The 288,358-nt window shown below is 38.1% G+C and overlaps 8 protein-coding genes across 28 annotated transcripts in view; 4 read left to right on the forward strand and 4 right to left on the reverse strand.

Moving 5' to 3' along the window:
• Window positions 1-13,741: 13,741 nt before the first annotated feature.
• DBF4 (DBF4-CDC7 kinase regulatory subunit) lies at window positions 13,742-30,218 on the reverse strand. Of its 2 annotated transcripts, none has more exons than XM_065831540.2 (12): window positions 29,978-30,218; window positions 27,411-27,586; window positions 25,255-25,365; window positions 23,964-24,014; window positions 23,342-23,411; window positions 23,122-23,198; window positions 21,656-21,686; window positions 21,348-21,390; window positions 19,276-19,407; window positions 16,563-16,677; window positions 16,103-16,227; window positions 13,742-14,859 (listed from the first exon to the last, which is right to left on the reverse strand). In XM_065831540.2, the coding sequence occupies exons 1-12, from the start codon at window positions 30,021-30,023 to the stop codon at window positions 13,797-13,799; spliced, it is 2,040 nt and encodes a 679-aa protein (XP_065687612.1). In that variant the 5' UTR covers window positions 30,024-30,218; the 3' UTR covers window positions 13,742-13,796. The 2 variants fall into 2 exon arrangements, with proteins under 2 accessions (XP_065687612.1, XP_065687611.1); XM_065831539.2 differs by having other exon boundaries at window positions 25,255-25,449; window positions 29,978-30,216.
• Window positions 30,219-30,466: 248 nt separating this feature from the next.
• On the forward strand, window positions 30,467-52,036 carry SLC25A40 (solute carrier family 25 member 40). Of its 8 annotated transcripts, none has more exons than XM_065831541.2 (12): window positions 30,467-30,625; window positions 31,408-31,534; window positions 31,831-31,949; window positions 33,923-33,982; window positions 35,104-35,210; window positions 37,157-37,224; window positions 38,852-38,976; window positions 40,201-40,374; window positions 43,822-43,931; window positions 44,238-44,319; window positions 45,819-45,899; window positions 51,475-52,036. In XM_065831541.2, the coding sequence occupies exons 3-12, from the start codon at window positions 31,856-31,858 to the stop codon at window positions 51,588-51,590; spliced, it is 1,017 nt and encodes a 338-aa protein (XP_065687613.1). In that variant the 5' UTR covers window positions 30,467-30,625; window positions 31,408-31,534; window positions 31,831-31,855; the 3' UTR covers window positions 51,591-52,036. The 8 variants fall into 8 exon arrangements, with proteins under 8 accessions (XP_065687613.1, XP_071661269.1, XP_071661266.1 ...); XM_071805168.1 differs by lacking the exon at window positions 30,467-30,625 and adding an exon at window positions 30,668-30,721; XM_071805169.1 differs by lacking the exon at window positions 30,467-30,625 and adding an exon at window positions 30,798-30,872.
• Window positions 52,037-53,160: 1,124 nt separating this feature from the next.
• RUNDC3B (RUN domain containing 3B) lies at window positions 53,161-108,004 on the reverse strand. Its single transcript, XM_065832548.2, has 11 exons — window positions 107,647-108,004; window positions 100,782-100,897; window positions 92,349-92,482; window positions 88,530-88,615; window positions 84,873-84,962; window positions 81,873-81,953; window positions 80,335-80,503; window positions 74,637-74,794; window positions 58,460-58,606; window positions 57,980-58,095; window positions 53,161-55,576 (listed from the first exon to the last, which is right to left on the reverse strand). Exons 1-11 carry the CDS (start codon window positions 107,748-107,750, stop codon window positions 55,431-55,433), a joined length of 1,347 nt encoding a protein of 448 aa, XP_065688620.1. The 5' UTR covers window positions 107,751-108,004; the 3' UTR covers window positions 53,161-55,430.
• Window positions 108,005-108,117: 113 nt separating this feature from the next.
• Window positions 108,118-179,524, forward strand: ABCB1 (ATP binding cassette subfamily B member 1). Of its 7 annotated transcripts, none has more exons than XM_071805173.1 (31): window positions 112,923-113,089; window positions 121,641-121,773; window positions 132,212-132,379; window positions 132,661-132,761; window positions 133,188-133,309; window positions 134,071-134,128; window positions 136,348-136,495; window positions 137,576-137,639; window positions 141,106-141,297; window positions 142,025-142,196; window positions 143,217-143,341; window positions 144,103-144,274; window positions 145,904-146,017; window positions 146,995-147,105; window positions 149,514-149,639; window positions 149,791-149,994; window positions 150,379-150,549; window positions 152,981-153,142; window positions 154,517-154,699; window positions 155,368-155,514; window positions 155,882-155,986; window positions 162,122-162,199; window positions 163,566-163,649; window positions 163,979-164,182; window positions 169,577-169,677; window positions 171,436-171,576; window positions 173,452-173,608; window positions 174,061-174,258; window positions 176,741-176,947; window positions 177,771-177,917; window positions 179,293-179,524. In XM_071805173.1, the coding sequence occupies exons 5-31, from the start codon at window positions 133,212-133,214 to the stop codon at window positions 179,497-179,499; spliced, it is 3,876 nt and encodes a 1,291-aa protein (XP_071661274.1). In that variant the 5' UTR covers window positions 112,923-113,089; window positions 121,641-121,773; window positions 132,212-132,379; window positions 132,661-132,761; window positions 133,188-133,211; the 3' UTR covers window positions 179,500-179,524. The 7 variants fall into 7 exon arrangements, with proteins under 7 accessions (XP_071661275.1, XP_071661274.1, XP_071661276.1 ...); XM_071805175.1 differs by lacking the exon at window positions 112,923-113,089 and adding an exon at window positions 118,967-119,227 and having other exon boundaries at window positions 133,170-133,309; XM_071805172.1 differs by lacking the exon at window positions 112,923-113,089 and adding an exon at window positions 118,967-119,227.
• A 3,836-nt stretch (window positions 179,525-183,360) lies between these two features.
• LOC136097939 (phosphatidylcholine translocator ABCB4-like) lies at window positions 183,361-238,249 on the forward strand. Of its 5 annotated transcripts, none has more exons than XM_071805176.1 (28): window positions 183,361-183,498; window positions 189,310-189,401; window positions 191,787-191,841; window positions 194,716-194,863; window positions 197,071-197,164; window positions 199,265-199,456; window positions 199,806-199,977; window positions 201,077-201,201; window positions 203,488-203,659; window positions 207,374-207,487; window positions 208,855-208,965; window positions 211,370-211,495; window positions 211,647-211,850; window positions 212,243-212,413; window positions 214,851-215,012; window positions 216,165-216,323; window positions 217,211-217,357; window positions 219,687-219,791; window positions 221,238-221,315; window positions 224,226-224,309; window positions 225,168-225,371; window positions 228,817-228,917; window positions 230,080-230,220; window positions 231,547-231,703; window positions 232,849-233,046; window positions 234,456-234,662; window positions 236,538-236,684; window positions 237,880-238,249. In XM_071805176.1, the coding sequence occupies exons 2-28, from the start codon at window positions 189,316-189,318 to the stop codon at window positions 238,084-238,086; spliced, it is 3,867 nt and encodes a 1,288-aa protein (XP_071661277.1). In that variant the 5' UTR covers window positions 183,361-183,498; window positions 189,310-189,315; the 3' UTR covers window positions 238,087-238,249. The 5 variants fall into 5 exon arrangements, 4 of the variants coding, with proteins under 4 accessions (XP_071661277.1, XP_065686944.1, XP_071661278.1 ...); XM_065830872.2 differs by lacking the exon at window positions 183,361-183,498 and adding an exon at window positions 188,605-188,968; XM_071805177.1 differs by lacking the exons at window positions 183,361-183,498; window positions 189,310-189,401; window positions 191,787-191,841; window positions 197,071-197,164 and having other exon boundaries at window positions 194,783-194,863.
• Window positions 238,250-240,046: 1,797 nt separating this feature from the next.
• CROT (carnitine O-octanoyltransferase) lies at window positions 240,047-255,948 on the reverse strand. 2 transcript variants are annotated; one of them, XM_065830987.2, is made up of 17 exons: window positions 255,822-255,948; window positions 255,134-255,257; window positions 253,130-253,254; window positions 251,963-252,144; window positions 251,655-251,779; window positions 250,911-251,019; window positions 248,831-248,924; window positions 248,612-248,737; window positions 248,081-248,182; window positions 247,396-247,479; window positions 247,181-247,288; window positions 246,794-246,924; window positions 245,302-245,425; window positions 243,270-243,348; window positions 242,356-242,449; window positions 242,058-242,177; window positions 240,047-240,980 (listed from the first exon to the last, which is right to left on the reverse strand). In XM_065830987.2, the coding sequence occupies exons 2-17, from the start codon at window positions 255,246-255,248 to the stop codon at window positions 240,860-240,862; spliced, it is 1,839 nt and encodes a 612-aa protein (XP_065687059.1). In that variant the 5' UTR covers window positions 255,249-255,257; window positions 255,822-255,948; the 3' UTR covers window positions 240,047-240,859. The 2 variants fall into 2 exon arrangements, with proteins under 2 accessions (XP_065687059.1, XP_065687061.1); XM_065830989.2 differs by lacking the exon at window positions 255,822-255,948 and adding an exon at window positions 255,372-255,508.
• Window positions 255,949-256,072: 124 nt separating this feature from the next.
• Window positions 256,073-285,799, forward strand: OLAH (oleoyl-ACP hydrolase). 2 transcript variants are annotated; one of them, XM_071805180.1, is made up of 8 exons: window positions 256,073-256,245; window positions 264,965-265,039; window positions 274,542-274,673; window positions 276,287-276,425; window positions 276,893-276,992; window positions 277,854-278,029; window positions 278,919-279,004; window positions 279,248-285,799. In XM_071805180.1, the coding sequence occupies exons 1-8, from the start codon at window positions 256,239-256,241 to the stop codon at window positions 279,379-279,381; spliced, it is 849 nt and encodes a 282-aa protein (XP_071661281.1). In that variant the 5' UTR covers window positions 256,073-256,238; the 3' UTR covers window positions 279,382-285,799. The 2 variants fall into 2 exon arrangements, with proteins under 2 accessions (XP_071661281.1, XP_071661280.1); XM_071805179.1 differs by lacking the exons at window positions 256,073-256,245; window positions 264,965-265,039 and adding an exon at window positions 272,193-272,341.
• Window positions 279,760-288,358, reverse strand: part of ACBD7 (acyl-CoA binding domain containing 7) — a 9,174-nt gene continuing 575 nt past the window's right edge. Inside the window, exons 2-4 of the mRNA XM_065830990.2 lie at window positions 280,310-280,427; window positions 280,141-280,203; window positions 279,760-280,052 (exon numbers count right to left, since the gene is read on the reverse strand). Of these exons, the coding sequence (XP_065687062.2) occupies window positions 279,979-280,052; window positions 280,141-280,203; window positions 280,310-280,427 (255 nt within the window). The 3' untranslated portion in view covers window positions 279,760-279,978. The remainder of the gene's footprint in view (window positions 280,053-280,140; window positions 280,204-280,309; window positions 280,428-288,358) is intronic.

The following is a 288,358-nucleotide window of genomic DNA, read 5'->3' on the forward strand; positions in this document are numbered from 1 at the left end:
TCAGCTGGACATGGGAGACAAAAGATAATGAAAAGCTCAGGAGTTGAAATAAGGACTCAATTTAGGGGAAAATAATTTATTACCAGTCAAAGCAGAGGAGGATAATGAGAAATAAAACCAAATCTTAAAAACAACTTCTCCTCATCCCTCCTTTCTTCTTGGGCTTAACTTTACTTCTGATTTTCTCTGCCTCCTCCCCTGCAGAGGTGCAGGGAGATGTGGAATGGGGGTTGCGCTCCATTCATCACACATTTTCTCTGCCACTCCTTCCTCCTCAGGGGGAGGACTCCTTACACTCTTACCTTGCTCCAGTGTGGGGTCCTATCACAGGCGACAGTCCTTCCCGAATTTCTCCAATATGAGTCCTTCCCATGGGTTGCAGTCCTTCATGAACTGCTCCAGTGTGAGTTCCCACAGGGTCACAGCCTCCTTCAGGTATCCACCTGCTCTGGCATGGGGTTCTCCATGGGCTGCAGCTGGATCTCTGCTCCACCGTGGACAAGGGGACAGCCAGCCTTACCATGGTCTGCACCACAGGCTGCAAGGGAATCTCTGCTCCGGCACCTGGAGCACCTCCTCCCCCTCCTTCTTCACTAGCCTTGGTGTCTGCAGAGCTGTTTCTCTCACATAGTCTCACTCCTCTCACCATCTGCAATTGCTACTGCCCAGAGTTTTTTTTTTTCCCCTTCTTAACTATGTTAGCCCAGAGGTGCTACCACCGTCGCTGATGGGCTTGGCCTTGGCCAGTGGTGGGTCCATCTTGGAGCCAATTGGTATGGGCTCTGTTGGACATGGGGGAAGCTTCTAGCAGCTTCTCACAGAAGCCACTACCAAAACCTTGCCACACAAACCCAATACCCGATTCAAGAAGCTGAGGATGGGAGCAAGATAGGCATTTTAAGGGTGCAATATTGCATTTAGAAATACATCAACATTGAGGAGAAAGTAGCTAGGAAGGTTTTCACTGTCCTGTTTGCACTGCAGTCATACACTACAGGCAAGATAGAATATTACCTCAAAGTATCCATTAAATCCTCAAGCTGCTGCTGAAATAGTGCACAATTAGCTTATGAAACTCTGCAGCAGGGTATCAAAAGGACCACGGGTGGGGTGAGTAAAGAAAATCAGAAAGTGCTATTTATAGAGATAAAAATCAGTACTATAATATGGTGTTTCAATGTTTTTTTTCAAAAGTCATAAATAATTTCAGGTAGCAGCTAACTCCTACAGTTATTTAAGTTAGACCAAACTGTCCCCATTAGCATGCTACTTCACAGCTTCTTGTGTCAGTATTTCTGTGAGAATTCATGACATCAGGTATAAATTACATCTGTTATGCCGTACCTACGCAGTACAGTCATAGACTAATTTCCTGGATCAGTACCTCATACATTTCTTTTTTCTCTTGCCATTACCGTTGTCCAGATTCGGTGTAGATACAACAGGTGGAAGGTTTACCAACCCAGCACAAGCCAAGGCATCACTGCTTTAAGCTAATGCCTATGAATGCGGAGTTTTATCCAATCTGTGGGATGTAGTGAGATATGATGATACTAGTTTCATAACTACAGCCCTTTTTTAGTATGCCAACTCTATTTTGGTCAAACTCTTAACTAATTTCAAGAATAATTTTTAAAACTCTTTTTAGAAATACAGCCAACTAATACAAAAATAGAGTCATTTTAGAAGTATGTGTGCTAGAAGTGACTAGCCAAAACAGAGCTTAGAAAAATATGTCACTCTCCTTGCAAACCTCTCTTGTTTACATCCTTCTACCATTTGCCTAGGAAAACACTTCTATGATAAATACTGAAGATTAATTCAGAAGAGAAGGCTTAAATAAATTGCAGAAATTTCCTACATGAGATGGAAGGATCTAAATCAAGATGAAGGAAATCCTGATCTGCACATCTGAAGTCCCCTGTTATTGTACACATTAGTCAGAAATGAGTGTTTAGAAATTGATAATTCAACAGGCTTAATCCCTCAGAGAAATAGTATTTTAATTTATTGATGGCTTTTCCAGGTTTGTTTGGGGAAATCAGGCAGAGAACATCGATATTCACTTCCTAGCCTTACTTCACTGGAAGCTCCTTGACATTGCTCACAATTGTGGCAGAAGGTCCACCTCTGAGAAACCAGCTTTTTCACATCAGGGGACAGATTTTTTTCTTCTTTCAGAAAATCATAGAATCATAGAATATCTCAAGTTGGAAGAAATCCCTAAGTCCTCGTGGGACTCCCTAAAACTAAACCATATGACTAAGAGTGTCATCCAGATGCTCTTTGAACTGTGACAGGTTTGGTGCCATGAACCCTTCCCTGGGGAGCCTGTTCCAGTGACCAACCACCCTCTCAGTGAAGAACCTTTTCCTCATGTCCAATTTGAACTTCCCCAATGCAGCTTCATTCTGTGAGGTCCTATGACTGGTCACCAGAGAGAGGAGATCAGCAGCTCCCGCTCTGCTGCCTCCCGTGAGGAAGCTGTCGACTGCCATGAGGTCACCTCTCAGCCTTCTCCAGGCCCAACAAACCAAGTGACCTCAGCTGCTCCTCATAAGTCTTGCCCTCGAGGCCCTTCACCACCTTGGTCATCTTCCTCTGGAGACACTCTAATAGTCTGATGTGCTTCTTATATTGAAGCACCCAAAGAAATTGGTGTTTGCAAACAAAGGCCAACTTTCCACTGTTCATTGTCTTGCTAGTTAACATTTTATGGAATTTTATTATACTGAAAATTCAGGCCAATTATTTTTTAAATGAGTAATAACAGTTCTACCCTACGTTGTAACATCTTAATGACTTGCCAAACATAACAAGGATATTCTATACATCTGAACCACAATTGCAGAAAAATGAAGCCTGGAAAACATATGCCAGTATTTCAAAGGATTAGGAGAAAGAATGTGGGGGGAAAAAAAAAAAAATTATGAATAGATATTCGACTTCCGATTTAGCACAGGTATTCCAAAGATTATTTTTGAACAATAGTTCAAAATAGAAGTTAAAAATAGTTCAAAATAGTTCAACAATAGAAGACGTAATTTTACACTTACATTGAACATCTAAGTTTCACTTCTTTCCCCAGAAAATAAGAAAGATACATGGACTAAACAACCCTGTTGACATTGTACTTTTAATTTTTTGGGGCATTCTTGAAAGTTACCTCCCAGTTTTACATCTTAAGCTTTCCTATAATGACTACGGCAAGTACCAATGACTTTGCAATCATGATTTACAGCTTTTAACTGCCTGAAGTTCTGAAGAAATAAGCCTCCTTTAAAAGGCTGAAAGAGTAACAGATTTTTAAATGCTAAAAAACCTACAGAAATTCTTTTGTGTTTTTATAATTTTGATAAAATCTGAATTTTCTACTTTGAGGAATACACAATGGAGCCTTGTGTATGCATAACACAGACTTCAGTTACAGACCATTACAGCAACTTGATACTATGGAAATTATAATGCTTCTCCCCACACACAACTTTTTTTTTCTCAAATATAATAGATTGTAACTGAAATCTAGGGCACTTTTTCACAAACACATTCTCAGTGGTTGATATTCAATCACATTAAGTTTATAAAAAACATATTAAGACATTTTTCCTGATAAAAGGCAGATCTGTGAATATTTTGTAAGTGTCTCTATTCATCTGACCACTTTTTACCAAGTGTACTGCCCTATATGTTTCCATGTGAAAAACGCATTTGCATTCTGAATACATGGTAATTAAATTTTCTTGAATCAGTACCAGTTACGTGTCCAATTACAGACAATGGTGCATTTTGATTGCATTATTGTACATTTATAGCAGTGACTTTTTGATTAACGCACATAAAAAACATTTGACTTTCCTGTTACTTAGTTCGGAGCATGAATATTACCTCAAAACAGGAAGGATGTACAATTGTAATCTAAATATAGAGCACACCACGCAGAACCCCAGTGAGGACATTCCAAGATTCCAAGAAAGACAGTGACAGAAACCAGAAAGATCAGGATTGTTCAGGACAGCAATGAGTGGACAGGCACAGAATATTATAAAATGACACATAGACAGTATAGGGAAAGTAAGCTGGTGCTTTTTGTTCTCCCAGCAGCATGGTGTGTAAATAAGAGGACATTCAATTGAATTAAAACCTAGTAAATTCAAAGCTGATAAGAAATATGTTTTCATTCAACAAGTAATTAGACCACTGAACTCTTTACTTAGGCTGTTGATGAAATATTTCAAAAATTTTTGGTGTCAAGAGGGACAGGCTGTTCTTGTGGACTGAGAGAACATCCAGATCTGCAGCAAAACCAGCTGGGTTTGGAAAAAAGTGCATCGGCATTATCCATTTTTTAATTCCAAGTTTACAAATAGGATTTTTTTGGTTGTTTCACTCCACATCTAGTCATTGCACAGGGTCCTTTTTGCACTTCTTGTGACTGTTGCTCACCATCCATGGAATTAGGAGATTGGGCTGGGTAACTACAAGTATGATTTAGTATTGGCAGTTTCTTAGAAAATCTGGTGACATAGAGGAAGACAAGGTTTTGATTTATCATATAAAAAATAATCATTTGGCTCAGTGGCAAGTGGTTTAGAAGGCAGGGCACCAGTAAGGTAACAAACAAACAACGTTCAGAGATCTCAGGAGTGTTTTACAATACACAGAACTCGCATTCACATAGGAGCTTCCAGGTCAGATCTTCCGTAGTAAACCCTAAAATATGTCAGAAACAAGTTAAATAGCTACTCAGCTAAACCAGCCTGAGTGTAAGATACAGAATGAGATTCATGAATCTTTCTGGGGCTGGAAGACTCTCTCTTTTTCCAAGGGCCATGAAGCTTCTGAGGCTCAATTACCCTGCTGCAGACTTCGTACCTGAAGGATGAACCCCATGTGACATCTGCTGGTGTGTCTGCACCTGACACATGTGAGACCCACATCCCAATTCCTACTCTACCTGTGGTTCTAACCACAGAAGTTACTACCATTGTTTGGCAATTGACTTTGACTTTGTGGCCCTCAAAACCCATTCCACTGGACTACTATGTTGCAAAAATATTCTGAAGGTCACAGAGAAAGCCTGTTTTTTAAAGCCCAGCTGTCTATGTACTTAAAGGATATTAGAGACATTGATTAATTCCAATAGTCACCTGAACCTACAGCTGCTTTATCCCAAATGAAACTGACTCCAAGAAATACCTACTTTGCATCCAAAATCTTTTTATGGTGCTATACTTGGGATGCTTAACATTTATTTTGGATAGCTGTGTTCTCTAAAGTGAAAATACTGTTGAATACCACAAGCCAGACTGTAACATTTTCAGAATACAGGGTATAAATCCAAAATATTAATCTTATATCACCTTCAGCGATGTTATTCTGGTTAACAAACTCAGTTCATGCTTACCTTTGCTTTGTTAGAGGTATCAATGTTGAAATTATTACTGACTAGTATTACCAATGGTATTTACCTTTACTTATGCTTGCATTTGATAGCATGAACCATCTCCTTATATAGTCCAGATAACTAGATATGCTAAGAAACAAATTTTGGCATTCAGTTTCTAGTCTGTCTACACATACAGTTTGTGTAAATAAGCTTTGCAATTGCTAAAATGTCCCCTCTTTTGTCTTCAAGAGTGGGGAGTAGAGGCATATAGAGGCTACAACTAAACCTGAGTCGCAGTAAGCACTTGAAAGAAAATAGCTTATTTTTCAGAAAAATATTTTCATGAGATGAAACATAATAGAAAAAAAATGAGAGGGATAAAGAAGACTCCATCTCCTGCCATGATGCAAACAACATACAAACTACTTAGTTACCCAAGAACGATATGAACCCTTGCTCACATTTTTTGTAGTTTTATTTTACACTTTACTATTTCAGGATTTTCCCATAATTCTTAATATAATCTAACTGCATGTCTTGAAAATCTCAGGCACGGAGCATCTGCAGAATGAAACTATGGCAAGGTAGTGACTTCCACCTTTGGCTAAACTCAGTATAAAGTCAAGACAGACCATGAATTGATGCTACTGTGGTATCAGCTATCAATGTATCGAAAAGCATAGCACAGGCTGCTTTGATCAGCCCTTGGTGTTTCTTGGCCAATGGCCCAGAGTTTGCACGGACCATATAGCTCACAATGATTCTCCAACTAGGGGACAGAGGGGGATTCATATTTTCACCCAGTGTCTACATACACCCCTGTAACTACATTAGTTAGGGCAGCTCCCATTTTTTCATCATTCCTGCCCTCAGCCACTGCACAAGAGCTTCATAGATACCATCACCAGATACATTAGCCAAGTCCTTTGGAGCTGAGGTTCTTCAGAACACAGGATGAAGGCATACACACACCCCATAGGTGTATCTAAGGAGTTATATGCCTTGCAGTCATATAGGTCAGGAGATAACACAGAACAATGCTATCATGAAGGGATAACTGAGGGGGAACATGGATTTGTTCACCTTGATGCGCAGTCGCAACCTCTGAAGGACAGAACAGACATTAACGTGCTGAGTGCTCCTCAGGCTGTAACTACCTTTCCCTCAGCTCCAAAGGGGAGGGCTGGATTTTCAGTTACCTACCCAGCACTTTGTTTCACTTGGCCTGTAGTCAGATGTTGAGCAAGAGAGATTACTGCTTGAGGACCCTGCTCCTGAGTGCACGAAGCTCAGAAACTATTGCAGAACTTCCACATGTGTGGGTGGTTTTGGAGTCACTAATCCCTACTATCACCATATATCCATATGAGTATCTGTATGTATATCCATATGCATATGCACGCGCACACAGAAGCATTCCCCACCCTTGGGAACTCTATCCTCTCAGCCACAATACAAATTTACCTGAAGAGAAACAACATTTCTGTTCCAGATAAACATATACCATGGAGCAAACTCATACACAATGGTTGGGCATCCACTGCAAAGATACCAAACCAAACTTGGTGTAGGTGTAACCAAAGTAAAACATGACTTTTTCTATGCTTTATTTCTAAAACCAAATTTCAACACCTGTATTTCTTTTGATGTTGTTACTTCCATCCTATAGAAATATAGCACCCAATTTCTTTCACCACGACAAAAGTGAAGCAATAATTAGTATGCTAACAACTGGTTTCGAATAGAATATAAAAATTACCTACAGCAGCTTCTCAAATTCACAGAAAGCAAGACAGCTAAAAAATGAAGTGCATTAGAAGAAATTTGTGTAATTATGAAGTGATCAAACTGTATTTATATAATGTGTAATTATCATAACAATGTACTTACTGATAAAATGCACTTTTAATGCTAAACCTTTATTCCAGTGACTGCAGAGGTACTTGTGGTAGCGTTTGTCTGAACTGTTTGACAGTTCTCAGAAGCCCTGCCACATATTTTGAAAATACTCATTTTTTTATCTGTGAGGAAGTCAGACAGGGGGATAAATGGTCTAATAACTAGCATACCACATTCAATTACTTTTTCAAATAGTAATATAATTATTTTAAATTTTTTGTTAAAACCGTTTAAGAAAAAAAATGAGCTCGAAAGATAGTAAATGCACGAAAATTGCACATGACATGCTGAATAAATCAGGTTTAGAAATAGTCAATAGGCTTACTGTGACACTGTCTCAACATACTACATACAAAGAGGATTCTTAGTATGCACTAACATGACTGGTCATCTGCACACAAAATCTGCATCACGACTAAAAGTGCTTTTTGCAACCAGTAGCAGTGACTCTACTTCAAAATCCCAGCCCTAAACCACCATATATTGGTAAATTACAGGCAAAATATATACAAACATACATATTCAAGATCAACTCTTTTTTTAAAATGTTAATTTTGCTCATTTCTGTAATTATATTTATAACATATAATATGTAAAATATGTTGTATATCTAATATATATTAGATATTAATTTTCTGTCATTATATATAGTTTTCTTTATGTAAATCCAGATCAGAAGGAAGTAACCAGAATGATGGAGAGAGCACAAGCAGTTCTTACCAGACTGTGCAGGCAATTATATGAATAGTGGAATAAGGAATGTCACCTTTAAGGTGACAGTAATGTCCTAAGCAGCTACCTACATCATTAAGTTTGCAATCCATACACTCATTACAGGAAAGTAATTTTATGTCATTTTCCTCACCCATTCCTGCACACCAAGCAGCTTTACCTACTCCTCACAGAAAATATCCTATAAAGGACAGACAACAGTACGCAACGATCAAAAGCACTTTAACCATAAGAAAACTGACAAGAATAAGTTTGAGAATATTAAGCGGGCAAGAGACAAAAAATGCAATCTAGTAATTTATGCAAAAATTAATGAGAGTAATTTCTGCTAGTTTAGATCTCTCATATGACCTTAGGCAACTTACATTTATTAATAAAGGTTTGCAATTACCTCCCCCCCGCAACTGCAATTTCATGCTCATACCCTGCACTGATTTACACATATGGAAATTCTGAACGCGATCAGGTCTGGTAAAGATTTAAGTATTAAAAAGGTCTTCCCGATTCTCACTTGCGTCCTTCACTCTGCCTGTGAGGAAGCCGGTCAGACAGGCTGGCTGCTCTGAGAGAAAAATCAAACAAATGACCCAAGTCAACCTTTTGTTTGCTTGGTTGGTTTTGTTTTGGTTTTGGTTTTTTGATTGATTGGTTTTGTTTGTCTGTTTGTTTGTTTTTAAAGGAAAATGAAGTATACATCTACTGAAATACATAGTACAGGCAGTTTTAGTCTAAAAATGAATCATGTCAGAGTAGCCAAAAACTAGAATATATGCTTTCTTAATCCTATCTCTTTGTGACTACAGAGGTTCTCCAAGACAATTTCAGCAGAAGAAATATTAGGTAAGCAGGTGACTCTTTTTTTTTGCATTCTCTAATAAGCTGTAGCAGAAGGTATAGGAAGGGAAACAACCAAACCTCCACAAAACAGCAGTAGTCTGTAAGTAATGGACTGCCTTATTTACAATGGACCATCCAGTTATTTATAGTGTGGTTATTCAGAATGTACCACAATGATTTTAGAAAATTATTCTATCCAAATGCTGCCACATCATGCTTATTGGTTTTGCACAGCAATTAATCCTTAATCTGGAGTTAGAGCCTTTCACTAGCTATGATAAAGCAGCACCTATTAAGAAGAAAACAAAAACAAAACAACAAAAGTATTAATAATTTTAAAACTCCGAAACAACAAAAATAACCCACAAAAATAAAACATCTTTTTAAAAAAAAAAAAATATTTTATTAAACACTTCTTAAAAATCGGAGTGGTCAGGTTTGGTGAGTGTGTCATTGATTATTAGTTCATGCTCTGTAACCCTGTCGTTTTCTAGCTTAGCGTTTTAATGAACCCACAGGTTGCTGTGCCCTAGCACAATCAAAAACCGAAAGCATTATTATATAAGAAAAATAGATCCATGAAGACAGCTCCCTATGGCGGCTGCTTGGTGCACCCCGTACTGAAGGAGCAGCAGCTTTGCTCTGAGGTCCCCAAGTGGTTGCTGCTTGAAGCAGCCGCTGCAGTTTGTAAAGACCCGGCCTCTGTGTCGGACGCTTTCTGAGTGATGGATCTAATACTACATCTTTCCTGTATAGATCTGGCATTGTACTCCACTTGGATTAAATTATTCAGTCCTAAATCTGTGTTCTTGTTACCATGATTAGTTAATTTGACATAAAGCCTTCTCAGACACATGGGGCTACTCCATTACTAGCAAGGTCCCCTCTTTTTCCTGCATACTTTGCCTCACAGTGTTGCAGTGTATCCTGTGTGAGTGGTCTTGCTGCTTTTGCAGTGACCATGTCCTCCTGCCTGTTGTCTGCCCTCCTAAACCTTTCTGGAGGGTAAATCTGGGTCCTGCTGAGTAAGGCTGGGTCCAACAAGAGGCTTAGTCTGAGCCTGGCCTTTTGGACACTGTGGGCAGTGTGTTTTCCTAGTGCTAGGTGAAAGCCGTGGGCATGCTGAAGTACAATGAGGCAAAATTATTTCAGAAAAGCTTATGCTGAAGTTTATGAGGAAGCTGTTTTAAAGGAATTCAATACCCCTTTTTAAAATATTTTCAGTAGCTCTTTCACAGAACTCTTGCTCACTCTCTGCCACAAGTACTATTGCAAGAGCTCACCAGTACAGATAAGAGATGTTAGGTTTGGATGTTTTAAAGAGATGAAGAAATCTCCTTTTGTGATGAAGGTTTCAGGCCATAGGAGAGGGAAGCAAATGTAACAACTGCAGAGGACAGGGAAAGAACAGCATCTTCAGAAAGGTCTGAGGCAAACAGATGATGAATGTGGCATGCCAGGGATGGAAGGGGTTCCTGGAACTCCTTTGCGCAGGGTGTGTGTCATCTCTTGCACCTTAATACCAGGGCATCTATTTTTTTCTTTTTTTCCCCTGTTGCAGAGACAGGCTCAGTGTGTATCAGAAAACACTGACTGGTTCCATGCTGTGCCTGTATTGCTTGGTGTGCTAGTGTGTGCTTGCTGCCTGGCCTGATGTCAAGCTAAACAGAGCAGGCTATTGCTAAGCAGTCTTTTTGGTTGGTTGGTTGTTGGTGGGTTGTTTGGCTGTTTGTTGTTTGTTTGTTTGTTTGGGTTTTTTTATTGGAGACACTAATTTGGATTTCGCAACTTGGCTGTTCCTTCCTGGCCTGCATCCCCAGTCTTTAAGAGCTTCATAACAGGACCTGTTAATTGGTTGCTGGCATCAGAATTTCTCTGTGGGAAGAGAATGACACAGGCATGTCCAGGCAAGCCCTGAGAGAGGAAGAGTGTTGCTTAGAGCACAGAACTAGAGTGAACACAGGACTAGAAAGTTCCCATTCTGTGTTTCTGTTCAGTTCAGGAAAAGAGAACTTTGGTCACATGCATTTTCAATAAACAAGATAGGTTTTTGCCTCCTATATCATCTGTGTTGTTGGGACCTGAAGACTGATGAGCTGCTGAGGTTGCAAAGTACTGGAATGGGACTTGGGAACTTCAACTTCTCTTCCTAGATCTGTTCATAGCTCGTCTCTGACTCTCAGTAATTTGCTTTATCTCTCTAGGGCTGATCAACCCTGGTGTTCACTTTTCAAAAAAGCTTTAAGATTGACCAATGAAAGCCAAGCTGTAGGTGGCAGCTATGACTGGTACTGTTCTGTCCTTTTGCTGTCCCGTGTTTGCTTCTGTTAGGAACAACTATCACACCTTTACGAAAACGTAAAAATGTGATGCCATGTTCATACTGTTAATTGGTTTGCTGTTAACTGGTTTTAGGGCATTAGCCTTGTTAAAGCTTTTCATCTGTTGGCTAAAGGGCAGCGTCCCTACTCTGATCCATTGTGACAGGGCTAAGAGTTCATCTGTCAAGTGGGAGGGGAGGGGTTCCCTGCGATTGGACCCCTCCTGGCAGCTCGAAGTGTGCACACAAAGAGCTGCAGGTACCAAGCGGTGGTGATGGGAAAATGGACATCTTGTGGTGGGAAAACTGTGAGCGTGTGCTATTGGCTGCAGTGTACCAGTGAACTGCAACTGACCGATCAGCTAATGAGACGTATTGGTAGGGAGATAGGTAGTAGGGGTGTCAGAAAGTCTGTGCCTTCTGAATACCTCAGGCAATGGGGAAAGGACAAGGGATTGTTTGTGGCCACGGAACTAGGATAAAAAGGGAGACTGCATCCCCCCTACCTTTTGAGACATCCCCTGGGAACCTGGTACACTGCTGTTACTGGATTTGCACTTTCTGGCTTTAAATGAATTTGGACTTCACCATCACCTTAGCCTGGGCTGAACTGGGATAAACCGATCATAAACTCAGGCCTCTATAGTGCTTCATTAGTTTTTTAAATGTGCCTTTGGCGTTGTTGGTCTTCAGGACTCCAAGCTCTGCTCTTTGCACCATGAATGGGTTTATCTTTTTCGTTGTGTTTTGTTTTACTGGATGATGTTTTCTGCACAAATGTCTTTCCTTTTTCTTTGTTCTATTGAAGGAGATTCGTGCAAGATTTTGTGACTTTCCACTCCCTGAGTCGCCACTGTTGATGCTGCATCTCCAGGACGCTGCTGCCAGCAACAGCAGCCTGGACAAGACCAGGAACCGCAAGCAACCTCTGTTTTAGCATGTTTTACTTCGTAGGAGAATGTATGTGACCCTGGTAGGCATCTTCCATTTACATGGATGCCTTATTGCCTGTCAAACTAAGCGCTGTGACAAGTTTAGCTGTAGTGGACTGAAAATGTGACCTTTGCCATTATTCCAGGAACCCACCATGTGAAGATCAACAATTTCTCTGACAGTTCCTCTGTCACACTTCTCATCAAAACAGACCTGAGTTTTGTTTCCCTCAGCTTCTCAGAGCTGTTCAGGTGACCATTAAGCCTCTCTCCTCCTCCAGCTCAGAGTAGAATTCCCAGTTTCTTCCTGGTATTCCTGAGGATGGAATCCCACCTGTGCTGGGGAACGCCACAGTGCCCACAGGATGTACAAGTGAAACAAGAAATTTGGGGAGATTGTTGGTTCCTATGTGCCTGTGTAGCTTTGCGGAAGAGCAAATACCTACTGAACAAGGTATAGAGAAGTTTCTTCTTTCATGTTACAGATGTCTTCTTCACCTGCTTTACATTTGTATATTGCTCTTGAATCCCAGAACTCATTTGTTGTTCTGTTGAAGATTTGTGCAAGATTTTGTGACTCTCCATTTCCTGAGCCCCCACTGTTGATGGTTCATCTCCTGGACCCTGCTGCCAGTGGCAGCAGCCTTCTTTCACAGGGTAGTCTAATGTCATTCATTGCAACATATGGAGCAGATTCTTTTGTTTACTTTCAAATGCTTTTCTTTCTATTCAGGTGAAAGTGAACTGGGAGAATGTTATGCCTTTATTGTGATAGACATGTTGAATCTGTCTGAAGTGCCACGCAAGAAAATCTTCCTACTATGAATACAAAATCCTTGCAGGAGGTAATGCTGGAAAAGTCCCTGGTGTGAGGGAAAGTTTATTTTCACTTGGAAAATAATTTGTGAAAGTTCTGACGCATGAAGCTCATCTATGTATTGCAAAGGCAAATATTGCTAATAGGCTGTAGCAGAGGAGACAGACCTCAGTTTGTGTGCAGTCTCTTGGAGAGTTCAGTAGTTCACATGGCTTGTTGCTTCCAGGTTAACCATTTTGGTTTGGGTAATCTAAATTTTATTTTATACAAAACATTTTTTTTTTGTTTACCAAATGATCACATCATCTTCTAGATATAAACTCAGGATCTTGGCTTATTTTCGTTCTCTGATTTTTGTGTCTTTTTGTTAGGTTTCAGGTCTTGGGGGGGGTGGGAATTATTTTATTGTTGTTGTTTTTTCGGTTGTTTTTTTTGCAGTTGATCTAAGCATCTTTGTTCATAAGATGTTTGTGACTTGTAAGTCATCCCTCAGTTTCACTTGGCTTTTCTCATTTGCTGTTGTCTCAGTTGCAGAAGACAAGCGAAGGAGTATGTACAACCCAAAATATAGCAGAAGGAAGGATACTTATGTTTTTTGCTTGTGTGCTGTCATTTGTGTAGATTAATATAAGGAGAAGCAGATATAAAGAAGAAATCTGTTTTAAAGGAAATGGAAAAAGATGTTGAACAGTTCATATAGCAAAGTAACAAGAATGAAGGGGGGAGACAGTAATACTTATTTTGTCAAGTACACTGCATTAAAAAAATTTAAATCAAACCATCTATACATGTAATACAGCAAATAAAATTTCCATGAGTGAAATATTAAATTTGCAAGTTTATTTGAAAATCATTAAATTAAATAAAGCAGCATTAAAATCCAACAAATGTGGAGGAAGATGAAGAGGAAAACAATGACCACATAACATTTGTATTCTGCCCTTCCCATGGATCTTTTATGCTAGTTGAACATTTGTTCTCCGTGGAACCCGAAAAACCTCCAAATTCTGAGTTTATTTCACTTGTCTGAAATAATTCCAGTAGAGCCCGCACTGGTGAGCTACAAGAACTTCTCCTCTCTTCAGGAACAGACAGTCCATCTGTATACTTTACACATAACTCCATACTCTGTTTCCAGGTTTCTCTTTTATTTCTTCCCAAGTAAACCTTCACTTTCCTGTGCAGCTTTCCAGACGGTGAACCGTGTGCACTGCTGGCAGCCAATTCATTAAGTTCTTTGTTTACAGCAGTATCAGACTCCTCAGCCTCCAGAAGAACACTGTGCTGCATCTGTTGATGATTATCACATAAATCACGATGTTTCTTGACTAACGTAGGATTGGCATCTGTTTTTTTCAAACACTTTGCTGGTAGAACTACTGCATTATTTAATTTTCGTTTTGGCTGTGATGGGTTTTTGTATTTTTCATTAAGATCTGTAACCTGAGTATGTGAATATAAAGTACACGTGCGTTCTTGAAAACACTGTAAAGTCTCTTCATTTACTTCTGGTTCCAGTATTTCTTTACTGGATGGCTGATAAGGTCGAGACAAGTTCTCTGTGTATGCTGTGTCATCTTTCTGAGGGGGTGGTTGTATGAAATTTGCTGATGTAAGAGTTTCTCTTAAGTTTGCAACACAGGAGCAATCAGTTTTTAGATTTTCATCATTATTTCTGAACTTACTTTTTAGTTCTGAAGGTTGAGAGAGGTGACAAAGACCTGAACAGACAGATCCATAAACAGGGGTAGGTATTGGCACAGAATTTGGTTGTACTTCTGCAGGCTGGAGATCCAGTTTGAGTGCCTGCACTGTGGTGTCCTTCCACGAGTAACTTTTCAATGAAATGCGTTGCTTTTTCAGTCGTTCTTTCAGCTCATCTGGTCTGGTTATCTTTCCAATAATAGGAGAAAAACATCCCGTACTGCATTTTGTCCTACAATGGAATTGTTGAAAATGATTAACAAATGCTCGAGAGAGACATGGGTAACATAAGTACGTATACAATTGATTCTAGAAAAGCAACCAAAGTGACAAAGCAGGTTTTGTTTTTACATTTAAAGGAAAAGTATATTTAGGGTAGCAACACACTATTTCTACAGGAACAGAGTGCCTTACATTTGAGTTTGATGTTTCCTTATTGATTTCTACAGCTCATGAAATTGTTTTAAAAATTCATGAAGTAAGCAGTCTAGTATTTCAGTAAATCGCAATTCACAGTGGTATTAAGAACAGAAGTAGTTTAGGAATAGAATGTAGTGACTACAAATACTTACAAACGTTCTATGCTACATACACACAAAATTAGCAAAATTATATATGCTTTTCTTGACATAGTATTTTAAACCTAACCACTCTGAGTATTTTGAAATCACAAAAGGAATAAAGGTTTGCCTTCATTAGGCTACCAGTTCTTTTGGTTTCACTAGGAGTACCTTTATTTCCTCTTTTAAAAATAAATGAGAAAATTATTCCATATCTCCTGACTTATTTACAAATAAATCAGAGCAATCCTGAATTGAGTTACTGTTCCAAGTAGTGAAGATGCTGATGCCTACAGTCCAAGACACAAAACAAGTCCTCTCCCAGTTAAGCTTTTGAGCTATGAACAAGAAAGGAATATCTGCTTCTCCTGTCCCACACAGGTGGGACAGAAGCCAAGAGGCTTAGAGTAGAAATAGGAAAGTTTTTCCAGTTGTAAGGGGATCAGACTGACTACGGAGGATATAATTTGCTCTTCTTAGACTACTAAGAATGCCAGCAAGTTTTCAGAGCAAGATGTCCAGACATTGCTCTCCTTCTGTCAGCAATACTTCAGTACAGCAGATCTTGCTTTTTGAAGCCGAAGGATGAGGAGGACAATTTTTGGTAATTCACTTCAGTCTCATTTTCCTGTGATGCCATCTACACTTTTAATGTTTGGTTTTGGGTTTTTGTTTTTGTTTTGTTGTTGTTTTTTGGGTTTTGTTTGTTTGTTGTTTTTTTTTTTTGTTTTTTTTTTCTTTTTAATAATTTCTGCTTTATAGAACTGATTTGCCAGGTACAACTCCATTGCAGATTTGAGTGATTTATTTCAGACTGAAAAGCATGAATTTATCCTGTACCAGATCCAGAATTTCAGAACTAAGGATCTTTATGTCCTAACTCACAGTCTTTAAAACTTAGAACATATAACTTACCTTTTTATTTTTTTTGCATCATCCTTATATTCAACAAACTCATAAACAAACTTGGAGATTATATCATCGACAACTTGATACTGTGTGCTTTGTGCAAAATTTCGGTGCTGTTCACTTTCAAGATGCTGGAAATAAAGAAAAAACATGAAACAAATCTAATACTACTGATACGAATATACAAGCCAACAGTTTGATATGAAGCAGTAAGTAAATATCGTTGATTCATTACCAGTGTCTCTGACACATGAACTATTAGTGCCTTCAGCTATCATATATAGAGGCAGGAATCAAGAATTAAAACCTGTAAGGGAAAAAAATACTCACTTGCTGCTTTTTAGGGGATATATTAAAAAAATCTTTTAAGATAAAAAATACATTAAACTAACAAGGAGAAGCGATTGTTGATACCACACTTAAGAAATATGACTGTATCAAACTATATACTTGACATTTCACATACTGTTTGTAGATCTTCATATTTCTTCCCACAACATTCACAATATCCTCTCTTTTTTTTGTCCTTCTGAAGGAGTTGAACAGGAGTTCCACCATCCTTGTCCATATTTATTTTGTTTCTGTTAACAGAAAAAGATATATTAATGAGTGTCATATAGGGACCTGAGCTCTATATTTGTTTTTCAGAGCATGTTCATTCTTATTCACTTAATTGAAAAAGAGCAAATATCTTTATTTCCCCTCAAACTATCTACATTGTGTTATCCAATGCTTGGGAGAAACAAAGAGAAAAATTATTCATTAATTAAAAAAATATTTACTGCAACAAGACAGGCAGATCCAGTAGAACTATATGTAAGCATAGAACGTCCAGGTTAGTACAGGGGTACTACTACCACTGACTCAGAATAAACAATGCAAAATTGTTAAACAAAAAAAAAAAAAATCTCACTTGACAAATCAAAGGACATACCAGCTCTGTGCAGAGCTGATAAAAGAAAAGGAGGTTTGATAAAATCAAAACTAGAAAAGAGAAGTCTAATATGTTATCGACTGTCAGTATTTTTGATGCCAACAAAATATGCAGCAAAACTACTTGATCTAATAGATGATCTCTGATTCTTTGGTAAAAGAACAGTCCTATTTGTTGGTTATATGCAGCTTTTGAATATACTGACCAAATGCCATAATTTCTCTAGGTACAGGCTAAATGGAAAGAGAAAGAAATGAACCTCAGGTTCTTCATGGATATTAAAACACAATAGCTTTAATAGCTGCCCCATGACCTTCATAGTCCTCATGTGGAAAGAGCTACTGTTTGCTACAATTCACTATTAAACTATCTAACGATGATATGCTGGTGATAAAGTGATAAACCATCCATCTCCACTTCCCTTTTACTTCAGGGGAACAGCACCATCTCCCTGTCCAGCCACAAATCATTCTGATAGACTTTACCAAGTTATCTGCATGGATGTAAGCTCAGGATTTTATATCAAAAAACTTGTCTTGAAAAATCTCTAACTTACAAAGCGTAGCAATGTGTTGCCCAGCACCGTGTATGTACACTGCTTTCAACAACTGCTTTCAATCAACAAGTCTAAATTGATAACACCTGCCCCAGCATTTCTTGAGTTCCACAGGACAAACTCCACCTGACTGTACTTTACTATTACAGGAGCCTTTTTACCTTCCCTCTTTAGAACTGTAAATATCAGAGAGAACCAATCAAGCCAGATATAAGCAATAGCATTTATCATCTGAAGATTGAATCATGTCTGCAGGTCTTGCCTGATGCAGAAGCAAGCAGAATTAATAACTCAGCTTCAACAAGTGTTTCTCCCAGAAAAAGGGAGCACTCCCCTTTCTCTCTCCTGAAACTACCATTCCTCACATTTACCTGCAAGTAGGAAATAATCTCCCACCTAAACAGCTCTTTGGCATGTGTCAACCTGAAATATTATATAGGAATATTAACTCAAACATAACTCCTGAAATTTTTAATATATCCTATTCCTTAATCCATATAAATGAAGATAATACTGCCTTTTTTATTTTTAACGCTTTAAAAAGAATGGGTCTTTCTAGCCCTCTCTGAAGAGAAACCATCAAAAATGCCTTATTATTGCAAGGGTTACTGCTGTATTATATTTGCTTTGATTTTTCATAGTGCTTCCTTCATTGCAATTAAAAAAAAATATATATGTGTATATATAATCCATAATGGCAACATCAGCTGAAAACCTCCAGCACTATAATAATGGTGAAGACTGGACAGAACCTGAACAGTGGAAAAGTTAGTTTATAAAGAAAACAAGGATCACATCTAAATAAATCTTAGACCCCATAGACAGAGAAGTAGCCAAAGTTACTCGATACAGAAGGTCCCACACATAGCAAAGCCACCTTTCACCTGAATATCTTTAATCTCTCATATGAATCAATTTTAGAAGTCAATGAAAGAATCATTAACACTCCAGATATGCTAGGCTGAAGAAATCCAAGACAAAAGTTTGATTAGCAAAAAAAACCCAGATAATTCAGACTCCTAAGTAATTTCAAATAATAAAAATGATTTACCACAAGTCCTAACTGCATCTGGAATGCTCAAATAGAGCCTGAATGCCAGAATGTACCATATAAACACTTGCTGCAATTCTGCTGGGCAATTATCATCCACTTTCTATTACTGAAGAGCTGAAGCAGTATTTGCAGAGTCTAATTTCTATAAACTAGACTTTATCAACAATGGGCACTCTTTACCAACAATGATTTTTCACTGTGACTGAGTATCACTGTTTTAAACCGACTAGTTTAGCATTATACTGACAAATATCAAAAGAAGTCTTAAGAAATCCACTTCCTGTAAAATACTTACTGGATGGCATCCAAGAGGAGGACAAAGAAGAAACCAGTGGCAGAAAGGAAAAAAATATCTTATGCTGACCCACAGTGATAGGAGAAGGCTGCATTTTTGGATGTATGGATCTGTATGTCCAAAAAAAGGACTAAAGACAGGATAAAGACAGTACAGAAAGATAGACAGACACCAACAGTTACAGTTGCAGCAAACACATCATATCAGACGTGGCTATTAGTATTATAAATCACACAAAATTAGAAGTAGTGTAACTATTTTAGAAAACAATTGTGTTAGAATTATTTTAGAGAACTTCTCTGTCCTCTAGCCACACCTCAATAACAATTTTTCAACAAACCTTTGCTTAGGCTGAGTTTGCTTTTGACCAGAAGGATACTTCTTCTCCACCTCGAAGGGACTATAAGGTTTTGGAACACAGTAGTTCAGAACTGGAAAACTGGGTAACTGCAGATAAAACGGTCGGTAGTGGCTGTTTTAGACAAAAGAAGTGCATTAGAACCACCAGAAATGGAAAAAAGGAGTTTATAGCACAAATTACAGCCAGATAAAATAATGAAGTATTTCTCTTTTACATGTAACATATACAGAATGCTAAGCAGATAAATATCCCAGAATTATAAGCAACCCAGGCAGAAGAAAAAGACCAAGTCAGGAAAACATAATAGGGACAGATTAAGTATCTTATTCTGCTTCTGAACTGTTACTTATGTTGCATAAACAGCTACACATTCAAGAACATCAAGTTACATTAAGAAGTGTTTCAGGTGACTAGTAAAATGCTACATTCAGAAGTCAAATTGTTTATATACGAACGTCTTGTACTTAGAACTGTGTTTGTCCAATTCTCCTCACTATCCTCATGTCCTTCATAAATATGACATCAACTTACACTGCAAGACCAGATTTTTTTTTTTTTTTAATTCAGTAAAGTGTCAAAGAAATCAGGTGAAATAATTTGTAGCTTCTAAACATCAGCATAAAGCAGAAGGTGGATAAGAATATAAAGGTACAAAACATACTGCGTAGGCCTGTGCTTTTTTGTAATTCATTGCTCTCTCAACTTCTGGAAAACTGGTATTTCCTTAAACAACCAGGTCTGACCAACTACAGGACCAGAAAGATGTGAAAATTTTCAAGGCTGAAAGTATCAGATTTCATGCTACTCTGGATACTGCAATCAGATTTTTATATATATATATATATAGTTTTTTTACAAAAAGAAATGATTGAGCAGGAAATTAAACCTAGTTTCAAGGGATTACTGGTAGTGTTATGTTTACAGTTGGATTCTATGATCTTAAAAGTCTTTTCCAACCTAAATGATTCTATGACAATTCTATAACAGCTTATTTCCTTACATCCAAACAGTCTCTGCAGAAGATGAATGTTACCAAGTTGAACTACAGGACTGGAATTTAGTATACAAAGTTTTATTGGCCTTTTGGGCTATTGGATATGGACCTAAGATCATAGAATCAATCATATACTCATAGAACACCAGGATGGAAAGGACTCGAAGGATGATCTGGTCCAACCTTCTGTGGCAAAAGCACAGTCTAGACAAGATGGCCCAGCACCCTGCTCAGCTGAACCTTAAAAGTGTCTAATATTGGGGAATCCACCACCCCACTGGGGACATGATGCCAACAGCCGATTGTTCTCATAGAGAAAAATTTCCCTCTTGAGTCTAATCGGAATCTCCCCAGGGAGCCTCCATCTTCTTTGTAGCCACCCTTTAAATACTGGAACATGGTGATGAGGTCTCCCCTAAGCCTTCTTATCTCAAGGCTGAACAAGCCCAGTTCTCTCAGCCTTTCCTCACATGGTGGTTTCTCAATCCTTTGATCATCTTCCCGGCCCTCGTCTGGACCCTCTCCAGCCTGTCTACATATTTTTTGCACAGCAGGGACCAAAACTGAACACAGTATTGCAGGTATGGCCTGACAAGTGCTGAGTAGAGCAGGATAATGACTTTGTCTCTGCTGGTGATGCCCTTGCTAACACAGCCCAGCATCCTGTTGGCAGCTCGCTGTTCGCTCATGTTGAGCTTGTTGTCTACCAGAACCCCCAGGTCCCTTGCCACAGAGCTGCAGGATTCAAGGTTCAGAGCTTCCAGGTTTCCTTTTCATTCATATGGTCCTTGGCTGAAAGCAACTCTACCTATCTATTCCCTACTCCGCTATTACCTGCTCAATCTCATTCAGCCACTAAACACAGATACCTCCTCAGAGCATACAAAAATTAAAATTTTGTATCTTATTTTAAGAAGACAGTATGTATGTCTGGCATCTAAAGTCAGGAAGTTGAAGGACCTTGAAATCTGAAGGCCATTTCCTCAAGACATACTACACATTTCTGAACTACTCCCTTTGAAAACCACATTATTGAATGCATGAAGAGAACACTTACCGACTTCTATCTTCCACCTTGACAAAGGGATTTTTCAGTTTACCTGCTCAAGGGGAATAAAAAGGAAATTAAGAGAGAAATAATTTTCTTCATTCAGCAAGTTACTCCAGTAGCTGAGTAAATAAGCTGACATTATAACTCATTATGCACATTTATTGACAAACCCTTGACTTTCATGAAGTTTTTCTACGCTTTTTTTAGACACACAAATTAGAATACAACAGCGCACTCGATCAGATGAGAACTGTAGCACATTTTTAAGCATTCAGAGGCAAAACAAAACCCTCTACAAATGTTGAAATACTTACTTCTTGACTTTTGAGCAGTAACTTCTTTTCCCTATGGAAAGAAAACAGGACATACAAAATGCCTGTGAGTATCATTCTGCATTTTACTTCTAAGATTTAGCTGTAGCTAATTTTAAGTTATGAGGGTCTCTCTGTGTTAATCATGACTTCATACACAGTCACAATAAATTTTACAAGACACTAAGCTCATTAGTACTTCAGAAATATGGTGATACGTTTCCCAAAGAAGCATTTCATTCTACACTGCAAAAGAAATGTTTTCCTTGAGACATTTCACTTTCTCTTCTCCCCTAAAATACCTTGCCATGGTTAAAGTTGATTCTTAAATACAGATATTATTTTTACAACGTTTTATAAACGCTAATTAACTACAAGTTGTAAAACGCCACCAAAAACTGCAGACAGCAATGTTCTCCAATCAAAAGAATTCTTCTCATTTGAATGGACTTATACAGGCATTTTTTTGTTTTAGCAATGAAGATCATAATTAATATGTATTTTCTCTTCAGAAAAGAGTAAAACCTATATTCAAGCATCAGCTGTTAGCTGTAATTGATTCTGATAAGAGTACAAACCAACACTTCATACTTCTTGCAAAAACCCACCACCCTGCTAGCCATGAACACTGATACTCACACTATGCATTTTAAAACTGATGATTTAGCAGAGGATTTAATGTAGTCTCAATAATTAGCTGATATTGCATTCCAAAACAAAAGAACACTTACTAAATAGCGTGTTTTCATGTATTTATCACAGACCCCTGCCTTGACTAGATAATTGTACAACTTCACATTTAATTTAAATTATAGAGCAGCTGTAGACAAAGCACACAGTTTCAATGTCTAACTGGATCACACTAAAATTCAGAGAATTTGGGATTTTCACATGCCAACTGCACGTTATTGGTCCAATACCTCAAAGATGCTTTATGGTAGTTCTTTAAAAGAATCAGATGGAAAAGGTGCAGACTTGAGCAACTGACACAGATTCCCTAGAGACAGTTTCTTCAAGAAATATAACTGTGATGATTCAAAACGGTCCATCAAAATGAAAAAGTTCCTAATCACTGTGTCATGAGGAAAACTATACAAGGCAATTTAACCACAATCTACATCATACTAAAACCAAACTATATTTACTATTTTTGAGGCAGGCAGAATGGAAATTTGAGACAGTTCATTACTTACGATTCCTAGATACTCTTTACAAAAGCAGAGGTCTAAACATTATTTAATCAATGCTACTACAGAATTGAATTTTGAATAATGCTGTAATACATAGCTAATACTTTCTCTTTTTCAAAGATGGTTTTAAAATCAATTAATAAAACATACAGGTCTGAAAAACTGAATATGAGCAAAACTATTAAAAAAATCTGTAAGCTACACAGTAGGCAGCATTTAGTACACCTGTGTTTTCTCAGTTAATGAAATAATTTTCACAAACAGCAAAGAGCCACTTACCCCATCTTTAACAGAACTCCCTCCTCTTTTGATTAGATAGAGCTCCCTCTTCTTTTGTTCGATATAATTCTTAACATCTGTCAAAAAAACGAAAATTATAGTCAGCCAAGTTTATTTTCATATGTTTGAAGTAACTGTTTGCTTTTAATATTTTGAACAAAAGAATAATTAAATGATTATTACAAGTTCAAGCTAGGCTTCATGAAACAAAAATATTTACCATCAATATGAAGTATTTTCACTCCCCAACTCAAAGCATTGGACAGTATACTACCGGAGGGGATTAAGTCCTGCAAACAATAAATTTTATTACTCGTTTTAAAGCAATATACAGTAGATTAAATAATTACAAATATATTAAAACATGGAATATGAAAGCTGAGATCAAAGTACAGATGCTTTGCTTCTTGCCAAACGACTATCACTTTCCTCGACTGACTTTTCCGTTTCTGTGTCACAGCACTTCACCATCAAAAGATGGTATTTTATCTTTCATAAATCCAAAACTGTTCTCTATTGTCACATTTTAAAGTAACTAAGATTTGAAAAGTGAATTTATGCATTTGCTTTAACTTCACGAGCACTTCTCAAATGCTAGCTATATTAGCTATCCTGATAAATTATAATACTGGTCATTAGAATGTATAGACTTTTAATTCTTCAGGAAGTATCCAGAAAGCGTGAACCAACAATTTTACTTAGAACAATCCCTCAACTTCTTCCTGAGCATTCCACAAGGGACTCCTCTCTTAGACGACTAAGACAACTGTTACTACTTTTTGTTTTCTAGAAGTGTGAGACCCAAGTTTTTCAAGCACAACTTTGTTGACTACTCTCCTTACCTGCTCTTTGATTGCTTTTTCAACTAAGGATTTTCCTCTGCTCATACGTACCTATATTAAAACAGAAACATGTTTGTAGCAAGTTTAGAACTCATTAAATAAAAATGTAAGGCAATTTACACTGTTGCTAACAAATACATGTTTTAGCTATGATAACCTCCTTTTGTTTACCATACTTCTATTTTTCATAATTCACACTTTCCCCACAAGGTTAGAGTTGATACAGTCCGAGGGGAAAAAAAAAAAAACAAAACAAAAAAGTAGTTATTTTCAGGCAAAGCAGGTCACTGCATGGCTGAAGCAATGTTAGAGCTGGAACAACATGGAGGGTGGCAGTAAGCAGCCAGTGGCACATGCCCAAAGATGAGGTTTCATCAGCTGCACTCGTGCCATATTAAGCTAATAGTCATCAATATAATCATAGCCTCTGCCTTAGCCGCATCTTTTCTACCACGAGCACATCTCCTCTTGTACTGCATGCTGTTTGTTAGTAATGAACATGTCTTTACCTATCCAGGTTATTCGCAAAATGAGGTCATCTCACCTACGAAATGCAAAGAGCAGCCCACAGACTGCTCGCAGTCAGGTTTCTAAATAAGTACCATGTATATAGTACAGCTAATTGTTGCCAACTGTATTTTGAAAGGATGTAAGACTTGCCCACATAAGAAATGTCACATCAATCTGCACAAATTCAGACACTGTTACAATTAATGTGATCGCCTAAGAAAGAGCTCAGAAAAACTTACTATTCATTATGTTTTAATTCAATTATTTCCTTGAAGTACTACCAAAGAGTGATGTTAATGCCAATACCCATAGATGTCTGCATTAACATCAAAGCAGCCAGATATTAATAGACTGTGTTGCTAAAGGCACAAGAACAAGTAGATTCAATCACAACCCTATCCATATTGATCAAGCTGTCAAACATAATGATGTCAACATTAAATTAATAAGTGAGGCATACTATATTAGACTAGATCTTAGTGTAGTTACCTTATTAGCAGAAAATGCTCCTTTTTTAAATTAATCTTTTAAACTTTGCTTATTTGAGTTTGTTAAGCTTAGAAAGTTAGCCTGAACTAGTTCAAAAGCGTTTTTCATCTGTATTAAAAAAAAAACCCCAAACCAACAAAATATCAACCAAAAAAACCCACACACACTGAAAATAAACTCTTAGCCACCCAAGGAACTGTTGCTATATTTAGGAAATGAAGTAGGCGAAAAATTTTAAGAGCATAACACATCAACTACACCCAGTTTGCAGTATTATTACTAAGAAACTTACTGTATCGACAATCTTAAATGAACTTCCATCATGTCGATCTTTTTGGTTGCTAGGATGAGCTGAACTATTTCCTCCATTACGTGCAGATTCTGGGCTAGGAACAGGAGAAATCTGACCAAGAGACGGTGCAAATTTTGCCTCCTTTTTATTAGACACCAGATAGCTGATATCTTTACTAAGAAAACTCTCCACTCTCTACATGTAAAAATATAAAACAAGTTAATTATTTCAGGGCAACAAATCAGTAGCGCAATTTTACATTGCATATCTTAAAGAAAAGTGACAAAACTTCTATAATAATTAAATTTGAAACCATTTAATTAATGAACAGATATTTTCTAAAGATCTGGATGACAATTACAATTGAGCTGTAGTAGCATCTCACCAGTTACAAACTCTTATTAATTTCAATTTCTCAATTTTGTAATCTCTGTGAAATGAAAAGTTTTGCTTTGTTTTCATTATTATCATTCTTTGAACTACCCAGCTGTAATACTTTCTAAATAGAAAAATACAAACATTACAGCGAGAAATAACAGAATAATTAAAAAATCCCACAATTTTTATGATCTTGTGTAACACAAATTTCATAGAAGCTAAACTTAAAGGTAGTGTATGCAAATGGAATTTACAGCTTTCGAGGAGCTACAAAATTCACCGAGTTATTTGAGAATCAGCAGAAAAAATAAAGTTTCAGGATAGTTACAATGTTTCACACCTACGTTTATGAATAACACTTCTCAAAAATGTTGAAGACTTTAGTAGATTCATACTTTCATACTCAGCAAGACAAAAGCTATGTTTTCCCTATACTTATTTTCTACCATTTTGCTCCTTCAGTCTTTCATAAACAACTGTGTGACTATTAAATCTATTTGCCTGATTATTTCTTGCCAGTTTATGAAGCTTAAAACATTTTCCTCTTCTCCACTAATCAATATGGAAAGCACAAAAGTCACATGCACAACAGGCTTGAAGCTGTGCCTTCCAATCCTGCTCTATGTACCTTTTACAGAATTGGGACATTCAGAGAGAGGAACTTTTGAGTCCACTCCACATGAGTAACAAAGAAACACATGTGATAGAATAGAATGACAGAATCGATTGGGTTGGATGGGACCTTCAAAGCTCATCTACTCCAACCACCCTGCCACGAGCAGGGACATTTCAACTAGATCAGGTTGTTCAGAGTGCCATCCAGCCGGGCCTTGAATCTCTCCAGGGATGGGGCATCTACCACCTCTCTGGGCAACCTGGGCCAGTGTTTCACCACCCTCATTGTAAAAAATCTCTTCCTCACGTCTAGGCTGAATCTCTGCTCCTTAAGTTTAAAACCATCACCCTTTGTTCTATTTTAACAGGCCCTGCTCAAAAAGTCTGTCTCCATCCTTCTTAGTAAGTAAACTTTCTTTGAAGTCCTGAAAGTCTGCAATAAGGTCTCCCTGGAGCCTTCTCTTCTCCAGGCTGAACAACCCCAACTCTTCTCAGCCTGTCCTCACAGAAGGGTAGCTGAGCCGGAGGGCAGTAGTCACCACAGCTTTAGGCATCTACTCCTCACAAAACAGAAAAACTTCATTCAGTCTTGGATTTGCAAAAGATAGCCTGCACTCATTTAATGATACATGTAAAGGGATACATTTACCTTGAAACCACATTATTGCTGCTTCTTGCCTCTACTATACTTTCAGACAGCATCTTGATTTATGAGCATCAGTTTTTGTAAAACTGCTCAGTAGTCCTCTGAGGTCAGAAAAGTATTGCCAAAGCAATGTTCAGAATAGCTACCAATTTTGAGCAGATCCCTTTTGCTTCTGTGGTTACAGGGTGTTTAATACTTTAACTGTCAAGATTCCTCTACCTAATTCAAAACATTCAACTTCGAAGCAGACTAAGTAATTGCATTGCTTCTGTGTCATCACAATACCCTGTACTTGCTTGTATCAAAGTGTTTCTTCCATACAGAAGAATCAGGGGAAAAAAAGGTATTAAGATGCTTACAAAATTTGTGATCTAAATAAGAGTATTAAAAAATATTCATTAACATACTCTGTGCAGAAAGTACTTACTGAAGTTACTGACACAAATAACAGAGAAAAGGTATTGCATATGCGCAGATTTTCTTCTACTTTCATTAAGGCTTCTGCTCCTTAACTTACCCCTCCTAGATCTTTGAGGTCCTTTCCTATTTTTTCAGAGATCACATTTGATGGAATATCAAGGTAAAACACCTTCCCAGTCAGTGGCTTATATTTAAGTCTCTCTGGTTTTCCTGTATCTGTTTTCACATTCTTCAGAGATTTTATCTTTTCTGGTTTTGCTTGCATTCCATCCGCTGCAAAAAGGGAATTTAAACAAGACTGTGTTTTATTAATTGATTTTTTTCTTTTCAAAAAGAAAAATTCCTAAATTATGAAAATAGATAAGTCACTTACACACAATTTATGATTAAAAAACAAAAAAAACCCTTTATGTTAAAAATGTCAAAACCAAGACACTAATAGTAATACCACATACAGCCCTTAAAGTTTCTAAAAATAATATCCTAAAAGGACTTTTACTACAATTGCTATACAAGGCCATACATTTTCTCGCCCAGTTTGGCACGTATTTGCTATCTGTGTACCACAGTATATACACTACTTGCACAGTCACTGATAATCACAAGAACACCATTTTAGAACAGAACCTGTCTTTCTCGTATTCATCTGAAACCAATAGGATTCATATAGACTCATAGAACAAAAAGCGGTCAAAAGTAACTGAAACACCAAAAAATAAATGACCTAGACCCTACTATTTATCTACATTTTGAGCACCCACCTAAGATGCAGGAAAACTAAGTTTGAAGTTCAGAACCATTCTACTTATGACCACTCTTTATGTCTCAGTTAACTTTACTCTAAAACTAAGGAACGACGTACAGCAACTAAACTTTGCTGATGAACCTTCCCAATGCTCAGCACAGAGCTATCCACCCAGGTCTAACTATTAGATTAAATAAGCAAATAAAAAACATCAGTCTGGGTAAAAAATAAGCCTCATTTCTCAAGGAAAATCTTGGAGCATGGTAGAGTTCTACAAGATCATCAGCTCAACACTGAGTAGCAATCAAAAAAGAAAAAAAACAGAAATTGCTAAGAAACAGAAAATAAAATGGATATTTTAATTATGTCACTTTATAAATGCAGGACTCAGCTACATCTTAAATATAGCCTCTGAAAAAGTAACAAGAATGACCAACGGCATGAAGAACAACCTCAGAGATTAAAACTTTGCAAATTATTTAGGAGAAAAAGAATAGAGAGATGCAAAATCAAGATGGACATAAAGAGAATGGGCTAAACGGCCTATGCCAGTAGAAGAGTTATGGGGCACCAAACAAAACTAAGAGTCAGGTACAAAAAGAAAAACAATGATTTATTCTCTATGCAACAGGGCAAACCTGCACAGCTTCTGCCAAAGAATGTTATCCATACTAAGATGCAGTTTCTAGGAGAGCCTGGACAAGTACAAGGAAGACAAATACTCTGAGGGATCCCAAATGCATGAAAGTGACACGCAACTCATGAAGTCCCTGTAGCTACACATAGCTAGAAACTAGGATAATATTCACAGCTGAAAGGAATTATCTCTTCTTTGTTCTCACATACTTCCACAGGAATCCATTTACAACCAATGACAGAGACAGAATCATCAAAAACTTGCAATATTGTTAGTTTCCCATCCTATTTTCTTCCTCACTAACAACCTACTCCTAGTTGTTTCTCTTCTGGAGAAGCTCAGAGCAGACGAGGGCTACTGCAGGAAGAGAACAGGCTTCTTCTGTAGACAAAAATGCAACACCCAAAACAGTCCTTCTGTTATGTATTCTCACCCTCCCTGAAGCGGTCTTGGATGGGAGAAGGAGCATACTGCAAGATTCTGTAAGTAATGGCTATGAACACACATAAGAGAAGCAGGAACAGCAGTCAGATTTGTAGAATCTAGGAGACCAAAAGAACTAGAGAAATAGGAAAATGGAGAGGTTTAGGACAGTGTAGCTGATTCAGAATCTTAACAGAAAAGATGGATGACAAGCAGGTGTGCAAGTGAAATTCTGCAGATGGCCATAGATCAAATACAGTGTTAGACCCAGCACACATATGTGATGGCCAGGGCAGTTCAAAAATTAACACATGAAATACTTGAATTAATATTGGAAAACACATATTAAACTTCTTAGTGATAATAAGAAGCTCAGAGGGAATCAGTAGTACTGCAGTAACACTGAGGAGCCTCTCTTGTAAAGCAACAGCATTTCAATCCCCTAGGCCTGGGTACTGCGGTGGCCCCTCCGTGCCTGCTCCTGGTGCCGGCAAAGGGCTGCCCGGGGGCAGCAGTTCGCACGGAGCGGCCTAGTGAATTCCAACACAGCGACCAGCTCCTGTGCATCGCAGGCATCTTGTAACGCAGAACGAGTTATCCAGCTACCTTTTCGGTTACGTACCTGTACGTTTAACTCCCCAAGCCATGCAAAGGCTATTTCAGCCGTGTACCACCACCGAAGCCAGCCCCAGGCGCACTCAGCCGCGCTCTGATCGAGGCAAGAGGCCCACACGGGGCTCCGGGCTGACCGCGCGGTCCCACAGCGACAGCCAGGGAGGCGCACGGGCCCCAGGCAGCGGCCCAAAGCAGAACGCTCGAATCCCAGAGCCCCAGCCGCCCCCAGCCACCCGCCGCTTACGGGAACGCGCTCCTTCCTCGGCGGCCTCCGCAGCGTTCGGTTTCATCTTCCCGCGGAGTCACATCCTCCTCCCCCTCTCCGCCCGCCGGCAGACCCGCAGGGGTTCGGCAGTTCCAGCCCCACTTCCCCAGCGGCTTGGAGCCGCAGCCCGGCCACCCGCCCCCCGCGCTCTCCGCCGCAGCCGATGGGGCCGGCGCGGGTCTCCAGGCGGCGTCGGGTCGTGCTGTGTCTCCTCACCCGCCTTTCCCGCCCCCGCCAGCCTCAGCCCGCCACGGGGCCTCGCTGCTCCTGCCGCAGAGCGGCGCCCCGTGTCGCCGCGGGCCGCGCTCCACCAACGGCCGCCCCGCCGCGCGCACGCGGTAGACAGGGGCAGGCGGGCGAAGGGCGGGAGCCGAGCGCGGCGGGAGGTGCTGTGGGGCGGGGAGACACGCGGACAGACGAGGCCCCCCCAGTGAAGCGAAGAGCGGAAGGGAAAGGAGTCCCGGGGCAGGCGGGCTCCGCGGGGGAGGGAGATCAGCGGCCGTTACTACGGGAGGCGGGGAGAGGGGCGACACCCCCTCCCTCACCGCGCCTCAGGGGCTGGTCAGGCCACTGAGCGCCCCCTTCAGCAGAGAACCCGGGAAAAACTCTCCGCTCGGCCCTGGCAAGGTGTGGGGGAGGCCTTCCGAGGAGCAGCCGCCTCGCCTCGCCCCGCCCCGCCCCGCCCCGCCCCGCCCGCCCCAGGCGTTACCCGCTCGAGGGCAGGTGGGACGGCGGTCTGGCCGCCTGCGGCTGTGCTGGGCGCTGGGAGAGGGGGCTCAGGGGCCTGACCGAGGATGCTCCACATCTTTATTGCGGAGGGCTTGGCCTCCCGCCATCACAACTCGGTCGCGGCTTATAAACGCTATTCTGGAAAGTAATTTTGTTATAAAATAAGTTTTAAAATAGATTTAAAGAAAACCCACCACCCGAATTAGTAGTTAGCATCTCAAAGGCGAGTATTGTCCTATGCAGCTGATCTTTCTTTTATTTAAAGCAGTGGAAACAGCAAAACATAATGTTCCTGTAGAGCAAATAAAAGGTTTACATCAATGTAACCTAATAAAATTAAAACTGCACATATGCAGAATGTGCATTTTGAAAGATATGCCTCTATTTAGGGATTTTATGTTCTGGAGTGTTTTTATTACGTTCTCCTGTCCTGGGTTGTTGCAGGTACTGGGAATATATAAGCTCCCTATTTTTAGATAGTGTGGGTACATTCCTAAGGTATTGTAACCTTGCCTGTGCAGCTATACAGCAGGATTTGTTCAAGGAATTAATATTTAATGGTAGCATTGATAGCAGTTAGTCACTGCTCATTACATGAGGAGCTTGCCAGTGTGTATAGTCATGACTACTGGGCTGTGACTGTTGGATCAACCTGGAGACCTCTCTGGATTTTCTCACAGGAGTGACGGAAGCAAGAAGAGGGCTAGATGAATTATTCTGCTGTTCTACAGTTTATGGGCCGCAGGCTGGGAATTTGTCTTTGTACAGATTATTTAAGTGTTCCTAAACCCTCTGTTGCAGCAAGAGGTAATACATACTAAATATTTAATGTGATTTACAAAAACTATAAACATTGTAATTCATGTAAGAAGGATTTGGAAGATTTATTGCCATTTAGAAAGCTTATACTATTTATAAAACATGGTGAAAATACTCTAATTTCAAAAAAAATACAGAGATGCTTGTATACAAGCAGAAAACTAATATTTATGTTATTGCTGCTAATACATAATGTATTAATGAAATTTAAAAATATTTTTCCCTTTGATTTTTCTGCAAGTTTTGACAATAATGTTGCAATATGTTTTTCTGTTCCTCGACAGGTTTTTCTTCTCCAGCAATAAAGCCATGGCTGAAATGAGTGATAACAACTTAAACGGAATCACCGTTACTCAGCAAGCAATAGCCTCTTGTTGTGGAGCTATAATTACATCATTGTGTGGTAAGGCAGATTGTCAAGCTTGCCACAGAGAATCTTTCCAAAATGATTACTCTTCAGTTTGACTCAGCATGATGTCTACATATATATGGTTTATAAATTTCCACTAGTATTTCAATAAGGATGTTTTTTAATAGTTTTATCATAATTTTTTCTACTTAAACAAATGTAGTTAATTGCAATCTTTTCTGTTCCTGATGATCTTTCAACATTTCTAAAAATAATTTTTATTAACTTTTCATTTCTTTGTCTTTTTTCCTCTTGACGTAGTAATTAATTGATTTCTTTCTGCAAGTAACAAAATTAATGATAAAATTTAATTTTCATACTTCCTGCTGCTTAAAAATAGATTTTAAATAAAAGCTTGCTTTAGAGTACGAGACACAAATCCTGAAAGACTGGACGCTTCAGTAGTAACATCAATTTATTCTGCTGTGATGTCTTACACCGTCAAAGCCTTTTATTGGGGCGCAGGGGTGCATCCCTAAACGCTGCTTTTAAGGATAGCTTTTTGTTAGGCTTTTAAACTTCTGAATAGTCTATGGAATTAATCTTCTGCTTCATATTCAGTCATCTTGCTCAGGACCTCCTTCTCCATGCATACCCAAATTGGTTGGTTATATTCAGCACTCCATATCCCTTGGAGCTCTCCAAGCTCATTAGTTTCTACTTGGTAATTTGGTTACTTTTTGGCTTAAACTACCTTTTGGTTCTGACTTTTAACACTGATTATGCTGCAGGGAAGTGTGTGATTTTCTATGCACTGGTTTTTTCCCCCCACAAAATTCCCAAATTTTTAAAAAATATGATGTTACCAGGAACCTGTCAAATCCATAGGGATTTTAGTCTGTCTTCATACCGTGTGTCCTGTGATATTAAGTAATGTAGCAAGCAAAGCTATATCAGACCTGCGGAATTCCTAAGATGGATTCCAACTGGGTGTACATAGGATTCTAGTACAGTGTCAGGTGTTGGTATTCAAGACCTCAAGAGGTACAAGAGATCGGCTCCTTTCTAACGTGGCAACTGGGAGACAAGGCAGAATATGTGTGAGTGGCAACTGTATTTTTTAAGCAACTGAATTGAGCTGAAGGAGTTGCATTGAGATCTCCACGTTTGGCTAGGGAGATGTGAGCCAACTATTTCAACCTTGGCATCAATAGAGAGCTCAGGTGTGAACTAGTTGCTGGTGCGTAGGAATGGGCTTAATGAGACACATGCTGGAATGTTTGACGTAGCCTCTAGCTGCTGCTTAGTAAGCAAGGTTGTAGATCCTGTGTAATTTTTGTCAACTGCATAGGTGTTTTGGATACCTTAGAGACTCAGGTGGTACTAGCAGCTTCTATGCAGGCAACTGAATCAAACCCTCAGTCAATATAATCCAGAGAGGCTGGTACAGCTGACCAGCCACTGTAGTGTTCAGAATGTCTAGGCCTGTAGTAACTGTAAGGGCTGGAGTGGAAGCAAGAAAATGGTCACGAAACCTTCATGTACTTTCCAACAGCTCTGAAGTTTTAGGTCTTGCCTATGCACAAAGCTATAACAGTCAGTTTATTGGAAAAGAATGAACACATGAAAAATGTTGTAATGTTTTACACACTTGACCCCAAAATCTGATTTCATATGTCTTGTGGTATGCCACTTATAAAAGGTTGGCAGCAGGACAAAATAGCACAAGTTCTAGCACTTTCAGACAAGATCACACAATGGTTTTTGCATGAGGTTTGTGTATCTCTAATATTTGTTGTCTGTGCAACTGTTAGGAATTAGAAAAGATAACGTGGTCACTTGCAAACCATACAGGATTTGCAGTTCTCCCTTTTTCCTTTGTTTGATAATGTTATAAAACGAGTCTGTTTTTCTTCTCCGGCAGAAAGAAAAAAAAAAAGTTGTATAAGTTCATGATAAGGCGTTTGTACAGTTCTACATTTTCAGGGCATGCAGGGTGTTTCTAAATTACTTCTGTTTCATTCTAGTAACTCCTCTTGATGTTATCAAAACTCGACTGCAAGCCCAAAGCAATCCATTCTCCAAAGGTAAATAAATGTGTGAGTGTAATGGAGGACAGTTTGCTTTTTGCTTGTTTCACAACAGTTGTGTTTGTTTCTTCAGTGTAAGTGGGGGGGGAAGGAACCCAGCAATATATACTGAAATTACTAGAGAAAGAATGAGTCAGTGAACATATACAGTGGGAAAAAAAAAAAAAAAAACAAAAACCGAACATAAATGCATACCATTTTAAACAGGCTTTTTTCTGTCTGTCTTAGTATTTTCATTGTGGCAGAAAATACAGCTATTACTGAGTTGCGTTAGAAAACCCCACTATTAATAAAAAACCAAATATTTCATCAGAGGGCTTATGTGATCAGGATGCTATATCAAAGTTAATCTTCTCCAGAATATTTTGAAAAAGAGCAGTAAGTCACTTCTCAATTGGGTTCTAAATAGATTGAGACATTGCACATTCAAAGATACGCCAATGTTTCCTACTATTTAGTTGTAATTAATAAATGAAAAAGGAAAGGAGATGACTGGTGTTCCATGTTGTATATGGAGATTAAATTTTGCAGTCAGACTTGCTGTAAATCAGGAAAAATACTCATGCTTTCTAGCCTGTTTTTTCAGTAAATTCTAAACCCTTCAGAAATCTCAAAATGTGAAGCATGGAGTATGTTTTTCTAATGGTGATAATGTTTTATCAAACAGGTTCAAAGTATGTGATATAGAGGAAATAAAAACCAAGTAGATAGGATGATCTAGTATAAATACAGTCTAACCTAAGATATAATACCTCCACTTGCAATGTGGATGCTGAGGCTACTTAATAAAAGATGTAAAAGTCTGGAATATGTTCATCTAGTTATATACAATAGTGACATTCAGGTTTTATATAGCTTTTAGCCTTTAGCAGATGGTAGTATAATGTAAATGTCTCCTGGAGCCTGTGAAGGCAATCTCACTTAGTCAGGCATTTTGAGGAAAACATTTGTTCCCTCTTCCCTTTTACCTAATTTGTCATTGAGTTTCCAACATTATTTTACCCCTCTGTGTCTAAACAGAGATAAAGCTGTGTTGCTGTTATACCCACTTTGAAATTGCTGCTGAGTAAGAACAATCTTACAAGCATTAACTTTATTCTTATACACCATTTTATTAGGAAAATGTTTTGTATACTCCAGTGGTCTTATGGATCATAGATGTGTTTGTGAGAATGGGGACAGCAAAGCTTGGTATAAAAAACCTGGGCATTTCAAAGGGATGTTGGTAAGAACATTTGCCATTTACATAAAACTGTATATTGAAAACATTTTTAAGTAGCATACTGTAAATTTATTGAGCTTTTTTCAAGTTCTAGTAGAATCTGTTATAATTTGAGAGGGTGTTTGTGTGGTTACACTGTAGTTTATTAATTATACCTTCTACTTTCTACAAGAAAATACATATTATTTCCTTAGGATGAACAAGGGGGCAGCTGTGCATCTCTCCTCACAGGATAATGGTTCTATGATGTTATTTTCCCCACCTGAGCTATATTGCCAATAGTTGCTGGTTGCAGGTACTGATTTTCTGTACCTGCTTACAGCTCTTCTGTCCACAGATCTTCCAGTGTGCTCCTGAGCTGAACTAACAATGCAGACAATGTTTTAAAGTTAAGTTCATGTGTCAAGTTCTGGATCCATTGAAACTTGTAGGACTGGCATTTTAGCCCAACACTTGAAGCAGACTTGCTGTTGGACACTGTGGTGCTGCTTCATTTATCAAGATTTTGTTTGACTCTGCCATCAAATTACACTTATGATCAAGGATTTTTCAGAATTGAATATCTGGGAAGAATGAAATGTTCATACAAAAGGTTTCTTGAGCAGTTTTATACTGTTGTTTAGAAAAAATGTCATGAGTTTGATTTTTCCTGTTAACTTCAACATACAATTTTTAGAAAGTTTTCTAACTGTCATGATTTTGTGCCCATTTTTTGCTGTAAAAAGGTGATTGATAAAGAAGAATGATTAGCATGCAATTGGATCTCCTTTCTTTAAAACAAAACAGTGCTGGACAACTGTGGAGTAAAGAGTATTGTAGTGGACATTGTAGGTTTCCAGTGATAGGTCTGTACAAATGTTCGCTGTATCTGCCCATATAGTTAGTAAGGTATATAAATATACTGCTCAGTCGCTGGATTTAGTTACATCCTTTCTCCAGCCTTTTATGTATACCTTTCTGTATTGGAAATTCATTAGAACTTCACTGTTTACTCTAGTTAGTACAGAGTATATATGGAGAAAACATACTAGTGTGGCATTTTCTGTCTTTTTTTTTTCTTCTTAGGGGGTCTTTTTTGTGAGATCATGTCAGGACCTTTTAGGGTTTCTTGATTCCCTCTCAAAGCTCCATTTTTAAAGTCAGGCTTGTTTTAGTAAATTGTGTCTTTGTTTTCACCATGCAACTTTTTACCTCAGTAGATCTGTCCCTTGAGGCTGTCTCCTCTGGAGCTATTTGCCTTTTTCTTCCTGTGAATCCTTTTTATGATCTGTCAGGTTCTGTATCTTTTGAGGTGCTGAGATAATGTCTGGTCTTAAGCATATTCTAATCCATCAAATCTCAACCTTTGCCCAAAATGTTTAAGAAAACTAGGTATCCTAATATTAGAGAGTTTGTCTTTTTGGTTGTGATTTCAGTTGAATGATCTTCAAGGTTTAGTGTTCCCCTCCTGTTGGTGGTCTGGGAATATATGAGACAGCTGTGTTATTAATTGTAAGCTTCCAAATATATAGTATAGTGTATATACATGGCACATATGTTGTTATATTGTTGTCAGAGAATGCAAGTATTGAAGAATCATTGAGAGTTAATTGCTATTTCATGCCTAGAACTTCCGTTATGTATTAAAAATATTTTAAATACATTTCCACAAGTTGCTCCTCTGCTGAAAATAACTTACTCATAGGGCTGTCAGTTACTGATAAAAACTTAATACTTGGGTCCTTTAAAAATGGAAGGAAATTCTTAATTTCAAACACACAAATTGTTTTGTTCAGCTCAGTGGAACTATTTACGTGGCGTTAGCAATTACAAAATTGGGATCTTAGAATGATAAGCTATTTTAGAAACATACCGTTTTAATACATTAATTTTGTGTTCTGCCAGCTAAAATATATCGAGTACAAAAGCTTTGTAGCTAATTATTGCTCTTTGCCTGATTGCGTTTTTAGGACGCATTTGTGAAAATTATTCAAATAGAAGGAATTAGATCTCTGTGGAGCGGACTTCCCCCAACACTGTAAGCTGATTGTTCTTTTTTCTTGATAACGTGTTATTAATTATTGTTTAAAAATTTGCTCCATTATTTACATACATATGTTTTTTCTAAGTTATTTAAAAAATGGTAAATTCTGAAGTTACAGATAATGATGTAATCGGTTAGATCAGGAACATCTAAAGGCAATATAATTTCTGCCAGATCTTGAGATTTCTCTTTGCAAATTGTTTGATACATTCTCAGTAGTTAAGCAGGAATATCAGACTTCATTCTGCCTTTTAGATGTGGTAACCTTACTGTAACCCTCCCGTTGACAGTATCATTGAATCACAGGGTTGAATGTGAATGCTGCTCTCTGGTTGATATTTGCTATCCTAACTTGTTACTACTGACTTGCAATAAGCAACACAGCTGTTTCTGTAGACACTGTAGTTTTTCACCTCATTATCATGACTTTTTTTTTTTTTTTAATATCTAACTGGAATCTTCTTTATTCCAAAAAACTGTATTTTTTTTATCATATACAATTTTGTCATGGAAAACAGATAATTCCTTTTCTCTCCACAACAGCAGTTTGCATATTTAAACATTGTTATCAAATCCCCTCCTAGATTCCTCTTAAGGCTAAACAACACCAATTTGTTTTATCTTGTTATTCATATTAACCCAGTACAGATAGTAATTAAATCCTCTGTGTCCTCCTCCATAAGCACTCTGAGAAAGTGGTCGAATCTAACATGTATATTAAAATTGTGTCTTGTAAGACATAAACTGTTTTGTTACAGTTCTCTTGTTCCAAGTCAAAGAGCCCTGTGGGAAAGCCCTGGCACACTTTTGATTTGCACACAGTGCTCAGTATAATAGGCACACAAAAGCAAAGCATGGTGGAGCTCAGGCCTTGTTACTTAAGCTGCAGGGAAATATAAACCTTGAGGATCTAACTGCACCAAGAGGTCTGTGTTTCAGCCATGACAGATTTTCTTCAACCTGTGTTCTGTACTGCTGCAGAGAACCAGCTTCTTGACTGGAGAGAGGTACACAGGTTTAAAAAGATCTAAACTACAACTTGTTGGCTTTCCAAGGGTGACAGTCTTCACTGTTTTTTGGTAATGGTGATATGTGCTATATTGGCACAGACATAACTCCTACACTGATTACAGATATTGCTGCTTTTCTTATAGTCTGTACTATGCTGGAATGGAAAAGGCTTATATTTACTCCTTCCATATTGTCTTTTAAGTAATAAGAATCATAAGCGTTGATTAAGATAGAGAACATACTTTCCAACTGTAGCTGATTCCATAATGTTTTGCTTGCTTGCTTGCTTCATATTCAGGTCTTTCAATTCCATTCCTTTATCAAAACAGTTCTGAAGCTGATATGAAATGCATTTTGAAGTAGATAATCCACCATCATTTTGCTTACAGTTTTCCCCAATGAAATTAAAAACTAGAAAACCGGGAAATCAGTGAATTTGAAACTCTGAACTAGAGGCAATGAATCAAAGCCATGGGATTAATACTTTTTCTTCATCCATAACTACACACAGCTGGAGATTTAACTTTTCCTTATTTAACCAAAACATGCATTCAAGATGTTTGACTCCTGTTTTTCTTTTATGAAATTAATTCCCTCTCTTATATCTTAGAATAATGGCACTTCCTGCCACAGTGATCTATTTTACCTGCTACGACCAACTGAGTGAAGCTCTGAAATCTAGACTAGGAAAGGATAATGAACATATTCCAGTTCTTGCAGGTTCCTTAAGCAGAGGTAAGTTGTAATCTGTTTAAATAGAAACTGAAATAAAATACCTGCATGCTGCTTTCTTGGCTTAATTTTGTTGATTTGTTTTGTTTTTAAAGTAAATTTGCCATGGCTTTAAATGAGGGATAGTATTATGTGGAGCGAGTTATAGGAAGGAACACTGTAATTACCCAGTATTTCTTGGGTAACATAACACTCTAAGCTCAAATAATGTGGTTTATTTTTGCTGTTACACTTTCAATATATCTGTATTTTGTTCAAAATTTTATAGTTCTATACTTCTACTTCAATTTAAGTCTGTTCTGTGATGATTCTAATAATAAACATAATTATTTTCAATAATGGAAGCCACAGAGGTAGTGACAAGGAAGATGAAAATTGAACTTGTACTGGTTTTACAGCTGTATGATATAAAGGGACTGAATTTCTTCTTATATTTTCTTACTTTTGTTCATCCTTTTCCTCATCTAGTTTTGTAGAAGTGGGTGAGGTCATATATTTTGAGGCTTCCTTAAAAGTCTGAGACTGTAGTTCCATATTCTACTTGTGACAACTGTGATGGGGGACTGGAAGACTAGTAGAAAAATAATTGTTATTGTGTGGTGATGTGGCAAATTGTTATTATTAGGCTGCTCCAGATTTAAAATTCACATGACAAAGAAACCTTCCACCAGCAAGAGGAGAAAAGTGAAATGATTCAAGTCTGGTGTGTGTGTGTGATGGCAGCTTGTTAGTGATTGATGACTCACTGATATTTCCATGAGATGCAAGAGAGTTACTTTATTGGATACAGGTTGCCTGCTAAATATTCTTGGTGGTTTGAAATAAGAATAGCAAGGATGCTTAGAAGTCAGTAAAAGCTTAACCTCTTTCTTCAAGTTACACTTAAAAATGGTAATTATTGAAAAGTAATCCTTGTAAGTACTTGAAATTATCAGCCTATTTATGTAATAAATCTAAAAATGAGGATTTTTAACATGTTACATGGATTACAACATGCCAGTATTGAAAAAAGGTAGGTAGCTTGTGTGCCCAGAAAATTTAGGTACTGTGAATAGATATGCTATTCGTATCTGGAAAGGAAATTAATTTTGGGAATTATTTCAAGGAAAATGGGAAAGTTGAAAGGAATCCAATATATAAAGCAAGGTGAGATCTGCCTTTAATGTTCAAGAAATATTACTATTAAATGCTGATTTTTAAAAAAGCTCACATTTTTATCATTTGCAGTTGGTTCAGTTACGGTAGTGAGCCCCTTGGAGCTGATCAGGACCAGAATGCAGTATCGTAGGTTGTCCTACAAGCAGCTGTACGCACGCATCAGCAGTGAAGTGGCTGTAGATGGATGGTTTTCTCTGTGGAGGGGCTGGAGTTCTACTGTTCTGAGAGATGTACCTTTCTCAGGTAGGATTTATTTTCCATGCAGGTTTGTATTATGTCAGAAGATCTGTTTATGCATAATTCTTTTAGACTTTTTTTTTCCTGTGGGTTTAGGTAATTTTAATAGTTAGCTGTAAGAATGACTGAGATTTACTGGGGGTTTTTTGAGTGTTTTTATTTATAAAATCTTTGAGGACCTGTTTTTCTTCCCCCCATTTTGTTTCTGGATACCAGCTAGGGTTCATTGTTACAGTCCCTTTCTTTACACTATTGCTTCTCATCTATAGAATTGTAGAACACCAGGTTGGAAGTGACTTCAAGGATCATCCAGTTCAGCCTTTCTTGGAAAAAAAATAGCTTATGCAGCGACTGGTTTTTGAAGACTTTCAGTAAAAAATGGTCTCTGTGATAGGTGTCGTGGCTATTTCCTTATAGAGAAACATGCTGTATCTTAGCGTCTGATGCTTAATTTTGAAAACATGTACAAAGAGAGAATGACACAGTAGTGTCTTTGGGAATTTTTTTTAGCCAGATGAATGAAGTGAGAGCACCACTTGTTTGCAAAACTCCAAAGCTGACACTAGAAGAAAAGTCTTATACAAAGCATAACTTGTCCTGGGACTATTCTTTAAGATAACAAAGAGAGGAGATCACACTTTCTTCTTTCTTGTTACACCTCTGCTGTGTTGTAAGCTGCAGAGATAATTGGATGTGACAACTAAAGGACTGTTTTTGTGTTAATGCCGGTGGTGAGAGCCCCTTTCTCTTTGAGGCCCATTGTCAAAGCACTTGTGTATCATCAGGCATCAATTGTCCTTGAGGCAGTTTCTATCCTAAAGGAGTACCAGGAGTAGCACCTTTGAATGCTTCAAACCTATTTTTGGTGGCAGACAACCCTTGAAGTATTTGACCTGCTATCTTTGTTCTCCTACTCAATTCTTAAGATAATCTGTTATGCAATTTAATTTGTGGTTCCCAACAGTCTAGTGAACCAATCGTTGGTTTGGACTCTCATGGGATTTGAGCACATTTAGATGTGTACCTGGAATAAATTTTAAATTGGCTGTGAACCAAACCAGTGCCTGGTAAGTGGGGATGATTATGATATTTAGTTAAAAATTGCACTTAGCAGTTAAGTGAGTTAACAGAACTAAGTTATTTCAGCTGTTTTCTTTTCAGAATGAATAATACTCTGTTTTCTTTCACTTTGCTACTGGTAGATGTTGGAAGATTGTGGTTGGATTGTATTTCCTGCTTAAGGATCCTGTTACTTTATGAGAATTAATTTAGCCTTCTGTGATAGGCAAGCCTTCTGAACCAATGGAAACATGCCTTCTCTAAGCCTAAAGATAACTGTCAGAATTCATCTGAACATTTTGCCTAAAGTGCTTCCTGTTGACTATTCATTTTTTAATTTCCTTATTTTTCTTCTCTGCCAAATGCATCATTCTCTCAGGATGTTTTGCTAAGCTTTATAAGGGAGCTCTAAAAGTCTTCATCTAATTCCTGTTGTCTGACTTCAAGTGGCAACTCTTGTTCTCTTACTGATTTTTGTCTGCAACAGTGTGGCAGGAGCTAGTGATCTTCTTTCCCTCTGCTGCTTGTCACAGTGTGGGAGGATCTGTGGAAGGCTGTGGAGGGAGTGCACAAAGAAGAGGGCACTAAGGTGATATCTGGATGTTCTTCACAGCCCTTTTCAGATTCTTGCATCCATGCTTGCTCTTCCTCCACTGGTCCAAAACATCCTTTTTGGTTTAAAGTCAGTCTCTACACTGCTCTGGCATTCACTTCACAGCTGTCAGGCACTTGTATGTGCCCAGCAGTTCGTAGGCATCATGGGGTGCTGGAAAGGTAGAGGAACAGGTTACCACACAGCTACTGCCTTATAGGCCAAGGACTATTGTTGAAGAGCCAGAAGTGAGCAGGTAATTAGATGCATGAGTAAAGGAAAATGAATTTAAAAAAAAAAAAAAAGGAAATCAGAATGAAATGACACGAAACTCAGATTATATAAATCTAAGGGTGTTTAATGCTGCTTAATACATTTTCCAAATGTGCTTTCTGATTATTTTCTCCATGAAGTTAAGATGCGCTCCCTTAATACCTTCAATCTTAGCTCTTCTGTTTGAATGATGCCACAACAGCATCATGGTTTCTGGTATTCTCACAGCACAGTCTGCACCTTTGCTGCAGTTTGCTCAAGTTAGCTCTTTCAAGAGGAATTAAAATCAGTGTAACAATTTGTATTGAGAAAGAAGCTCCTCTGTGAGAAGAGTCAAGCAGCACAGCGTAACTCAAGCAGCACAGGGTGATTAGAATCCCACTGGATTACTAGCCCAAGTATGAATGATGTGCTTCAAGCATATTCCATGGCAGTTTAGCTAGACTGAATAAAACTGAAACTGTTAATGCATAAGAATTGGGTTAACAATACCACTTGAATAATTCATTAAGCCATTTTGCAGAGAATATAAATGTCAAAGGTATACAGGGAAGGGAGTCATGCAGGTGCTTAAGATAAGTTTTGGATTTAGGTAATTTATAGTAAATTAGGGTTTTGTACATTTCAATAGTAGATTTTCCTCAAACCCTGAGAATGCCTTCTGAGATACTGCCTACATTTACATTTGCAAAATGTTGGAGGCCAGATATATGTGCTGGATATTTTCATGGCAAGAAAATCCTCTGATATTTCTCAGCTGGCACAGCCTCCAGAACTCGGTGCTGAATGAGACACAATTGTCTTCCAGGATATGCAGCTGTTATTTGCAGTATTTATTTGACCAGCTGCCACAAGGAATCACTCTATAGTTCAGCCCATAGCATACAGTTTGAAGAGCCTAAGAGTGCAGAAAGAGTGCAGTTTAGTTTAGCAGAGGAAAACAGAAACCAATGTTACTTCTAAAAGTTGTTTGCCAGGCTTGCCTTTGACATTCCTCACAGAGGGAATCCCCCCTTAGTAATTCCAGAGAGCACAATTACATTTCTTGGCTCTGTCAGAATTAGATATTATGCTCTGTCCCCCAGAAGAATATGAGGCAGTCCTGAGCAACCTTTCATTTTGTATGAAACATTTTTAAAGTTAGTGAAATTGGTGAAATATACCTTAAAATACAGCAAATAATTAGAAGCCTACATTTTGATTTCTGTTAAACTGAATTTTAAAAAATCGGTTATGTGAGTTTTGTAGTGCTTGGGTTAGATTGTGCTATGGAAGGAGTTACTTTATGGAAATGACAAAATTATTAGGCCATTTTGTATCATATGAAGAAATTTGGAATATGGAGATACAGGGAACAAAGCAGTCTGTCCATGGGTCATCACAGAGAACACTTCTGTTTTGCTTTCAGCTCTTGTGTGGTTTTGCTCCTGTTGCCACAGGAGAATTCTTACATCTGTACTTGACAAAAGAATTTCTGCATTTGATATACAAGTGTGTTGTAATGCAGGTTTATTGTTTTATAACCATAGCATTGTACTGGCATAATTATGAACGTTTCAAGAAGATGTTGTGCAAAGAAGTTGGTGTACATGAACCAACATTTTTTATTGCTTTTACTTCAGGAGTTGCATCTGGCTCTGTAAGTATATGTTTTTGTTTCTAGTACTACTCTTTATTATTATCACTAATAAACTATTTAAAAGAGGTATAATATTATTCTCTCAGAAATGTATGTTTTGAGGTGCATCTAATTTAAATACACATGGCTTAGCATTCAAGCTGATGAGGTATATCTGAGTAAATTACAGTGTTCTGAAATACAAGACTTTTAATAATTTCAGGCACTTGGAATATCAAATCTAGTTTTAAATTGTGTGCACTTTAATTTTTTAAATTAAATTTTAATTTTGTGCTCTATGTTAAAAAGGATTTCTTTTCCTGGTAGATTGCAGCTGTCGTAACTCAGCCATTTGATGTAGTGAAAACACATAGGCAGACTGAACTTTGGACGCGTGAGACCTCAGAAAGTAAGTTGCTAGTAAGGAGAAAAAAAAACCCCATAATGTTTGTAAAGTTAAAACTTACTGTTTGAGTATATAGACTTTTGGTAGGCATTTTAAATATTTGTCTCTTCTTCTGAAGTTTATTTAAAAATTATATGACTAAGGCCTTTTTTCTGTTGTGTCTGAAAACTTCTTTTTCCATTGCTTTGGACGTGGACCAGTGAGGGACTTTCGTTAACTTAAATAAATGTTAGATCATGGCTTTAAGATTACAGACCAGTAAAAAAGCTGAGCACCTGAACAGTTTCTGCTTAGAAACTAATTCGAAGGCCCTAGTTCAGAAAGGTGTTATGGAAACTTAGTGCATGGTGTGAGGTTTCATTCTCTCAGGTAAATTATATTTTTCTGGTATAATTCTCAAAAAAAATTGTGTTTCATTGCTGAACAGACAAAGATCAAAAAAAATCTTTAAATAGTTTGTGTTTCAATTCTTCCCTTGTGCTGATGACTGTAAGAATTCATTGCCAACACCACTTAGAATCACAAGTAGCACCATGTATTTATTAGTTTGACATTAACTAGATTAATTTGTATTTAAAATTTCATTATGGTTATCTGTAATTTGTACTAGTTTAATTCTTTCCAAATCCAGTTGCTGTTAGAGTTGGGCAGTGACTCTGCATCTACTTATTGTGTCTCTGTGACTGCAAAAATATTTTGCAGCTTCCAGATGCTGTAGGAGGTTCCTGCTGAATGTATTCCATGAAACTGTTTCAACTTCAGTTTAGAAAAAAAAAAATTCTTAATCACTTTCATATTACAGATCAATGAAAACCATATGTGTGGAGTGAAATAGCACCAAAAAATCCCTCCATTTAAAACAGTCGCACATGGCTGCAATGCAGATCACTTCTTGATGCTGCTGCAGCTGGATTGCTTGTGGTATCTGATCTAGCTCTACAAGGGACTATGATCCATATATCATAGATTTATACTTTCTTAAACAAACTTCTAAATTTTGGGAGGATTTTATTTTTGTAAACTTAGATGTAAGGTGTAGTGTCCTAGCTTAATTGTTATATTCATTCTTATGATATCCATTCTCACAACTTAATTTTAGATTCAGTTCACCATAAAGGGCAGTTCTTGTTTAAAAATCTGAATCGCGACAATCTTTTAGCTACATATAGAAGGTGACATGGAAAGGGACTGGCACATTTGACAGCAAGGTGACTTTTAAAAATTATTTCAGTTACACTAGTAAGGAATATTGTCTCTGTTCATACATCTTACTTCAGGTGCTACTACAGGTTTTTCTGTATCATGCTATTTTAAAGTGAGTATTGTATAAATTTTAATACTGTATGAATTTAACATCCTGTATAAATAGTATGGATAAAATTAACATAGAATTAATTAAACCTAATAATTATATCTGAAGTAACTGCCTCTAATTTCTAAAAATATTTTTCTGTGGCATTGTGTATGTTCCTTAATTCACTGTTTTCTTGTACTATCTTGAGTTCCACAGGGGGGCTGTCCATCAGCCTGGGCAGTTACGAGGAAAATCATTGCTCAAAATGGGATTACTGGATTATTTGCTGGTAAATCTTTTGATAGCTTTCTAAAAAAACTCAGACCAGAGAGAAAGTTTTTTAATCAGTAACAAATTATTATAGATGTTAATATGCTTAAATTAGATAATATTTCCATCTCTGTGAACACTCAGTTATGGAATAGTTTGCATATATCAAGCAACAGACATGCATCCATCCAGAGAGAATTTTGGTGATCTCTTGACAAGTTACTATGATACAGCGGTCCCAGATGGACATGATTTGTTCAAAAAATAGAGGAATTGGGCTTGACAGATATGGTTGTATTGGCAATTAAAAATGGTGGGAAAAGGTTCATTTCAGGAAATAGTTTTTTCAAATTTAAATAATTTGTTGATTTCTTAAACTGTAATGCTTAGGGTTTTCAGGAAGAATTGGTACAAAGGAAATTAAATGTATTATAGGTTTGGAAGCTGCAGTATGGAGGTTTTTCTAAACTGAGAAAATTTCTTAGATGCAGCTTTTAGTCCAGTGCTAAACTTTCCAAACCATCAGTACTGTTGTAGCACCTATATTTAGGAACACTCATCCTAATTTTTGTTCTTCATCTCATACTAGTTTCTATGTCAACTTTTTTTTGTTCTTTCTGTCTCAGAAACAGACCTTAAGCTCCAGTGGTATTTTTCTGTCTCCCTTCTTAGTCTTTGAAGAAGACGCATTATTGAGAACCCAAAAATTCTGAATATGGAATAGATACTTTGAAGTAGAGTTCACACAATAAAATACTGTTAGTGGCCTGAGGGACACTGGGCCCAGGATAGATCCCATCTACCCTATGATGCGGTCATTTTAAGTTGGACTTCAATGCAGTTTTTTTATAGAGGACTGGAAGATATGGCAATTCTATTAGTATTTGTTTGTTTGCTAGGTGGGAGTAATTTTGTCAAATACTGCATATAATATTTGAGACAATCAAGGTCAAGTAACAGCTATTCCCCAATAATTTTTTCCTTACATTTTTTATTAAACTAGAAATGTTATTTAGAATATTTGTTAAATGTTTATGTTTAAACAACTGGAGAAATGTAATATTGACAATTTAATGGTTCTGAATGAGTCAAAGAGTTTAAATTTTACTTACATGTTATCTCGTGTACTCACCTGAGTGCACACATCTCACTTCCTTACCCTCACTGCACCTATGGGGGGACCATTGCTGCCCAGCTGTGTCCAGTGTTCAGTACATCAGTACACAGTTTAGTGTGTAGCTGGTGGTGTTTCAGTTCCTCTCAACCATTCAGTAAGACAGAATGTCACTGATAAGACTTCATTTAGCTGTGCACTTCCTTGATGTGTTTTCTTTTTCTTATTGCATGGACTGTCTTAAAGACTGTATTTTAGATAGTTTTGGCAAAGATCACTTCTTATCCCTGAGCCATGTGCAGTAGCTATTTCTACTGCTGAGCAGCACAGATGTACTCCTGACCATCATAAGACAGCTTGGCCATTTAAACGCTGAAGATTTATAGAATGGAAAAGAAATCCCCAGGAGTACCTTCTGGTGTCTTTTTCAAATCCTGGCAACTCTTTGAAACCAGTGAGCCCTACCTAATCATATGATGTAATTCTTGGTACTAACCAAAACCTCCAGCAACAAAGCTGGTCATTTTTCCAAGAGGTCCAGGAGGAAGTAGTATTCCTCCTGATTTTCATCATTATGGCTCAATTGTAAGAGGACTTTCTGGCATCAAGGAGTGCTCATAGGGACCTCACGAGACTCATGAGTGTCTTTGCCACTGCATAACTGGCTTTGTGAGCTGGCAAGTGTGACATGAGACAAGAAAAATGACATCATCCTGAAACTGAGGATTTCTTTTAAGACATTAGATCTCTCAGGAAACATTCCATTTCTGTAGTTACCAGAAAGCATTGCCTCCCTTCTGAGATAATCACCAGTGTTTTCAGTAACTCATGGTGGATTTAGCCAAATCTCAGAATATTGTCTTGGAGAATGACATGGAAATTTTTTCACAGATTTGTAGGTATTTGACAGCAGCTCTCATGGATCCTGCTAGCCTTATGCCAGAGATTTCTAATTGGCATGCTCTGTCAAGCAAAACAGGAGGAAAAAAGAACAACTCTGTTTCCCAGGAATTGGGTGTTCTTGCATTCTCATCCATTGTGTCCTAAGTAGCCATAGAAAGGAACTTGTGTTTCTAGTTGCCAGTCTCCTAAGGAAACACAAAAGTGCTTTGATTGTTGAGCTGTATGCTGCTCTCCCCACCCTCATTTCCTCTCTGCAACTACCAGATACTCTTTACCCACATGCACAGGAACTTCTTCAATAACTAGACTGAATGTCTCTGTACCCGGGAGAGCTTTGTGGCGAACTACTGTGGGCCCAACTAGTTTTTAGGACAACCCGCAAGATGGAGCTGGAACAAGAATTGCTGTCATAGTGGGAAGGTCTTGGCAGGAAAGCTCAGCATGCCTCAGGAATTCAGGTTTTAGTAGAAAAATTGCTTTTCTGTAAGAACATTACTGAAATGAAAAAATTATCATCTTCAATTCTTAAATATTTTTGTAGAATTTTTAGGTCATTTGTTATTGTATTGACTGTCCCTCAAGAAATACAATACTGCAGCTCAGTAGCAAAGCAGAGCCTTAGACAAGACCATTCTCAAACTTCCGCCTAAAGCAGTGAGAGTATCAGACTACAGCTGTTAGCATCTCTTCCATGGAGCTGTGAACTTTCTGTCAGCAATCCTGAAGGTGCCATTGGAAGGTGCCTGTTATTCTTCTGATGGTTGCAATTCCCTCTTTCTCCTGATTTCTTTCTTTTACATTAGAGGAGATCCTTACAACTTACTAAGCATCACAGCAGTTAGTGCTTGAGACACAAAGAACTCTACATCATATGGTTTGTCCCTCTTCAATCTCTCAATACATTATTCTCTCTCTGAGAGGTTACTTCAAGTGGAAATGCTGGTGCTCTGAATGAAGGGCATTTTTATCGTAGATTTGTCTATGCCTCATTATTTCATTGATGAATGGAGGTGTCATGGCACAGTTTGAATGGGGGAGGCCAAAAGTTTTCATCCGTGGGTTCAAGAGTAGTAGAATGGTGACTACAGAGCCATTTGAGAAAGATGCTGTTATGTTCCTTTGGCTCTTCTTGATGTTTATTATTGTACCTTACAGAAATTCATATTTTATTTCTCACCTTCCCAAATACTAGTGCTTCACTGTGGTTCATCACCATTATCAAGTTTGTCTTGAAAAACATCAGAGTTCTTAGCAAGAAGCCTGCAGTCATTTCAGCCTGTATAAAATGAAATATTTTTTTTCCTGGATTATGGTTTGGTATGAGGTTCCTAGTTCCTCCAGCCTACCTATAACTAGACATTATTCTGCACTTCAAATAAATGCATTTCATGGTGAATGCTTGTAAGGTTTGCTTCCCACTGCTCAGTCCACGATTTGCATCCAAGTATATATGAATACCAATGTTACTACTGAGTTATATTTTGGGAGTGCACATTTGTTGTGCTGTGATTATCAGTTAATGGAATTATTTGAGACCTGCCATCCACAAGTGCACTCACTGTCTACCTTCTCTCCCATTTATTTATTGTGGCTGAGTGGGAATTAAGAGGAAAAACTCAGGCAGTGCCAGGCATTTCCTACTTTCTACCTGAGTACACACAAAGGCAGTCTGGGATTGCCACCACATGTGACAGGAACTGAGAGAATCAGTCTCCAGCCTCACATGACAGTGCAGATGGATATTCACAGTGTGAAACTTCAAGCTCCTTGCACATCCTCAGGAATTCTAATTACTGGTTCATATCTTTTTGTGAAGAAGTGCTATCATTGATTAAACAAAAGCAAGTATTTACCTGGGGGTGAAACTTTGCCTTTGTTGAATACCTACATTCAGGTAGTTCTATCAATAATTTACTAGCCCAAGTATCCCAGACTGAAACAGTATCGTGTCTTAACTAAAGTGTTTATAAAGTGTTCTGCTTTTGAATATCGTCCTTTCTGTGCATGGCAACTGGACATTGAAAATTCAACCTTGAATGTTTATAAAATGCTCATAGTCACAAAGTGCTCTTGACTTCCTGTGTGCCCCCCTCAGGATATCCATCTCCCTCAACCTTCTTACTTCCCTGGTACCTGGTCGTCAGCCCCCGCCATGCCCTTCTCCCCAGCTGTAGAGAGCTGTAGAGATTCCTGTGTCTTTCTGTCTTCAGCAAGCCTGCCTGATGGGTGAGGCTGCTCTTGCCCTGGTCTGTTGAATGGCTGGGGCAATACTCTGTTGTGGCCACGCACAGAAGTCCTTGGTCATGACACGTGTTGTCACTTGTGTCTCTGGAAGCCTAAGGAGGAAAACACAACATACTGAGATTAAAATGGTATTGGGATAAAAACCTACGGTAGCTCATACCTGAACAACAACATAGGAGACATTGCAAACCCGGGATACTTACCAGTCTTTACAACACCGTGTTGGTTCATTGAGGTTCCTTGTGTGAATGGCTACACAGTTGGCTGAAGACTTGCAAGACTTGTGTTCACTGACAGAGATTAAATTGCTTTACTTGCCGTACAGTGATGATGTAGCTGGGTAACAGGTTTTGTGTAATTCAGAGCACTGATGCCAGCAGAATGCAAGACACCACTAAGTATCAATATTATTAGACATTTTGGGTGAAACTTACTTCATAGATTAGGTTACCTACATTTAGGTCTTGACATGTGAGTAACAGAGTGTAGAGACATTCTCTTGACGAGCCTTTATCTCGGTTCAGTCGCCCACACGTAGGTGAGATGACTTGGGGCTATTCTGCCTGGTTCTTGCTGCTGTTGCAAAAGGACACAAGTTTTCCGTAGGTCATGCATCATATGTGCTAGCTCCATGCAGATTTCTTTGCGTTTCAAGTGGAAGTAGATGGCTATGTGTAGACAAGATGATTCAACCTTATTTTCCTACCTCTACGTAAGCTCAATCACTTTCCAAATGCTGACAAGATCACAGTGGATTGTAATGGGAGACATTTAACACCTAAATTCTATTGTTTACGCATGTGACCAGGATACTTCCATTTTAATAAACATGCTGTAGGCCTTAGGAGAGAGTGGCAGAGGACTCACGCATTTTGTTTGGCAACTGGCTTGAACGGCTGAGACACATACTTACGGCAGAGGATACAGCTCAGCATGGTGCTCAAGCCCTTTCCTCCCTGCCTTTATCCATTTCAGCATTCAGGGCTTCTTGCACCTCTTCTTGTTCCACCTGAGAGGTCACAAGCCTCTGTCTGTCCCACATGAGCAGCAGGTTTGCACTGACCCTCTGGTGAGGGCACATTCTGCCCCCAGGGCCACCTCATCTCGGCAGAGACACAGAGGACTTGGGGCAGGCAGGGCCATGCAGGATGAGCACATACGATTATTACAGTGGTAATATGTACAGCCAGTAATTCTGGTATTTTGGACAGGTAGAACCTCAGTTCTACACTGATAGACTATGGCATCAAGATACTATGACTGCTAAATGGTACTACAGCACTTCGGTCTGAAAATAAATTATAATGAACACTTTCCTTTCTCTCCTGGGCAGGTATTATTCCACGGCTGTCTAAAGTTGCTCCTGCGTGTGCCATAATGATCAGCTCCTATGAATACGGAAAGTCTTTCTTTTCTCATTTAAATGAAAAAATGAACCAACGTCCTTAATTCTCTGTCATCTGATTATATGAAGTCAAAATACATCGTGAAAGTTGTGCCAAATTTGAATCTGTCAAGGTGTTTTCTAGAATTCCCAGTGAAATTCTGCCGTTACATTTGATAACTAAGTACAACTTCATTTTTAACTGTTTCACAAAGGATAAATTCACTTTTTTCCTTAAGACTAAAAAAATATACGTGACCCTTAAACTATCATTGAAGATTTTGTGACTTCTCTTGCAGCTAGAGAGAAAAAAGAAAGGAGAAGGGAAAGTGATGTGTAAAAGGGGAAAAAAATGAGGCTGGACAGAGCAATGAAGAATAACCACTGCCACTATGTTCATTTTCAGTCTGACTAAACATTTTTGTTGGGTATTTAAAATGATGTTTAGAAAAGGTTTGGGTTTGGGGGTTGATACAGAATAAACTCAAACATTTATTCTTGCTTACTACAATTTTGTGCAAATGTGTTACTTGCGACTCTATATTTTGTGTAAACACATATTATAAAACAGTCTTCAGCTTCTTTTCAGGTTTATTTAAAATGAAATAGGCTTTAGTTCAAACAGGGGAAAAAAGTACATAATGGCCATTATAAGCCCAGAGAAAACAGTGAATACACGGGTAGGTGCTGCAGGGCCTTTTTAGCCTCTGGTAATACTCCAAGAAAGTAAAGCACCCGTGGGCACTGAAAACAACTGTCTGTACGGGTGTGCTGGAGGAACACCCCCTCACCTGGGTTTGGGAGGTGCAAACTGTCACAGAGCTTCATGCTGGGAGCATCCCCCATAGACAGTTGGTGTGGGGTCACCTGGGTGTGAAGGCCAGCTTTGTCACAGGTGGTTCCGTGCCAGTCTGACTCAGCCGTGTCACCTGAAGGGAAGAGCATGTTCAGTTCTAAGTACAGACACAACTGTTCTCTGCTGAGGGGTGCGCTACACACCCTGGTATGAACGCTTGCAGTGGCTCCCTTGTCCACAAGCACTTGACTTACTGTATCAGAGCTTCTTCTGCATTATCTTTATTTTATAAATTATTTTTAACTACCCTCACTACATCCTTTAATGCATTTTCAATTAAGTGGTTGAATTTTATTTTTTGCATATTTTAATGAGGGGGTGGGCTGGTACGAAAGCAACTCAGTAGTCAGGTCAATTAGGGCACCATTTTTCAGGTGTGCTTTACATAAGGAATGAACTTCAGTCCTAGTCTATGATGAAGAGGGTATCTGTCCCAGCATGTGTTTGGCCTTGGTGAAAATTCATCACACACTAGTTGTAAAGAAGTTAGGTGCAGAGTTACAGCATACGGTGCAGGCAAGAGCTACTGCTGTAGGAGATATTTGACACTAGTACACCAATGTGATTTTTCAGCATAATTTTACACTAGAAACTCAAAATAAGGCCTAAAAGAAAGAAAGTAACAGAGATTTTGGACCACACTGAATGAACTGCAGCAACGAAACTGAAGTCTCACTGTTTGGCAAGAAAAGAATTTGCTATGAGGTCAGCAATACTGTGATTTGCTGAATGGTCTTATTTTATCCTGTACAATTAAAAAAAGAGGCAAAAATGAGTAATTAGTGATGATACAAAATGTTTAATTTACATGCAGCATCTATGGAACATCGAGGCAACAAAACATACAGGTTTGGCATTTTTCAACTTTTTTGAAAAATGATTAATGTTTAGAACCGACAAAGACACATAACTGATTTCTCATGCACAAAGTGACACCCAGAAACTCAGTGGTGTCAGACTACGTAAAAGACTTCAGTCAAATGACACGTGGATTTCACACCAGTAGCTCCAAAAAATGAGCCATCAACAAACATGACTGAGGATCATGATTACAGCCCCCTCCAAAACACTGACATAGTGGGAGAAGTGGTTACAGCAAATAAAACTGATTAAATCACTGTACCTTGATGTAGAATGTCAACTTGTGGAATCCAGACTCTCTCATTGTATTCATAGTAAAAATGCATCTCGAGTTTACAAATCAGTATTTAATAATGTCATGAGAGAACAGCTGCTTAACGTGATAACAAAATCAAAGAGTTACCATGAAGTAATGGACATTCTGACAGTGTATGAAAGGATTTGATAGAGTTTATTACAGAGAAATTAACTGGGTGGGTAGATGAGGGCTTGAAAGAAAAGGTCTGGCAGATTTTGTGAAGCTGCTTTAAAATCTGCATTAAAATGGCACCAGTAGTTGTTTACCTGCCATGGACGCAGTAACCAGCACTGTGGACTAGAGAGTTGAGGAGATGTACCTTGAACCTCCTCTAGCTCAATCCAACAGTGCCTTGAGTTCCAGAGATGCACAGCCTCATACTTTAAAAGGCTCAACATTTCCCACAGCTTTAGTAAAGGTAAGAGCAGATCCTTTCTTTCAAGCCCACCCTAAAATGAGCAGGTCATAGTAGTAGTGCCAAGGTACCATTACAAGAGGCAAATCAACTAAAACCGTACAGTGTAGTGACATACTGTAAACATCTAAGAGTAAGCAATAATTAAAAATCTGTTTTGTATTGCAGCTACTCATGTAAACAATTTATGAAACTTCTTTGGCACAAAAAAGCATTTTCCCTAGCATTTATAAATACAATGTACTTACATGCATTTAAGTCTTGTTTAAAAAGTTACTAATCATACTGATAAGCATTACCTTGATTAGCAAAATTCATAGATAAAGGATCCATTGTATCTTACAAAGAATTAAGAATAGAGTTTGCAATTCAAAAATTAATTTGCAAACTTTGTAGGGTAATCTGGAAAGTTAATTTCACTTTAAAAAGTCTCTCTTTTTTTTCTATCAGTAATTTAAATCAATGGCAAGTAATTTGAGAAGACTGACTTAAGTTCTGTTGTGTTACCTAATCAAGAAAAATACCTATTGCACTACTACAGTAATGAGAAAAATCTTTAACATGAGAATCCTGTCATTGCATTGTCTTTGTTTCCCCTTTTTCACTCTCCTTGGGATCTTGCCAATCAAGACACAATCCACACTTCCCAAGGTGCCAACCCCACCATCCTTAGTCCCCATCTTTCTAGCAAGGCCAATAAACCAAGAAATTTCTCATATAATGTTTCATTATGTGTAACTTCGGTCACTCAAAGTCTTTTAGTGAGTTTCCTGAACATCTACAAATTGCTAAGTATGCTTGATTTAAATTATCAACTTACATTTGTTAGTCACATGCAACTTCAAGCATTAGTAAGTGTGTTTCAGTGTGATTCTTCAGTGTGATTCGGACATCTCCTAAGTGCCACGATGCTGACAGGAATGTAAAGTCTAACACTGAGTCAACTTGAGAAGAGCTGTTGATAGGTTAAATATTCTATTTGAGGCCCTATGCAACATACACAGATGAAAAGCTGGGGTTTAGGTAAAATATTTACTTGCCTGCAAACACTGGCTTTAAGGATTCCCTGTCTATTCTGCAAGAGTTGGTAGATGTTTAAAGCACTGCAGAGAACAACCGTGGCTATGGTAGGGCCAGGCCATTGCAAGGAGAAACAAAGGTCATGGCAGTTAAGTAGGGGACTGATTTTCAACTGTTTCATTTTAAAAATCAGTCACTAAATATTGAATTACATGTCCTTTACCTGACCAAGAGCTTTAAATAATTCAAGACTAAACCAAAAAATTTGAAAAGTCCTCTGGGTGGAAAAAAGTGAATGAAAACTGACAGACTTCATGAATTAAACAAGTAACCATGAAAAGAAAAAATAAAGCAGCTTATTTTTTAACTTAGAACTAGCAATCTTCATTGCAAGTCATTTTATGGAACATAAACCAAATGCGTATAACACAAAGTTCTTTCTTCTTGTGCTTATCTCAAGATGGTGTTAAGCCTGGACTTGTCATCTCTGTTGTGGGACTTGCAAGATATTCACTTGATTTCAGACTTGTGAGTGATTTGTAGCTTGCTACTGAAGTAAGAGAGCCACAAAGACCAAGCAACGATGGAGTGTCTTCCTTCCCTGTTGAGAAAAACAGGAATTAAGCTAATCATTTTTACAGCACAAGATGACTTGATCACAAAAAAAATGATGGAACAGAAAAACTGTTTCATCCACATTATTATGAATTACATATCACCGCTTCAGCACACGCATACTTCATAAATGCAATTAGGAAGACAGGTAATTAATGGCACACCTTCCCGGTCCCTGCCTGGGCAGTGCAGGCGGGGCCATCATCAGCCCCCTCCGGACGGGGACTCAGAGGCTCCACTGACTCCATGGAGAACAGAAGTCCCTAATTCAAGCACCAGTTTTATTTGAGTAATTATGTATAAATGAAATTGAGGTTACTAATATAATGTCAGTACCAGAGGTGTAATTTTGAATCCCTCAGAAAGGAGTAGAATTAGCTGGAATCGGGATATATTTCTTTAAAAATAAACACGGTGTGTTAAACTTGGGTAATTTGAAGTATATTAGGCTCTGACCACCAGAAAAAGCCCTACAATGCCACAGTGGCAGCGCAAGTTATCTGCCCTGCCACCCAAATACACTTGACAGTTAACATGGAACATCCTATAGGTATAGGAATGCATTTGTCAATTTTTCAATTTATTTTATGTGTTCCCTTCAAAACATCTGTTCAAGTTATTTTGTGCCAATTCCTATTACATTATAAAGAATTTCATCTACCGACCTCTCCCTATTTTATCCTCCTGGCTCACCCACAGAATAGCAAAGATCACTTTGAACTACAGATTAAAATAAGATTTAAAAGGTCACAGGCACAATACTTTCTTGGTAAGCCAGTCTAATAGAATTTTTAAAAACACAGCTATAAAGTAGAATTTCTTAAAATTGTGTCTCTTCTTCCTGACAGAATGGTTTAAATCTCATGAGAAGGATGAAACAAAAAAAACCAAAACAACCCAAACCACACCCTGCCCAACAATTCATTATTAAAACAACAAAAGTGAGATGTAGTTCTGTTGCATCTCTTGCAGATCTTAGTAGAAGTTTCCACCAGATTTTAGGCCTCGCCTCTGAGTTGTTGGGTTTTTTTTCAAGTGACTGAATAGCTTTCCCTAACAAATGAACTGGATTAGCTCTTATAGAAAGTCTTGACTTAAAAAAAAAAAATACTCTTTATTCCCATACATCCTTGAAAGACTACATTCATTTTGAGACACAAAACACCCAAAGAGCAGTGAACACTGTTTGGCCACAGCCCTTGATTTCAACAAGTGTGAAGCTAAAAATCTGACTACATGAGTGTGCTTAATAGTAAAGTGAAAGTTTAGTACCTCTAATATTTGAATTAAAACCACCATACCGGAAGTTAGACCAGAGGTATTTAAACAGCTGTGTCTTACAAGATTTTATTAAAACTTAGGTACTGATGAACCTCAATAACTTAGAAGTGAGATGTTATGCTAACCTTAAAGACAGAGTCTTGAAATCAAAACCTAAACTATTATTATCAGTGGTTTTGCCATATCTTAATTTACAGAACATAAAACAAAGTATGACTTTAAATGATTAATATTGAAAAAAAAAAAAAGGCTAGTTAAAAGTAGATCTCTACAGGAACTCTCTTATTAATAGCCATACGAATTTTATTTTACTTTCTCTAAGCTAACTTGAAATAATTTAGATTTTAAGACTGTTTAGTTTTTTAAACAATTCTAAGTTTTACCTCCTTGATATTTTAAACCCAAGATATTTTATAGTTACAAACTACTGTATTGTCAAGTCTATTTAAAGTTAACGTTTGATGAGATATAAAAAGGACTTTTTTAATAGCAACTTATATTCTGTACCCAAAATGCTATTTCAGAAGTCTTCCAGCATTTTTCTGTTTTTCACATTTGCCCACAAGATGGAGCAGCTCAGTGCTGAAAAGTACAGATTCTGAAAGGGGGTGTCTGTGTATATTATATTTCTATACTAGCATGGTTCACATCGTGTTCCTCTGTTTTAACAAAACCACTGTCAGGCTGCATCTCCACAGATAAATGCTGAAGGCAAGAGGTAAACATGACAGTGTTGGTTGCACTTTAGTGTCTAAGAAACAAAAAAGAAAACTTAAAGAACTCAAATGATTTGAGGTCGTTATCGCAGAAGGATGACAGAAGGTTGTCCTCGGAGCTGTCCCTGTTTCTGTGATGGAGAAGGAATATATCTTGAAGCTTAGCTTTAAATACAGCACGTAGTCTTATAATTACTGGGGAGGTGGCCATCTTCATAAATCCAAAAGTATTTGAAGCATAGTCCTTAGGGAAACTGAAACAATTCGCATATCAATTAAAAAATATGCTGTTCCATGCATATTCTGTTCACACTGAAAATTCACCTCACAGGGACCAAAGATCAGAGCTATGAAGAACAAAATAAACTGAAGCCACTAGACTGGCTCTGTACCTTCATTTAACAAGTTCATTCTATCCTGCTTCCCATCCTGTGAGTGACCTGGATCCAGAGAGGACTGGGAAAGACTAACGTCTGCTGAAAGCTGGTCCAGACTTTGAAAACTTTTCCTGTAAAGCAAGTAATATTTAATAGTCACACATTTGAAGACCTAGCTAGGTATCTTATATTCTCCACAACAAGGTTTCTAATTAAACCTAGGCAGTTAATCTTCCTTCTCTTAAACACTGTTTGTTTCCCAAAACACTGTTTTTTCCTAAAGCAATTTTTAAAAAATAAATCCAAGGGAATGAATTTTTTTTATTATTATAAGCAAGAAACATTGATTTTTTTTTTTTTTTTTCTGCCAGCTGATCTTTGTACATTGCAACAGGTAATTCCAATAGGATACATTTAAGAGTATGCTCAGGGAAATGTATAATTTTGAGTTTCCTTGTTCCTCTGAAGGTGAATCAAAATAAATATTCAACTTACTCATCCCATTGTTGATTATGCTTTCTATAGAGCAGAGTGTCCAAGGCAACAGCATTGACATCCAGAGCTCCTGGGGAAGGCCACTGATTGGTGAGGTGAGTAGTTAATTCTTGTCTTGATCTCAAGTCATTGTTCTTTAGCACAGTCCTGTGAATACAAAGAGCAGTAAATTTAAGTCTGTTAAATGCAATTCCTTAAGATACAGAAAGAAACAACAGGACAAATTGTCCTGACCAAGTTGAGATTCTACTTCAAGTGACCAACATTTAATAGTTTCCAAAGAGCATCTTAAACTGTTGATTTTTCCTAGAGGAAGCAACTTAGAAAAATATTGAGAAGTGTTTAGGAGCAGAAAAAAGTTAAAATTAGAATCTTTCTGCAAAAGCAAAAAAGCAACTGCTTTCTACAGATTATTTCTGCCAGCATGGTTGTCATTAACAGTCCAACCATTTTGCAAACTGATTATAGGAATGTGATGTCCTTTCCACCCCACCACTGCCAATTTTTCAGTTTGAACATACATCCTTAATAATGTTCCAGAATGGATTAAAAATGAGACACGTTAACTCCATTATATGGTTCTAGGTAAAATATAACACACAGTTATTCTGTTTTCTACCACCTTACAGTTTCTAGTAATTTGTGGGTTTAAATTACAGAAAATGTGTTACCTGAGAACCTTATCTGTTAAAATTAGTTTTGCCTCATTGTCCCATGAATCAGACCTGTTTTCTAAAGTTCTGGAAACAAGGACATTATTACATCACAAAAGTCACACAGAAATGAGGAAAGTACATGGTTCTTCAGGTTTCAAGACAAGACCAGCCTTTTTCAACAGTACAAGGCAACCTCCGACCTACCCTTGTACCTACCCTTGTAAATAGCTCTAGAAACAGAAGTAATATTGCTTGTTAACCCATAAACCCATGAAATATTAGGCAATAGTAAAATGCTGCTTTACAACAAGTTTGACTATCTGTGGCCTAAACAGAATAGCTAACGTTACGTATCTCCATACCAAATGTACTCAGGAGTTCAAAGCCAAATGCCATGTTGTTATCTGAAATGCCAGACAGCATAGCAAATTAAATAACTATTCATGGCATACATACATTCATGTGAATTCACAAATAACTATGTCAACAGGTCTGTTTTTACAATGCAGTTTTTATTTTCGTGGCATCTGAACTGTTTAGACCAGAACCTCAGTAATGGCACATAACAGCACCTAAAAAGCCAGAATTTCCCCCAAAACAAGGCAAGACAGTAATGAGTTCAGTAACGAACCTTTAGTAGCTGAGTTTGAGAGAGGAGACAGATGCACAGCAATTTTGCAAGAGGAGGTGGTGAAGCACCACAGTGAACAAAACTACTTTCAAGAAACTCTTATGACGATGAATTCCTCCAGCATTCATGCAAGCAAACAAACAAATTTTCTACCCTGGGATTTTTCCTCTTGTCCTTCTCTCTATGGGGTCTATAGGAATAACCATTTTAAAAACTCAAAGTTCTCAGTATTTTCAAATATCTTGTATGGTATTCACTTCCCCATGTAATTCCCCTAATCCCACCCGGTACATTGGATATTAAGCAGATGTGTTAAATGCTTGTTGATTTGAGGAAGCTATCACAGTGACCTAGCAAGTCCTCACAAGGTTAGCCAGGTATACCACATCACCTCCTTATTCAAAAGGACTCCTTGCATGCCTCCATGGAAGCATCGTAACAGGACACAGTTTATATTAGCAACTATGCATGCAGTAACTAAATGCAAATTCATCCCCATATTAACACACACATGTAAATTCCTGTTTGGACAACTCCTGTAGGCTACCACCGCAAAACTCAGCAGCAGTGTTACTATTAAATAAACATGCTGAGCAAAGATGACAAAACCACACATCTACAGACATGTTGCTAATAGTGGAATTTTGGCAGTTTATGTAGGTTTCTATACTGGGGCTTTTTCCATACATCTTTATGCTATAGTAACTTGAAAATTCAATCTGTGTAGACAAAAATTCTGAAACAAAGCATAACCAAGCTGCTCAAGGGATTTTAGCATAACAACATTTAAAGACAGTTCCAGCAGATTACTACTTAAACAACTTCACCATGCTCTGGAAGAAACTTGGCATCAAAAGGATACAGAAGTAACGATTCTCCTCTTATAACTTTTATGCTTTTAGTTTGAATTTTTAAAGATCTGTAAAAATAACTTAGAATATACAAAATCGGTCCAAACATGGTATTCAGTATATATAAAATAGTAGTATAGAAAATAAGAAGTTAGACAAAATATTCAAAGAGTGCTGGTAGTTACCACCTATTTTTTCAGCCTTGTAAATAAATTTAGCTGTTTGCTCTCTTGCAGCCATTTGTAAAGTATCATGAGATTCCATTGCAGCAAAGACTTAGTAAAGGCACTGCTTGCAAACAGCAATTCTCTCAAGATAATCAAAGGCAGTATCAATTCATGCATATTAAACAGACTTACTTTAAGAGTCAAAGTATTAAACTGCACAGAATCACAGAATTATTTAGGTTGGAAAAGACTCTGAAGATCATCAAGTCCAACTGTAAAGCTAACACTGCGAAGCCCACCACTAAACCATGTCTGTGAGTGCCATATCTACAGAGCACACATCATCCTTGAACTCTTCATCACCATGAGGCAAAATGATCCTGCTACAAATATTCAAAAATAGGAAGATGAAAAGAAATGCCAACAAAAGCATTTACCATGGAAAGGAGGTAAAAAGGAATGAAATATGACCAACTTTTAAGGAAAAAAACATACACATTTCAAAACACTCAATGTGAAAAAAATGCTGCACAAGATTGAGTGCTGTCCTACTCCAGATCAGACAAGAAGAGCTCTTTCTAGGAGTTAAGAGCTCTCAGAAGACAACAATTGATTTTATCCAATGCAGACAGTATTTCTACAGTAGCTCTCTTGTTCCTCAGAATGCAAACACTGTAACTAGTGCTGGCCAACTCTGGGCTGTGACACTGCAGGGTCTGAAGTAGGACTTTTCCTAATGATCACCATGAGTGCAATGAAGATCAGGAGCTTTCCTCTGTGTGTTTACTGTCAAGCTGTTTAACCAAAAGAAGAATATTACTATTAAAACTTATTTATCTGCTAGTGTAGCAAAATCAGTTTGGCATATAAAAGCTTTCAGAGGAAAAATTGAATAAAGTGTTCAGAGAGCAAAACTAAGAAATGAAGAATTGGATGGCAAATAGGGGTATCTGTGAAATTTACAAGTTTCACAAAATATTCAAGAATATAATGTAAAATTAGTATTTCTGTTATTTATACACACATTAAAAGGAACTGGTGAACTCTTTGGGCTTTGATGGGGAAGCATTTCAAACTTGGCAAAGTTCACATAAAAATAATGTATTGTAATACATAATCTTCCATATAAAATGCTGGTCTGTAGTAAACCACACTGAACTGAAACAGCCTATGTACAAACAGATTTTATTCTATTGCATCTGTTTCCAAGAAGGAACCGCTGGTGTGAAACAGGAACTGAAAACCAGAGTGACCTGAATGAGCCTAGATTTTGTGGAGGATATTGCCTCATAACTTAAAAGCGTAAGTTATATGGAACAAAATCCATAATACATCATAACACTGAAGATCACAAGTATACAGTTCATTTTTCAAATAATTTCAATAGAACAATATTTTATTGACTTTTTTTTACCTCTGACAATTTAAGGATGATGCAAGATAAGGTTTGTAGACAATATGTTAAGCCATTTAATACATGAGTAAAAGTTAGGACATTCCGAAAAACAGAAGAGGAAAAGAGAGGCAAAAGGGTTTCCTATGAAGATAAAAAAGCACGAAATACACTCAAATTTGAGTGAAAAAGTGCAAATGAGCATATACAACAAGCTGTTAACTCTTTTCTTCAGGCTGGAAATAGAACAGTTGAAAGCCAAAAAGAAGATAAAAACAATGGCTTCTAAATGTAACAATCTCAGGAAGGTAGCTGGTACATGGAGAATACAGTGGAACTTCATACGAGAACGTATGATTATTTTTGGAATGAAAGAAAGGCAGCGTGTGAGATATGGCTGAATGGGGAATCCTGGACTAACACAGTGAGACTGCGGAGCGTAGAAAGTTCTGTGTAGAGTAGGGAGAATATGTAACAATTTATTATGAGAGCAGGGGGCTTAAACAGATTTATGGTACATCACCTAATCTAGGCATGAAAAAATTCTTGGTTGTCTGAAAGCCTGTGAACTTCTTCCTCCTGCTCAGTCACTGGTATCTTCTCTACCTACAGTCATTTCCATCCCTTTAAAATCATGCTGGCAAAAAGTGGCAGTAGCTCTCTGTGATCTGCAGAAAGAAAATAGTTATTTTTCTCCTGCTCTCATCATTTGTGCCCTGAGCAGTCCTGACCCCAGAAAATATTTTTATTAGGTAACTTTGTATCGTGTTTAAAGTTCTGAAAAACATTACCAAAAAAAAAAAAAAAATCAAGAAATCCTGAAGAAATGCAAGGCAGAGAGAATATTTCTGATTCCTTTGGAAGTAATTGCTGAATTGCTACTTTCATACTTAAAAAAGGTATATGAGGCAAACCCAGCAAAATGCTTCTTGAGAATTATTACAAGAGAGAGGCACTAGTGATGCTGGAGACAGAATGCATTCTCAAAAAAATTGTTTTAAAATGATGAAATAGCCTTTGTATTACTTCATGGCACAGATTTTTTCATGATGCACACATATATAACAGAAGTATAATATACACAGTCTCACCATGTGAGCCCAGGATACCCTGTTTAATTTATGACATCTATGACAATGTGGTGGTGTTTTCTTAATGTCTAAAAAAAATTAAAACTCCATATGAATCCGAAGTACTACTACAACTAGTACCTTGTTAGGAAAAACAAGCAACAAAACAGCTGAGAACATCATCTTAATACTAGAATACATCATTAAAAACTAATAAATATTTGGCTTACTTTTTTTTTTTGTTCTCTACAGCATGAACTGCTATTTAAATGAAGTTTCTCTTAGAAAACAAAGAAAAATATTCAGTAAAAACATCCCGCTAATGAATTTCTGCCTAATACAAAAGAATACTAATGATTCATTAACTTATCAATATGAACATAGTCCGAAGTTAGGAATAAGTGTCTGCTTGAAGTGCAGATACAAACGGTCCCTCCAGGCCTGTAAATTTACTTACATTTATTCAAGAATAACAGCAACAGCCAGAGTATTAACATAAGGTTTATACAGCTGTTCCCAGAAGTGCCTCTGCATGCTTTTGACTTTCAGTCCTCTAATTGTGTATTGAAGTAGCAGGGAAAAGGAAGATCAGTGAAGTCTTCTGATAAACGTCCTTCTCCACTAGTGTTCACTGGCCCAGTCTTTGTCAGGTACCTTCCAGAATATTTACTTGCTGATTTCCTCAACTTTAATTAATTTATTTCAGATGTTTATTTCATGATTTGTTCTTTTGAGATTGTTTATTAAGCACAAGCAGAATATCACTATATATGGTGCACATGAATGATAAATTACTACTCATTTCCACCCAGGCTCCACAGTGTGCTGCCCTTTCAGCTGTCTGGTACAATCACATAGGAGCCACTCTGAAAATGGATGATCGAAATGGTCTTTTTTTTTTTTTAAAGAAGCCTTTTTAAAATATATATTTAATTCATCCCAGTTCTGTTTGGCAGCTCAGCTACCTCTCAAAATGATAAAAAATTGCTCATTCAAATTATCATATCTAAGCCTTCTGCATCTTGCAACTGTGACCTGACTTGATTTGCTCATTTACAGTGGGGGGATAGGGGCAAAAGACAGCCTGTACATGGGGTTCCTGCACATAAAACTGAAATGATAAAGATAAAAAAGTTGTTATCTTGGGTCACTTACTATACTGTAACTATATTACCTCTGGGAATTTAAAAATAAATAACTAAATAAAAAGTAGTCTCAAGTTTAGTCCAAGCTAATGTAGAAAAGCCTTATCTTGGTAGCCACATAAAATTTCTGGTATTGTTTCAGCTAGACTGGATTTCCAATTTCCCCTGGATCAAATCCAGATTCACTGGAAGCCTGTTCTGAAAGACCCATTTACACAGATGTTGGTTTTTTTTCTTAATAAACAAAAAGTCAGTTCTGTTTCCAGTTATACCTATGAAAAACCAGTAATTTCTTACCTGCAAGTTTAATTTCTCCAAATCCAGAAAATGCCAGTCCAGTTGGCAATTTGCCCTCCTACCAGCAGATGAAGACAGGAAATAAATCAAACAGACTAATTCCCTAAGAAAGGGAATTATATCAGATGAGTGCTTCAGTTCAAGAACTACCTGAGTAGTGAAAAGTAAAAGTGAAAATAAAAGCTTAAAAAAAATAAAACATTTGAATAAGAAAGAACAAGCTTTAAAAACCTTTTTTTTTTTTTTGACAGTAAATATGGAATGCAAACTCAAATTGATAGCACACATGAATATAACAAAAATCTGTAAAAGCAACTCTAAAATAAAAGAGAACTCTCAAATTGTCAGTACTTTAGCAAGACAGTGAGCTGTCTGGACTGGTATGTCATTGGACTTTGAGAAATTAGAACAGCAGGTATGAAAATGAGTTACTTACCGGTAGATTTTGATGCTGCAATATATCACCCCACTCAGGTTTGTGCCCTGTCCCCAAATTAGATGCCAGAGCAGTTAGTTCCCAGCAGACTTTCTAATGGCAGCCTCCGCAGTGAAAAACAGCAGGAGTGTCCCGCCGCATCACATGTTCTCACTCTTTCTGACCGGCCAACAGATCTTCTTGTGTAACAGCAACAGTTCTAGTTGTGCCACAGAGCAGACCTCCTTGAAGCTTCTTCAGCAATCTTTTTGGTCTTCCTATATTACTTCCTAGAGATCTTGAAATATATCCTCCAGTCATAAAATCACCATCATCAATTTTATACAGCCTTTGATCTCCTTGACCTTTGGAGTAACTTGGATAAGCTTATATTGGCAGAAATATCAGTAGCTTAACTCTTGAGTTCTAGTCTAATTACAGTGGAGATTTTATTTCAGAATACAGACATTCAAAATGGATCAAAACACACTACAATATGGTAACTTTGCATATGCTCATTACAATACCAGCGCAGCGCATGACTGACACAACCAGGCCCGGTTCCTTTGGAGAAGGATAAGAGGCACAACACAGCCTGTTTCCCCTAATAGTGGGTGCTGACTGAAAACAAGAAAAATACTGAACTTGACTAACAACCAAATTTCAAAAAGTAAAAAACAGCTTTTAATTGTGTTTTTCAACTATCAGATCCTTCCTGCTGGAAAATGGAGGACTCTTAGCAAACAGCTTTTTTTTGACAGATTATCGAATTTGCCGTTAGTAAATATCCTCTCAGAGAGACCTTATCATTCAATGATTTTTTTTTTTCCATGTCAGGCAGGTAAATACAAATCTTCCTTCAGAACAGATCAGGAAAACTTCACTGAAAGTAGTGGTCTTCTCAATATTTTTTTGTCATTTTTACATACTTCCCTTGGATTCACTAAAAACAGCAGTATCAACCACAAAATGGTTGGCTAAACTTTGGGTTGACAGAACAACCACTTTTTTAAACTTCCGCTGTCTGATTAAGGCAGCCAGAGTTTCAGCAGAAATATCCAACGTTATAACTGCGAGATGAATCTTCCACATAGACAAGTATTTGCCAAAACTTAGCACAAACTCCCGTAGCATGACACGTTTCTAATGACGAAAAAGTGAATAAGGGAACATTGACTTACTTTGCATAATATCTCAATGACAAACAGAAAAAGCACCTATCTAAATCTCAACCACTTGCTATCCAAATAGAAAGGCAGCTAATAAAATTCTTGCTCAAGAAATCAGGTAACACACTTTACTGTAATTTCTTGGTTATAACTACAGACATTTAACTTTTCTCTATTTTTAAGCCTTCGCAGAAATAATTTAAATTGTGTTTTAACAAAATATGGAGAAAATCCAAGACTGAACTTAAAGCCTTAAAACTGGGTTTTGAAGAAAGAAAAACAAATTGTATACTAAATTTACCAATATAATCCGTAATGAAAAACAAACAAACAACAATACCACAAACAAACACACCAGAAACCCTCATTTCTGTGACTGTGTACGCACACCAACCTGTCACTCATGTTTCTTTTGGTCAAACTATTTGTATTTTAGAGAAAATCTTAATTTTGTTTTGAAAGTATAAAATGGATTTTTCTATTCCTTTTTACTGGATGAAATGTAATTCTCAATCTGATTTTAAAAAATAAATAAAGCCAAATAAAACTGAAATTTAGGGTAATTTAAATGTCAACATCTTCTGTCTAAAGACTCTTAGATTGATGTAGTATATCAATGATAATGTAATATCTCTGCAAATATAGAATTAGCCTCTCCTCACCATTCTAACCTGGCAGTATTCTTCCACCCTCACGAAAAATTGGTTATTTCTTTACTATTTGCAAGTTAAAGTTCATTTAGTTTGGCATTGAACTTCAAGTAACTTGCATTAAATACATTAGAAGAACGTAAAAGTAACTTTTGCTGAACTCTTCTCACTTATGTATACACACTATCGAGTATTAACTTTTCCCTTCACTATCTTCCAGAATATAGAAGCAAATCTACAGTAAATGTACATAAGGGTTAAAAAATTAAGCAAGAAAAATTGGGACTCTCAGGAGCAAATGGTAATGCAAGATTATTTGTCTAAATGGGCAAAGCACAAACAGATCAAATTCAGTCTCTCCTATTGTACTCCAGGAGCTAATGATTATGCATCATGATTGACTTATTTTTAGCTGATGTTCTCTATGCCCTCCATTTGCTCTGAGTATTAAGTTAATCAAACATTTTTATGAAATCAAATCCTCGGGTTGACCTATTCTAGACATGAGATAGTTGTCTTTGTGGAATTAAAAGAGGAGGCCTTTGGTATTTGTTGTATAGGTTCTTTAACATTATCATGCCAAACTAACTATTCTTTTTCTGCCACAGTTCAGGTAAGTTCAGGTAATATTAACAGAGGAAGAAATTCCATGATGCATGCAATATCCTCTCCTACTGGGAATGCTCATTATTCACAACTGCATTGTACTGAGGCTCTCAAAGGTTCAACACTTGCATTATTGTATCGAAAGGCTTTACTTCCCCCTGCTCCCAACCTTATAAGTCACCGTTGCATAAAAATTCTGATATTTGGATGCACATGGTGCTAATGAGCAAGTAACTTCAAGCTTTCTTACTTGCTACTTTTATGCGATGCCTTTACCCATAGAAGTGTAGCTATGGGAGAAAAGAGAGAGAATGCCACTATAAAAACAGATTTTAGTATTATACATTAGACACTCAGAGGAGGAGACTCATTGCCATACTAGTGCCATTAAGAATGGAAAATGGTCAGAGGAAAGTCCCTATGATTGTCTAACCCACTAAGGAGAGAAAACAAGGGAAAAAAAAAAAAAAAAAAAAAGAAGTAAAAAGGGAGGAGAGGGTGGATTCATTACAAAAACAAGTGCCTTTCTCTTCGGAGTCAGCCAGCATTTTGTTGTAAATATACCAACACATCTTGTCCTTGGAAGATACCAATAACTTCAAGAACTTTTAACATTTTGGAATTTAAGATTTATTTTAATATAAACCTTTGAAGCCCTCTTTTTAAAAGTTCAAAATGAGACATTAAATATGAGGGTTTAAAAATAATTCCCTATCTACTGCATCTTAAGGAGTAAGTTCTTTTTTTGAAGCTGATTGAAGAATCCAGAAACTTTTGGCTTCCTGCTCTGCAATAAATCCCTGCAATCCCTCTGGATTCTAAGAATAGTGGGTCCCCCATCATTGTGGAGGCTTGGCTGCAATTTTTTTCAATTATGTGTATTTCTTTGCTGTGCCTCACTCTGTATGCTCCATTCTGAATTGCAGGAGTCTGTCTGTCCACGTGTGATTCCCAGCTGAACTTTTTCTAGTTACACTTTTAAACAAAAAAACCCCTCCCATTGTCTTTACAGGTGTCCACCTCACTGAAAACAGAACTTTCCTTCTTGCTGTCTATTCACACCTTTGTAAAATAGAACAGGCGTACAATATTGCAGCAAACTGAAAAAAAGAAAGAATTCCACAAAAATAAAATCCAAAACACTGCATAAACAACACTGTTTAAAAAAAATAAAAATAAAAAGGACAGACAAGTTGAGAAAAGAAGGTGCTGAAAACAAGCCAGACCTAAGGTTTTAAAACTGCTTCTGCAAACTTGAGGGAGTCAGAGGACATATAGGAAGCACTGAAAATAAAAACGTGGCTAATGTGAATTATGGTTTGATATCAAGGATCCATGAAAGCTTTAAAAGGAAAGAAGGATTACCATTCTCATCTTTGACATTCTAGGAAAGAAAATCACCAAGAAGATCAAACATTCAATTTTAATCTCCTAGTTCTTTCCAGTGAGAATATAAAGCAGCTACAATAAATTGGATTTACTGTACTTATGCAGTAGAGGAATTCCATTTCTACATTCAATTTCCTACACCCTCTGCAACTCTGTGACCCTCCTCGCTCTCTCGGGCAGAGTCTCTGTGGCAGCACTGACAGATCTGAAGCATTTACAACCAGAATCTTGACAAAATGAGGAAAAGCGCAGGTACTATTTTCATAAGCAAGTTTTTTAAACACATGGGGCATGATCAGTCTTTGGAAAAGAATCACCTTTGCTGCAAAGAATACAGGAAATCTTCCTTTAAGTACTCCATAATACACCTGGCAGGACACGGTGTATTTGAAATAGAGAAGCTCCTTTTCCCTGGACCTAAACATGTCTGGATTTACTGTGGCATGCTGTTCTCGCATAACTATGGTATCTGTTTTCCGATGGTGCTGAGAACGAGCTGGTGCACCTCGCTGAGAGGCTGGATGTGCTAGTTAGCCTGAGCTCAGAGCAGAGCCGACACAGGGAAAAACAGCTGTATGGACACTCTACTCCAACAGCTGATGCCGGGAAGAGAGTGAAGCACTGACATGCTGCGTGCAGCTCCGATGGAAACACACACAGAGCATTTACTGTGCTTAAGGAGTGTCACTGAAACAAACGCTCTCTCGGGGTTCCAACTGAACTTGTTTCCTGTCTTTACAAAGACATTGGTGTTACTCAGATAGGAACTGCGATACTGTGATTCTGTGATACTCCTGGATCTCTCAGACAGCTATATTAAAATATTAAGAAGGGACTACGAACACTGTTTGAGCCTTGAAAAAGCTGACTGATGCTGAAGTAGCAGCCAGATGAATTAAAAAAGATAGCTTTAAGATTTCATAAAACATACAAAAGAATCTTAATTATACAGAAAAGCTTAATACAATGTAAGATGTGAGTGTCCCTACAATTACAATTTTATTTCAGTCTTATTTGTGGCACAACCAAAGACAAAATTCCAAACACAGGAGAGTTTTCTTGACTTTCCTTCCCTCCATGAAACATCAGAACAAGACAAGGATATAGGAAGAAACAACGGAGGGAGATAAAAAACAGAGCATTATAAAATATATAGCAGAGCCACTGAACCTAAGAAATACATTTTCCATACAAGTGAGAAATAGAACAAACAAAAAAATGCATCAGCTGGGACAAAGGGGCTGTATCATCTTGTCCCAGGCACACCAACCTGAAAAATACCTTAGGAGGAAACCCATGTTGGTAACATTATGCGAATCACTATTGTCATTTCAGCAAAAACCATGGCAGAAGAAAAAAAATTTAAAGCATGTTAACTTGGGGGATTTTTACCTCTGTATACAATGCTTTCCTTTTCCCTTATCATTTTATTTAAAAAGGGTTTTGTTAAAGTGATTAGCTTTTATAATATGAGTCACTATGCAGGAGATGAGTCACTATCCAGGAAATTGATGGAATCTCTCTTGTAATCATACATCAATATTTAACATCTATAAATATCAATTTCAGGTGCAGAATCTAAACTTCAAAGGAACAAAGATCAGCAGTGTTTGCCTTAGACAAAGGTAGTGTGTAATCCAAAAGAAAGGCTAAGAATCACCCTAAGGGGGAATAAAGCCTGTTTAAGGTGAGATAAATAGTTTTACTGCAAGGATGTTGCAGGCAAACAGTTCCAGATTTTGTCCAGTCATTTCAAGGACGCGGTCTCCAAAATGGGGCTCATAAAACAATCCATTGGGGTATGGGAAGAAAATACATTTGGTACTGTTAACAAAAAAACAAACAAATCAAAAGTGTTTATTCCATCCTTCTATCATCCTCTTTAATTTCTATTTTTGTGTTTGTTTTATAACGTACATAATACAGTAGTACATGTATATAATTCTTAAATAAATATACCTATATTAGGGGGTATGCTCAGAATTTTTTTACTGATGGTGTGTGCAATTAAATATATTTCTTTTCCAAGAGATATTCAACACTTCTTTGGGAGATCTCAGAGGAGGAAAAAATGGCTGCCATTGTGAGTTTCAAATATTCCAGGACACAGTTTCTTGATGATTTGGGGCCCCTCTCCCATCACATTTTGAATGTTATGGAATTCAAACTGTTATCTTCAGTCAGATATGCCATGGATCACAGGTTTCTCTTGGTTGTCCTCCTGTCAGCTGTTATTTTTAAGCACTTAAGAGCTGTTAATTTTAAGCACTTTAAGGCCTTAAGAACTGCCTCACTCTCACTGTAAAAATATACCATTTATATAGAAGAGTGGAACCAAAAGCACTGTTCTCTAATGATTAACTACAACTAGTCCCAGGAAAAAATGTCCCAGTGATGGAAAACACTTCTGAAGAAAGCAAGTAAAAGCCAGAATATGCCTCATTATTATTACAATTGACACATATAACTAGGAAATCACTTCATCTGGAGATGCTTGAATCGTGGTAAAAGAGCAAACTCTTCTTAGAATAGAACAGAATAGTTCCAGTTGGAAGAGATTGAAACCTATGATCTAGTCCAACTGCCTGACCACTTCAGGGCTGATCAAAAGTGAAGGTGTATAATTAAGGGCATTGTCCACATGCCTCTTAAACACTGACAGGCCTGGGGCATCCATCACTTCTCTAGGAAGCCTGTTCCAGTGTTTGACAACCCTCTCTGTACAGAAATGTCCTCTAATATCTAGTCTGAACATTCTTCTTTTCCTGATCAGCTGTGCATTAGTTTAAACATGTCCAACAGGTGACCAGGTGGTTTATTGCAGTTTCATTTTTCTAACTTGATTTGCCATCAGGCACCTGTCAGCAAAGTGAGACATCCAGTCCCCAGATAGGTGGGGATATTATAAAGAAATACTAAGTTGAGAGACAAAAAAAATGTTACTCTTTTGTGAATAACTAATTTGATACATTTTCAGCTTCATCATTTTCCAGATATTGGTATTCATGAGACCCATGAAATGGCTTTTAACTAATTGAAACTGTGTTGTTCATTGTAGTTTGGAGCGTGTGAGGCAAAGTTAAGAATACTCAACATTGTGGAATTAAGTTTTGCATAGCAGCTGTAAAACAAAAATTACTTCCAGGCTTCTTCAGTCTCCTGTCTCCATATTTATTTCATGCTTTATAGGAAACTGCCTTATTAAATGTGAATATGGAAAAGTTTCTCCATAGGTAATCTAATTTATATCCTGAAAGCCTTATTGATCATTAGTGCTATTTGGTTTCCAAGTCAGCAACAAGAACAACCTATATTACCAAGAAAGTCAGATCTCTATTCCCCACGCCCTGCTTTTTAAAAAAAATTTTTTTTTTTTTTTGAGGGAGTGGTGAGGAGGGGAGGGAGACCCAGACATAGACTCAGATTCTACCCAAATCCATTGAGAATACACATAAAACATTTTGACTTGCATGCCTGTGAAATACCATTTTGGAAACATCAGCAAATACACAACAGAAGTTTGAAGTGGTAGGACTTGCTAACTTAACAACAGCCAGTGGAACAGAAAAGCATCATCAAAAATAAAATATAGAATATTTATTTATAATAGTTTCCATTACACAGCAAATGATCCTAAATCAGATCTCAAAGTGTTTTACAAAGAGTTATGTAGTATGCCCTGGGCAGAATTACAATCCCAAACTTGCTATTACCTGCTGATAAAGAATTAAAAAAAGATTACAGCATACATTCACTACTTCAAAAAGGTAGAGGAGCAAAACACTAAGATTTGGAATTATGTGAACACTGTTCAAAACAGCTGGACCATAAAAAGCAATTGGTCAGAACTCATGCCCCATTACAGACACATTAGTGATACAACATACTCTGCTACCAGGTCACCATTGGTGAGAATAAAAAAATTAAAAAAAAAAAAAGAAAAAAGGATGGAAAAACAAGCATGAAAGAATGATTAAATGATGTTAATTATGGCTGCTGACCATCAGAAACCTGTTAGGAATATTTCTTCCCTTCTGTCTCCTCAACAAGAAACTATGTGTTCCTAACACACTTTAAGAGTTCATCTGGCAGACACACTGCACTCACAGCAATAACAATGCAAATTTATACATCCACTACTAGATATTTATACCAAATAGTGCAGTCTAGGCTCCTGACTGCAGTGTGTCACAAAGAGCTGTACAAGACACACTGTCAAGACACAACAGAAACTGCTCCACAATATGAGCCTTTACATAAGAAAGCCAGCAAACAATATCAAACCCCAAGGACTGAGATCTTTAGAACAGTCTGATTGCATATAGCTCAGCTAAAAAATAACAGCAGGACTGAATGTTCAAAGTTTCCAAGTATCAGAATCGGTTTAAAAAAGCTCACGCCCTCCCCTCACCTACCCCAAATAATCAGGGAGGCCAAAGAGGTATAACATGAATCGTTAGCTCTATCAGTAAGTTCAGAAAAGAACTCAAGAACAGGTATCTCTCAAAGGCTTACAGGCAATCAGAAGAAGAAAAAAAATACTTGGAAAAACATCTTTTTTCTTCCTCAACTCTGAAATTGGAATAAATAAAACACAAATGCTGCATTTCTGAGTATTCTCATAAAATCCATTTCAAGCGCTGGCAAAGAAATGATCTACCACAAGACAGAGCAGGTAAGAAAACAACTCAAAGATTTGTTTACAAGCTAGAAGTACTTTTTGCTGCATGGAAAAGACCCATCGGGGTGGTGTCTCTGTGAGACAATGGGCAGCGGGAACCAAAGTACCCCAAAGTCATCTTTATACTCTCTTCACCCTGGATTGGTTCCAAAGGACACAGATGACTTCCACTTTACTTCAGGGCTCAGACACATACAAATTACTCCAGATATAAGTTAAAATAATTCATCTGGTATTTGTTATGAACAGATGCACACTCTAGCAGCCTTGTGGCAATTATCACCACACAGCAAGTATCCTGTCTCTCTGGGTCTTTAAACATTACCAGGGAGTAGCTCTGCAAAAAGGACAATGCCTCCCTACTGGACAGACAAGGCTGGGAGGATAAACTGTGTGAGGATCATATGACATTTGAATATTTATCACATTTGGAGTCACATATGCTATTAAGAAATTAAACCTTCTCCTGTTGTTTTAGCATTTTGCCTTGCGTTGAAGAAAGGGTGAGTAGCAAACTGTTTCAGCAGTTTGAATATTTTTAGGACTACCAGATGAACTTCTACTGTATCTGAACCACACGCAAATAAAACAGAATCTATACGAAGAAAATAAATATTTCTTTATCCGCTCCTGCCTAACATTTTAAAAGTAGTGTTCAAAAGAAAGCTGCTTCCAGTACTTTTAAGGGTAGAATTAAATCTAGAAGTAATAAAATACAAAGGACATTCTATAAAAACGTGTTTAAAATTTAAACAAGTTACTGTAAGCTATTTCAGAACTGAAAAAAAAAAAATCTCAGAATTATTGTTTCTTACACTACTGCAGTTTTCAGGGGAGCCATTTCTGAATATAACACTTGTCAAGGGAAAACCAACCAACCAACCAAACATACACAAAACCCAAAACCAACCAAACAAAAACCCCCACCAAACTCAAATACATTGATTTCTTTAAGAAGTTTGACTCATCTCCACAGGACTGGAAGTTCTTAATATTATATAGTTAAATTATTTAAGTAAAACCTCTTTAAGAATGTTTCTCCATTATACTAACTTACAACTGGTCTTGCAGTTCCACAATGATAAATTCCAGCTGTTCCTTCTCCATTTTATGGGCTAGATCCATATCTTCAATTCTTTGTAACAGCAGTTTATTCTGTGAGACAGATTCAGATAGCTGGTTTTCTCTGAGTCGTACCAATTCCTCGAGGTAACCCTGGAAATAAAAGTGTTCGAAAGCTTTATTAAACACACTATCGAAAAACCTTTTTGTTATGCATGTTCACATTTTTCTGGTTTAAGATGTATACAGTTCTACTCTGGTTTTGTTGTAGGGTTTTTTAGGATTTTGCTGTTGTTGGGTTTTTAAAATTTTTTAAACAGACTGGTAAACGGACTTCTGATTAGTATGATGTTTCCTAATAGGTACCCAGAAAATCATGACTTGTTTATATTCCTGTGGAGGAATAGAATAATGGATGAAGCAATGAGACAGAAATGCCACCAGCATGAGACACTAATTTGTTTTTCAAAAAGAACACAGAAGAGTCACTAGTACAAGAAAAAGATCAGAACTCTACAACTTAACAGATGCAAGATGTTAGATATTGCATAAGGAGGACAAAAGTAAAATGTATCTATATGGATCTATACAGTTAATGAAAGGGATCCAGAATTATTATTAAAAAAGCCAACAATATTTAAATTTCCTTTGAAAACTGCAATGCAACATCACACATTAAACTGACAAAGAAAGTTATTGAAATAAATATTGATCTACAGCAAAGGATAAGGTAGGACAACTGGTGCAGGTCACGTCTTTTAGTACCATTGGACATGTACAGCTGAAATGTACCTGTACATTTATTTCATCGTTTTTTCTGCTGATACTATACAAGATATGGGGCAGTCTTAATCACACTCCAACTACCCAGTAATTTACAAAAATCCACATTGTGAGTATTTAATAGCAGCTGTGATGGCAGGCTGGTCATGAAGTATGTTCACGTTACACATCTGGTTACAATACTATGCAGCTATTTCTTTTTCTTCCTCAAGCAAAGTCACAGCTTGTCAGATACTAGTAACTTCTTATCAATTCTTAGTTAAAGATGAATATAATAAGTCTATACAGCATAAAATTTTGCACAATACTTGAAGCCTGTGGAAAAATTTGCAATTCTTTCATAGGCACCCACATTCAGAAAAAAAAAAAATTAAAACATAGTTTTCAAAGACACAGAAGAGGTGTAGTCCTGTTGAGGAAGAAAAATGTTTTTACATTACCTAGTAGTGAAATGCTACTAATATAATTCACCACAAAGACTATTAAGAGGTTGGAGGACCTCTTATATAAGTGGAGGCAGAAAAAGGATTGCTCAGTCCAGGTTTGGGGAGGAGGGAAGAGGAAGAGAATCATATCAACATTTCATGGGAAGGTGTAAAGAGGATGGAGTCAGACTTCCCAGTGGTATCCAGTGGAAAGAGGCAACAGGCACAAATTTAAATACAGGAAACTATTTAAATGTAGGAAAAACATTTTCTTTATAATATTTTTTTTTAATTTGTAAATGAACACTGGAACACATTGTACAGACAGGCTGGGGAGTCTGTATCCTTGAGATATTCACAGCCTGACTGAAAAAGGCTGCTCTAGTCTACCTTTTTTTGAGCAGGACAGCTGGACTAGACAGTCTCCAGAGGTGCCATCTGACCACAACTATTCCATGATTCTGTGATTACATACGGTTCTATCCACTGGATATTTGATAGGAATTTATTTTGGTCTCAGTACAAGTTCCAAGGAATCTTGAGAGCTTTTCAGTATGTCTAGTTCTGCCCCATCAAATGTTACTGTTATCTTGACTGCTGAGTTAGTCCTTGGAACCTAAGTAGCACTTTGAAAGTACTAACTGATGCATTAGGAGATACACAATTTTCCTGCCTCCCAGAAACATCAAACATTTTACAAAAAGATTTTAGATATGAAGCATCAGTATTTGAAACAGAACACTATGAACAGTAAATACCTCTATCTACAATGACACAGAGATGCATCATCCTACCAGTGAAAGCATATAAAAATCCAGTATAAACAGAACACGAAGAATTTAGGAGTTTACTACAAAAAAGTGAACAGCTTATACAATTCCAAAAAAGGGAAGGGTTAACTTCAACATAAGTAACAAATGTGTAAACTATGACTCATTAATTTGGACAAGAGACAACCTGGAAAAGGCAAACTTATATTTCCAGAGTGGCCTGGAGAGAGCAGGAAGGGACTGTTCATCATTTTTTAAAATACAAGAGCTAGGCACCATGAAATCAAGCTAGTATGAGGCAGATTCAAAAGACAGAAAAGGAGGCAGCTTTTCGCACAACAGATGGTAGATACACAGAATGCTTTGCCAAGAAAATGGTTTGGATGCTAAAAATTTACGTGGGGTCAAGGGAATATTTGACAAGTATTTGGAGGAGAGATCCATCACAGGTTGCTAAACAGAAAAACCTTATCAGCTTCAGGAAGTCCTTCAGCTGATATGCATTGGCCAAGAAAGTATTAGAGGAAAAACAGTGCATATACATTTGCTTTGTTTTTATTCTTCCCTCCACAGCTACTTTGGGCGAGTGTCCAAGATAGGATAGTAGGATAACCAAGGATTCTTGGTCTATACCAGCGTAACATTGCTGATCCAATAAAGCAATGCTAGGATTTACCTTGCTGAAATAATACCTGATCCTATCCCACCATTCAAACAACTCAGAGGATAAAGGTATCAGTATCTTAGCTGCAATCCAACTGCTTGCCATATCGTGACCCTGGTAAACATCATTCACCTTTGCTATTAATGACTGCAGTCATTAGGAGGCACAAAAGGAATTTATCACTGTTTGCACAAATTGAATGACAATAGAGCAAAAGATGGATCTATCAGACTCACTATATCAGTTACTAAAAAAATCATTCTTTTCAACTTGGTCTTCTTGTCCCAGTCATCAGTTTTCCAACACACAGATAATGTCAGAAAACCCCTTTGTTGAAAGAAAACACTCTCTGATTAACTGGTACCTACTGCACCATGTGCCATGACAAAGGTCTGAAAAGGGAAGGAGAGAAACACTCGGGAAAGGAGCTCTATTCCATAGTCCATCTAACCTCTTGATGGTCATTTGTTCAAGTTTAATAGAATAGATGTACCGTGGTTGATGTGAATTATATAAAAATTTGGCAGGCACATCCCAAATGAAAATCAGACAATAGAAAATTTTCTGTTTGTGGGAATAAAAAGTTATTTTGCTGCTGCAATTGTCAAGTAAGCATCCTAAAAGAGAACAATTAGGAAAGTGTCAACAGCTGTCCGAGTAGCTATGATTTTAAAAATTGTATTAAATGCACTGAAGTTTTCAAAGACATCATAAAACCAACTTAAATTCACCCCTATATTAGCTGACTACAGAAGTTGGCAGTTCATTAAGAGAACGCTACAAGGAATAACGTGACTCACTAAAATAGTAATGCTCAAAAATTTGAAATACTCAGTTTCAGATTAGTGAATAACTTCCCACAGAAACATTTCTGCATCTTAGACTTGTGAATAAACCAAAACCTCCATTTGCTGCTACAACCACTGAAGATCTTTGTGCTTTTGCAGCTGTAAAGCTTCCTTGTGTTTCTGGTTAGTGGATTTGGACACTATGCTCCAATATTGTTTCTACAGATGTCTGTCACAACTTTGATGGGGTATCCTTCATAGGATATCCTTGGAAATGAATCACCTGGATGTACCAAGAAAAATCAAACATCTACCTATTTTATTCTTTTCAGTGCGTCTCCAGACCTGATGACATTTTCCTCATTAAACTCAAAAATACTTTACAATCTTCATAGGGCTGGGAAAGAGTGGAATTCAAACTGATCATCTGTTTTTGTCTGGACACAAGGATGAAATACTGTCTTGAATACCTTCCTGTGCTTCAAGGGCTGTTGGGGTGGGGAGGGAAAGGTTCTTTCCATATGGAAAGTGATACCATGCTGGCTGAGAAGATTGTACTAGCAACCTGGATGCCAACATTTAAGGTTGTATTTCAAAAACAAGGGACACAAAATAGAAAAGAGATAATTGCATGCATATTTAAAAAAAAATACCTCTCACATCTATCACCCCACTGCAAGTCTGACTTTTTCACTGTTACTTAGAAAAACTTAGAACTAAGTTCTGCCACATGCATTCAAGTAAACCAACTTTGATTCTTCCCATTCTGTATTAATAAGATTGACATTTAGCAATCCATAGTTACATTTACCCTAATGAACTGAACATAGCCAGGACTCCTTCTCAGGTATATTCTCTCAGTCTGGCGATATCTATACTAAAACTCCAGTTCCGAAGGACCATGCCTGAAGTCATACTGGTTATGTGGAATGATCACTGACAAACACTAATTCACAAAATGTGACCTGAAATAATCTAGGACAGTGTTACTTGTCCCAGGCCAAAATCACACCAACGATCATTTTTACAGTTTAAATATGTATGTGACTGAGTCAGTACCAGAACTTGGGCCACAGTGTGTGTACAGAGTCCCACCTGGCAGAATATCCGTTCTAGATCCCATCTGCCCTTCTCTCTCTTCCCCGCCCCCCCCCCACCCCCCTCGCCCAGTTTGGTAGAAGCTAGAAAGTCAGAGAGATAATCTTGTGATTCTAATGCTCTAAGCTATGGGAAATATTTACACCTCCAAGCACTCTTACATAGTTCCAGCCTTTCACATGGCTTGCTGTGTTCAGTTTCACCAAAATCAAATTCTGACATTAGGAAAAAAAGATACTAAAAATACTAATAAAGTTCTTTAAAAACATTAACCATTTGTCTTTCTTTTTTCTTCCCTTTCATTTTTCCTGACCTTTCTTTTTCTGTGACTATTTCTTCAGTCTCTATGAACAATCCCTTCTTTCTGCTACTAGTGAATACACATTGCTGTCTCTGTAGTTGTAACATGCTCTTACAAAAAAAACAACCATCACTTTGCTTTTAAAAATACTAGGAAGTTTGGATATATACTCTACTTTAACTTACAGTATTTTGGGTGGTAGAGGGAAAAACCTACCTTTGGTTTCTATAATAACATTCAATATGTCACCTAAATTGTTACAATCAAATCCAAGCACACACTTTGTTTTTTCCCATTTAGCTTGAAGCAGATCTTAAAATTATGTATTTTCTAAGACTCATCTCAGGATCACTGAGAAGACAGTTTGCTTTTCATTCCTAGACAGATTACGTTGCCAATCATTTGTGTTTACTGCAAAACTAAATGTTAAAAGTTTAACATCACTATAATTATGGAAGACTTCAACAGGCAGTCTACCTACATCAATAAAATTCTATGACTTCTAACAAAGAGGAAAATCATGCGGACAGTTGTATTCGCTTCAAGGTTGCAACCCAACAGCTCCAGAGATACACTCCCTGTAACCCTGAGATTAAAAAAAAGAGCCAAAGCTTCTACCTTAGATTGTGAAATCTTATCTCTCTATTATCATAATTAGTATTCTCTCCTCCCTCTCCCCAAACCTCTTTTCCTTCAAATCAATGAGCAAAGATACTTAGGCTGAGGATCATAAAATTTATGACCACTTGCATGATGCTAAAAATATTGAATCTATTTTTCTGTCTTTATTGAAATGGATATGTCACTAGTTGGCTGGTGATGAGCTTTGGCTCCATCACTCCCACAAAAAAACTAATCTTTTACCTTCTGTTCCAATGCAAGACGGTACTTCTGTTCTACCCTTTTGCATTTGTTGTACCAACTGTTTTCATCCGTGATGAAAGGAGGACCAACGTTCTCTGGAGTACTGCCTTCACTGCCACTACTGCCCAGCGTTCTTAGCTCTTCTTCATCACTGCTGATGCTGTCAGAACTGAAGGATCATATTTATTAGCCAAGTGAAAAGCTATGTTTGCTAAAATGCAAATTCCCCTTGAAATTAAAACACCACAGATATCTAAATCTCTGTAAATCAAAAAGAATCAAAATGTTGGGACAGTGTAGATCACCAAACTGTTTCAAGCTTGTATTTGTATAGCCACCTAAAGAAAGGGCAAAGTTTGCTTGTGACGTTAGTCAAGTTAGACAAGCGCATGTGGGATTCTCTCCTGGAATACAAGCGGCAATGCATTACAATACGCTATCTAAGGAACTGGTGACTTCATCTTTACTTCATAAATTCAGGGCAAAGAGCAGTATCTGAAAAGAGATTTTGTTTCTAAAAAAGTAGGAAAATTAAAAACTGTTATTGTGTGCAGTCGTGATAAATTTAAATGAGAATGGTTATCATTATAGTGAAGACCATGGTCCTGTTATTTCATGGACCATAAGTATCTCCGTAAGTAATACACAGATTCATTGTTAAAGTATCTCCTTAACATCCAGAATCAATGCATGCCAAAGAATTCAGGCATTGTCTCAAAGACAAGAATTTTAATTTATCCCAATACCCATTTGAAATCTTCCCTTACAACTATGCTTTCCACTACATTAACAGCATTTACAGTTCGTTAAGTAAGTAATTCCTCTGACCCCATGATATTGCTGTGGTGCAAATTCTGCTTTAACTGAACCACACAATTTGTCGTTAACATGGAAGCTAGGAAGAACTTTAAGAGAATAACTAAGATGTTTCATGTTCAGTAGTACATCTACAAGACTACTCCTATCTCCCACCCACTTTCCTTCATTTTGGCAAACACAACAATAGAACATTTCCATTCCAAGTTGCTATCTGATCTATTAGATAGTGATCCTTCTTTTTATTACTAGTCATATGGCTGATCAGAGGAGCAAGATGTAGCTGGAAGCTCAGATTATGCACACATCTAGTCATGATTTTTTATTATGTGCTAACGGCTCATACTGCTTATTTGGCACATTTTACCATTTACCAGGGCATATATAATTTTTATTTACAAAATAACTACTTTTAAGTTTATGGCTACACAGAAAAGGCCCAAGAGAAAAGACAACTTGGTCTGGTGATCTTCAAAGGAATTTAAAAAATTGTTTCCTGATGAACTGCGATTCTAATCCAAGCAAACAAAGTTAGCATGAGTCACTCTGATGAGTCATGTAATAATTCCACCAGTCTGAAAGAGCAAGGTACCTGAGTGTACAGGTTTGTATTCAGATAAAGATGTTATTTTGAAACTGAAATGGAAAGTAAAAGGCCCAATATTAAGTAAAATTTTGTCAATTAAATAAAACTTTAAAAGCAGCATAAATATAAAAAGTACCTCTGGGTGAACTTCAAGTACGGTGTGTAATCTATGACAGCTGGAAAGCTGCCATCCAATCCCTCACCCTTCAGACAAAAACTGTTAAAACAGAGAAACAATGATAGGATTATAACAAGAAAATTAAAAGACAGTTGAATCTTACCAATGTAAAATTTGATTTTTCTCAGTTTTTTGGTAATAAGAAAGGCCTAGAGCATTTAAAACCAAAATCCAACTCAGCTGAACTAGACTGCTTAATATTAAATGGGAACCCCAAAAAACAGAAATTCCACATAACCAGGGAATAGATAGGAGCAAGTGATATAAACCCTATTTTTTAAGTATTCGCTTTTATTCTGAAAATACAGATTACAATGGAATAAAGGAAAACAAAAGTTAGCTGAATCAAGAGAAACAGAAAAAGCTACGTATGATCTTGGAATCTTCAGTACTTAAGCTCATTTAAAGTGTTTGCAGAGTGCTTACGTAACCATCCTGCTAACTTTAAGTAAACAATCAGTTCTCAAAAATATTTCAGACTCTTTCGCCTTTCAGATACTTTCTGGTGTTGGGCTGCAGGAAGATGAGGAACATCAATGAAACTAACTTTCAGAAAATTTTCTTAAATTGCAATAGCTTTACAAAGCTCTCGTCAACATTCTTTTTTGGTACTGGATATAAAAGATTGTATTTGAATCATGTTTAATTATTAGTGAAGTGACAAAATTAATTATACTTCCACAAGGCTCGTATTCCTAACTCCTATTATCTCTATCATCAAAAACGAGATTCTAGGAAGACACAGCTTTTGCTAGCTTGATTGCAAAGTTCCATTTTTGACAATGCAATCCACTTAAGTGGTACCTGGGAAGTACATCTGAAGGTGTGTTTTTTTCTTTTCCTAGGAAAAGAAAACAACAAAAAACAGCCCTGCAAAACCTCAATTATTTTAAGTAGATACATAATTCCATACTACTGTGAAGAGAAAAAAAATATTTAGAATCTGTTCTCACCTGGGTTCCCCCATCTCCACCCCAAAGTCTTACTCATAGTTGCACACAGATAAGCCAGACAACATTTGTAAAAAACTGTTTGAACTGAAAAAAATTAGCTCAAATATAACATACAAAGAATGGCTACAGCTTCTCAGCCGTTCAAACCACAATACTATGACTTATATGCAGCACAATAAAAATGCTGCTCTTGTACTATGTTCCTGTTTTGCCAAGAAAATTTCTAGGCTCTTAGAAGCTGCATTGACAAATGTCTCCAATGAGCAACAATCATTAATCTGAATATTGTTAATAGTATGTGCTTGTAAGAAATCAGAGGACAAAGGAAGAACAAGCACACTCACACAACTAATCTCTCATACCGGTAGTATGTATCACTGAGGCTTATGCAAGACAAACTCAGTCAATGGATGATTATTTATGGTAGCATTTACACAGAGCAGACCTACTCTTGCTATGCTGCTTGTTCATGTATAGCTACAGTCCTTTCAACTACAGTACTAATACAGAAGCAGTTTCATTTCACATAGTTAAAGCTTAAACTAATAAAATCTCGTAAGATTTTCATTTTCTCTACACAAGACTAGCTCTTTTATCATCCTGCAGCACACTTCTGTTCCCTTAGAACATATGTTGAGGATGCAGTTAAGCCAATCTAATGGCTAAATGCTGGCAATTCTTTTACTATCCTACATTTTCACCCTCTTCCTCCCCACGTTTGTTTCCCCTCCTTACGGCAGTATTGACAGTTATCTGACTCCATAATGAGCTAGTTCAGCCATCAGGTCCTGAATCTATTCTTTTTCCCCTTTAGCATCCAGTTGCAGTCCCACAGGCAGCTGAACTAAATGCTCACTGCCACCAGAAAGGGAAGACATTACTCAATCCTTTTTTATTCCTCCTCTTCTCTAAGCCTTATGGTCACATCATCTATGACACTAATAGGATGCTACCAACGAAAGAACTATCCTGTCTTCTTACTGAGTATGTTTTTTTCACTCTTTAACAAGTTAAGCTGGCTCACAGAGGGTCCAACAAGCTCCCAAACTGGTATAAGGGTACATAAACAGGAGTAAATCTCCAAAGGCCTTTTGGCAACAGTCAATCACTCAGGTCATCTGGTGAGACTATGTGTTTTTTTTCTGGCAGTTTATTTCCTACCTGGTTTGTGACAAGCATTAACGATGCCGGAGAGTAAATATTAACAGTGTACTGCCAGGAGACTGGAGAAAAGCACTATCCTTGTCCTTTTTCCTATGCTGTATACAAAACCCTTCCCCAGTGGCTCTGTATGAGGCTAAGTGGGTCCAACCAGCCATATATGAACAGGACCTTACAGAAGCCAGGCTTCATCTTTTCATAGACACTGTAGTCTTTATACCTTGCTGATGTTTACATATGTATATATACATATACAGGCCAAGATGTTTTTTATATTATCTATGGTGTGCTTGCACCTTCATTACCCCAAAACACAGAATTAATCATGCAACAAAGCAGACAGAAGTCTAGGTAGAGATTGTAAAGGTAAATTCATGTAATCTGATGACAATTTGCAGGTCGGCTGCAGCTAATTATAATACAAATTAATATTAAATGGTCATTAGCTTTTAAAATTTAGAAGTGCTAAAGATACCTACACTTTCTACATATGTAGTAACAATGCTGTCATCGAATACCAGGGCATAATCATGTACTTAATCACACAACTTTACTTACAGTTTAAAAATAACTTCAGAAGGTTCAATTGTCTGTAAATTTAATAGGTTTGATAAATCTTCTGTAATTAAAGTTGTGATTGCTTTTAGGACTTTTGATATCTGAAAGAAAGACCATGTAATCATGCAGCTATATAAACTAAGGCATAACATTGTTCTGATCTAGAAGAGTCATTTGAGATTTCTTTCTCAAACTATCAAGGGAATCTAACAATGTTTTCCCATAATGCATCAATTTATAAATACTTTCTCTGAGCACTTTGTTAGGAAGTATGCATATAAAATACCTGAAATCAATTGCATTGAGTCCCAAGAGCATGCCAGCAAGCATATTTGCTTCTTCACCAAGAACAATTGCTCCATCCTCATAAAATCTCCTTCAATAAAAAAGAAATTAGTTCAGTTAATACCATTTTCTCTCAAATAATAACAATGTTTTCCATAGTTAACAGCAAACTGAAGAAATCCAGTTTAAATAAAAGCAATTCATGTGAACCCCAGAGACATTCATATTTCATTTCAAATCAAGCAAACCAGTAGACTGCACAACACTAAACACCATAATCCTAGAGCATATAAAAATTTAGAAGCAAAAAGAAGTTACAATATTAGCCCTAGGAAACAGTAAAATGTGATGGACAAAATGCAAAGAAAATAACGGAGATATCTTATATTTTACTGCTGAAAGGAAGAACTGGAATCATGCACATTAAAAAAGACCTCACTATTCCACTGTATGAAAAAAAGTTCTCTCTCACAATTGTATTTGCAGGCTCTTTTGAAGTTCAACACTTACTCTTCATTCTTAGAAGTTGATAATTTTTTTAATATTTTCACAAAACAGCTATTTTTCAGGTAGCATACTTTTTCTTAAAATCCTGCATGCTGGGAAGATACATATTGCATCCACTTATTCGGAGATTTTAAATTTTCATTATTTGAAGGAGAAGTGTTTTCTTAATACCATTTTTTATTGTAAAAGACCCGCTGGCCAAATTTTAAAACTCCATGCCTTGATTTCAAAATACACTTCACATATGCTGGTATGTGCAGACATGTGAAGGCTGCTTGAGAACAGCGACTAATAAAGCAACAATTTTAAAATCTGTATTCCCTCACCACCTCCCCATTCTCTCCCATTTGTTCTAATTTTCTCCTCTCAGCTATCACAGAAGCTACTTCTAGACAGAAACATTCCATACACAGGGCAGGCATACAGGACCCACCATTTACACACATGGCCTTGTAAAAAAGGCATTTGGTCTGTTCAGCAAAGTAGCACACAACATTAATTTCTGTGTTAAAGTAGTCTTGGCAGCAGCAGAGGCAGAAACCTCACCAGAATTCACCTGCAAAACCTGAGCATTACATGTGGAAAGGGGGAAACCAAGAGGTGTTCAGTACCAAAGGCAAGGTTGCAAGGTCACTTACCAGAAACCAAGATGCACAGTCCACCTACAGCTTCTAGCAATATATGATGCAAAAAGGTGCCAGGTTATTTAATGCAACCCACCTTTCAGGCAAACACCAGCAACGCTGCCCTACCAAAAGTTCCACCTATTTTAAGAATTACATGAAAGCATTGGGACAGCTCAGTGAGAGTTCAAGTTGGCTGCATGGCAAACATCCAGAAAGCACACATTTTGGGGCACAGCTCCAAAGACTGAATTGTGTTATCATGCACACTGTCAGAAGTTCCACTTTTGCATTTTCATAACAGACATCAGTTGGCTGTAAGGAAATGCTTTGTCCAAGGCCTTGCATGTTCTCAGTAGAGGCAAGAAATCTGGAAGACTTCCTCTGGGAAGACAGAGATTACAGTCCTGACACTGAGGCTATGATGTACAGATTCCTCTGTCTACACTCCAATTCAGGAAGGGCACCAGGAGGCCAAACTGGCCACTGCTTGAGACAGAATACTGAGCTGGATGGACTTTACAGGCTGATTGAGTACAGCACAAGCTGATTACAAGATATTTCACTGGAATTTGTAAAGCACTGCCAGGTACCCATCTGCACTGTGTTCAGTTCAACTTGTAAAAATCAGGCCTAGGAAGTAATCAGACAAAAAAGACAGGGCATACTTAAAACAGTGAGATGCAGATGTTAGCCAGACAGTACCATATTTCTCAAATCAGCTACAGTAATCCAGCCAAAACAACAGTTCCTTGAAAAACTCACTGATCTTCTTTCAGTGCTGTACTGTTGAGATCTCACAACAGAACAGACTACTTTCACTTAAGAGTCTGTGCTGACCAATTTGTTAGAAAAATAATTGTGTGTCCATGCTTAATCAAAGCCCTTTCCAAGCCTAATATGCAGATCCAGCACTAATAATGTGCTGCTTCCTTAAAGGACTTGCCCTAAGATCAGGCACCTAAACACAACAGCAAAGGTTAAAAAAACTAGCAGTATGATAAATGAATCTCATATTCTACATACACACATGTGTAACATATGATATTTATAATGTATGTAAATAATTATTAAATATACATATAGCTCAATACATAATTTAAAATGCTAAATAAATGGTGCAAAACATCACAAAAAAAATCAGGCCACTTATATAGGCATCCAAAAATGGGAAAAGAGAACATACACATAATTGCTAGTTGATTTGAAATCTGCACTACCAAGATCTGAGTCTGTAACTTTTATTTCCATTAGATGTATTTAAAACATTCCTTCAAAATAAACTTTGCACTTAGTACGTTTGGAATGCAAGAGAGGTTGCTTTCAAAATTTATACCACTGAAAGAACATTCAAATATATTAAACGTAAACATGTTCAAAAAAATGCATTTGAAAATACTAATAAAATACTACCACCATTATCCACTAGGCAAACAAACACTACCAAACAGGAACAAAGCATGTACTACTTCACTACACAGTTTGTGACCCTCCTTTTTCCTCCTCATCTCCCCCTCAAAACCCCAAGTGACTTTTAAGTTTGAGGCAACATGAGTAAATCTTTCCCAGAAATCTTTGGGTTTTTGAACTTCTTCTCTACTGTAAATCCAAGCAAATCTGGGTAAAATAAAGACATCAGGTCTGGAAAGTTCAATAAAATGGGAGGTTTACATAGTTGTGTTTCAAAGTCACCTTAACATGGGCAAAATATGTGGAGATCTGGGGAAAAATAGTATTACAAACAGAAATAATATTCTAAATGAACAGAAGTCCTTACAGAGAAAATTCTTATTGTTTAAACAGTCCATTCAGTACATCTAAAACTTTTAGAGTTCAACGTAAGTTACCACAATGTTACAGTCTCATTCATATTTAGATGACTTCAGAAATCTACAAGACACACTTGTTACAGAATAGAGCATTAAATAATAATCACATTATCTAGAACCAGTCCAAAAATGCCAGAGTATTTTCTATTACAAAGCATATTTTTGTCTGTAACAGCTCTTACCATTAGAAGGTACAACAAAAATCTGTTACACATTTTTCATAATAATCAAGAATCCAAGCTATGTCTGATCACTAACTCTGTTCTATATTTCTCAAAAGGCTCCTACAATTCTCTTCCTTTCATCAAGAAAAGTTTCTATAAAAATTATTTTTTACTGAGTCTCTAGGGCTTTCTGTCAACCATTCCTAGTTTTGAAAGGAACATTACATCTTTTATCCTTATCAAGCTACAATTTCAGAATTAGTTCCTTCTTTAGAGAGCATTTCTTCTCTTTTGACCTTTCAAGAATTCCAGGCCTATTTCCACAATTCGAACATCACAAAGGGATTTTCAGTTTTGTGGTTTTACCTGTGTTAAAATCCAATCAGTTGAAACTGCCTTCAGATGTCTTTTACTAGGTTACAACTCTTTTACAAGTGACTTTCCTATACAAATCAATTGGAACATTCACTTTCAAATGCAAGTCCCTCGTTTAAGCAACATTTGCTAAAATACTGCAAAAAAAAGTCTTAGAGACCTGGTTGTTTTGAAGTCTCTCAGAGCTGTGGAAATATATTCAGACAAATGTTTTTCCATAAGTGCTACTCTGATCCAGGCTCGACCCTGCAAAAAGAAATAGATACCAAATATTTAAGTATTACGGAGCAAAACAATTTTTCATCTGGCAACAAATACAGTTGATTTACCTAAGTAAAGTGAACTGATTAACAAAACTATCACTAAACAGAAATTTTTGCTAAGATGTACTTATAGTAACAAGGAAAATGGAAAACACATTCTCACAAATAAACTTTATTATGAAATAAAGTTCTCCAAAATTTGAAAGGAAAACCCCAAAACTTCATTCAAACATCTCTATAAACAACAGCAATAGCTTCAAAAATAACATTTAGAAATGTATGTTGCACTGTGTTTACAGGTCTAGTGCGCAGGACTGTAGTTTACAACAAAGAGACATTTTAAATGGCTGCCATAGTTATGATTGTCAGCTTGAGAACACCAGGAATATTTCTTGTAACCCATATAAATTTACAATTAGTTATATAACTAGTAAGATGTCTTTCTGCTTAATGTATTCAGTCCTTATTGACATCTAGCTGAATATCACTACAGACATTCTACCAAAACCACCTGTAGTATATTAAAGTCCTGCTTTTAATTTCTATAGACCTAGAACAAACTAAATTTATAAGATAGGCAGATGGTAAATAACAAGAAAATTCACTTTCATAAACGCCAACCACATAGAAAATACTTTAACCAAGAGTGTGCTAAAATTAAAAGGCTGTTCATCTGGATAGATGCCTTTATGTTGCAGTTATTTAGAGCATGAGTGAAACAGTCAAACCCTGACAATGCTGCTTAGCTAACGACTAAAGCCCATGCAGCTCCAGTGAAAGCAGGGCTAACTACCACTGGCAAGCCCTTACTGAGACCTTCCAGGCTGAAGCAGACACCCTTTTGGGCCACCAGTAAAACTGATTCATCCAGCTGGGTAAACACACTGTGCAGTGGGTGAGCAATTGGCTGACAGGCCAGGCTCAAAGGGTTCTAGTAAATGGGGTTATGCTGGGCTGGCGACCTGTCACTAGTGGGGTTCTGCAGGGATCCATCTTAGGGCCAGTGCGCTTCAATGTCTTTATAAATCACTTAGACTCAGGACGTGAGGGAATACTCAGTAAGTTCGCTGTGACACAAAAGTGGGAGGAGCTGTCGACACTCTCAAGGGCAGAGCGGCCCTGCAGAGGGCTCTGGACAAGTGGGAGAACTCGGCAATCACCAACCGCATGAAGTTCAACATGGGCATGTGCTGGATTTAGCGCCTGGGACACGGTAATGCTGGTTGTACATACAGACTGAGGGACAAGATGCTCGTGACATCATTCAACAGCAAGTTGAACATGAGTCAGCAGCGTGCCCTGGCAGCCAAAAGGGCCAACGGTGTCCTGGGTGCATCCAGCACAGCATGGCCACCCGGGCGAGGGAGGTGTTTGTCCCTCTCTGCTCTGCACTGGTGCAGCCTCACCTGGAACACTGTGTGCAGTTCTGGGTGTCACAGGATAAAAAAGATATTGAACTACTAGAAAGTGTCCAGAAGAGGGCTACAAAGTTGGTGAAGGGCTTGGAGGCAAAGCCATATAAGAAGTGGCGAAAGCTACTGCGTTTGTTCAGCCTGGAGGAGACTGAGAGGAGACATCATGGTGGTCTTCAGCTTCCTCACAAGGGGAGGAGGAAGGGCAGGTGCCAAACACTCCTCTGTGGCGACCAATGACGGAACCCAAGGGAATACCAGGAAAATGTGCCAGGGGAGGTTTAGGTTGGACATGACGAAAATGTTCTTCACCCAGAGGGTGGTGGAGCACTGGAACAGGCTCCCCAGGGAGGTGTCACGGCCCCAAGCCTGACAGTGTTCAAGAGACTGGACAACACCCTCAGACACATGGTGTGAACTGTGGGGTTGTCACATACAGGGACAGGAGTTGAACTCAGTGATCCCTGTGGGTCCATTCCAACTCAGGACATTCTATGATGTGGTGCTGCACACCAATGCTATTTGTGTCGCCATGCCTCCAACCTTTTCAGATACAGACATCCAAAATATTCCCACATGCACTTGAAAAAATTCAATACCGTTTTCCACACTTGCTGAATAAATTAGCTCTTTTGTTTACTACTTGGCATGGAGTTCTTCTCAGAGTAAAAGAAAATTTTAACTTTTTTCTAAGAGTATTTCATAAAATAGCTTTTCATCTCATCAACAACTAAATTTAAGTACTCATGTCTATTAAAATATTGAAATTCAGAAATACCTTTAAAATAAATCTTGAATATAAGCACAACCATCAGATTCTAGAACACAAATCTCTCCAGAAAGTATTAGGAAATACCAACTTATCTGAATTTCTAGATCTCAACATATGCAAGAAGAAAAGCTGCATGACTTAAATTATCAGTCTATTACTCCAGTACATTGAGTGCTAGGAAAAACGTGATATTCTGGACAGGAAGACCAATCAGTAGCTGTTTGTCATAGAATTTCAAGTGTTTCAAAGCTTTCAAGCAAATTACAGATATGTTTACTGTGAAAAATTTAAAACTGAATCCGTACACATGAAGAAAGTAGCAACAGTAGCTGTTCTGCAATACTATGCAATACTATGGTTCATCTGAAAGGCTGCTCGAAGATCTACTGTTGCTTGATCTAAGCGTCATCCTTTGTTGAAGAAAACTAGTTGTGTAAATACCTGTCATTTAAATTGTACTAACTACAGTCATACCCCTGAAAAATAAAGCTCTAAAGTTTTTGTGTATAACAAGCTAAATATTTCCACCTCACCAAAGATACCAACTGTGAATAATGCTGAGTATAATAAAAAACTGGGACTACAAGATGTTTAAAATAGTCACGTAACACAGCTTGGATACTTGTTCAAACAACTGCGCATTAATTTGTGCATCTTTTTACGCTACTTATACTTTCAAGTCAGAAGGTTCTTAGTCATCAATCATGGCTGCTTTACACAGAAATGCAAGCTACTGAAAAGCATTCCACTCTGCTAAAAAGAACTTGTAACCTCTTTCCAATAGCTGGGTTTTTTTGTTTGTTTGTTTTTTTCTTTTTTTAAAGATGTTCGTCTACACTGTCTCATACTATTGAGATTTAATGATAGGTCAGTTTAAAGCTTATTTTTATTCAGTTGATATACATATAAACACAGTGAATTGTTACTTCCTTAATGTTTCTATTGTACCTACAATCAGAAACTGTGATGTCATTTCTATATTGATCCTTTTAAATTATGGATGTTTATTAGCAAATAAATCTTTTAATGCTTCCTGTGCAATCACACCAAACTCAAGAGTTGATCACACTTTTTATATTTCTGCATAAATTATTTGCAAAATAAAATGATACTTAGGGAAAAAACCTCACATTACTACAATTTTAGAATAATATTTGTTAGGCATACCCTCATGAACTTAAATTCCCTCAACATACTGCATTTTAAAAAAATTATGCACGTTTGAAAATGTGAAGGCAATCACTTTATTATAGTAATAAAATGTACTCACTGAACAGAGAATTAGAGATTTATTCTACTGAATGAACATAAATTTGAAAGGAAACACATTCAGATTTAAAAGTGGGGTTTATAAAAGTAAATATTTACTAGGCACATATAAAAATAATTATTTCAAACAACGAAAAATTTTACAGGGCAAGCTTAGTAATATGTTTTTCTTCTGGATACAGAAATGTCAGCTATATTTTACACAGAATAATGTAATTTAAAAAAAAAAAAAAAAGAGTAAATTTGACCTTTCTCTTCCCTACCTTAGCTCTAGAAGAACCGACATTCTCCATGTTCTCAATACTGCAGATGCAATTGTGAGATACTTTTCGACAAGCTACTCGAATGTAGTCCCAGAAACTACGTGGACTTTCATAGCCGAACCAGGTGATCTGACCTTAAATCAAAATACAAGATATGTAAAGATTTATGAACCTCCCTCTCTGCTTATCTGTGATAAACATAAATACATTCCCTATAGGTTGCTTGCACTGGCAAGATTTTTTACTACCAAGTCCATAAAAATCCTTCTGAAAACTGGCTTACAGGTGTAGAAAAACTTGCATTATCCAGGTCACTCTGATTTGAAACTGATGCACAAAGAGAAGTTTGGGGCTTGTGTGTACATTTGTCTATTTTGTTGTTTTTTTGTTTCCCATTTTAGTATTCTGTATACTCAAGAGTTCACAGGATTCTTAAATCATAGTAGAGCATACACTGTTGTGACATAAAATATGATCCAAGAAATATTTCTGTTATTTATTTTTAGGTAGTACTGCATGTTTCACTAATACAGTCAACTAAAGAGTTCTGTTCTTTACAAAAAAACCCTGTTATATATATAAAGACCACTGTTTGTTGTGGTAGTGTTATCTTTATTTTAGGAGCAGGTTGGAATTCTTCGAAATATGTGCTTTAAGTGAAGGAGAAATTGATGCACGATAAAAAAAGTTTTGCAGTCACAATTTATTTTCAGTACACCCAGAACATTCCTCTGGGAGCTGACCAAATGAATTGAGCAAATCAATATCTCTTCTGGAGCTTTAGCCAAAATCCCTCATATTTTTTTCCCCCACTTGCAATGTATTGCAGTTAGAAAATGAAAAGCAGAATTACACACTACTTGCAACCACTTCACACAAAATAAATTTCATCACAGACCCAACAGTTCAGATGGAATAGCATACAACTGCGAAAAGGTATGCAAAAAGTAAGATGAACATTGCCCTCTGGTGACCACCATTATTACGTACCTGCAAACCCTTTTCTCTGTATAAAATGCGATCTTATTTTTAAGCTGACTTTATTTTATTTCAAGCCTTGAGTTGTACTTCTGAAGCTTTACAAATTTATCAGAAAGACTTCTAAGTCTTTTGCTGTTAGAAAGTTCAGATTTCAAGGAAGAATATATTAGACTTTACTGCAAATAACACATACTGAAAACAAAAATGCCAAAATATGATGACAAGGATATTTTTATCTAACATGACTTATCTTAGCTCCAAGCATAGCGAGAGCAGTGTCAAAGATCTGGCCCCTAAGATCTTAAGAAATTCAAGTGGTGGTTGTTTTTTTTTCCCTAGAGGGTGCATGTGACTTGACTTTATGGTTCTTCTGCTTACTTTGCCACATGGATTTATTTATTAAATTCGAAGGGTTTTTTAAAAAAAAAAAAAGAAAAAAAAAAAGAATTAATATATACCACTAAGTATGCCGAAGGAAAAACAAAATCCCAAGGTGCTTCAGGTCTTCTCAGCTCTATGGACTGAAATGTAAGAATTTCCATGAGGTAAGTACTCTTGACATTTCAACAAAAACAGTCTGTAAGTGTAGTAGACAGCAACAAAAATTCAATGGCACTTAACAACATGAAAAGCTACAGATGTTTTTTATACTCTTTACCATATCAGAAAAATTTCTGCCCTGGGGATTTTGCTTGCAAAACCGAGTCCAACTTAAGCGTGAAGACGACTTTGTGTCAGCAATGCCAGTGGTAACTAACAGAGGCAAGCATATAATACAATAACTTTTGTGACTTTTTCAAACTGTCTTAAGGACAGAATATATTCTGTAAAAAAACGGACAGTTCCCTTACAAAGCAAGCTGGCCATAATTACAATATACTCTGACATAACAGGGAGCTCTCATCTTGCAGCCAGCTCTGTGAGAGGGTATGATGGGTTTCAGACTTTAGTAGGAATTGTCTTCACTTGAATCTCACAGCTGGATCAGGACCTTTTGTGAACCAAGGACTTCTAGATTTCATTATACTCTCCCTACAACTTTAAACATTGCCCAGATTCTATAATATAATGACATTTGAAGAAGAACTTCTTTAATCATTCTATTCACAGAAAAATATTGGAAAAGACTGTCCAGGAATAGTGAGAATGTATTTTAAGAATCAGTAAATAAGATATTAAGCTGTATAATCTCCAAAATTTTCAAAGCTTTCAGCATATGAAAGTCTACTTCGCCGATGCATTCAATGTACAAAGCCATGAGAAGACTCAAGAATGAGGAATGAAATAGCTCCCACTACTCAGTGCTTATCAGGCTGCGCCTGGAGTACTGTGTCCATTTCTGGTCCTCACAATTCAAGAACACTGACAGATTGGAGAGGGTCCAAAGGAAGGTCACAAAGATGTTCAAAGGGCTGAAGAACCTGTCCCACAAGGAAAGACTGAAGGTGTTAGGTCTCTTCTCCCTACGGAAGACAAGGCTCAGAGGGGAACTCATCACAGTATTCCAGTACTTAAAGGGTGGCTACAAAGAGGATGGAGACTGACTCTTTACAAGAAGCCATATGGAGAAGACAATGGGCAATGGGTACGAGATGCACTTGGAAGAAAGATTTTTTTTTTTACAGTAAGAACAATAATTCACTGGAACAATCCCCCCAGGGATGTGGTAGAGTCCCCATTGCTGGAGGTTTTCAAGATGTGATTGGACAGTGTGCTAGATATTCTCATTTAGGCTCCCTTTCCCACAAATGGTTGAACCAGATGATCTTTTGAGGTCCCTTCCAAACTGGGTTGTTCTATGATACTAAAATAATCTCTAAATGTTAAAGGGTCCTAAAAAGCTTGGAAGCTAATTTTAGTATACGACTTATATTCTGTCAAAGTACTTCTTACAGAAAGAATAAGTTTCCTGAGAGGTCCAAAGGACACAGAGTATGTGGTCTTTGACATGAAGTTTATTTGTCATCAGAAGACACAGAAGCTGACAGCAATTCCAACAGGAATGATGTTACTGCTTTTGTGAGCCAAACAAAATTATTAGATGAGCATGGAAGCTGCATGTTTAATATTAAACGTTGTTCAAGTTATTTAATTCCTGTTGACAGAACTGCAAAGCAAATAGCAGAGCAATATTGTGATTTTTTTTTTGTTTCATCCCATTTTTGAATACTGCTACAAACCTATTTGTATCAACACATTTCTGCTCCATTCTGGCAACTAGATACAAAGATACGCAACACTGCTGCAGATCTTTTTTCACACCCAAGGAATTAGTCACAAATAAGACATTAAACAGTTTGATTCTTACTCAATCACAGTCCAATTTCATATCTACAATTTTCCATAGTTGCAAAGTAGTATTAACTAGGATGCTCTAAGGTACAAGCAGGTTTTCTCCAGACTTCCCTGTATTATGTAGTTTTCAGCAAAGTTTTCTATCCTGCAAAAAAAGTTTTAATATCACTTGTTGGCAATAAACTGGCATACTAGTCCTTTACTGAATTTCTGTGATACCTACACTGTTATTTTGGACCTACAGAATAGGTCATTAAAAATTAAAAATTTATAGTAGTTCATAAATCCAGTCCTTCAAGATAATGACAAATTCATTTAATATTTTTCTCCATACAGGAGAAAGGAGAATGAGCTAAACCAGAAATTACTCAAGAGCCCTACTATTTCTCTTTAGCCAAAACCAGTAATATGGTCACTATGTGTGTATAAATATTAAATCTAGTAACAAAAGCTATTCTGCTAATAGCATTATTGCGTCAAATAAAGGGCCACTGCAGCTATATGCTTAGACTTTTTCATGACAACAGTGCCTTCAGCTCTTATTTCCTTAACCTACCTTTTCCACTCCCTTTATATCTCCATTACCTTGACTATTTTATCCAGCAGCCTTGTTTCTCTCAAGAAACATTGCATTACAAGCTGCATCTTACCTCAAAGAACCCTGCCTCCTCAACTGTGACTTAGACTTACAAGCCTAAATTGTCTTCTGCAGACATAATTCATACCCTTTCCTTTTGTAACCACTGTTTATGCCTGACTGATTAGAATTCAGGGGATTTTGATTAATAAAAATGATATTACTATTCATTGCCTAAAAAGAGACTCCAATGAAATAGCAGGTAGTAGTAATTGCTTTTTTCCCCTCCTAAAAAGAAATAAAATAAAAAAACATATGGGAAAAGATAGACTACACAGCAGATGTAAGACAAGTCTTTCACTGCTTCAGAATTGAATTATTTAATAATTCATGTTACTGTAAAGAAATGCAAAAACGGAATATTTACCAGTAACATCACTAGTACAGTCATTTACCATTACTACCACCAGACTGTTGATGATGCATGAAACTAGAACATTTTATAGAATGAGGAAAGGAAGATAATTATTACATTTACCTTTCCACTCAAGCAGCACTGATCACCCTATAAGCTTACTACTCAACAGTAAGCTTTCCAAAAGAAAAAAAGCAAGCAAACACCAGTCACTAAAAATTAGGAATAACAGATCAGATAGAGACAACCAGCTTCCATGGTTAACTCTAGCAGTATAAAATATCTTCTAAATGTACATACAAGAAAAAATGCACACAGTTGTGAAAGTGTCAGAATAGCATAGTACACAGCATACTGTATTGTGTCATTATGATGGTAAATGTAAATAAACATATACATGATCTGAATGAGGTGATCAAACATGCCCCCAGTAAGTTTGCAGACAACACCAAATTGGGTGGGAGTGTTGACCTGCTGGAGAGTAGGAAGGCCATACAGAGGGGTCTGGACTGGCTGGATCATTGGTCTGAGGCCAATTGTATGAGGTTTAATAAGGCCAAGTGCCGGGTCCTGTACTTGGGTCACAACAACCCCAAGCAGCGCTACAGGCTCAGGGAAGAGCGGCTTGAAAGCTGCTTGGCGGAGAGGGATCTGGGGGTGTTGATTGATAGTGGCTGAACGTGAGCCAGCAGTGTGACCAGGTGGCCAAAAAAGCCAACAGCATCCTGGCTTGTATCAGGAATAGTGTGGACAGCAGGACTAGAGAAGTGATTGTCCCCCTGTAGTTGGCACTGGTGAGGTCCCACCTCGAATCCTGTGTTCAGTTTTGGGCCTCTCACTACAGGAAAGACATTGAGGTGCTGGAGAGAGTGCAGAGAAGGGCAACGAGGCTGGTGAGGTGTCTGGAGCACAAATCTGATGAGAAGTGGTTGAGGGAACAGGGGCTGTTTATCCTGGAGAAAAGGAGGCTGAGGGGAGACCTTATTGCTCTCTACAACTACCTGAAAGGAGATTGTACCACGGAGGGTGTTGGTCTCTTCTTCCAAGTAGCAAGTGATAGGACAAGAGGAAATGGCCTCAAGTTGTGTCAGGGGAGGTTTACATTGGCTATTAGGAAAAATTTCTATGAAGAAAGGGTTGTAAAGCGGTGGAACAGGCTGCTCAGAGAAGTGGTGGAGTCACCATCCCTGGAGGTGTTTAAAAGCCATTTAGATGAGGTTCTTAGGGACATGGTTTAGTGCTAGAGTTAGGTTATGGTTGGACTTGATGATTTTAAGGGTCTCTTCCAACCAAAATGATTCTATGATTCTATGACAAGTACACTTAAAGTAACCATGACATGCAAAAATTACAGAAGTCTTTGCTGTACGTGTAACTGTAAAGTAGCACAGATGTGGCCTTTTGGCCATGGCATATTATGTCACCTTTTTTGGAACCATTTTGGTGCCATATATGCTAAGTCTTCTGTAGCACAGGAACAGGTACCTGCATTCAAGCAGCATTCACAGCTCTCTGCTGTATGAGCTGATATGTTTATGCTGACCTCATTTTATCACTAAACAAACACCCACATCTAAACCACTCTTAAAAAAAATGAGCAGCTGGGTTAAAAGAAGCGCATCCACGGGGAAAGTCATTAGTTTTCTGCCTGTGTGATTTCCTGGTCTGGCTCACCACAGCATCCAGTGAGGACTATGGCCAGTTATCAGGGAAAGGCAAACACAAAGCAGGGGGATGGGGGGTTGGGGATTGGATGGATATAAAATTCAGTTGCAAATGGCACTGAATTTAGGAAACGTCATGGGGGTTTTCAGTGCTCAACAGCAAAATGTCGTGAGCAACCTGAGACAGATGCTTTCCAAAATAATTCTTCAATAATTCTGAAAAGAAAAAACAAACAAACAAAACCACCCAAACGACTATGAATGTTGTTTCATGACCCTCTTGCTATTCAGAGCCGGCAACATCCAATCAGTCACCTTTCAAAAATCAGTATAAAAATGGTGCTAATATTGCTATAATGGGCATTTTTAGCAGAACAGCCAGGGGGATGAGGATTGGAGAACTATTATTCCAGAATTCTTAATTGCAATGTTTTCAGGAAAAGCATAGAATTCTAGCCCCTGCAGTAGAACATTTTTTCCCCTTAAAATGACTATCCTTTTTCCTCCTATTTTGTTTTGTCTGGATCTTATCTGAACATGAAACCAATAAGTAGCAACAGTCACTATATTCCACCAAGACTATTTTTTGCTCCTTAGACATATGTTATACTTAGTGTCAGAAAAGACAGTTGCCAGTAAAAGTATTCTAATAAAAGCTTAGTCCTTTACAATTAAAATTAAACACACTTATTTTTTTTTCCTTCCTCACCCAGTACTTTTGAAGGAAGTTAAAGATTAAGAATTGTTATTTGCCATAGCTTTAAGAAAGTAAAGGTCTATATACTCAAACTCTCAAATCTGGAACATCTGTTTAACTACACTGCCATGGGGTTACCCTGACAACTTTAATGCAATGAAGCCATTTATCTTAACATAGACAAACAGATCATGTATGTTCTGCCTGCTCTAAAACGTTGTATACAACCCACTGCAATCACTAGTCTGCTTTTAGTGTGCTCCTACTGACAGGAAGCATGCATTCAGAACATATTAGTCATTTCCATCAATAAAATGCCATTTCTTTCAAGCCTCATGTTGTATAATATATACCCTCTTAAAATTTGAATTATCACGGTACACTTATTATCTTGATTTCCCTTTCACATTTATAAAGAATAAAACAATTAATTGCAGTCATCTAGCTTATTATCGAAATATTCTCCATTCGCAATACAATGCACAAGCTGCTGCCTTTTTTGTATTTTCACTTAACACTGCAAACTTAGAAGACCATAATGGTAATTACAAGGGGAAGACTGAAACAACAATTCACCTTTTTTATTTTCTCTATCTCTTATTTGAAATAATTTTTTTTACTTGTAAATTCCATTTGCCTGTAACCCATTTGCCAACCTATCAAGGCTTCTTCTCTGTAGTGCCTGTCCTGAATAGTAGTCTGTGAAGCAAAAGAACATTGGGGGAAAAAAAAAATATATATATATTCATAATGATTTTTGCTTAAACATCACTGAAGCTGGGGGAGAAGTAGAAAACAGGGCAATTTCCCTGCAGTGCCAAGTTGCTAAGTACTCATAATCACTCCAATAATCTTTATCACAATGTGACAAACACTATGTTCCTACCCCACTGTGTGATTTTTTTTTTCCTTCTCTGACAGAATGACAGCAGGTAGTAATTGTGCTACTGAAATGTCATCCTACACACAATATTGTTCAGAAAGCTTAGTTATGAATATTAAAAAAGTAAAAGTATGAAAAGGAGTAGATTGCCATATTACACATCTATATTTAGATGATTATGATTTTCTTCATAATCCTCAATTTCAGAAATTGTACACAGAACCGAGAAATGAGGAGAAGCTTCCAAAGTCCTTTTCTCGTGACTGTTACTGTTAAGGCATGTTCTGTTCTTTTAGCAAAGCAGCTTCCTCTAGAACAACCAGAAATCACAGACATTTTCTTGTATTAGAACATCTGACTCTGATAAAAGAGGAAAATACGCAACTGGCTTTTCTCAAAAGCAATGTAATCCAGATCCATTGCATTCCAGTAGCAAAAATGAGCTTCACTAGGGAAGAAAAGGGACAGAAATTAAAGCATCTTAACACAGTGTCTGGAAAAGAAGGCAACAAAAGCAGGAAAGGGAGAAAGAAAAGGGAGCAGCACCACAGATATGCTCTCTATAGCTTCTGTTAAAGCAGAAAATGCTACAATTGTCTTTCAGACTCAGACTCTTAGGACACAGCCTTATCATAAAACAGAAAAGCAGACAGAGCTCAGCACCATGGCAACATCCACTTGCTTAATTATCAGCAAAGAAGGTTTCCAAGAAGAACATTGGAAACGTGTTTCACAAAAACCTTTTCCTTCACTTTTCCATAGTAATGCAAACAATCAGGAAGACAACAGTGACAGGACAGACACATGAAGAAAGCCAACACTTTCATTCAGCATCAAGGAGTTTCTACAGATGTACACTGGTTTCATATAAACAAATTCTCACAGCAAAAACATCACTGGTAAGGAAGTTAATTAATGTACCTTTCAGTCGATGACTTAGAATCTGTTCCAGAATGGCTGCAAAGTTATTAAATTCAGGGGAAGTATCATCTATAGTCTCAAAACATGAACGGTCAATCAGAGTCTTGATTGAAAACCTAGAGCAAAAGTACAGGACAGTCATAAATTATATGGACAGCTATTGGTCCTCTCTAGCAGGACAGTAGTTTGTATAAACCAAAAGAGCAAAGAATCAGAAAACCACCTTGATGATTTCAAGTTCAGTCAGAGCAACACAAACACATACCACATCAAAAAATAGCCTGGAATTACAATCATCATTGTTACTCTTACACATAAAGCCTTAAAACAAAAAGAAAACAAAAATCCCCACACTTTCTGTGCAGAAGTGAGTTAATTATTTTATAATTATTTTCATCTTCTCTAAACTATTCTAATAAAGCTGTAGAAAAACAAGCACTCAAAAGCATCCCACATCAATTTCTCTTTGTAATCCTAAACTTCATGATTTTTGCTTGATATTTCATCTATGCTGTTTTTATTCTCAAAATCCATGCCCAAGAATCAGAAACATAAACTTTATCCTATTAGGAGAACACAGTAGTTTCATCCTAGTGCAAAAATAATCCATACATATTATAAAACAATGATTTTTTTCTGCACTTTGAACGCCATGCGTTAACTTGGACAGGCTGATTTCCCTACAAATAGTGATAATCCCTATTCAGCACCATATTATTTCATTATTACGCCAGAAAATCTATCAATTTAAATGATCTAACATTTGAAATTGGAAAGGCTGAATTAAGCCACTGTAAAAAGCAGACAAGATGTAACTAGTCAATTAGCAAGTCAGCTGTGTTTAGTTACACCTGCACTGACACAATTCCATTCTTATTCAGAAGACATTTTAGACCTCAGGAAAACATGATGAGTTTATTTTTCTCTTGCCTGTGCCATTTTAATAATAATCCATTCTTATTTTCCTTTTTGTTCTTTGTTCTTCAGTTTTAAGTGTCAAGGCAAGTTTCATATGTCCACAACACTGAAAGAAACATTTATTTTCAGGTGTTTTTTTTGTTTTTTTTTTCTTCTCCAAAATCCTTATTTGTATTAATGGAGCCCTACTAGAGCCTGAGGCAATAGTTTTCACAACACCCAAACTTCAACAGTACCAGCTTAGGAAGTTCTTGCTCAGTCTGCTTATCCCAGATCCCACACCTGAGCACTCTGCTCCCTCAGTGGGCCCACTATGAACTGGATCTAGTTTTTCAGCATTTGAGAGGAGGAGTGAAGTGACTCTTCAATATGAATACATTTTTAATAAATATGCTTCACAGCATATCAACACAAACTGTTCTACAGCACAGCTGCAGAAGCAGCATACTATGGGCAGGGTGAGAGTCCTTAAACCAGCAGTACCTATTTTCAAACGCTCTGCTCTGTAAAAGTAATTTAAGTGCATCCTTAGAGGAGTCAGTAAACACAGCCTCCTGATACTCATTTACTAAATGGAACTAACTATGCTCAAACTGAACTGAAATACATATATTTTAAGAGTTTCAACTCAATTATATTATACTAAGTAAACTTCTGAATAAAGACTTGCCATCCTACCTTTCCTGCAGGCTTCTATTGTGTTTTTGGCAGGACAGGAATTAGGAGTGAGAAGGGTGGGGGAGGAAGCTGCTTCTGCAGTGCCAAGTTATGACTCAGTTTTGAACTCCTCCACATTTTTAACCAATTTTGAGTGAGAGACATGCATGCCCACCAGTCAATTCCTGCCTAGTCAGTATCATTGCTATTGACTAATGGCAGTAATGATTGTTCCCTCAAACACATACCAGAGCTGTGAAATTATCTATAAAAAAAAAAATTCTCAATTTTGAAAAACAAATGCATATAGCAGCACCCTGACTAAGTCAGTATTAACTCTAACAAGAAGACTCCTCCTACATGGTGCAGGTCTGAAAAAGAGAAGGTGCAGCATATCACTCACTCATGTGTACAGAGACAAGAGAGACAGTGAGTTAGCAGTGTAACATGCTGGACTATACATAATAGGAGAATCAATTAGAGAAACAATCATGACAGGATCATCGATAAACTACAAAACAAAACAGAGTATAATATGTAGCTATGCCTACTTTTCCTCTATTCAGTGTCCTACTTCAAAGTTCACTGGTTAACATTGTATGGGATACTTATTCAGATAGAGAGATATATTCAGGAAAACAAAACAAAACAAAACAAAACACTTAAGAGCAATTCACATACACTTCTAAAAATCATGGATAAGTTGGACTTTTTTTTTTTTTTTAATTGTAAAGCATTCTGCAATTCAATTGAAGAAAAATAATCTGTTTTTTAAAGAGAAAACAATTTTTAAATCCTTAAGGTCTAACAGTTCATTATCATTAATGGTGATCTTTTTAAATACTCATGTTACTGCCACACTACTTTTCATAGAAATATTAATTTCCCTCTCTCTAGACTGTCACCAAAAACCTGAACAACCTTTATAGCTATGTCAAATTTTAAAGCTATTTAAAAGCTATGGCTTTTAGGAGAATTGACAGGGAGTGTAGGTTCACTTTATTTCTACCAGAAAGATAACAGTGTTACCAAGCAAAATTTGACCAGATTTTTTTTTTTTTTTTTAAGTTAAAAAATTCTTAGGCAAATACTTCCATGTTGATTTTTTTCTTTCTTTTTTTTTTTTTTCCCCTCCAGTACTACAGAGAGGCAAACATATCTCTAAACGTAACTTAAAAGTCACAAACACATTTTTCATGTTAGATATTCACACTTCACCATGCTTACCACACAGACTGGAAAATGGATTAAGGGTATGTAGAAGTGACGCCTTTGAAAAAGATTACACTGTAAGAAAGCATTGAGTAAGCAAAATGTTGTTTCCAGTATACAGCCCCCCAGAAAAGAAACCCCATGTTCTTGTGCAGATATGTGGAACCACTTGGGGACTGAAAGTCAGAAAGAAAAGTTTAAGTCTAAAGTACACAAGAGTTATGAAGAAAAGTGTCCAAGTGGGTAGAGTTAGAGCAGCTTGTTTCCATTTGTTGTTCCCAACTTCATTTCTCCACTGGGATGCTACGGCAGCACTGCACTCCAGAGCAACAGTCCAGCTACACTTCTGAAGTTAACGGAGAAATTGTAACAAAAGGGCATGAGAAAGTGGCTTCAAAACAAACCTATAATTTTTTAAGATGAGCTTTTTGGTGGACTATAGAAGCAGAGGAGTAATATAGATCCAATACCTGTTGCTTCACAACTCTTAAAAAAAAAACCAAACAAACAAAAACAAAAAACAGAAAACAAAACAAAAACAACAAACCAACCAAAAAACCCAATACAGTCTTTTATCCAATCATTTCCCATTGTGTGACTGCAACAATAGGGCTGGCTTTGTTTGTGTGTGTGTGACTTTTTTTTGTTTGGTTTTGGCTTTGTTTGTTTTTCTTCATACAGTAACTGTCATTGCAGAGATTCCAATAATAGTGTTTCTAAACAACCTTTTTGAACTCTGATGTTTTCAGACTCTGACATATTCTTCTCTGTCATGAATCTAGTCTTGTTTGAACCAAGAAAAGATATAGAAACAGTAGCATTCTCCAGCCTTAAAAAGACTTTCTGAATTATGTATGAGAGAAACATTCTCTAATAAGAAAGATTCATAGCAATCTTTTGAAGTACATTCTTCTACTGTTTTGCAAGATGCACAAGAAGGTCTCCAAAACTTCTTGAATAACTCCACACCAAAGCCAAACCTTTTGTGAATATACCTCAGGTCTACAGGCTTATTTCCAAAATGGCAACAAGTCTCTAATCAAGAATTAAATAAGCAGAAAATTTGACCACTATGGGAATGTCACTTTTCATTGTCAGATTCCCCTTCTTTCAGATTTCAAATGAATGGAAGGATTCTGTCAAATTTATTTAGCTTGCAATTTGGGAAATGTCGTTAAAATGTCATTTTAAAAAATGTAGTCTATTAATATAGAACAATCCCCAAGATTAGAAACCAATATCCCTTATGCTGGAGAGCACAGCTTGGGCATGGAACCAGACACTTCAGCTAAGGGTCAATGTTATTGAAACAGCTCTGATGTATTTCCTGACAGTTGTTTAATTCTGTGTGAGCATTCTGTATTTAAGCTATGAGCCTCACTTCCAAGGCCTGTCTCTACTCTTTTTGGTGGTTCTGTATATTCAATCTATGAATCTTAGGGAAGACTAGATTAAAACAAGGTGAACAACCTAGAACAACCTCAGTATCCCAGTACCACTTGTTGGAAAGTGGAAGACACCAATCTTCAGGGGGAAAAGGTAGGGAGAGAGACAGAGCTTAGAACGTCTTACTCATTCAAAGAAAAAAATCCTAAAAATTATTGCAATTTAAATCACGGTTGTGCAGTCACACAAACATAACCATGTATTTTCACATACAATTGGTTTATGAAACTTTAGTAACTATGTTACTTCCCATGGCTACAGTGCCACTCATCTTTTTACTGGAAACAAACTGTTCCTTCCAAAGTTGTAAAAAGAAGAAACTACCCACATCTGCATGAGGAGCTGGATATCATCACTGTAAGAAAAGACTAAAAACCCAAATCCTACTTTTATTATTAATTAAAAATCTGTTAAATTGAAGCTCTGACAAAAATAGTTCATTAATTTATCAGAGACTGTTAACAGATAATAATTCAGAAGAATATCTTCCTTGTGATCTCTCACCTTCACTGGGTAGCAAACCATTTCATTTACATTTAATCAAATCAATTTATTTGAGCTAATTTTACCAGAAATATTTTAAATTCTCTTAGGATTTGATTGGAAAGGACTATTATCTTACTGGTTTTTATACTATTTGGCTATTCCTAATAAATAACACTGTACAGTAATAGAAAATGTAGAATAACTACTGCAAAGCACAGAAATATTTTAAACATTTACATTGGCAGTAGAAAGAAAATATAAACAAATATTTTTTGTTTGCACATTATAATAATGCAAATCCTTTTTCCTCATCATCCTTTCCAAATTTTAAGATGCATTCGCAAACTAGGAACCTAAGGTTTTGTGCAGATATAGCAAAACAAAGTTGTTCTACTGAAAATAATTAAAATACACCAATTTCAAGTAGTTTCTGCAGTAGCTCTTAGTTTCATATGTGTTTGACTGACTTCTCGCAGATTTCTAAGCATGGTTTAATATGTTAAAACATCACTTCAACTGCAGGACAAGTACATGAAATACACAAAACAAAAAAGAAAATGTAATAGTACAGAGTACGGAAGAGCTCCTCTCAAATGAGGAGAAAGAAAAAAAATAGCAAGCTCTACAGAATACAATATACTCTTTTAACAAGAACTGTTTATATCCTGTGCAATTATGCCATTAATTGATAAAACTGGTGTTTTCCGAAGCCTGCAGACTGGCAATATTTGTATCTGTAACAACAGCAAAACTGAAAACTTCCGCTTCTTCTATTTCATTTGCTTCAGCAAGTTTGATAAAAACATTTTTCAATGTTATGGTTACCCATCTTTTTCACAGGTAAGAGTAGAAGTGAGCATAAAAGCCTAGGAAAAGACAGAATAGCATCCATGCTGCTCTGAAACCCAGACACTAGGACTTGCAGGAATATTGAGGCAAATTCCTTTTGGTAGCCAGATGATACAGTTACACTTTGTAGAACCCTCTAACAATGTACAATAAAAGCAAAGGAAGAATATGGGGTCCTAAACTGTTTTTAAAAATACTGCTGCAGCATTAAATAGTGAGGGTACAAAGTTATCTAATAGTTTTCCTGGTACATTATTAAACTTTTTGAGAATTAAAATGACATCATAGCTTATATGAATCTGTTGAAGACTCTCTCTAGGTAATATTCAAATTAGTTCTCTAACTTAAGTATTTAGCAACTGAAACAACCGAACTAACGGAGTCATTGCTGCCAGCACGTTCATGTATTTAAAAGTTTGCCGTGATGTAATGGGTCAGTACCGCACACTTGGAAATGCTGCATGAATTCAACAATGACAGCAGTGGAACCACTTACACAGAAAGCCATAGAAAGTATTTTTAAGCTTGTATAAGCTCAGCACTAAGATACTACCAAACAAAAAAAAAAAAAAAAAGTATACACTGGATCTAGCTATACTGCGGATCTCCTGATCTAGATTTTGGAGATAAAAATATCCCCGGAACGCAGCCTCCTCGGGGCTGCTCTTGCGGCACCAGCGCGTTAGCAAGAGCACACGGGTAGCGATTCCACAGCAACCTGGAAGAACAGTCTCCGGTATCATTTCACGTCCAGTATATATAAAGTCTAATTTTTAAAAGCGACCATACCGCGTCAATTTAAGAGAAATCGACGCTACACCCTTCTGTTTGCATATCTGATGAAAACCTCAGTTCAATACTGCAGAGAGTTTAGGCTGCCCTGCCTGGCTCCGCCACACGCCTTGTGCCCGGGAACACAATCAAGGGGCCGAAAACAAACCTCTCCCCCCTCAAAAACACCACTCAACCCCCCGACGCACCGGTGGCGCTGCCAGGATGTGCCTTTGCACCCCTCGGGCAAACGCTGCCGAAGGAGCTGAGTCAGGACGGAGGGCGCTGCCCCCTCCCGCCACTCCGTGTCCGCGGGTCCGGCACCCCTGGCCCCCACCTCTGGTAGGGCGGCCGCAGCTGCGGCGGGGATGCCGCCCGCGCTCCCGGCCCCGAGCGGCCGCCACGAGTCACCTGCGCGGGGCGGCGGTGACAGCGCGGTCGCTCCCCTCGGGCAGGGCTGCCCACGGCCAGAGCGGCGGGAGGAGAGGCACGGTCCCCTCGGGCAGGGCAGGGCCCGGGGGCTCACCTGCAGACCGTGATCAAGTTCCGCCTTTCCACCGCGGCGTTGCGAGAGGGGACGCTCTTCCTGCGGGCGGAGACGTTGAGCCCCCCTAAGCCGAGGGACGCCATCTCCGCTGGGCGCAGGTGGAGCCGCCAGGGCTGGCGCGGAGCCTTTGTTCTCGGTCTCCCAGGTTCGAAGATGCTGCGCCCGCCGCCACACGCGAAAGGGGAGGCCCCCGTGCGCTCCCCGCTCCTCCTCCCCGAGCCCGGTCCTTGCGGGAGCAGCTCCCTGAGGTGGGCGGCAGGGCGGGCAAGGCAGCGCCAAGGTCCCCACGGCGGAGGCGGCCCAAGCCCCCCCGCCGGTGCCGGCAGCCGAGCAGCCACAGCGCCGCGAATCGCAGCGCTGCAGAGCGCCGGCGCCGCCAGCCAATCAGCGCGCGGGAGGGGCGCGGCGCCGGCGCCGCCGCCGCCGCCAAGGGCCGGCACTTCAAAGGGACGCGCGCAGTTAACGGTAAGCGGCCGCGAGACGGGCGGACCCTGGTACCTGAGGCGGTGGGAGGGGGTCGCCTTCTCCTTCTCGTCGAGGGAGTGGAGAGCGCTCCGTCAGGTGTGGAGGAAGGCGTCTGCTGGACGTTTTCTGCGCTCCCCTTTTTGCGAAGTGCTCCTTTTTCCTCATTCTCCCTCGTGTCCCATCAGTTAGTACGTGTATCTGCGGTTCAGGACCCTCGAGCAAGTCCTGTAACCCTCTAAGCATCTGTGAATTTGTGAGCTTCTTTTGGTATCGCTTCTCTCTCTCAGCATTTGCTATCTAGGATGTGACCTGTTTGTAGGCTGTGGTGGTGCTCGGCTTAGAGTTAAAGCTGCTCTGAAGCATTAGGGGCTGCGTATGTAACGTTTGGAGGCATATGTAACATTCGGAGATGATGCTTGTGGGAAAAGGTGGATGAAACCTCTGCAACAAAAGTACAGTCATTTGTCCTTGCTCTAAAAAAAGGCCTGATTTTTGAGCATGCTTAGAAGAGGTTGGAATGAACGGTTTTGCCTTGGTGCCAAGCTGTACAAGACACACAGAATGAAATGAAGTTCAAGCCATTGGAAAGTGTGTTGATTCAACACTTCTGAAGAAAACTTGTGTTTCGTGGAGTGTGAATAAGTGTATATGTCTGGATAGTTCAGATGTGAAGCTGTATGGATTAATTTGTTTTCCTTCCTTTCTGGTAAGAAGTTTCTTTTCTGCTTAAGAAAATAACTTTGTGTGCAACAAGCATGGATGGTGACATAAATAGTGGCATGATTCTTTATTCTACTGAGTTATGCATATGATATTGCTAAATCTGGTTGTTAAATTCTTAGCTGTCCATTCCTATTCATGAAATACAAACATTTCTACTTACCAACATGCCAATCCCTACTGTACTATAGTTTCCTCAGAGAATATTACTTGTTGATATGAAGCTATTTCTTAGAGATGCTATCAAGCAGATGAGTGTGTCTGGTTACATTACCTGAAGAGGAGTTGTGTTGAAGTAGGAACTGTAAAAAGTAGGTTTCCAAATAGATGACCATGTTTTTATATGTAGTTACATAAAATTGTATCTTATTTTTTAATCAGAAGATATTTCATAGATTGTTTCAAGTGTTGTTACCACTTATCAAAACTTCCATGGTCATCTTGTATTATTTGATATGTTGTTTTCTCACCTCGCTCAGCATGTAGCTGAGTAATTTTCAAGTAATGTTCATCTTCATTAGTTTCTATATTAAATGGTAAGCAAACTGTTCTGCTTTCCCTAAGATAAGTTTTCATCTTTGCTTGGGTGGCTTTTTTCTCAAACAAATTATTGTTCCAGTTATGAGGTAGTTCATCATTCTGTTTCCTGTCTCTCTTCCTCCCTGCTCCAGAAACAGCATAAAAAGTGGGGCCACAGGTAAACCTGAGGGAGGATATACTTTCTAGTCTGAACACAAGACTAATAATTTTTTTTTTGAAGTGGCTTTACTAGAAAAAGATTGAAACAAGCTATTGTTCTTTACTCATTCTTTTAGACAATCAAAGGAAAATGTTGAATGCATTACTGGTTGACTCTCAAGAACCTGCCTTCAGGTTTCTTTCTGCTTCTCAGAGTCTTTGTTAAGGCCCATTACCTCTGTGTCTTCTATTAAGAGATTCATGCAGCTTGAGTCATCTTTTGATTACTCTGCAAATGGACAATTTCAATAGCAAGGTCTTGAACTTCTGATAAATATATTAGATAATTACCAATATTTTACAAAAACAAACAACAACAAACAAAAAGTCCAGCTTTTCTTCTCTGTTCTTCTCCTCTGTTTTGTTTCCAGAAAAGTACAACTTTTTATTTTTATGCTTCAGAGAGATACAAATGAAAATAGGCTTCTCAGTTGGATCAGGCTTTAGGCTCAATATTGGTAGGTTTAGTCCTTAAGTAAATGAAATTTCTCAAACATCATTGATTTCTATCAAATATAGTTTATCTTCCACTACTGCCTTATAAAAGCAGGAACTGTAAAAAAAGCTCCAGGAGGCTTCAAAAGAATTAAACAAACAAAACCCAGTCTGAATATCATTAGCTGTCTGAGGAAAACTATAAATTTATCAGGAAATTTACTGTGGTAACTCTTGCATTTTTAATGCCTCTATAAGAAAGTAGCCTAAGGGAAAATCTGTCTTCAAATTCCTAATGGGAGGACAGAGGGAAGTGTCCAGTTCTTGTGAAGTGTATTGGTGCTTATTGCTCATAAAATCTCCTATGCTATTAGTAGTTTTAACAATTTTAATACCACTTTCCAGTTCCAGTACTTCTATTTTTAGAACACTAATAGGTTTGCTGCTTCTACCCACATTCAAAGTCCCATATCACACAGTGAAATATTAGGTAAATAACATTCAAAGGTGTATTTACTTCATGGGTTTTTGAATGTTGCATAATATGCCTCGATTTTGAAAACTTACTAGTCAACATTACCAATTTTGGTAACTTATTTCTACATCAATCATGTCCAAAATTCCAGTTGCAACTTCGGCTCCCTCTAAAATGGTTTTCCTGAACCTTCTTGCTATGTTGTACTCAATCACATGGAATCTGTTTCTGGGCCAATGCTACAAAGGTCTCTTTAATAAGAGGTGTATATCTGTTCTGCCTTGGAAAAGTCAAAGTCAATGCTTTGTTCACAGTAATAGGCATTCCATCCATTTGCTGCCAGTGAGCAGTGTCTTGTAGTCCCAAAACTGTGAATTGTCTCTCAACTGGAATCTTTGGTTTAAAAAGTTAAATAACAGCAGCACCAAAGCTCTGTGAACTAAACTTGTGACCTTTTCTTTTTTTGGGTTGTGGGTTGTTTGTTTTTTTGTTTTTTTTTTTGTTTGTTTCAGTTTCTGGTTCTCTTCTGTCTTTCTTACTTGGTTTAACTGTCTCTGATGTTTTCCACTCTTATTTCCATTGATGAGGTTGTTCAGGTTCTACCACAATGGTTGTAGGTTATTTTGAATTTTAGCCAAGTGAATAGAAATAAAATGTCCTAGTTAAATTTGGATGTTGCTACAAGCCCCTATAACACATTCCCTTAAAGTCAGAAGCAGTGGTTAAAATCACAAGAACCTAGGTGCTGTTCTTTCGCCTTCACATTTGTCTCCCATAGTTTCAAGGTGGTGGAGACATGTTTCCATTGTTTTTGTGGTCTTTGGTAGAAAAGAGCTTTCCATGGGCACTAGAGGTAGGGCCTGTTATGAACAAAAAGCAGGGAGCTTGCTCCTCCCTTGTAACATAATAAATATTCACAATTTTGAACCTAAGGTGATTATTAATATACAATTATTGGTAAAAATAAAACCATGCAAACCTCATTCAGACAAAGCCTCACGATTAGTTAATGCTGATTCTTTTAACAGCCTTTCGGCTGGTGATGATTCTAATAAGACTTCCCATATACCTTACTGTTGAATTTTAATAGCAACCTCTGTAACATAACATTCTTGCTTTTTGTTAACTTATTTACCTTCCCATAATTAACATTGAAATTGGAACCACTTAAGCATTTTTCCATTCTGGAGTTTTACTTGATGTGTATAAGGTTGAGCATTTTATAAATATTGGAGCTAGTCCATCCCGTTTACGGTTTAGATTATATACTTGCGTGGGAAATAAGGAAGATTACTTTGCATCCTCCTTGCCATTCTGCAGAGCAGTGGTTTGGTCTTGTTTGTTTATCCACGCACTGAGCATTCCTTCCCATTTGAGTTGTGTCATAGCATTGACCTCTTTCTAGTGTTTAGGTAGGGTCTGTTCTTTGGTTAAAGCATGAGGCAGTCTTTTTTCCGCCAGGCATAGATCTAAATCACGTGAACTTGTGAGAAGCTGCTGTGGCTCACAGGTCATTCAAATGGCAAGCTGATGGGACATCCCAAGCTTTTCTGTAACTTTTCACCATTTTGCCTAATTCTATTTTTATAGTCCCATTGGGTCACTCAATTTACCTTGAACTGGGAGTTCCCAGCAATATGGAACCTTTCTTTTCTTCCCAGGCCTCCACATAATTCCTTGTTGATTTTCCCTGCAAAATATATTCCTTGCTTTGTATCAATTTATTGGTTTAAATCTCATCTGGAAACCCAACATTAGATGCCTGCACTGTGGTAGACTTTCTTTACTGGAACTACCTCAACCCATTTTGTCAGTTGATTTAGTATTAGCAAACAATGCTTAATTCCCCTTTATGTGGTAGGTGGGATTAAGGTGGGACCACATGTGGTTTAGTGGAGTCTATTTTTAACCTAGCCTGTAGTTCATTAATTCTCTAATGATTTAAGTTCTTTTTCTCTTAGTGGTGATATTCAGGTGGTACAGGAATGGCACCTCCCTTTCGTCATTTCCATGTTACAACATGGCTAGGTTTTTGATACCTTGCTTTGGAGGTTTTGATTTGTTTTCAAACTGGGTGTGTCTTCAAGTGATAAGTGTGCTGGGACCACCACAACCTTGGCAAGGTCATTAGCTTGACTATTCCAGTAATGCTGATTCTGTGTTTTTCCTTTTGCTATGCTTTTACATGACCTGCATTTTTTTACCTCTCTTCTTCTTTCAACTATGTTCAGGATTTCCTTTCCATGATTCACAGGCTACCAGATTTCCATTCTGTGTTGGCAGGTCATCTTTACTCTGTGTCGGTAACCAAATAGTTACAGCTTGATGTATCCGGTCTGAAACTATGTATAAAACCAGATCATTTCCTTCAGGTTCCTCTTTTAACTTTGTTAGCGGAGCTTGTACCTGTGTGGTTTGTGCAGAGCAAACCAGGCAGTTCTTTTTATTTTTCCCAGGGCTTGCAGTGTATCTAATAGAGGATTTTTCCAGCCTCTTGAGTAAAACTGGACCCATCTGTGAACCACACTGAATATCCTGTGGCACAAAGTCAGCAACGGAGCTTTTATCTGGCGAGAGACACAGAAACAGGTAAAGGGTACTCTTGTTCTGTTCCAGTGGTTACAAACCATATAGGGCTGGTGTCAAAATCTGCTTGTCTTCTGCATAAAGCTGTTAGTTTGTGAACGCCAATGTCAGGCAGCTACCCTAGGGTTTGATACATATGCAGATTGTACTTTTCCACTGATTATGTACTTTGCTGGAGAATGTGTGATATGTACTGCTGCAAAACACCCCCTAGTGATACTACTATCTTCTTAATGGGAGGGTAGAGGGAACAGTCAGACTCTTCTGAGGAATGCATAGGAAATGGACAAGGGGCAATTTTCAAAAGCTGCAAGAAGGGGTAGATATTATTAAAATTTATTGACAGCTAAGATGTTGAAACATTGGAAAGAATTGCTCAGGGCACCTGTAAAATGTTTGTCTCAGAGATACTAAAAACAACCAGACGAAGAATCAAAATGCCCTGACCTCACTTCAAATTTGGCCCTGCTTTGAACAGGTCAAAAAATGACTTCTATTATTTCCTTTCTGCCTAAACTGTTTTGATTAACACCTGATAGTTATATCATAGAATTATTCCTATAATAAATTTCATCATAAAAAGCACTTTCAGTTCTAAAGTTTCTGTATACAGAACGCATCCTATGGATGCACTGTATTAATGACAACACTGCATCTGTGTGAATTGATTCACAGACTTCAACTGGTTCCCTCGAACAGTGTAGTTGACTTCAAAACACTAGTAAGATACCAATACATGCGTGTGTCAGATTATACAACTTCCCTTAGAAGTCATTCTCTGTAAAGCATGGCATGAATAATGAGCAATTCAAAAAAAGTACACAATAATACTCAACCAAAACCAAATTTGCTGGGATCTCACTCCTGTTTGATTTCAACCATATGAAGCCGGAATACATTACTTACAATATTCAGAAACAGTATTACTGAAGTGGGAATTCAAAGTGTAGATATATGAAGTAAGACAGCAGCTATGACTGGTATAGCAGCAATGAGGGATACTAATTGGTTAAAATGAGTTAAAATTTATGGATAGCAATATATTTATGAAAATTGCTGTATCTCAAAGAAAAAAAGACTCAGAAGTGTTTCTCCAGATTTACTGGCTTTTGATCTATAAGAAGCTGCCTTTTAAGCAGATTGTTTGCATAACTTAAGTGGCAAAATTCCCATTAAGTATATTCTTAATTTAAAAAGCTATAACATGTGCCCCCCTTTCAAATTTGACAGAATTCATGCACTTGAATTACTTTCTGAAGGAATAAGCACATTGGAAAATGAAATCTAAAAGTCAGACTTTTAATTTTGTTCTCAGTGAGTTTGCCTCAGCAGTTTGCAACTTTAAAACTTCATTTGTAAACAATGTAAGTATTTACAGGTTTTAGTTCCACTTGAACAAACTTACTATACAAGTTGTGTACTGAATCTTGCAGGGATGGAATTTTATTCACAGCAGCCAGTACAGTGCTGTGGTTTGGATTTATTACCAAAACAATCCTGGTAACACACCAATAGTTTAACTGTTGCTGAACAGTGTTTATATAGTGTCAAGGCTTTCTGTTTCTCACGCTGCCCTGCTAGCAAATATGCTGGGGTGCACCAGAAGGTGGGAGGAGACACAGCCAGGACAGCTGACCCCAACTGACCAAAGGGATATTTCTCATCATATGACGTCTTCCTTGGCGCCAGACGGTCAGGGAGAGGAGGAGGAAGTGAAACCATTTGAGATTACAGCATTTGTCTTCTCAAGCAACTGTTACAAAAAATGGAGCTCTGCCTTCCTGGACATGACTAAACATCTGCCTGTTGATGCAAAGTAGTGATTGTATTCCTTATTTTGCTTTGTTTGCATGCACTGCTTAGCTTCACTTAGTTAACTGTCTTTACCTCAACCCACAATTTTTCTCACTTTTGCCCTTTCACTTCTCTCTCCCATGCAGCTGGCAGGAGTGAGTGGCTGTGTGGGGCTTAGCTGCTGGCAGGGGTTAACCCACAAGAAGTTGACACCGTATTGTGATTTGTAGTAGGAGAAAATTCACTTGGTATGACCTAAGGCTTCCTCAGTTAGGAGCAAAATGCAAACAGGTTATGGTGCGTTTGATATGAGATGTGACAATATTACTGCTGATTTTTCAGATAGTTTTGAGTGTACTGGTAGTTTGGAGCACATCTTGTGGATTTCAGTCAGTTCCTTAGCTTTATGTATATGTAGGAGGCATTCATGCATGCTGTTTTAGAAGTCTGTGGTTTTAAGGGGGTTTGGCATTTTTTGTTTTGTTGTACTTTTTTTTTTTGGTGTTGTCAGCATCCTCTGCATATCTCTGTGTAACTGATTTACCAATATCTTTGTACTGAAACCCACTAGGTACCATTTGGAGCTTTGGTTGCACTCCTGTAAATCAGTATCTCTTATGTGAATTCTCAGAATCAGTAAATTTGTCAGATTATTCATAGATCTTGCACTTCAGCATGACTGTTCATCCTTATGTCTGACAAGAAATTCATACAGGATTCTTTAAAAGAAAGATTTGAGGATGTTTAGAAGATGGAATTCTACCCACCTTCTTTTTCTGGCATCCTGCTGATACTTAATTCTGTGGAAGGAGTGAAAGGAATTGAGGAAAGCAGAATAACATATGCCTTTTTAGAGCATGCTTGGGTGACAGTCATGAACAGAAGGAGAATGAGAACAAGACCTGAATTCTACTAAATGACATCATCATAGTAGAATTGACCAAGAAAAAGTAGACACTGAAATATTAAGCGTGTTTCTGATTTAGGACAAGAAGGATGTAAATTTCAGTCTATGAGTTTTAAAACTTATTGTAAGTCAGTTTAAGGTTACTTGCCTGAAATGAGTAGGAAAGCAATATTTGAAGGCATTGTGACTTAAATAGTGGAATACAACCTTTAAAAGCTATAACCGTAAACAAAACTACTACTTTCTGTCAGGGCACATAAAATGAAATTTAGTCCATGTTCATTTCTCTTAAATATTCTTTTTGCATAGTCTAAAGTTATATTATTAAGGTATTACACTGTTTCCCTTTTGACTTAAAATATTTACATTGCCGCTTGGTGGCCTCCTTTGACCTGGTAATTTTACATACTTTTTCTTCATAGGTGTGCAATTCAAACCTTTATATATAATCTTCCTGTACATACAGGACCAGTGTATCCCCTTTTGCAGCCAAATGTGTGTATGCTGTGTCATTTGCTGTTCTTGGGGGCCTGAATTTGTCATTGTTGAGGTGGTCAGACTTGAGAGCTCTTCAGTAACAACAGAACTGAAGTGGATGACTTTTCTCCCCATTCTTCCTTGCTCATCCTTGATGTTTTAATGTTTCTCACCCCTTCCCAGTCAAAACAAGCAGAGGATCTCATCTACTACCAGCATAGTTTAACTTTTTTTTAGGACTGGTACTGATTTTACCAGGCTTCTTTCTTGCTTATCCTTAGTTTGTATTTTCCAGATTTTTACTTGCAGACGATTTTCTGTATCCTTGTTGTGAAATTGTATCTCAAGTCTCTATTCCTTTGTGGTTCCATATTATTTGTATAATTAGCTGACTTACAAAATCCTTGTATGTTATGGCTGGCTGTGCTATTTTAGTGTATTTATGTCCGGGTTCAAGGCAAGCAAACATTGCTTGCATTGTGTTTAGTATACTTTTGCTCATAGAGGTCTTCTGCCTTGGCGTGTGTCCTGTCAGTGACAGGATGGAAACTCAGTTCCCTGATTCTGAACCCACAGTGTCAAGCACTGCTGGTTCAAGGCTAGGTACTGGTTTTCTTGCAAAGTCCATGTAGTTCTTTTGTAGTTGTACGGCTTCAGATAGCTCCAGGATCTTCTGTCACAAACTACAAGATATACTGCAAGCTATAACAGAAAGACAACGAGTTAATACATAGGTAATGATTAAAGGCTAAAAGAACAAAGTTCCCATACCAGTAATTGACTGTCCTCTAAAATTATCATGGTAGAATCAGGGTTTCTGCATCTGTTCCTGACCTTAGTGGCTGTTGATTCTCTAAAGTAGTATGTCCGTTCACTGCTTGGTACCCATTCATTTTTTTTGTTTTTTTAGGTACTTTTGCTGTGATTTCTTAACTTTTGGTTGGTTTGGTTGGTTTGTTTTTAATAAAGATTCGAAATTAGCTGCAGGTTTGTGGTGTTCTGGGTATTATAATTCCGGTGATATGGGTGAACATTGTACATGCTTACCCTAAATTACATAGATGAGAAATGTTGCATGCTTATTTCTCTACACAGAACACAGTTTTCTGACAATTCCTGCTGAAACAGATGCAGAAAAACAATAATATATCAATGTCTGGTGTCATAGATCCTAGAGTCATTAACTACTAATTGGTTCCACATATAAGTAGTTACTGCTATTGTTAAAACAATATCCTGTCGCCATTGTGGGGGCCTCTTCAATCTCCATTCCAGTGGGACAGGCCACAGTGGCTGTAACCCCATTTCTTACAGTGCCTTTCCAAATTTTTTATGTACTATCAGTAATGCTGCTTAGCTTCTGTGCAGTGACTGATAGATCTCTTCAGGCAATAGAAATGCAGGATGTGCATGTGCTGTTTTACAGTCATATCTATGCCTCCTGCATAATACCTTTGCCTTCATTTCTCCTAAAATCAGAGTTCTATCCCATTTCAGCAGTTGAAACTTGAGCTGTCCTACACACAGACTGGCCCATAATTTCTGTGTTGGTGTTTATTGTTCATAGAATCTCCAATGCTATTAGTAGTTTAACAATTTTAACACCGTTTTCCAGTTCCAGTATTTTTATTTCTATGAAACTAATAATTTTGCTACTTCTATCCACATTCTAATTCCCATATGACATTGTGAAATCTTACATAAATTACATTCAAAGGTGTATTTATGTACATATATTTACTCCATGGGTTTCGAATGTTGCATATTATGGAATCACAGAATGGCTGAGGTTGAAAGGGACCTCTGGAGATCATCTAGTCCAATGAACCTGCTAAAGCAGGTTCACCCAGAGCAAGTCTCACACGAATGTGTCCAGGTGGGTTTTGAATGTCTCCAGAGAAGGAGACTCCACAACCTCTCTGGACAGCCTTGTTCCAGTGTTCTGGCACCCTCAAAGTAGAGAAGTTTCTCCTCATATTCAGATAGAACCTCCTATGTTTCAGTCTGTGCCTGTTGCCCCTCATAATGTAACTGGGCACCACTGAGAAGACTTTGGTTCCATTTTCTTGATACCCACCCTTGGGATATTTATAAGCATTGATAAGATCCCCTCTCAGCCTTCTCTAGGCTGAACAGACACAACTCTCTGTCTTTCCTCATAAGGAAGATATTTCAGACCCCTAATCATCTTTGTAGCCCTCCACTGGACTGCTTCCAGTAATTCCTTGTCATCCTTAAACTGGGGAGCCCGGAGCTGGAGCCAGTACTCTGGGTACAGCCTCATCAGGACAGGGTAGAGGGAGAGGAGAACCTCCTTTTGACCTGCTGGACATACTTTTCCTCATGCACCCCAGGCACCATTGGCCTTCTTCGCCACAAGAACATTGCTAGTTCATGGTCAACCTGTTGTCCACCAGGACACCCAGGTCTGTCTCACCACAGCTGCCTTCCAGCAGGTCAACCCCTAATCTTCACTGGTGCATGGGGTTATTCCTCCACAGGTGCAGGACCCTACACTTGCCTTTGTTTAATTTTATTAGGTTCTTCTCTGCCCAGTCCTCTAGCCTGTCCAGGTGTCACTGAATGGCAGCACAGCCTTCTAGTGTGTCACCCCTTCCAGTTTGGTATCATCAGCAAACTTGCTGAGGGTGCACTTAGTCTCTTCATTCATTGATTGACAGGTTGAACAGGACTGAACGGAATACTGACTCCTGGGGAACTCCACTAACCACAGGCCTCCTCCAGTCAGACTCTGCACCATTGATCATAACCCTCTGAGCTCTGCCATCCAACCAGTTCTCGATCCATTTCACTGTCCACTCACCCAGTCTGCACTTCCTGAGCTTACCTGTGAGGATGTTGTGAGAGATGGCGTCAAAAGCCTTGTTGAAGTCAAGGTAGACAGCGTCCACTGCTCTCCCTTCATCTACCCAGCCAGTCATACCATCATGGTAGGCTATGAGGTGGGTCAAACATTATTTCCCCTTGGTGAATCCATGTTGACTACTCCTGATATAATATACCCCAATTTTGGTAACTTATTTCTACATCAATCATGTCCAAAATTCCAGTTGCAACTTCGGCTCCCTCTAAAATGGTTTTCCTGAACCTTCTTGCTATGTTGTACTCAATCACATGGAATCTGTTTCTGGGCCAATGCTACAAAGGTCTCTTTAATAAGAGGTGTATATCTGTTCTGCCTTGGAAAAGTCAAAGTCAATGCTTTGTTCACAGTAATAGGCATTCCATCCATTTGCTGCCAGTGAGCAGTGTCTTGTAGTCCCAAAACTGTGAATTGTCTCTCAACTGGAATCTTTGGTTTAAAAAGTTAAATAACAGCAGCACCAAAGCTCTGTGAACTAAACTTGTGACCTTTTCTTTTTTTGGGTTGTGGGTTGTTTGTTTTTTTGGTTTTTTTTTTGTTTGTTTCAGTTTCTGGTTCTCTTCTGTCTTTCGTACTTGGTTTAACTGTCTCTGATGTTTTCCACTCTTATTTCCGTTGATGAGGTTGTTCAGGTTCTACCACAATGGTTGTAGGTTATTTTGAATTTTAGCCAAGTGAATAGAAATAAAATGTCCTAGTTAAATTTGGATGTTGCTACAAGCCCCTATAACACATTCCCTTAAAGCCAGAGGCAGTGGTTAAAATCACAAGAACCTAGGTGCTGTTCTTTCGCCTTCACATTTGTCTCCCATAGTTTCAAGGTGGTGGAGACATGTATCCATTGTTTTTGTGGTCTTTGGTAGAAAAGAGCTTTCCATGGGCACTAGAGGTAGGGCCTGTTATGAACAAAAAGCAGGGAGCTTGCTCCTCCCTTGTGACATAATAAATATTCACAATTTTGAACCTAAGGTGATTATTAATATACAATTATTGGTAAAAATAAAACCATGCAAACCTCATTCAGACAAAGCCTCACGATTAGTTAATGCTGATTCTTTTAACAGCCTTTCGGCTGGTGATGATTCTAATAAGACTTCCCATATACCTTACTGTTGAATTTTAATAGCAACCTCTGTAACATAACATTCTTGCTTTTTGTTAACTTATTTACCTTCCCATAATTAACATTGAAATTGGAACCACTTAAGCATTTTTCCATTCTGGAGTTTTACTTGATGTGTATAAGGTTGAGCATTTTATAAATATTGGAGCTAGTCCATCCCGTTTACGGTTTAGATTATATACTTGCGTGGGAAATAAGGAAGATTACTTTGCATCCTCCTTGCCATTCTGCAGAGCAGTGGTTTGGTCTTGTTTGTTTATCCACGCACTGAGCATTCCTTCCCATTTGAGTTGTGTCATAGCATTGACCTCTTTCTAGTGTTTAGGTAGGGTCTGTTCTTTGGTTAAAGCATGAGGCAGTCTTTTTTCCGCCAGGCATAGATCTAAATCACGTGAACTTGTGAGAAGCTGCTGTGGCTCACAGGTCATTCAAATGGCAAGCTGATGGGACATCCCAAGCTTTTCTGTAACTTTTCACCATTTTGCCTAATTCTATTTTTATAGTCCCATTGGGTCACTCAATTTACCTTGAACTGGGAGTTCCCAGCAATATGGAACCTTTCTTTTCTTCCCAGGCCTCCACATAATTCCTTGTTGATTTTCCCTGCAAAATATATTCCTTGCTTTGTATCAATTTATTGGTTTAAATCTCATCTGGAAACCCAACATTAGATGCCTGCACTGTGGTAGACTTTCTTTACTGGAACTACCTCAACCCATTTTGTCAGTTGATTTAGTATTAGCAAACAATGCTTAATTCCCCTTTATGTGGTAGGTGGGATTAAGGTGGGACCACATGTGGTTTAGTGGAGTCTATTTTTAACCTAGCCTGTAGTTCATTAATTCTCTAATGATTTAAGTTCTTTTTCTCTTAGTGGTGATATTCAGGTGGTACAGGAATGGCACCTCCCTTTCGTCATTTCCATGTTACAACATGGCTAGGTTTTTGATACCTTGCTTTGGAGGTTTTGATTTGTTTTCAAACTGGGTGTGTCTTCAAGTGATAAGTGTGCTGGGACCACCACAACCTTGGCAAGGTCATTAGCTTGACTATTCCAGTAATGCTGATTCTGTGTTTTTCCTTTTGCTATGCTTTTACATGACCTGCATTTTTTTACCTCTCTTCTTCTTTCAACTATGTTCAGGATTTCCTTTCCATGATTCACAGGCTACCAGATTTCCATTCTGTGTTGGCAGGTCATCTTTACTCTGTGTCGGTAACCAAATAGTTACAGCTTGATGTATCCGGTCTGAAACTATGTATAAAACCAGATCATTTCCTTCAGGTTCCTCTCTTAACTTTGTTAGCGGAGCTTGTACCTGTGTGGCTTGTGCAGAGCAAACCAGGCAGTTCTTTTTATTTTTCCCAGGGCTTGCAGTGTATCTAATAGAGGATTTTTCCAGCCTCTTGAGTAAAACTGGACCCATCTGTGAACCACACTGAATATCCTGTGGCACAAAGTCAGCAACGGAGCTTTTATCTGGCGAGAGACACAGAAACAGGTAAAGGGTACTTTTGTTCTGTTCCAGTGGTTACAAACCATATAGGGCTGGTGTCTGCTTGTCTTCTGCATAAAGCTGTTAGTTTGTGAACGCCAATGTCAGGCAGCTACCCTAGGGTTTGATACATATGCAGATTGTACTTTTCCACTGATTATGTACTTTACTGGAGTATGTGTGATATGTACTACTGCAAAACACCCCCTAGTGATACTACCAAAGCTCATTGCCTAGGCTAATGCTAAACCCGGATTTTAATATGGAGTAGAGTTCTTTCCCACTGACCTTGAAAGTCGCAAAGCAAAGGCTGTGACTTATTTCATCTTATTGCTCTGTTCTTGAAACAGCACGGTCCAAAGGTCTAGATGAGTAGCAGCCAGCGGATCACAATACAGCTTATAGGAATCTGGGCATCTTATGGCTGGGGTTTGAACTAGTGCAGTTTCACCTCAGTTCTTTCTTTGTTCTCTCTGTTCTTTCTGTTCTTATTTGTGAAATGTCTTTACTTATTTGATTAGTGTTTTTCCAATTTCTGCGAATGTAAGGATATTCTCATAGAAATGTAAGTAATTTCAAAAGTGAGTCTAATACAATTATTACTGTAGGGACATGGACTCTCATAGTCAGTTCTACTCTTTGGTGATCCCACTATCACTCTTCCTTCCTGATCTAAAACTATTTCTGAATATTTCACTTCAGATTGTACTAACTGAATTTTGTCTTTATTAGCTTTAAAGCCTGTGTTTTGTGTAAGACTGGTTACTTATTTGGTATATTCCTGGACATTTTGATGGTAATTTCATCCACATGTGATACATTTGATTTTGAGGTACAGGGATAAAACAATATTCTTTCCCTCGTAGGCTAATACTTGTTTTTACCAGCTTTCCTCTGCTAGTGGAATTGCAAAGAAAGTATTGGCTAAGTCAATACCAAAAAATCCAAATGAGATGTTCTAATTAGTGCTACAAGAATTGTAGGCATCTTTCCAGCACAAACAACCTGAGAGGTGGTTACCTTATTGAAGTGTTAAAAATATCCACTTTTAGGCTTTTTCCTTTGCTTTTAACCCTGGAAAAATGTTAAAATTATAGGTCTCTGTACTATAACCTTGCTTTCCAGTAAACTTGTTGATGGTGGGTTGGAGTCCTTCCTCTGCTTCTTGCAGTTGTTGGTATTGTTTTTTTTGGGAAGGAGGATCTTGACCTTACACAACTTCTATTTTTCCACATTTTAACTTACAGACACACAAAACTTGAGGAAATTGTGTTACCCAAATATCCACTGTTTTTACTTCCTCCGGATTCTTAGTAACAAAGCATCAATGACTTGCAGGAATCACTCCACCCTCACCCTCCTACTGGTCAGTCCCAATTCCAAAAACATCCGTAGCAAAATCTGCAGCTAATCCATTTTGTTTCAGCAAGGCTATGCCAATAATTCCCTGCTGTTTATAAGAGGGATCCTCCCATTCCTACACTCAGAAGGAACTCCTGAACTTGGCAGCTATTTAACTGCAGGCATAGATATTGAAACAGGTGCTAAAACATCCTTTCATGCATATAATACAAGTTTCAGCATTTTTCCAGTTTCTTGAGTTTGAGCTGGAACAAATAGTCGTTGAACAGTGTTTATGGACACTGTGGTATCGATTAACACCTTAGCACTAGTGGTAGTTAATGTTCTTTACCTGGCCGCTCAGCACTAATATTGTTACTGGCCATTTGCATTGGTTATGTTGTAATCTTACCACTAGGGCAGAGGCAGGTAGGCACAGGAGTGTCCCTAGTCTTTATTTTTGAGAGGGAAAGATGGTGCCTGAGGGCTTCACTGAGGAGGACCTGCTATGTTCTGTAGATTTTGTTCATCCTCCTTGTCTTTTTTCATTAGCTTGACAAAAGAAGCCAGTAGGGGAATTATGGATTTTATATAATTTTCTTATATATTTACCTCTTTTTCTCAAATTTGCTTTCTTGCAGCTGTATTGGTGTTCACTAGAGGATGTTTTTATCATGTTCTCCGAGGATGTTTTGCAGTTACTGTTACCACCTCTTTTTTATACGATGAACTAAATCCACACTGGGGACTGTTTTCCCTTTTCTGTTCCTTTTGATCTTGATTTTTAAATGGAGACTGTGGGTCCTTTATGACCATATTTCTGAAAATTACAGTATGTGCAGACCTGTCAGATCCATGGGACTGAGATTTCCTTGCATTCCTTCTTACCTTCATTACCTTGCTCATTTGTTGAAGCTGAATTTGCAGCTCCTCCCATTTTATTTCTACTTGATTCACAGGGCCCAGAATTACTCTTGATGGCTTAACCCTCGTACCAAGGCTACTTTAAAGGCACTGTGGTTCTATTAACTCAAACAAATCCATCTCTCGATGCCAGTCCCAACAATTTTTCCAGGATTAATATTATTTTATATCTTATAATATTCTTTTAGTGGAATAACCTGCTAGCCAAAACTTCTTTTGGTGCTCAGATAGCTGTTCTTGAGACATCTACCTACTAAATTTCTTACAGGAGTTTCTTCTTGCAGTGTAGCTAACAACCATACTCTACTCTGAGGCTGGGTTTTTAAGGGCTGTGCAATCTTTACTAGTTAAGGAAAGCTAATCCTCAAGGCTTGCAAGCCTGATTTTACAAGTGTCTGAATTCAGTGGCCTCAAGGTTTAAGCAGTTTCTCTTGCTTGGTCTGCAGTCAGGTCAGCTATTTTTGTTATCTCGCAAGTTTTAGGAGCAACACAACCAATCAGGAGTAGCCAGTGCTGTGTTCTTTTTTTACCACTGTTTTGATAGTTTCCATCTTACTGGATCATAGAAACCTATTTTGCTCTCAAATTGTCATGAGTTTTCAGATTAGTTGAGGACTGAGTTTCCCATATATCCCTGTTTTATTTTGGATAGAGAAATTTTAACAAATTCATTATGTATAGTTGACAGTTGTGTCCTGGGTGACTGCTGTTGAAGTAAAAGGGCTCTCTGAGTGTGCAGACATCTATCTGTACAGAATAGTAGCTTTCAGGATCTGTCTTCAAGTTAGTAAATGGTTCACTGCAAAAACTATAATGTAAACCTAGCAACTGGAAACTGAGGACCTACTCTCAAAAACCTTTAGATTAGTATTATATACCCAGGTCAAGAGAGAGACAAAAATCTGACTTTTTATCATCATCTAGATCAAAGTTGGTGTACAACAGAGGGTTTAGTTACACTTGCTGTTGTTCCCGCTCACATTTTGCTGGTATGGACGATATATATATACATATTTATTTATTTTTTCTGTTGTTTACCCCTTTCTTTTCCCATATATAGTCATATAAATACACATGAAGAAGATAAGGGGTTTTTCATAGGTGAACAATGTCATTATTGCTTTCCTCTATTTCCTGTCACAGTTTAACATTAATATATGACTCACCTGATATGGCATGTCAATCAACTCCTTATCTGTTGTGAAGAGATCAGTTTACCATTATCAGAATAAGCCATCACTATTAATGTTGTGTAAGCACGAAGGATGTTTTGATCCCTACCCTAGCAGTGGCACATAAACAGGAGGTTAAAATGTTTATGGGTGACATCTTACTATGAAATCTTGGAGTAAGCATTATTCTGCCTCTCTTCACCCTCTTGTGAACCAGAGGAAATTGTCAGGGTTCACCGGAAGAAGGTAAACTCAGTAACAATTTAAGTGTGATCGCCCAATCTAACTCTCAGTATATGAAAAAAACATATGTCTTCATGATGCTGTAGACTTATCTTCATTTTTAGGCCTTACAAAAGCAAGCACATATACTTTTCTTGGGTGACCTACCACTCTTAAATATTTCAGTCTATCAGAAGTATGAATATAGGTGGAAATCAATTAGGGAAGCAGGTAGTAATTGTGTCTTGTGATGTGACACATCACACTAGTATTCAGGAGGTGTATTTGTCACAGATATGTTTGGGACAAGATGAAGTACCACATTTCAAAGAATTTTTTTTTTTCTTGTAAACATGTAATTTCATATACACATTAGATTTGCACTACCAAATGGTGTGTGAGAAATTATTTCTGGTCATGTCACGTAGGCATCTTACTTTGGTAATGTGTTGCCAAAACGTTCCATAGGTAACCTGGGCCAATAGATTTGTCTTCTTCATGGGCACCATACCATTTAGAACCAGTTTTCTTTATGTAATTTGGCCTTGTTCTGGTTATGCATTCTTATAACTACCAATTCAATGGACCTTTTCATGAGCTGATTGCCAACCATGAGTAATCACCAGAGAAATCATCTGTCTTCTTTAGGATGTGAGATAACCTAGCAATATATCTGTCCCAAGACACTATGGAAAATGCTAGAGTGCCTTCTGCAAATAGCTCATTACATGGAATTGCTACCATATCATGGATAGATACAAGGCTTTTTTTGTACACCAGAAAGTCCCAAGATGCTCAGCAGAGGTAGTTTAAAACAGATCCATTCTCTAAACCCAGCTCTGCTTCATAGTATTGACCATACAGGGAACCTCAGAGGATGCTCTCATTGAGGAATCTCTGTAGTATTTACTAAGCATACCTTGCCCACAGGGGGACCTGTAGATCCTCAGGATGTGGGCCTTAGGATATCTTATTTCTATGGGAACAACATTCCTAGTGTGCTAGGTGCAGACACTGAATAGAAGATATAGGCCTTACAGTAGCAGGTATCTCTGTTTGACTAAGTGCTCAAATGAGGTTATGAGACTTGCTTCCTCAAACATTTTTCCATACTGACAAACTCACTTGTTCTCAGTGAATGGTGATGTGGAAAACAGGGCTGTTCTGAACATTTTGTTCAGTCAGGATAAGTTGTTAGTCATTCACTACTTGTTGCTCAATATAAGAAGAAATAAAGTAATTATTTTTAGTGTCATGACCCTTGCACAGGTCATATGTCATTTTAGGCAAGCAGAATGTAAACTGGGCACAGGTAGTGACTCAGCATTGAGTCAGAAAGGAGGAAGCCTAGAGTTCAAATGGTGAGGAAATTGGAATATAAACAGTTATCTCTGATGGTGCTGAAACACTGTCCCAAGGCTCATGCATCAACGGTCCTGTGAACACGACCATTTTGTGGATCCACTTCTGAGTCTGTCTGGCTCTGACCTACAGCCTCTATCTCCCATTCTGTCTGGAATGTAGACAAGAAATCACATAATTTCACAGTCCATGCAGGGAAGGGAGCATTGGGGAAGACCCCCAGTTTCCTCATTACTGAAATACTTTGTATTGGTTATTTTTACTGTTTGTTGGACAGGAAGATCTCTACTAATATTACTCTATGTGTTTGGCCATGCTTAGCACTTCTTACATTTTTTTCATTCATGTTGCTGTTTAGTATGTTATGTCACTTTTATATAAAGTTTATGCTTAGAAATGAGTAAGAAATAAACAAAAAACCCATGAAATTTAGATGTTTGAGGCAGAAGTCTAATAAACTCAAGTTTCAGTGGGAAATATATGGGAAAAGGTGGTTTTGCCCTTGATATGGATAATACGTGGGAGTAGAGCAATAAACCTCTTTGGAATCAGAATATATTTTAATGATCTTATGAGGTAGTGGTGTGTCAGGACTGGAGTGAGTTTCAATAGAAAAGAAAGAGCAAAATGGTATTTTGAATAGGTGAGAAATTAGTTTTAGTTTAGAATGCTCATATAAATTTAAGTAAAATAATAATGTTATTGTAGTATAGATATTAATGAAATTATATCAAGCACTATAATACTGTACCCTACAGTGGCTGCTTAATAAATATATGAAGAAGTTGCTGTGAAGATAAGACAGTTAAGAAATGTTCTTTAGGAGTTTTTCTAGGATTGGCACTCATTTAGATTTTTACATAGCAGAGTTGTCAATGAGAGAGAATGTTTTACTCACTTGGGAAGACAATTTTCTATCCTTTAGAAAGCATGAAACATATAGGATAAAGCAGATCAACTATCAAAAGCTGATGTCTAAATGCTATGCAGCTGTCCTTTTCTGAGTGATATTTGACCAATTATAAGATTAATGAACCCCTATGGAATGAGGAAAGTTGGGAGTTAAGGGAAAATACGGATAACAAGAAAACAAAGCATCTGGTTTGGGTCAATAGAATGACTACAGCTAATTGCCTCTTCAGGAAATGCAGCCATGATGTAGCTGGCCACAATATACAGAAATGTGATGTTCTTGTTGCTGAAGTGCTACATAGTGAGAGAGTTAATTCCTCCAGTCTCCTTAGAACTATTTCTTGCAAAGTGATCCCTTCCAGGCACATCTTGATATCACAAATAGAATCTCCCAGGTGGATCTACCTGGACTGTCAGGGATGCATTGGCACTGTGGCATGTGAAGCAGAGTTGTGGCATGTGAAGCAGAGTTGTGGCATGTGGTAGGATGTTTCTGGAAGCAGAAGTGATTGGTAAGAGGAAGCATTACACCCAGTGTCCATGGGTACAGCTATATAAAAGGTTTGGAGCTTGAGAGCAAGTGTGATATGCGCTGTATGCAATTGCCCATAGAACCACGTTTACCTTACAGAATACAATCATTTGTTTTACAGTAAACATCAAAAAGAAACAAAGGAATTTTACTCTGGTCGAAGACTAACATTCAGAATATGGTCATAGTGCCATAATTTATCTCTTATGAGATAAATTGAATGAAGTGATTATTTTTAGTCATTTCACTAGAATAACAACATCCAATATACAAGGTTAAGTAAAATAAGTATACTTCCAAACTGCTACAGCACAAGGAAGTCAAATTAGTTATAGAAATTAAAAAATCTGCCTCTTTTTGAAATAAATTCCAGTTTGGGACTACTTTCCTCAACAGAAAGCAGCAAAACAGTTTGAGTCCAGAGGACAGCAGTGTCAAAGATGAATAGCACAAAGTCTATCCAGAAAGTTATAGGAACTGAGGGGGTTTTGTTTAGAGAGGACAGACAACACTTGTGAAAGCAGTATTAAGATTTCAAAAGTACTGTGAAGTGGAATGAAAGAAGTTGTTCTTCATATTTGCTGTGGATAGGGAAGGGGTAATAAGTATAACCTATCTCAAGGGCAGTACAGGTTAGGCATCAGAAAAACTTCCTAACAGTTCAGATACTCTGAAAATCTCTGCCTAGTTTGTTTTTGTTTTTGTTTTTTTTGGAAACTGCCAACTTAATTTCATTCTATGAAAGATTACCCACCTAGTTGACCAAGGGAAGCCTGTTGACATGATCTTTTTGGATTTCAGTAAACCCTTTGATACTGTCTCTCACAGTATCCTCCTGGACAAGATGTCCAGCATCCAGCTGGGTAAACACACAGTGCAGTGGGTGAGCTGACAGGCCGGGCTCAAAGGGTTCTGGTAAATGGGGTTATGTTGGGCTGGCAACCACTCACCATTAGTGTCGCAGATATCCATCTTAAGGCCAGCGCTCTTCAATGTCTTTATAAATGACTTCGACTCTGGATGTGAGGGATTGCTTAGTAAGTTCACTGATGATGCAAAATTGGGAGAAGCTGTCAACACTCTTGAGGGCAGAGAGGCCCTGCAGAGGGCTCTGGACAAATTGGAGACCTGGGCAGTCATCAACTGCATGAAGTTTAACAAGGGCAAGTGCCAGATTTTGCACGTGGGACATGACAACCCTGGCTGTACATACAGACTGGGGGACGAGATGCTGGAAAGCAGCTCTGCAGAGAGGGATCTGGGGGTTCTGGTTGGCAGCAAGTTGAATGTGAGAAATAGAAATATTTATAAAATGCAATTTTAAATAGTGTTGTAGAATAGTATTAGTCAATATGAATAGCTCTGATTTCTGTATAACTTATACTGTTATGTACTGAAATGTAAATACTTGCGCTTGTAAACTCCTTCCCCTCCTCAGGAGTTCAACTGTCTGTAATCCAAGACACAGCTGCATAACCCTCTCTCAGACTTGTGAGGAAATTGCTGAATTCTGAGTAAGAACTCCAAAAAAGTTGATAGAGTGGACTTTCCCACTTTCCTGTGAGAAAAGGTACTCGAAGGTAAAGGGGCCCAAGATAGCTGGTTAGCATTCAGTGACTGCGTCTTCCAAGCTCAAGATCAGAGCATCCCGACACCTAGGAAGTCAAGGAAGGGAGCCAGGAGACCTGCTTGGTTAAACATGGAACTGCTGGGTAAGCTCAAGTGGAAGAGGAGAGTTTACAGACCATGGAAGGAGGGGCTGGCCACTTGGCAAGAATATAAGGCTGTTGTCAGAGGATGTAAGGTGGCAACTAGGAAAGCTAAGGCCTCCTTAGAATTAAACCTTGTGAGAGGGATCAAGGACAACAGAAATAGCTTCAAATACATGGCAAATAAAACTAACACCAGAGGCAATGTAGGCCCAGTGATGAATGGGGTGGGTGCCCTGGTGACAGAAGATACAGAGAAGGCAGAGTTACTGAATGCCTTCTTTGTCTCTGCCTACACTGCTGGAGGCTGTCCTGGGGAACCCTGTACCGCTGAGGCCCCAGAGGAAGTCAGGACAATGGAGGAGTCTGCCTTGGTTGATGAGGACTGGGTTAGGGAGCAATTAAGCAATCTGGATATCCATAAATCCATGAGTCCGGATGGGATGCACCCACGGGTGCTGAGGAAGCTGGATGAAGTCATTGCCAGACCACTCTCCATCATCTTTGCCAAGTCGTGGGAAATGGGAGAGGTGCCTGAGGGCTGGAGGAAAGCAAATACCACTCCAGTCTTCAAAAAGGGCAAGAAGGAGGACCCAGGTAACTATAGACTAGTCAGCCTCACCTCCATCCCTGGAAAGGTGACAGAACAACTTATCCTTGGTGCCATCTCAAGGCATGTCAAGGATAAGAGGGTCATTTGGGGCAGTCAGCATGGCTTCAGCAAGGGAAAGTTGTGCCTGACCAATCTCATAGCCTTTTATGAGTACATAACCAGGTGGACAGATGATGGCAAAGCAGTCGATGTGGTCTGTCTTGATTTCAGTAAAGCATTTGACACAGTCTCCCACAGCATCCTCACTGCTAAACTGAGGAAGTAGTAGTAGTGGACTAGTGAGGTGGACTGGGAACTGGTTGAAGGACAGAAGCCAGAGAGTTGTGGTCAATGGGGCAGAGTCTAGTTGAAGGCCTCTATCTAGTGGAGTCCCTCAAGGGTCGGTACTGGGACCAGTACTTTTCGATATATTAATCAGTGACTTGGATGAGGGAATAGAGTGCACTGTCAGTAAGTTTGCTGATGACATCAAGCTGGGAGGAGTGGCTGACACGCCAGAAAGGCTGTGCTGCCATCCAGCGAGACCTGGACGGGCTGGAGAGTTGGGCGGGGAAAAAATTAATGAAATATAACAAGGACAAGTGTAGAGTATTGCATCTGGGTAGGAACAACCCCAGGTTCCAGTATAAGTTGGGGAACAACCTGTTAGAGAGCAGTGTAGGGGAAAGGGACCTGAGGATCCTGGTGGACAGCAGGATGACCATGAGCCAGCACTGTGCCATTGAGGCCTGGAAGGCCAATGGCATCCTGGGGTGTGTTAGAAGGGGGATGGTTAGTAGGTCGAGAGAGGTTGTGTCTCCTTCTCTGCAGACATTCAAAACCCGCATGGACACATTCCTCTGTAGCCTCATCTAGGTGTTCCTGTTCCAGCAGGGGGATTGGACTAGATGATGTTTTGAGGTCCCTTCCAATCCCTAACATTCTGTGACTCTGTGATTCTGTGAAGTTAAAACCCAGAAGTCTTCTTGTTAACTGCTGTGGATAGAAGTCTAAACAAATATCTCAGGACGACTTTTCATAAACAGATAATACTTATATTTATTAATCCTTTATATTTTGTTTGACAGACAATGGTAAACTACCCTTTCTAAAGTAATCCTCACTCTGATAAGACTCTTTGTATTCCGAAAACACTGTAAATGTACTCAATTTTATAAAAATTTTGAGATTACAGGTAAGCATGACCAAAAGGAGCAAAAATTATCTCTTCTGGTTAATTATCAGAATGAGTAAGTTTTGTTTTAGTAAAGTTACAGGAGACATACAGAGAAATTAATGCAAATTTTCTTGTCTTCTAGAATAGGAATTTTTATTTAACTTTTCGTAAATTTTACTACTGTAAAGGTGTTGATCATATCTAGTTTACTGTATGCATTGAAATAACAGCTAAGAAGTGCAATTAATTTATTTTAAATGTTTTAAATATTTGTTTTTATTTAATTGAAGTAATTCCTATAGATACTGATAAAAACAATATATTTCACGATTTTGAAGAGTTTATAATCTGAGCATACGTTCACAAATCAGAATGATTCTAATTGAGCACCATAGATATTGCCAAACCATTTCTAAACTGAGTCTGAAACTCATCTTGCTGCTCTGCAGTTACTCAAATGAAAAATGATATGAACTGTAATAAAATCCTGTTTTATTTCAGGTTACATGGGTCATATTTTTCTGGATGAGACTTCGAAGAAGGGAAAAGAAATTAAAGAATAAAACACTCCTTTTCTGCTATTTGGTTTCCTTCTCACTGTGTATTCAAGAATGGATTCATCCTTAAGTGTAAGAGTAACTTGGAGTATTCAGCACCATCCTTAATAAGGTAAAAATTAGTTCCTGGGAGTTTTAAGGGACATAATTAAGCCAACAGTGACAAGGGGAACTTCTCCTGGTAGAATAATAGACTGTTCAGGCTTATTTTGCCAGGTGAGAATGAAATAATCATTTATTTAATAATTTTCTTTGTTAAATATGCTAAAGGGAGGCAGAGTCCAAACTGCTTAAACTTTGCTCTCCAAAGTACGTGAGTCAATGGAAGTGAGAGGGGGGAAGGACAAGAAAAAGATAAATATAAAGCTGTTTATCATCTCTGTTTTACATAAGAGCAAAGTCCAATCATGGTGCATGTCCTCAACCACATTAATTCGTCTGATTTTTGAACAGTCTTTCAGAGAAATATACACAAATCAAGAGCAACCTTCACGGTAAGTCAATGTATTTTTCTTTTAAATCAGAGATATTTGTAAAATTCACTTATAACCGAATTGGGAAAATTCCAAATAACTGTATATTCTTTTAAATAAACCTCTACTTTCTCGTTTATTTTGTATGTCTGTGCTGAATTACAGAAAATACAATGCTTATATCCTTCAAATGAAATTAAAGGAAGGACACACAGTTATCAAACAGATAGAAATACAAAATGTACATGTTTGTAAGCAAAATCCAGATATCTGGCCTTGTTTCCACAGGTTTATACTTGCCTATGATGAGGATTCATTTACAATGTATGATATTAATAACTTTTTTATTTTAAAAGTATCTATATTTTTATTTCAAACAAATCCTTATTGATATTACTGTTCTTGGCTTAATGGTTGTGTATTTCTCAGTCAGATATTATTTTACAGGAAGCTAACTTAAATAAATTTAAAATGCATTCTGAAAATGAAAAGAAGCAGAAGCGTACTGCAAATAGAAATAGTTATGAGATCACTGCCTTCAACCAGGGTCATGAATCTGAGGACAAACAGTAAGTGTTCTTAAACATTGTAAATATGTTCTATATTGAAGCTTATAAGGTTAAATTATTTTAGATTTTTATTTAATTTTTAAAATTTTGCTTATTTTATCAGGAAAGTCTAATAACAGAAAGCTTTGTATCAATTTGAAAGTATCATTGATTGACACATTCATTTGGTGCAGAAGGACCATTTATCTTTTTTCTTTTAAGGACTGTGTCCACAGTATTGACTACAGTGTACTGAAAACAATTCTAAAATATTGCAGAAAGGCTGCCAGAATAGACATCTGGGATACAATTATGTCATCAGCTAAAAAGCATGTTAAAATTTTTACTATGGAAAGGAGTCAGTATTTTGCATTCCTTGAACATTTTCTCTATTTCCCATCCCTCATGTGCAAAAAATTTTACTTGAAGTTATCTTCCAGTTTCCCATTTTGAAAGCTATATACTGCTTCAGTTCACAACTTCCCCAATCAGATAGTGGAACCACCAGCCATTTTTGGTGTTCTTCCACCCTTGAGAGGGGTGAACTGGGAAGATGTTTACCTAAATTCATAGCAGCAGGAGCTGATGCTATTTATATACCTGCAGGCTTAAGTAAAAATATCCCAAGAATGCTCAATAAATTATATTCATTTACACACAATTGTTTTCTGCAAAATTATTTCATAGTTATACTTTAATTGAACTTCATTAATACACTGCATTAGTATTTCTGTGAAATCTTTTTGCTTTTTAAATACACTAAAACTACCATACTTTTTAAGCAAGGAGAAGAAGAAGAAGAAAGCAGAAAAGCCTAAGATGGTCAGCTCATATCAACTGGTAAGATTTTTTCTATATATATATGTGCACATATATATATACATATATACACGTATGCAGATTTCAAAGCGTACACAAAAAATGTTTTAAATTATTTTAAAAGTACTGCATATATCATTTTTCCTCTACCAAATACTTTGATACTACAGAATATGTGATAAGTTACAACAATCAAACATTTCTTCTTTGGATGTAGTTTTGTTAAAGAATCTGTCTTATTACTGACATGGATTCTTAGCCATCTTGCCGTAGTAAGTTGTCATGCTAAACACAGGTGTACTAGATTTTTGTTTGAGAAAGGTTGGGATTTCCATGTTCAGTCACTTCAGATATAATGAAAATTGTGCTTGTATACCTAAGATTATGTGTGGTCTTGACCTCTAAATTATTTGAGTCAGGTACTAATCACAGTAGTCAGCCCCATTAACCATTTTTCATCACCTGAGTCAGCAGTAAAGTGCAACTCCATGGCACTGATGATACTTACAGTTAAAAAGTGCATATTAAGAAGTACCTTAAATTCCAGAAAGTTTTAATTTACTGTATATATCATAGAATCATAGCATGCCAGGTTGGAAGGGACCTCAAGGATCACCTGGTCCAACCTTTCTTGGCAAAAGCACAGTCTGGACATGATGGCCCAGCACCCTGTGCAGCTGAATCTTTTAAGTGTCCAGTGTTGGGGAATCCACCACTTCCCTGGGGACATGATGCCAATGGCTGAATTGTTCTCATAATGAAAAATTTCCCTCTTGAGTCCAATCGGAATTTCCCCAGGAATAGCTTGTACCCATTACCCCCCGTCTTTTCCATGTGACTCCTTGTAAAAAGGGAGTCTCCATCTTCTTTGTAGCCACCCTTTAAATACTGGAACATGGTGATGAGGTCTCCCTTAAGGCTTCTTTTCTCAAGGCTGAACAAGCCCAGTTCTCTCAACCTTTCCTCACATGGTGGTTTCTCAATCCTTTGATCATCTTCCTGGCCCTCCTCTGGACCCTTTCCAGCCTGTCCACGTATTTTTTGAACAGCAGGGATCAAATGTGAATACAGTATGTGGCCTGACAAGCACAAGTAGAGCAGGATAATGACTTTGCTGGTGATGCCCTCACTAACACAGCCCAGCATCCTGTTGGCAGCTTTCTGTTCACTCATGTTGAGCTTGTTGTCCACCAGACCCCCCAGGTCCCTTTCCACAGAGCTGCTCCCCATATGGGCATATCCCAGCCTGTGCTGCACTCCTGGATGATGTTTTCCCAGGTGCAAGACCTTACACTTGTCCTAGTTGAGGTTCATAAGGCTCTTGTCAGCCAACTCTTTCAGCCTGTACAGGTCATCCTGCAGGGCAGCTCTCCCTTCCGAAATGTCCACTTCCCCACTCTGTTTGGTGTCATTGCGATCAGGTTTGTCAAGCACAATTTGCCCTTGGTGACTCTGTTATTTTAAAGTAATGCAGTATGTTAATACTTAATTAAAGTAAATCCTAGGTACTCTTCGTAATACTGAAGCACTTAACGTTTTGTAGGCTTAGTGTGCATAATGCACAGCAACGCTATAGTAAATAACAAAAATAAACTTACAGCCTGTGATGCTGGCCAATGCCCCATTTTTCTGCTTTGTCGCACAGGCTTGCACTTCCACAATTACATCATAGTGCTATAATTTACAACAATAAACTTAGTATTTTACAGTACATAATAAAGCAAGTGATTTTGTAATAGATGAGCTCAAACTTAATAAAGTTCAATGGTAAGAGTTATTTAGGATTTCAGTAAGTTTTGATAATGTCTATGGTACATTAGGAACAGTTTTTGTGACTGCATAATAATGAATTTACAATAAAGTAATTATTACCTCAAATAGCATAATGCCATTACAATTTCTTATAATTTGAACTTCAAATATCAAACTTCAAAAGGGAAAATTTCTTACACCTTGTTTTCATGTGGCCTTTCTTACCCAGTTGCAGATATTGATACAGTAAAATAGTACACTTCTCTGGTTTTGAGAGTTTGTAGTATAAAGGTGCTTATATTAGAATGTTTTATTCCTGTGCATGTAAATTGTTTTGTAAACCAAATTTCTAATCAGATGATTTTGTAGTTTTGGGACACTAGGTGTACAGTTGATAGCTTTTTCTTGACATCCTGGCTTTTGCATACAGAACATTGTGTTAGCATTCTAATACCACAGTTAGAATGAATTTATCTTCTCACCCACAGTTTCGATACTCCAATTGCTTGGATAAATTACTAATGATAGTAGGCAGTCTCCTGGCAATAGCGCATGGAAGCAGTCTACCTATTATGATGATAATTTTTGGTGATATGACTGATAGCTTTGTTTCTTCTGGAAGCACAAGTATTTCAGGTAAGAATTTATTTTCTATGACGAGAACAATGGCTCATATGTGAAAAACAGCCAAGGATATTCAAGCATCTTTACATGGGATACTGATGTCAGAAACCCAACTTGCTACTATACTGTCTTGCAAATTAGTAACTCTTGTGTTTGCTGTAACAGAGTCGCACTATGAATTTTTTTTCTCAGAATTCTTTGTTTCTGCATTAGTAGATTTTTTTTTTTCAAATTAACTACTACAATGCACATTTAATAAATCATGTTTAACTGTGACTATGATAAATAGAAAGAGGCTGGTTTTTCTTCTCTTCAAAATGAGTTCCTGTTGATTCCTTCGCATCAAGCCTGAAAATTATATTTCATAAGATGAATCAGATCAGTAAGCAGACCAACCAAAAATTTGCTACCAAAAATCAAAGTACTTATTTTCTCATTTTGTTGAATAACCTTTCTTTCTAAATCAGAAACATGAAATCAAAGACTAAGTAGGGCAGATGTGCAATGCTGAATACAGGAGGTAGGAGTGACATTGTCACTTTTGTATCAAGTCACAGACCAGATTACATTGTCCTCTGAAGTCACATATTAGATGTTAAACTTGTGAACAGGTTTGTTGCCTGAAATACTATCTAATACAATTTTATTAAACATTTTAATAAATGTCTATGGTGATACAGAAAACAGATGTGATTGTCTTCTTCTGTCCTGCATCAATGTTTTTTCTCTTATTATGCTGCTGTAAGATAGAAATACGGGCATATTGCCTTCATCAGAACAAGTAGTTTAGGATTTACTCCTTCCCAAGTACAATCAGATTTTTACGGTGCAAATGCAAGATGCTGCACCTGCAGTCTTCTCAAAACATTGATGTAGTTTTGCAGTCAATGGAGTTATGACTAACGTATTATTAGTATAATCATTGTTTTTGAATAGGTAGAAGCCTGAAATCATCACACTCCTCCTTTCATTAAAATCAACTTGATTCAAAAGGAGATGTAGCAACTCAGAATTCACTGAATTGCATGCAGAAAAACAAATTTGCTAAAACTTGCTCTATTAAAAGTATTTACTCTTTTCTTCCTTTGTAAGAAAACATTTCTTCAGTGAATTCCTCTTCAGATATTTATGCCGCTCTGGAAGAAGATATGACAAGGTAATTAGAAATTAATATTTCCTTTTATTTTTTAATGTAGGCACATATATCTAGTCACAGATGTTTTGCATGCTTTAAACAATATAAAAGCAATGGTTGTTTGAATGATGTATGTAACTAAAGATTCACACACAAAATTATTGGGGGTTGTGGGAGAGTTCTTGAACATCTTCAGCCATTCCCGACAACTTCGATGTAACCTCTTACTCTCACTTATCCACATGTGTCTCAGTGCCATCTGTATTTCCTTCCTTCTTCCTTTTCTTCCTCTGCATTTATAAACAGTAGCTGTTATGCTAAAAAATTATGTTGATTATCATCCATTGATTTCTTGAGCTATGATGATTCATGGATAAAAGGCAGAATTAAAATTACCAGATAGTACCTACTTTGATGCCAACACATCAAGCTCAACTAAATTATCTGGACTACAGAAAAGACAGAGTTAGATCATATGCAAACTCAAATCTTGCATTCTAGAGTTGACAGTAGTCAGTACAAAGCTTCATGAAGAAAAGGGCAAATCAGCAGAAACATCAGTTGCCAATAGATGTGTTTTGTTATGGGGCTTTATTAACCACTGTCCATGGACTTGGTTTATGCCGGATGTCTAAAGTTCAAGTGCATTTTCTTGTACCACTTCAGCTTCTTTTCTTCAGGTTTAAGTCTGTTCCTCATTAGGTATTGAAAAAATCTGACATCTCAGGAGTGCTCATGTCTTCAAGGCCATTGTCTTTTCTGAAGAGAAGGAAGAGATAGGGCATTTGCTTATCTCTTGTTGTTTTATATTTAAGTGCATTGTCATTTCTGTTAATGGTATAAACTTATAGATCATTTATATTGAGTAGTTAAGTTTCTAATTTTAAAAAATCTATTTATTAAAAAAAAATTATTTACTCTGAAATAAATGAGCAAGAGCTAGTTAGGAAAAGGCTATTGCTTAGAAATGAAGAACTCGTATGTAATGAGAATGAACTAGCAGGGAATTGGCAATTATGTTTTGTAAGAGAGTACAAGCATACAAAGTTTCTTGCTCCTCGACGTTTCTGTCAGTTAGTCTCTGACATGAATGCAAGTAATGCTTACACACCTTCAGCAGGATATAAAAGTGCCCAAGTGACTTGAAAGCAAATTTGATGGCAAAATTTCACAACAAAATAGTTTGTGCAGCTTTCAAATCAACATATTTTCTTTTTTTTTTTTTCTTTTCTGCTCAAGCATATCTAACCTGTATTTTAAAGCAGGATATAATAGAATTATACAAGGTATTACTGACTGCTGTAACATAAGAGTACTGTGTATTTTGATGTGTCATTTATAAGTTTTTCAGACCAACAACCAATCATAACTATGTTTGAGTAATGGTTTGATGTTCTTTTAATCTCTGAACTCATATCACATAATCTCAACTAAAAACAATAGGAATCCTCCTGCTGTTCTCAGTGGGTGATTATCTAGGATTTGCTGCTGCTTAAAGAACAAAGAGTACAGGAAACAGACAAACTGACACAAAGTGTAAATGTGAATATAGATCTACATCAACATCTAAACATTGAGAACTGCCTGTTCTCATGACCCTAAAAGATGGTCTGTTTGAGGGAGATCTTTTATTAACACCATGTATGCCACCCAGTCTTTTACTCTGAAAGTACAAGTATAAATAAAAAGCAGCTCAAGTTTCTCTTTAGAAACAAATTGTTGAATGAGGAATATATTACTTATTGGCAGCACAGGAAGAGATTCTTTTTTCTAAAGCTTTTAGATAGTGCCTCGAGTTAGTGTGTTCACTGGTTTGAAGAAGCAGTTGTTTGTACCCAGCCCCTGTTTCTCTAAGAACACCTGCCAGTAGGTCAAATAATAATAAACACTGTTTACAGGGACAAAGTTCTCACACAGGTGTGCTCAAATACTGAACTATACATGTGGACTTGGTTGTGTTTGTTACTCAAACAACAGTTTTCCTAAAACCCAACTATTTCTCAAGCGAAAAAGAATCATTATTTTACAATGCAGGAAGCGTTTACTCTCTATTAAGTTTCAGCAGTGAATTTACCGAATCTATTTCTTCAGTGTGGAGTCTGGCAAATATATCAATCCCTTTGATACAATTTCTTGTGAAACAAAGTCTGAGCATAAAACAATTATTTGAAGTGATGTAATATCATAAAGTAATTGTCTAAAGTAATTACTGCTGAATTTAGAAGGAGTGTTCATGGGTTTAGTTTAGTATTTTCTATGTAGAGTTTTAATGGAGCTGAAGATGACTGAGGTCAATATTCAACTAACCAGCATTCAGTTAGGTATTAACATATTTTTATTAAACAATTTAGATAAAGTTCATTTCATAATGAGTATTGTTCCAAAGTCCCTGACTAAATTGTATGGTATTAGCCACAAAAAAGTCTGGGTATTTCATCTATAAAGCCGTTCTTTCCTTTTTTGAGCAGAGCATTTGCACACAGATTCCTGCAATTTGCTCCTGCCGAGCTTCACGCTACAGTTTTAAAGAATCAGTATGAATAACTTACTACGAGTGAGTGAAAGTCCTAAGAGCTTTAAAGCTTTTTGCTGGTTATTTGGTTTTATGTAGATTCAGTAGTCTTGCAATTACACGTATGATAGACCATTAATATTTGGCCATTGTTTTTGGTCATGTTTTACAAACAGAGAATCAGTTCAGTTGTATTTTTATGGTTTAGTTCTGGGTTAAGTTCACCTGTAACTGATTCTGATGTCAATTCTGAATTAAATAATATCTGATTTGATTATGTTTGAACAATTTATAACTGTGGCTTAAATTCAGTTCCAGTTTAAGAAATACAGTGGATCATGCAGTTCTTAGTTTTGATTAGACACCCTGCTCATAGCACAGAACTCAATTAATTTAAAGTATCAGTTAATAATAAAATGGAGAGCAAAATAATTTTTGATCTAGTAACATTTGCCTGCAATAGATGCATATGTAGTAGTGCTGTATTCCCAAATCAGGAGATATTTACAGCATCCATGCATGTATATATTTATATTGATAGCCATGTCATATGCTGTAAATGTATGTGATTATAGGCATACATGATTAGGTCTGTCTACATGTGGTAAAACAAAACTGTTATGGCATTTTTATAAATGACACATTTAAGTGAAAAGGGTATTGTGTCTAAAATATAGTTCTGAAGTAGTCTTATGAGGAAATATATGCTATATTGACAAAAAGAAAAAGTAATCCCTGTCTAACGATAGCTTCGTTTCATTTATTGCCTATCTGAAAACTGATATTAAAATACTACTCATAGAAAACTTGTCAAGTCTTACAGGAAAGTGTAAACTCTAGTACAAACATGTAAACTCTAATTCAGGACCAAGACAGAAGAAGTAAGCACCAAGCTAAATACAAACCAGTGAGGTAATTAAAACTAATTTCAGACAATTTTGCCCTTTTTAATTTTTTTTTTTTTTTTTCTTTCAGATATGCATACTACTATTCTGCAATAGGAGCTTGTGTTCTTCTTGCTGCTTATATCCAAACTTCATTTTGGACTCTAGCAGCAGGCCGGCAAATAAAAAAAATCAGACAAAAATTTTTTCATGCAATTATAAGACAGGAAATTGGATGGTTTGATGTAAATGATGTAGGAGAACTTAACACTCGTCTTCTAGAGTAAGTATGCTATGTCTTACCCAATGTTATTTTCTTTATTAAGCATGTATGAGCTACATCTTTTTGTTTTTATTTGTAAACTGAATTATTTCATTGTGAAATGAAATTTCACTGTGAAATTAAATTGAATTGTTTCATTGTCAAATGAAGTTTTCACGTTTTCTCATGGAGAGTCTCAGAGACTGAACTTCTAATGCTTCTGATACTGGACTGTCACAGCGATATCAGAAAAGCATTTTCATAAGTTCTTTTAAACTCTGAGGATGGATGAAGCCCAGCCTACGAGATTACCTCATGAAGAGAAAACATAGTTCATTTCAGTGCACAATGAGGACTGAATAAAGTGCTGACTCACCCCAGCAGGGTGAACAGCCTTAATTGCATGACAAGTTATTCCTTTCCCTTTACCTACATGAAAGACTTTATCTTTTCTTTCCGAATATCCAACAGTTTCCAAAGAGATCAAAAAAAGTGAGAGTAATTTTGCAATGTAGGCAGAATTTCAGCCTTTTCGGACAAAACCAAGTTTATAGCATTACTTTTTCACAAGACATGTGAATTTTTCCTTGACCACACTATATAGTGCCTTATGTTGAAGCAGACTGTTTTTTGGAAGTAATTGAATAATAAAGATTGACCTCTACACAGATGCCCATGTAAAAAAACTGAAAAGCTTTCTTGTACTTTCTACATTTTCCTTCCTGTCTGAATGTAATTTGTTTTTCAGTGATGTCTCCAAAATTAATGATGGAATAGGTGACAAAGTTGGATTGCTTATTCAATCATTAACAACATTTATAGCCGGATTTATTGTTGGTCTCATAAGAGGATGGAAATTAACCCTTGTAATACTAGCAGTCAGTCCTGTCCTGGGACTTTCAGCAGCCATGTGGGCAAAGGTAGGTTAACATACATTCAGTGCCAAGCTTTATATTAAAGAGAGATAATGAAATAAATCTACATATCTGTAATTCTTACTCTTAAAATGTATTGTTTAGAACAATTATAGCTTTAGACAATGTCTATGTACGTAAACTCTTAGATGAACTGTGTATAAGTACCTTCATGTAGTTTGAATATTATAATTCCTGTAGATTGTGCAGATTGGTTTGATTTAAAGTTGTTTCAGCCAATATAGCATATTCTTATATAGAAAAGAAAGCAAGATATATGAGTGGAATCCACATCTGTAGCTGTTAAACTTCATCCACATGATTGCCTGTTCTGTTGGAAGGAATAACTCCACCTCATGAAAAATTAAATTAGACCAAGCCTTGGTCTGAGACATAGAATTTATTTTCAGAGTTGTTAACAGCTTTGGTAAGAAACTTTAGGCAGACTTAGATGAGACAAATACTAAATTACCATGGGATTGGTGACTTACTTTTGTAGTTTGAAAGCCTTCAGATTTTTTTTTTTTAAATTTTATTTTATTTATTTATTTATCTTGCATTTCAAAGATCATATCATCCTTCCCTATCTTGAGTGACTATATTGTGGAAAAGGTAGGAGTACAGAAGCATGTGCTAGGTATATCTACAGGCTAAGAGTCTTCATGGACTGTGGCCAATTAATGTAAACCATAGAGCCCTCCAGCTAAGGTAGCCAGAGATGAGAATGAGCTGAGGAGATCTGCCTGGGAAGAACCACACCAGCTCATCTTGAGTCGTCATCTAATCTTCCGCACTGGGTGAAAGCAGACTGAAAAATCCAGCCCTTAGTTGTTGAGGATGGGTAATGTTGAATGTTGTGATTGGATTCATGAGGTACTTAAGGATTTTGACATTGAACATTATGCACTCATATATAATATAATCGAAAGTATTCATATTGGAAGAAAGTAACTGTGATAAAAACTATTATGAAGTGCTTGAGCTCATTCTATTTTTCTCAAGTAAAAAAATTTGATCCTGTATTAGATTCTCTCTAGTTTCACTGACAAAGAACAAGCTGCATACGCAAAAGCCGGTGCTGTTGCAGAGGAAGTTCTGGCAGCAATCCGTACTGTAATAGCTTTTGGAGGACAGGAAAAAGAAATTAAAAGGTAAGAGCAATGTTTGCTTTCATCAGCTGATTTTAAAGTACTCACTTCAAATGGTTTGAAATTTTCTTGTATCTTTGCTGTTGAAAGTCTGTCAAACAAGTAAATCTTGTGCTTCCTGCATTTTTAGGTAATGCCAAGTGGTCTGTTACAGGTTTCACTATGGGTTATAAGTTTAACTACATTTTGAAAGACAATTAATTATTTTTCTAGAGAATAATAAATGAATTAATATATTGTCTCTACTCTAGAAAGCATACAAACTAAGCACCACACAGTGAGAGCTTTAGACAAAAAAAAAAAGGCCCTACCGTGAGAAGAGATGATGATATCCTTGGTAATCTGATTACTCAGTAGTTATTCTGAAGGTACTAGTAAACAATATCTTGATTTTCACTATACTGTAAAACATCATTCTTTTATCTTAAACTAACAATTATAACCTACAAACCTGTCCTGAATGGTTTATGATCCAAGTTCACTGTGCCACAGGTTAAGAAACTTGAATGCCAATCCCTGCACTGCAGTGCTCTTCTTTTTTTTTTTCTGTATACCAGCTTGACTGATGTTCACCTTTTTAGGAGTTACCTTAAAGTCTCTGTGCCTGACTACTGGGCTTACCTTTGTACAGTCTTAGAATTATATATTTTATATATCTTGTTGTACTTTTTGAGTGTTCTTTTTCTAATTCACCCACAGACATTTTGGTGCTGCATGCTATGTTAAAAGCCTGAGTCTATTTTGAACTTCTGTGTTCCTTCCAGATACCGTAAAAATTTAGAAGATGCTAAACGAATGGGAATAAAAAAGGCCATTACTTCAAATATATCTATGGGTGCTGCTTTCTTACTGATATATGCGTCATATGCATTGGCATTCTGGTATGGTACTACCTTGGTCTTAAATGATGACTACACTATTGGCAATGTTCTTACAGTAAGTATTAATGAGGAAATTCCCAATAAAAGTGAGAAATACTAAAGAAAATACATTAAAGTCTATCTTGGGAACTTATTTGAGTTTAATAAGAATTATGAGCCAAAATTGGCAAAATAGCATCTCCTTAACAAAAAGATTATCAACACAAAAATCCACATGTTGTTTCTATAGTATCTCAAAATCTACATCGAGCTAAATAAAACAAGCTATTTTTAACTCTTTCTACATTTTTTTAATTACTTCCATGAGATCAGACTGATATAGAAACTGTTCAGACAAAAACTGAAGTACAGTGTCCTTCCTAGTTCCTATTTGTTTTCAGGTTTGTGGGGCTAAATAGATTTTCATGATGCAGAAGCAAATACTTTTTCGTTTTAGCTGTTGTGTGGTCTAAGTAGATGATTGTATGGATACTTTTCTTATCTTTTGCACCATAAGAGCTTTGAATCCCTTCTCAATATTTTTAGAACACAAGGGAGAGGAAAATATACTCACGACTAGGCAATATGTTGCAGTCTAACCAAAGGAAGAAAGCCGTATAAGTGATAGCTTAAATTCTTCTCTTTAACCATTTTAATTTTGTATGAGATATCAAACCAACATTGTAAGAAGAATAACTTCATTAACCATGATGAAACCCAGCCAGGAGACCATGTGTATAAATGTATATATTTTTTAAATTACCTGATTTTTTTATTTATGAATCACTGACATTTGTGAAAAATGGCTCTGATGTGTGTTAGTGGCTCTTTTGAACCTGACTGTATTTTTAAAATGCAGACTGGCATACAGAACACCTCAGTGAGATGTATGCTTTTGCATGTAATTTTTTCAGTTCAAAGTATTTGCAATTTCTGTTGTGGATGTTGTAGTTCATCCGAATGGTGTTTTTATGACATGAACAGGAGAGCGTTGCCTTATTAGGTATCATGTTTGTGAATGAACACTGTTGGAGGAAAATAACGGGTGTGACAGACCTTTACTCTGACATACCATGGCTGTTATTATGATCTCTGAACAGTGCGTTTTTATTACTTTTAGTTTGATGCTAACCTGAGAGCTTCTCTGAGAAAATAATACATTTTTTTCTTTTTCTGTTCTTATTTGCTTGCAGCCACTCTCATTACAGCAGAGGGACATTTTATTACTTTGAGGGAGAAGCTGAATTTGTATACTTCGATTTCACTGTCACTTTGAAAACAGCATGATAGCGCTTTGCATATCTGTCTTTGTTGCATTGGAAGACATGCGATATACTTTCTGAACCTTGGAACATCTTTTGCCAAAGCATTAATTAGTACAATAAATCCTGAGACATCATGCATACTTACACATTTTTTGGCACAGGTTTTGCAGGTGTTAGTCACTTTTTCACTTCTTATCAATATGTCTGCAACACTCACATTGTGTATGAGCTCAGCTCTCAGCTGAATCTTAAAAGCCATTTTCTTGACGTTTTTCGCTGTTTAGGAGAGACCCTTTCATTTTTTCTTTAATTCTAGATTCCTTAGACATCTCTTAATTGGCACGGAACCTCCTGACCCAAAGATACCTAATGTAAATAAATAAATGCAATTCTATGCTTAAATAAGAATTGATATATGTCACCACAAACATTTCTTTCAGGTCTTTTTCTCTGTATTGATTGGAGCCTTCAGTATTGGACAGACTGCTCCAAGTATAGAGGCATTTGCTACTGCAAGAGGAGCTGCCTATGCAATCTTTAATATAATAGACAATGTAAGTATCTTTGCCATCACTCTCATTTCAAAACAGAGAGACCCTTCTTTTTAAAGTACAGGCACTATTTATGGATATGAAGTCATTAAGGGTAAATAACAATGTGTAAAATAAGCAGAAATAGAAACAAAAAAGCAGATAGAATGTGTTGTTATTAGTCAGTTCCTGTTTGTCCTCTAGAGTTATCAGTTCTTTCTTCAAAGCTGAAAGTACTGGATCTCTGAATCATTTGGTGTTGGAGGTATCCTCTCATGTTTTTATCATGAAGGGCATGTTTATGGTGCTATATAGATTACAGCCAATGTAGGTATATGAGCATATGTTTTGAGGTATCAGCATCACCACCACTAGTGTGTCAGCAAATCAATAAAACACAACCTGGAACCTGGATATGTGTTTCAGTTGCCAAGAGAGTCAGAAATCAGGGAAGCTGTGATTTGACTAGCTAATAAAGCTCTATGACATGCAAATGGCATGTTTTGGGTTATTGTTAAGACATGTTAAGACATGTTTCAAATTCTAGACCTACCCTGGATGGAAACAAAACCAGTGTTTCTTCTTAGTGTTTCAGTGGATTGGTTCTTTCTCACACAAATTCTTTAAGTAGAAAGGGCAAAACTACAAATGAACAGTGTATGAACAGCTCATTAGCAATGATTTGTTCAGGTTAATCATCATGCAGTGAAATAAATCTCAAATTATGGCCAGCTGTGGGTACAGTCTTAAAGACAAGGTACTAAATCCACACAAAAGCTTAAATGGAGAAATTAGAAAAGTATACTTGCATGAGCATATCATCAATGTAGTAATGAGCCAGCAAAATATCATGCAATTTACATGTTTCAGAAATCTCACCTAAATTACTTTAAAATTACATTTAATATCTCTGCAGAATAATGGTGCACTCTAGGACTTCTTTATGAAAAAAATCATTCAGGAATTTGTTTGTTTGTTTTAATTTATTTTGTTTTGCACAGGAACCTCAAATTGACAGTTATTCAGAAACAGGTTACAAACCAGACTGCATTAAAGGGAATGTGGAATTCCAAAATGTTTACTTCAATTATCCATCCAGACCAGATGTTGAGGTACTGTAAATGAAACTGTATACGTATTACAGTTAAACATGTGGATCATTTGCTAGAAAAAAAACAAAAGTCACGTTTATAAAATTTTGTTGAAAACATAACAAATCCAAGTTGATTCTCTAATTTGTATAAGACTACCTTGTCATCACAGTGAATTAGCTAGAATTATTTACATCTTAGCTTAATCTTAAGTTTTTTGAATAATTTTCTGGCTAAAACTATAGTCAGTGTGGCTATGCAATAAAACTTAAAGATTTATTGCTATCAGAATCTGAATTTAGGCATCTACCCCAAGTCTTTGCACTATGTAACTATTTCCTTCCCTCCTTGAAGGAAAATTACTGACCTTGATAAAGGGATCTTTCTTACTTTTGATAGGCAGAAAAGACACAGAGCTTTCTTTTAAAGCCATTTTTAGTTGTAAATATGTTAAATATTATAGCTTTTCCTTCTATCAAGAAAGTGAATGAAGTGAATGTGCTTGATTTTTCTTCATATAGAAATATAAATTAAAAAAACAACTCAGTGCATTATTTTCTAAGTTTATACAGGTACAATACAAATAGAGATTTCTTCAGAGATCATAATTATAGGAAGTTAAGGCCACATCAAGCATTTATTGAGTTTTTCAACTATAGTAAACTATAGTAAACAGAAAAACAAGGATGTCAAATAACTCAGGGTAGTTCATCTCTGCCTAAATTAAATCTACCTGAATTTCAAGTTAACTCTTATCTTCAGTGGGATTAAGTGCAGCAAAGACAGGCACGATTAAGACTTCAAGTTACTTCCTATCTCACTAGCCTGATTTATTTGCTGTCCTTACTCTGTGTTCTCTGATTGCATTAAGTTGTTAAAAACAGCTTAAATGGATTTAGTTATAGATTTTATTTTGGTACAGGAAAAAGTCAATAGTCCACTGAAATCAGTGGTAATGTACAAGTTTTAGATCAGCTTCTATTTGCTATTTTATTTACATTAGATTTGATTAGTTGTTCTATAGAAGGTATAAACTAAATTATCGATAGCATTATGACCAGAAGATTAAATAAGCCTGCTTCATACATTTTCAGTTTTTCTTACTTGGGTTGGATTTCTTGTTTTGACCTAAAAATACTGTATCAAAATAAGGCAAAGACAAATTTATAATATGTCTATGCCTCTTGTCCCTAAACAGTGAGATATATTTCACTTGTAAAGCAGATAAATACTGTTACTAAGGGCAAAGAGGCAACGGTAGTGCTGAGGGTAGAAATTTAGGAAGAAACAGACGGTGACAAGGACACAGAGCTTCAAGGTATTGGGAAGTATGTTGGGAGAGTATTAGAGCATATCGGTGCATGGCCGTACATTTAGAATGGAAAAATGCACTTATCCATGATACAGATGCTGACATGTAGCTATGCGTGGTTCATTGTAGCCCAGTCCTTCCAGAAGACTAATTAGCAAAAAATATGTTTTTCTCAATTTCAATATACATTTCCAACCACAGAAGTTGTAGAAAGCAGTGAAAGATGTGCAGACTCCTGTACACCTTTTGTCAAGTAAAGTAGAAACAAAAACACTTTATTCCTTTTTTTTCCTGTTGTTGTACCTTCTCACTGCTCCGGTGAGCAGGATAAGCAGAAAGGCAGGCAAAATTAAATACACATGGTCTGGACATGCTAACTCTATGTCTGTTCCCCAGCCCCATTACACAGCCCAATACAGGTTATATTATTGAAAGTAAAATGAAAGAGCAGCTACATGGCACTGAAGAGCTACATTTACGCTTTTTAAGAGTCCGAAGGAGGGCAAAACTTTGTCTCTTCCATGGTTGTGAAATGCTGTATTTTATGCTGACTAGTACAAAAAGGTTGTTTATTGTGCAGTGAAATGTCACTGTTGTAAAGAAGCCCCATCAGCAATTCCAATCAAAAGGGGAAAAATAAAGGATACTTCAAGGTTGCTAAAATGTCTTTCCCTCCAAAACAACGTAGAGCATATTCCCTCATTTTTAACCATGACTTTTACTGTACAATGGTTTTCCTGTGTTTTGCATGGTGAGGCAACATAATACAGAATTATTCCATCATATTGTTTCTGTATTATATTTTAAATATAATAATTATGAGTGCTAATCATATTATTATTATCATGTCATATGAACTGGTTCATTATATGGATAACTGTGAAGTATGTTGTATAATACATTAATATTGGACCAGTTGTGATGCAAAGATGAAGGAAATTAAGCTGAAACCATCAGTTATCCAAAATCTAAACTCATGTGTTTATAGATTTTAATTTGTACCAGATTCTGCTATAAATATAAAGGCTATTTTATTGTAGTCTTTAGAGTTTCTTCACATTGACACTGACATTTTTACTTACTGTTATGGTTTTGGTTGCCTTTCTCACTTGCACAGATACTGAAGGGCTTGAATCTCAAGGTCAGTTGTGGCCAGACAGTGGCCCTGGTTGGTGGCAGTGGCTGTGGGAAAAGTACAACTGTTCAGCTCATTCAGAGATTTTACGATCCCAAGGAAGGCATGGTAAGGTACCACAAGTGAGATGACTGGTCTGTGTGTCACAGTCATAGGAAGTCTAGTTCTGGCCACCTTGCCCTTGTTCGGACCTGGAATGAGAGGTTCCTTCACCAAAACACTTAGGTCTAACAGTTTTTGTCTTTTTTCTTTGGTGTAGGTTACCATTGATGGGCATGATATTAAGACCCTAAATGTAAGATATCTACGGGAGATTATTGGTGTGGTGAATCAAGAGCCTGTGCTCTTTGCTACTACTATTGCAGAAAATATTCGTTATGGCCGTGAGGATGTCACCATGGAAGAGATTGAAAAAGCCACCAAGGAAGCAAATGCTTATGACTTCATTATGAAGCTACCCCATGTAAGCCAAGCAGCTGTCCTGCTGAAATCATTTCTCCTCAACCTCCTTGTCTCAAGTAGTTCTTAGAAAGGATTCTCAGAAACAGAGCAAGCTATTCCTGGAGCTGTGAATAAGCAGAGCTGTGCAGAGTTTCCTCATAACTTTGGAGCATAATGTTATTTTTTCAACTATAGGTCATGATTTGGTGAGCATTTGAAGAACTATGAGAATTCCAGGTACGCGAATGATTAGGTGGGTGTAACCAAGTGGACGTTTATACTGTACTGGTTTAGAGGAATGAGCGAACACTGCCAGTGCTACAAATAGCCATGTGCCTTTTCTTTTCACTGCCTTTCTTTGGTTGAAGGACTGTGCCACTGACTGTTTTGTGTGGTTGTCTTGTAGAAGTTTGAAACCATGGTTGGAGAAAGAGGGGCACAGCTGAGTGGAGGTCAGAAGCAAAGAATAGCAATTGCCCGAGCTCTGGTTCGCAATCCTAAAATTCTTCTGCTTGATGAGGCGACATCAGCTTTGGATACTGAGAGTGAATCAGTTGTGCAAGCAGCACTGGACAAGGTCAGTAGTGTTCTAAAATGAAGCAGGTAAGCAGGAGCCTAGTATTTACTTTTTTCCCAGACATTTGTTGAAAGAGCTGCAAGAAATAGAGACCCTTAAAACAAAAAAGGTAAACTTGGATTTGGTAAATATTCTCTGTACAGAGAATTTTTAGATCCTGCAGGCATTACAGAGAGGAATCTTGTTTCAAGTGAGAAGATTTAAATATGTTTTCTTCATTATCAAGCTTAAATCCACATTTTCTTGGTATAAACACCATCCCCTGCAATTATTTGTCTTACTGACATGCATATTGTTGTCAGTCACCTATCTAATTAACTTATGTGGAAGCCTGACACACATGGCAAGCGCTACCAGCATGTCATAAATGATTGTAGCAGTGACTTGGCATGAAAGACTCCAAGGGAACATTTGCATCAGTTAGCATGAATACTTCTGGGTGCTTGTTTTGTTCTTAATGTAGATTTGTCTCACTAAGGAACAGCTGATCCCTGGTGCAAGTCTGTATTTTCCTACTGGATCTGTACCCCCAAATGGTATTCTGAATTTACTCAATCAGATTCTGCTGGAATACTGTAATGCTTCCCATTGCTGTTGGATAGAGACAGACAGTTTGAGGAGAATTATTAATGGAAATACATTTAATAGAGAAGTTATTTGTCTAGCTTTTCTTAGTCACATTATCTTATAAAGTTATCTCATAAACCTTTACGGAAAATATAGGGTCTCATAGAATCATAGAATGGTTGAGTTGGAAGGGACCTTTATCATTTTGGTTAGAAGAGACCCTCAAAATCATCAAGTCCAACCATTAACCTAATTCAGGCACTAAACCATGTCCAACCTAAGAACCTCATCTATATGTCTTCTAAACACCCCCATGGATGGTGACTTAACCACTTCCCTGGGCAGCCTGTTTTAGCCTGTTCATTGTTCCAGATCTTTTCACTGGTCTCCAGATCCTTGAATTTCTGAAGGCCAATCTGACTAGTAAAGACTGAGGCAAAGAAGGTAGTGAATACCTCAGCCTTCTAGTTGAACCCCTCTGCCATGCGAAGGGACATATTTCACTAGATCAGGTTGCTCAAAGCCCTGTCCAACCTGACTTGAACACTTCCAACAATGGAGAATCCACAGCTTCTCTGGGCAACCTGTTTCAGTATCTCACCACCCTCATTGTAAAAAATTTCTTCCTTTGTTCCAATCTAAATCTACCTTCTTGCAGTTTAAAACCACTGTCCCTTGTCCTGTCACTACAGGCCCAGGTAAAAAGTCTCTCTCCGCTTATAAGCCTCCTTTATATACTGAAAGGCCACAATAACGTCTCCCCAGAGCCCTCTATTTCTAGGCTGAACAGTCCCAACACTCTCACCCTTTCTTCACTGGAGAGGTCTTTCAGCCCTCTGATCATTTTTGTGGCACTCCTGAGGACCTGCTCTAGAAGCTCCATCTTTCTTGTACTGTGCACCCCAGAGGTAGATGCAGTACAGTAGGCAGGGTGTCACCAGAGCAGAGTAGAGGGGGAGAATGACCTCTCTTGACCTTTTGGCCACACTTCTTTTGATACAGCCCAGGATACGGTTTATTTTCTGGGCTGCAAGTGCACATTTTAGGCTCATGTCTAATTTTTCATCTACCAGTATTTCCAAGCCCTTCTCTGCAGGGTTGCTATCAATGCATTCATCCCCCAGTCTGTATTGATATTAAGGATAACCCTGACCCAGATGCATGGCATTGCGCTTCGCCTTGTTGGACTTCCTGAAGTTCACATGGGCCTATTCCTCAAGTCTGTTCAAGTTCTCTCCAGATGACCTTCCTTCCCTTAAGTGAATCAACTGCACACTACTTAGCTTGGTGTTAATCTGCAAACTTGCTGGGTGTGCACTCAATCCCAGCATCTATGTCAATGACAAAGATACTAAATAGTGTGGATCCCAGTATGGACCTTTGAGGGACATCACTGACAATTAACTCCATCCAGGTTGCAACAAAATTCCACTGCTTGGAATTATTAATTTGATCATTAAATTAAAAGTTTCTTGATCATTTTAATACAGCCTGGTAATTACAATGGCAAGCTGTGACCTTTGACACCTACTTTGTGATAGGCTTACCTGTCCAAAGACAGGTAGTTAGTTGAAATGTATTTCACATAAAATTGTAGAGAATTTTATTTCCTGTGAAGCTACTTGTGTTGGAAATGATTTAAGAGTATAAAACACTGACAGCTTTCACAAGTCTATGTGAAATGTTTTCTAATGCTTCTAAGTATAAACTGTCCTTCACAGATTTTAAGGTTTAAATGAACAATTATGGGCTTAAATATAAAAACTTTCAGCATTTTTAAAACTTTAAGATTTGTAACTTTGTAACATTCTACCAACTTTTGAATATACTTAGAAATACTGATATTAAATATTGTTTTTTCTAGGCAAGGGAAGGACGCACCACAGTTGTAGTAGCTCATCGACTGTCGACAGTCCGAAATGCAGATCTTATAGCTGTTTTCGAAAATGGAGTTATCACAGAACAAGGGAACCATTTTGAATTGCTTGAGAGAAAGGGAATCTACTACAAACTCGTTAACATGCAGGTACTACTTTCTCATTAGCCTCACATGCTATTCCATGCCTATAGTTACTTTATGCCATCAGAAGTACAGGGAGTTCTGCAGCATATTTTGTTAACAGCAAAAAAAAAAGTGTACTTTGACAGGAGAGTAATTTAAGAGACAAGACCACTAGTTTAGATACCAAACCTATTTAAACCTAGGATAGTACATTTTAAATCCTCTTAAAAGATTTTTTTATGTTTTTCTTTAATGCACTTAATGTAGAGCATCTTACTACAGTAGTTGCTATTTCATTGCTAGCTCTTAGCCTACAATAAAATGTAAAATACAGTAGCTGATGCTGGAAGAATAGAGCATGCATATTTTAAGCTGTTTAGTTATGATCCTTCATACTGAATGTCTTTCTAAAGAAAAAACATGCGGATAGACAGAAGAAATAGAAAAATAATCCAAGTATGCTGAGTGCAAAGATAAGTATACTTTTAGCGTTATGTAGCCAGAAACAAAATAATTGGAAATTAGTATAAATATCAGAAACTTATTTATTATGAAGTGAAGAATTAGGCCAATTAAAACTTTTCTTCATAAAATAACTATGAGAATGCATTTGGTCACCTTACATTCAAAGTAACTGTATTCAAGCAAAACTGATAATGGAAAAAATAAAACAGAAAGAGAATAAAAAATAAGGGGAAATGACAAAAAAAATGAAAGAAAGCAAAACCCAGTAATTTTTATCAGCAGTACAAAAAGCAGTAAGAAATACAACTATCTGGGGAAAAAAAATATACAAATTGAAGGCAACTTTGAATCCAGACAGTATTAAATACCTCAGTGGTGGGTAGACATTTACTTATTCTGTCAAAGAGACTGGCAAAACTATCAGCAAAAGTAGAGTTCTTTTCCAGCTTGTTCAGACTTTTCAGTCAAAATCTCTTCCTGACTTGTTCCATCCATCTAAAGTCAAGAACTGTTAAGAGTGTTCTGCACTAAAGAAGAGTAAATTTTTCCCACTTCATGAGCAAACAGCATATCCACTGAGAACTCATTGAAAAAGATCCCAAGATGAGTGCAAATAGTTCACTCTCAATTTAAAACTCTGTTACAAGTTAATACATTAAAAAGGAGCAGGTACTTCCCCTCCCCTGCCCTGCACTGAGTATAAGCATTTTCTTGAGAGGTGGGATACTCTTATACATGAATCAAGCTTTGAAGACAGAGATCTCCTCAAGTATAATATAGATGTTCATATCTGTTTTGTAGTATAATATATTGTTTTCCTCATATCTCTTTTAACTGAAACAAGTTACATTTGCCTTGATTACCTCACAATTTAGAAAGTTCAAAGTAATATATGCATAATTAATCTTAGCATCATGTTCTTCCCTATTTTAGGCAATAGAAGCTGAAGTTCCATCATCAGAAAATAATGAGAATGCATTTAGTGTCACAACTAGTGAATTTAAACCAGAATTTCAAGAATCCTTACCAAAAGGATTGAGAAGACGATCAACTCGGAGAAGCACAAAAAATCCAGGAGCAGAGAATGATGATTCTGATGAGAAAAAGAGTTCACCTGTAAGTATTTCTGCAGAGCTGTTAGTGAAATTTGACTCCTTTCAACAAGGTATGTTAAAATTAAATTAATCCTCCTGCTCCAGAAAAGTACAAGAAGGAGGCATTTGATGGGGTGAATTTTGTTATTCTCACCGTGAATGATTATGCAAATAAAATGGGATTTTAATAATCTATAACAAGGATTAGTTGATTCTTGAAAATCAGTTTGCTGTAAAATAAATATACTTACATATACTTACATACCATACAACGTAGTCTATAAAGGTTAAACACTAATTTTTGGATCAGAAACAGAAGATTTTCCACAACATATAACTCTTACAACACTTGCATTCATATTTGCTTACATTAATGTAGTCATGGATTGCACACAGCAATATACTCAGAATGAATAGTTTAGTCAGCATTGAGCAATACCTATCAATGAAAATGAGAAACTAAAATATGATTACAAGAGCTGTAGATATATTATAACAGCTCTTTCTTCCTTGTATTAAAATAATAAAAAGAAATGTACAGTCAACTAATTTTCATGACATTAAAAAGTATACGTTTTGACTTCCCCTGAGTAGATTCTGGGAGTAGGAAACTAACTTTTAACTTCTCATTTCATGCATATTTCTCCAAATATATACATGTTTGTCCTAACAGAATTACTATTTTTTTAGGATGAAGAATTACCTTCAGCTCCATTTTTCAAAATTCTGAAGCTGAACAAAACAGAATGGCCATACTTTGTAGGTGGAACTTTTTCTGCAACTATCAATGGAGCTTTACAACCTGCATTTGCAATAATATTTTCAAAAATTATAGGGGTAAGTTCAAATGGAATATGCGAAAAACTATGAAGCAAAATTTATTTATATTAATATTAATTTATTTATAATACTTGATACTAGATTTTATTACAAATTCTATTTGTATTAAAACCAGGTCTTAAACAATCACTGTATAGTGAAGCTGAGGACTGGATGAAGCACTGTTACAAAAATCTGAAGAATTATGTGAAATTTACAAAATACCAAAAACCTGGAATTTGCTTGTTATACCTATGATCATATGTGACATATGCTTGAATTTTATATGAATGCAAATGATTGTCAAACATTGTTATTGAGAGAGATGGGAGTATTTTAGATTATTAGTTGATTAAAAAATATTGGTTTAAATATTATTTTATAGGTTTTTTCAGAAACCGACAAGACCATTGTAAGAGAAAAGACCAACTTGTATTCAGTGATGTTTTTAGTACTCGGGATTGTTTCCTTTTTTACTTTCTTTTTCCAGGTATGTCTTATTATTTTAGCTTTACTATAATTGTTCATCATGTTTTAGAAACCAGATCTCAAATACAAAGTTCCTCATGTGTTAGAAACCTTCCAGCCCATTCTGACTTCTTCGCTTCAGAACTAACTTTCTTCTTCAGCACTCAAACATATCTCAGCATGGAGCTCTGGATTCTCTCACTCTTTTTTTCCACTGCCATCTCACAGCCAGCCCCTCCAGCCTTTACACTGTACCACTCTCTTCTCACTCTTAAGCCCTTCTATTTGGATGTTAGTAATTGCAAATCAGCCGATCTCCTGCCTTAGCTCTTCTATTTTTTTTACTTCCCTAACCCCTTACCCTACTTATGTGAGCCCCCACAGAGATTCACAGGCCCAGTTACTCAAGTAACACCCATCATGCTGATATTAATCTCCTCCTGCTTAAATACTAGTGATTGAATAGTAATACCCCATCCCCTGCTCTCACTGATCTCTATAGCCATCTCAACTTTAAGAAAAGTATTTTTAAATTACCCTAATTCTTATATGTATCTAACTTATACAACAGTGCCAGACTTTTAAAAAAAAGGTAGCAATCATACAGGTCCAAACTTTGGCATTTAAGTAATTTCATACGTAGTCTGGTCTATAATTTCTGAATAGGCTTGTATAGTGTTACCAATAAGCAAGACTACACAGTGAAATAATAAAGCACACTTAAGACAACAGCATAAACAGTCCCTTGCAAAAGCCTTCTGGTTTATTTATGGAATTGTCTTATTGCACATGCATGCACCAAGGCCTTGAATATGGAACACTGAGCTGTAGATGGCTACAAGTTTGCTCAATTTATAAATGTTCAGCTAATGTTTTAGATGTGAGTGGGAAGAGTTCATTGAGATGTAACACTCCCAAATTAGTGAGAATGAAACGAATTCTAACTATTCTTGTAATCTCTTTATATACTGCCCATTCTCTGATGTTATTTTGTGATTTTTGCTAAGTCACATACTTGTGCAAATTTACTGGCAGTATGGGAGAACAGCAAAGATAATGATCAAAGTTAACTAAGAAATATTTGCTGAGTGGAACATGCCAGAATTATTTATCTTAGTTTCAGATAGTGCAATTGCATCTGTGGTTTGTATTTTAAGTGTGTTCAATTTCCTAAATGTACATTCCAAACAATTAACATTTTGTCGAGGGTTAGGATTGCGGGGTGACAATCAAACCCTGGCAGATGTATTGTTAACCTCCTCTCCCCCCCCACTTCCCCCTTTTGCCCCTCCCTCTCCCCCCTTCCCACTCAGGACAGGCGATCGGGAGGGAAAGAAGGACAGAGAGAAGAGAGTTGGAAAAGTTAAAGATGTTTTACTAATGCTACTAATAAGAATAGAGAAAATAATACAAAATATACAAAACCAATCTTGTAAGTCTCAGCAACTGCAGAGCCAGCACCCAAAGTCCTGGATTAGACTCTGTAGCCAACCGGAGCTGGATTCAGTCTCTCACTAGGCCTCAGTTCGCAGGGACGACCAGCAAGGTCCTCTCCTAATGTCAGCCATGAGGAAAAAGGGAAAAGGCAAAGGGGACGAGATCCTCGTGATCTCCCATTTTTATATGAAGTATTCACGTGAATGGAATGTTATACACCGTTGGTCAGTCTCTCGGTCACCAGTTTCTCGTTGCCCCTCTCGCGAGATGTCCATCCGTGCTTATCAATAAGTTTGCATTCCATTGCTAGGTTTAACCAAAACATGTGTTGGGTTCTCCAGGAAAATGCAGCTAATATGAAGGCTTTAGCTGACAGGCAGAAATTCACTAAAAGAGAAACTTGTTTTTAACAAAACCAGGACATTCCACCCCTTATAATATGACATTCACTGAATACTTAAACCTTATCAATACAATCTATCAATACAATCTAATTAATCACTACTACTATATATATATATACATATGTACATATATACACAGGAGTAATTAATCAGTGGACCATCCTTTGAAAAGTTCATTAAGTTCATTTTGTCACAACAGTCTCCCAGGGCAGGAAAAATCATACAAGTGCATCTCATGACCACTGTTTGTGGGTTAAGAACACCAACTTCGAAGAAGGTGTCGGGCGCCACTCGAAGAAGCTAGCTCTAGTTTCATCACCATTGTCTTGATCTGAAAGACACTTATTAAACATTGTTAGTGCGGCAATTCACATCATACAGTTCAGCATTGCATATTTTCACCTAAAATCAAATCCCCTTGAGGTACACACCGAACTTCTCCATCCTTAAGCATCACCCACCAGGTGCTGCCAGGTCCCTGGGCAAAAACAATCCCACGAATAGGTTTGCCTTTGCCTGAGGCAGGAGCAACCCAGACTGCCTTTCCTAAGATATTTTTCATGTGTACTACAGGGACTTTATCTCCTTCTACAGTCCGTAGAATTTCTGATTGGGCAGGCCCGGCTCGATTGGTTGATCCCCTAGTGTTGACCAACCAAGTGGCTTTTGCTAAATGTGAATCCCAGTTTTTAAAGGTTCCGCCACCAAGTGCCTTTAGTGTAGTTTTTAACAAACCATTGTACCTTTCAATTTTCCCAGAGGCTGGTGCATGATATGGAATATGATATACCCACTCAATACCATGTTCTTTGGCCCAATTGTCTATAATACTGTTTTTGAAATGAGTACCATTGTCTGATTCAATTCTTTCTGGCGTACCGTGCCGCCAAAGGACTTGCTTCTCCAGGCCCAAGATAGTATTTCGGGCTGTAGCGTGAGGTACGGCATATGTTTCCAACCATCCAGTGGTTGCTTCCACCATTGTAAGTACATAACGCTTACCTTGACGTGTTTGTGGAAGTGTAATATAATCAATCTGCCAAGCTTCTCCATACTTATACTTTAACCATCGCCCCCCATACCATACAGGTTTTAACCGTTTTGCTTGTTTGATTTCGGCGCAAGTTTCACATTCATGAATAACCTGTGAAATAGTGTCCATAGTTAAATCCACCCCTCGATCACGAGCCCATTTGTATGTTGCATCTCTACCTTGATGCCCTGAAGCGTCATGGGCCCACCGAGCTAGGAAAAGTTCACCTTTATGTTGCCAGTCCAAGTCCACCTCAGCTACTTTAATCTTAGCAGCTTGATCCGCTTGTTGGTTGTTTAGATGTTCCTCGGTGGCTCGACTTTTAGGCACATGAGCATCTACATGACGAACTTTCACAGGCAGGCTCTCTAGCCGAGCAGCAATGTCTTGCCACAGTGTGGCAGCCCAAATGGGTTTACCTCTGCGCTGCCAGTTGCTTTTCTTCCATTGCTGTAGCCACCCCCACAAGGCATTTGCTACCATCCATGAGTCAGTATAGAGATAAAGTATTGGCCACTTCTCTCGTTCAGCAATGTCCAAAGCCAGCTGGATGGCTTTCACTTCTGCAAACTGACTGGATTCACCTTGTCCTTCAGTGGCTTCTGTAACTTGTCGTGTGGGACTCCACACAGCAGCTTTCCACCTTCGATGTTTTCCTACAAGACGACAGGATCCATCTGTGAACAGTGCATACTGCTTATCAGTCTCTGAAAGCATATTATATGGTGGTGCTTCTTCAGCACGTTTTACTTCCTCCTCATCTGGAGACATCCCAAAATCTTTGCTTTCTGGCCAGTCTGTAATCACTTCTAATATCCCTGGACGGTTGGGACTTCCAATTCGAGCTCGTTGCGTGATCAGTGCAATCCATTTACTCCATGTAACTTCGGTTGCATGATGTGGAGAGGGAACCGTCCCTTTGAACATCCAGCTCAGCACCGGCAGTCGAGGTGCCAGGAGGAGCTGTGCTTCAGTGCCGATCACTTCTGAAGCAGCTCGAACTCCTTCATATGCTGCTAGTATCTCCTTTTCAGTTGGAGTATAGTTGGCCTCAGATCCTTTGTATCCTCGACTCCAAAAACCTAAGGGTCGACCTCGGGTTTCTCCTGGTGCTTTCTGCCAGAGGCTCCAGGTAAGTCCATTATCTCCGGCTGCGGTGTAGAGCACATTTTTAACATCTAGTCCAGTTCGGACTGGTCCAAGGGCCACCGCATGAGTTATCTCACGCTTAATTTGTTCAAAGGCTTGTCGTTGTTCAGGGCCCCACTCAAATTGGTTCTTTTTATGAGTCACTCGATAGAGAGGGCTCACAATGTGGCTGTAGTCAGGAATATACATTCTCCAAAAACCTACAACGCCCAAGAAAGTCTGTGTCTCCTTCTTATTAGTAGGTGGAGACATTGCTGCAATTTTGTTGATCACATCCATTGGGATCTGACGACGGCCATCTTGCCATTTTATTCCTAAAAACTGGATCTCTCGTGCAGGTCCCTTGACCTTGCTTCGTTTTATGGCAAAACCAGCATCCAAAAGAATATGAATTATTCTCTCACCTTTCTCGAAGACTTCTTTCGCTGTGTCGCCCCATACGATGATGTCATCAATATATTGCAAGTGTTCTGGAGCTTCACCTTGCTCCAGCGTGGTCTGGATCAGTCCATGGCAGATGGTAGGACTGTGTTTCCACCCCTGGGGCAAGCGATTCCATGTATACTGGATGCCCCTCCAGGTGAAAGCAAACTGTGGCCTGCACTCTGCTGCTACAGGAATAGAGAAAAATGCATTAGCAATGTCAATTGTAGCATACCACTTGGCTGCCTTTGACTCCAGTTCGAATTGCAGTTCTAGCATATCAGGCACAGCAGCACTCAGTGGTGGTGTAACTTCATTCAGGCCACGATAGTCTACAGTTAGTCTCCACTCATCACTAGACTTACGCACTGGCCAGATTGGGCTGTTAAAAGGTGAGCGAGTCTTACTGATCACACCCTGGCTTTCCAATTGACGGATCAGCTTCTGGATAGGAATCAAAGAGTCTCGATTGGTGCGATATTGCCGGCGATGCACCGTCGTGGTAGCAATTGGCACCTGCTGATCGTCAACCCTCAGCAGTCCTACAACAGAAGGGTCATCTGAAAGATGTTTTACTAATGCTACTAATAAGAATAGAGAAAATAATACAAAATATACAAAACCAATCTTGTAAGTCTCAGCAACTGCAGAGCCAGCACCCAAAGTCCTGGATTAGACTCTGTAGCCAACCGGAGCTGGATTCAGTCTCTCACTAGGCCTCAGTTCGCAGGGACGACCAGCAAGGTCCTCTCCTAATGTCAGCCATGAGGAAAAAGGGAAAAGGCAAAGGGGACGAGATCCTCGTGATCTCCCACTTTTATATGAAGTATTCACGTGAATGGAATGTTATACACCGTTGGTCAGTCTCTCGGTCACCAGTTTCTCGTTGCCCCTCTCGCGAGATGTCCATCCGTGCTTATCAATAAGTTTGCATTCCATTGCTAGGTTTAACCAAAACATGTGTTGGGTTCTCCAGGAAAATGCAGCTAATATGAAGGCTTTAGCTGACAGGCAGAAATTCACTAAAAGAGAAACTTGTTTTTAACAAAACCAGGACACATTTGTAATCACATAAAGGTGGTAGTGAGTTAAACAAACCATAAACACTGATGTCATACTAACACATAGGTAGAGTGTACCTTCCCGAAGATTTAACCAGCATATTCCTTTTCGTATCTTATTAGATGGATTCATATATCTGACTAAAAATATGTCCAATTCATTATGAAACATCATTTATATATTACTGCTGATACTTAGGTCAGTTTGTATTAGGATTCCAGGGAAGAAATCTTAATTCTGTTTGAGTTAATGGGAAATTTACATTTGACTTCAACAAACCCAGATTGCCTTATGAAGTCTTTAACTTAAAACAAGTGGCTGAAAAACCATTTGTTTAAATCTGACTTAAGTAAACTCATACAAATGAAGTCAAGTGGTTGATTAGTGATCATCTTTTCTTTGAAGCACAGTGATGAATCAGTGCTGGGAAATATTGCTATGCTCTATGTAGTTTTTGAGAAATATTTGAATGTCTGTACTGTGAACCTACTAGAATGTATGACTATTATACCTGGTTTTACATTTGCTTTGTGCAATCAGGACTGCAATATTTTGTAGTTTGACATTGTAGACAAGGTATCTAAAATATTTATTGAATAAACACAAAAACTGGAATAGTATCCTAAATGTTGTACCTTTTCTAAAATAGGGTTTTGCATTCGGCAAAGCTGGAGAAATTCTTACAATGAGGCTTCGATTCATGGCATTTAAAGCAATGCTGAGACAGGTAAAGATAATAAAGATTTTTATTTCCAGGCTTTTAAACATAATTATTTGCATAGATATTATAAAATAATTGCGTTCTGCATTATTCTATCATATTATGATTTGTCTAAGCAAAGTATCTTTAGAGGGAAAGTCTTAAATCGATACAAGTAGAAGAGCCTTTTATGTACTCCTTGCAAGGACTTGGATTTACAGCCGGGTTACTATTGCGTGACAAATTGATGTGCACCAACAATATCCCATTATGTGTTCATTTGTGTGTTTTGCTTCCTTGGTGCCCTTTCTCCCCTAAAGAAATGCAATGCAGTGCAGCTTACATTGTAACTCTTGTTTCAGATGTCTGATTTAAATTGTAATATATACCATCACGTTTTATTTATCTATCAAAGAGTTCCAAAATCTATAGTTGTTGCTTGTTAATACAATAGTGAGATTATGTGCTTAAATCTAAAGCCACTTTCAGAGAATTAAAATGTAAATATATTGTAGTTTTTTTAAGTAATTCATGTAGTTATCTAAATTGGCCTTAATCTTGCATGATTTCAGGATAAGTATTTTAGATTTTCAAATATACAATATGATGTTTCTGGGGTTTTACGTCTTGCACATAAAGCTACATGTAGACACAGTATTTGATTAATGTGAACATGACTGTTTGAAATGTGGACAGAAAACTGTTGTAATCTGAAGAACTATTATTTTTAGATCAGCCTCACTGAAAAACTAATGAGAGAGCAGTCTTGCCTGTACTACATCACCAGGTCTTCATTCAATGCATATTACACATGAAAGTTCAAAATAGATATTGGGTCATGTGGTGAATAAATTATAAAATGTTACCTGACCCCAACAACTGACTTTGATCAGATAGACCAGTTTGTTTTGTTTTTCTTCTTTGTTTGCTTGTTTGGTTTGTTTTTTTTCTCATAGGTTCCAAATAAGCCTTTAAACCTCTTCAGACTGGGGAGAAATAAAGCAATGAATTGGGAGTTCTTAACTTAAAAATGCTTTACGCTTAATTCATCCTCAAAGAGCTGTGCAATTGTGAAGGAGTGTGACTGAAGAGTCATCTCCTTCAAGGGGATGCAGTTTCAGCAGCAATGGGGAGGGTAGATTTTGGGTTTGAGAATCCCCCAGGTTGCTCACCTTCCTGACACATCAGATCATCCACAAACATACACTTTTTCTAAAAATATTCTTTGTGCAATGAAGGAATTAGATTCAACTAAATATTCAGTACTGATGCACTGCCACATACACAGTCTTTTGGCACTGAACTCAGTTATATCAGGTAGACCTCAGTTTTACTTTGCAGTTTATATGAAATGTCCAAAAACTGGTCCTAAGGAAAATGTTTCTCATTGTAGGACATAGGCTGGTTTGATAATTCTAAAAATAACACTGGAGCATTAACTACAAGACTTGCTAATGATGCCTCACAAGTCAAAGGAGTAAGTAAAATTTTGTTTGGGAATTTAATGTGTAGTGAAGTTGCAGCTTATGCGTAAGTATGTGGTATACTTTAAGTCTGTTCAGCTTCAAGAGCAGCACTTACAAATTGTAGTGCGAACTTATGTAATCAGAATACGGGGAGAGAAGAATTAAATATAATCTAGATAATTTTTTACGAAATCATCTAAGAAACTCCAATTTTTAAAAACAGCAAAACTGAGTTAGAAGTTTCTGAATAGTGTTTTGAGAATCAGGAATATTATAGGAAATGCTTTCCTTATTTAGGATGCAGTGCCTTTGGCAATAAATGTCCTTTTTCTTCCTCCAGGCAACTGGTGCGAGACTGGCATTTATTGCCCAAAACCTAGCTAACCTGGGGACTGGAATTATTATATCATTAGTTTATGGCTGGCAGCTGACTCTGCTACTTCTAGCTGTTGTGCCAATCGTTGCAGTGGCTGGAATGATTGAAATGAAGATGTTGGCTGGGCATGCTAAAAAAGATAAAGAAGAGCTGGAAGTTGCAGGAAAGGTGGGTCTAAAGAAGTTTGTCTATTTCTGACCAAAGCATTGTTGATGGATGCACTACTTCAAAATACAAAGCATGTCATAATTATATATTATTTCCAGAAACAGCCAGACTCTGTGTAGTTAACACTAGTAGACCTACAGAGCATAACACCTCCTCAGTAATAATTGAAGACTTCTGTTACTAACTGATATTTATTTTTATAATTGATAAACTCAAGAATGTGCTGATCACTATTCAGGCATATTCTTTTCTCCCTCCTATTCTGATCATCTCTGTCTTCCTTATTTTGCAACTCTATTCATTTTGGCATTCTCTTTTTTCTTTTCTGTCATTCCTTCTTGGCATGGCATCTATTTTAGATATATTATACTGCTCCTTTTTCCTTTTTTTTTTTTTTTCTCTTTTGTCTTGTTGATATTTGCAGGGATAATATGTATATATCCACTGTTTTCTGAGTCTGTTTGCCCTCTATTTCTTGAGTGGAAGAGAAAGATGAGAACTGAAAAGCAAGATGGCTAGACTCTTGTTTAAGAAATTAGATGAAAGCGTCTATTATAACTTCATTCCAAAATTCCTTTTGGAACAGAACAACTATTTCATCACTTCCCAGATATTGCTTTATTCAAGGTAAAACTTTTCTAAAACCCCTTCCTATGTCCTACTGGTTTTAAAAGTTGTTGAGAAGAAAATTATTTGTCTATGGCTGAACACATAAAGAATGGTATTAATCTTCAGATGTGGTGTTTAAAAGTGTATGTCTGCACATAAGGTAGCAGTCTAATGTCCCCTTCTAGTTACTGGAGATGCCATAGTGTCTGGGTGGCCACCAGCTGCCATTTCAAAAGGGCATGGACTGCTCTATGTTCTATGTCATATCTGCCATACCTTACCCAAACATTTTGAGTATCCTAGAGCATCTCCAATAGCACAAATCACCTGCATGTGGGCAACTGAATTGGACTCCTTCACACTCCAGTTGATGATCCTGGAGAAAGAGACTAGGTAGACGCATAGTGCCTAAGCAACTGAATTGCTTTTTTAGTTTTATTGAATAGGTATCCATTGACTACGTGGGTAGCTTAGACACCTAGATTCATATCTGGATCTGAACACCCCCCACGCCCACTAACTCCTATTTACTAAATTAGTTTTATTTTCTTTCATAATGTCTGTAAATAAAGTTGCTGGACAACATTTTTGTCCCTCTAAGTCCACAGGAAATTTTGTGTAATGATCTTTCCCATGGACGCTTTTGTACAAGCCAAAGGTTGCTTTTCTTTCCTTTCAACTGACTATGTTTCTTCTGCTTCTTCTTTCTAATGGTTTAACATTTATTTCATATTGTTTTATTGTAAGATACAGCAGGAAAAAGTTGTCAATTCTTGGAATAGGCATTAGAGACCTCCTTAATGCAGCAGATTGTGAAGAATTAGCATAGGTGTTACAAAAATTTATTGGTTTTTTGCAAAGTTTGAGAAAATACTTTATTGTCTTGGCATTATATGAGTTTCCTCTCTTAAGGCCACCCAAGCAAGCACTAGACTATGGGCATTTTATTCAGTTACAAATTTTCTTCAGTGAAAATGGGTTTCTACCTGGAAAATTTGCTTTCTGCAAAGAGTTGCTGAATGTACATTACTAACAAAAAAACCAAACTACTCCTTTGAGTATTGATGGTACAATATAACTAAGAAGAACAAAATCTATTTCAATTCTTTGTTATCATTAATATTGTGTATTCAAATCAATGAGTTAGTCAATTATGTGAAAATTTTCAAACAGTGTCACAAGCATTACTGAGGCTATAATTATATCCCTATATTTTAGAACAAAGATAACAGGACCACAGTTTAAAAATATTGGGTAACAGTTTATGAAGAAAAATGTTTTCAGGTCTGTGGTTTAACTTAGATAAAAGTAGAAGGATATGGAGGTTATTTTTCTGTTTTAAACTGTAGACATTTGAACTGTCTGGTGAATTGCCATAACTCTGGTGTCCTAGAAGACATAATATACAGGATCACCTTTCAGAATAGAATTTTATTCTGTCCGGATAATCAGAATCATAGAATATCTTCCATTAGAAAGAACCCATAAGTATCACCGAGTCTGATTCCATGCTCCTCGCAGTACTACCTAAAAATAAAACACATGACTAAGAGTGTTGTCCAGGCACTTCTTGAAGTCTGACAGGCCTGGTTCCATGACCACTTCCCTGAGGAGCCTGCTCCAGTGACAGAGCATCCTCTTCATGAAGCGCCATTTCCTAATGTCCAATCTGAACTTCCCTTGATAAAGTTTCATACCATTTCATTGTGCCCTATCACTGGTCACCAGAGAGAAGATCAGCACCTCCCTCTCAGCTGCCTCTCATGAGGAGGTTGTAGACTGCAATGACGTCACCCCTCAGCATTCTTTTCCCTAAGCTGAACAAACCAAGTGACCTCAGCTGCTCCTCGTAAGTCCTGTCCTTGAAACCTTTCACCATCTTGGTCATCCTTCTCTGGACACACAGTTTGATGTCCTTCTTATATTGAGGCCCCCAAAACTGCACTCAGAACTCAAGGTGAGGCTGAACCAGTGCAGTGTAGAGTGGGTCAATCACCTCCCTCAACCAGCTGGCTATGCTGGGCTTGATGCATCTCAAGGCATGTCTGGCCCTTTTGGCTCCCAGGACAGACTGTTGACTCATATTCAGCTTGCTAAAATATCAACCTAAACCTCCAGATCTCTTTCTGTGGGGCTTCTCTCCAGTCTCTCATCCTCTGAATTGTATGTATAATCAGCATTACTCTGTCCCAGGTGCAGAATCTGGCACTAGCTCTAGTTAAATTCCATACAGTTGGTAATTGCCCAGCTCTCTAGTCTACCCAGATCTCTCCATAAGGCCTCTCTACCCTCGAGGGAGTCCACACCTCCTTCTAATTTAATATCATCGCCAAACTTACATAGTGTACATTGGACTCCTGCATCCAGATCATAACAGATTTATAACAACATTAAGGAACACTGGCCATAAAATTGAGCCCTGCAGAACACCACTAGTGACTGGTTGCCAGCCTGAAATAACACCATTTACTGTAACTCTTCGACCCTGAACCATCACACAATTGTTCACCCAACATACTATGGGTTTGTCTAGATGGATATTGGACATGAAGTCCAGAAGGACAGCGTGAGAGACAGTATCAGAAGCTTTGCTAAAATTAAAAAAACCCACATCTACTGGCTTCCTTTGGTCAGCTAGGTGGATGACCTCATTATAAAAGGAAATTAAATTAGTTGAACAGGACTTTCCCCTTGTGAACCCATGCTGGCTATGACCAAAGACTGCATTGTCTCTTAAGTGTTTTTCAGTAACTCACAGAATAACATTGTCCATGATATAACCAGGCACTGAAGTGAGACTGAAAGGCCTGTTGTAGTACAGTAACTTATTAGAAGTGCTCATGCTTCTCCCTGAACCTTCTCTCCTGCTTTTTGTGTAAGTGCTCTGTTCAGAAAGCTTTATGCAGAACAGGGAATTTGCTGACTTTTAGCCATGAGCTGGAAAAAGAGGGATCTCAAGGAACTAGGTCCACAGAAGCACACTGTTCCAAAGCACTGGTTTTCAAAGAGCTTTATGGAAAATATAAGCCATGTGATACACCAAATGCAGTAACAATATTACATAAAGGATCTATTCTATGCTTTCTGAAATTAAAATATACAAGAATGGTAAGATTGAACTTTTATAAGTTTTAGGATGTTAAAAAACATTGCCAGTCTCTTGGGAACAAAATGGAAAAAACAAACAAACAAACTCTCCCCAAGTTCAAATATTTAGATGCAAAGAATCAGGGGACTCATTACACCTATGGGAAAAACCCAGGGATAAATAGGAGTTCAGTACTGAAAAAACGCCATCACTGTGTAAAGCGCTTTTTATAATCTAAATGTGCATGAATATAAATATGCAAGCAGGGTACTTGATTTCTTTTTCAGGCAGATACCATCTAATAGTTAGTTTCAGATTTATACCTGATCTACAGCACTGTGATCTTGTACCCCGTGACCAGTTCTAGTTATTAAGATGAAAAGTTCACTCATTCTTGAGTCTTTTGCCTAGATATACTTTCATTTGGTTGTATTTTCCCTTGACCTTACTTTATGGTCTTCCTTAGACTAAAAGCATAAAGCATGGAATGTGTATTTCAGCAAAGTTATCTTAAAGCCATGAGGCTCATTTATAGACAAGGTCTACAAAAGTCTAGCTATGTTACTTTTGACATTGTCCATATGAATTTCCTGCTAATGTATACATACAGTGTATATATATATATATATATATATATATATATATAATGTATACATACAGTTCTCTGAGTTATGAACAGACTTATTATGTGCATTTGTACAGTATCTATACTCATAAGTGAGCTCTCTTGCTCCATACCCATCCTTAGAAATGACACTAGTTGGCAACTGAATAGAGCCTACATATAGGTGTTTAATACTTTTTGAGATGCATTAGGAAATAGACACCATCCATCCCTATGGGATTGTCAAGTATAATACAGTATGTGTGGGAATCCCTGCCCTCCCAGAGCAACAGCAGTTGAGGCCATCTGGAACACTCAACCTACCACATACTTCACTGCAGGCAAAGTGTAGGCCATGGACTCAAGCCCAGTGTTTCAACCAGAGGTGAACAGAAGGTACAGCATTAGCTCCAGTTTCTAAAGGGATGTGACTGTGTTTTCTGTTGACCATTTCTAAGCATCATCATCTTCTACAATGCATATGAACTGAACTGAGCATACAGGCTCCTAGCTCCACTGTGTGGTTGTTGAGGACGACTTTGTGGGCACTTCTTACATAGACCTAACAGACTACATGAAAGCCTTGCAGTTGCTCTCACGTAAACATGCATCTACTGCCTTCAAATATTACTAGTACCTTTGTATACGCAGATGATTCGAGGCTGAAGAATCTGCAAGCTTGAAGAAGATATTATTGACCAGCTCAAGTATTAACTGCTGAGATCTAAGTTAGGCTCTAGGAACATAAGTAACCTGGACATTGTGATTATAGTCCAAACTCAGTGGCCTGGAAATTGAATGCTAAATTGCCATTTTTCGTATAGAATTTTCCATAATTGTCACTGCTGTCTAATTTTTTTTTCACTACTTATTTGAAGGACATTAGAGAGGTCTTGACATAAAATTCTGAGCATCATCAGAAAATCTCACTGTCATAAAAAGAAAAATGCAATATGCTTACTTTTGAGATTAAAAAGTCAGTGATTTTTATAAGAATTATAAAAAATACAAAATATATCTTTTTATTAGTTTAGAATAAGGAATTGCAACATAATCTTCACTTTTGATCAAAACATTCGTTTTTATATTGCAGATTGCCACAGAAGCCATAGAAAATATTAGAACTGTTGCTAGTTTGACCCGAGAAAAAAAATTTGAGTTGATGTACGGAGAACATCTGCAGGTACCATACAGGTATAATAAAAATAACTAAGCTAAAAAGATGAATCTATATTTAAATTATAAAATAAATTACAAACATCTACTTGGACTAATGTTGATTTTATTTTGTTTCTGTGAAGTATTTAATGTGTAATTTAATTACCTCAGAATTAATATAAATATTTTGCATATTTTTAATTAACAGATGCAACCACCAGCCAACATTTTTGTTCTTTGATTTAATTTCCTGTGATAATACTGGTATCTTCTGTTGCAACGTTACTTGGTTTGGAAAAGTATTAGTTTGAAGTCAGCTTTGGAAGTCTTCTAATCTAACCTTCCACTTTCAGTGTTTCAGATATTTAATTAAAAACTTTTTAATAGGAATTGAATATTGCATTATGCTGTTTTTGAAAGTATGAACAGAATTGAAAACATTCGAATTTTTTTTAATCCATTGGTTTGTGGGGGAAATAAAAGGGATATAAATCTGTCTGGACTAAAGCAAAATTTAAAAGACTTAAAGTAAGAAAATAAAAAGATAGTGTTAATTAAAGTTTTATTTGTTGTAGAATGAAATGTTTCATTTTCAGACATCCACGAGAAAAGTAAAATAAATGACTGCATATGTACCCAGATATGACGGGAGACAATTAGGAGTGCAACTAATATGTCCCCCATAATAATTGAGTGCTTAGAGCATAGTGCAGGATGTGAAAGATATTCCTTTAGCTTTTTTCTCAAGCTACTGTGTTTTGAGTCCATATCTCACACCTTGCAGGAAAATGCCCAACGATTCTCCAGGCTGACGTTGATGGGGTTGCTCCAAGGCTTCTATCTTAATGTTGTTCTAGTATAAGTAAGAACTTATTGCCCTGTGGGGCAATTTGGAAAAGACAGGATGTGGTTTTCAGTTAATGTTTCAGTGGATGCAAACCACTGATTAGGCAAAGTTTTTATTTTATAAAAATCGAGCTTAGGCCTTCTGTTATACTGGGTTAATGCACAAATCAGCTACATAAAAGAAAAGTCACAACAGCCTCTTAATGAAACAAAGCACACTTGTGAATCTGGCTTTTGTTTTGTTTATATTGTGGTTTTTCTAGAAGGAACCATTCAGCTCTGGTTTTGCAATAGCAGCAATAAAATTATTTTCTTTCTTTTTTTTTTTTCTGGTCGAAGTAATAGTTATAGAAAATTTTCTCTCTGCCTTGCTTTTAGTTATAGGCACAGTTTTATCATTCAAAATCAAATTTCCGCACCAGGCTTAATCTTATTTGAAAGAGGAGTTTTGACTGATTAAATTTAAAAGAATCATATTCTCAAGTGTTAATATCAAACTCTTTAATATCTTGTTATTTGATTAACATAAAATTGCAAGAAAAATTACACGAAAATTGTGTTTTGGCTGAAGGTGAGCTAACAGTTCTGCTTGTTTTTTTTTCCCTCTTGCATGATACAATAGTAACATTTTAGATGTGTTATTTACATCTTCAAAATGGTAATCATGGACTGAACCGCAAAGTGTTTTAACACTCAAACTATGAGATGGTGAGACGGTAACTATACACAGCAGCTAAGGTGTCACCTTTTTCTGCACCCGTATTCTTGAAAGTAAATAGAATTCTAGAAACAAAACAAACTTGCTCTAGGACACAGTCTAACAGGAGACAAGGGGTTGTATTGTTTAAGCATGAGTACACTTCCCATTTGTAACAGTGTCATCTGAAGTCAATTTATTGTTTTATCCATAGCAGACATTGTTATGAAAATATGCATTCTTTCTTACAGAAATTCTGTGAAGAAGGCACATATATTTGGAATTGGTTTTGCCCTTTCACAAGCAATGATGTTCTTTACCTATGCTGGCTGTTTCCGGTTTGGTGCCTATCTGGTGGCAAATGGATACATGGACTACGAAAGCATGTATTTGTAAGTATCTCTTTTGCAAGCTTTTTTCTATCAGTCCAGACAAAGGTCTTCATTTGCTGCTAGGGATATCATAAATCCATTGAGTAAGATATGGGAAAACAGGCAAATTCTTTTTCTGTACTTAAATATAATCAAAGCATACTACAAAGTGCATTCTCTAGGTGGCTACAGAATCTGAGCTGTTCTAGTAGGCCTGATTTTTGGGTTTCCTTTTCTGTATTTATTTGGGACTATAATGTTTTCCAGAGGTTGAAAAAGTATCCTACTTATGTCACTTTGTTTATTCTTACCAATCTTATCATTCATGTCGCTGTGAGGTCCTCTGTATATTCTAAAAAAAAATAGGTGTACCTGTTCAATGAAGCATAATACTATAGTAAAAATCTTTTTAAGAATAGGTCATCATCATCATCATCTTAATTATTTCTATGTCAGGTTTTTTCACTGAAATTTGAAATCTTCTCTAAAATACACGTTAAATAAATGGATAACGGGATTCCATAAGGTAGATGCTGTTCACTATAAGGGAAGGATAAATGAAGTGTGTTAGATTCTATTCTGATAACAAGCTTGTTCACTTAAATGAATTAATTTTGTGTGGGAAATGAAAGTATGAACTATGAGTGAAAGAACAGTATGTAGAGTTGTGTTCCACCAAATGTTCCACCCATAGCCAGGTGGAACGTTTTACTTTTAGTTTAGACAGGTGCTTGTCTCTAAGGGCACTTGAAGTTTTCAAGGGCAGAAACTGTACACAAATTAAAGGAATTGTTTTGAAATTATAACATATCCTTGGCTTGGGTTTGTAATCACTGTTTATCCAATCATTTACAGTAATACCTAAGAGCCCTTATCATAACTAAAGTCCCATTCTTCTAGATCATATATAAAATCAGAAGAAATATAATTTCTGATTTAAGAGGCAATAGCTCAATACAGGTCTATGGAAAACAGTATGAAAATAATGAGATTCTACTAATATAGATAACAGTGACCTCAACACCTAAGAAAGGCCGACCATACCAGTTTTTTGTTGAGAACCCATTTTAACTAGAAGCTGTTGGGAAGTGCCTGCATCCCATCTGCTCTCTGTGCGTCTCTAGCCAGCTGAGGAGTGAGCTTCCAATGGCTCTGTTAGACTTGGAAGGGATTGTCTGACATAAAACTGTGTGAGATCTTCCAGGCTGTTCAAATGCAGAATAAACCAGATTAGTTCATATAGGTCTGAAAAGATAAAAATTCATGTAAATGAATTTATTTTACTTTGCCTTAAAAACAGGCTAAGAGGTCTCACATGTCAATTACCAGTTTGCAGTCATGGGTAATCCTGTGCTGTGTGGCAGGAATTAATAGCTGAGGACAGCAGGTTCTGACACCAGTCTTATGTAAAGGCACCATACAGTAGTGTATTTTTCAACCTTTTTTGGTGGTGTGAACCCTTCAAATTTTTCCGACAGAGCTGTGATAGCAAATTAACTCTTTATTGTCACCTTGTTACAGGCTTGATTTCTTATTTTCATTGATGCCTTTAAAATTAATCACTAGGTCCCAGAGGTCATTGAACCATAGAGAGGAACCACAGCAACAGTAGAACAGGCTTAGAGTAACGATTTTACCATCCATTGACCACTTTCCTCCTAGCCCCAGCTGAAACTTAATATAGTTAACCAGGGTTGTTTGTCCCACTTAATTAAAAGAGATTAGAACAAACTTCTGGAGCTAAATAAGTAATTAAAGCAGTAATAGTTGGTTAATACTTTATTCTTTTTAAGTTTAGTCCACTTTTTTCTCTGAGTAAAATAAAAAGTTGACTGCAGCACCATTTCTGTTGTCCTTCTTGTCACCGTCTATTTTTTTTCCTGATTTATTTTATAGAGTGTTTTCAGCTGTTGTATTTGGCGCAATGGCATTAGGACAAAGCAGCTCTTTTGCTCCAGACTATGCCAAAGCCAAGACATCAGCAGCCCACTTGTTTCTGCTGTTCGAAAGAGTACCCTCAATAGATAGTTACAGCGAGGATGGAGAGAAACCTGTAAGTAAGCCATGTGTAATGGGTGATATTATCTATTGACAATATGGATAGTACTTTTCTCAATTCCTCCAAAATGTTATTTCCTCTCCTTCTGATTACTTCCCTGTCTCAATGTAATCTTGACACTACCCAAGCACAACATGGACCAAGTTCTCTATTATGAGTCCAGCTTTCGCCCACATTGTCTAAAGGTTATTTGTTTTGAAAACCTGGTTAAAAGTGCAACTTGTGTGGAATTCAACCAGCAGAATTATGACAATTTTTACAACAGTTCAGTGCTGTACTTTGATTTTATAGCTTCGCAAAGATTTAGACTACAGAGTTAAATTCAGCATTCCAGCAAATGCAAAATTCTATTTTCAGCAGGGAAAAAAAAGAGACTTCTGCAATTCTATCTGACTAATTTGTCAAATTGTCTTACAGATGTAACAATGATACTGTTTCAATTATAGGAAACATTTGGGGGAAACGTAACAATCAAAGATGTGGCGTTTAACTACCCAAACCGACCAGAAGTCAAAATCCTCCAAGGTTTGAATCTAAGTGTAGAAAAGGGGCAAACTCTGGCTCTTGTTGGTAGCAGTGGCTGTGGAAAGAGCACGGTTGTTCAGCTGCTTGAGAGATTTTATGATCCACTCAGTGGAGAAATTGTAAGTATTTTTGTAAGAACATGTCAAAACGTTAAGTAAGGATGTGCTTATTTGGTTTTATGTGATTAAGTATAATGGATTTTTTTTTAGTTTTATTTTAAAAATATTTTTAATGTTAAAGACAATCAGTGTCTCATCGGGGTTCCTTATTTAAATGTGGTTAAATAATATAATGGAAAAAGTCCCAGTTTCCCACATTATAATGAATTAATAGAGCAAGATCTGTGTGGTAAAAATATGCCTGATCCACAGTCCAATGATGGCCTTGAATTCAGAGCAAATTTCCTGAGGTTTTTATGTTAAGAATACTTTAAAAGTTATTAAATATATGTATCTACTTCTGTATAATGTGGTAATAGAATTTGGCATCTATGTTTTTTCCTAAAACAGTAAACATTGACAAAAATAATTTTTATCATAGTTTTGACTTGTCAGAAACATTGTTCAGAGCATGCCCACTTGTCAAGTGAGAGATTGTGAATAGTTTTAGCAGTTTTGGTTTAAAATAAATTTAAGGTTTCCAACACTACTTATTCAGGAACTTTACATATTTTTTTCACATAATGGTGTTGTTTGTTGCCTTTTTCTCTTTGATGTAAATGTGGTCAGAGATTTTGTTTGAAGAAGAACCCATGTATTTTGGGTCAAATTAGGTGAGAATAAGAAGGATTTCAGAACTTGGCTCTGCAGAGATATTCACAAAAGATGAAGCAGTGCTTAGATCAGGCCTAGATGCAAAGGACAAGATTTTAAGATTGGAAGTGCCCATACAGGTCCAGTGTAGCAAACTGATGTGTAGAAAGAAGCAGCACAGGTGCCCCAGAAGCATTTTTAGCCAAGTGCAATGTCATTACCAATGTTTGTATCCATAAATAACCAACAATAGTTTACTGAAGAGAAAAGCACAGATCTCTGACATAGAAACCACAAACGCAGTGGACAAATTCACAGTCTCAGCTGAGTGAAAGGAGTGTGCTCTTAAAAGCACTGCCAGGAGAGCAGCTGTTCACAACAGTGAGCACTATGTGGGTCTGATAAAGAGAGCAACTATGCCTAAAAGTTGTGCTATTTGGTATTATGGATCCGAAATGCATAATAACTGAGTCCTCTAGCTTCATCAGCAATTTTTCTCATCAAATAGGAAACTTTATTAGCCTGCAAATCCATTGGAATTCTAAGGAAAAGAGGTGGCAAATATCTGCGTAATTGAAAGCAATTTTTCCTTTCTAGCTTCTTTTTCCCCTTTTATATCTGCAGATGTAGAAATGCTGCCACTGATTTCAGTGCATTTTGAATCAGGTTCATTATGGTCTCTTTCTTTTGAAAAACAATTATGTTGGCTGTGAATTGGCTGTCCTAGCACAAACTGTGGAATTAGTAGATTAATCGTGTCCAGTAGCCACGCTGTGAAGTGCGCAGTTCTTCAATTACTCAGCTGATCAAGTCACTCAGCCAGAGCCTGAGGACTGCACCAGGTGATTCTAGTGCAGATACAACAGCCCTCTTAATGTCCTGTTATATTTGTGGCCAAGTTGATATGACTTGTGTAATTATGAAACTGATCTAGCTGCAAAAAAAAAAATACTTCTTTTATCATTTATCTATTAGACAATGATAGCAACTCAGTAGCCAAATGTAGCAGAAGTGTGACAGAGTTGCCAATAAAGAAAACTGGCTGCAAATAATGTGTTAAAGAATCCAGAAGTAAATTTGTCCATTCTCAGGCATTGCATCACAATTAAGTTTAAGATTGGAGGCTGGGCTTAGAAGTGTGTGAATGAATGAACCCAATTCTTTATTTTAATGGAATACTACTGCCAATCTGTTCCTTCAGTGGGAATATATGTGCAAAACAGGAAAGTTTTCCCAAGGAAGAAGGAAATGAAAGAGCTTTGCCCAGAGTTCTTTGAAGTTGCCTCAGCATATCCTGTCTTCCACTGTCTTCAAAAACCTGATTAAATCTTGAAGCAAAGTAAAGGACTGAAGCAGCAGAAGGGACTATCCTCACTTTTATATAATAGCCCTTAGAAAATTTTAAAACATAGAGGAGAAGGAAGAGAAGGGATTATGTGGCAAACAATGATAGGACAAGGATAGGACAAGGGGCAATGGGATCAAGCTGGAACACAAGAGGTTCCACTTAAATTTGAGAAAGAACTTCTTCTCAGTGAGTGTAACAGAGCACTGGAACAGGCTACCCAGGGAGGTTGTGGAGTCTCCTTCCCTGGAGACATTCAAAGCCCGCCTGGACACATTCCTGTGCGACCTCACCTAGGCGTTCCTGCTCCAGCAGGGGGATTGGACTAGATGATCTTTTGAGGTCCCTTCCAATCCCAAACATACTGTGATACTGTGATAACTTTCAATACGGTATCTCTAAGGGAAGAGCTGCAATTGCACAACTTCTGTGTATGAATTTACAGTTAGGTCTCAAACACATATATAGCCATATGACTGAAATGTTAAATGTTTGGTTCCTCAGCTTCTTGATGGCAAAAATTCAAAGACTCTGAATATCCAGTGGCTGAGAGCTCAGATTGGAATCGTCTCACAAGAACCAATGCTGTTTGACTGCACTATTGCTGAAAACATCGCATATGGGGATAACAGTCGGGAGGTGCTGCTTGAGGAAATTGTTCATGCAGCAAAAGAAGCCAACATCCATTCCTTCATTGAATCACTGCCAGATGTAAGTTATTCATTTTCTCTCCTTCTCAGAACTGGAGGTGACCTACTGTGGCAAGGAAAAATTGTGTCCATTTATAATATGATTCCCTGGGGTACAATAATTCCCTGAGGTGCAAACAGATCTGAAACTGATTTTCAAATCCTAGCCTTTCTTAACTGTGTTTGCAATACTTATTTTCACTCTGGGAGACTCCATCGTCAGACAGAGAGCTGAACATTTAAGGTATTAGGAAAGAAAATCCACAATTATATCTAATTGAGAGCTGGAAGTGTGGGCTGGTTTATCTTAAGTGAGTTAAACATTTCTTTTTAAGCTTCTATTTATCTCAAGCATATGTAAAAGACTCCCCTAGACTGACAAGTTTCTTATGCATTTCTTACAGTTATGCCTAGTCAGAATTTGAATTTCTAGTATTCCTACAGGTCAAAAATTAGTAAGAAAGTCTTTCATATATATATCTGACCAACACATAAAATTGTAAGAATGAACATCTTGGTCAGATGAAAGGTCTACCATGCACAAAATCTTGTCCCAGGCAGTGACCAGCAAATATTTACAAATAAGTATTCAAAAGGGCTAAACATTTAATCACATTTCCACTGAATTCTCATCTAACTTTACAGAATTTGTGACTTGGGAACTTCCTAAGGTAGACATCATGCTTTGTTATTTAATAGTTCTGTATGAATTTTTTTTTCTGTTTTCAGAGAGCTATTGGCATGGAATATGCAGTTTATGAGTGGCTGGTGTCAGGGTTGATATGCTTAAATACACTTCAGAACTTATTTATATTCATAACCTGAACTTAATATATTGTTTCTAGAAATACAATACCCGTGTAGGAGACAAGGGAACTCAGCTTTCTGGTGGTCAGAAACAACGTATTGCTATTGCCCGGGCTCTTGTACGCCAGCCCCAAATTCTGCTACTGGATGAAGCTACATCAGCCTTAGATACAGAAAGTGAAAAGGTAAGTTACCTGTGAGCCAGCAGTCTGGAATCTAAATCCATGTTTGTTTGCATTATGAATATTGTTTTCACTCCCACAGATTAAAGCCCAAGGCTGGAAATAGAGTGCTTTTATACAAATTGCATGCTGATGATAGACAAATATAACAGTTTTACTCCTCCTTGCCAGACTCACCCCCACCTTTTATTTTTTTGCACCTGTATGGCAGTAGGCAGATTGAAGTAGCAATGAAGAAGGCATTTCTTTGCCTGGAATTCTTCAGGCTTTAATTGGAAAAGTGCTGCCAAAATTGAATCAGGTGGTATAAACTTCAGAAGCTGGAAAGACTGAAGATGCTGTCAGAGATCTTTTTTTCTGGGAAATGACTGAATCTTGCTTTCATAGTTTTTCTTGCTTCACCTGTTGCTTTCCAGTCCTTGCTATATGTTCATGGCTAATATGCAAACTTCCCGTGAAAAAAATGCTTGAACATTTCTTTTTTAAGCCCAAAGCTTGGTATAACAGAAGTAAAATCTAGCTATAGAAAATCAACACAGATCCTACAAAAGTACTCGCTATTAATGAGGCAAGTATTATAATAAATATTATAATCTGAAAAGCTCAAACCCTATGGATTAAGTTTTGATCACTTCTAGGCATACAAACATAAGGTTTGAGGAGAAAATGACATTAAATAATTCCAGGATTCTCTATTTTCTTAATTATGTGCCAGTTAAGTACAGAAATTTTATCTTTTATTCTGCATTAATAAACATAGGGAATAAGGAAAAGAAAGCAGAGATTCTTATTAGTATTTTTCTGTCAGTGCTAGCTTTAAGAAAAACATGATTTACAAGACTCCCTGCAAAATCATGAGAACAAGTATGATAATAGTTCACCGAAGATTGCTGACCTAACTTTCATATATAATTAATTAGCCATGGCAGGGACCTCTGGAGGTCTTTAATCAAACCTCCTCTTCAATACTGAATTTAAAGTAGGTTGGTTTGTGCTGTGTCCAGGAAGGTCCTTGAAAATCTCCACAGAGATTCAACAAGTTCTCTTTTGTCCCTGTTCCAATGCTTAATTGTCCTTGCAGTGAATATTTCTCTTATATCCAGTCAGAACATCCCCTGTTACAATTTGTGACTATCTCCTCTTGTTCTGCTATAACACACCTCGGTAATGAGCCTGGTTCCATCTCATCATCTTAGCTGTCAAGGCATCATCTGCTATGACAGATTTGACTCTTTGCCAACACAGGCTCATTCTAAAACAGGAAGCTAAAGCCACAGATATTCACTGTCATATTACAGTTTACTTCACAGATGGCAGCTGAGGTGTATCTCACAACAGCTGACAGAATTGTTCACCTTTTGGTTTGTTCCTTGTGCAGATTGTCCAGGAAGCGCTGGATAAAGCCAGAGAAGGTCGCACCTGCATCGTGATAGCTCACCGCCTCTCCACCATCCAAAATGCTGACAAGATTGCCGTGATTCAGAATGGCAAGGTCATAGAGCAAGGAACCCATCAGCAGCTCCTGGCTAAAAAAGGCATCTACTATTCTCTGGTCAATGTTCAAAGTGGGTCATGCAACATGTAAATTAAAGGCAGTACTTATCTCTGAATTGTCACTGTAATTATTTCAATGCTTCTGGTTTTGTCACTGTCATTATTTCAATATCAATGGTTTTATACTTTTGGTTTTCCTCCTTCCTTTTGTATGTCCAACAAGAAATACTGAGTAAATATGTACCAGTTTCTCACTATTAGTTTTCATTATTCAAACCACTCTACTATGTGACCAAAGCAGAAGCCTATTGCACTAATTAAAGAAAAAAAGCATGCTAAGCCAAATGTAATTAATATTAGCTTTCTTAGAACTCTGTCAAAATCATGCTAATTAGGCATGTCTGGTAAACAACCTGTAAACATTTTAACACTCATTAAAAATAGTTTTGCTACTGCCAGAAACAAACCTCAAGCCTTATCCTCCCTGTGCCTGTGTAGGGCAGTCAGACCTGGCCTATTAAGCTTGTTATCAACTGTTATGAGAACTTGCAGGTCACCTGGAGCTTGATGCTAGATATGTCTTGTTATGATGTGGAGTTTTAGGCTGCTATGACAGCAAAGGTGTTGAAAATACGGGTGCCGGCCGAAAACAAGGGTCCCAGAACTGGAGGTATTTCACTGGTGGTCAGTTACTGATCACTGAAGAGGTCCAACCTTAAGATATGGGAAAAAAACTGCCTTAAGTAAAACATGGAAAAGAAGCAGCAGATTAGAAAAAACCCACAAGTGATGGGCAAGGCACCTGCTGCAGGCTGGGAAAGTAGTATCTGCAAATTTCCCAAAATCATAGGGGTCAGAGGTCAAGGGCTAAGAACTCTCTAAAGATTGCAATATTTTATAAAAGGTGAAAACTTGGATTTGGACTTGGAGGACGGTGAAAGAAGGACATCGTTTTCAGCATTCACTTCCTTCATTGAAGAGCTCTTGCCCCTGATCACCCTGATGACTGAGACTATCAAAGACTGTAACCATCAGTGCTAATTACATAGCATCAGCTCTGTGGTATTGTATATTACTTGCTAATTTAGGATGACTGTTAAGGACTAACTGCTTTGGATATGTACTAATAGTGATTAATAATTATGAAGAACTAACCATTAGCAATGTATATTGTTAATGAATATCTATGCAGTAAAGCTTTTTTTTAAGTTTAAATCTGGCCTGATTAATCAGTCTTCCACACTTCTGTCATAGCAATTTCCAGCTCCCTGAGATTTATGCATATGATCTGCCACATCTACCTGTAGATATTTATAGACACACAGCCTAACCAACAAGTAGTTAAGCTCATCAATGTACTAATAACACTCTCCAGGATGTTGATTATTGCAGTCTCACTATATTCCTCTTGAATCACTTAACTGTTTTCTTCTGTTCCTGCCTTAGATGGAAAAGCAATTTGACTAGCAAAGTTGTTTGGTTTATATTTATGTATGACTTGACACAATAACGTTCTTGTTCATGAGTAATGCTATTAGTCTGCACCATAATATAAATAAGTTATACTTGCAGTTGCAAGAGTGAAATATAAACTCTCTCTGAAGATTCAAGTGAGAACATATTCAGGTTGAATTTTTTACTAAATTCTGGATTTTATTTTTTTATTTTTAAAACAAGGCTTTTTAATTTTTTTTATGAGACAATTTCTAATGATTGGATTAGTAATGATTGAATTGTTTCCCCAACTTCAATTATTTCAAAAATGCTTGATTTACCAGACAAATTTAGCTCTTTCTGAAAATCAGGCAAACACTGTAAATGTTTTACCACAGAAATCTGATAACGTTTTGAAAATTTTGACCATATATTTAAAAATCTTTTGGAAATCCATGGCAAATGTAGAAACTTTCCAAAATAATCTATTTTTCCATATCCTTTTCTTCTACATTTCTAAATAAGTATTTCCGCTTTGTTGAGATTTACGCAAAAGTTTGCATAATGATTGCTTAACACCTCACTTTTGGTTGAAAGGGGCTATAAGGACAGGAATCACTTTCTTTTAAGGAAAATGAATCTTTATTTCCAAATCCACCGTGAATGCTTAAATAACTATGCTGCCAATCACAAATGCTTTCCTTTAAGAATTTCCTTTTGGAAGACCACAACAACCATATTACTACTATTGTGCTACCACCAGATGTCTCATAATGTAATTTTTAGTCACAAAGCCAAAAGGAGAAACAGGGGCATGTATTCTTCACCATATTCTATTCCTACACTTTTACATTATACTCTTTGACCCAAAGGACATGTTGATTGACCTAGGACAACTCTGCTTTAACTACCATTATTCTACCACATTGTTCCACAAAGCATAAGAGACCATACTTCCTAGCTCTGTCTTTTCAATTAGGCCCTGAAACATTTTGATTCACTTTGATATCATAAGCTATCCATCTGAGCTCTGAGTCCTCCTTTTTGGGATGGTCAGCACTTGTTTGTGACCATAAGCATGGTGAACACTCAATGATACACATATGTTGTTATTCTGAAGCAACGAGCCTTTTTTTCCTGTGTCTTGTTCTTTTGGGAACCTGCAGCTGTTTCAAGCAGAACTCACCTTTTTGGAGGAAGGATATCTAGCAGTGCTTTTCAGACATTTCTTGTGTGTCTTGCACCATTACCTTTGGAACAAGTCTTTAGAAAGATGTCATCATCGATTCCACTTTGGCAATCCAAACCACTTTCCAAGGATATGCCACTGACTGTGGGAAAAAGGAAGCAGGAAGCATTTAAGTTCAACAGTCTCATAGCCTTCCTGCTGAAACAACTAATAAGAAGAGAACTCTTAGAAGAAACCAGGGTTTAGGTCTACAAAGCCTTTCTTATTTCAGATTCATATCAGAGTGTTGAACACTACAGTGTCCTATTGCCCAGCGTTCTCCAACGTACTTATCCCTGCAAGGGCAATTTGCCATTTCTTATGCAACAGACTCCTCACTACTAAGCCTTTCTATAATTTCAGTCATAGAGCAAGGGCATAAATAAACTCCAGCATTCTCCCTCCCCTCAAAAGATTCTGAAGGAGTATTTCTCACCAATGCCACTGACCACCTACTGTCTACAAAAACTGTAAATCAGTTCTGGATCTTCACTAGTCTCTTCTTCAGGCATTCCCTCAGAGTTCTTCATGAACTATCCCCACATGTCAGGAGATGTTCCACAATCTTCCAGCATGACATTGACTCCCCATCAGCCTAGCCTTTGTGGAACCAGCTTTCTTTCCTTATGAGTAAATCCTTTGAACCTCTTGTGTCTTGCTTGCTGCTACACTCATACATTTTCGTGTATTCATATATACATGAAAACAACCTTCCTGGTAGCATTCGTTTCTGCAAGACACTAAAGATTTCCTTGAAACATCTGTTAATGGGCAATTCTTGTAATCACACATAGTACAAACAGACACGCAGTTAATCTCTTTCTTAAGATGTATTGTCTATTTGTATATGTATAACTTTTCCTACTATTCCTCTCCCTCAAAATCCAATCTGCCTTGTTGACATGGTCATGAGAAGGAAAGAGGAGAGAGGAGAGGAGAGGAGAGGAGAGGAGAGGAGAGGAGAGGAGAGGAGAGGAGAGGAGAGGAGAGGAGAGGAGAGGAGAGGAGAGGAGAGGAGAGGAGAGGAGAGGAGAGGAGAGGAGAAACATGGTACACTGCCTATAAATACAGGGTGAAAGCACTCAACTAGCAATTACTGTGCAGAAAAAGCCACATTGTAAATTGATCCATAGAGAGTTTAAATAACTGTTATTGTCAATTACCCAGTCTTTCTTCTAGATAAATTATCTAGAACAATGTAGTTTAGTCACGCATTCATTCTGTATTTCTAAGACAGGATGGTATCTTCTATTCTAGATATTTTAATATAGTAAACTGAAAGCAGGAAGTAGGAGACAGGACCAGCAGCTACTTCAAATCCTTTACTGTGAATTCCATGGACTGTAGAGATATCAAAAGTAGAGAACAGGAAGGAAAAGAGCAGAACACGCAAGGACAACTATCTTTAGCCATCTCTATTATTGTAAGGTGAGTAAATTTCCTTTTGTCTTTGCTTATTCCTGCGTACATTTCATTCTAGCTGTACACTGTTAACTAAGATCAGTACACTAACACTGTTGTTGCAGAGGTCTCAGACAGGACTGCATCTAACTGAAAGCAAACATTCATGTCTAAGTTCATTTCTTTAAGCAAGCCCATCTTCTGCAGGGTTAACAAAGATCTATCCAATGACATCCAGGCACAGTTCATCACATTCTAGGGCTGCTGTCACTAGCAGGTCAAATTAACAACAAGCTCATATTGTATCTCTTCATGAAAGGACATGAGCCTGATTATTGTAAATACTGACATTATCAATGCCTTAGTGTAGAGAAAATGAGTCACACCTTGACTGACTGCTGTATTAAAATAAGCATCTTAGATCCTGCGCTACATAATGTTTCATAAAAGTAGATCTGCAAACACTAGTTGCAGTTCTGTATTCACTAAGGCAGAGAGATTTTTAATGGAAATACTATAAATTGTATGGGGCTGTTCTAAAATGCCCAAACATTTAAAGTCATTGATATTTTAGAGAACTTAAAAGACTTTATCTGCATAGGTGATGTATATATAATGTGTCTTAATAGATTCACCATAAGTGTCCATGGGTATAAATTATTTATTTGCTTAGTAAAGGAGACAAAAATGTTAACAAATTTTTTGAATGCAGCAAACAATTGTGTGAAGTTAAAATAGCACGGTATTTGTATCACCTAACAAACAGGAACAGTTTTACTTCCATGTTACTTCTGATTTTGTTCTCAAATCACTTATGAAAATGGGGTAAGTGAATAACTTGATTAATGTGGAATCTAAGAAAAAAATGTAGACCATATGTAAGATGTTAAAATGAAGCAATGTTGAAGGAGAAGGAATGCTTATCTATCTGACACAGTAACTCCTAGTTCCCATCTACTTTTCAAATGTCCTTAATTAGGTCAGCTTTGTTTACCACATTATATAAAAAGAATCAGCGGAGAGCTTAGAAAGAATTAAGGTGTATGATGACCAACAGATCAGCATTATCTATATACATACGGTACATATACCACATTTTGGATTAATCAATATGTTTGCTTCTTGTACAAACTCTTCAGTCATTCCTTGACATGTACATATTTCACAGTGATGTAAAATAACACATCATTTCCATGTTGTTCAAAAAGCAAGCAAACAAATAAACAAAATTTATGCACACATTCCAAGGGATGGGTAGAAGGTGGTGCTATGGAATTATGACATTTTTCCATCCACAAAGTGAATTCAGCATAGAAATTCCTAATCTAAATTCTGTTTTCCCGAGATTTTCTGTTGGGTAGCTCTACAGAAGATTTATCTCCATGTATCTGTCTATTCTTTAATGTAAAAGAAGATGAGTAATTAAATATGAGAGTTATTTATGTATCTGCTAAATCAGAAACAACTCAGACATTAATCTTCATGCATGCTAGAATTCAGAATTACAGTTCAGGATGCTGATATTTCAAGTTTCAGTTTGTTAATGGTATATTCAATGAAGCATACAACAATCTGGATTTGCAGATGTTTATAATTTCATTTCTTGCAATTTCCTGAGGAGCTCCATAAATCATCAGAAACTTAGCTGCTCACTTGGCTCTCATTTGAAGACATTTGAAATTTTCCCTTTGAAGACATGGCTATTCCTTCTAACTCCCATTCTTCCTGTATTACCCACGAGACTTTAAAGATGGAAAAATGTATGTGCTTTCTATCTAAGAATCTTTCATTGATACAGAGTTTCTAAACTATCCTCCAAAATTTCTCAAGAATTCCTCAGTTAGGAATTAAAAGTTAGGAGGAATTTCTGTCTGAACTTTCAAAAAAGTTTCCTTCAAGTTCCTGATGGAGGATGTGTATTTTCTTTATCATCATCAATGCCATTAATCAATAATTTTTCTTTCTGTGGCCTTGCTTTTAATTTGCCACATGATGGCCTCATTTGTTCAGACAACATTTAAGTTACTCTGCATTTTCGTTTTGGAATTTTCTTCTCTTTTTCACGTATATCTTATTCAACTCTATACATACAGTGTTCCGTCTAATCCAAACACCAATATTCGTAGGAGCTTTTGGTTACTGTCCAGGATCCTCACTCTCTTTTCTGCCCAAGGGAACAGTATCACTTTACAGTCCTGACAGCATTACTACCATGTCTACTGAAGTCAGAGCTCTTAAGACCTAGACTAAGGCAGCAGACAATAACTGCTCTTCCCAGCTTGTACTGTGTTAAGCAGTCCTACTGGAGGCAACCAATTATGGTAGATAATGTTTATCTTAGCATTTAAATCAAAGACCTTTCATTTATTTCTTCCTAATTTAATCTTATTTGTCATAAAATATATTAAGATAAAGAAGAAGGTTAAATGAAAGTCTTCCTATGTATTAAAAATATTTCTGAGTATTACAAGAGCAAAGAGGTTTTAGTTTAGTCTGGATAATTTCATTCCAGATATATAGTTTGAGTTCCATTTTCCTAAGTGAATTACTTCTTTAAGAGATATTGTGTTGAATACCACTAACATTCTACATTGAATTTCAGGTGTCCTATAATTTTTAAAGAACAGATATAGAAATTTACAAAATAGGGTATTAAAACGTTACAGTTATGTTAAAGTGAAACTTTTCACCTGCAAGACAACAGGCATTTTACCATTGATGTCAGTATTTTATACTAGCTGAATTTAGTAATTCCTTCTAACAGAAGATAAAAGCATTACATAATTGCTTGATTTTGCAGCCGTGGACAGGAATTTCAGTGTTTGTTTCAATTTAACATTACCACAGACTTTAAGATCAATGTACAATGCACTTTCATGTCACCCAAATTAAAATACCAATCTTAAAAGAATTTAATTATGCAACTGACAAAACTGGCTGCCATGAGTGTACAAAGACGGTTTATCTCTCTAAGTTCAGGAAACGTCTGTTTCCAGGATGAGACTTCTTCACAAGAAGCAATACCTGGTGATTACATTCACAAAAATCATAGAAGAAAACTGCCCCGCAAACATGCTCACGTCCAAAAAAAAAAAAAAAAAATAGATAGCTACACAATTCAAACCTTTCAGTTCCCAGCTGTAGATGAAATGTAAATCAGTTTAGTTGGTAAATAGTTTGGTGCTTGAGACACAAAACCAGCCCTGACATTTCTGAGAGCCCTCATGGAGCACTAACACAGCCTTCTCTGGCTGCTCCCACTCATCCAGCTTTAGGAGTTCATGTGTGTGTAGCTGCTTGTACATCTGGGCACTGGCCGTGACTACAAATCTTATGCTGTCACCTACAAACATCAGAAAAGTAGTTGCAGTCTACCTGCCCATAACCCCCATCGGTCTCCTTCTAGTGGACAGAGTAAATCCCTCTTTTAGGAGTTTGCTTCAGGATTCCCATATCATTTCCAAAAGCAAAGTATCAGAATATTCATGCAAATAAAAGGAACTTCTCTCTCGTATTAAGTCAACAAAAGTTTTGGGCTATTGTTTTTATCCACAGCTTGGTTACTAAATACTTAGATTATATTTCAAATGTTAAGCTTCAGTATACCCACATGTCAGTAAGAAATATTACATCTGGTTCAGGAGGAATCATTTCAACATTTTCAAGTGTTTTTGCCTACTGACATCAGTTCCAGAGATGATAAATAACTGACAAATTGGCCAGTTACTTGGATTCCAGTCTATGGATTGAGACTACTTATCTTAGGCATCTGAATATTATTTTTTATCCATTTACCGTCATACATGGTAAGAAATTAAGTCTGTCATCTTAAAAGGTCCGTATTAGGAAATTCACATATTAAACGGATACTTGAACACTGCAATATCAATTTGTTCTCAAGTTCTATATTTTCCATGTTTACAGAAGTAGCTATGTTATACTATTTGGTCATAGCAAATTCCTTAACTTTACCTTATTATATCTTAATTGCGTTTGACAGCTATTTCACACCTGTTCTTCAGTTATAGCTATCTGAAAACCTGGAGTCTACATTTATATATTCAAAACCAGACTAGAGAAGGCCCTGTGCAATGTGCTCTGCTTGACCCTACTTGAGCTATGCTTTGGTGTAGATGATATCCAGAAATGCCTGCAAACCTCCTCCATTCTGTGATTCTGTGCAGGAAAAACCTTGGTCAACCATGTGGATCCAATGACACAGCTTCCGGTACATCAAAGCCATTCAGTACATCACAAGCCATATCAAAAACAAAATAATCATAAAAAGAATCCTTGAAATACTTTATGACCTTTGTTTTCATCCCCAATTTTGGCTGACAGCCTGAGCTAAGGAATCAGCCTCGGGTTGTGTCTCCCCAAGAAGAGACAGGGGTGTTTTGTCATTTTGCCAACAAGCCATCACTTCTAACAATGCATAGTTTTGACAGCATGACAGCAAGCTATGCCTTTACTCAGTGGAAGCCAGGGACTGGCAAACTTTTGTGTTTGGAATTGCAGGTAGTTATTTACAGTACAGCCATAGGAAGCTGAAATGTGGATGCTCAGGTACTGCCGTGGTTGCTTCTCTCTCCTCTTCTACAGCAGCTCTCTCCTTCCTCTCTGCCACCTCCTCGTGCAACTGCATTGCTGTAAGTCCCTCAAAGGCCACCCTGAGAACTCATCATGAAGGAGAACACTGAGTTCCTCCAAGTTCCTAAGAGTTCTCACATCACCAAACCTCATTTTGACTGTTCAAAACTTTTTTTTTAAGCTTTCCACCTCTTCTCAACCAACACTATCAAAATCTCAAAGGACCGTTGTTTCTCCAGATAAAACCACAACCGTAAAACTTTGAGGTAAAATCATTCAAGAGATAAAATATAACATAGTTTAAATCCTATTATAAAATTTACATGCATTTTCTGTTACCTATTTTAAGAGTAGGGCTAAAGAGTCTGTATGAGCATTTGTCATTAAGGAAAGTATATGATTTTCTGCAAATGAAGTCCCTCTTTTGGCCACAAGGTACCCAAAAGGGACCACACTGACTCCCATTCAGTTAGATCATGGATCGCTGAACAGTGATAACAAGAGCACCTACCCTTGAACAGCTTATGATGCATCCATGGCCCAGTGTGATGGTCTGTTGCAGGAAATGGTGCTTTTTTGGTCATCCTGATTACTTGTGAACCTTACGAGGAATGATTAAAATAGGAAGAAAGATAATTCATTTGGAAGGAGTTAAGAGGAGACTTCTCAGACACTTTGAAGAGTGACAATGATAAAACAGGCTCTTCAAAACTGTTCATCACTGGGCACTCAATTTCTGGAGGCAGAGTGTGCACACAGTCCTTCATAGACTTAGCAGGCTCCAAGGGGGCATGTGCCAGTTTTCAAAAGTAAATTGAGCAAAGTCCAGCCTCACTGCTCAGTCCAAACCAACCTACTCCTATTGACTGTTGAATAACCTTCCAGAACAGGTGAAAACACCCCTCTGGTAAGTCAGCAAGTTTATTTTGTCTGAGACAGATTATCAATGTTCAGTAGTGAATATTAAAAACCAAGTAAAAATATCCAGCGAAATTTCATTCTACTTTAAAATACATTTTACTGTTTATTTTGTATTAATTATGGTGAACTGCAGAAATTTACATACTTTGAAATGACATATTTAACAAGGATCATGCAGAGGATGCCACTGTGTGCCCTGCTTAAAATCTGGAGGAAAGCTGATTTCAAACAGCACATCAAGATATGGGTTTTCTGATTACTGGTTTTGTATTCTCTCAATTAAATATTACTGGTAGTTTTTCCTGAGGTACTTTGTTTCTCGAACAGATTAAAATGCATTCCGAAGATGAAATAAAGTTTTGCAGAAATGGTGATAGTATTGCCATATCATATCAGGACTATGGATCTGAATGCAAACGGTGAGTAGAGCAGTTGATTTCAAAATATTCCCATGAAAGGTTGGACCAGGTGATTGACTGGGGTCCCTTCCAACCTGAACTCTTCTATGATTCTGTTCTACTAATGTTCTACTTTAACTGCATAGGCTTAAATTTTACTAGTAAACAATACTCTCCTCAGTTGTATCTAGTAACAGAAAATAGTTTTCCTTTTTTGGAAAAGTCTTTGATATCCATTATTCTCTTCAGACAATACAGACAAACACATGTTAAGATAAATCCAGTTGAACCTCCCAGGTCAGGGGAAGCCTGTCTGAGGAGCAGAAAACTTCATTTGTAACTTGATGCGATGATTGAGAATTTCTTTTGGGGCTATAGAAAATTTGGCTGCTTCACTCATTCTTTTGCTAAAAGACAGTGACAGCTGTATCTGTCCTCTTCTGTCAAAAGGCTGATCCAAAATACTGAGAGAGCTGAAGCCAGAGTAGTTAAATGACAGCAAAGTTATGTGCTTCTCCAAGTTCTCTGAAGGAAGTTTAACTTTTTTACTAGAATAAAGGGCTAATTGGGGTCAGATGTCCTGCATGCTCTCCTCTCTACACCCTTTATGTTTCAAAAAAAGAAATGGATCACGGTGGAGTATAGATTCCATAACTTAAAGAACTGCATGATATTGCAATTCACTGCTTCCCATGTTACACAGAGAAACACACCTAATCCCCTCATACCTTCATGGGATAGGGTTTAGGATGATCTGAATGGGATTTCTAGGCACCAGAAACAGAACTGTGTGCATGGTAGAAGCGGAAACAGTGACTCATCCCATTTAGGATTAATTAAGAGTTTGTGCAACTGTTGACTGTCTTTGTGTCCTTTAAAATCACTTGCAACGATGACAGCAGTAGAAAGACTAATATTTGATATGAGACTGAACCTTTTAGAGCTGAGAGAAGCTCCATTGCAAAACAGTGGAAAGAGTTTGACATTTTACCTACATCTTTAAAATGTGCTGGATGGGCTTAGTTTTAACTAGAGAGCGTGGGCTGTTTGGAGGGAAAGCTGTTTATTCAGATAACAGCCTACTCATACCTCCTTTCTGATGGTTTATAGGTCAAGGACCCTTATTAAAGCTCATCTTTCTCCTTTTTCAGGCCAAAAAGGAGACGCTCAATTCTGATTTAGACAAAAAGTCTTAAAATTTTAACAAACTGTCCCAAACTTTTCCATGGAGGGAACTATGTTAATTTATCATTTTAATATTCATCAAGTTGCAGTCCCTGGCATGTCAGAATAAAGCTTACTGCTATCACTGCTAGTTATACCACACCAAAAATCTGGGAAAATGTCAGGTAAAAATAAAATACCTCATGTTTTCTCTTTGAATTTATTAAAAAAAACCCACCCACAACCAAACCCCTGTTTCCCTCTGCAAATGAGGTAGACTTTAGTAATACCTTGAAGCCTGGCTTATTTTGGAAAAAGGCAAATGAATACAAAATTGTATCATATTTTAGAGTATGCAGTGAAAATCTGTCTCACTGCAGTCTAATGATCTGAAATCAAAGTACTTAGCTAAGAGAGGTCTTTAACAGACAATTGGCAGTAGTATTAGATTAGCCCACTCACTTAGTTTTCTAAAACTACTTCAAAATATGGCAAATAGCTACCACTAGGTCCTAGCCTAGGCTAGAAAGGCTAGACAGACAACTTTAATCAAAGAACTTCCCACCTTCTTCTTTAATTAGAAAAACCTGGTATGTAAATAGGAGGACACTAGTAAAGTTTGTAAAACGACCTTTGCTACATTATCAGAGTCCCACCATAGATTTACCTACAGCCATTCTTAATACTTTTTCATGGAAGCTGTAGCTTTAAAAGTCTTACATAGTTAGCTTGTATATGGTTAGCTTGTATCCTATGGCTATACTGCACGTTGTTGGTTTGGTTTTTGGTTGGTTGGTTGGTTGTTTTTCCCAAATAGACTCTGTATTAACAATACCAAACCAGAAGATTTTTGGAAGTATTTTTGACAGTATTCAAAGAAGACATTTTTTTACAATGAGGGTAGTAAAACACTGGCCCAGGTTGCCCAGAGAAGTGGTAGATGCCCCATCCCTGGAGACATCCAAGGGCAGGCTGGACAGGGCTCTGAGCAACCCAATCTGGTTGAAGATGTCCCTGCTCGTGGCAGGGGGGTTGGACTGGATGAGCTTCAAAGACCCCTTCCAACCTAAACTATTCTATGATTCTATGAATCTATGATTACATTAGAGGTTCTTATTTTACGTTCCTGTATCTCCTCCATGCATTTGAACACAATAAGAGACAGTAGTATTACTAATACATTAGGCTTGCTTTCTTGTCTTAAGTGCTCTTCCTATTTATAATGCAATCATAATTTTTTAGCAGTGACAACAAGAAGAAATCTGAGAAACTGAATATGGTCAGCCTGTTTGCAGTGGTAAGTTTCATACTATTTGAGTGTTTAGCAATCTCAGTCTACCATAATGTGTAAAATTTGTTATTTTTATAGACATCTCTACTCATGTTGCAGAGCTATGCTAGAGGCTGCTTACAGTATAGAGAATTCGGAGCTCTGCAATGGGAAGGGAAAATGGAAGGAAAGAAAAGGCAGACACAGAAGATGGAGTGAGCTAGTTTAAAATGCTGGAGGTTTTTACTGTCACAGCTACATCCAACAGATGCTGACACAGGTCTATTAACAGATGGGTGGGAAGGGGGATGTAACACGGGCTTGGAAGGAAGGGAGGGAGGAAGGGAGGGAGGAAGGGAGGGAGGAAGGGAGGGAGGAAGGGAGGGAGCGAGGGAGGGAGGAAGGGAGGAAGGCAGGAAGGCAGGCGGGAAGGCAGGCGGGAAGGCAGGAAAGAAGGCAGGAAGGCAGGAAGGCAGGAAGGCAGGAAGGCAGGCAGGAAGGAAGGAAGGAAGGAAGGAAGGCAAAATCCCCAGCATAAGGGTATTGTATGCCAGAAAAAGTATCTCCCACACCAGCTATACTTTCATAAGCACCTGGCATCACAGCCTAATGGAATATTCTCTCAAAAGGCATTGTCAGAAACAAGGAGATCTTGGCTTTCATTTTCAAGTTATTCTTTTGCAATTGATTCTAACTTACCAGTACTATGCTAATTACTAGCTAGTCTCAGCCACTCTCCCATCTAAATTCATATCCAGAAAACAACAGGAGAGACTCACTACAGATTCTACAGTACAGTTGCATTCATTTTAAACAGATAATTTGGAAGAACACCATTTAATTTTTCTTCTTTTTATGCAGGCCACAATGTTTTTGCATTTTACATAGAGCAATTATAGATAAAGGGGACCTCAGGAGGTCATCTGGCCCAATGTTTTTCTCAAAGTCAAACCAAACAACAAAGTTACAGCAGGTTGCTCGGAGCCTCATCCAGGCAAGTCTGGAAAAATCTCCAACAGCCGCAGTTCCACAGCCTCTCTAAGCACCTGTTCCAGGGCTTGACCACAATCATCTGAAGAAGTTTTCATAACATACTGTAAGGATTGCTCTTATCACATCGTTAGTTACGTGCCCTCTTGAGGTCTTCAGATGAAACTGCACATGAGCTATTTGAGTTAGCTTGAAAAGGAAAGAACAGGGAAACTTCTATACTATTTCAGTCTCATTGCTAACTGTATTAAGACTTAACAGAGTAACTCAATTTCATGCTTAATTAGCAGAGAACTAGAGATTTATATAGGTTTAAGTCAAGTCTGTGTCTAACAGAATCTGAGGTAGCTTTAGGGAAAAATTTTCTGTTTTGTAAGTGAAAAGATTTCCCAAGTCTCCCAACTACCTTTAGAAAACTAATGCCCTTTGACCTCCTGAAGGACCATTCCAGCATTTGAAACAAAACTTCTTCCTGTGAAGGAAGCAAGAGAAAACTGCTACTGCAGAATATAGGAGCGATGACAGCTAGCATCACAGTCTCCACACTCCAAGTGCTGGCACTGTATTCAGCAGAGTTCCCATCTTCCTCCCCATTTTCTAAAAACCTGTGGGAAACTGGAAGTAAAATCTCACATACAGGAGAAAAGAAAAATACACATTGGTAATTCCTGCTTCCCCACACAGAGGGTAAGAAGGACTGAACTATTCTGACTCACCTGAAAGACCAGGGCAACCCCATTCAGTTCACAGCCACAGCAAAACCCAAAGGTGCACCCTGCAGACCCTTCCTACATGCCAAAAAGCACAGATTCCTTCATTTAAGGCATTATTTCACAGCTGTGCCGTTCAGACCATCACTTCAGGCTGAGGGAGAAAGCCCCATTCATCTTCTCTAGTCCTTTGTCTGAGTGCTCCCACGGATCACATCCACGATCTGGTCTGAGCACTGGCAGTGGGGCCAGACTTGTCTCACTCAAACCAGGGTCTCCCAGGAGCACCCTCGGTGGCACACTGACAAGGATGCCTTGTAAGAGCTATGGGATGTTGAATATGTCCACTCCATTACACATCCACAGATACATTTTTACTCGAGGACTCATACTCATTAGTATACAAGAAAGACCCTCCCTGGTTTTTTGCCCTCTTTTCTCTTTCTCATCTTCCTTATTTAGATTATGGGGATGGGAACAAGCTACAACATGTTGGCTGCTGTGAGCTAACTGTTCGTAGGCATTAATGTTCCAGGGCTTGAGAAGTGATTTAACAAACCCCTGCAAGGAGGGGTAAGGTATCTCTCAGTTTCTATGAGCTGAGAGGTCACCGTGGTGACATGACATCCCTTGGTACCTGCCTCTCTACAGGTCTAGTGATTGAATTTAAGATTTTTTTTTTACTTCAGTAGACTGACTAAAACCCAGAATGATTTTCCATTTGTATACTCATGTACAATAAAATGTATGATGAAAATCTTACTCTCTTTAGTAGACAATCATATTTTTTAAGACCATTGTTTCATGAGAAGTATTAAGTTAAAACAGAAACAGTAGAGTAGACACCATAAAATTAGAGGATTTTAATAGATATTATATTCTTAGATTTTAATTTTTTAATTGCAATTATAGTAATAAATTTAAATTCCAATTGGATGTAGTTAAATCAAATGGAAAATTTGTTTTAAACATATGTTTTTAATATTTTATTATCATTTATATTTTATGAAAGCCATTATTTTATTGTTAAAACAATTATTAAGAAGTTAGTGTTTTATGTTATGATTTTACCATTTTATATATTAATATTTTCTTATTTTACTTTTTACTGCCTCCTTTGCACTGTTAATACTGTGCTGCCACTCAAATTCATTTGCTGTAATTAAAGAAATTTTCAGCACAATTCTATTTCCACTTTCAGTTCCGATACTCTGACTGGTGGGATAGACTCTTCATGGTGCTCGGCACTACCATGGCTGTACTCCACGGAGCAGGTCTCCCCCTCATGATGATTGTCTTTGGTGACATGACAGATAGCTTCATTACTTCAGAAAACATCACTTTTCCAGGTAAGAACTGCTGTAGCTTCTAGTTAGTGCTGTTGAAACACAGCTTTTTTGCTACAAAACGTGAGGGCATTTGGGAAAAACTAAAGGGTAGAATAGCAGCTCACTTCAAGCTGTTTTTATTCTGGGAAGCGGTTTGCTTCTGTGCTGTGGGCCAGATGTGTCACTGGTCCACTCACTACTGTGAGAAAAAACAAGGCTTCAATTTGACCAGTTCTGTATTTCCTCCAACCAGTCTCCTGTGCTATTACAAACAGTTCACTAATTAATTGAAATGCCAGATTTAAAGGAAAAACTTTAAAGAATTTCAGTTAAGGTTAAGGAATTAAATAAATGCATGAATGAGAAATGGTGAAAGAAACAAAGGTTAAATGCATTGTGCTATGCCTTGAAATCAGAAGCTGTTAGTGAAAAAAAACTAAATATGTAAACTAAAATATGTAATAAAGTCTTAGTTATTAAAAAAATCAGGTGAAATCAATAACCCAGCACAAAAGTTATTAGATATTTCAGTATTTACTAACTGCTGTGTATTTTAGAAGGATATTAAAAGTGTCCCAAAGACTATGATTAAAGGTCCATTTATTTAAACCAAAAAAAAAAGAACTCCTAATACAAGCCTACTTCTGTCATTTGAACAAGAAATCTCATTCAAACACGAGGTTTCTTTCCCTAAAGAACACTTTCTCTTTTTCCCTCTAGAGTAGAGAAAGCTCTTCCAATACAACTTTATTCTACTTGTGTGACTTAAATGTAAAATTCTGATCTTGAATTATAAAAAATAGGTCTTAGAAAAATGTATTAGGAAGTAATAGAAGATGATCCTGTGCTACATGATTTTATTTCTCCTGAGATTAGCAAATCAGTTTCAGACTGATATAAGGATGAGATTACCAGAAAAATTGCTTTTCTGCGGCTGAGTGTGAGCATATAAATTACCAGACTTCAACAAGATGCACCAGAGAGCCACTTTTGTCCAAATGCCACCACCTTTCTCCTTTACTTCTAAAACGTTACTCACGCTATCTGAATGTGGAATTTCCCAAACTTCTCCAAAGACCTCTCTGGTATCTCCCGCAATCTCCCCAACACCAGTTTGCTTCTTGACAGAGAAGTAGACAAGGTACAGAGGGCAAAGAGCTGAACACCATATTCATGTTGCATGGTTCAGCCAAATGCTCTTCATTAAAGAGTATTATGCTTATTTTAGTTACCTAACTTACCTTTCAGTCATTGATTTCATAGAATCATAGAATCATTTTGGTTGGAAGAGACCCTCAGGATCTTTGAGTCCAACCATAACCTAACATGACTCTAGCACTAAACCATGTTCCTAAGAACCTTGTCTAAATGCCTTTTAAACACCTCCACTCTCTCTGAATACTTGGACAAGAATCATTGTTATCAATGCACAGAGGTATAATTATATCCCTCAAAGCATCCCCAAAAGAGTCAAATTCTTCAGCGTTGCCACCTCTGTCTCATCATTTGATTTCTACTAAGTAGTATGTGCACTGGAAAACTAGTCTAGGCTTAAATCAAGTGTAAATATAAAGTACTGTATCTAATTCTGAAAAGTTGTTATGATCACTTCCGACTGCAGAGCCAAACCAGAACAAGGCACATTTATTCTGAAATTAAAGTGCAATATACACATTCCAGAATTGTTCATTCCTGATTAGCTTCACATATAGATGAATCCTTATACAAGTTAATTACACCTTTAATCTCTGGAAACAAGAATTAATTAAATAAAAATGTGACCCCTGGACACTAAGAAGGAAGCATCTAATACCGTATTTATTAATTTTCTGAACATTACTTACTTAGGCATATACATTTGTAAGTACTCCAGAGCACTATTACATAAGGTGAGTTTTGTATCACTAGTGTATTGTTTTTATAAATATTCATTAAATCAGCACACATTCCAGAGCAAATATTGTATTTCAAATGTGGAATTCAGGCTAGCAATTGCAGAGTAGCTGAATTTAACTATTTTTTTAACTGTGTAGAATGTTCACTTCTGGCTTCAGAAAATGCTTTCTAATTTGTCGCATAGCTCCCATTCCCTTAAACATGGCTAGGTAGGCTGCTAGGTAGCCGACGGCCCTTAATCTTCATTCAGCATTGCTGGGATAGAAGTTTACAGAAGGAACTATTATCATGTGATTTAATAAAAGCAAGCTTTTCTCTAATTTTCTCTTTAGCAAATTTTTCTTTATGGAACTATACGTCAGTGAACTTTTCTATAGGAGCCTTTTCTTATGCTCTGATGGGACAGTTGGAGGAAGAAATGACCAGGTAATAGGAAGATTGTCATTCACTTCATGGCTATTCTTTTCTTGTAATAGGGCAACTGTACTCTAAAGATTGTTCTAATATTCATCCCAAGATTAATCTTGCTATAAATATTTAGTGTAACTGAAGGAATTCAGGTTTTGTTATGTTTTTAGGCAAACGCCATTGAGTCACGAGCATCTTCTGTTTCCCTACTCTAATCCCAATCTGTGCCTGATGGCTCCAGCAAACCTACAACCTTTCTGCCAAAAGCTCAGAGAGAGGGTTATTCCTCTTCTCATGTGTCAGGATAGCTCCTTCTCCTCCCATGCCAGTTCTCATGCCTTTCTCTCAATACATGCTCCTGCTCCTGCTCTTCCTCCTTGCACACATCCCTCCCTCCTTCTCCTCCCCTTGCACTCTGGCTCCTGTTTTGCCACCAGCCCTACCTGCCTGGCAAGATGGCTTCTCCCCTTCCTGCCACAACCTTCCCCTTCACTGTTTTCTTTTTTCTCTGCTGCTTTCCTTCCTCTCTCCATAGGTAACCACCATAACAGAGTAAGGCACAGTCCAATGCACGAATTGCTGCCACTGACCTGGTCCTGGGGCAGGTCCTGGGTGCAGGATCTCTCACGCTTGAGCAAGGGCTGTCCCAGCTCTGCAAGGGTTTCTATAGAGATCCCCTGTTTCCTCCTCTTTGGCTTTCTCATTTCCATCAAAAACGCAAATGTGTTAACTGATGCATAACAAATTCCCTAAAATGTTTGAACTGATCACATGCAAAGCCCTCAAACTACTTTATGTTCTCTGCAATTAAATGGCACCAAATCAGTTACCAAAGTCAACTAATTACTTACAATCTCTGAACCACACTTTTTTACATTAGTTTATAAAGTTGTTAAAGGACAGTACCCTGGACACCCTAGTAATGGTATGAAAACTGTGGGTACTGTTTTTACATTACTCCATCAGCTAGTGAAGTTTGTATCCAGTTTTATGGGGAAAAAAAAAAAAAAGTGAAATGAAATTTCCTGTAACTCAGAGAACCTACTCCCTTTCTTCCTCTCCTGTGCAAAACTCTCAACACCAAAAGCTCATTATACCTTCTTAGGCAAGCCTCCATGTTCTTAGTGCACAGGATCACATGTTAAAAATTTGTTGATAATAAGTGAAATTCTGAAAGACATCCCTTAAAAACAAACACCTTGTAGTCTATTGGAAATAGAGCAAATGAGAGTATTATGAAGTCACACATGACAGAGTTTCCATTAAATTACCAGTTTTTCAGATAATAATAATAATGATTGCCATCGGGAAGGTAAATCAAGTACTTTTTGGTACCCTTTACTTTCGCAAGGACAAAGAACAGGCAGTGAAGTTGAGACATGCCAAATTTTAAAGTGAGAAAAGAAATGCTTTTTATATAATGCCCAACAAATCTGCAGAGCTCATAACTAAAAGATATAAATTAGGTCAAGATCTTACTATGTATTTTTAACATTTTCTGATTGGACAAAATTGAAATAGGAACTGAGATGTGACAGATGGACAGATTAAACTGTCTAACTGACAAGATGTTTCATGTTAATCTAATAATGTTTTTTCACAGTCTTCTAAGGTGTTAAGCACCAGCTAATTTCAGAAACAGGCTGTGGCAACACATGGTGTCATCGTCTGAGCGATTTCCAGGTTTTATGGGTGGAGGGGGGTTGTTCTCTTTTTCTTACACTACCTTTGATGATAGAATGCAAACAATTAAATTTCAATGTCACTGTCTTTACCTCATTAAATAAAAGTGGCTATCCTGAAATCTAACTTATTTTTGCTATTATATCAATTAAGCATTTTTAAAATCCCTGTCTTAATTTTCATTCATTGTGGGAAGTGTTTCTAAGAGTAAATATGCCATTTGAAGCTAGTTTTTTTACTTTGATGCCTTCATGGATTTTGAGAAATCACTCTTTTTTTTTTTTTTTTTTTACTTTATGGAAGTTGTGAAATAAGTTAGCAAGATGATTCTGAAAGAACTTAAAAAATACTAATTTTAGTGAAGATAGAGAAATGGCAGCTAGTCCTATTTGAAATAGAATTAATTCAGTTTCCAATCTTTTTGTTTTCTTTCAGATATGCATATTATTATTCTGGAATAGGAGCTGCTGTTCTTTTTGCTGCCTACATGCAAGTTTCATTTTGGACGTTGGCTGCTGGCCGGCAAATAAAAAGAATCAGACAAGAGTTTTTTCACGCTGTAATGAGACAGGAGATTGGATGGTTCGATGTAAATGATGTAGGCGAACTTAACAGTAGACTTGTAGAGTAAGTGTTAAATATCAGTTAAATGCTGAGTATTTATTCTAATTATTGATAATCGGTTGTAATACTTCCCTCAGAGCAATGTTATCTTATCTTACTAAACTCCTTGGTATGCTATGCTATTATTTATATGGACCCTGAGATGTGTATGGATCATTTAAATGGAGCCTAAGGAAGAGATGTTGGACAACGTTGCTGCATGTCCTCTGTGGCTGCAAACTTGTAGCTGTGTTGAATTGCAGATGTTAGAAATGTGACAGAGCACTGAAGAAGTGTACTGTATCTGAAGAGCTCGTTTCTGCCTTTTCCACAGTTCCTTATTTGTTTGGATATAATTTGGTTTTTTTTACAGTGACATCTCCAAGATTAATGAAGGAATAGGGGAAAAAATGGCAATGTTCTTTCAGGCAGTGGCTACTTTTTTCGCTGGGTTTATAGTTGGTTTTACAAAAGGCTGGAAATTAACACTTGTGATTCTGGCACTCAGTCCTGTTCTGGGATTCTCATCAGCTCTCTGGGCAAAGGTAAGCAAAAAGAGTGAGTTTTCCATATACTGGTAAACTGCATCTTCGATAATCCCTTTTGGTATCTGTAAGACTTAAAATACTAACTAGATCTCAGTGAATTTAGACCTTGCTCACAGGCAGAAGGGAGTGAGTAGGTGCATGATGACACTGGTACAGCTGAGGGAGATCAATCCCTCCACCATGGACTCAGCTATACTGATGCAAAGATTGCTTAAGTGTAACATCCCCTCCTATGAAATGGTAAACAAGCGGTACCTTTGCCTTCTTCACTGGACTCCATGATAACTACACCAAAACAACCCAGGGCTGTCAATAAAAATAAATAAATAGAGAAATGAAATAAAATGGCACAGCTGCGGTCATTGCAGTTCGGACAGTGAGTTCGGGCAAGAACCTGCAGTAAATCAGGTTTCCTTTGATAAGGCCCATCTGTGGGCTGTGACCCCAAGCTGAGGAGGACAGTACCCCCACGAACAGCACAGGGACACGGGCAGACACAGCTGGGCATTTGGCATACCGTGAACCCTGCTCCAGGTTGTCCCTTTGCTGTTTGCTCAGCTGCCAACAACTTACTGAAAACAGCACTCCACAAGCGGATGCAGACCACTTGGAAAGAGACTTAATCTATAGAAATGTAATTGCTTTTGGCTAGGACTTTTAGAGGGGCATTGGGTTGTGGAGTACCAACTGGCTACTGAGTTTCAGTGACACTGGCCAGCCTTGCCCTTTCAGCTAAGATGAAAATCCCAACCCTATTTAACATGTGCAGTCCCTAATACTTCAAAGCACATGAGTATTCTGCTATAACTCCATCTCCAACCTGCTGTGTGTTGGCAGCATGAGTGTTCCCATGCTCATCGGGCAACTAATTGTCCTGACACAAACCAGAACTGCCTGACTCTGGTGGTACAAATATTTCTAAGTGTAATGGATCTTAGTCACCTCCTCTGGCTTTCCAAAATGATGAAAGTACAGAAGAACTGAAAATACAACCTCATTTTTTGACAGCAGATAACACGCATTTTTCTGGTTAATGTATTTTATACAATGCTAGCATTTTCATGATGCCCTTCATCAAACTTCTGCTTCTACACAGATAATTTCTGCATTCACTAACAAAGAGCTAACTGCATATGCAAGAGCAGGAGCTGTTGCAGAGGAAGTTCTGGCAGCAATTCGAACTGTGGTAGCATTTGGAGGACAGAGAAAAGAAATTGAAAGGTGAGAATAAAGTTTCCATATGTTGGTTGTTTTTATGACAGTGACGTAAGAGATTGTGAATGCTTTTATATCTTTGCTGCTGATTTTTTTTTTTATTTTCTCTATTTTTTTAATTAGTTTCAAAAAGCACCATAAAACATGCAGAAATGCAGTCCCTTCCCCAAAGATAACGTTGTCTTACAGGCCTCATAAGCTGAATGAAAGTTGCAAGCAAAAAAAAAGCAGGCAGGTGGCTAAAAAAGACAATTATAAGACTAAGGTCACAAACCAAGGTCATTCACGTGTATTTATTCATATTATACTATGTAATATAATTCTTGTTATCTTTTTGATCTTTTATCTCAAGATAACCATCATGATGACAAATACTGTCAGGAATTTTTCAAACTCAAAGGTCAGTAACAATTGCATCACTCACAGGAAATATCCACCATTCCCTGACTTGTTTCTCCATTTATGTTCCAGCTGCCAACGCTGCCCATTTCAGGAAGCTGAAAGAAGTACTTTTTTACATGCCCAAGTCACTCTGAGACTGACTGAAGAATTCATGTTGTCAGCTTGTGGGGTATTATAGCTCCCCACTGAACATTGCTGTCTTGCTTCAAGCAGTTCCTTAACTTACTGTTCCTTTATTATTTTACAACTACTGCTTAATTAACAATTTATCCTATGGCTTTAGGATAAATTGGCATTCAATGGAATTAACGATGTCCCAATAGATTAGTTTTACTGTGTCTCACCTCTATAGAAAAGGCAGTATTAAAGAAAAGTAATTGTGTTAATCCTTCACTTTCATAATCCATGACACACTTTCATTTCTCATAATTTTGTATTATTTTACTTTATTTCCTTTTATTTCTGATTTTATTGTTTTCTTCATTATTGGTTTGCAAGATTTATGAGCTGTTTTTGCCAGGATACAAGACTGTAGTGTCTCAGGTTACTGTTTCTTTTGTAATGCTTCAGTTCTGTGGCTCTGTTCACAATTCGAAAATTATCACTAGATGTCTTTACTAGTGGACCACTGTTATGTTTGTCAGTTTATTTAATACTCTGAAACAAAGAGTTCATGATCGACATGACAGATACACTCCTTCCTTACTGCTTTCCCTCTCAGGTCAGATGTGATAATTAAAATACCCCCGTTCACACTGGTCATCCTGCTTTGGCACTATGTACATTTGTGGGGGTTTTTTGAACTTGAAGTTGAGGATGAGCTACAGGTTCATAGCTATCCCCAGTGCAAGTATAATCTCAATGCTTTTGAATTTCTAAATCCCATGAAACCGAAAACCTTTGTTCCAGGCCTTTTTTGTGCATGTCTTCAATTACTTTAACTGATTCAACCTGCAGTAATTTTATCCCTGATTTTTATCTATAACCAGCTTTATCTTAATAGCCTTGAACTAATTCTGAAAAAAATCTTCTTTTGTTTGTTCAGTGACTATTTAGAGAAACTTCTCAGCTGTCACCTCCTGGAGCACATGGGTCATACAACTATTTCTGGCATTTGATTCTTTACTCTGTATTTATGATGTGTGTCTCACAGTTGCACACTTCAGACTGAATTGTTCTTTCTGCCCATGTCTAAATCAAATGTAGACTATAATATCTTTTCTATTCATCACTAAAGAGATTTTGACATAAATTGAATTTCTCCATATCACCATTTCTCCTTTTTTCTTTACAGTGAACTGCAACACTCATGCAACAGTTATCCCATCCTTGCTACCTTTATTTCTGATCCAATGCCAGTATTTTCTTTCTCTTGTTATTGATTTTTCTAGTCCTGTACATCAGAACTGTTTTTGGAATTTATGTGAATCTCTCCCAACTGTTACACTTTATACTCTCAGAAAGTTTCTCCTCAATCCTAGGTGCCTCCTATGAGCTACTCAGATGAAGTCTGCACATCAAGAGGAGACATCTTTCAGCCAGTTCTTCCCCTAGCTAGACACTGCTTACTTTTCTTCATAGCACCAGTAATATTCACTCACAGGTGAAAGATTCCACTGAAAAAGATTAAAACTGTCTAATACCTCATCACAACCTTTTTCCGCTCATCCAGGACTTGTTCTAGATGATAAAACTGATCAGCTCAACCTGTCACAACATGCAAGAGAGTCAAAATATTTTCTGCTCTCTTAGCAAGATCTTTCTCAGGGTTCAATTACTGTTTACAATAATATTTTCTATATCTTTGATGTGTTTTATGGGAAATTTATAAATATACACAATGAAAGAAAGTAATTTCCTGTATGCTCTGTTTGTTTGTTTTTCTTTCAGATACCAAAAAAAATTAGAAGATGCCAAACGCATTGGTATAAAAAAGGCTGTTTCAGCCAGTATTTCTATGGGTATTGCTTTCTTTTTGATATATGCATCATATGCTTTGGCCTTCTGGTATGGAACCACTTTGATACTCTCCGATGATTATACACTTGGAACAGTCTTTACAGTATGTATTCATCAGTAACTGAACAACATTTACGAAAAATACTGAACTGATCCTGTATAATCTTATTGGAATATGTAACATCAGATGTTAAGTGAGATTGAAGTTAGCTTTTCAAACTACATTTTTCACTGTTTCATTCCTGCTAACAAAACCAAAACCATTACACTTCTTCATACTACCAATATTTTTGTAAACTGGGTAGCAACATAAAAATCACTGTTTCAAAGTCACTTGTTAAAAAGCCACCTCAGCTCAATAATAAATTAGCTCTTAGTTTTTTATTCAGTCACACCAGATCTTTGCTAAAGGACTGAGGCATAACTTCTAGGAATCATGATTCATGCCAGGTGGTTGTATTCTGGGGAGAAAGGCCGGGTACCAGCTAGCATTCCCTTGTAACACATTCGCTCCTGTCTAGGTATAGTTCATTTACCTACAGTTTTTATCTCACTGATATCATGTTGGACCTTTTGCTGGAGGCCTTGGGGTATGATTGAAGGTTTGATCCTGGATTGAATTAGGGCTTCTCACCAGAAAAAGGTGGTAGAATCAATAGCCTGTCTGAAGTGCATCTATATGAATGCACGCAGCATGGGCAACAAACAGAAGGAGCTGGAAGCCCTTGTGAGGCAGAGAAACTACGATTTAATTGCCATCTCATAAACATGGTGGGTTGACTCTCATAACTGGAGTGCTGCATTAGACAGCTATAAATTCTTCAGAAGGAATAGGCGAGGCAGGAGATGAGGTGGGGTAACTATGTATGTTAGGGAGTGTTTTGATTGTCTGAAATTTGATGAGGGTGATGATAGGGTTGAGTGTTTATGGGTGAGAATCAAGGTAAAGGGCAACAAGGCGGACATCCCGGTGGGGCTCTGTTACAGACCACCCAACCAGGATGAAGAGTCAGATGAAGTATTTTTCAGGCAGCTGGGAGAAGTCTCCCAATTGCTAGCCCTTGTTCTTATGGGCAACTTCAACCTACCAGATGTCTGCTGGAAGTACAACACAGCAGAGAGGAGGCAGTGTTCCCCAGGGCCCAGAATTGCAGCCAGTTCTGTTTAATCTCTTTATCAATGATCTGGATGAAGAGATTGAGTGCACCCATAGTAAGTTCGCAGATGACACCAAATTGGGGGGGAGTGTTGACCTACTGGAGGGTAGGATGGCCATACTGACGGATCTGGACTGGCTGGATTGTTGGGATGAGACCAGCTGTATGAGGTTTAACAAGGCCAAGTGCTGGGTCCTGCACTTGAGTCACAACAACCCCAGGCAGCGCTATGGGCTTGGGGAAGAGTGGCTGGAAAGCTGCTTGGCGGAAAAGGATCTGGGGGTGTTGATTGACAGCCAGCTGAACATGAGCCAGCAGTGCGCCCAGGTGACCAAAAAGGCAAACAGCATCCTGGCTTGTATCAGGAATAGTGTGACCAGCACGACTAGGGAAGCGATTGTGTCACTGTACTCAGCACTGGTGAGACAGCACCTTGAATCCTGTGTTCAGTTTTGTGCCCTTCATCATAAGAAGGACATTGAAATACTAGAGACAGTACAGAGGAGGGTGATGAAGCTGGTGAGGGGCCTGGAGCACAAGTCTGACTGAGGAGCAGCTGAGGGAACTGGGGCTGTTTAGCCTGGAGAGCAGGAGGCTGAGGGGAGACCTTATCGCTGCCTACAATGACCTGAAAGGAGGTTGTAGCATGGAGGGTGTCGGTCTCTTTTCCCAAGTAGCAAGTGATAGGACAAGAGGAAATGGCCCCAAGTCGTGCCAGGGGAGATTCAGCCTGGATATTAGGAAACATTTCTTAAGGGAAAGGGTTGTCAGGCATTGGAACAGGCTGCCCAGTGAAGTGGTGGAGTTACCATCCCTGGAGGTGTTTAAAAGGCGTTTAAACAAGGTTCTTAGGGACATGGTTTAGTGCTAGAGTTAGGTTATGGTTGGACTCGGTGATCCTGAGGGTCTCTTCCAACTGAAATGATTCCATGATTCTACGATCACAGTCACAGCCTGCCTGCTAAGGAGTCTACATCTGTGATAGCTCAGCAGCTCTTGAAGCCAACCTCTCTATTATGTCCAGGCACCAGGGTCTCCAGCAAGACCTAAGAGTCCTTGAAGAGCTGCTCATTAAATTGTTCTGACTTATGACCAGGTCGGTAAGTCTATTATGTGGCCAGCAGGACCAGGGAAGTGGTTGTCCCCCTGTACACACCACTGGTGAAGTCCCGCCTCGAATCCTGTGTTCAGTTTTGGGCCCCTCACTACAAGAAAGTCATTGACATGCTGGAGAGAGTCCAAAGAAGGGCAACAAATCTGGTGAAAGGTCTGGAGCGCAAGTCTGATGAGGAGTATTTGAGGGAACTGAGGTTGTTTAGCCTGGAGAAGAGGAAGCTGAGGGGAGACCTTATCGCTCTCTACAACTACCTGAAAGGAGGTTTTTGCGAGGTGGATATCGGTTTCTTTACTCAAGTAGCAAGTGATAGGATGAGAGGAAATGGCATCAAATTGTGCCAGGGGAGGTTTATGTTGGATAATAGGAATAATTTTGTCACAAAAAATCATCAAGCACTGGACTGGCTGGCCAGAGAAGTGATTGAGTCACCATGCTTAGAGGTTTTTAAAAGACATGTGGATGTGGTGCTTAGGGACGTGGTTTAGTGGTAGACTTGGCAGTTTTAGGTTTACGGTTGGACTTAATGATCTTAAGGGTCTTTTCCAACCTAAATGATTCTATGATTCTATGATTTTGTCCTCTCCAGGGCAAAGCAAGGCAGGTGAGCTTGTGCTACCAATACCCTGCAGAAACCAGATGGGAAGGACCTTTGCTCTCACGTCCCCGATTAAAACAACTGATGGAGCAGGGAAAGCTGGAGCACCTGCAGCCAGGCTTGTGCTTTACCTTGCAAGCAGCACATGGCTGTAGAGCATGGGTCATGGCTGGTCCTTGCAGATGACCATACTCACTGTCAACTCCTCTAGGCCCCTAACAATTTAGACTGTAATAAAAGCTTGATCTAATACTTAGATATGGTTAAAATAAAATGCAAATAAGTCTTCATTCTCAACATCTGGAAGGCATGGCAGAGTTTCATGTATTCAGAAAAAACACCCAAACATGAAAAAGTTGAACCCAAGGCTGAAAAACAGTAGATTAGAAATTAGTCTGCTTTTGACATGACAAGCAATTTCAGTTTCAGACAAAGAAGTTTCCAGTTTCCTCAAACATTTGATTCTGTTCTTGCCAGTACTACACCGAAGTAGATCACTGTGCCTTTACCTTTTGGGTTGAATTACTCCTGGTTTTATGCTATATGAAGAATGAGATTTTCTTTTATGTTTAATCATAAAATTAACTGATGGCTAATTTTTGTACAAGTGGAATTAGAAACATCCTTCTGACGTCTATTGTCACTCTAAAGAAAAATCCCAGCCATCAGCACATCACAATATCCTTCTTACAGTCCAGTTCTGGAAAAAGGGGATTTGATTCCCTTTTTTCCTATAAATGTTTACTTTTCGTTAAATGATTACCACCTGTTTAATTGCTGCTTTGACTCTAGATTACCTCATATTGCATAGCATGCATGAAACTACTTGAAACAATGATATCTAATATTCTCAGATAAATGAAGCTATCTAATTAGACTTATTCATTCCTAGCTACCTATTATGTGTTTGGTTGTGCTGTTTTGGTTTGGTTTTTTTTCTCTCTTTAGGTCTTCTTTTCTATATTACTGGGAGCTTTTAATGTCGGACAGACTGCACCAAGTATGGAGGCTTTTGCCAATGCAAGAGGAGCTGCTTATGCAATCTTTAGTATTATAGACAATGTGAGTATCTTTGTCATGTCTGTCATCCGAAAGAGTTGAACATCTGACTTATTTTCTGAATTAAAATTAGCAATTATGTGTACAGTATCATAGCATTTCAAAATTCTACCTATCACAATTTTGGATCGAGGACAAACATCTAAATACTGGAATATGAGCTAATAACTGAGGAAGATACAAATTCCTACCAGTTTTTTTTCTTATCTAGTAGTTCAGAAGACTAGGTTAAAGATGAAAAAGAAATTATTTCAAAGCTTGCCTGAATAAATGTACTTCAATCTTCATTCTTAAAAAAAAACCCAACCCAACAACTGAGAGAGGATTCTAGATCTGCTGTAACTATGCTCACTTTATTGACAAAATTTCTTTTCAGCTATCAATAATTAAAAAGTACTGCCTTTATAGTGACTCCATCTGTGTGGTTTGGCAATGAAACTTCTACTCAAGTCCTATATAAAACAATACTAAAATACTTGTACATTTTGTAAATATCGTAAGAGTTATCTAAATACTAGAAAAAAATACAGCTAAACTTAGGATTGCATTTACTATTTTTGCTGCATCAGATGACAGTTATGAAGCAATGTTGAAGTGTCCACTGACATTTTTACCTCTGAGGTGACATGTACCAGAGGTGTGAGTACAGCCATTGTAATTATACCCGTGCTAACTCAAGTGACTAGCTGAGATACCAGTAACAGCAGCACCATGCCTGACAAGGATTGGATTGAGCTATAATATTTATTTACCAGACTTACAGCACATACTGGCTGGCTGGCAGGGGCTGTCACCTTGCTGCTATAGTATCATTGTGACTACAATGCTGTTTCAAAACTAATCTTGAGTTGTCTACACAAGTTATATTTCTGCCTATGGATATTAATGCACTATTCCTGATTCTAGACTGTCCTGGGTAGGAACTAAAACAAATGCATTAAAACCTAGTCTTCTGTCTGTGTTAATATGGTACAGCTGCTGTCTCCTACAGTACATTAAAGGAAGAAGTGGAATCATGAACACGAATTACTATTTGTATGCAATGACTGGATGTGAATGTGTAGATTACTCCTTCTTTCACTGGTGTTTTAGATTATTTCCTCTATTCCTTAATTTAACCCTAGAAGACTTAAGGCCCTGAGCATTTGCCTTGGTTACTCACCCCCGAGAGCAGATGTGCCAGTGGCCTGGACTGGCAGCTTCATGCATCTATGAGTAGCTGCAGCTACTTGGCAATGAGGTCTTCTATGCCTTATTATATGGTAACATTAACGTCTAGGATGTCACAGAGCCATATCATGCTAAGATGTCATTAGGAATTTAAACAATGTGGTTTTTTTCCCCTTTTCTTGACATGTTATTCTGCACAGGAACCTCAAATTGACAGTTCATCTGATGCTGGCTATAAACTGAAGCACATTAAGGGGAATTTGGAATTCCGAAATGTTTACTTCAATTATCCTGCTAGGCCAGATACTAAGGTATTACACATGGATATGATACAGATTGCATTTAAGATAACTTGATTGCCTTAGAGAAAAACAACTGCTATAATATTAATAAATAAATAAATAAATAAATAAATCCTAGAAATAATGGAAACCTTTGCTTTTATTCAGAATTGATAACACATTTTAGCTAGAAATGATTAATTAACAAAATTAAGTGCCAACCTTTTAAAATAACATGTAACTACAAGAAATTTCCACTTAAAGCTAAAAGGTTGGAGATCCTTCTAAGTTCCAAATACAATGAAAGATGTTGACCGTAATAATACTTGTTTTAACCCAATAAAAATGTTATAGCAGTATACTGATGTGCCAAAATTGCCCACACCATAAGTCTGTTAAAAGTGTTTCTCTGAGAAACTGGCAGCAGATCCAACACCTACTTTATTACATTTACAATGCAAAATCTACCCTTTGAAAGAAGATATTGTCTTGTTAGAGATCTCTCACTAAGGTAAGTCTTGATGCAATTAATAGCGGAAGAGATCTGAATTATTTCTGAAAATATGTTTATTAATAATGTATTGGAAAATAATCTTTTCAATGTGAAGGAAGGCCACATTCACTCATCTATAAAAGGGGATCTGTTTCCCTTTAGTTCAGGTAGAACGGGGAGAGAGAAGACGGGGGATTGTGTAGCCAACTTTTAAATAAATAGACAAAGAAAATATTCCCGCTCATCAGTTTCTAAAGAGATAAATTGAAATCATTTGGCATTCATATTAGCTGTCATTAGAATCAATATGAAAACTAGAAAGACTACTATTTTCAGATAATTCTGTGTCAGGTTACTAAAATGTTTATAAGATTATCTAGTACTAGATAAGAGCTTTGGTTTTTTACTTCTTCGTCTATCTGTTACAGAGGCGACCTTGTGAGCACTTAATCCTGGTGAGAAAGGGTGAAGGATGTTGTGTAACAAATGAGAACAGGAATGATGAGCAAATCAGTGTATGCAAGGAAACATAATGTATTCACGGAAACACCATTGTGTACTGCTAAGTTGTTTTTGCCCACTGACAACAGAGGGTAGTGCATAACAGAATACCTCACTCTGCATTCCTAAAGTTGTGCAGATATATGTGACTTCAGTGGCTGGGAATTCATCCTATATGAGAGCTGCAAGAACCCCAGCAAGGGCTGCAAAACCTGCCCAAGACACGGAGCAGGTACTTATGTGCCATGACAGTGCCAGGATTCCTGCTGTCACAGCTACATTTTAGCAGAGTTCAAACTACCTAGGTCTCTTCTCTAATATTAGCCAATGGTAGGATGGAGATAAAAACCTAAATAATGCCCTCAGGCCCATTCTACCTTTTAGCACTTTTTATTTTGCATATTTGTGTGTAACAAAATACTACGAAGATAACTTCTCACTTCAGTGAAGGACAAAGTGTTTGGCCCAAATCTGACTGAATCTGTGAAATGTTTCCGTTGCATCCTTAGGTTTTGAATCAGGCTCTTAGCTTTTATCTTATTCGCAGGGCTAGCTCCCCTGTAAATGCCTAATATTGTAATGAGTAGATTGCCATGTAAAAACTTGCAAAACAAGGACTTTTGATTGAGTTCTAAGGTAGCTTAAGGGTTTAAACTAGGTTGTCTCAGTTTATACTTGCTCATTTTCACATGACCTGAATCTCAAAACTCAAAATATTCTTGAGAAAAATGGCAATTATTCAGAGTTTTTACTATTACTGAAACAACAGAATGCTTGCTTTACCTTGTTGGTCTGAAGCAAGAATAGTCCCGAAAAACATTTAATGGAATGTTGGCTCTCCCACTTCTTTTAAGCTAGGAACCTCGTTATGACGGCCTCCTACTGGGTTCCTCATAATGAATTAATATGATGTTTTATGTAAATATGCAAAAACAAAACTATAAATTGTTTCTGCTTGGTAACTGAAAAAGAAAGCTCCAAGAAAAGGTTGCCTTTCCTCTCATTACACAAAGGCTTACAAATGCCTCTCTGCTTCTTGAAATTTTACAGAAATCTACAGAGAAAGCTCCCATAGGTCAACAGCAGCGTAGGAGGGAACAAAAAGTTCTTATTTTTCTCTAGAACTACAGTAATTGTTGTGTGGCATCTTCACCACCTCTCTGAGTCTGAGGAGTAGGTTTGCACGGAAAGCAGAACTTCAGTTTTGCAGTAGGTGTGAAATGCCACGTGCAGAAGGGATTTGCAGAAGGGAGAATCTGTTCATAATGCAGCAAAACTCCATAAACTCCACACCAGCCCTTCCACAATTTCGCTTGTAGTCCTTCCCCTTGACTAGGTAGAGCTATTGAAAAAATTTATTGTAGTCTTTAGGGTTTCTTCACTTTTACACTGACATTTTTACATGCTGTTATGACTTGGTTACCTTTCTTACTTGCACAGATACTGAAGGGCTTGAATCTCAAGGTCAGTTGTGGCCAGACAGTGGCCCTGGTTGGTGGCAGTGGCTGTGGGAAAAGTACAACTGTCCAGCTCATCCAGAGATTTTATGATCCCAAGGAAGGCACGGTAAGGTACCACAAGTGAGATGACTGGTCTGTGTGTCACAGTCATAGGAAGTCTAGTTCTGGCCACCTTGCCCTTATTCTGACCTGGGGTGAGAGGTTCCTTCTCCAAAACACTTAGGTCTAACAGTTTTTGTCTTTTTTCTTTGGTGTAGGTTACCATTGATGGGCATGATATTAAGACCCTAAATGTAAGATATCTACGGGAGATTATTGGTGTGGTGAATCAAGAGCCTGTGCTCTTTGCTACTACTATTGCAGAAAACATTCGTTATGGCCGTGAGGATGTCACCATGGAAGAGATTAAAAAAGCCACCAAGGAAGCAAATGCTTATGGCTTCATTATGAAGCTACCCCATGTAAGCCAAGCAGCTGTCCTGCTGAAATCATTTCTCCTCAACCTCCTTGTGCCAAATAGTTCTTAGAAGGGATTCTCAGAAACAGAGCAAGATATCCCTGGAGCTGTGAATAAGCAGAGCTGTGCAGAGTTTCCTTATAACTTTGGAGCATAACATTATTTTTTCAACTATAGGTCATGATTTGGTGAGCATTTGAAGAACTACGAGAATTCCAGGGACACAAATGATTAGGCGGGTATAACCAAGTCGATGTTTATACTGTACTGGTTTAGAGGAATGAGAATATGCTGCCGGGGCTACAAATGCCCGTGTGCCTTTTCTTTTCACTGCCTTTCTTTGGTTAAAGGACTGTGCCACTGAGTGTTTCGGAAATGTGTCTGGTTGTCTTGTAGAAGTTTGAAACCATGGTTGGAGAAAGAGGGGCACAGCTGAGTGGAGGTCAGAAGCAAAGAATAGCAATTGCCCGAGCTCTGGTTCGCAATCCTAAAATTCTTCTGCTTGATGAGGCGACATCAGCTTTGGATACTGAGAGTGAATCAGTTGTGCAGGCAGCACTGGACAAGGTCAGTATTGCTAATTTGTTTAAACAGCTGGGAGAAAGGGAGATACCTAAAAAGTCTAAAGTAAGCCTGAATTTGGCAAAGACTTTCCGTTCATACAAAGATTGTGAACTCTAAATGGGGATGAATAATGAGACGCTTTAAAAAGGAAATATATTAGCAGTCTGTTTTGAAATTTGCCAGAACTAGCTCTATCAGGTCAGGTAGATTTTCCAGAGGTATTCCAGAATTCAGTTAATAATGTTATGGGTAGGACTGCACTGTATCAGACTTTCCCAAACAAGCTTTAGTCTTTGGAACAGTGAAAAGCTCAACACTGGATAAGAGCTAAATAATCCCAAGCAGGTCTGGGGATCCATGGGGGCTATGTTATCATAAACACCCAGAAAAGTAATTCAAAACCAACTCCAGGGTGTTTTCAGGAGCAGCTGCTACGTGCTGACTGCCATCTAGACATAACTTCTAAACCACCCAGACAGCTGAAAAAAAATAGCCAGTCCCATACATCTGATTGTCTTCTCTAAGCAAGTATATGAACCACTTACAAAATAGTTCCACTTATTCCCCAGGCTGAATGAATCAGATTCGTTGGGTATTTTCCTCCTGTTTCTCTCTCTCACTGTGCAACTATGTTTATCCTCTGGGTGAACACAAAATACCTCCATTGCATAAATATTTTCAGCAGTGATCAGAGTTTATCTATGGACAATAAGCATTTTGCCTTTGTATGCTATTCTGCCTCAGAAGAACAGCCTTACTCTAATCACTGTAGAGCATTGTGTCTAGAAGTATCAGGAAACAGAATCTACGTTCTCATCTCCAAAGATATTTTAGTCCTAATTTTCACTTGGATGCCTAATTGCCACTAATTTCAGCAAGAGTAAGACTCTCTATCTGCCACTCCTAATTCCTGATAATTCACACTACTCCATTAAGTTACCCTAGCTGGCACACACAGGGATCTTTCTCCCAACCCATGCCCTGTAAAGTGACTCGCAGAGGCAGGAGGGCACAGAACTGCTGATTGAGATCTTTTTGGTGGGATCCCAAGTAACTGCTGTAATATTAAACTTATACAGCCAGTTTAAACAAGTTATTAATACTTAGCCTCTCACCTCCTCCACCTATCTTTAAAATATGTTGTATGGTGAGATGAATCTCCCTGTTGATGTTTCTGGCAGGGCATGCCAGAAAGACTTGCTCAGACTAGACCAGCTCTGATTGCTGATGTTAAGCAAGAGAAAGCTGAGCTGTTGTGTGCCGAGCGTTCGTCTGACCTCCTCTCGCCTACTTTTTCCCTTCCTCACTGTTCTGAGCATGTACCACTGTCAAAGGTTTATATCAGATCTAGAGGAGACCAATTTTCCCTGCAGGCTTCACCAAACCCCTGCTGAAACTCTGCTCACTGTTTATGTGAACAAGGCGTTCTGCTTTTTATAATGAAGGAAGTTAACTTGTTTTTCTTCTACATCTTGGTGTGATTTTAACTTTTTAGGATCATCTCAGATGTAGTGAAGCTTTCAGACTACCAAGAAAAAGACTACTATTTCTTATAGGATAGTTCAAAGACCTGTCACTTGCAGTTGTAAAATCATGCGACAGTATAAAGATATCAGATTTAGCAGGAAATTCATTAAGAATATTCCACACATTTCAGTTTTCTCTTTTATTTACTAACTGTTAAACACTTATTAAGCCATTATTCTAGCACGTCAAAATGTTAAGTGAAGATTTTTAAACTGAATTATATAAAGTTTGGATTCACTCGTTGGGTCATTAGATATTAACACCAATTTACCCCAGCACACACTGTCACAATGTGCCTGTAAAAATATCTTTGTCCTGTCAAACTACATACTTATAGGATTTATTTTATTATTTGTAATTAAAAAGTTGGAAAAGCAACATCAGTAATAGAAATATGATTTTATATACAATATTAGATAAATATTTTCAGCTAAGTCACACAAGTAATTTAGAACAAGCAAAATTGCTAAGTGATTAATTTTTAATATTTATTAAATGCTCTGAAAGAAAAATGTCAATGACTTGCTTAATGGTAGATAGGTGTATAATCTTTTCTCAGTGAAAATTTGATACATATCCTGGGAAGATATTGAAGTGGCAGTTTCAAAAAAATAAAGTTTAGAAAGTAATAGTCAGACATGAAAAAAATTGAGTACATTAATTGATATTTTCAAATAAAATATGTTTTGCAGTATTTGATTTAAGTTACATTTTTGCTTTAGTTTACCTTGGAGGAACTGAAAAATATTGTGAAATTCAACATCTCTCAGTTGACAATTTTTATCTTTACAAGAACACTGTTTCCAAGGAAAATATTTCCATTAAAATATTTTGTTCAACTCTAATATGAAGAGCAGAAATATCATATGTACCTGACAATGCTAATGTGAGGCCATCATTACTCTGTTTCCAGGCCAGGAAAGGACGCACTACACTTGTTATCGCTCATCGTTTGTCAACAATTCGAAATGCGGACCTTATAGCTGTCTTTGAAAATGGTGTCATCACAGAACAAGGGACTCACAATGAATTAATAGAACAGAAGGGAACCTACTACAAGCTTGTTAATATGCAGGTACCTTTCCACCAGCATTTTTTCATAGCTTTTATCTTATTGTGTGCTATTGCGTTAACTGAATTGAATTGCTCTCAAAGGTACCTCCAGCTTTGCAGTGTTTTCTCAGCAGAAAAACTCTAGAGGGAAAAAAAGCTTCCTTGAAGAATGCTAAACTTCATATTAAGAAAACCTAATATTAAGTAAAATGTTCAAGTTTAATTCAAAGTTGTGAACTACACAAATTCTAAGTAAAAACATTTATTTAAGAATATAACATTAAAAATGAAGTATGTGAGAATGTAGAAACGAAGATTGTGACAAACAATGAAGTTCTGGAGTTGATTGATTTTCAGACTACATTTCCAAATCACAGAATTATAAAAGAACTCAAGTTGGAGGGGACTTCTGTGGCTCATTTAGTCCAACCCTTGCTGAACACAGGGCGGATTCTGAGGTCAGAGCAGTTTGCTCAGGGCTGTGTCCTGCTGGGTTTGGAATACCTCCAAGGATACCCCCACACCCTCCTCAAGTCACGTCCTCCAGTGCTTCCCACCCACATTGTGAAAACTCAGCCTCTTTTGTGCAAGTGCTTTTGCAAATCACCAGCATCTTAGTGACTCAGGCACTCAAAGTTTTGTCACTCAGACATGGTGTATCTTGAATATTTTTATCTCTTAAGCTGTCCCCTGAACTTCTCAGACAGCTCCTGTCAGGCCTTAACTTTGAAGCAGCTGGAAGTCTTGCTCCTGTTCTTCATGGCTCCCTCCTCTTGTTGACTTTAACTCTTTTACTTTAAGGCTCTTTTATACAATTTTTTACATTTTAAAGAGGTTGGGTGGTGGTGGTGGGGGGGTGTCTTCAGTTAACTTAGTTAACTCTACTGTATGTTTTCAGAACAGTTTAACTTGACAAAAAGTAAGAAAATAATTTTATGTGGCTAAAACTTTTCCTCTCCCCCTGTAAGTATGAGTGTATTGGCAAGTTTTTCACTGAGTATAGAGATGACTTAATGAAACTTTAATACTTGCTTGGGCTTGGTAATGCTGCTCAGTTCTTATCAATCTTCCATTTACTTAACAGCAGTTGTTGTTATTTAGAATTGATCATAACTTTAAAGTACAAGTTAATATGGCTGTAAATAATTTTTAGCATCACACTGTTTCATTTCAGGCATCAGGGACTGAGGATCAGTTAGAGGAAGAAGGTAACGCACCAGGTGTCTCACAGGAGGCATGGAAAGGATCAATACAGAAAAGACAATCCACTCGAAAAAGCATTAAAAGGTTCAGAATACAGAATGATGAACCTGATGTAGAAGCTGCTGAGCTTGTGAGTGCCTCTGTATTCTTACGTGTGTGTTTTTCAAAACTGATGGAATAAGAAAGAAATGTGGTCCCACTCGAGAAAAAGTAACTTTTTCATAAAATGTACGAAGGCAGCCTATGTGTCTGGTTAAAGACACGTAAATTGACAAAATCACACAAGATTTCTATGGAAACAGTCTTTTCCCTTTAAGCTAAAACTTTTTTTTTTGTTGTGAACTTGAAATAGTTTATTCAAGCAAAATTATGAAATAAAATTACTTGAGTATGGGAATAGCCTATGTAGCGTGTTGATGTATTTAATTGTAGAACAAAAACAAAAGCAGGTAATTACTCATATAACTCAAATAATAAACCCTGAATAGAGAATAATTACTATTTTTGTCTAGATGTTTTACTATCTATTGTCTAATATATCTATGTTACGAGATAAATTAATGAAAATTAAGACATAATTATCAAGCTATCTAATGACCTAAATGAGAAAGAGATCATATTCAGCAATGAGCAAGAAGTAACTATTTTAACATTCAATACAATTAAATGCAAAAAAAAATTGTTTAAATTCATAACTTGTTTTTTCTGGATAGTACCATGAAGGGTAAATGAGATTTATGACTAATTCTTCTGGGGAGAGGCTCAAATTGTTATTGTTGGAAGAAATGAGAGCTAATGTAGCATTCATTGGTCCTTTCCTTCTTCTTTTATGTTATTATTATTGGGTACTGAGTAACAGTAAGAATCTCTTCAGTTAATTGTAATGGTTTTTAAAAATTAGTTTGAGTCTCCTAACATAGCATATGGCATAAGAAAGATATTACAAATAATATATACCTCCCTCATTTCCTTCTGTTAATGTATTATATTTGTACTGATGAAATCCCTTTATTTTAGGATAAAAGCATACATCCAGTTTCATTTTTTAAAATTATGAAGTTGAATAAAACTGAATGGCCATACTTAGTTATTGGAACTTTATGTGCTATTATCAATGGGGCCTTGCAACCCATATTTTCAGTCATCATTTCCGATGTTATAGGGGTGAGTATAAAACAAAGTAAAAGTCTTCATTGTATGTTTTAGCTTTTGTAATTATTTCCTAATTACCTTTATGATAAATCAATAAAATGATGTTGGTTTGTTTTTTTTTTTTTTCAATTTGCACTGAAAAGGTGAGGAATGGGCAGAGCTCCTTACTATGGAGAATGCAAATCCTCTGCTCAATGTCCCACAGACCAGTGATGCAAATTGCACATCCTCAAGCAGATCAGCTCCCTGACACCGAATGAGGAGAGGTTCTCCTGTGACCTCTCCAAATGTGCTTCACTCTGACCCCTTTAGAGAAGGCAGAATGTGATCCTGAGCAGCGCGAGCCTGAAAGGGGATCCTTGCACTGTCCTGCCCACCTGTGCTCAGCCACAGCCTCTCAGAAGATGTGATGTGGCACAAAACAATGCAAAAGCAACAAGATGAAAGGGCTGTGAGATAATGCTTCTGAGCAGGCTTTTTGTTATACAAGAGAATTTCTGTAAACCTGAATTGATGGTGTTAGAAAATGAAGTTACATTCTCAAGCAAGCGACACTTTGTACTGGTGGGAGTTTTCCAACATTTTCTGTCAGAACATCCTATTTTGTTGGAAAGGTGTTAAAATTGATACAGTGCAGGATATTATTATGGTTTTGACAGTGCAGGAAAGAGACAACCTGAGTGTGAGAGGACAAGTATATGTATTTACGTACACTTGTGTACCCATATGCCATATGGTACTCATATGACACACTAAGAAAGAATATATGGTCAGGTTACTTGCATGAGTTGTAGAAAACAAAGATTATCTTATCTGTCTGCTATAGGCGTCTGAATCTATTTAGAAACAAATACAGCCCTGGAAGCTGAACCTCGGGTTCCTGTTTTGACTGTTTTGGGATGAGGCACTCAGGTGTGTTTTCTCCTGTTTTCCATGGTTTCAGCACAAAACAAGAAAAAGGGAAAATTGAAAACACAGCAACATCTCCATTTACTGGAGCATTTTTTACAACCAGTCAAGCTGTAGCATATAACATGAAAGATACTGAAATTGCCTATCTTATTTTTTTTGTAATCATACATGAGGTGTTTTCTTCCAAAGAACTGTTTGGGAAAAGAGTATTATGTAGGTGTTATACTTCAGCTTTTAATGCAAAGAGTAACAGGAAACATCCCTGAGGGCAGGGGAGCATGCTATGCAGTTGTCCGCAAATTAGTCCAACATGGAAAATAATCTGACAAAGGACAGGAGACACATATTGGGAAAAAATAGAATTAAAGTCCTTCCTTTCTAAAACATTCATTTACTCTATAAACTTCTGAAAATATTTTCAGGTGTGACAGGATTCTTAACAACTCTGTATTAGAAAATTTCAATAATTGCATTGAAACTCTTAATGCTATGGCCCAAGGTATAAAACAAGATAAACTGGAGTCAGCCTGAGCAAACAATAAACAAATTTTTACTAAGGCAAACTAGATTTCTTAAAAAAAAAAGAAATAAAAACACATAATGACAGTTACTCAACATCCAAAATATGTGAACACAATGCAACAACAAACAATACATAATATCCTCAAAGATCTATTTAAAAGACTTAGGACTTTGAAGACCTCTAACCTTAGAAGATGTATCCATACTTAGGAGCATTATTTTTATTGCTATATGATCTCTTAGCTTCATGAACTATGATTTCTTTACCATATATTAAAGTATGATGATGGTTTGAAGATATTACATTTTTAATATTAATTTACACACTGTCAAGAGAAATAAGTGCATGGAATATTTAAATGGAAAATTATTTCCATAACAAAGCAAACTCTTCATAAAACCTAAATAATACTATTTTTGTTTGTTAACATATAGTAAACAAACAATATGTCTGTTCATCTCTGAGTTTTAGCCTAAAAAAAAAATGGGCCTGTAAAATATAACACATCATGTTAAGAACAGTTTCCAAATTTCTCTCTCACTAACTAGTCACTGTTTAATATGCAATAATCTTCAGCCAGTGTCTCCAGAAATGCTATTCTAGAGTCTTGAAAGACATACCTCAGCATTTTGCAGGTGCGAATTGCAATAATAATTTATTGATATAGGTTTTTCACTGATGTATATCACTGATTTTAGCTTGCCAAAATACCAATGAAGCCTTCATGCACAACACATGTAAAATCACTTCAAATCTATAAGCTTCAAGGAAAAAAAAGGCTTAGTTCAACAGAAATGTATTTGTTATCACTTTAAGTGTATGTAATGCATATAGCATGTACGTAATGGTAACAGGGAGTTATTGCACTGTAGCAAGTAAATTAATTTTCAAAATTTTCTCTTATAGATGTTTGTAGAAAAAGGAGAGGCTGCCATCAGGAACACAAATAGCACATATGCATTACTGTTCTTAGGTTTTGGAATAATTTCTTTCGTCACTTCTTTTCTTCAGGTAAGTTTCTGTTTCTGCAATTGTGCTTGGTGTTTGAGGCATTATATCTTAAATATGCTAAGTTCTCAGCACCTCAGTATCAAGCAGTATGCAACAAAAAAAACCATTGTGAATTTTCACTATCTGACAGGTTCAAAATATAGCAAGAGGTTTAAAATTCTGTCTGTGCTATAAGCTGACCCACATCTGCACAGCAAAGGAGAGTTTGGGTGTAAGACCTACCCTCCATCACTGACTGTGTAGGAAAACCCAGTGCTGACAGCACTGACAGCAATGTTGGCAGCACTGGTCTAGATTAGGTTTTGAATCTTCTGTCTTGCATAAATGGTTGTCTCAACACCTGCTCTGAGCTCCATGCAACATTCCTGTCAGCATCTGAAACTGGTTGCACTGAAACTACTCTGCATGAACCTACCTAATTCAATCCCTTGGATTTCTAAGAAAACGTACCAAAAATAACCGAGGAAGACCACATCATATGCTTAATTTATGATTACTCAAAGCTCCATATCATGAAAGTTAAATAGTATCTCAAATCACATCTTCAGTCTATGGGATTGTAGTGGAGGCACACAAAGTTCAAACCAGGCAGATGACAAACTAAAACTGGAATTTCTTTTTCCTCTCCCAATCAAAATCATTTAACCAGTGGTAAATCAAGAATAAAATGTGTTCTTAATCAAAAGCACTATATGCTCCAACAAACATTTAGCAAACCACAGGTTCAAGATACCAAGGGGAATCCAATTACTACGCATCCGACTCAGGGGATCCCTAAACCCCAAAATGTGCGATCACTCACCTGTAAGATGAGAGCTCTCAAGGATACCCAGAATGTCCACTCACTCACCAATAAGGTGAGGGATCTCAGTCTCAGGAAGTTTATTGAAGATGCCGTACCAGTGCATCCCAACCCAAGGGAAGAGGGCCCTACTGCAGATCTGTTACTCCAACGAGGACCAACTAAATATGTGGTCTCTGGTGGGGCTCAGTTTTTACCCTAGTCAAACCTGATCTGTGGTTATATATAGTCAATGGTCTAGAAACCTCTCTCAGTTAAGATGTTTCATTGGCTAAGGGCCCTGTCTGTCAACCAAGGGCTATGTACATGACCATAGACACCATGTGTGGTCCACCAGTCAAGAGGTTTCTTGAGCTGTCGAGGTGTGGGTGGAAATGCACCTGCCATGGGGATACATCCTTTTGTTTGTACAGGATCGAATAGTTCTGACCACATTTTCTGAAAGAGAGTCTAAATTTCCAGGTATACGTAACTGTTCACAAGGACACACATGTTTGCCAATGGATGGAATTAGGTACATTGCGGGAAAACTACCAAGTTCTTATATAAATCAGTTCAGTTGCTATGTGACTTGATGCATATCACATTTACATGCACAAAACCCTTTAGTTATCGCTCAGCTACTTGTTTTTTTTCTTTAACAGGGTTTCACATTTGGCAAAGCTGGAGAGATACTTACAATGAGACTTCGATCCATGGCATTCAAAGCAATGCTGAGACAGGTAAAAACACTGTATATTTAGCTTTCAAGAGCTTTAAAAATGCTTGTTTGTTTATATGCCATAAATTGTCTTTGTGTTCATTTAAGTAGTCATGCAGCAATCATATCTATAAAGATACCGCACTGATTTCTTTAGCTCAGTTTAGAAACTGTCTGGACTAAATCTTCATAACAGGTCCAAGTAGATATTTTTAATGTTTTTTAAAACTTTCTAGTAATATAACTAATAGACATCATCTTAAAACCAGTGTAAGAAAGATCAAAGGTGATGGTAGTATTTATTTAGCTTATTTAATAAGATCAAAGTACCCAGAAAAAGTAGGTTGTACTCCAAGAGGCTGAATCTGAAATTCAGATCGGCCTTCATGGTCAGCTAACTTCATATATAAATATATATATATGTATATAATTACTAGTGAAGGTTATAGGACCTAAATATCTGACTTGCTGCACTCACTAAATTGGTGACTGCTCCTACATAGCATGCACAGAGCCAAAGGCAGCCATGGTAGGAGTCAGGAACAGTACTCTGCTGTCAATAGAAGCACATTGAACAGCAGAGTGGAAGCTTTTTAAAATAATTAGTCTGAAATCCAAGCACAGCCGTCTCTGGTTGCTAAGCAGCGAGGAGGATGGCAAGGATCCCAGCTATGTGCATTAGCAGCCTTATCAGCATCATTTGGTGCTTGGCATTAGCTTTTTCCTGGAGCTCATGCAGCGCTGAGCTGCTCAGCATCCATGCTCTGCTGCAGCATGTGCCGTACCAGTGCAAACTGGTGAGGCCTCCCTGGAAAGCATTGCCTGCACTAGTACCTGCCCTGCAGCCTTACCAGCGTTTCCAGTTCCTCTTTCAGCACAGCTACAACTAATTCAGGTATTTCTGCCCTTCTTTTGCTGCCATTTCTACCCTTACCAGTTTCTTTTTCTGTCAATTTATGTATTTATTTCTTTATTTATTTTTAATTCAACAAGTGCCTTAAGGAAATCACAGAATCATAGAACACCAGGTTGGAACGGACCACAAGCATCATCTGATCTTAGTATCTTATGATGAATCCACAGCATAAATTCAATACATCCCTGAATTTTCAAAAAATTTTGCTCCCAGCTGACCCAGCTGTTGGTGTGCCTGTGATCCCTGAGGCAGCAGAAAGCAGAGCAATGAGAGACAGACACATCACTCCCTTGCCTTTCGCTTGCTACAGACAGTGGCAAATGCCAGCCGTGCTGGTCTGATACCTTGGCAAGTCTGGGAGGTTTCCAAACAGAGGAGGTTTCCAAATAGGCACAACCCCACCACTTCTTCAGCTCAAACAGCTGAGCGAAGATTTCCTGGTCTCCACAGAGGGTCATTTCCTCCTTGAGAAGTTCCCCAAGCCAACCTGAGCTTCATCAGCTTCCCTTTTGTTAACGCCTTTTGATGGAGGCCCAGATGCCCCTTATTTCTGATCTACATGGGGAGGGATTATAGATCACCTCCTTGGAAATTAAGTGCCATGAGACTTTTTTTGACTAGCCCGGGAGGAAAGTGAGGTCTGGAAGACCATACTGAATCTCAACAGACCCCTGGTAGAAGGGCTTGAAAGACACTAAAGGTAACAGAGAGGTTTATATGGTCTGAGGAGTCAAGTAATGTCATTATATTCACTTTTCTCACTCTGGTGTGAAAATAGTGTCCACCTGGCATCATGTTCAAGTATCATGCACCACAGCAGTGGGACCTGGAAGGATTTTGTGTATTAGCACCAACACATGTGGTGTGTTCTCCATATCATCCAACACCGAAGCAATCATCTGGCTAAATGAGCCTACAGCCACAGTGTACCTGTTTGTTTTACATACTTTTTTCATACTGTATTTAAGAATGCAGTACTTTACTGCAGCTAAAAATAATCCCTCACCTGTAAAAAAAACCCTAAAATCAAAATGTACCATGTTTATTGATCTGAAGGTTATGCATTTATAAACTAATGGTAGGAAATAGAAAAGCTCTTACAGCAACCTTATGGACAGTTATTACAGAAAAATACCATACTGTTGGTAAGAATTATGTGTATACAAAGTGATACAAATACTTAGATTGTTTCATTATAGTGATCTTTTCGGTTTGAAATTTGTCAAATCTAGAGGAAAGACAGAGCGAATATTTTATTTCTACTTGGGTTTAAGCAAGACAAATGTTTCGCATTTAATTCAAACATTTCGGTTTTCAAATAAGTGCTTTAGAGTCACTGCTCCCTCTGACCAATTAATACGAATTGCTAATGAGATACAAAACTACATGATTGATGGGTTTTTTGCCAAAAATAGTGTCGCCCAGATGAGAAAGAGTCAGTCTTGAGCAATCTCCCAGCACTGCATATCATTTTACATATGTCTTCTCAGGCACCACAGAGATTTTGCAGCACCACTCAGATTTTCAAAACACTTGACAGCAGAAACAGATTTCACAGTACTTGTAGCTGACAGAGAATTAAGATGTATTTTTAGCTTTTTAACAGGAGAAAGTATATTGTTTAGTTAGTAGTCTTTGCAGATGCATGTTAAACACCCAAGTAATAGTCCTTAAACGGCAGATGCTTTGGTATTGCTATTCAGTGAGTATCTGATCATCAAAAACACAAGCAAAAATTTATTATAAAGCTACATTTAATATGAAATAATATGGTGGTGTTTGTGCTATTGCAAAAAGGATATACAGATTGTTAATACAACTTAGGTTTTAATTTGGTGTTCCTATATCTTTATTAAACATTTAGGTCTATTGTATTTATGGTTGCATGTTAGAAACACCGTATCACACGTGTCATCCTGTTGTAATCCAAAGTGATTAAGTTATTTTATGTAGCCTAATCAGGTGATGTGCAGACTAAAAGTTTTAAGATTATCATAACTAGATTTCATTTTGTAGGACATCAGCTGGTTTGATGATCCCAAAAATAGCACTGGAGCATTAATTACGAGACTTGCTAATGATGCGTCACAAGTGAAAGGAGTAAGTAACAAGCACCGGCATTTTTCATACCTGCTTTAGCATGGAGTAAGTTACAGACTGGATTTGATAGGTAGAAATCTGGCATACACAGTCATCTTGCAATTGTTCTTATTTACTAAATAATTAACATGATTTAGTAAACAAATATTTATTAAATAATATTTATTTTGTTGTCACGCAAAAGTCTAATATCATAATAGTGGGTAAGATATGTTTTATATATGTATTTGTTTTTAGTTCATACTAGTGTTCAGTCCTGTTATCACCAGTATAAATGAGTCATACCCTTAAGGAGTCCATTTATTTCAAGTTATTTATCCGACCTGCTTAGATGTCTGGACAGCATTGTGTTTCCATACTAAATGCTACAAATATTAAGAAAATTCTTGAGTGTATGCCTCAAAATGAGGATTGTGCTCATTTCAGCACTGTGTTTGTTCAAATACTTAAAAGTGGTCAGAGGGAAAAAATGGTTATATCAGACTCCAAGTTAGGAAATGTCGTGTTTTGGGAGACATAGCAAGTTTGAAGTCATGGTTCTATGTATAAAAAACATGAGCTTTATGAAATGTCTTTCTGGTTTTTGGGGCATAACCTGAAAACAAGGACTATAAATCAGAGTGAATAGATGGAAACAGAGGAGAAAGGCTACATAAGACACAGAAGATTTGAGGGAATGATCTGTACAACAGAATCATTTTTCAAAAGATAATGCATCCAGTTCTGCAGAATATTTAGACTAAATTACACATTTTCAGATGTCCTGTGGTGAATAAATCTCATTTGTCTATGTAACAAAAATTTCCTGTCTAGTTTTAAAATAAAACAGTAATTTACAATGGTTTCATTCTTTTCCAGGCTACAGGTTCAAGACTGGCACTGGTTGCCCGAAATGTAGCTAATCTTGGGACTGGGATTGTTTTATCATTGATCCATGGCTGGCAGCTGACTCTTCTGCTTTTAGCCATTGTGCCAATTATTGCTGTTACAGGAATGATTGAAATGAAGATGCTTGCTGGACATGCAAAAAAAGATAAGAAGGAACTGGAAACTGCAGGAAAGGTGGGTTTAGTGACATTTTTATCTATTTTTATGTTGTAATACACAATGTTGCTTAATAGGGACGTTGGTGATGGATCAGCCGTCAACTCCTCAATGTTGTATTGTTCTGACAGAATGGTGATATGGCAAATACGAAGCTGAAAATTTCTCACACCTTGTAGTTGTCTATGGGCTTAATATAAAATTAATAAAAATTAACATAAAAAGGTACAGTATAGAAACCCTCAGTGACAAGGAAGCATGAAACATCACAGCAACAGCGTAGCTGTCTGTGCCCTGCAGGCTCTCGCTCTGGTTTTCATTTCTTCCCCTCTCAGTTGGGAAGGGAAGCAGGAGCCTGGGAATCTGCTTCAAACAAAAGTGTGAGTGTGGCAGCAAAGAGGGAGGGTGTCACTTCATCTCATAACTTTGAGAATAACTGTTTTCTCACTTCCAAGACATGCCATCTCAGGACAGACAGTGCTTTGTGGTCACAGGGTTTTTGACACACCCCAAGCAGCACAGCATCTGTGTGATCTTCTGCCCTTGCCTTCCCTCCCAATTATACCATCGTCAGTTGTGCAGTAGAGTCTGGGCGCAGTGAATCTTATTAGCTCTTTCCATGACATTCTGTGATTCTGTGTGATCTATATTAGGAAAGTTTCTCCAAGGCATTTCTGTGCACCAAAGCTGATTAGAAAATGATTTGGGGTGTTTACTCCTAGCCCCTTTCACACTAAAATAAAAAGAAACTCCTCTTGGTTTTGCCTGCCAGGCGTTTTGGTATAAATCTATAAATCCAGCAAAAACTTAACAAACAGTCAAGAGAATTCAAGGGAATTAACTCATCTTTTATTTATCATGAATTCTACAACAGTTTTCAGTTGAGGCTTACAATGCAACTTGAATTTAGCAAGCAAAGTCTCACAACGCTCTTTTGAAATCAGTATCCAGTGCAAGGACTGCACTGGCTGATGATCTGGCTAAAATTCTTATCATCTGCCTTCTATGTCACTTTCCAGATCACACAATGATTGCACTGGCTACTTATCAGCATTGGCTGATAGCAGTGGTTGGGAAAAGGCAAGAGAGAGTAATGAGGGTAAGTTTCCAAGTTTCACCGGAAGCGAAACTTGGAAACTTCTGTGACCCCACAGGTTGGCTGGTAGAAAAACAAATAAACAGTCCAGAACAATCTTGCTTCTAAGAGGAGAAAATTCATTAAAGGTTTTTAGTAAGACAGCTGTAAAGCTTCTCAGCCTCAAAGCATTTTAAAATTGTCTGTGCAGAGAAAAAATTCACTTTACATGTCTGTAAAACTATTCTTATCAGTAATACAGACATAAAGAAAATGTGGTGCTTGCAGAGGAGCCAGATAATATTTATGAGCAGTTACATTAGTTACATTGTTTTTTCCGCTTTATTTAATTATTACAATATCCTATCCCTCATGCTACTTAGTCTGTTGTGTTTCTTATTTGCAGGTTAAGTATTTATTGTAATTATTATGTAGAAGTAATGATGTAGAAAGAAGGGTCTGCTAAATGCGTGGGTATAGTTAAGTTTTTGGAGGTTAGTTCTCATGTATTTAGAGCTGCCAGGCTTTCCCTTCTTACTGAGTTGAAGGCTGAGAGTCATGTTTGCTTACAAGCTATTTTCTACATTTACAGTAAAAGCTGATAATTCACAAGGCTAGAGGTGTTTTGTTACACATTAAAATAAGAAGTTAAAAGAGATTTTTTTTTTAAATACTTTATTTGTTGAAAAAAATGAAAGACATCTGTTTTTCTTTACATGATAGGGTAATCAAGAAAAAAATCAAGATACCATAACTAATTATTCATAAAGCTTTGCCAAAAAAGTAACCTTGTTGAGTACATTCGTATGCATTGAAATATTTTAAAGCTATCTCATAGTCAGGTTATTTACAGCTGATTATAATTATCTCATGCCAGCTTCCTTGAAGGCTATTTGTAAGAACAGTTACATAATTGTTAGATGATGACCTGAATATCTGGCTTTGGCAGACTGTATTAGTCAAAACAATATCTTGTAGATTCCCAGTTTCTGGCAAACTTTAAACATGTATTTCCATAGCGATTCAGCACAATGTTTCACATTCAACAGATCAAGCAAACCTGAAGGAAAACAAGTTGCAAGCATCTGGTTTTAGCTCTAGGTAAAAATCTACTCTTCTCTTTAAAAGAGGGGTTCTTCCTGGAAAACTGCCTGTGGAGAAACACCATCTTCACACACCAGAGATAAAAACTGCTCTCATTGAAAGGTAGTGCAGAAACAATATAGCTAAAAGAGAGTAAATGTATTTTGTGCCTTCCTTATGAGCAGCAGGATTCATCACACACCTAATGGAGCTCGTCAGCTCCTGGTACAACCCATGAGCACACAATTTGGAACAGCACCGACACTGCGGGGGCATCTGTGGAAGTAGTGAGATTCCACAGTGTGCAAATCTTAAATGGGTGACAACGTGTGAGAAATTGAGCTTGAGTCGCAGGTCCTGAGTCACTTTCTAGACAATGGATAATTTTGCATTTTCTTTTCCCCTAAAATGTGTATATTGGAACTAAATTATAAGCTGATATGACTGCAGTGCTCTATGAATATACTTTACAAAATCACTTTCCAAGATGTTTTGCATTTTGAGTTTTCATTTGCTGGATTCTTGACCAAGGCTAAATCAGCTGCTGTTATTAAAAGATTTGCCGATGATATTAATTAACTACAAGTAAATTCCCTTAGTACTTGGGAAGCACTGAGAAAATTAAGGTATGATCTGCCACTAGTTTTCAATCAAGACTGAGTACCTAACATCATTAATCATTTTAGAAAACTTCTCTGTTTTTAGTTCTGTGGCAAACCAGGAAGATTTTAAAAGATACAAAATTAATAGGAATTAGGTGCCAAGCTGCCATATGGGCCAGGGAAATCTGTATCTACATTTTTTGGATTGGCCAGTGGTTCTGAGTTTCTCCTTTACGAGAATTTCTCCTAATTTTCAAAAAATGCTGAGAATGCAACCTTGGGAAAAGTCATTTCTTTATGGGTGAGCTCAGAATCACTAGTTATTTTTGAAAATGTGGACATATAGTTTACTTCGCAGTCCCAAACGCATTTGTAGGTGATGAAGCTTGTTCAGTTTTTCCTGTCTGGGCTCTCACAGCCATGACAGCTGTACGGCATCATCCTTGGGACAGGTTGCACGAGTTCACTGGAAAGTAAAATCCCATTGCTGGCCTGTCCTAAAATGAATGCTGTCTCACCTTCACTGCTATAATCCATGCTAATTGGATGTATTTAGCAGCAGCATATCTACAAATGTTGCAACCATGCTTTCAACAGTATTGTAGGCATACTTTTATTGCAGTTATTCTATTTATCAGATTATGTTTAAAAATTTTCATATAATCTTGTTTTTCTGATGATGGATGTCTGCTCTCCAATACAGATTGCTTCAGAAGCCATAGAAAATATTCGAACTGTTGTTACATTGACTCAGGAAAGAAAATTTGAGCTTATGTATGTACAAGGTTTGCAAGCGTCATATAGGTAAAAGAATGCTTCTTTAAAATAGCTACTGAAATATTCCTTTTCAAAATGAACATAAATTAACACCAATAAACTGAACCATAATTTATCTCTGTCAGTGCATCATAAAATTTTTCATTCCAAACTCAGCTTTGAGATAAAAAAATATGGGTTATCTTTCCCTTCAAGCTAATATTCTTGACATTTTGGATAATGTTCTAAAGGTAACATTCTAAATGACTTTCTTTTTTCCTCAATGTTTCCATAATGTTTTTGACTGCTGTAATTCTGGAAATGGAATTTTTAATTAATTCTTACAATCACAAGCCCTTTCTTCTGAGGGAGTCTATTGTTTAACAAACTGGAAGTCAGTCTTTATCTGTATGATTCCTATAAATTCCTATAAAAATCAGTGGGATTTTCCCAAAGATGGAACCAGAAGGGTAGACCTGCATAGCAGCTTCTGTATTCATTTACTCCGCTATTTTGTCAAAGTACTATTGCAGATCACATGAAAATTGTCATTTGCTTTGGTTCAATGTAAGGGTCTGTTTAGCCTGGAGAAAAGGAGACTGAAGGGAGACCTTCTCACTGTCTACAACTACCTGAAAGGAGGTTGTAGCATGGAGGGTGCTGGTCTCTTCTCTCAAGTAGCAAGTGATAGGACAAGAGAAAATGGCCCCAAGTTGTGCCAGAGGAGGTTTAGATTGGATATTAGGAAAGAATTCTTCATGGAAAGGGTTGTCAGGCATTGGAACAGGCTGCCCAGGGAAGTAAGTGGTGGAGTCACCATCCCTGGAGGTGTTTAAAAGGCATTTAGATGAGGTTCTTAGGGGCATGGTTTAGTGCTAGAGTTAGGTTATGGTTGGACTTGGTAATCCTGAGGGTCTCTTCCAACTGAAATGATTGTATGATTCTGCGATTCTATAAGATACAGCACAAAGATTTGTTCTATTGTACTCATTTCTGCTTTGTAGAAATTCTGAAGTTTTTCCTCATGTGTTAGTTGAAACTTTGAATTGCAATGGTAGAAATGGTTATGTCTTAGGTTAAGATCTTACAAAGACCTGGAGATTACTCCAGCTCTTTGTAATTTTCCTTTTAATTTTAGGATACTCTTCACATTCTTGATTGATACTAGTGGATGTACAATATGATCATGATTATGTTTTTTCTGTTACAGAAATTCTGTAAAGAAGGCACATATCTTTGGATTTACTTTTGCCTTTACACAAGCTATTATGTACTTTACTTATGCTGGGTGTTTTAGGTTTGGTGCCTATCTAGTAAGAAATGGACATATGCAGTTTAAAGATGTGCTTTTGTAAGTATCTCTTTGTTAGGTTCTTCTTTGTCTATTTGGTGATTTGTGATTTTTCTATAGGTGTCATGAAATTATGGAGTATGAACTGAAAAAATCAATAAATACTTCTGCCTTCCATTCTTTACCCTTACATTCCCCTTTCTTCCCTACACTATTACAAACCCAAAATAAGTGATGATTTTAGACCGTGTTTAGCTACCTACATACAATTTTCCTTGTAATCAGGTGGCCTGATTACAGACAACATGAAAACAGGCAGAGCAAAGCCATTTCTTGTTTTCATGGATGACAAGGTTTCTTTAACAACAGAATCACATGGCTGAGCTGTAGGGAGCACAGGTGGACAAGATTAAAAGGTAAGTGGAGCAAGTACCAAGTGAAACTGAGGTGAGGAAATTACAAGCCCTGGGGAAAAAAGAGGTGAGGAGCAGGAGAAAGGTTCAGCAAACACCCAATCTGGGAAATGCTCAGCTAGAGCTGAAAAAGCTTCTCTGAGTGTTTTCAGTGAGTTGCTTCCACTGACTGGCACTTTTCCAGCCTTCTCTTTCTGCCCTCCCTATCTCCAGCATCTAACAAAGTTGTCTGCTTTTCTCCCTGCAGCTGAAATCCCTGCCTGTGTTTGTCAATAGCCACCTTGTCTCCCGCACACATCCCACACTTGGTTTCAGCACTTGCCACACTCTTGCCTGGCAAAAAAAAAAATACTGCTGAAGCTACAGCTGCTTCTTACCCTGAATACACCAACCCCTTCTCAAATACCAGCATTACCCTCCCTTTCCCTGTGTGTGCAAGTGAATTCCTCCTCCTCGTGTGTCTCCTGCTGGCCATTGCTCATCCCAGATTTCATGCCTCTTTCTCATCTCCCATTTGTCTTTTATCTTTTCCTTCTGAACTCAAGGATTTGACTGTGGCTGGAAGACTGAGTCATTCAAAGGAAATGTGGAATGACAAATTTCTCTGTAATTCTCAGATTGCTACATAACTAACACATTCAATTTTATAGATGAGGAAACTGAGCTGCAAGAAACTATATATCCTACCACATCTCATGAATTAAGAACAGATAGATAAATCAACACAACCATTTCAGATAAATCCAGACAAGTGGGCAAGGAAGGGAAGCCTAGAGTGCTACCCTTCTCCTTACAAACAAATTATGGATTTTCTCAATAAGGAAAAAAGTCACAGAGCTTGCAGTAGACAGCTCTTATCCTACTTCAGCCTTATTAATGAGTGTTTATCTGAAGCCCCTAATCCTCACATAAAAGCTTTTCTTGCCTTTGCCACATTGATATCAACATATTTTTCTCCTTGTTATCTTTACAGAGTTTTTTCAGCTATTGTATTTGGTGCAATGGCATTAGGACAAAGCACTTCTTTCACTCCAGACTATGCCAAAGCCAAGATGTCAGCTGCCCACTTGTTCATGCTGTTTGAAAGAGAACCCTCCATAGATAGCTACAGCGAGGAGGGAGAGAAGCCTGTAAGTAAGCACGGTGTTATGCACAGCATAGCATACTCCGTGAACCCATTCACATCTGACTCATGCAACCAAACTGGGGTTATGGGGTTAAGCTTTGCTTTGTGTCTTCTCCTGCTAAAACATCCCCTGTCTCTTGGTGAAGCATCTTTAAAGGCCAGTGGAAACAGGGTTGATGTAGCAGAGATCATTTTTCAAGACTTTCTTGCATGAAGCCACCTGAGCATGCATCTTGAATGTATAACTAAGCCTCTAATATTTAACCAGAAATTTTTGAGGGATAACTTATTTGCAAGTTGTCCGTAATAGATTGTCATACACTTTAGTAATCAACAATGTATGTGAACATATGGGTGCATGTGGCTGGTCATATAAAAAAGAAGACAGAACATTCCAGACAATTATCACATATATATTATAAACCTTGTGTTTATTATGTATATATATGTCTATAATGCATATATACACAGACATAACAAAGAAAAATAACTATGAACTCTTATGAAGTATCATACATTTGAGCTGTTATGTTGATTGGTCATTTGCATATGTCTGTATTTACATTTTATATATGCTCATTCATATGAACTATGTTTCTTATTGTGTAGGTATATATGCATATTACATATATGATACTATATTTTGTAGTAAATTAATTAGAAAATATCTTTAAGTATAAGGATTGATTTGGTGTACAGAACAAAATTAGTAGATAATTTTCAGTATCTTTACGGACAATCATGGAAAAAAATCAGCAAAGGACACGCCAACAATCTGAACAAGGTCCTTGCAAAGCAGACAGAAGTCAGCCACCTAGAGTTATTGTTACTTTTCAAATGTAATCTTGTTTAATAGATGCTGTAAGAGAAGCTGTAAAATATTGTGTTTACGGAACAGAATTTTAGTTAAAATATATCTGCAGAGTAGGTATAGGATAGGTATATTTAGGAGAGAATTAGGCATATTTAGGAGATAGTTTGTTTTTTCATAATAGCTTCCCGCTACATATTAATTCCTGAGGGAAAAAAAAAAAAATTCTGATCCTTTGGAAAAACTCCTACTAATCTCTTTTACGAATATTCTTCATAGTCTTTTATGATCTGTTACATTAGCATAAAAAATCGATCTAACTCTACTGTTTCAATCAGAAAATATTTGGTGGAAATGTAACATTCAATGATGTGGCATTTAACTACCCAACCCGACCAGAGGCCAACGTGCTCCGAGGTTTGAACATCAATGTAGAAAAAGGAGAAACTCTGGCTCTTGTTGGTAGCAGTGGCTGTGGAAAGAGCACGGTTGTTCAGTTGCTTGAGAGATTTTATGATCCACTCAGTGGAGAAATGGTGAGTGTTCCACAGTAAAGTGGAAGTTGCATGTACATGATACATCTTACTCTTTCATTAACATAATTTTTTTGTTTGAGTGAGGTCTTTTTTTCCCCCCTTAAATAATCTCATTAAGTGTTTCCTAGTGTAACAACTCACTTTTGTCAATGTTTCTGATATGTTTTGTAATATTTTTGAAAATCAAGGATTTTCAATATTCTCTGTGCGATTATGGGTAAAACAGAAGTAATGCTTCTAAATTTCCCATGCCATTTCAATTGACTAGAACAAGATCCAATGGAAAGAAGTTGCTACACTGGCCTGACCAGAGCCTACTCGTGTCACTGAGGTTTAGTTTAATTACAGTAAGGATGAATTGTTGAAAGTTTAACAGCAGCACTGCTTAGGGCAGCCACTGAACTTCGTTGCATCATCACCTAGCAGGTAAAAACCAAGTAAAGGGAAGATGAAAAAAAACTGAATGGCTCTTCCTGGATCTTGAAGCATCTGAAGGCTGCAGATAGATGCCTGTGCATTCCTAGGACAATTTAGTACTTACCAAGTAAAGAAATCTCATATTTCATCTGTGGTGGTGATTTAGTCCACAGCTCATCAGCTCTGCTTTAGGTAGAAGACATGAGGATAAAGCAGAAATATAGACTCATGTTTTATTTTAGACAAAATTAGTCATCTGGAGAACGGCAACAGTTAAACAACTTATAATTGTGAATGCTGAAGTCCAGATAAGGTACAGTAGGAGAAGAGAAGGAGTTCAAGTACAGAGATACAGAGTTTTACATCTGTCTCATCTTACATGAGCAAGTGGTGGTAGAGGAATTTTTCTCACTGATGTACAAGGATAATATTCAGTTATGGGTTCGGGATTACTGTCCATTACTGTCCCCCATTACTGTCATTTGAGACATGAGGATATCTGATTCCCAGACCAGCATAATGGAGATGGGATAAAGTTGCTAATAAAGGAAGTGGCTGTGGAAACACTTCGGGGTATGGATCTTTTTCTGCTTTCTGAAATAGATTTTTCTGTCGGAAGCAAAGTACCAAATGTCTCCAGTACTGACAGGAAGATGACGGAGAAAGTAGATCTGTATTGGCTGTTTTAGTTAGGTTGATAAACAAGTGGAGTGAAATACAGTGAATTCATACAGGTAGAGTTTTTCAAGGTTTATATAGAGGTCTGATGTTATTATATTTCTTGCAAATGTAAATAGACTTTAACACTTATCTCCCCATCTCTGCTGCAATGCACAAGTGTCTAAGCTAACAGACTCAGGGTATAAAATGGTGTGAGTGACCTGTCTGCTAAAGACAGATATACAAATAAAAAACTCAAACAAACAAACAAAAAAATTAAAGTGCCATCTATAAAGTACTGTGATTAAAATGTATTATTTCTGATTTTTTAGCTGCTGGATGGTCAAAATGCGAAGACACTAAATGTTCAGTGGCTGAGAGCTCAGATTGGCATCGTCTCACAAGAACCAATGCTGTTTGACTGCACTATTGCTGAAAACATCGCATATGGGGATAACAGTCGGGAGGTGCCGCATGAGGAAATTGTTCATGCAGCACAAGAAGCCAACATCCATTCCTTCATTGAATCACTACCAAAGGTAATTAGGCTCTCATTTCCAACTTGCAACTGGGAAAAAAAAAATACAGTGTCTTTCCATGCTTTCCTAAATAAATACACATTAAAAGCATTTTTTTTTCTCAGACTTACTGAATTAGGCAATGAGAATTGGGGATTTTCCCCCTCAGAAGAGCTGAAGGACAAGCACAGAGCTAGGAGGTGGCAGTGGATGCAAGCATTCGCTCAGTCCCATTGCTGCAGGTGCCTGAATGGGAAGGGTCTTCATCCCTGAAAGAAGTCTCTGTTAATAAAATAACCTGGGTCATACTGATGCTCAGGCAAGCCATTCTAGATGGAAGAGCATGGAAGAGCAGCAGACAGGTAGAGCATATGGAAAAAGAGGATGGGTACTTCCCTTCAATTAAGTGAAAGCAGTAGGAAAATGCCAAGGCAGCCTGATAGGTGCTGGTGTCACTCTCCTTTTCTGAACATCTCATTAGCCAGGTGTGCAAAGCCACACACAGAAACCTGTCACCTTGTTCCCACTTCTCTTCCTTCCCGTTTATACCTGTTGTTACACCCCATTTGTTTTTGATGTGACAAACTGAGTTCTCCGGTACAGTGGGCCTTTCTGCTGTAAAATAAACAGCACCCTGGAGGGAAAAGCAGTTTCAGGTTTTCTACATTGGTTGTGAATAAATACGCTGGAGAAAAAAATATCCCAGAAGTTGTTCTGCTCATGTCTGGCTGAGCAGCTGCTGGCAGGTGAGTGCAAGCAAAGGCTCTTCCTACCTGCTGCCTGAACCGATCAGCTAAAGCCAACGCCTCTTTTCAGCTTGCTCATGTAGGAAATATGGGCTAGGATAAATATTTCTCACTCAGTAAATTCCCACAGGCCTAGGAGGCTGGTGTTTTTTCCCTGCAAAGCCTCATTCCTTAGATGAAGAGATGTACATTGTGCACACAGTAGGTAATCAAGGAGTCTTACAAATGGGGGAGTGCAGTATGGGAACCAAATCACAGAATCACAGAATGTTAGGGATTGGAAGAGACCTCGAAAGATCATCTAGTCCAGTCCCTCTGCCGGAGCAGGAACACCCAGATGAGGTTACACAGGAAGGTGTCCAGGTGGGTTTTGAATGTCTCCAGAGAAGAAGACTCCACAACCTCCCTGGGCAGCCTGTTCCAGTGCTCTGTGAAGAAGTTTCTTCTCATGTTTAAGTGGAACCTCCTGTGTTCCAGTTTGTACCCATTGCCCCTTGTCCTGTCATTGGTTGTCACCGAGAAGAGCCTGGCTTCATCCTCGTGACACTCACCCTTTACATATTTGTAAACATTGATGAGGTCACTCCTCAGTCTCCCCCAAGCTAGAGACACTCAGCTTCCACAGCCTTTCCTCATACAGGAGATGCTCTGCTCCCTTAATGTCTCAAGTTAATTTGTGTCAGGTTTAAAATAAGGTGCAAGGCAGATGCAATTTTGGATTTGACTGGCTTTTCATTCATTCTAAATCACTGACAATGTTTCTCAGGCTGAGATTTCTTCTTACAGAGAACGGGATGGTGGAAGAACTGGGGCAGTGACTGCCTGGGCTGCTTGTCTCTAAACGGAGTCTTGGGTTTGCTCCCAGCCTCTCACACCCTGTGCTTAGCTTCTCTGCACCTTGGTCTACCACCCAAAACAAATGACACTGCTCCTGCTCAGCATCACAGGGTTTTCTCTGCAGTTAAATACACTCAGAAACCTGTTTCTCATCTTGGCTGCTGTATGTAGGCTCCTCACCCACACCTGTCCTGGCAACTGAGAAATGGGCTGCCCCAGACTCGGCCCTCAGTGGAAATGCATTTGCAGTGTCACACTCCACAGGATTAGGTCCAAATCCAGGTTGACACCTATGCTTCCTTTCTGTATCTAGAAATACAGTACACGTGTGGGAGACAAAGGGACCCAGCTCTCTGGTGGTCAGAAGCAACGTATCGCTATTGCCCGAGCTCTGGTACGGCAGCCCCGAATCCTGCTGTTAGATGAAGCTACCTCTGCGCTGGATACAGAAAGTGAAAAGGTACCTTGGCTTTGGAAAAGGGAATGGGGATTTGTGAGTTGGCTGGTCGTGATGTAGCTGTGATATATACAGACTAAAACACTGAATTCAAAATAGAGGACCTTTATGAAAGCAAGTATTTGTAGTTATTCCTTACTTGTATAACAAGCCCAGATGTTTCTTACAGAAGAACGGAGGCTTTCTGGGTAGCTGTAGGAGTCTCCTTCAGGAAGCAACTCAGAGGCTGTGTCCCTAAGGTTGGAATCTTTAGGATGCCAAGTAAGGATGGGCCTGCCAGCAGCCCAGACTTGTTGAGAAGATGCAGAAACTCCCCATGTGCAGCTTGTAGCAGTGCAGCAGGTTGTCATCTGCATTTTTAAACAGCCCAACAGCACAAAGCAGAACAGAAGCATGGGACCATGATAAAAGGAAGACTACAGCGAAGAATGGAGACATTATCAACCTAGAACAAAAATATTTAAGCATATTCTTTATATAAAAACATGCCTTACAAACAGGAGGCTCTTCTTTTGCAAAAACCAAACCCCCATCTCAAAAGCAATTCAGTATTACCAATCTTTAAAAAAATTTTGTCGCAACATTTGGCATCTTTGTGGCCACAGAACCTAGAACATCAGGTAACATTAAAGAATTCATAACCTTCAGAGACTGAAAAAATAAAAGGGGGGGGGGGGCAGGCATTTTAGTACAGCATACTGAGTGCTTAGAAACTACAATACAAAATTATCCAGCATTATATTTGATTATATCATGATTTTATAACGGAACTATTTGGGGGATTAAGTTGCAATTACTCAGTGAGTGGGCCTGAAATTTGGAGCAGTTTTCCATGTTGCTGAGAGTAAGAAAGTGCCTGGCTTGTTATCCAGACCAATTTGTTCAGGCCAGTTTCTAAAACTAAGCAAGATCTGCCTGCAGCACTAGGGAAGGGCCAGGCTGTGACCCTGGAGAAGTCTGTTGGAGGTGACTTCTGGGGCCAGCACAAGCATGAACACGCAGTCTTTCCCCTGTCCCACCGCAGATGTACCAGCAGGGATCTGAACCAGCCATCGAGAGTAGTAGGTTTTCATCTCTGAGGCCACAGAAACATCACTTTTGTCGTTGCTCTATGACAAATGACAGACTAAGGGCATCACAGGTAGAAACAGCTGCTGTATTTGTTTTTAAGTTTCCTTTTGGTTTGTTTCTTGTGCAGATTGTCCAGGAGGCGCTGGATAAAGCCAGAGAAGGTCGCACCTGCATCGTGATAGCTCACCGCCTCTCCACCGTCCAAAATGCTGACAAGATTGCCGTGATCCAAAATGGCAAGGTCGTAGAGCAAGGGACCCATCAGAGCCTCCTGGCTGAAAAAGGCATCTACTATTCTCTGGTCAATGTTCAAACTGGGTCACGGAATGTGTGACGGGACAGTACCCTTTGCTGAAGTGCAGCTGTACAGCTGGTTCAGGCTTTTGTATGAGACTGTTAAGGATGTTCCACTACTTCTGGTTTTGTAGTAAAACTCTGTAAATAGTTTCCTTATACCCCTTAACTAATAAATAACTGCGGTACATTTGCTTTAAGAACCCAACCCTCTTCTTCCACCAGCACATAAATTCATAGCTGCTCAAGTTAAAGATGACACAGCAGCCGTGACAAAGCCCCGCTGACTTGCCACACCGCAAAAATGGAAGACTCTGGGTGTGAAGCGCCCCTCCTGTCCTGCGGGCACTGCGAGGATCAGCATTGGGCACAAAAGCAGTCTCTAGAAAGGAACAGAGTAGCCGTTGCTTCTGCACAAACATGCCAGCACTCCAAGGCAGAAGGAAGGCAGTGATGTGCTCCTCCGCACAGCCAGGCCCGAAGTGCCTTTCCAGGTATGACTGTTTCTAAATAAACACGTGTGCAATCCAAAGTGGGGCAAAGGAAGCCTGTTGGGATTGGCAACTGGCTCAGTCCCACTGATGCAGAAACCCAACTCCTGTTCTCGCCTTTCCACTGCTCTAATGGGTGCAGCCAATTTCCACGACCTCCCTGCTTTAATCTCAGTGTCTTCAAAGCAAGTGGTGCGCAGCCTGTGACATCAGGACTGCCCAGCTTAACCAGCCGGACCTGAAAATGGAGCTTCTACTGCACAGTGCTCCTTCTGCATTGGCTAAACATGCACTGCTTATACGTGCTCCCAAATCCACACAGGAAAAAAAAAAATCCGCTTAACACATTATGCATTAGTGCCATATGGTCTATAGAACATAAACTTAGCAAAGCAACTTTGAATCAGAAATGCTTTACTCCTTTGTCAACAAATTGACACCATGCTCATGTATTTGTGCATCCACAGCACAGAACAAGTAGCTCTAACAACTCACAGATTTTAATTTTGTTCTCCCTGGATACATTTCTGTCTGTCCTCCATTCCTCTAGGCAAGGCACAGACTGTCCCAGCTGAACAGGAAATTCTGCGTATGCTGGTGGCAGGATGACATTTTCTTAATGATAGACTCTTTCAGCAAGTGTTTCTCCTTATTTCTGCCAGGACTTCTATGCTCCCAAAAACCCTCAGAGAGGCTGGGGTAGGTGTGTGGAAAAAAAAATGCAAATAAATGCAAAATTACACCCTTCGTTAGACTTCAGGCTGTTTTAAATCAGCGCTCAAAGCAAACTGCCATCATTGTTGCAGCCAGGTTTACTAACCCAATTGAGGGGTGAAATGTTGTAAACCCTGAGACAGAACTTATTAAAAAAAAGAATTAAAAATCACCATGCATAGCTTGATCCAAAATCCTAATCTATCTCACAGAAACCACAGCGTCATAAAGACACGTGCTCCACTAACCAAGAGATTTCAGAAAGTCATTCACCTCCAAGAAAGAGACCAGGCTATTATGAGCACTCCAGAACACGAATTGATTCTTTCTCTGCATGAACTTTGAAAGACGTAAAATCAACCATTAAACAATTAATGGTTGTCAGATGTAATTGAGACAGCATGTAGAACTAGTCCAATAAAGGCAGGGAAGACTAAGGCCAAAACAACTAGACCAGTTTCTGAGAGCAACATGACAGTGTAACACGCCCTGGCCTGTTACTCAGAGAAGTGTCAGGCTTTAATGAAGGAAATAAAAAAGGAAACTCTGTTCTTGCTAGGGTAGAAAAAATAAACCACAGAGCTTCCAGAGGGCAAAGAGGCTGCTTCAGTTATTTCTCTAAAACAAATAATCATCTCCGATCTCTCTCAAAACTCCAAAAACCAGAGAAAAGAGAAAACAAAGGGTAATGTAGAACCTCTATTTCAAGTTCATCTGTTCCTAAGATAATTTCTCTTACACAAGGATTAGTGGCCACACATTCACAGTCCACCCACAAATCAATCCATACAGAGCTGATTTTTATAATGATTTTATTTGTATGACAGGAAAATACAAAGCTGCTCAAACAGAGGATTCAAGTCTTAAAATTCTGAAAATTATATCCAACTGCATTCAGTGCTTACTTTTATTGTGTATTATTAGTGTAAAGCAGCAGACATTCACAGTTCACTAAAAGATGAAAACTCTTGAGGAGTGTGAAAATCACCTGCTGCTTTCTGCCTTTATTATTGAGAGCTCTGTTTTCGAAAGAGTTCAGACTGTAGCGCTCTCCTAATACAAATGTAGTGGAATCATCCCCATTTACAGATACAACATTTATTGGGTATAAACCCAACAGCAAAAATTAAAGATCATTTATAAAATAACATACAGCCTGATTGAGGAAGCCCTTCTATTCCATAAACCACTATGAGTAGGAAGTATAATCACCTAAAAGGATAGTGTTGTTACTCCTAAGTACCCAAATAAGTGCTCCACTGGTGTAAACAGTATCAGTAGACCGTTTAGAAAGTATTCTACGTGTTACTTCTATGATCATAAATGCAAATCTCCCATAAACTCTCCACTTCCAACACCCCATCTCTCTAGTATGTTTGCATTTTTGAGGCATATTTTAATATTGCATAGTTCTACATAGTTAAGGTACTACTGCTTGCATTGCTGTTGCAAATGGCTGATACTGTTACCACAGTAAATCCCATAATAATAGGTAGACTTCACATAGATCATTAAATGTCTTAACTCGACTATAACAGTACTCTTGCGTAGCCTTTCGTTTCTAAGTATTACTTGTGAGTTGCAAAGGTTTTTACATAGTAATCAACCTTACAGCTGAGCCACAACTGTTAAATGCAGCATGTCCTGAAAACACTGGAACACAGTTCTGCACAGCACCTCTGCATCGGTCTCTGGACACGATTTCCAAGAAGAACAGGTAGCAACGATCCTATCAGTACAGAAAACAACGATCAATTGTCATGGTGTGGGACAAAAGTCACACAAATGGCCCTGAAATGTGAAACTGTTCACATAAATTCTGAAGCAAAAATTGTCACACAGTCATACTGTCTCAACATCCACAAAGGACTCGGATCCCTAGTGCTTTCCGTAAGCAATAATGTCAACAGACCTTGATACTTTAAATAGCCGTTTCCACATACACAGTAAAGTAACTTTTCCACTTATATTTGCAAACAGTGTGAATTATATTTCTTCTCTGTAACTAGTTCAAGGTTTAAAGTATTTTTTACCTTTTATTAGGTAAATAGAAAAATCTTTATCTAGTTCTATTTATCTTAACAGAGCCATGAATCAAAGTATAAATGGTTTGTATTCTCAAACTGAATCAAAACTGCACACAAACATATTTAGCTTTAGGAAGAAGTCATCCAAATTACACCTAAATCACAAAATGGCAAGTTATCACAACATATTATAATTAACATAGTTTATTAGATTTGATAAAGAAGCAAGAATTTTCGTCCACAAGACAGGTCAAAGTTGGATCTTTTCAAATCCAACCATTTTATGAGAAGCGAAGCCAAATGCTTTAGTTTCTCCTTGTTACTCAAAGAGGTCTGGTCTGAGTCAAGAGATGTGTGTGTCACGCCCAAGGACGATGATCAATGTGCTCACCTTTCTAGTCACCTTTCGCTCTTTCTGGTCTCAGTCAATTGCTACTTTAAAAAAAAAATCTTTGCATGTTACACTTAATGATCTCTAAAACAAAAGTTTATTTTTAAGTAAGTTAACTTCTTTTGCTCTTTCCTTCTTTAACCTTCTCCACTCTTTCATTTCTGATTATTGTCAGTATCTTGGTGCTCACTTCACCTCCACCGTTCATTATTCCTCCCACACGTGCTTTCCCAGAATGTTACTGTCTCTGTTCTCATGTGCCTCACTTGACCTTTTCTTACACATTCAGCTGTGTTTCTTCTCTTTCCCTTTCCTCATTCCAGCTGTTAGCTGCCTTTCCTTTTGTGACAGAGCCATAACCATGCCCAAAATGAAATTACATCCTTACCTGTCATCTCTGATTGCATAAAAGAAGCCATAGCCATGAGGTACCATAGGGAGTGTAGATCCACTAAACCTAGTGTAGCCAGTCAGACTAGTTGAAAGAACAAAATTCCCACCTCCTCCACTGTAAAACAACACAAAACAAAACCAGGACTTTCAAAGATAACTTAAAACAAAGTGAGTTTAAAAAAAAAAAAAAAATTATTTTGTCCTGGAGACCAAGAAATCAGCACGCATAAGGCCAACGTAATAAAGACTCTGTATCAAGAGATACAGCCTCCCCACAGGACAACATGAATTACCTAGCTGTGAAGGCATTGTCCATATAAAGTTCTGGCACTGGCAGTCCTTGCTCCTGTGCTATGAGTAGGAGACCCAGAAGATGACGATCAAAGCCTGTCAAATAAATGGAAATACTCTATCATTAACAGCAACATTTCCTGTTTTTCTGCTTCTTCTGGTCCGGATAGCTGGAAGCTCAAATAGGAGCTGAAGGACAGATAAATGACAGTCTACTAAAAATGAAGACTCATATTGTAGCACTCAAAAACATCTCCCAAATATCTATTCTAAGAGGCCTCCATCACTTTCAGCTGGCAACACTGAGCTCAAATGCAAATGAGCTAAGGAATATAAATCCAGGACAATTCCTATAGAAAACAAAAACTAAAAAAACCCACCCGTTTCAGCCAAGGAGGAGTTCCACGCAGTGAAACTGGCCCACTGGCAACTACATGGACAAGGTAAAAAGGCTTTTAGGGCCACAACTGCCTAGATAATTCACCAGGTACGATGGAGAGAGTATGAACGTTCATCAGGTGACTATTTCCCAGCTCCTTTTTCTCATTCATAGAATAATTTAACATGCCAACCCAGATGGATTAGAATTTCACCCAAATCTCTCCTCTACCTTAAAAGACTCCATTTCCCACTTTCCAGCCAATCATATATTTGATAAGAAGGTATTCTGAAATAATGTTTAGCTGGGCAGAAAAAGCAAATTAATCTTCAAAGTGCACGTATCTTTGGGGCACAAGGAAGGGTGAAAGGACTAGGTTTTAGTTCTTCGCTCTGAAATTCAACTATAAAATGTTAAGGGGTAGTTTTTATTCAGGTTGAAAACAAGCAGACAGAGAAAATGTATTAGCAAACACAAATATTCCCTTTTCACCCACAAGACAAAAACAAAACAAAAAATCTTTTGATCCCAGAGTACCTTTTCCATTCTCACATTCTTTCCTCATTTTATTGTGCTTCGCAAATGCCTTATGCATCAGCTGTAGTCGTTGATAATTCTGTGTAAAGTAGGGGAGACAGGATTAGACGGAAATAAATACATAAGAAAAACTTATCCAAATGAGTAACACATCAGGAAGTTTTTTTCCCTTCCAGTTTCTAGCAATTTTAGATAGAAGAAAATGAAGGAACTTGAAACCTCCCTCTAACTCTTTCTCCCCAGTCCAAATTCCTTTTTCAGGAGCATTTGCTCATTTGTTTCCTGTGTCTCTGTTCTGTTACTCACATCACACTTGCACTGAATAATATTCTAAACTTCATGCTCTTTCCCAAACAAGCTGAAACGATGGCAGTCAGCCACTGTGAAACAGAGTTACCAAGACCAAAAATTTTATACAATACCACTTCTTTAGAAGCATACTGGTTTTCAGCAAGTGCAGTTGCATTTACATGATCATTTTTCATGGAGCAAAAAAAACCAAAAAACCCCACAAATTTAAAAAAAAAAAATCTGTGAAGCAAAAGGAGAAAATCAAACAAAAAAAGGACCTTCATTAAAATACACACCAATGCTAACTACACTCCCAACTCTTCTCTGCTGATTGAAGCATTACTTCTATGACAGTAGTTCTGCCCAACTTTTTTTTAATTGAAACTTCCACATTACAACTAGAAAGAACAGAATACAAATACATGATTTGGTAAAGGAGTCCTAGAGAAACATTTCTAGACACCCAAGATCTTGGTTTGTAAGATCTTAGATCTTACTAGCTTCTTAACTACTTAAGAAAGCCTTTTATTCATTACATGGGAGGCTGCAGCAGAAAATGTGAAACAAGGGCAGCAACCACTCAATTTGGATGAAAATCAAGCTACTAAGCTCATAAGAGGCAAATAAAAAGTTGAGACAAAAGGATTTTTCTGGAGTACCTAACTTTAGGTATTTTCTAGTACCTTAAAAGTAGACTTTTAAGCATCTTAATTTCAATACTATTGAACGTATTAAATGCTTTTTCAATGCCCAAGAGTTCATAATAAAAAAAATAGCAATAGGAAGATATTTGGAGATCCTATTTAAAATGACAAAGAGGGACAAAATAAGGCTACAGTTAGTGTTTGAAATAACAAACCTCTACAGGTATTAGCCATAAAATCCTGATAACTGGTTAGAAGATAACTGAAGAGCAGGAAAATAAGAGGAATTCATATTTGCTATAGGAAGCAGATCTGAATAAAGGCAGGAAAACTGAACTTTAAAGCTGCAGCACATGCCAAAAAGAAGCCACTGAAGACAAGGAAAATAGGTTCATGAAGGCCATACTTATCAATCACACGTTTCCTGAGAGCCATATTCCTGTATGTTTCTCAGATGCATTAACAATACAGAACCTTTTAATTTCCTAAAGATACGCAGCCCTTTGTCTCAAAAAATCTCCTTGCCTCACTTCTCAGGCTCTGAGAAATGTGCAGTGAGGACAACAGAAAGAGCTTTAGTACAGCTCTCACTTGGCAAGAAAGGCACCACGTGTCTTGCCAGCCAAGGACCAGAGGGCACTTGCTGGGAAAAGGCCACTGGTTCAGCTATTCAGAGAAAAACTCTGAATACACCCCTGTTGCCACCAGGACACAAACAGATTTCAACCTTGCTCTCAGATACAATTATTAGATTAACATGTCTTGATTTCACTTAACAATTAAGACATCACTTGACAGCAGAATACATTGGTTCCAACCCTGTCACTTTTTAAGGTATGAAAAAAATCAGTGTAAATGTAAGTCAAGACACATTTTTGAAACCAAGAGGTTAATAGAATAGAAAACCAAACAAGCCCAGACACGAGAGCTTGCATTACTCACAGTGACCAGAGACAGACTTCAAGTAACATTTGAAATATGCTTCACTGGAAACAAGCCAACTGCCATTAATGAGACAATAACAAACCGAGTTTTAAGCAGTTCAAACGGCAGGCCTTCTAAACACGTGATGATTAAAGTAGGATCTCAGTATTTACACTGTCAGAAGGATCCAACATGGACTTGCACCACTCCACTGCTTCCATAGTACAGGATCTTATGGTCTCTGTGCGGCCATGATAGAAACGCCTGGTCATGGCAGTTTCATAACAGCAGCCCGGACTAAGAAGAAAAATTGGAGAAGAGTATCTCATTAACATAACAAAACTATATACTCTCTCAAGGAAAAAAAAAAAGTTCTGCAAAGTACCCTACACATCTAGCCTAGTTACCACTATCAGTAAGACACTAATTTTCTCCAAATCTTGTGTCTGGAAAAAAACAACAAAGGAGTTCTGCAAGCTGTTATGATACAGATGACTGAAAAACTGCCAGTGCTGTCTGTAACTGTGCCTTGGAAAGACTAGATTGTCATGGCTATTTTCTACAGACTGCAGATCTACCAGCCTCTTCTACAAATAAGCTGAAATTACACAAGCTTCAGTTTCACTATGTATTTCCACTAAAGAAACAATCTACACTCTCCAAAAACTCAAAAATTAAGAGACACGCTAAAAATAAGCTGTCTCTCTCAATGTATTTATAAGGAAAAGACTCAAATCCTCCTCCGTTGCATACTGATGTCCACCCAGCACCCCAGCCCTATGACAGTCTGCCAGTTAACATACGACTGCCAAGAAACATACTTGCATGTTCAGAACAGACTTCACAGGCTATTTCAGTCAGACGATTTATTCCAATGTTCAGCAAACTGAGATGTATTAACCTTTCTTATGATGAGACAGGCATCTCCAGTGACTAAGAACCATGCTCATATGACGAAACTCTCCTTTTTCTGGAGCAAGCAATACTCCTCAGGTCAGTAACTACTTACACAAGCTATAATCAGTGCAATTTAGCAAAGGGAAATTTGGGATCACCTGTACCAGGAAGAATGCTGTCTTCTACCAACAATACAAAATAAAATGACGCTCCCAAAAATGCAGAACCAAGCATTCAGAGCGCCACTGTCTATAGCTCTATTATTCTGCCCAAACCTTCATACCTAGTGGTGCTAAGGAAAGTGAGACACTGAGGTCTGCAAGGTTTTTTACAGGTTCGGAAGACAAACTATTTTACTGATGGCTGTTACTTGCTGCAGATAAAGCTTTCTTTTCCATCTGAGCAACTGTTTGGCATTAAAGAATCCCAACCCACTGTATGATTGTCATTTGCCCAATTATTTACTAATCCACATTTTCATGGGTTGACTTCTGCCCTCTATTCCACAATATGTACACACATGATCCTTGTGGGCGCAGGGACACAATTCTTCTGAAGCCAAGAGCACAGGCGCAGTGGATTTCAACAGCACAAAACAAGGCGCTACTCAGTCTTTACAGTAAAAACCCCCTTACTTCTTCATTCTTACAGCAGCATAGCAAATTACACAGTGCCATTGCAAGTCCACTGCATTATATCTCCAGATCCATACCTTCACTCAAGAATTTGGTTTTTTTATTCCTAATCTGGGTGAGGAGCTTTTCTTACCGTCCATGGCATTTGTAATAAGCCAACTGAAGGGCGAGCTGCACAAATGTATCAGGATGAAGTTTCTTCTTCCTTATCAATTGTTTGCCAAATGATGTGAAGGCATAATTCACTAGCTGCAAGTCAGATACCTGGCATGTCAAAGGAGGAAAAGTCACAGAGGTCTAGAAATAACAACTCGGTCCACTTCAAATAAAACATGCTTAACATAAACCAATAATGTAGCAAATTCAACCATGGTGTTAAGTCCCCTGATCCATCAATTTATCAGTAACATGTTCATCTCTGTTCTCCAGCATGGAGAAAGACCACTAAAACACATAAAGAGAATGGAGAGGGAAAAAAAAAAAATCAGTGATAATTAAGAGAAACAGTAAGAAATTCCACCTTTTTATAGTACACTTCTTTAGTACGTCCAATTTCATTTATAATTTTTTGATCCACTGTGAATACAAGTTCCTCTGGCCATGGTATATCCCTCACTTTGTCTGATCCCTGGGAGAATGCGGACAGAAAGAAAGAAAGCAAGAAAACAGAAAACATTATCCATAAGGAAAAAAAAACACATTAACTACTACACTTGAAAGTTAAAGGATAGATACCTTCCATTTTCCCTCATTTTCAATAATCTTCTTTTCAGCAACAGCTAACATGGTGATTAAAGCCATGGCATCAAAAGGAGAATGCTGGAATCATACAAGACAAGGTATCACATTATTTGCATAACTGCAAGAGGATCGAATTGCTTTTTCCCCTACCCCACTCTTTTCCCTATACAGTGCTGGACTTATTTTTCTAGCTCTACAATACACAAAGAACTACTGTAAGCCCAGCTACTGGTTTGAGTGCTCTGCAGCCAGGGAGGGAGGCACAACAGAGCACTGCTGTGGACAAGCAGATTTCAGGCTGGATGTTGGCCCTTCTGGCCATTTGGTAGTGAATTTTTAAAAATGAGAGTTTAAAAGCACAGTTGTTTAAATAGCTACATAATACAAAGAGTTAATCTTAAGCCTTCTTGTGCAATGTACTTTTTTGTCTTTGGAACTCCTCATGAAATACTTTAAAAAATAAGATCATGATTTCGGAACCCATGTTGTTAATTCAAGTATGCTGCAATATCAAACACTATGAAAACAGGCTGCTTTTGGAAACTTGTCAGACAAGGTGCCTGGTAAACAAGGCTATACTAATATCAAACACACTATATTTTAAAATAATACTCTGAAACGGAAAACTTAGTAAATAAATACTCGAAAAGTTTATAAAAGGAGGGATTTTTCAACTTACATCAGAGAATGAGCCACAGGTTCCATTAGAAAAGAATATGCTATTGTAGGATTTATCTCCCCAGCGTACAGTTGGATCACCTGTGAGCGCCAGCCTTGTAACCTAAAGCAAAAGTTACACACTGTGGGTTTTCAAAACCAGACAACCTCTGTCAGCTAAACCAAGTCTACATTAAGCCAGTGAGACTTCCCTGAGACATAAGACTTTTTCATCCAGTCGAAAATGAACAACAATTATAAGCCTAAGTTTTTAAATTCAGAGTGGTAACAAGTTGATGACTATATTTCTGATGCATAGAGGGCTAAAAGATTTTGAAGATAGATTTCAGCCATTCCCACTTCAAATGTCCTAACAATTCAAACTATTTAATCCTGTGGATTAGCAAGTAGTATAGATCTGCACATTTATCTGCTTCGTCTTCTTTGTTCTGGAAGAGTCAGAAGTGCTACTTTACTATAGAAAGAGCATTGCAAACATGCAGAGGAAATTTTTATGTAATCAAAATATGAATTATCAAAACCCCTTAGCTACCTCGCTGTAGTCTTCAGGAGTTGCATGGGGACTAGAATCATCCAGGCAGACAGCAAACAAGCTGCTCTGAATTTTTTCCAGAAGAGTTAAGTTTTTTGGATCAAGAGCAATCAAATATTCACGTAACTAGAAAGCATAAAAAGACAAAACTAAGTGAAATGACATATTTCCAGTGATCACAATGCTCTTCTGAGGAACCAACTGCTAAAGTGTTCCCACCTCTGCCCATTTTGTCCTTTCGTTGCTTGTTAAGGCTGCCAGTCCTGGGCCATCTGGTTCACTATGGCATCTTTTCTGGATATACGTAAGTTGCCTTTAAGAAGATTTCAAAAACTGAAGTTAACAAAGAGGATTTGGAGAGAAGATAAAAGTCATCCTTTTGACCTCTCTCTTTTGTTGTTTTGGCAAGCTGGAATTTTGGTTCCACATTCACAAATTAATGTGAATTTCCAGGAAGCATGAAGCAGCTCCCTCAGACCCTAAGGGCATCTGAAGACCTGCTCTGTTTTCAGTCACTAATGGTTAATTCAAATTGCATCTACTGGCCCAGTACAACCTTAGATGTAAGCAATCCTAAGTACTATATATGCACTTAATTTAAAACTAGATGTAAGGCTTAGTCGTGCAGATCAAACTTTCCTAATCAGCACACATCTGCAACACTGCAGCTTTGCAGTTTTTATAGCAACTAATGAGACAGAAGGGGAAAACTTCCACCCGAGATAAATTCCGAAATTTAAAGCAGAACGGTAGCTACAGGACATCCTAAATGAAGAGACTGAACTACACAAGAATACCTCTCTTCTTTCTCTTTCCTTGCATTTGCCATTTGAAAAGCTATTAACAGAAAGGGGTTTTTTTTTAGTTGCAAATTCAGTTTTTCACATTGTTTTAGGTGTGAAAAAAACTCCACACATTACAGGTGTTTAATGTGTCTTGTCCTTTGTTCTGGTACTCTTGCTCATTGAACTTCAGTATTGATCATTAGTTATTATACATAGTTGTCAAAAGTATAAGATACCCACAACAAGGTTACAAAAAACAAAAAAACAAACCCCAAACAACTTGCCCTTTCTATAGACAATGGGAAGTTTTAGGGGTTTTTGTCTATATTACAGGTGTTCATTTCTCTGTTACTTGCTCGATCTAACAGGTAAAACTACAGACATTAGAAATACATATGTTGAAATATCTTCAGTATATAAGTACTAGACTTTCCAAAAAAAAGTTACTTTTGAGCTTCTAACTAGTTTTTGTATTGCCTAAGGAATTTTGCCATTCACCTTTTGCCAACTTCAATTACCAAAGTTTTCTGTTGTGCTCTATAAAGAGCACACTGACAAATGCAGCAAGTTATTCCTAGATGAAATGCACAATCCCTCTTTACTAAGTAGATGCATATGGATCCCACACTGATCACAAGAGACTTATGTTGAAACTGCTGCCTCTGGATGTGACACCAGAGTACAACCAAAAGAGTAGAAAACCTTGTGGCCACAGATGTATTGCCAATTGGAAAAGCTGGCACCTCTGCATGCTACTGGGATATGGGAGATACAGCTTGGAAAGCTTTAAACATTGCCAGTTGCACTAGTACTGAAATTTACTATTTAAAGACTATTTAAAGTCTTTCCTTCTGTTCCTTTGCAGCGGCTCAGGTCTGGCATAAAGGCAAAAAATGTAAGTGAAATGCTGCTGTGCTGCTCTGTGACTAGCAGAAAACCCATCAGTATATACTGCAATATTGGACTCTGCTGTGCTCCCCAACAGGAATTCCAGCCTCTCAATTTTTGAGAAAATTGACCACAAGTGTGTTACATTTGAATCAATACGAGAGTGGTGGTGATCATTAAGTAGCAATGAGACAATGATCAAAGTCAATTGATCCTGAAAGGAATTATGTTACTTATAATCCTAATAATTCCATGTCAAGAAACTTTACACATAAATGTTGTTTCCTACTGAAACATCTTAATTCAGCTCTTTTGCATGATGTTTTATGGGTATCTTACAAGAATATAAGATCACCATCCTTCATGGCAAGAAGATGCCAGCCACTAAACAAGAATTTACTCAAATCTCAACCCTCAGCTATAGCAGAAGCTATAGCTTCTGTCACACCTTATTCTTTGTGGTGAAGGGGATCATAGAAACATAGAATCATTTTGGTTGGAAGAGACCCTCAGGATCATTGACTCCAACCATAACCTAAGCCAACTCTGGTACCAAACCAAGACAGACTCTCTTTGGTATGTAACTTCAATAGCATAGTTCATTTGAAACAAGGTAGTTTGAAAACCTGGAAATCTCTGCAGGAGTCACCATACTGCCTTCGTAGATAGCATCAAATGCAAACACTCGACCTCGGCACAGGACTATTAAATGAGATGGGCATTCACCTTCAGTCTCTGAAAAGAAACAAAAAACAAAACATGAAAATCTAACTGCGGGGATAAAGTGAGTGACAGATACAGGAAAAACACTCAGCAAGTCCTTCAGACCCATTTGTGTTCAAACTGAGGCAGACTTCATACAGCTAAAAACAGGAAAGAAAAAGAATAACTTTTGAAGTCCATTTGCATGACCTTATTGCAAATTTGAAGAATTTTTTTAAACTGTCAGAGAAAATATACGGAAGTACAGAACACTGACAGAAGGTAAGTAAAAATTATCCCAACAGAATGTACAGGAGCACACTCAAGAAACGCATTTTGTGGAAAAAGATGAAATCAGGAACGATGCTGAAATTCTGTCTGTATAACACATGGAATTTGTCTTTTTTTCAATTCTTAATGCTAGCACACTATTATAGGCATCAGGCCAGCAACAATTCGAAGCAGAGCTTTCTTTTAATCTTACTTAGAAAGGACTAAATATTGGATAAAAAAGGGCCTTTGTAGATAGATATTTTCTTTGCTTCCTTATGTAAGCACTCAACAAACATCTGATTTAATGCTTGAAGAAGCAAATATTTTATGGTTAAAATAACCACTTAATTAGCCCATTAATACAAAATCATTTGCCCCAAATTGCATTGGTTTACCAGTTTTAAAATAACTGCCGATTGAATCTCTGGTAACTCCAGGAATTCTGCACGTGCAGAAGAGCATTCGGAATTGGTTCATGTCCAGAACAGCATCCCCAGATCTCTCTATAGCCACCTTCTCACTGTGGTAAACAAATACACCAAAATTAGACAAGGGAGGTGATAATTGTGGAAGTACATCAAGGTATGACAATCCCATATTTTACCACAAAGAACTTTGCCAATGAACATAAACAGATTTTCGTGACTGAAGTACACATATATCGTTAATATTTAGAATCCATTATTTTTTCTTAAAGTCTTACGTTCGTAATAGATCCCAGTATTTCAGGGTGTGCCATACATTTACAGATGCTCTTTCTATCTGAGTGCCCTCTTTTGGTGGCCAGCAGTGTTCAATATAGGGACCGGGGCCTGCCATGTTACAGTGTATTTGCGTTGATATGCGAAGATCAAGATAAGACACGTTCAGCCACCAGTCCTCCAGCTGAAAATGAAAAGTGTTTAGCATCAGAATAAGTTTTAGGCATTAATATTTTAATAATCACCTGGTTGTTCAACTGCCTGCTTCTTTCCATTTAAAAAAAAAATATTTTGAATAGTGATTCCTATATAACAGAACGCAGGACAGTGGTTCAAAACTAATTGCTGAAAGTAATGACACACGTAGCTCTTCTATATTCAAGCTTGAAATAAAACTCAGTACTGCTCAAGACTATTAAACTGTGAACTACTATGAAGAGGTCTTCCACGACATTCATCATCTTAAACTCTTACAGATGTCGGCTGCGGCTACTGCAAATACCAGATTACTCCATGAAGAATGGAAGGAAAGGAGATTTGTGAGAGAAAGGATCTGGGATGGAGAGCTCATAATGTATTTATTCTGTCATAATCTGAAAAATCCCTGCTCTGCAGTGTGTCATGTTAAGATTTACAAAGTTCTCGTTAATTCCACTTAGTAACGATCTCCCTTGTATCCCTTTCTACGGTGAGAGAAAAAACGCAACCACAAAGCTTTCTTGAGGAAAGAGGGATATAGAGAGCAAAATCTAAAATCCAGGTTTGGGTTTTTGTTCATTTGTTTCAGGGTTTTTTGTTTTTGTAGGGTGGAGAGAGGGGGAATGAAGGTGATAGAATAAGAGACTGACAGACAAAGTATTCAAAAACTGGTAGGAAACATTTCAGTTAGTGAAGTCTCCTAGTCAGTCAACCTTGAAAAAAAAAAACAACACCACATTCACTTATGTATGTGTGAATTTTTTTCATATCCACAGGCCAAGTGGCAGCGCAAGGAAGATCTTAAGATTCAAAAAAGCTAAATGGTTAAATTACATCCTGAACAACTAACTTTCCATTTGTTCTCCAAAGAGATGCTGATATTTTCTACCCTAGCAAAGCACATGCAATAACATGCACATGTAACTGGGGCATACGTTGAACTACGATTTCTTACGTATCTAAATACGTACCCAATTCCTTCTTGTTTTGGCTCTTTCCAGTAATTTCTGATGCAATTCCTTCCCAATCCCATTTCCAAATTTTTTAACTATATCCTCAGTTCTCTGATATTCTTCTTGATTTAGAAAGGGTTTCACTGTAAAAAGGAAATGTAAAAGACATCTATATACTGAGATTTATTCCAAGATTCAGATATCCACAGGCAGGGGAGTGGAGGAAAATACTCAGAATTTATGTTTAAAGAGAAAACACTTTCTAAAAATCTGTAAGTAAACCACAGTGTGTTCTAATAAAACAACTACACACTTTTAAATAAATACAGATGTTAGTAGATGGAAGCAATTACTAAAAACCTGAAATATCTACCAGATAACTAAATCAATACATTTAAAACTGCACCTGGAAATACGACAGAGTTCTGCAGCTCCACCAGCTGCCACAGAACTCTACAGACAATCATGTGGAGCTTCTGATTTGTTCTTCAGAAGCACCTCCCTTCCTTCACAGACTAAGCAAATGAAGAGCTTAAAAAACAGGAATCACCAAGCTAGTGTCTAGAATTGTGCACTGCACATTCCGGCTTTAAGTGATTTAAACAAAAGAATACTGTGGCAGAACAAAAAATACTGGACTTTCCTCCAGCCTCCTGTGAAACTGAAGGAGAACAACAAGGACAATGAAAACTATAGAATGATTTATGTACAAGGAACAGTAAGCAGGAAGTAACTTCTGCATGAAAAAAGGGACATATGATAAGCTATTTATGAAAACACACATCATAATCAAAAGACAAGAGGAAATAAATTCACTGACAGATTTTATCATTCCATTAGAGAGTTATTTATTAACTCAGAGAGCCAAATCGGTTTATAAAACTAAGCTCTGAAGGGCAATTCTGTTATCAAAGATTCACTACTATTGTAGCAAAACTTTGATTAACCTGCACTCTAAAACATTTTTGGACACACATACATGCACATTTTTTCTCTAAAACCACTATTTCGACATTCTGCATGAAAACATGATGACATAAGGGAAACACACACACACACACACAAAAACTATCACCATCTACTGGGCCATTTCCACTACACTCAGAATAAAAAGGAACTCAGAGTGAACTCAATGATCTCTGTTGTAAGCAAGGGAAATTTTGGTGTAATGTGCTTCTGCTAAGGAGAGAATTCCTAGGTTAAGATCTTCTGTTAAGATTTCTGCATTACAGGTAAGATGGCAAGACAAAGCAGATGTTCCAGAAAAAACCTCGATGTCTCAGAGTTCTGAAAATTATCAAGGAAACAGAGGAAACCAATCTCAGGATACTAGGAAATGCATTTTTGTCATCCCTCACATATCAAAGCCTGATATGACAATAATTAACCAGTTGTCTCTGCTTTATAAGCAAAGCTAGACACATGTGCACAGATGTAGTTTTCAAAGCTTTTCTCTTATGTGATCTTTAGACAGCCAACATTTCAAGGCAGAAATTCTCAAAAAATGCCCACCATTGCCTTTTCCTACTATTGTACAGTTAATAGTATTGGTGAGAAAGAAGAACATCTAAATGTGAAAAAGTTTGAAACAACTTTTTTTTTTTTTTTTTAACAAAGATCCTGGTCAAAACCTGTCATAAACAAGCGAAGTAGTCATTATGCAAAATAAAATTTGTAGACCTGACGAATTTTATTAGGCTAGCTGATACAGCTGAAAAAAATAAAAAATAAAACCTTATGGGGAAGAAACCTCAAACCAAAAAGTTAACCTTCCCACACTCCCAATTCCCCTCCATGTTGAAGAAAGGCAGAAATAAAATAGAAACTTTTACTCGGGTTGCTCTAGCCACTTAGTTTCCTGTTTTGAACCTGAAAAAGAGCTTTTGTACTCTAAACTTCTCTGGATCCCCCATCCCAATTACATCAGTTGATACAAGCTGTTTCTACAAATCACAAACACCTTCAGTTTAGCCTGGTTACAAGAGCACACATCACACTACAATTACAAGATTAAGTCATTACCTGCATCAAGGTATTTACGTAAAGATTCATCAAGAGGAGGGACGGGCAGGGAAGGCAGAGAATCTTGGTACTGAAATGTTCGCTCCTCAGAGGATTTGAGCACTTGCTTTTCCATGATGCAGATCTGCAGCACAATATTAACAGTCCTTTAACAAAGCCTGAGTTTGAGACAAATGATGTATCTCCCCAAACTGTTTTCTTCTATTCCTCCCCCTCCCCCCCGCCCCAGGCCATTTACACGGTAAGACGCGTATCAGGGAAGCGCCTGGTGACAGAGCCGGGTCCGAGGATTCCCTGTTGGCTAGGAGCCCTAGGAGCCACACACACAACGCGGGAAGCGACAACCAGGCGGCTACTGACGCTTTTTCCGAAGATGTCGCGACAAACCAACTCGAGGCCTGTTGTTCTCCCCGCCCCGCTGCCGCCGGAGAGCTGCCGAGGGGGGAATCGCCCCCGCGGCGACCCTCACAGCGACAGTAACGCCGTGGGGGAACAGCTCCACCGACGGCGGCTCCGGCCGCGCTCCTCGCCCCAGCCGCGGTGTTTACGGCAGCTCAGAGGCCGCGCCGGGGAGCTGCCCGGGAGGCCGGGCCGTGAGGAGACAGTCGAGCTGAGCCCCCCGCATGACCCTCTGCCCCACCGCGCAGCCCCCAGCTGAAGAACACGGCGGGCGGAGAACCCCGCTTACCCTGGGCCCGCCGCCGCCTCAGCCGGCTCACAGCCTGCCTACTCGCCTTCCCGGCTGGCTGGCTGCCTTCACCTCTGCCCCACTTCCAAGCGTGCCCGGAAGCCGGGCGGGGCGGAGGCGGTGGCAGCAGAAAGAGATCTCGCTGCCCCTTTGGCGGCAGCAGAAAGGGGCCTCGATGCTCCTTCGGAGGCCGCATCGATAAAAGCACAACGGGAGAACGCGCTGCTCGGCGGGCGTCTCCAGGCCTGGCGGGCATAGATATCCACCACGGACTGTGCTTGTAACCCCAGCAGCTTCCCCATTGGGCCTGAGCCCAGCTGGCTGGCTCTGGGGGGCTCCTGGCCCAAGGGCAAGTGGCCCTGCTACTTTGTGGGTGAGGAAGAGCTCGCAAGCCTGCAAGGACATTTCTCTGGCCAGATGACTGGTGGGTTTCTATGTGACCTGTTATAGTGGTGTGTGTGAGAGAAGCTTCTGGGGTGTGACCTGCAGCTCCACAGGCGTGGCAGGTAAGCACAAACCACCAGCACTGGCACTGGAGCAGTCTTTGTGTCCTGGAGCAGGTACTTCACCACATGGTGAAGCACCACTGGTATGCCAAAAGATGAAAGACACATGAGGCCTACTCGGTCCCTTCTGCCATGGTTAATGAGGTGTCATGTTTCAGGGGCACCTGCCAGGACTGCTCACTGGTACACTGGAGGGGTCTCTGGCACCTGTGAGGATGAAGAGCTATGGCTCAGCCCAGAGATATCCTCCTCTCCTACTGCCACTGGGAGACCTGGATGCACTGAAGAGCTCCCAAGCCCTGATGAAGGACTTGCAGCTCAGATAGCTCTTGAAGCAGTAATAGAACAGTTTGATGCAAAAGCCATCAGGGCAGGAGAGGAAGGTGTATGTCAGGCTATCTGCATCACACGAGAGTCTGTACACAAGGTTTGGACCAGGCTGAGCGTGTAGGCTGGTGCCTGCCATCACTGCCAAAGGCAGAGTCAGGACCTATACAGAAACTGTATAACCCTCACCAGTCTGCAGTCCCTATTACTTGCTTATAGCCTATGAAGTGCCAGATGTCTTTGCTACTCTAGGCCGTATGAGGACTGCAGTCTCCTATGGCTTGCTCTTTCCTTGGGACTGTAGACGTCAGATCCCTGTGGCCCTGCTTTTCATCAAAGGTCCCTGTCACATGTTGGTTTTTAACACTAAAAGTTTGCTTGATCCATCTCACTGATTCCCAGGTAGGTCTAAAGGCAGCTCAGAGATTAAAATCAAAGGCAATCATATCTTCATCTAAAAATCTAATTAGTAGCCTGTGCAAAGGAACAGAAGTATGATTCTTCCAAAAATGCAGTTTAACAAGGGGTTTGTAGTAATATTTGCCATTTCTAAGTGGAATTAAGGTTTAATTCAGGTTTCAGTTCACAGCTGTGAGCCTAGCTTTGAATGAATGCAGCAAAGTCAGCATGTGATAGAAAACACTATCGAACTTGAAATCCTACAATTTATCTTTTTTTTTTTTTTTCTTGCCACTGAAGCTGTGGTAATTGGGAAAGAAGAAAGATTACTTTTTCATATTCTGTATCACAAATGGCAAGATTTTTTAAATGTTGCACTAAAGTCTTTAGTTGTACCTATGGGAGTTGTGGTGATGTTATCTAAAGTGGGCTCTAGCCAAAAATTTTCTTTCCACACATTTTAGATAACACCAAGACATTCTAATACCCTGTTCAGGCTGTAGAGATGGAAATTAGAAGACTTTTTGGTGGTTTTTTTTTAAATTATTCTTCATTGTCGTACTTGCATAGGAGTACACCTAGCATAGCTGCTGTGAAAGCAAAGTAGGTAAACTGTTCATCTGCTGAAATGCTACTTAATCCTACTCTTCTGCTGTTCCTAAAAAGAAAGATTATTATATAAATCTGTACATTTTTAGAGCAGGAAGATTAAGGACAGAAGATGGTGTAATAGGGATCACCTAATCTCCTTCACTTTCTTCATGGCCTTAGTATAAATGTTAGAATATTTTCTGTGACATAACTGCCATGCTCAGAACAAAATGTCGGTGTTGCTACAGTGCATTATCACTCACAGCTTACGTGAACAAGGCTTTGCTCCTTGACTTCTTTCCTCTTTCCATCAGCCGCAGTGGCACCTTCTGGTTGGTTCCCTGTTCCTACATGTCTTTGCTGCCAAAATGGCTTCACATCACCTGTCTCACTCTCTCTTCTTCCCTGGGCCACTTTATTCAGTCAGCTTTTGCTATTTGCAGTTACATGTGCACACACAAAAGATAGCCCTGGAAAATGCGTATTTGTTTGCTTTTATTAATGATTATGTGAATGATGAATGTGAACAGGCATGTGTGTGATATAGTAATGTGTAAGGTACTGATACAGTTGCAGAACTAGGAAATTCTAACTAGATCACAATGTTTAGGACTGAGACATGCTGGTATCCATAGGCTGCACAAACTGCATTTCTTTGTGAAGGATAAAATCAGTAGAGAATGATATTGCCTAGCTGTCCGACAGCCTACAAGCTCTGTTATTACAGGTTTGCAGGTATCAAGTTGTCAATGTCCTGACTTGTTCAGGGTTCCATGTTCCCAGCCAGGTGTCTCAGATGCCTGCCTGGCTGTAAGCAACCCGGCAGCTTTAATAGCAGACTCTCTGCCGCCCACTGAAGTGGATCGTTTGACTCCCAGACTTCCTAATCTGCTTCTGCACATATTGGTGTGGCCTGACAAGTGCTGAGTAGAGCGGGATAATGACTTTGTCTCTGCTGGTGATGCCCTCGCTAACGCAGCTCAGCATCCTGTTGGCAGCTCACTGTTCACTCATGTTGAGCTTGTTGTCCACCAGAACTCCCAGGTCCCTTGCCATAGGGCTGCTCCTCAACCGGGCAGATCCCAGCCTGTGCTGCACTCCTGGATTATGTTTTCACAAGTGCAAGACCCCACTTGTGACAGGTTGCTGTTTGAAAAGGAGCCATTGACCATCACCCTGTGGGTGCAGCTTGTCAGCCTCTTCCCCACCCACCACACAGACCACTTGTCTGGATCGTAACATGTCAGTTTCTCTAGGAGGAGGCTGTGAGGAACCATATTGAAAGCCTTGGAGAAATCCAGGCAGACCATGTCCACCACCCACCCCAAATCAACTGGGCAGGTTACTTTATTGTAGAAGGTGATCAGGTTTGTCAAGCACAACTTGCCCCTGGTGAATCCGTGCTGGCTGTTCCCATTCACATGCTTCAACTGACTTGTGACAGCCCCTGGGAGGATTCGTTCCAAAACTCCCAGGAACTGAAGTCAAACTGATGGGCCTACAATTTCCTGGATCTCCTTTCAAGCCCTTCGTGTAGATGGGGCTGTCATTAGCCTTCTTCCACTTCACCTCCTTCTTTTGTCTGCCATTAGTTCATCAGATCACATATCTAACTTAAAATTTATAGGTAATAAATGTTTGTTTCTCTTGAAAACTTTACAATCCAGGAAAATCTTGATTGCACAGAGGAATTCTTACGTATCCTTCCTTCATTGTAATAGGGTCTAAGTCAGAGTATATCTGGTTTTGTTGGTGGTTTGTTGGGTTTTTTTTTAGATTGTCTGTTGTAAAAACAAAAACAAAAACAAAAAAAAAAAAAAGAAAAAATATTTCTCTGACCAGTTATCTTAGATTTCGAATAAATCCAGATTCAGCTGAATGTGTGCCAAAGAAGATCAAGTATTCATGCAATAATTCTTTCTTGGCTTATATATATATATTTTTCTGAATTAAAATTAGATCAGCTGAATGTGTCTTTCAAACCAATAAGACAGACCGTGCAGGTCTTGTGTTTCAGTAAGAGTTGTAAAATAATTCTTAAGGGCTAATTATTCCATTAGTTTAGCACAGATAAGTCTTTTACATTCAAACCTTGGGGCTGTATATGTAATCTCAGCATCAACCTTTCCAGCTGGTTTAAGTGGGTCAAATCTTACAAAAGGATTGTGTAAGGACCCTTCCCTTATCAACAGGATGATGGTGAGACTGTAGGGGATCAGCTGACTGATGTAGGTGAAAACAAATATATAGGATAAGTACTAGTTTTCAGCTTGATAGACAATATGCTCTTACTGCATAGCTATGTAGTTGCTGGTGTTGACAAAAAGATTGGGGTGGAAAGTTACGCTCCAAGAAGCTGGGAAGGGCAGGATTGTCTCTTTCATCATCAGCAGGATTAGACAAAGCTGACAGCAAATCTGCATCTCAGTTACAGATTTGTCTTGGGTTCCTCTCTGAATCGTGCAGTTTCCCTTCTCCCCATACTTGCCTTCCCCACAGATTTTGCAACTAAGTTTAATTTGATTTCATTTGTGAGTGCTGTTGCAGCAATAGCTGCCTTACTTGTACTAGCTTTGGACTTCATAAGCATCCCAACCAGTGTGACTGCCAGCTGGAAATCGCTCTAGATACTGTGTGCTGAGCCTGGGTACCCTTTCCAGGTCCTTTTTCTGTAGATTATCCGCTATTCAGCAAAAGAAAGTTGTATCAGACTCTCCAGCTCTGCAGGAGGAAATACAGACTTCCTTGCCTTTATTCATGTTCATTCACTTCGATGAGAACTTTGCAGCAAAAACAGCATTGATTTTGAATACTGTTACACTGCTTTTGTCATCAAATAGTACTGTAAGTCATCCTGTGACTAACAAATCAGGCCCCATTACTGATTTTTGGCAGGAATCTTGTATTTGTTTCCATACCTTATTAGCATGTTTCTGATTGTGTGAGTGACTGGCGTCAGTCACAGTTTCAGGCCTGCTTTAGCAAATGCTTGTGCAGAGGGTCTGTATGAACAATTAGTGGACCTATCAGTGCATCAGTAAAGTTTAAAATCCCAAATCCCTCTTTTTTTGCCTTTTTAAGGAGGGGCTGTTTACCAAGAAAGTATCAAGTATGGGCCAAAGGTGTCATGAAGGATTAAGCTCTCTTTTATGGCCATCTTGTTATATCAACCCATCAGCCAGTTCATCCCTACAGCAGGAGCTGCTCATTAACTTGTGTAAATATGTGTTACCAAATTCTCCTTTGGTCCCATAGGTTTGCTCTAGCAGTAGGAGAGCTGGTAGGAGAGTGGGAAGATTAAGCCTATTTGTTATGCTAATGACAACTGCTAATGATGGTAACACCTGAATGAACTCAACCCTTTTACAAAGAGAAAGGTAGCAGATACCAAAAAAAATTCACAGGTCTTAGCACAAGACCCCTCAGCATATTTGCTTTCATGTGGTCTAGTCAGGCATGACAATCAACTCAATGTCCTCCCAGTTACAGCCTCTCAAGGAAGAGCCTGTGTTTTCTGGTACTAAATTACATCCACACTGACTTATTTCATGAGTATGTTGGCAAGAATATTTCTAGCATTTCTTTCTGTTTTGCAAAATTACTGTTCTAGAGGAGAAACAACTTTGTTCCTCATGTCATCATATACCTATCAAAATTTCTGTGCTGTGACCTGATTGTCCAATGTGTAGTTAACAACAGTGTATGATCAGTTGATACTTATACAAGTGTGCTCATTTAGATCTTTGCAGAATTGTTTGTGTCTTGCTTGGTCAGTGACCTAGGAGAGGTGAGACACTTTGTCTGCTCCCTGGCAACAGCAGGGACTGGAGGTTCATGCATCCTCATTAACATTGCCTATAAACCAAAAATATTTTCAAATATTCTATATACTTATTCCTGTTACCTAATGTGCTAGAGATTTAAACTCTCACAGGTGGAGTAAAGAAGCATCGACAGTTACAGGCTCTTCTTCCTATTCTACTTTTCTTAGATGCCTGCTATTTCCACATGTAAGCACCTGCACTTCTTCCATCCCACATTGCACTTCACTTTTGGTTTTGGTGGGCTGTCAGCACTAGCCTGCTACTCCTTCCTCAAGCTCTCCTTTCTCATTATCGGCTTTGAGGCCTAGCACCCTGGGGACCTCGTTGTCCCCACATGCATGCGTGGCTGAGATGAGAAGGGTGTGTGGGGAGCAGTATTGGTGCAGTGCCCTGCTCCCCTTGGCAGGCATTTGTACCCCGGTGTCCCTGGAGCTCTGGGCTTTGTGTCTCTCAGAACCCTAACAACATTCCTTGCTTACTGAGAAGAGTTCCTTCATGTTTTTCAATAGCTATTTCAATCTTTTCTGTGATTCAATCTCTGGCAGTATTTTACTTGGCTCACATCAAGTATTGATGATTTCTGAAGGATCAATCGGCAGTTTATAGTCAAATATATAGTCAAATTAGCACCGTCGTTCACTCTCAGTGGTTAAGTGCTGGTAGCTGCATGACTCTTCATACTTTATAGATGTGCAGAGGAAGAAGGGACCACTGACAACTGTCTCACGTTGTCACTGTTTCTGTTGGTGAAGACTGTATAGTTTCTGCAAGTTAACTGCTGTGTAATAATCTGTTACCCTGCAGAATTTGTAGATACAGCTGTGCACAGTGCCCAGACACTCCTGCTTCCAGAAGCTGGAGTCGTAATGTGCTATGGTGAGGTAGCTGCTCTATAACAAGTGAACACATTTCTAGTGAACTTTTTTCCAGACTCTGGGCTGTGATTTTTGTTGCCAGTAAGTGTACTCTGATAACTTCTCATTCTGCATGCTCAGCTCTGCATCTGTTCCTGGTCAGGTGATTTGTGCCTTAGTTCACCTATTCCCCTAAGTGTGACGCATGCATCTATTGATTTCGGCTTCTTCTTTTATCTACTGCTATCATTGCTTTGTCCCCTTAAACAAAATCCTGCCTTTAACAAGCAGTGTATCTCTTACTTCTTAGGAAGTGCAATAGACTGTTCCTTCACGTCTGGCTATCCTCACAATACTTGTAGTTTTACTGCTATAGCACTATGGAGTTTGCTGACTTTCTTGGAGCCTCCAAATGCAAATGTGAGTATGTTGCTACATTTGTTGATTAACTCTTATTTTACGGAACCAGTTGTGGAGGTTTTGTAGCCTGCACATGTACAGTTTTTAAAGGCAAAGGCAGGGTCCTGCTCAGTGCACCTATATCAGGAAATCTTTATCCTCCCATAGAAGCACCTCCATGCTATTAACATGCCTGAGAGCATTCAGCAATGGTTTCCTCATGCTGTTTTCTAATGATTCATTATCAGATTGCATATTTGCCCCATGCACTGATGGAATTACTGCCTTTTGGGGAGTACAGTCAGTTGCATTTCTAGATGAGCTCAGTTTCTTATGTGTAGAAGGGCTGTCTTCACCAAGGTTCTGTATTGTGTTACTCCTGGGCATCTTTGGAAAGCCTCTCTCTGTAACTTTAGTTGCTTCATCTGTTTATTGTATGTTAGACCTAATGCTTTGCTCAGATCAAGTCTGCATTCTTTTTCTGTGGCAGTCGCTGTACATCATTCATATGCTCTGCTCTTGGCATTTCTTTAATTGCCTTCAGTTTTTCAGGGTCCAGTTGTAAAGGAAATACAAAAGATGTGTGTATTTCTGACTTAAGGTTGGTGCCTGGTTCTTGAAATATGTCTTTATCTTCTCATACAAGCTGGATGGGGTCCATAGTGGCAATTCCACCTCTCTTTTGTGCTAAGAACACCTGTGGTGGTTGTTGAACTCAAAAAATTCCTACAGTTTCCTTTTACTTACAGGGTGCAGAGCATCTAAGGACCAACAAATTCATTTTCTTATTCCACAGCGTTCTTGTTGATAGTTTGCATTGTCTCACTAGCTTATTATAGCACCCAATAACTTTTCTCTTATCTGATATTGCTGCCTGGAAGTGTTACAGTCTGGTTGTGGCTCTTGTTCTACCACAGTAGGAATTGAAATTTGGATCCCTTCCTTGAACATTCCTAGTTGAAAGCATTTCTGTAGGGTGAGCTTTATCCCAAAGCTATCAATGAGTCTCCAAAATTTGAGACCAAAACTGGGTTTCTAATCTGTGTGATGTATCGGAGATGACAGTATATGAGGTTTTTTGTTTATCATTTTGTGTGCCTCACCGTGTTCCCATAGGAGGCTGTGGGTGGCCAGCAGTTTGCACTGCTAAGGGTGCTGCACTCTAGATCAGGTGGAGACTTCTGTGGATGGCCACAAGGTTGTGCCCAGGCAGGGGGCACCTGAGCAGCCTTAGGGAGAAGTTTCAAGACTGCAATGTGGGCTGAGAGGCTGATAGTATGAGAAAGCCTGTTTCCTGCCCACATTTCTCTGTTTAAAGGTTCATTGTTCTAATTTAGGTTCTTACAAAATCTGGCTTTTGGAACGTAAACACAATTTCCCTGGTTTGGGTGTTTGCTGCAGGGAGCAAGTGTAGGAAGGGCTCCTCTAGGCAGCTGGGATCCTGCCACGGTATCTTTCTGTATCTGCAGCTGACAGGGCCGAGACAGGGGCAAACTGGTATTGATGAAGTTTTGTTCTATCTCAGAAGTGGGTTTTTTTGGTTATGCCAGTGAAGCAGTTCTATCAGTTACTAGGATGCTTCAGATAATGATAGGTCAACACATGTTCCTCTCCTACTGACATAGCAACAAAAATGTGCATTTATTTTTCTTTTATTTTCCATGGCCAGCCATGTATACAGACTGGCCGTTTTTATGTGACTTCCATGCTTTATTTCTTTTTGCAAGACTGGAAAGTCAGCTTTTCTACTGGATTCTGCTGCCTCCAGGCTTTTTCCTGAGTACTTAAAAATTTTATTTTCTTCCTTGCTCAGCGGACCTTAGCACTATGTATTAAGTACAATAATAAAAAGAACTCTCTATTTGTTGAACTAAATGTTGTTTTCTGTTAGCAGAACTGTCTTATGGCATTGAAACTAGCTGGCTGTCTTCACTCATGTACAGACTCATTTCCTGCATCAAGCTAATAGGTGCATGGTGCTGAAAGTGTTCACCAAGCCATTGTCACGTGCATGTTCTATAACCATTTTAATAACACGAATCAATCTTAAAGCTGGTAGCTTTTCTGGAAAGCTGTTGCAGAATCTGATGGATCCAGTGGCTAAAAAAAAAAAATCTTATTTATAGCCATGGTTAGTTCATGGACAAGCTGTAACCATTACTTGAAATGTCCTCACTTCCCCATCCTTGTCTTCCACTCTGTTTGTAGAAGGTAATGTGCTATCTTTATAAACTCTTTTCTAGCCACACCATGCGCCAGATCTGGTTTGAATTCACTTTTCTTGAAGAGGCTGACCAGTGCTATGGGCAGAATTCCAGGTGAGGTCTCTTCAATACTCTTTCTGCTGTCACTCATCTTTCCAAATCTCTCCAGGAGGTTCTGCTAATGCATCTCTAAAGTCTTCCCTTCTGCAAATTCTGCTTTTCCCTCCATGTTTCAGCTGCATGATTCCTATTTTATTACTTGTGTGTGTGTCCTGGTTTTGTTGAAAACCAAGTTTCTCTTTTAGTGAATTTTGCCTGTCAGCTAAAGCCAGATACATGTTTTGGTAAACCTAGCAATGGAATGCAAACTTACTGATAAGTACGGATGGATATCTCGCAAGAGGGGCAACGAGAAACCGGTGACCAAGAGACTGACCAACTGTGTATAACATTCCATTCACGTGAATACTTCATATAAAAGTGGGAGATCACGAGGATCTCATCCCTTTTCCTTTTCCCTTTTTCCTCATGGCTGATATTAGGAGAGGACCTTCCCGGTTGTCCCTGCGAACTGAGGCCTAGTGAGAGACCGAATCCAGCTCCGGTTGGCTACAGAGTCTAATCCAGGACTTTGGGTGCTGGCTCTGCAGTTGCTGAGACTTTCAAGATTGGTTTTGTATATTTTGTATTATTTTCTCTATTCTTATTAGTAGCATTAGTAAAATATCTTTAATTTTTCTGACTCTCTTCTCTCTGTCCTTCTTTGCCTCCCGATCGCCTGTCCTTAGTGGGAAGGGGGGAGAGGAAGGGGCAAAAGGGGGAAGTGGGGGGGAGAGGAGGTTAACAATACATCTGCCAGGGTTTGATTGTCACCCCGCAATCTTAACCCTCGACAGTGTAATTCTCTGAGGCCATAATTAAGATTAATAATAAATTGTGATGCATGCCGGTTTTGATTCATTTAAGACTGTCTCTGTCTCAAGACTGCCCCAAAGGGAAGGCTTACTACTGCTTTCTTTTGGATGGTATGAGAACTGCTTAATTGCATGCCTCTCCATAGAAGCAGCTAAGGGTGGTTTTTTAAGAGAAAGATTTAAGTGTATCCTTATTTTTATCCTTTGAAGTTGAGTGATGAGGAAATGAAGTATAATTGCAGTAAATGTGCTAAAAATGATGCAGATTTGTTAAAATAATAAATAATTATTGACAATGAACAATGACTGTTGGAAGAGTAAACAAATTGCACAATACATACTATCCAATGTATTTCACAACTGTCAGTATTTAAAGTCAACTTTTATTGAGCAACATACACAATTTAGTTCTTTAAATCTGTTGTGTACAACTGAGGAACACATGTTGCTTTGTTGCCTTAATTCAGGGATCTGTATATGCTTATTTTACTGGTCAAAATGAGTCACATTAAACTACTACTAGTGAGTTGCAACTGCCCCAGCAATGTTTCTGTTGTTAAACAAGAATTACATTGGTGGGTTTCCAGTACTAATATCTACTGGATAAAAAGATTACTCCTGCACTATTTCACTATCATTTCTGAAAGAATCACACTTACTAGTCATCCTCTAAGTGTTTTATCCACTTTTAATCTTGCAGATTGCTAGAAGTGACAGGTTACTTCATGCATTTCAGTTTTATGACCTGCAGAATGCACACTGCTTATACAGAATAGTAGATGTTGTCATTTACCATCAATTGGTAGTAAGTAAGTTTCAGTTTTTTGAGCATGCAGGTATTTTTTGACTTACCATTAGGTCCGCTTGTATTAGTTTTGTGGTCCAAAAGAGACTGAAAATTGCCAGAAAGCAGCAGCTAAGAAATCTGTAAGGATAAGGAACTTCTGAAGAGTATTTGAGAGTCTTAGAGGGTGGTTTTCAGTGGACCCACACTCTGCCATCTGTGATGCATGGAAGCCAACTCAGCACGGCCATTACGAAGGCAGGTCCTGGATCTGCTTTGTGCCAGGAGAAAGGCAGCATCACAAGGGATAAGGAGGGGTGGAAAAAGGTTACAGCACTGAGTGATAAGAGAAACCCCTCCTTACCCTCTAAATTACCCTCTGAGAGACCTTACAGAACAGGTATGAGGGCTTGAGTCTGATAGATGAAGTGCATAATGAGATAGAGGAGAAACCTGTGCAAACGGTCTTGTCAAGGTCAGAGAGACCAACCCCTCACAACAAAACCTGCATTAAGACCAGCGCCAAGAAGAAACAATGGTGAGTTATGGTCATTGGTGATTCCCCACTGTGTGGAATGGAATGACCTGTTTGCAGACTGGACCCTCTTTTCAGGGAAGTTTGCTGCCTCCCTGGGGCCTGAATTAGGGATGTCACCATAAGACTGAAGAGCCTGCTACAACCTTCAGACTACCGTCCATTCCTGCTCTTTCACATGGGTAGGAATGCTGTCACGTCAAAAAATCTAAGGCCTATCAAGAAGAACGCTAAAACATGTAGAAGCACAGGTCGTGTTTTCTTCAGCCCTCTCAGTAACGGAGGAAGACTTTGGAACAAACAGGCGACCCCAGGATATCAGTACCTGGCTCCAGGGCTGGTGCCTCTGCCAAAACTTCAGGTTTTTAAACCATGGAAGAGCCTTCAAGAGACAAGGTATTCTGGGGCCTGAAGAGATCCACCTGTCCTGATGGGAAAAGGCAACTTTGGGTGTAAGCAGGAGGGACTGACTGAGAGAGGTTTAAACTAGAATCAATGCAGGGAAGGAGATACCAACAGTGTTGCAGCAGGTAAGCCAAGGGTTGGCATGTCATTGCCTGAAGGTGGCAATTTACGCTGCTTCTGGGAGCATGGATGGCTCAAGGACATATCTGAAATGTTTGTACACCAACACACACAGTATGAAAAACAAACAGGATGAACTGGAAGTGTTGCTTAGCTCACAGAGCTACAATATCATTGGTATTAGCGAGATTTGGTGGAATGAGTCCCACAACTGGCGTGCTAGAATGGAGGGCTACAGGCTGTTCAGAAGGGATAGGCAGAGCAAATGAGGTGGAGGTGTTGTATGTAAGAGAGAGGTTTGATTGCACAACCCTTAGAGTTAGCGATGATGTGGTTGAGAGCCTCTGGGTGAGGATTAGGGGGATGGAAAACAAAGGAGGTGTTGTACTGGGTGTCTACTACTGATTGCCCAGCAAGGATGTAAGCACCAACGAGTTATTCTACAGGCAATCAGGAGAAATTTCTGGATCAGTAGCTCTCGTCCTTATGGGAGACTCCAACTTCCCAGACATAACTGGGAGTATCATACTGCCATGATGAGCAGGTCTCGGAAATTCTTGAAGTCTGTAGGAGATAGCTTCTTGACACAAGTACTCAGTGAGCCAACTAGGAAAGATACCCTCCTAGACATGCTGTTTGTGAATAGAGAAGAGCTCGTGGGGGATGTGATGGTAGGTGACCACAGTGATCAGGAAATCATTGATTTTAAAATTTTCAGTGTAATGAGAAAAAAAGGACAGCAGAGTTTCTACCCTGGACTTCAGGAGAGCAAACTTTAAGATATTCAGGGAGCTATTATATCTAGCAGAGTACCCTGGGAATCTGCTTTTGTGGACTTAGGAGTCCACGAGTGTTAATCGGTTTTCAAGAAGCACCTTTTAGGAGCAAAGGAGGAGGCAATTCCACTGTGTGTTAAGTCACGCAAGTGAGGCAGAAGACCAGCTTGGCTGAACAGAGAACTTCTCATGGAGCTCAAGAGAAAAAAGAAATTGTATGATTTCTGGAAGCGAGGTCAGGTTTTGCAGGAATATTACAGAGCTGTGGTTCATATATGCAGTGAGAAAACATGAAAGGCCAAAGCTCAGTTAGGGTTGAAACTGGCCAGTGGTGCTTCAGATAACAAGAAAGCCTTTTAAAAACATGTTAATAGCAAGAGGATATTGAAGATGCTCATCTAGTAAGGATGAAGAAAATGCAGAGGCATTCAATTTTTTTTTTGCCTCAGTCTTTAATAATACTGACAGATACTGGGCTGCCTCGTCCCGAGTCGGAGGACTACAACTGTGGGAACAGTGACTTTCTATTTGTGGACACTGGAATTGTAAGGGACCAGCTGTTCCAGCTGAATGTGCACAAGTCCTTGGGGCCTGATGGGATTCACCCCACAGTACTGAGGGAGCTAGCACATGTTACAGCAAGACCACTCTCAATCATCTACCAAAGGTCTTGGGAGTCTGGCGAGGTCCCTGCTGGCTGGAAGCTAGCCTAGGTTATTCCAATCTACCAAAAGGGTGCGAGGGAAGACCCAGGAACTACAGAGCTGTTAGTCTAACGTCAGTTCCTGGAAAAAATATGGAGAAGATTGTACTGAGTATTATGGAAAGACATTTAAAGAATAATGCAACTGTCAGGCACAGTCAACATGGGTTCTCAAAGGGAAAGTCTTGTTTAACTAATTTGATCTCCTGTCATAAGGTCACCCGCCTCATGGGCAAAGGGAAGACATTGGATATAGTTTTTCTGGATTTTAGTAAAGCTTTTGATACTGTCCTGCACAGCATCCTTCTGGATAAGTTGTTCAGCTGTGGGATGAGCAGGTTCATGGTGCACTGGGTGAAGGAACTGGCTGAAAAACAGAGCTCAAAGGGTTGTAGTGAATGAGGCTACATCTGGCTGGTGACCAGTCACCAGTGGTGGTCCTCAGGGTTCAGTTCTAGGTTCAGTTCTGGTCAATATATTTATCAACAATCTGGATGCAGGAGTTGAATGCACCATTAGCAAGTTTGCTGATGGTACCAAACGGGGAGGTACTACTGACTCTCTTTAGGAATGGGAGGCCTTGCAGAGTGATCTAGATAGATTAGAACTTTGGGATATGATTAATGGGATGAAATTTAACAAGTCCAAATGCTGGATTCTGCACTTAGGATGGAGTAACGCTGGGCATGAGTATAAATTGGGAGAGGAGTGTCTGGAGAGCAGACCTGCAGAAACGGACATGGGGGTGCCGGGTGACAGCAGCTCAGTGTGAGTCAGCAGTGTGAGCCCTGGCAGCCAAGGGGGCAAACCCCATCCTGGGGGGCATCAAACACAGCGTCACCAGCTGGTCAAAAAAGGTGAGTGTCCTGCTGTGTTCAATGCTGGTGAGGCCTCACCTCAGGTACTGTGTGCACTTCTGGGCCCCACAATTTGAGAAGGGTGTGAAGGTCCTTGAATGTGTCCAGAGAAGGGCAAGAAACCTGGTGACAGGGCTGGCAGGAATGTCCTGTAAGAAGCGGCTGAGCACTTTGGGCTTGTCTAGTTTGGAGAAAAGGAGGCTGAGGGGCGACCTCATGGTTCTCGACAGCCTCCTGCGGAGGGGAGGAGGGGAGTGAGATGCCGAGCTCTTCTCCCTGGGATCCAGTGATATGACATGAGGGAACGGTTCAAAGCTGTGCCAGGGGAGGTTTAGACTGGACATAAGGAAATGTTTCTTTACTGAAAGGGTGTTCAAACACTGGAACAGGCTCCCTAGGGAGGTGGTCGATGCCCCAAGGCTGTTGGTATTTAAGAGGCATTTGGACAATGCCCTTAACAACATTTCAACTTTTGATCAGCCCTAAATAGGTCGGGCAGTTGGACTAGATGATCATTGTGTTAATAGGTCCCTTCCAACTTTATAGTCTAGTCTATTCTGTTCTGTGCTAGTGCTGAGTTGGCAAAGCTGGCTCTGTAAAGCCCTCTTTTACCTTCAACCCTGGAAATGGCAAACATAATTTTGTTGAGAGTGACACCTCCTGGAACTGCTTAATTTGTGAAAATATTAATTTTTCATATGAAAACAAATAAATTTATAGTCTTTGGATACTGAGAAAAAATTTAGAAGGCAAGCAAAACCAACCAATACATACAATTTATAATTTTATTATTTTTAAGGAACTGTCATGCTACTTTCAAAATCTTAACCTATTCTATTTTCAGCCTTGGTTAAGAAATAATAGTTTCCAATAGGATTTTATTACTTTTAGGAACATTATTGGTTGACCTGACATTTATAACAGCTGGCTTTCATAACATTAATGCTGTGTGTCAGATTTTACAGTTGGCACAGTTTGAGGTAGGAATAAATAAAGCATATTAGGTACTTTATGATAAGTTGTACCTTATCATCAAATACCTCTTATAGAACATACATCATGTGGAGAAGCAGTACTGGGCATGACAGCACAGGTCAGGACTAGCAAATATAAGCTGCTTTAAGTTGTGCACCTTCCAAACATAGGTGTGCCTCATCTTACTTCACAATAATTACAACAGAAAAGTCCTGTGGAAGAAGCCTTAGCAACACTTTCCACTTTGCCATTTGGAAGTGGCAGCTGCGGGGCCCAGGACCAGCCTTTACTGTGGAGCCCACGCTTTTCCATGGAAGCTGCTGCAGTCAGAAGAGGCAGGATAAGGGAGAAACACTGACATTTGAGAAACACTGGAACCTGAGCAACACTGGAATTTTGGCTTGTTTGTCATGTTAATTTAGGTTTTCTCAGGCAAGCAGAGATCAGCAGGGAGTAGAAAACTGCAGACCTCGTTTGGGAAACTGCTTACTGACTGGCTAAGTCAACAGGCAGGCTTTTCTCTTACCGCCACAGATTTTTCAGTTTCCTAGAAATGAAGAATAATATGAAACCCACAAAGTAGTCTAACTTATGTGTCTCAAGTTAAGCATCGGAAGCCATTTGAGCACTCAGATTCATTAGTTTTGGCCACTACTTTTGCATGTTTTTTGTTATCACTACTGATATTTTCGGTAGAGTAACAACAACAACAACAAGGCAATATTCCTAGTACTACAAATGCAATTACAAAATATAACTGGTGGTTTTAGGTTGCTGATAGCATCTGATCCCCAGGAGCACAACACAGGAGATAACAGAAGTCATTTGCACACAGCTATGTCTTCCAGCTTGTAGAAATTATAACTGGCCTACTAACCAAATGCAGTGTCTTATTCAAATCAGGCAATGTTCTTCTACGTTAACATTTTCAGGCCCCTACAAAACTGTCCAGCAGAGGTGTGGGTGCTGTACTTTCGAATATAGTTCTTACAAAAGGCTGTCTTTTCTTGGTTACTTTAGGCAGGCTTTTTCTTCAGCAAGGTGTGGGGCTCCATATTGAAACTGGTGTAACTTCAGCACCATCATGGGCATGTTGAACTGTGCTTTGTCAGTCTTTGGGACCGATCTGTCCTTGCGCTTTCCATATCTTGCTTCCAACACTGTGTGTCAGGCCAAGCCCCTGATGCTCTGTCTCCCTTTTGGGGTGCTCTGTGCCTCAGGCCCTGCCTTTTTTCCAGGGTGTGGGCTCCTCCCCTTGAGCCTGGAGAAGACTTAAAGCAGTGGCTGTGCCACCCAGGTGCACATCCCTCCTCTCCTGCCAGGCTGCCTCTGCTCCCATTGCTGCTGGTACGTAGAAATGCCGATTCCTGCTTCTTTCTGTGGAGTGCTGGGAAGTGGATCTACGCTAGGGCTGTCTTTTCCGGGCACTGGTGGTTTTTCCTACCTATTCAAGTATTTGCAGCTGAAGTCAGCTGGGTGGATAGTGATGGAATAAACCTGTGTGAGTAGAAAGTGTGAAAGATTCTCGATGACTGGTAATGTATCTTTAAATAGTTTAGGGACTTCAACTACATGTCCTTCTTCATCATGCTTGAAATTTTTCTCTCCCCTTTGGAATCAGTTTGAGAGAGATTTTTCTTTTCTTATTTGACTGTCAAGTTAAAATGTTGGCTTCAGAAATGTTTGAGGTTTTCTGTCTTTTTGTGGAAGAAGTGACTGTCTAAAGTGGATTCATGGTACTGAAGCTAAGTGAATCTACCAGAGGAATTATGTCCTCTGCAGAATTGGTTCCACTATCCTCCAGCTATTTTTAAGCTCACATTGTCTACCCAGTGATTTTTGATAAAAGTTTTTTTTTTGCTTGCTCTTCTTATAGTTTCTTTGAGGTGATTCTTGACAAATGTTGACAAACTTTCCAGTTTAAATATATGTGAAAATCAAGAAATTGCCACAGCAACATTTGTGTGGATTTTCTTCTGTCTTGCTTCATTATGTATTTTTAAAATGGGTTTGAACTGCTGCCTGTTCTGGTCTGGTTGCATTTCTCAAACTTTTTGTACAGGTGAAAAAGACTGCATGTAGGCATGTGGATGTATTTTGTGATGCATCAGCCCTTGCATATAATGAGCTATATTCAAAGAAGGAAATAATATGCATAATGTTTTGCAGCATTTTGAAAATAGAATTTTGCTGCTTGTTATCCCTTAGTTGCTATTTTTCAGTCTTTTGAACAAGAACATGCGAGTTTGTTGTAATGGTTGCAGAAAACATTTTATTTAAAAATTCTGTATCATCACTGTTGCTTCTAATTAATTTATCTTTACCAGGTATTTCTGTTGCACATGGTGTTCCCAGGTTCTTTTGCCAGCACACAAGCAGTAGCAGCGTGTCACCTCAGTACTTATGTCCACAAACCTGATAAGCAGGAATAAAGGACATGAAAACCAGGAAAGAAGAATAAAAATGGCTGAAATTTGCTCTTTTCTTCAGATAGTAAAGACAGTATCTGATGCTAGAGACAACAGAGTTGTCATCTTCAATGCTATTTTTCCTTTGCAGTGAGAAGGAAGCAGCAGTTATAAATTGTGCTTTAGCTGTTGCATCTGTCAGTGAGTAAACAAAAATATTAATGCTGCTGTGATAAAGCTGAATGTGGTTGTGGTTACTCTACTGTCTTGAAAAGAATATTAAAAAAATCAGAAAAAGTCCAGACATGCGCAGTGATGCTGGTCATGAGTATGGAAGCAGCGCCCTAGGAGGCATACCAAAGCAAGCCAAGGCTTTTCATTCATGAAAAGGGCTGACTGCAGCCAGAGACAATATGACAGAACATCTCAGAAATGCTCTGGGGCAAATCCTGAGAGACGCACTATTCACTTTCTTTGCAGTACTGCTCTGTGGCCATGAAATGAAGCTGCAGGAGTTGGATTAAAAGCAAAAAAGGAGCTTATTCTTTATGCAACCAACACTAGAGCTGTGCAACTCATTGAAAGAGGATGTCATAGATGGCACCTGTTCATAGGAATTGAAGGAGAGACTGGATAAATACATGAAAGATAAATTCATAGATGTTTCCTATATATAAAGAAACTGCATCCAGTTCCCTTGACATCCATTTTACCACTGCATTAGAGAGAATATTGAACCAGGTGGTCCTTATGTCTTCTAGGTCTTCAGATGTACCTTATATTTTTGTGTATGTTCTAAAAACCTGTGTTTTTAAATGGTCATCCTGAAATCCTACATCGTTTTTTTCTCCTGCTTGTTACATTCTTTGTGGACAGTGATTTGAATAGGAGAAAATATTAACTAGGGGTGTTGCTCAATACAATTTCATCACCATTTATAAAAACAGAACTGGTTTCCACTGTTGCATGAAGATTATCTAACAGATTGTTGTGGCATAAGCAGTTCTGATAACAGAAAATATTGCGGCCCATTGTTTCAAATTAAACTTCATTCACTCTAATTTTCCTGTAGCTGAAGAGTCTTGTTCTAAAATGACGTTTGGTTTTCTTGTTTTTTCTTGTTGTTTGTTTGTTTTTAGAAATGGAGAAAGTGGTTGCTTGTCCATACAAAAGGCCAAACGCTCTCTGTAGGTTGATTTGCTTTCCATGGGCTGGGAGTGGAACTTCTCGGCTTGCTCAATGGGGCAAACTCTTCAGCAGCTCAATTGAAGGTTAGTCATTTGTGTAGTTAAAGGAGAAGTTAAACAAGTCTGAAATACACGGTAGCCACCTTTTTTGAATGAAATGTAATGTTCTTGAAAGCACTTCAGTCTTTTTCCAATGGGTCTTACCCAGAAAGGAATTCCATTAGGAATTAGCATTCCCGTTAGCATGCTGAGTTTACTAAGTTTCTGTACTACCTTAGACCAAATTATATTTGGCTGGGTTAAAGTTACATTCTCAGAGCTAAATTTCACAAGACTGTGGTACGTTTGACTGCTTCAGAAATTATTGGTATGATTCAGAAACAGCAATACACTGGCATATTATTAATATGATAAAAAAGTCATCAGCAAGGTTAACAGTGAAGATCTGAGAACTACTTCTAATGTTGAGAGACTGCACAGAATGAATTTCTGTCATCCAGAGTGTTTGCATGGTTTTGCACTCGTATCAAAACCGAAGTTTAAACTATGGATTTATAACAGTGAAATTCCATTTAGTTCAAGTGTGAAGTAATTCTCACTGCTATCAGGCTACATCAGCACTAAAAAGATCTGTTGCTGAACTGTGCGAAGAGGAACTAAGGCCATTTTCCAGGCCTTCCACAAATAAGAAAAATAATCTAGCATTTATAGACAGAATTACTACTGCGATTGTACGAGTCCTCTAAATGCTTGTATGCTTTCAGTAAAAACTTGCACAAGTCACATCAAATTTTCCTTGACATTTTAAATTAAAAAAACCACTTTTGTCCACTGGAACTGCTTCCAGCAAAGTTACTAAGGAGATGGCCTAGGAGCAACTGCAGGCACGGATTAATAAAATCGTGGTGTAGCATGCTCTTTCAAAGATGCTTTGTGCAGATTGGAAGTATAGAAGATGCAAACATTTCTGTACAGCTGGCTATGGTATCAGGTAGTGGTTTATTCTACCTCTTCTAAAATACTTTGTGTCTGACCCATTACTTCCATATGAGTTTAGCAGTTTGTGTGATGTCAAGCAGATTTTAGAAAAGCAACTTTTTTTTTTTTCTGTTCTATTCATTCCTGTCTCTAAACAGTGGGAGGGAAATCCCCAGATTTGAAAGGAATAAAAGCATGCAATATGTCCTTCCATATAGATATAAACTGCCATCCATTTATACTATGATTCCACATTTTACTATGTGCAGTGCTGAAGAGCCTGCAAAGAACAAGGACCGTATGATTCTAATATAGTTTAACTTTCTAACGCTGCCATTGAAAGGATGTATTTCACACAACCCTCAAACTTATTGAAATTAATGAATTGTGGTTATTTGTTAGTAATATTAATAATAATGAAGTTGCTTTGAAACCTCAGCTGAGAGCAGGACCTTGAGGATTTCTGACCCAAGGCATTTATCGAACAGATCAACGGGAGACGCATCATTTGTGAGTAAAGGAAGGGACAGAGACCTAATCTCTCACAGAATTAAAAGACAGCAGTAGCAACAGCAAATACACTGTATAAACTGTAAGAAAGGTTAATTTAAATAATCTATATATTCTGCAGAACAGATTTAAAAACTTAACATGATTTTACTGTTTCAATTTGAAATAACTGTAATTCTTTTCCCTCCCTTCTTCTACCTCTTCTGCAGTGTCCTGTGTAAGGCTTCCTGGAAGAGAATCTCGTCTTAAGGAGCCTTTTCCAAAAGACATGACAACCATAGTTAATGAAATTACAAGTGTTTTGTTAAAAGAATTGCAGGAAAAACCATTTGCATTTTTTGGTCACAGGTAAAAATATATACATTTTTAGATACCCTGGTGAAGGAGTTTTATATTTGAACACTAGGAGCAGATAGTTACTTGCCTTTATCTGAAAAACTTTAGGAAAATACACTTCTGCAAAGGTCTTTATTCAAGTCATCAAGTTCTATTTACTCTTAATATTTGTGTCAGTGCTTACTCTACGTGAATGCAGGGAGTGAACCATTTGTAAAACACATAGATTTTGAAGATTACTTAGTCCCAAGTATTCAAAATAACTTTTCTTATTGCAAAAGGGTCTGACTTGTAACACTAGACTGCATAGGAATACATTTCATGTCTCTTAACAAATATCACTATAATTTACATGTCATATATGGTTTCAGTAACTGTTCAAGATAGCCAGTTAGTGCTGAAATTCAAATAATGCTTAAATGTTCCAGTTTTTACATATGTTTTATCTTACTTTGCTTTAATTTCTCTTTTTGCTACAGTTTTGGATCTTACCTCAGTTTTGCAGTTGCACTACACTTGAAAGAGAAGTACGGACTAGAGCCGATCCATCTTTTTGTATCAGGGGCACATGCCCCAAATGTAGGTTACAGCATCACTAACAGTACAAACCACAACAGTATAAAACAAGCATTAACCTTAGCTCAGGGAGAAGTGTCTTCTTAAGCTAATGCCACCATTTTTGAATACTGTATTATTTACCATGGCCTTTGGCTTAGTACTAAAATGTAATAAAAACAAATTAGTGCCACTCCCTACTCTGTCACATGTGAACGGTCTAAACTAAGCTTTCATAAACCTCCTGCACCAGCCCTCAGTACATTTGTGCATTTCTTTCTTTTCCTCCTCCTTCTTCGTTGGCTTTTTAACCTGTCCTCAGTTCCTTCGGGTTCTAGTGGTTCTGCTCATCTTTCTTGGGAAAACAACAGTGAAGTGGCTTTTCCCCAGCCCTCCTGTACTCAGTCAGCATTTGCTTTTTCCATTCTTCTATTTCGGGGGCTTCTTAGCAATCCTGAGTACAGGCTAGTACTTCATGGAAGTAATCATTATTCCTGCAAATTTCCATAATCGGTTGGTCTCTCCAGTCCTTCATTAGTCAGATTTGTGTCTACTGCTAGGCTTTTCTTTCTCTTAAATACATTATTTTATTAGCTGTATTTCAATAGTAAGAGTCAAACTTTGAACAAAATTCAATCAACCCGGTTACTTGTCTGTGGAAGTTTCAGACCCTGAGGGTGCTTGGCTCACTCATAATCTGCATTTTCAGAAAACAGTCTACTAACCCTTTCCAAGAAGTATTCTCTGTGTATGTAAAACTAATCAGCCATTTTATTTTGGACACAGAGAATCACCGTCTTTTTTTTACTAAAACAATTCTTAATGAAAACATTATTTGAAGTATGTTATATGCAACATCTGATCTGATTTGTCTTGTGCTGACAGTCTGAAGAATTTCTTCACATAAAAAGCACACCCATATATGATGTAAAAGATGAAGACATTCTTACATATATACAATTTTTAGAAGGAACTCCTCCTGAGCTTATTCAAAATGAAGACATTAGGGAACATCTGATACATACTTGCAAAGAAGACATTAGAGTTCTTCAGACATTTTCGTAAGTTTTACAGTTTTGTATTACATTTATATTTGTATTTTACAGTTTTACTTTTGTCTGATCATTTCAGGTTTTCTTTTTTCTCTGAAATTTGTTCTTGTTTCTGCTCTAAAAAAATTATTAAGTAGTAAACATAGTTTTCCCTTTTGTGTGCTTTTCCATTTATATGGTAGTATTTAAGCCCCAGATGAAAACACTGCTTACTGTAGCAACCACTACTGCTATTACAGCAGTGAATGTCATGGTAGAATGACAGTTCTACTCAGGATCCAAAGTCAGGAGCCACTAAAAGGAATATTCTCACATGTTTTGTTGTTATCCGAGGCTCATAAGCCGAACTGATCATGCATTGGGATCACTGCATTCAGCCTCCTGACTCAAGGCGCCCTGGCCTAATCAGAGCAAAGAATCCCTGGGTTCAAGGCATACAGAGCGTGACTGGCTGCTAATGTCCTCCCTGCTGTCCCCACTGGATCCTATGCAACCGCTCACGTAGCTGAGTAGTGACACTTTCTTACCCTGGCAAAGATAACGACACTCCTGGATGTGGGACCCATTTTGGTCATAGGAACCTGACACTGATAAGGCCCTGAAATATTAGAACTTGAATATAAGCAGACAACATAATCGTTTATTGTAGGTGGGAATTTTTATTGCAGGTTGAAGCTCTTTTTTTTCCTAACTGTTTGCTTTCTTTAACATTTTAGACCTAATTGCTGTAGGATAAGGAGCTAGAAATCTTACAGTAATTTCTTCCCTGATGTTCTGCAAAATCAATGCCTGAAGTTTGTTATGTTTTGGAAGAGAAAGAAAAACTATTTCCTATGTGGAAGCAAACCTCAAACAGTGTCTTATGGAAAGTTTTTTTTACTACTTTTTATGTTCACAGTTTTGAGACAGCAGAAAAGAAGATTCCCTTCTCTTGTGATATCACCTGCTTCAATGGGTCCGAAGATAATCCACATGATTCAAAAGGTACTTTGCTTAAATGATTTTCCTCTTATGCATTTTCCTGTTGTATCAAATCAGTTAATGAAGAGTTTTCTGGGGTCTTTTATCTCTTTCTTGAACAAAACAGATCAACAGAGCCATCTCAATGTGTTAACCAAAATAGTTGATATGGGATTTAAAATAATTATTAAATAATAACTTTGAAATAGCTACGTAAAATGACCACAATGATTGTCATTTCTCCAACACTTTAAATCTCTTTTTCAGCCTGGCACGACCTAACAAGTGGAGACATTTCCTTTTACAAGCTTCCGGGAGGTCACTTCTATCTGCTGGAACCCTCTAATGAAATTTTCTTGACAAAACACATAACAAAATGTATAGAAAATGCTGGTCCATGAGTTATTTCCCTCTATTTTAATGACAGGAGCTGTAAGATTAGTCCACAGCACTTCATAATATGTCACTCTTTCTGCAGAATTTCACGCAGTTATGCATAAGAGTTTTTCTGTTCCTTAAGAACTTAGCTGTAATCCTTCAAAAGGAGGAGTTTTTCTGATTTTTTTTTTTTGAAAACTAAACATTGGCTTTGGGTCTTAAAAGCTAAAAAAAAAAAAAAAGTTTTCATCTTTCCCCTCTTCTCATCCTGCATTTGCACAAACCCTTCACTTCTTATGGAACAAAGAAACCTCATTTGCAAAAAATACTTCTAGAGCTTCTCTGTTTATGTGCTCCTGTAAAAACGCTAAATAGAATGTAATACTCACAGAAATCCACAATTCTTACAGAAAGCTTCATTTATTAGGTTCAAATTTATTTAGAGTAAGATACAATCTAAAAATAGAGTATGTACTCTACTCCTTACAATCAAACAGCTTATGCTTAAAAAAATTTACTGTCAGACTACACAATAAGGAGTTAGTATTGCATTTTTCTCAACAGACTTAGTTCATTAGATACTGCAGAGTTAGTTATTATTGGGAATTATTTTGAGTATTTTAGATCCCATATTTTTCTACCAGTGCTTTTGCTTTAGAGATATAGGCCTTCATGGCGTCCTCTTTTGATAAACCTGTAAAAGTAAAGTAGGAGTCATTACCTTTCCTCATTTGTCATCCTCTAAACATGACTACATCATGTAAATTTAATTGGTCTGACACCTTTTTTCAGGTTCCACGCTTCCCATTTGGCTTTGCCTTTCAAATCCAGCATTCCTGGACACTCTGCCAAAATAAACGCATACCTTTGACTATCATGCAGATTTACATAACATTTGATTTCAGCAAGATACGGGAGTAAGTGTGAATTATATATAGGAAATAGGAATACCAATATTAATATCTCCAATAGTAGCCTGTTTGTACAATCCATATAGTTCCTTCAGTTCTTCATCAGTTGGTGTTGTTTTTAATTTTCTTACATCTTCTGCAGCATGATCAAAGTCAGCCTGATGGAAGAAAAAACAAACATGTTCGTTTTCCTCTCAAGGGGTATGCTTAAAACTAAGTATAGCACACACAGTAGTATCATTGGATATTCTTTATTACTCACTTGGATTTAGTGGGAAGTCTAGACATTTTCCTATGAATGAAGCTTAATAAAACCGTAAGTTATTAGAAAGAGAACTAGGCCTACTTAGCTGACAGGGTCAGCACTGCTAAAATAAATAAACCTCTTTTTTCCAACGGTTTTACATCTAAACACTTGGAACCATTACAGACTGTCTGGTGTCAGGATAGCTACAGATACATTTGTGCAAGCACCCTATGCAATGGCTGTAGTGTATATGTCTTTCACAGTCGCGCTGGGGAGGTGCTCACTGAACTTCACCCCCCAGCAGTAATCCCTGAATCCTTCTGGCCCTGACTGAAAGGTGTGGACTGGGGCTGGAGCTGGAAGACCCTGAGGTGCTCTGCCCATCTCCCCCTTCATTGCCCCTTCTCTGCTGGCAGTGCAGGAGGTGACCTGCACTTGGCACAGATGTACCCCACGGAGATGGGCAGCGCAACTGCCAGCGTGACCTGCAACACCCAGCTCTCAAACACAGCAGAGCACAAGAGTGAAGGAAAAATTTACTCCGTTCATCATCATGCATCCCACACTCATACCAACAATGCAAGGCAATATCCGTTACTCTCTCTATATACTAGGTCTTGGGCTAGACTTTAGCATCAAGTTTGGAGTCCTGGTTCATGCCCAGGACACTTCAGAGAGAGATTTCGTATAGCGACCACAGACCTGCCAGGTTACTGCACTACTGTAATTCAGAACAGAAGCAGGCACTTTAACGTGCTATATGCAGGTTTCAACCATTATTTTAGCTTTTGAGTTGGACCTGCATTTGTAGAAGCACAGTATATACTGCAAGATGTGCTATTACATGTATATTTAATACGTACAAAACCAGCCTACAACTTTGTGCTAAAATCAGTGACCTATTCAACAATGGTTTCACCATGAGTGTTGTGATAACTGAGATAGATAACTGAGACCCTGGCATTACCTCAGGAGTCTGTACTGTGCTATCTTCAAAGAAAGGCCCCTCCATGGAATCACAAAACTACACATTCATTGATGTGAGGACCCACCAGCCGGTGGCTGCGTTAAAGCAGCAGCAGTATGTGGATGAGGGTGAGGGTGGGCAGCTGAGTGCACTGCAGCCTTCTGCATGCACATGGCCACCCCCCCACCAAACCAGGCACCTCTACCTCCCAAAATGAATTAACTGTTGGGGTTTTTTTTGTCCTGGAAATTTAGTTTGGCTAGTAAGTAAAGCTCCCAGATATAAGTTTCTGAGGAATTTCTCATTTTTTGGCAAAATTCTCAATTGCTATTTGAAACCCACAAAGAGACAGCACAAGTCTTCTAAGAACAGAAGTGCTCACCACAGGAGCACATATGTCGGTAACACCAGAGCTGAAATGAGGCGCAGGCAGATAGGTATATTTAAAAGGGATGTTTAAAAAAAACCCCATGGTGTATGATTAAAAGGGTGTTCTAGCAAAGGAATGCTCCCTGCAAAACAGTGATTAAAACCAGATCTTGAATCTTATTTAAACTGCAATTATAAATTCACAGAACATTAGACAAGAAGGGTTCATGATGATCATCCACATCTCTAGTTCTGACAGTTTATAGCACCATTAAAAATGCAATGGAAGGCAAGATCTTCAGACAAACATCTTGCAGCAATGTAGGTGCTTATTAGCAAATAATCTTCCAATTCAGCAAGAACCTCAGTGTGTGCATAACTGAAAGCAGAAGTTCCCAGACGATTCCCATCAAGGCCTCCCAGAAACAAACAGCCAGTGGTCTTTAAAACAGTCTTTAGCAGTTTTAGCTTTGAGAAACACTGCTGTTATGTGGAGATATATTGAATATAATGCTCTTTCATTCTTTATTTGGCACAATGCTGAGAATTAGCCAGATTGCAAGTGCCATTTTGTCCACCTAATGCTCTGGAACTTGGTAATTCGATACACTATATGATTGGCAGTTACCACATTAAATTCTAAATCAAATGTCTTCCAAATTATATTCTTAAATCTAAAGCTTTATAGACCAAAACCATGTAATTATGCAGTTTGCTCCTGTCTTAGTAAAAATAATTCTCAATATTAATAAAATGCAACTACACCATAGAATCACAGAAAAACATGAAGGTTTACATCCAACTGTTTATGTCAAATTTTTTTTAAGAACAACTAAACACTGTGGGGTTTGTTTTGTTTTACCAACCAAATATTTGGGAACACTGCAAGACAAATACAGGATTTTTCTAGAATTAAAAAACAAAAAACCGAGAGTATGCTATATGTAATTGAGATAAATCAAAATCATGTGCTCCAGATTACATATAAAAGCTGACTCAGTAATGTTGAAATGACGTTACAGCATCTCTTCTCAGCATTTTTGTTTGTTTCCATGTACCCTATTGTTTACTTAAAAAATAATCAGCATTCTAGCAGGTATTAACCTGATCATGAAAACTATTTTAATTGAAGTAAATGGATTTAGTCAGCTTAGATCAGAATTAAAAATGGATTATATGGACAACAGAAGCTTTGCTTTTTTTTGTTCTGTATAAAGAAAACGGATTTTTTTTTCCTTCAAAGTTTAATATCAGAAATATGAAACCTGATTATTTGTTTTCCTGAAAGACTAGAAAAGTGGAGTACAAGCTTTCTCACCTCAGCTGAAGGAGTAAATTGTTAAACGTTTCATGAAGTGTCTTCTGTCCCAATTCATCAGAGAGTTTAAGTAACATTTGAAGGTTTTGTTTGGCTCTGTTTTAAATGGAAATTAAAATCCTCACCCTGAGTGGCAGCTAAACTGAGTTTAAAAAAACAAATAAAGTGGTCTACATGATGATAACAAGTCCTGAATTCGCAGGCGGAAGTTGCAGTAATACACAATTACTGCACAAATTACATTCATGCTATATAAGCAGAACCTGTTCTTTACACTGAAAAGAAATTCGGCTATTCTGACACTTTCCAGCTCTCAGAGTCAAAACCGCTTTTCTCCTCTGTTTGCAGAACTCAAGTGCTCCTGACTATGGCTCCCGCATACTTTAATGATACAGACAGTAATAGTTGCCCAATGTGCCCCTTAGAAGCCCGACAAAGTAAAAATTCCACAAGTGGTACGCTACAAATAGTCACACTGGTATAAATAAATAAATCTTGGGAAGTCTATGGAGGGTCCCACTTAAAAAAGTAGCCCTATTAGCAGCTTAATGATTTAAATAAAATAATAATAAAAGCAAACATTTTCCAAAAAACACTTCAAGCATCATTAAAGCATCTAGTTGTTACCAACTAGTTAAGCCGAAGGATTTCCTCTGTTCTTTCCATGACTGTACCTTAACCTCTGATCCCATTTTGCTTATTCATGGGAGGGACCCTACCACAGGAAAGAAGTTCAAGAAAAGAACACGACACTTAATAGCAAACACTTTTCAGGGCTGTATGAGGGTTAGGAGGGAGGGATGCAGTAGCATGCACAGAGCCCTCAGTCTTCGCAGTGACCTGTTTGTAAAATTCTGCCAATATTGAGCGGCCTTTTCTCACCTGTATAGGGTGGCAGTTTGTAGCCTGAAAGCAAGGGTGTGTTCCCCACCGCCACAAACCAAACTTTTGGAAATTATCTTCAAGGAATAAGCTCTCTGGAGCAGGGGTTGTATCTTCTGACAGGTCTGAACAACAAACATTTCTGGCAATTTAGCTAAAGAAAATAATTTCAACGTGATTTAATATTTTAAATTAGCAATAGTGACATTAATATTGATGTAGACTCAGCACTTATAAAAAACTTCATATATGTAGATTCATGAATGGATAGTTTTGCCATCTTGCTGGTGGTGAAATATCTCAATATATAGGTCAGGAGACACAGTTCTATTTGCCACAAAGTGCAAGCCAATTTTTTTTTCTTCTAAAACTCTTTTAAATTGTGGATGTTAAAAGGAAATAATTAAATATACAAACACTTTATGAACATAATTATACGAGAATGAAAATCTTTATATTTCAGGTCAAATCAGTAAATGATAAACCTTTAGAGATCTTGTGTGAGCTGGCCAAGCTTTCATGATGGACACAGTAATATGATCTGATCTCTAAGGAATTTCTGCTGCAAAATCTTTGCAACGATTGCAATAGCTGTGACTACAGACACGTATTTCAGATAATTTAATTTCTTCTTTAAATACTGAATCTGCTGAACAGCAATTAACTAAAAACGGTACAAAGAAACTCCGGCTAATTACTCTGCAAGCATTTACATTAGAATTTCATTTGACTTTATGAAGCTTACAGCACAAGTTGTAATAGTATTTCCCTTTGGATCAATTACAGAAATGTGAAAACTGTATATGCTCTACATCTATTTGTTCTTGATGCCATAGCAAAGTAAAAACTCTGATTGCAAATTTGATTAAAGAAATGGATGCTTTGTCCAGAAATTATAGCTTTGATAGCTTTTAACTCAGGTGCAAACAAAAACATTTTCAATCAAGCATCATTCAATCCTTGTGTTATCCTAGATGTTCTAAAGACAAGTATCTTTGGCCATAAAAGAAAAATAATAATATAATAATTGTGTTTAGTTACTAATCACAGCCCGTAGTTCATGTGTGCTTCTTGTAATAAGCAATGTAATAAAGCCCTCATTATGAGGAATTCCTAATATTTGTAGTATTAACGTTTACTTTCATAAAAGCCTTGCAATTTTTATTTTTCTTCTTATGTAGTATTTTCTCTTGTTCTCCTTTGGTAGGGTAACTGTACCTGAATTCCTACAACCACCTGAAACACTTCAGGAAGTTCAAGTGTTAAATTAATTTTTAATTTTTCACCAAAAATTACCAAGGACCAGTAAATAAAGATCACTATCTTGCCTTTTGGGAGTGTCCTGCTTTCAGCTGGGCTAGAGTTAATTTTCTTCCTAGTAGCTGGTATAGTGCTGCGTTTTGGGTTTAAAATAAGTTGCTAGCACAGTGATGTTTTAGTTGTTATTAAGCAGCCAAGGACTTTTCAGCTTCTCACTCTGTGCCAGGTGCACAGGAAGCTGGGAGGGGGCACAGCCAGGGCAGCTGACCCCAACTGGCCAGAGTGATATTCTGTATCCCATTACATCCCGCTCAGCCTGTATTTTGGGGGAAGTTGGCCAGGGGAACTGCTCGGGAACAGGCTGAGCATGGATTGGCGGATGGTGAGCAATTGTTTCGTGCATCACAAATTTTCTATATTATTTTATCGTTGTTATTATTATGTTTTTCTCTTCCTTTTCTGTCCTATTAAATTGTCATTATCTCAACCCAGGAGTTTCACTGTTTCCTCCATTCTCCCTCCCATCCCACTGTGGGGGAGGGAAACACATGGCCATGTGGTGCTTAGTTGCCAGCTGGGCTTACACCAGGAAGGTTTGAGGGCCGCAACATCACCAACAGTGCAGGGCGAATATCCAGGGCTTTGGGGCAGGAGCGCGCTGCCCTGTGCCTTGGGCACAGCACGGGCACCTTCTGCCTGGCAGCTGGGGGCAGACGGACATGTCACTGTAAGCTAAACCCGAGTCTGAACTCGCAGGTCTTGTGAGACTGTTCATATGACTCTGAACCTCATGATAGACCTTGGTAGACAGGCAGCTGATCCCTCCATGAAAAGAGGGCCAGTCCACTTTGAGCTCACCCCAGGGCAGGAGCAAGGACATGGGCAGTTACTGCTCCAGCTGTACATCCCACCTTGCCCCAGTGCCACTCCAGACACATTAATTTAAACAGGAAGGAGTTTTGTACTCAGGTACCAAAACTGTAGTCTAATTATGGAAAAACACTTGCCCACATATGTGCTAACGAAAGTATTTCTGATAGATGTATATAGCATTTATTGTGGAGATGTGCTCAATGAGGGGAAAGAATATCAGCAATGCAGCTAACTTATCACTGAATTAAAAATAGCATCTGAAAGAAACTGGAATGGTACATCTTTGACACTTAAGATTTCTTTCATAGGTAAAATTTTATTAAAGTATTTCATTTGTAATCTGAACACCAGCAGATGTGATATACTTGACTATACCTATCACTGACTCCTACATCACAGATATCTCTTGCTCTTACCCACACACATATAAGGAAAAGGAGCAGTCATGCTCCCTCAGCAGTAAGATTATGAAGCAGTATCGATAATAAAAGTGAGTTGACACAATTGATTAAACTTTAAATAAGTTTTATCTTTATACTGTGGTCACTACTGCATGCGAGCCTCTCCCACCATTGATGTACAAGGATAGTCAAATCAGTGGAAATCTTCCACATGCCTTCAATTGTTTTCTGATCTAAACTTCACAATAAGAATGAACTAGAAGCTTTATTAGACTCACAAAGACAGAAGATAACTCAAAAAAATAAAGGAAACAGTTAGTAAGCTTCTTCAAGTACTTTTATTCTATTTAGATCTATAGGAAAATATCACAATATATTGTTTTCAAAATATGCAAATGCATATATTACACAGCAAGAAATACCCAGAAATGAAATTTAAATACTAACCACTTCTTTCCTTATCTCCCTGTAGCCAACCATTGTGCACACTGTTGCTTAGCCTTTGCTTGCTTACACAGCATGCTTAAGAACAGCCTATAAAGATACAATTTCCTTTTAATCATGTGCCAATATAATTCCTTTTCACTCCTCAAATTAAAAGCAGACATACAGACATAAACATACACTACACACATGCATTAAAGATAAACGCACAAATTATCAAACCATTATCACACACTCCCTGTTTGCAAAGAAAAAACCTTGACTATTTACAGAAGAATAATTTGGCAGTTTGCAAAACTTGTAAAACTTTTACAGCCTCCCATTATATTATTAATTTGTCCTCATTCCAATACAGCTTGGTAGCTGTCAACCAACACAACGGTGGATAGAAAACCTCTATGATGTCTAGTGCAGAACATATAGAATACCGTAATATTTCAACCACTGTGGTTTTTTGTATAAAGTTTAACTGTGTACAGCAATGGCAAATCATATTGCACTCAGCTCTTTCTAATAGTGATTTATGGCTCATTGCTTAAACATCAGTCTAATAAATTTATTTTCTAGAGTGAATCCAAGGCAGAATAAAACAAACTATAATTTCAGTGATCACTAATTAAACAAAGGTGATGTTAGGCTTGGGATCTGGCAATTCTGACCCACTGAAGAAACAGGATTCTTCCTCTTAGTTGTAAAACGCCACAATGAAACCTCTGTGCCATTCGATGTAATTGCAGCTCAGAAGAAAGTTGCTGAGCTCCTGGCAATACAGTCCCTGCATCTAGGTCAGAGCATTATGTTGCTCGCTCTTTGCAGAACACGAACACTAATGGAGCTGAGACAGACATTATAATGAGACCAGGATAAAAGGGCTTGCAAATCTGGAAGTGAAAGGGATAATAGAAAGCCTAATGAAGAAAAACAGCCTAATCCATCAGGGCATGGGCAAGACAAGGGACGTATTCATAGTTTGCTACAAAGATACCAGGCTAAAAGCCAGCAATGAAGATAATTACCTCAAGAACTATTGATAGTGAGAGAGAAGGTAGCAGGAAGCTCTCTCTAGCCAGAAAGCAGCAGCTTTCTTACAAAAAACACAAGCCCATCAAAATGTACCATACAAAAAAATGCACACACCTAAAAAAATATGCACAACTCTCTTAAAAATTATCCATTATTCCCAAATGCACATATACCACTGCTTCAGTGTTACAAGTTCCCCTCCTCCTTTTATAGCTCCAGTAGCTAGATACTAAAAAAATAAATATGTACCTACCTTTCAATGCATAATCCAGTCCTAGCAAACCAAGATGCACACGTAAAGAAAA

This window comes from Patagioenas fasciata, chromosome 2 (genome assembly GCF_037038585.1).
Source record: "Patagioenas fasciata isolate bPatFas1 chromosome 2, bPatFas1.hap1, whole genome shotgun sequence".
Lineage (NCBI taxonomy): Eukaryota > Metazoa > Chordata > Aves > Columbiformes > Columbidae > Patagioenas > Patagioenas fasciata.

Coding starts and splice junctions, on each gene's coding strand:
- OLAH (XM_071805180.1), top strand. Junction 276,426..276,892: donor TTTGCATTTTTTGGTCACAG/GTAAAAATATAT, acceptor TTTTTGCTACAG/TTTTGGATCTTACCTCAGTT. Junction 278,030..278,918: donor AGAGTTCTTCAGACATTTTC/GTAAGTTTTACA, acceptor TTATGTTCACAG/TTTTGAGACAGCAGAAAAGA.
- SLC25A40 (XM_071805165.1), top strand. CDS start 30,793: ATGCTCCACATCTTTATTGCGGAGGGCTTGGCCTCCCGCCATCACAAC. Junction 33,983..35,103: donor AAGCAATCCATTCTCCAAAG/GTAAATAAATGT, acceptor CCATTTTATTAG/GAAAATGTTTTGTATACTCC. Junction 44,320..45,818: donor GACGCGTGAGACCTCAGAAA/GTAAGTTGCTAG, acceptor TACTATCTTGAG/TTCCACAGGGGGGCTGTCCA.
- ABCB1 (XM_071805174.1), top strand. CDS start 133,212: ATGCATTCTGAAAATGAAAAGAAGCAGAAGCGTACTGCAAATAGAAAT. Junction 143,342..144,102: donor CAGGAAAAAGAAATTAAAAG/GTAAGAGCAATG, acceptor TGTTCCTTCCAG/ATACCGTAAAAATTTAGAAG. Junction 154,700..155,367: donor ATGAGAAAAAGAGTTCACCT/GTAAGTATTTCT, acceptor CTATTTTTTTAG/GATGAAGAATTACCTTCAGC.
- RUNDC3B (XM_065832548.2), bottom strand. CDS start 107,750: ATGGCGTCCCTCGGCTTAGGGGGGCTCAACGTCTCCGCCCGCAGGAAG. Junction 100,898..107,646: donor AACTTGATCACGGTCTGCAG/GTGAGCCCCCGG, acceptor CTTTTGCTCTAG/GTTTTCAATCAAGACTCTGA. Junction 80,504..81,872: donor TACTTGAAGTTCACCCAGAG/GTACTTTTTATA, acceptor ATGATCCTTCAG/TTCTGACAGCATCAGCAGTG.
- CROT (XM_065830987.2), bottom strand. CDS start 255,248: ATGGAAAAGCAAGTGCTCAAATCCTCTGAGGAGCGAACATTTCAGTAC. Junction 251,020..251,654: donor CGGCAGTTATTTTAAAACTG/GTAAACCAATGC, acceptor GTTTCTTTTCAG/AGACTGAAGGTGAATGCCCA. Junction 243,349..245,301: donor TGTTGGATCCTTCTGACAGT/GTAAATACTGAG, acceptor TACTTTACACAG/AATTATCAACGACTACAGCT.
- DBF4 (XM_065831539.2), bottom strand. CDS start 30,023: ATGAAACCGAACGCTGCGGAGGCCGCCGAGGAAGGAGCGCGTTCCC. Junction 25,450..27,410: donor ACCTCAAAGATCTAGGAGGG/GTAAGTTAAGGA, acceptor TTTTACATGTAG/AGAGTGGAGAGTTTTCTTAG. Junction 16,678..19,275: donor CAAACTCAGCCTAAGCAAAG/GTTTGTTGAAAA, acceptor TTCTGTTAACAG/AAACAAAATAAATATGGACA.
- LOC136097939 (XM_071805176.1), top strand. CDS start 189,316: ATGCATTCCGAAGATGAAATAAAGTTTTGCAGAAATGGTGATAGTATT. Junction 224,310..225,167: donor ATGCGTCACAAGTGAAAGGA/GTAAGTAACAAG, acceptor ATTCTTTTCCAG/GCTACAGGTTCAAGACTGGC. Junction 230,221..231,546: donor CAGTTTAAAGATGTGCTTTT/GTAAGTATCTCT, acceptor TTATCTTTACAG/AGTTTTTTCAGCTATTGTAT.